This window comes from Myotis nattereri (assembly GCF_964212035.1).
Source record: "Myotis nattereri genome assembly, chromosome: 10".
Classification (NCBI taxonomy): domain Eukaryota; kingdom Metazoa; phylum Chordata; class Mammalia; order Chiroptera; family Vespertilionidae; genus Myotis; species Myotis nattereri.
The window spans coordinates 22,707,327-22,937,647 of record NC_138085.1 but is presented as its reverse complement, the minus strand read 5'-3'; the positions used below and the strand labels follow the sequence as shown (position 1 = coordinate 22,937,647).

Here is a 230,321-nt window from a genome sequence, read left to right as displayed (position 1 = left end):
GCATTGAGAGAATGGCTAATGTGTATCTTTTTATATGCTTATTCACTCCATGAAATACCTGTTCATGTCTTTTGCCCATTTTCTAATTGGATTGTTTAATTTTTTTTTACTGTTGAGTTTTGTTATGTTTTTTAAAATATATTTTCATTTATTTCAGAGAGGAAGGGAGGAGAGAGAGAGAGAAACATCAGTGAAGAGAGAGAATCACTGATTGGCTGCCTCCTGTGTGTCCTGACTGGAAATTGAACCGTGACCTCCTGATTAATGGGTTGATGCCAAACCACTGAACTACACTTGCCGGAGTGCTGTTGAGTTTTATGAGTTCTTAATATGTATTCTAAATACTAGTCCTTTTTTAAGGTTTTGGTTTACAAATAGCTTATTTTTTCATCCTCTAAACAGCATATTTTACAGAGCAAACATTTTTAATTTTGATAAAGTCCTGTTCACAGATTTTTTTTCTCTTACTGATTATGCTTTTGATGACATGGCTAAGAATCTGCCTCCTGCCAGATACTGAAGATTGTTTCCTATGTTTTCTAAACTTTATAGATTTGTTTTACATTTAAGTCTGTGATCCATTTTGAGTTAATTTTTGTGTAAGGTATGACATTCTGGTCAAGGTTCTTTTCTCAATTTGCATTTTACTGTTTACTGATGAGATTGAGTGTCTTTTTATGTGTTGATGGACAATTCATGTTTTCTTTTCTGGGAAATGCCTGTTATATCTTTTGTCCTTTTTTTATTTTTAATATGATTTTATTAATTTTTTAGAGAGAGAAGAAGGGAGAGGTGTAGTATGATAGAAACATCACTGATAGGCTGCTTCCTGCACCAAGCCAGCAACCTGGTTATGTGCCCTGACCGGGAGTCAAACCAGTGATCTCTTGGTCCTGGGCCAAAGCTCAGCCACTGAGCCACACCAGCTGGGCTCTTTTGCCCTATTTCCATTGAGTTTGTATTTTTCTTATTTATTCATGAGTTCTTTGTGTGTCCTGGGTTCTAATCATTTGTAGAATAAATGTGCTGCAAAAAGTTCTCTGTTTGTTGTAGTTTATCATTCTACTTATTACGTCTTTGGATAAATAGTCATTCTTAATTTTTCTGCAGTCAGACTTAACCAAATATTTTCTTTCATGGTTTGTATTTTGTGTCTTGGTAAATCCTTTTCTACCCTATTGTCATAAAAATATTTTTCTACATTATCTATCTACATGCGCGCACACACACACGCATTTAAATGTCTAACCCACCAAAAATTGATATGTGTATGCACTATTCAGTTTCCTTTATTTTCCCCCAAATGGATATAACCAAGTGTTCAAATCCTACATATTGAGAAGCACATCTTCTCTCTGTAATGCCATCTGTCATAAATCAGATGTTCACATATGTATTGATTTGGTATCGCAACGTTACTATTTTTTTTCTAATAATTTTATGGTGGCATCTTCAGGGTTTTCTATATAGTATCATGCCATCTACAAATAGGGACAGTTTGACTTCCCAGTTTGGATGCCTTTTATTTTTCTTGCCTATTTGCTCTGGCGAGGACTTCCAATACTGTGGCAAGTAACAATGGTGAGGCATCTTTTCCTTATTCCTCATCTTAGGAGAAAAGCTGTCAGTTTTCCACCACTGACTGATATTGGCTGAGGGTTTGTCAGGACTGGTCTTTATTATGTGAGGTACCTCTGTACCCATTTTATTGAATGTTTTAATCATGAATGGATGTTGGATCTTGTCAAATGCTTTGTCTACATTTATTAATATGATCATATGACTTATTTTGTAAATTTAGTGTATTATTACATCAATCGATTTGCATGTGTTGAACCATCCTTCTGTCCCAGGAATGAACCCTACTTGATCATAATGTATATGATCCTTTTAATGTTTTGTTTTATTTGATTTGCTAGGATTTGTTTAGGGTTTTTGCATCTATGCTCATCAGAGATATTGGTCTGTAGTTTTCTTCTTTTGCGTTGTTCTTGCCTGGTTTTGGTATCAGGGTAATGTTGGCCTCATAAAATGAGGAAGTTTCTCCTCCAATTTTTTGGGAAGAATTGGAGGAAGAATATTCTCTGAGTGTTTGGGTAGAAAAGCCATCTGGTCCTGGGCTTTTGTTTTTTGGGGGAGGTGTGTGTGTTTTTTTAATTGTTTTAATTTTGTTACCAGTGATTGGTCTATTTAGGTTTTCCAGTACCTCATGATTTGGTCTAGGGTGGTTATATATTTTAAAGAATTTGTCCATTTCTTCTACGTTATTGAATTTGGTGGCATATAACCTTTCATAGTATCTATCTATCTGATCTAATCAATCAATCTATCTATCTATCTATCTATCTATCTATCTATCTATCTATCTAATCTATCTAGAACCCTAAGCGACCAGTCAACCGTTTGACTGGTCAACCATTTGACTGGTCGCTATAATGCACACTGACCACCAGGGGGCAGATGCTCAATGCAGGAGCTGCCCCCTGGTGGTCAATGTGCTCCCACAGCAAGAACACTGCTCAATGAGCTTATTGAGCGGCGACACAGCAGAGCCGGGATGAGTGGGAGCCCAGCCTGGGCTCCTCCCTAGCCGCCTGCCGCTTCTAGCACTACATCCCTCGGGGGATGTCAGACTGCCGGGGATCTGGAAACCAGCAGTCCAACATCCCCCAAGGGGTCCTGGATTGCAAGAGGGCTCAGGCCAGGCTGAGAGACCCCACCAGTGCACAAATCCGTGCACCAGGCCTCTAGTATATATATATATATATATACTAGATAAAATATATATATATATATATATACTATATAAAAAAACCTAAGCAACCATCCGACCATTCGACTTTCCGACTGGTAGCTATGATACGCACTTAGCACCAGGGGTCAGACATTCAACACAGGAGCTGCTGAGCTGCAGTGACTTGGCAGCTGCGGTTCTCAGGTGATGCGCCTGGAACCAGAGAGGAGGGAGCCCGATTCCGGGGTGCATCGCCTGAGAATTGCCCTCGCAATTTGGGACCCCTCCGGGGGTGTCGGAGAGTCAGTTTTGGCCCGATCCCTGCAGGCCAGGCCGACGGACCCCACTGGTGCACGAATCTGTGCACTGGGCCTCTAGTTCTTCTACAATACTTGTATTTCTGTTGTGTTCATTGTAACATCTCTTTCATTTAAGATTTTATTGAGTCTTTTCTCTCTTTTCCATAATTTGGCCAGAAATTTGACAATTTTATTCTATTTCTTTTTCTCTATTTCATTTATTTTCACTCTAATTTTTATTTACTTCCTTCTGACTGTGCTTTTCTCTTTTTAAAATTCTTTAAGGTTTTATGTTAGATTATTTGAGTTTTTTTCATGTTTCTTGAGATAGGCCTGTAATGCTATAATCTTTCCTTTTAGAGCCACTTTGCTGCATCCCAAATATTTTGGTGTGTTATATTGTCATTTTCTTTTTTTTTTAATTAAATCTTTTTTTTTAATTAAATCTTTATTGTTCAGATTATTACATTTGTTCCTCTTTTTTCCCCCCATAACTCCCCTCCTCCCAGTTCCCGCCCCACCCTCCTCCCTCACTCCCCACCCACTGTCCTCATCCATAGGTGCACGATTTTTGTCCAGTCTCTTCCCGCATCTCCCACACCCCTTTCCCCCGCAAGAATAGTCAGTCCATTCCCTTTCTATGTCCCTGATTCTATTATGATCACCAGATTATTTGTTCACTTGATTCTTAGATTCACTTGTTGATAGATGCATGTTTGTTGTTCATAATTTGTTTCTTTACCTTTTTCTTCTTCCTCTTCTTAAAGGATACCTTTCAGCATTTCATATAATACTGGTTTGGTGGTGATGAACTCCTTTAGCTTTTCCTTATCTGTGAAGCTCTTTATCTGACCTTCAGTTCTGAATGATAGCTTTGCTGGATAAAGTAATCTTGATTGTAGGTTCTTGGTATTCATCACTTTGAATATTTCTTGCCATTCCCTTCTTTTTTTAAAAAAAATATATATTTTATTGATTTTTTACAGAGAGGAAGGGAGAGAGATAGTCAGAAACATCGATGAGAGAGAAACATCGATCAGCTGCCTCCTGCACATCCCCCACTGGGGATATGCCCGCAACCCAGGTACATGCCCCTGACTGGAATCGAACCTGGGACCCTTCAGTCCGCAGGCCGACGCTCCATCCACCGAGCCAAACCAGTTTCGGCGCCACTCCCTTCTGGCCTGCAAAGTTTCTGTTGAGAAATCAGCTGACAGTCGTATGGGTACTCCCTTGTAGGTAACTGAGTTTCTTTCTCTTGCTGCTTTTAAGATTCTCTTTGTCCTTTGCTCTTGGCATTTTAATTATGATGTGTCTTGGTGTGGTCCTCTTTGGATTCCTTTTGTTTGGGGTTCTCTGCGCTTCCTGGACTTGTAAGTCCATCTCTTTCACCAGATGGGGGAAGTTCTCTGTCATTATTTCTTCAAATAGGTTTTCAATATCTTGCTCTCTCTCTTCTTCTGGCACCTCTATAATTCTGATGTTGGTACGCTTGAAGCTGTCCCAGAGGCTCCTTACACTATTTTCGTATTTTAGGATTCTTTTTTCATTTTGCTTTTCCGGTTGGGTGTTTTTTGCTTCTTCGCATTTCAAATCTTTGACTTGATTCTTGCGCTCCTCTGGTCTGCTGTTGGGTGTCTGTATAATATTCTTTATTTCAGTCAGTGTATGCTTAATTTCTAGTTGGTTCTTTATCACAACATTGAGGGTCTCATTAGATTTCTTGAGGATCTCACTACATTTATCGGCAGTTTCTAGGAAATTATTGAAAGACCTTAAAATTGTGGTTTTTAGCTCTATATCCTCCATTTCTGTCATGTTTCTTTGTCTCCGCATTTTTTATGCTTTCTTGGTGCACCCCCTTGTGGTCTTTGTATGCAGTCTTGTTGTAGTTAAGCCTTGATTGTTGTCGGCAATACCGGGGGTGATTTGACCTTCAGGCCAACTGGCTATGAGAGTCAGCTGTGTCTGCAGTGGGAGAGCGTCTGTGCTGGATCTCTAGGGCGGTGCTAATCTAGCGTTTGCCTGAGGCTATCTGGCAAATGGCTCTGCGCAGGGCTTGGGTGGAGCGGGTCCCCGGGGATCTACAGGGCGGGCAGAGCGAGCAGTTATGGCTGCTCTCAGTTCAGTCTCTAGGTTCTCTGCCTCACAGAGTCCCGGCAACCGCCGCAAACCTCGGAGAGAAAGCTGCCTTCTAGTTCCGACCGAAGCCAGACAGTCCCGCTTCTCCCGTTTGAGTCTGGGTCCCTAGAGACTCGCCCGGATCTGGAGCTCAGAGTCTGAAACTCCCTCCCGATTGAAAACAACAACTGCGCCCTTAGCCACCAGCCCGCTCCGCGCGCACTCCGCACCTGAGTATTTCACTTCAGCACTGCGCCTCCTCCGAGTCTGGGTATGACATTCTCTTTCCTCCTAGTTGTAGAATTTCCACTCAGCCAGCCTTCCTGTGGTTCTGGATGATGTCCATTCCGTCTTTTAGCTGTATTTTTGATTGGTTGTTCGAGGCAGCAATCTCCGGCGTTAACCTATGCCGCCATCTTGGTTTCTCCTATATTGTCATTTTCATTTGTCTCTTAGGTATCTTTTTTTACCAAAAAATATATTTTTATTAATTTCAGAGAGGAAGGGAGAGGGAGAAAGAAACATCAGTGATGAGAGTCATTGATCAGCTGCCTCCTGCACACTCCACACTGGGGATTGAGCCCACAACTCGGGCATGTGCCCTGACAGAATGGAACTGTGACCTCCTGGTTCATAGATTGACACTCAACCACTGAGCCTCACTGGCTCGGATAGGTGCATATATATTGATCAGTGTTAATTCCTAATTAATTGTCTCCTTTATCATTATACTATCTACTTTTGGTCTCTAATAACCTGTTTGTTAATCCTCACCCAAGGATATTTTTCCATTGATTTAGAGAAAGAGCGGAAGGGAGGGGGAGAGAGAGAGAGAAACATGGATGTGAGAGACACATTGATTGGTTGCCTCCCATACTTTCCCCGACCGGGGCTAGGGATCAAGCCTGCAACCGAGGTACGAGGTACGTGCCTTTGACCAGAATTGAACCCACGACCCTTCAGTTCATGGGTTGATGCTCTATCTACTGAGCCAAACTGGCTAGAGCTCTAATAACTTTTTTTATCTTGAAATTATTTTGTTTGATGTAAGTACAGCTACTCCCACTTTGGATGCCATTGCTTGGAGTATCAAGGGTCTCCTGAAGGCAACATAGAATTGGGTCTTGTTTCTAATCCATTCTGATTCTCTGTGCCTTTTGATGGGTGAGCTCAGTGCATTTACATTTGGGATGATTGCTGATTTGTGAGGACTTAACTACAGCCGTTTCATCCTGTGTCTTCTGTCTGCTGTTTTAGCTTGGTGGTTTTCGTGTCTCAGCTCTGGAGCTGTTTTGTGGTTACCGTTGGGTTCATGTAAAATGAAAGCTCCACGCTTACAACCTAGTTCTTTTCCTTCTGATTGCGGCTCCACTCACCTGTGTAAGTTCAGGTGTCCTCCTTTATGGTTTTGTTGTCACAAAGCATCCCTTTTTATGATGTGCTCATTTCCAAATTGCAGTTATAGCCTCTCTTTCCCCTTTAACCTTTATGTCATATTTGTTCAATACTATATTCTAAAATAGAGTTGCCGTTTCTTCTGTCTATCCATTTTTCTTATTCAAAAGTTTTTATTGATTGATTTTAGAGAGAGAGGAAGGGAGAGAGAGAGAAAGAAACACAGATTTGTTGTTCCACTTACTTATATATGTTCATTGGCTGACTCCCTGACTGGAATTGAACCTGCCGCCTTGGCATATCAAGACGACGCTCTAACCAACTGAGCTACCTGACCAGGGCTCAACAGTTTTAACACACTATCATCTTTTTGTTTCCGGTAGAAGAGCTCCTCTAAACATTTCTTGTAATGCAGGTCTTGTGGTGGTAAAGTTCCTCAGCTTTTGTTTGTCAGAAAAAGCCTTTATTGCTTTATTTTAGCCTGCAGATCTAAAGGCTAACTTTGTTGGATATATTCCTGGCTGGTGGTTTCTCTTTCAATATTTTAAATATTTCACTCCATTCTCTCCTGGTTTGTAGGTTACAATCTTTTCCCCCCCTGGAATTATTATTATTTTTTTTTTGTCATTAACTTCTGACAGTTTTAATAGAAGGTGTCCTGAAGGTGTTTTTGCATTGACACAATTAGGTGTTCTGTTAGCTTCTTTTTTTCCCCCCTGTATGATTCCATTTATATGAAATTCCAGAAGAGGCAAAAGTAGCCTATAGTACCTGGCCGGTAGCTCAGTGGTTGGTGACCTAGGAGGTCACGGTTCGATTCCTGGTCAGGGCACATGCCTGAGTTGCAGGCTCGATGCCCAGTAGGGGGCTTGCAGGAGGCAGCTGATCAATGATTCTCTCTCACCATTAATGTTCCTCTCCCTCCCCCTTCCCTCTCCCTCACCTGAATTCAGTACAAATACAGTTTTTTTTTAAAAGAGAGTAACCGCCGAAACCGGTTTGGCTCAGTGGATAGAGCGTCGGTCTGCGGACTGAAAGGTCCCAGGTTCGATTCCGGTCAAGGGCATGTACCTGGGTTGCGGGCACACCCCCAGTGGGAGATGTGCGGGAGGCAGCTGATCGATGTTTCTAACTCTCTATCCCTCTACCTTCCTCTCTGTAAAAAATCAATAAAATATATTTAAAAAAAATAAAATAAAATACCATAAAAAAAATAAATAAATAAAAATAAAAAGAGAGTAACCTAGAGTGACAGGAAACAAGCCCCCGCTGGGGCCTGAGGGCTGGTGGGTGACTGCAAAGGGGTGTGGGAGCGCAGTTTGGAAGATGTTGTTTTTTTGTTGTTTTTGTTTTGTGGTTGTAATTAATGGGTGTTATGCCCAGAATTCAAGATCCCCAAGAAACCACGCCAGGGAGCCAGTCCGATGCAAAAGCAGAAGGTCCTTTATTGAGTTAGCTAACCCGACCCGGGCCTCCAGTCGACGCAGCGACCGGAAACCGAGTGCTACTCATGAGAAAATCAGGGCTTTAATAGTGAGGGGAGGGGAGCTGACTGTAGGCCCTCCAATTGGCCAGGCGCCAAGTTGGGTCTTGTTCCCGGGCATGGCCAGCAGGGGCCTGGACCTCCGGGAAGAAGGCACTCCTCTGCCTCTGCCCCAACATGGAGGATCCAGGGCAAGATAGAGGGCATAGCCCTCGCCCTTTCATTCCCCCCTTGTCTTGGAACTTCCGGCTCAATCATGAGACGGACTGCATTTCTATTCCACCGTTGCTAGAGGCCCGTAGTGAGCACACAGAACTATCAACTGAACTATTATACACTTAAATGGTCCGGTGGAAGGGAAAGAAATCATTTTAGCTTTAACAACTTCTATTGAAATAGGATTTTTCTTCTTAAAATTCCTCCATGGCTATCAAAAAGCCAAATCAAGATTAATTTATTTACTGTCCTGATGTTTGCATAAACACAACAAGAATGGTAACTGACTACCTTTGCTGGAATTTCATGGTTGAACCTTAATGTGCCTCGTAGGGCCAGGAAGCCAAGCCATCCAGCTGCCATCAGGCCTGCCTGCAGTATCTGCTGAGTTAGGTGAATCCCTCACCTGTAGCAACTCCACCTGAGCCCACGCTCCAGGCTTTAAGGCCCATCTCAGTAGCCCTCCTACTCGTTGCGGCCCAGAGTGTGTGGGGGTTCTGCAGGGATGTAGAGGCATCTTTACTGCTCCCCTTCTACTCTTACCAACCGCCAGTGATGGTAGGGCATGGGCCTGACACTCCAGCGCCAGCCATCTTCAGGGCTCCCAGGCAGGATACCAGGCTTTCTTCGTGGCATTCTTAGTGGCTTCAAGTCTTTAGAGCTCAGATAGGGCTCTTCAAAACATGATACTCCAGTCAAAGTTTTCTGTTAATAAAACCACTATTAGGAACCAGTCTCACTGAATCTATTCAAAGAAACGTACTTAGCATTGCCAGATTTCGGAGGAATTACATAAGGAGAAAAACATACTGATTTACTCTAAGATTTCCTGACTTTCCTTGCTAATTTCTTTTCATGGATTTAAAACAAAACAGTAATTGTTGGTCCATGCCTCAGACTCTCTAGTCTAAACAGGCTTTTTCCAGCTTTACTACCCCTGACATGGGCATGGTGACTCAGGCCTGCAAGACAGTATTACAGGCTGTCAACTGTTAGCTGTCTCTCAACAGAGACCAAAACCTGATGGGCACCCTTCCCTGCCCCGTTGGGCACTTGTCCTCTTGGCAGCTAGACACCCTTTACTTTTGGGGGTCACCCCACACAGCTCCCTTCCAGGACAGCCAACATACATTCAAACCTGCAAAAGAATCAAAGGTTAATATAACATATCAATACAATGAAACATAATATTGGCATCATGGCCGCTTCAGGTAGCCAAATCTACCACTAAACATGTGATCCTATAAATGGTCCTTGTCTCTTTGGAGCCATGTCCATGAAGATGCAGGCATTATCTAAGTGTATTGGGGCTCCTGGTGACAGGAGCGATCGCGAGTCATGTTACCGGCATCAGGCAGGTCAAGCACTCTGCAGCTTGAGCTTGAGCGGGTTGCGTTGATCTTGATCAATCTATGCTCCATTTGGTGATGAAGTCTTTCCGGATGGACCCAGGTCGTGATGCCGTCTACCTTGAGAGCGGTGAGGGTCTTCAGCACCACGGTGTAGGGACCCTTCCAACGTGGCTCTAGGGTCTCCCGGCGGTGCCTTCTGACGTAGACCCAATCCCCTGGTCTGTGCTGATGAGGAGTTGGGGTTGGGCTGGTCTCATAGATGGCGCGGAGGCGCGGCCAAATGTCCTCGTGCGCCCTCTGGAGCCCTCTCAAGGAAAGAGATAGTTAAAGAAAAACCGCCCAAGTCCCCTGATGGGGGGCTGACAGGAACAGATGTGGGGGCCTCCCTTTCCCACGTCCCAGGACGGGATTCTTGATCTATGTCTCATCCAGATAGAAACGGTACTCATATTGAACAAGGAAATCAAGACTAAATAGACACGATAACTAGATACATTTCCCATTAAGAACTTTGAGGTGCATGCCACATTTATACCACAAAATACCAACAAATCAGTTTCAGTTGTGTCAAGATACAGAACAAGTCCCTGAACAGAGGCGGTAGAAAACTGCCTAGGAATGCTTTTTTTCCCCTATCTTTCTAAAAGATAGGCTAGATTCGAACCCTTAGCTAGTCCGAGTTTCGACTTCCCTCCGGAAGTCCCAGAGACGGTGAATACCATCTAGAAGCCATTCCTCCAGATACAGGACAAGTCCCTTAGAGATTCTTGATAATCTACATCAGTAATCCATTTATATAATCCCCTAAAAGTTAAAGAGGAAGGAAAGAACCATTCAATGTCCTTCAAGAGGATTAAACACATTGGATCCTCTGACGTTTCACTTAACATTTCTTTTTTTTCTTTTTTTTTCTATCACACCAAGGCCATGCTTTCCAGGTAGCTAGAACTCTTAGCCTTAATTCTTAGGTGATTAGCAATACATTTTAAGGGACACAGAAAAAAAGAAAAATCTTTCTTGGGTAACCTAGGTAAAACTTAGGAAAACATTTTCAACACTTAAAAACAGTTCTCAACATAATAGGATTTAGTCTTGACCATGGAATCAATTACTCTTAATTTGTGTATGATATATGTATAACTGTGGTTCTACTGAGAATTTAAGATATCTTTTAAAAAATGTCTCTATCTATAAGCCTTTTAAGAAATACGAGCTCTATTGTCGGCTCTTATAAAGCCAACTGCTCAAAACATTGGTCTATCATACCACTGAAATTATATTAAGACCATGATTGCTAATTTATTAAGCATTAAAAATATCTCCTTAAAAATAGTATTAAATAAATCTGAGAGGCAAGCACACTTTTTGCCCCATCCGCATTTCTGCAGTAAAACTCCGCCTTAAAACTCCACCCCTGAAATTCCATCCTGCCCCAGTGAGCAGACACCCCCCTTGTGATTGGCCAAGTCAGAGGGCGGGGCTGTTCCAAGATGGCGGCCCCCAGGGGCGCGGCAGGCCATGCGGCCAACATGGCGGCTGCCAAGTCAGGCAGCTCAAAGTGGCGGCTGTCTAAACTGTTCTCTAACAGAAAAGATGATTTCCTTATTCTCACAATAAACAAGGGAAGAGGAAACCAAAATTCCTAAAAGATAGATGGCCAACATTATATTGTAGACAAACAGAAATCTCATTAGCTGTTTATACCCTTTATAATTATCTTAAAGAATATTAAGTTTAAACTGGTTTTTGTATTAAAAATCTTCAGTTGAGGTCACAAAATCAATCCTCTCTTCTCAATCAGATTAATAAGCAAAGGCATTTTCAATTAACAGATTAACTTCTATCATTTAGACCTCATATTAGGCATATTTAGATCAACATTTCAGTATTATAAATTTCAATGCTTTTAGATGATTTGCACTTAAAAGTTTTAAGTTTCCAGCCAATAAGCCTGTCATAGCTGCTAAGATGGTCACAGTTTTCCTGCTGGGGAAGTCAAGAAACAAAACCATATTCACATGCAAACTTGACCATCAACTTCCTGGTGGTACTTGCCTCAGGGCGGGAAATTTCAAAAGCTACTTTAAATGGCCTTGAGAAACCTGCCTGTATTTCTTTCTTAGGTTCAACTTCGCCATTTTTAAGACCAAAACAGTCCCCAGTTTTTATTCTGTACGCAGCAAAAAGTCAAGTCCAGCTCAAAACTATGCGCACTCGTTTTTAAACTGGCCTTTTCCCTTTACATGTGCACAGAAATCCCGGATGCATTTATAAATTTGTAAACGCTTTTCAATTACAAGAAGAATTTTAATTTTAGAATACTTGGGGAGGGGTGACCTGTTTCCACAGACCCTCACTCAGGCAGCCGCCCGACCGCCACACAAAGGAGGGGTGAGAGCAGTCCCCCTCCCTCCACATTCATACACTTTCACCAGACATTCATTCAGAGTTTAAACAATCCATTCAATTCCTAACAACTTCCCCATTCCTGAGGGAGCTCTAAAGCCTCCCCCAATCTCCCCGAAATTATTAATCCAGCAAGTCCACAAAACAAAACGGAAACACAAACAACCAAAGGGCCCAAAAAAGTACAGCCTTCCAACTCCATGGAAGCAAAAAAACCAAACAAACAAAACAAAACGAAATCCAGACGTTGGCTGCGCGCCAACCAGCAGGAGCGACCTGCCTTTTCTCAGATTGAGGGGTTCCTACAGACCTTCTGACTCCGCGGAAGCAAAATTTCCCCTCTTCAGATGGAGGATTGGGGCGCCCCCCGGCTCCTCCTTGCCTGTCTCAGATTAAGGGGATTCCTACAGACCTTCCGACTCCGCGGAAGCAAAGCTATACCCCTTCAGATGGAGGAACGGAGCGTCCCCCATCTCCTCCTGCCTGTTGATCCCGTGCATTCACTCAGGTCATTATTACAGGCATTTACAGGCATTTACAGATTTCAGAAGTGAGCTCACACCAGATAGATACACAAAACACACGACATAAACAAAACAAGACAACAAACAAGACCTACCGCGGTCAGTCAGGCCCTCCGGACTGGGAGTCCCATCGCTGGTGTTGGGGATCCCGGCGAGCCCCCAAAATGTTATGCCCAGAATTCAAGATCCCCAAGAAACCACGCCAGGGAGCCAGTCCGATGCAAAAGCAGAAGGTCCTTTATTGAGTTAGCTAACCCGACCCGGGCCTCCAGTCGACGCAGCGACCGGAAACCGAGTGCTACTCATGAGAAAATCAGGGCTTTAATAGTGAGGGGAGGGGAGCTGACTGTAGGCCCTCCAATTGGCCAGGCGCCAAGTTGGGTCTTGTTCCCGGGCATGGCCAGCAGGGGCCTGGACCTCCGGGAAGAAGGCACTCCTCTGCCTCTGCCCCAACATGGAGGATCCAGGGCAAGATAGAGGGCATAGCCCTCACCCTTTCAATGGGAATATACATTTGTCAAAACTCATGTATTCTGGAAATGGTGCATTGTAACCGCATGCAAATTATATCTCAACTAAGTTGGGTGTTTTTTGTAAGAGTACATTTACTGGGTAACTTGCAGAGGTAGGAAAAGTAATTCCTAGAAGAAATGGGCTTAAGAAACAATTATAGAGGTAAAGGCAGGGCCGGTGGAGCTTGGGAGTGAGGAACTAATGGTAACGAGCGGGGTGGGGGTGGGGGGTGGCGGCGGTGGGGAAGGTGGCAGGGAGAGGCACGGTGTGCTCCCAGGAGGGAGAGCCAGTGCAGTGGGTTTGTAACAGGATAGAAAGGCAGCAGGGCAGAATATTCACATTAAAGACAACATGAGCTCTGTTCGCTTCTTGAATTTGAGGGTCCAGCCCTTTGATAGGTTTGGTGAGTTCTCCTCAGTTATTTGGTTGAATCAGCCTGTTCCCTCTGCTCGTCTCTCCTCTGGTATTCCCAGTGCCCTTGTCGCTCTCCAATGGAGGCAGGAGGTTCTCGTCGAGTTCTTTCATTGTCTCACACTCAGTTCTCTGCCACCGGAGCCATTTCTAGATTTCTATCGTTGAGCTCCCCAATTCTGTCTCCCATGTGGTCTGCTCATTCCCATCTTTCTGATTTATTCTTCAGCTCCAGAATTTCTGTTTTGTTTCTTTTTATAAAGTTTCTGTCTCTCTGATAAAGTTCTTTCATTTGTAGATTTTATTCCTTGGCTCATTGAACTGCCTGAGTTTTTTCATAATTGCAATCTTGAATTCTGTCATTTAAATTATAGTCTTCAGTTGTCTTGGAGTTTGTTTCTAGAGACTTTCTTTCTGAGCTACCTTGTCGCTGTGGTTATTCATGGTGCTTGATGGGTTGGTTGTTCTCTGCCTGGGCACTCCAGTCGGTGAACTCCTAGGTACTGTTTTGCTCACAATTCTGCAGGTCGGTAAGTATAGGTCTTTCTCTTGTTTTCCACTAGATGGCGCTATATTGCAAGTTTTCGGTCTCTTACCTGCTCTACTGGCACCTGGGACCTCAGGGCAGTGTTGCCTGTCATGGAAAATGCCCCGTGTTTCCCAAGGCGTTTTGTGTCCCCTCCGTGTCTGGGTTTCCTCAGTCTCGGTACCATCCTGTGATGGGCTGTTGGGCTCCGGGCCTGTGAGTCCCCAGTGCTGCCTCTTTGTAACCAGAGGCTGCCATCTGAGGTGTCTCCACACCAGGTTCCACCATGATGGGTGGTAAGGGTGGGGGGAGGCGGGTTCACAAGTCTGAAGTTTTGCCTTCTTGCTAGTGATGGTGACCACCGGTCTGCTGCAGCCGCGACACTGCTGTGCCAGGTCGCAGCCCAGGTTAGCTGCAGTGGGAGCCTGCTGCTCAGGCGGGAATGTCACTTGTGCCCATTCCACCCTTTGGGCTGCCCCTGGCTCCTCCACTCCCAGGTGAGCTGGGCTGCAGCAGGTGGGGGCGGGCAGGTTTGAGTGCGGCTGCCACATGGCCGAACCTCACCTCCGCTCTGTCACCCACTCAGGTGGCAGCGTGGCCTCTGCCCTCTGCTGTTGCGTGAGGGGAGCGGCCCGACTCCTTCCCACTCTTGAATCAGCTGGGGCCATGGTGGGTGCCGACTGCATCTGTGGCCCCTCCCCGTCCTCCCCGTCCTGCCTCCCCTCGCTGTGGGACACCCACCCTTAGTGTCGCGTGTGCGGGTCTCAGGTGTGTGTGTGGACGTTGACCAGGAATCCTTTTTTGTTAGTTGTCTGCCTGGTAGCTTTTTTTTAAGCCTATAGATGTCTAGTTGCTCTAGCACCTTTGTCTCTCTTCATGAATTAACCATTCGTGCACCATAAGTGCCTATCGACTCAAGCAGCGGACCTTTTTAAATTAAATTCAAAATGCCATGGCAGTTAACTGGTTAAACCTTGCATCATTGTAGAAAGTCACTTGGGCATATTGTGCCTATTTCTGGATTGTGTATTCTGTACTGTTGATCTGTGTGTCTATCAGTACCACACTGATTCCGGAGACTGCACACAGACACACCTCGTTTTATTGCGCTTCATCTTATTGCTCGCCACAGGTGCTGCATGGCCTACAAATGGAAGGCCAGACCTTCCACCAGCAAGGTTACAGTTCACTTTACTGCAGTGTGTGGAACCAAACCTTTGCTATCTCTGACGTATGCCTGTAATGAGTTCTGAAATCTGGTAGACTCCTTCCACTTTATTCTTTTTCAAAATTGACTTAGCTATAAGTTTAAAAATAATCTTATCTACCTCTATAAAATATCTTCCTGGGGTTTTGGCAGGAACTGCATTAAATCTGTATATCAATTTGGGGAGAACTGAAATCATTGCTGTGTTCCATCTCGTAGTCCATGAACACCGTAAGTCTCCATTTAACTCTTGGTTGGTTTCATTCATTAGTGTTTTGTAGCTTTTGGCATATAAGTCCTTATGTATTTTGTTATATTTACAATTAAGTACTTTATTTTTAGAAGCAATTGTAAATGGTACTTTCTTTTATCCTCACCAAGGATATGGTTTATTGATTTTATTTGTTAATCCTCACCTGAGGACATACTGATTTGAAAGAGAGGGGAAGAGAGAAATATTGATTGGTTGCCTCCTGTATGTGTCCCGAATAGGAATGAAAACTGCAACCTAGGTAGGTGCCCTGACCGGGAATCGAACTGTAACCTTTGGGTGTATAGGACACTCCAACCAACCGAGCCACCGGCCAGGGCAGTACTTAGGTTTTCATTGTGGTGATCACATGGTCCTTGTTAATATGTGGAAATAGGTTTTTGTATGTTTACCTTATATCCTGAGATCTTGCCGAACTCTTATTCTAGGTGGTTTTGTGGGTTCTTTAGGATTTCCTGCGTGGACCAGTGTGTGGTCTGCATGACAATGCTAACACCTGGGTCCCACGCAGGGACTCTGATTGAGTTGTCTGGATAGTAGGACTTCTAAAGCTTTCCCTGTGATTCTAATAAGCAGCCAAAGGCTGAGAACCACTGCTTTTTGAACCTGTCCATCCATGAGTAGAGATGCCTTGAGCGCGAGGGCCAAGGGCCCAGACTGCCCCGTGTGCATGGGGCCTACCTCGCGGTCCGCTGCGGCGTGGTTAATGCTGGCCCAGGGCCTGATGGCCTCGCTGCTTCCAGCCCAGCACACACTAGACCGGATGGACGACCAGCCTATTTTAATGAACATATTGTCACGTATAAAAAGGTACTGTTGTCTGTCACTTAAGTGTCCCCGTTTCCTGGGTGGGGAGTCGTCTTTTCCGTGGACTAGAGTCCCTGCTCCTCCCATGGCCCCAGCATCTGGTGAGTGCTGGCTCTGTCCCCCAGGGCAGGGGCCGCCAAGGGAAGGGAAGGTGTGGGCTCTAGTCGGCTTTTTCACACAATAAGAAGAGCCTTGGTCTTGACCTGAGAAGGCCACCAGCTTAGACAGAAGTAACTGCTTGGCACAGTGTCTGCCCAGGTGCCGCACACGTGGGAGGGAGGCCGGCCCTCGGCCTACAGCTCTCCGGTCAGGGCTGAGCTCCTCAAGGCTCACTTCCTGGCACTGAAGACCCAGCCCTGCCAGGAGCACGTCCACACCAGCACATGGAAGTGCCAGGGACAGTGGAAGCGGAGGGTCCATTTGGAGAGTGTGTGTGGAGTTGGGCCCTAAACATGCGCCAGCCAGCGCAGGGGCAGGCGTGCTCCTCTGCGTCCCTTCACGGCGGTGCTCAGAACCCGCGGTGCCCTGTGGAGGTGGCGGAGGCGACGGCTGCAGGGTACGTATAAGAGCTCCAGTGCCAGGGCGGCATTAACACCTGAGGCAAAGGAGGGTTACGGGCCACCGCCCCAAAAGCTGAGTGGGCCACAAGCAACCCCAGCACCCAGGCGCTTCGCCGTCACCAGGAGAGCTACCAGCTGACCCCTGCAGAGCAGCGGGCAGGCCTGACCGCAGCCTTTAGACAGCGGGCGCAGGTTCTCTCAGTACTGGCTCCAGCTCCTCAGTCTTAGGGCTCCTGTGGCAACCAGGCTGGCACTGGACTTCTGCTATGGGGCCTCAGACCTGCTGAGCAGCCCCGTCCAGACACCAGAGCCACTCCAGACACCTGCTGACAGGAGCGGAGTCGCTGAGAGACCCACCCACGGGCACTGGCAGCTGCGAAATTGCCACCCGGCAGGAAATGCCCGCGGGAGGGAGGGGCACGAGCAGTCTCCTCGGAGGCTCCCTGGCGCTGGGAAGCCTAGCGCGGCCCTGGGAGCCGGAGGCTGAGCTTCCTCGGCGTCATGGCCGTCCCGAGCTCCCAGCTCCACTGTCCCGTCTGGGCCTCCGGGTCCTGCTTCAGCCCTTCCTGGCTCGGGCCCTCGGGCAGCTGCTCCTCTGCCTGCGGGCGGGCTGAGCTGACACGACTGTCTGCCCAGGAGGCCTGAGGTCAGCACCACAGACACGTGATGGGGGAGAACGGGGGGTGGTGGCTGCGCGGCGGCGGGCGGCTGTCAGCACCGGCTGCGGGGATGCCCCTGGTAGGCCTGCAGAGCCTCCCGGATGGCCCGCTGCCAGTCGCGGGCCAGCTGCACGGGGGTCGCTGAAGCCTGGGAACAAGGTGGCTGGGTCAGTCCTTTCCCCTTAGCGCCCCCCCTGCCTTCCTGGGTGCGGGGCCTGCTGGGACTCGCCTGGTTCCGCACGCCCAGCTGGGCTCCGTAGAGTAGCAGCATCTTCATGGCTCGGTAGTGGCCGTGTCGCACAGCCTCGTGCAGAGCTGTGTCTCCTTCCTGTCGGGAAGGGGGGCATCGGTGCTCTCCCCCACAGGAACGCATCTCCTAGCCTCGCAGGGACCCCGCTAGATGTGCAACCGGGGGAGCAGTGGGCAGCAGCAGCTCTTACCTGACTCACCCCCCGAATCTGTCCCCAAGGCCCCCTGCTCTCTGACTTCCCAGGGCGCTAGAGCAGCCCCACCTCGGCGTTCCCCGGTTGCTGCTTCTACCCTAAGCCCTCGTTTCACTGTCCCCAGCTTTATAAACATATCCTCAAAAAGGGGACATCCTCCTCCTGCCTGAGCCGGAGCTGCCCCAAACCAGCGCCGACCTTGTCCTGCGCGTCAATGTGGGCCCCGCACGCGATGAGGTGCTCCAGGCACTCGCAGTGCCCCGTGCGCACGGCCACGTGCAGGGGGGTGCTCCAGATCTAAGGGCACGAGGGACAGTGTCACTCCTGAGGGGCAGGCTTCGCCCCCACCCCAGGGCTGTGCTTCCTCCAGGAAGTCAGTCCCCAGCAGGCCGCCGTCTGGCGTGCCCTCACCTTGTCCCGTGCGTTGACCTGGGCTCCGTGGTTAAGCAGCTGTTTGAGGATGTCCAGGTGTCCTCCACGGCAGGCCCAGAACACAGGTGTCCTGTCCAGCTGCAAAACAAAAGCGCTGAAGTGTGAGGCACCGCACGCCGGGCCCAGCCTCTGCCCGGAGGGGCGCCTCCCCCGATTCTCACCAAGTCACACGTGTCCACAGCGGCCCCTGCCTCCAGCAGCTTGTTCACAAGCTGGCTGTGGCCCTTCAGGCAGGCCCAGTGCAAGGCCCTGCGGTGGAGCTGGTGGTGGAGACGGAGGGGAAGCTGGGGGAACAGGGCCACCTCTAGAGTCCCACTCCCACCCCCACCCCATTCCCAGAGTTGGTGCCCTGCAGAGAGAGCTACCCGCTCCTTAATCATGCAAAGAGCCCCTCCCTCCCGGCTCAGGGGGCCCCTGGGATTTGTGTCCCATACGGAAAAGCCTGTGGTTCCCTAGGCTGGACTGGAGCACCCCGACCGCACTCCTGCAGCTGCTGAGCTGCTCTCCGATTCGCCTCCCTCGCTACCTTGTCGTGGGCATCGGGGTCCCCTCCGTCCGCCAGGTACTTGTCAATCAGGGCCTCCTGGTTCTCAGCCGCTGCCTTCAGGAACGCCTCGAGGTCCACGGGCCCTGGCGGGGCCTGGGGCTGGGCCTGGGGCTGGTGAGTCAGGGCCGAGAGCACGTCAACCGCACGCTGCAGGCTGCAGGGAGGCCACCCCTTCACTGGTCACACCCAGTGGTCCCCACAGAGGCACTTGGCTTGTACAAATGACAGGTTTTCAGACACTTATCTCAGTAGATTCTGGCCAGATAGCTGGTGGGGTGGGGTCATGGGTTGACTTGCGCCCCCCCCCCCCCAGTTCATATGTTGGAAGTCCTGTCCCCCAGAACCTCAGATGTGACCCTATCTGTAACCATCACTGCAGCTGTCCTGCAGGTGAGGGCTCAGGGTGCAGGTGGGCCCTAAGCCAGTGTAACTGGTGTCCTTACAGAAAGGGGACACTGGGAGCAGAGCCATGCACAGGGAGGCCATGTGGACATGAGGTGGACGTCGGGTGCTGTGGCCACAAGCAAGGGAACAGCACGATGGCCGCAGCCCCCAGGGGCTCGGGGGGCAGACCCGGCCTCCCCCTGACCTCAGACTCCAGAGCACAGGCAGGGCTCCCCCTCAGGCTGTGCAGCTGGGCAGTCGCTGCCACTCAGGCGTGGCTGGCAGTGCCCCCTCTTCCCCAAGCCCTCCCACGGGTGCGGAAGCTCCTCCTCAGAACTCAAGCCCTACTCCCGCTGTCCGACTTCTCACCCACCTTAACCACGGGCTCAGGTGCCCTGGGGGGGACTCTGCGTTTCAATCGCTTTTCTCTTCGTCTCTGAACCAAGTTTTCCAAGTCAGCCAGATTCTCCAGATTAATTCTGGAACTCTTAAATCTCTCAAGCTGGGGCAGAAGACAAAAGACCATGCCAGCCATCTGCCAGGGGGCAGGCTTCTTGTTCATCAGGCCTCTCCCGCCCGCCCACCGCAGAAACACCAGCGCCCGGGCTGCCAGCACGCCCGCTCCCCAGGCCCTCCCGGCTCTGGGCCTGCCCACCCGCCAGGGCCACCTGCCTCACTCACTCTCCTCCTCTTCTCCTCTTCCAGCCTCTGCCTCTCCTGGGCCACGGCCTCATGGGGTCCCAGCCTCCAGTCTCCTGGCCAGCCTCCAGGATCAGGAATTCCATGTCCACATCCCAACACTTTCCTTCCTTCTCTCTCTCCACTTACCTGTAGGGACAGGGAACGGATGAAGAAGACAATTAGGAGTCGTCCTTTCCTTAGAGAGCCCAGCTGTGCAGTGGGGGGTCCGACAAGAGCTCACCCTTTTCAAAACTCTCGATGCAGGGTTGCTGCTGGCTCTCACCAAGTCCGCCTGTCCTGCCCTGCCCTGCCCTGCCAGCAAGGGCACGGGATGGGGTGTGACCCTGTCTATTTATACTGCTGGGCTTGTGTCCAGGGGAGCTGGAGCACATGACACCTCAGCTTCCCTTGCATTCCTACCAGATCACGCCATACTGCCAGCCGACCCCGAGCTCAGGGCACAGGAGATGCCTCTGGGGGTGGGAGTGGGGGGGGGAGCTTGAATTCCTGGGTTCCAGTCTTTGCTCCTCACAAAGCTGCTTCTTCATCAGTAAAAGGGTGTAGAACTAGCACTCAGCTCAGCTCTGCTGGGGCAGAGCCCCCACACAGTGCTCCGCCCTGCCCGCCTGGCCCACCCCAGGCATCAGGAGCTGGGCGCACTGAGGACCAAGCCTGTAGAGGGGAGAGGCTGGAATGGCAGGACGGCCCGGCCTGGGGCTTCTGGGGCTTCCAGCCACGGAACTGTATTCCCTTTCAAAGCAAACGCTGGCCACCTAACATGTCTGGGGCCGCTGGGCACTGTGGTACCAAAGTGTGTCCTAAAGTGCCACTGCGCTGCCGTTTCTCTCTCAGCCAGGGAACCAGAGAGCACCCTCCTCCCTCCCCACTGAGGCAGCCGGCCTCCGCCCGCTTCCAGGGCAGTGGATGTCCGGCAGCTGAGCTCAACCAAGACCCGGCTACAGTGGTGTTTTCCAAGACAACCTGCCATTTCCTGTTCCTCGTTAGCCATCACCATCCCTGTCCAGGGCAAAACTCACTCCCCTCTAGGATTTTCACATCACTGCTCCCCTCTCTTGCTCCCTCACCACCCACAGAACCAGCACACAGACCAGAGAACTGCCTGTTTCGCTCTGAAAGCCCCATCCTCAGACACAGCAGCAGCTGCCGCCTCCTCATTTTGCTGAGAAGGTCTGGGGGTACCCAGATGACTGGCTGCCCTCCTGCCCCTCTTCCCACGTCCTTACCAACTGCTGCACGCTGATGACATCCATGGTCCCCCCTGCTCTCCAGACCCCCAGTGAGAAGAGCTGAGCTGCCAGCCCTTTTATAGGCGAGCTGTCCCCTGGGGGCAGGCAGGGCGGGGCAGTGGCTTGCACCCGAGCCAGATGACTCTGTGGCTCTGTAATGCCCACCAAAATACCAGGGTGGGCCTGTAGCCGTGCAGGCAGGCAGGAGGAGCTGCTCTGAGCTGAGTCAGGTGCATCCTCGGACACCCACTGCCCTGCCCCTGTGCCACCCCCTACCCACTCCGGAGCAATTCCACATAGACACGTGTCCTAGGGTGCCTGGGTCACTGGCCCGGATTCAGGGGGAAAGAGCTCCCACTTTCCTAAGTCCAGACGCCACTTACAAAAAAGGGTCAAGTGTGAGCCCCCACACTGCTGTAGGCCCGGCCGCCTGAGACCCTGAAAGGCCCAGCCCTACTGCCCTTGCGAAAGGCCAGAGTCCTAGAGGGCCTGGGAACCCCCCTGGCACCAACAGGAAGAAATCAGGCAGCAAGGGGTCTCCCAGTGCCAAGGCTGCCGCCACTCTTGGTGGCTTCCTCCAAGGTGCCCTTACTTCTCCCTCTCCATCGGGTGCCAAGTCCAGCCTGTTGTCAGCACCTCAGCCCTGGGAGACCCAGGCCCCACATGCAGGTCCCTACCAGACGCTCTCCGGGAGTGGGACCTGGCTTTCCATGGGGAAGGCGAGACTGACATCGCTTCAGGTCCAAGTACATAACATTAACCGCTAATCCAGTCGCAAAGCAACCTGTCACCAGCCACAAAATCAAAGTTCCTAATAGTCCCTAAATGCCAGCATGCCCTTCAACCAGCCGGGCAAAAAACTCTGCCTTGACCTTTGAGAGGAAACCTGATAGCCAGTAAATAAGACTCCAGAATGGGAGTAACATGAGCAGAGATGACCAAATGAGAGGGAGGGGGATTTCGGGTCAAGGACAGCCCAGGCACCTCAGGGCTGCCAAGGTCCTACCCATGGCTGGCTAGCTAATTTGTAAGTCCTTGCCAGTTCTGAGACCAGATTTTTTAAAAAATAGTTACATCTTTTTTAAAAAGTATGTTTTTATTGATTTTACAGAAAGCAAGGGGGAGAGAGAGCGAGACAGAAACATCTATGAGAGAGGAATATCATTAATTAGCTGCCTCCTGCATGCCCCCACAGGGGATTGAGCCCGCAACCCGTGCATGTGCCCTGACCGGGAATCGAACCCTGACCTCCTGGTTCACGGGTGGATGCTCAACCACTGAGCCACACTGGCTGGGCTGAGACCAGATTTTTAAGAAAATCTGTAAGCTTCAGGGTGTTCTGTCAAAGGTGCTTTCTTGTCTTTCCTTATGAGGAGGGAAAGGGTTACCTAGACCTGAGTGAGGGTGGACAGACAAGAAAAAGTTAGACTTGAGCTCGGGGCTCCCCTGCCAGCCACCTACTCACACTCCTCTCCCTCGATATTTCCGATGGGTTTCACCTGAAACTCAGCGGAAAACTAGTTTCTTCCACATGAAACTAACTGGCTTATTAAAAAAAAAAAATTACTCCTTGCCCTAACTGGTTTGGCCCAGTGGATAGAGCATCAGCCTGTGGACTCCAGGGTCCCAGCTTCGATTCCAGTCAAGGGCATGCACCTTGGTTGCGGGCACATCCCCAGTGGGGAGTGTGCAGGAGGCGGCTGATCGATGTTTCTCTCTCATCGATTTTTCTAACTCTCTACCCCTCTCCCTTCCTCTCTGTAAAAAAAACAATAAAATATATATTTTTAAAAAATTACTCCTTGTAAAAAAATCCACACATAACAAATAAAGCTCAAAAAGCGCCCTTTACTAACCACAGTGGCCCTAGGGAACCATGGTCACCTGTTGCTATACTTGCTCTGACTTCGTTCCTGCAATTTTGTGTATGTACATACATGTTTCCACAGACATGTCTTAAGAGGCACATACTGTGATTACAACTCAGCACGCTTCCCACATTAGCATACTCCATTCCACTGCATTGCACTCAAATGGCATGTGGACCAGAAGGTAACTATTTCCCTATCGGGGAGCACCTGGTTGTCTTTTTTTTTTTTTAACATTACACCCCAGGCTCAAATGTGTGAATACCTCCATAAATAGGCGTCTTTGTAGACTGAATATTCTTCTATGTAGCTACAGGGAAACCAAATTATTGGCCCATTTAACAAAATTTTTAAAAATGTTTTTCTTGATTTCAGAGGACAGGAGAGGGAGAGAGTGAAACATCAATGATGAGAGAATCATTGATCAGTTGCCTCCTGCATACCCCCTATTGACCCGGAAGCGAACCCGGATCTCCTGCTTCATGGGTCAATACTCAACCACTGAACCACACTGGCCAGGCTGTTCATTTAAATCAGTGGTTCTCAACCTTCCTAATGCCGCGACCCTTTAATACAGTTCCTCATGTTGTGGTGACCCCCAACCATAAAATTATTTTTGTTGCTACTTCATAACTAATTTTGCTACTGTTATGAATAGTAATGCAAATATCTGATATGCAGGATGTATTTTCATTGTTACAAATTGAACATAATTAAAGCATAGTGATTAATCACAAAAACAATATGTAATTATATATGTGCTTTCCCATGATCTTAGGCAACCCCTGTGAAAAAGTTGTTCGACCCCCAAAGGGGTTGCAACCCACAGGTTGAGAACCGCTGATTTAAATTTTAATAGCTATTGCCAAATTGCCATCTATAGTGGCTGTTAATCAATCCATGAACAGATGCCAACAAAGTTAAGACAAATTACAGTATGAAAGGAAAAAATATATACATCCAAAACAGAGACAATATCCAGAAGCCATAAACAACTCCTATCCTTTATCCTTTATAATAAAAGGCTAATATGCAAATCGACACAATGGTGGAATGACCAGTTGCTATGATGCACACTGACCACCAGGGGGCAGATGTTCAACACAGGAGCTGGGCTCATGGCTGGCAAGCGCAGTGGCGGTGGCAGGACCCTCTCCTGCCTCTGCAGCAGTCGGACATCCCCCAAGGGCTCCCGGACTGTGAGAGGGCACAGGCCGGGCTGAGGGACCTCCAACCCCAAGTGCACTAATTTTGTGCACCGGGCCTCTAGAGTGTGTGTGTGTGTGTATCTATGTATATGTGTGTGTGTGTGTGTGTGTGTATATATATATGTATATATATATATATGTATGTATGTGTGTGTGTGTATATATATATATATATATATATATATATATGCCCAGCAACTGGAACAGCAGAACAAACGGTAGCTATGACGTGCACTGCAGCAGCCAACCGGCCTGATCTGGGCCCCGATCAGGCCTCCCCCCCTGCCGGCCCGGCCCGCAATCAGCCAACACTCTGATTGGGGCCGGGGTCAGCCAGCCAACTGCCCGTGGCCCCTCCCCTCTGCTGGCCTGATGGGCTCATTGGGGCGGGCTGGCCGGACCCCACCTGTGCACGAATTTGTGCACCAGGCCTCTAGTGAGTCAATAAAAACAAACTTTTTAATGGACAAAGGATGTGGACAGGAAGTTCACAGAAGACAGGTGTCAACCTCACTAGTAATCAACAATTCAAAATAATAGCAACAACACTTTTAAATCTCTCAGATTATTGAGATGCATGAAATTATGGTATAAAAACGTGATCAGGTTTTGAGGAAGGGTGTGCTCTAATACACTGCTTGCAACATGCCAGGCACTCTCTCCTGTGCTCCCCATACATTCAAGTACCAAATCCCCAGTGCCTTTGAGGCAGGTCCTAAAATCATCCTCATCTCACAGATGAAGAAAGTGACATTTACCAAGATACCTCAGATCGCAAGAAGCCTTTGTTACATATTCTGTAGTTTCTTCTAATACTTACTTGCAAAGTTTTGTGTTTTTCAATTCAGGTCTTTTTATTTAAGTTTTTCATTATTTATTGATTTTAGGAAGAGAGAAATGTTTATTTGTTGTTGTTCCACTTATTTATGCATTCATTGATTGATTCTTATATGTGCCCTGATGGGGAATTGAACCCACAACCTTGGAGTATCAAACCAACTGAGCTACCTCACCACATACAATTTAGGTACTTGAAATTTAATCTGGGCATGGGCGAGGTAAGGATATAACTTTATTTTTTCCAAATGGATAGATGTTTCCACATGAACTAATTTAGAATAGGGTCATCTGTCCAGGCTTAAGCACTTGCAGCCCCCCAAATCTACTCCGTCACTCCAGGGGCCAAAATCAGGCTCTTCCTGGGTCTTTGGGCCTCACTTTCCCACCCTGCAGCATGGATGCTGACCAAAGCTGGGGCTTGGAGACCTAGTCTATGTACCCTTGCACGGCAGCCTGAGACAGAAGGGTGGTGATTCAACTGGCCAGCAGGTCCCGCAGTTCACTGTTGTGGGGCAGCAGGTCACATGCTAGTCGTGCCTTCCGATCTCGGACGGCCTTCAGGGCTGGGCTGTGTTGCAACAGAAGGGAGCAGATATCCACGTGACCATTCTCAGCAGCCTGTGGAGAGAACAGCCTGAATCAAAAGTCACACCTCACTGGGCCTTGCTCTTGCACTACTTCTGGGGGTCTCTTGGTCCTCGTGGAAATGGAGACACTGGATGTTTGGGGTGACTTCGCCTAACTCCGACCCGCTCCCACGACAGGCACTCAGGTGGGCGGAGTGCTCTAGGGCCAGCCGGGCAGTTGGCCTGAGTTTTTGGTTCTCGTGGTCTGGCTCAGTGGCCATTCTTCCTGTCCAGGCTGCACAATGAAGACAAGTCCAGAACCCTGGGTCTCTAAGTGTCGTTTACAAACGTTCTGATCATCTAGAGGGTGCTGGGCACCATGAGCACAGAGACATCAGACATGGCCTCTGCCTCTTGGGGCTTTCAGATGAGCAGAGGAAAACGGGCCCAGGTCCCCAGCTTTCTCCTCTCCTCCTCTGAGACAGATGATCCCAATCTGGATGTCAATTTCTAATTTATTTCCAAAAAATAGCAGTTAAGTGATTTACATAAATTATCTTATTTCACTTCCACGGTAACTATCAGAAGTAGGAACTATCATTATTCCCAGTTTATAAACGAAGAGACTGAGGCTTATAAAAGTTAAGTGACTTACCTAAGGTCACAGAGCTAATGTGGCAGCCTGGGGATTCTAAAGCGGTCTGTCTGACCTCAGAGTCTGACCTCTTAACACTGTCATACTACTTACTCCCTACTCCTCCCGACAGACAAACTGATGGAATACAGGGGCTTTTGAGAGGAATCAAAATTAGTATTAGTAGCGACCATCATCTCAAATTTGAACCCAAATCTTTTTTAGCAGGTCCTTTTGATGAGTATAGACCCAGGTTCTTAATTCTGTTGCCGCATTTCAGGCAGTGGTATGTTGTGAACAATTGTGAGATGCATTTCAAGTAATTTTTTTTAACAACAACAACAAAAAGTACCAATGTTTGCAAGTAGTTTATTTTTTTTAAAAAAGAAAGTGAGGTCCAAGATGGCGGTGGTGTAGGGGGACATTGCACTCACCCCTCCATGAGCCACTGAAATATATGCCCACATATAGAGAGAGCCATTCCTCCAAGAGACCACTGGGAGCGACTGAGCGCTTCTGCACAATAAATGTCAGAGAGGAACTGTACAGGAAGGCTGGGGAACCGTGGGAGCCTCCAGGCCGGTGGGAATTCTCTGGGTGCCACTGAACGCCCTTGCTGCTGTTTCCCTCCACCTCCACAGGGCAGGTCACAGCTCTATCCAGGGACTCTGACCTCCACGCAAGGTTACTGCAGTGCTTTTCCAGCCGTACCACCCAGAGCCCATTTCAGCTCTGAACGAAGGGAGAAAACAGGATCCATAGGGCATTACCACAGGCAGCTGGCTCCAATGGCCTGCCAAACGACCCAGCACACAAAGCCACAAGGCCACTTTTTCTTTTTTAATTTATTTTTATTTTTATTGATTTCAGAGAGGAAGGGAGAGGGAGAGAGAGATAGAAACATCAATGATGAGAGAGAATCATTGATCAGCTGCCTCCTGCACGCCCCCTACTGGGGATTGAACCTGCAACCTCGGGCATGTGTCCTTGACCAGAATAGAACCTGGGACCCTTCAGTCCACAGCCCAACACTCTATCCACTGAGCCAAACCAGCTAGGGCAACACAAGGCCACTTTTTCAAGACTGGAAAAGATAGCTATTTGTCTAGTTATATAAACTAGAATGTCAAACAAAATGAGAAAATGAAGGAATATCTCTCACGGGAAGGAACAAGAAATATCCCCAGAAAAGAATCTTATTGAAACAAAGATAAGTAATTTATCCGATAAAGAATTCAAAGAGCCCTGACCAATTTGGCTCAGTGGATAGAGCGTCGGCCTGCGGACTGAAAGGTCCCAGGTTCGATTCTGGTCAAGGGCATGTACCTTGGTTGTGGGCACATCCCCAGGAGGGGGTGTGCAGGAGGCAGCTGATCGATGTTTCTCTCTCATCATCAATGTTTCTAACTCTCTATCCCTCTCCTTTCCTCTCTGAAATCAATAAAGATATATTTTTAAAAAATTCAAATAAATGGTCATAAGGATGCTCACCAAACTTCAGAGTAAAAAAGGGACTTAGAGAGAACTTCACCAAAGAGTTAGAAAGTATAATAAAGAACCAAGCAGACCTGAAAAATATGACGAGTGAAGTGAAAAAATACAATAGAAGGAATCAGCATCAGATTAGCTAAAACAGAAGAATGGATCAGCAACCTGGAAGCCAGACTAGTAGAAACCAATCAATCAGAACAGCAAAAATAAAAAAAATTAAAAATGAGGATAGTTTAAGTGGCCTCTGGGAAAACACCAAGCACACAAACATCACATTATAGGGATCCCAGAAGAGAAAGAAAGGAACAAATTTTCCTAACCTGGGAGAGGAAACATATCCAGGTTCAGGAAGGACAAAGAGTTTCAAACAAGATGAATCCAAAGAGACCCACACCAAGACATATTGTAATTAAAAAGGCAGAAGTTCAAGAGTTCAGTGGTGCAGGGGGACACTGAACTCACCCCTCCATGAGCACACTGAAATATATGCCCACAATGAAGTTAAGAGGCAATCTAAGTGCAGCAAGAGGCAAATAAGTTGCATACAAGGGAAAATCTATAAGGCTATCCATTGATTTCTCAGCAGACACTGTACAGGCCAGAAGGGAGCAGTAGGACATACTTAAAGTGCTAAAAGAAAAGAACCTACAACCTAGAATACTTTACTGGGCAAGATTATTATTCAGAATTGAAGGAAAGATAAAGAATTTTCTGGACAAGCAAAAACTTAAGGAGTTCATCATCACTAAACCAGCTTTACAAGAAATGGTAAAGGGTATTCTTTAAGCAGAAAAGAAGAGGCCATAACCAGAAACAAGGAAATATGAGAAAGGAAAATAACCTACAGGTAAAGGCAAATATTTAATAAACACAGCAAATCAGCCATTTAAAAAGCTACTATGATAGACAAAAGTACCAAACTCAATAAAAACTACAAGTAGTTAGGAGACACACAAAACAAAGATTTATTAACAACAAAAAACGAAAACAAACAAACAAAAAATATCTAAAGTATAACCTCAAAAACCCTCGTTGGTTTGGCTCAGTGGACAGAGTGTCAGCCTGCAGACTGGTTCGATTCTGGTCAACGGCACGTGCCCGGGTTGCGGGCTCGATCACCAGAAAGGGGTGTGCAGGAGGCAGCCGATCAATGTTTCTCTCTCATCATTGATGTTTCTATCTCTCTCTCCCTCTCCCTTCCTCTCTAAAATCAGTTAAAAAATTTTTTAAAATTAAAAATAGATAAATGAAGTGTGACCTCAAAACATAAAGACTGGAGGGAGGGGAAGCAAAAATGTAGTCCTTTTAGAATATGAGAACTTACATGACAAGCAGCTTAAAATAAACAGCTATAAATATAGAATGATACACATAAACCTCATGGTAACCACAAACCAAAAACCTACAAACGATACAGAAAAAAATAGAGAAAGGAACCCAAACAGAAGAATAAAGAAAACCATCAAACCATAAGGAAAGAGATAAAAAGAAGAAAGGAATAGAGAGGAACTACAAAAACAACCAAAATAACAACAAACAGCAATAAGTACATACTTATCAATATGACTTTAAGGGCATTAAATGTTCAATAAATATACAAAGGATGGCTGAATGGATTAAAATCATGCCCTATCTATATGCTGCTTGCAAGAGACTCACTTGAAATTGACAAGCACATACAGACTAAAAGTGAAGGGATGGAAGGAGATATTTCATACAAATAGAAATGAAAAGAAAACTGGGGTAGCAATGCTCATATCAGACTAAATAGACTTTAAAACAAAGAATGTAAAAAAGACAAAGAAGGACATTATAAAATTATAAAGGGGCCAATCCAGGAAGAGGATATAACAATCATAAGTATATACACACCCAACATAGGAGCACCTAACTATATAAAGTAATTATTAATGGACATAGAGGTAGAAATCTACAGTAATCCTCCTGTATAATGAAAGGCTACTATGCAAATCGATTGAACTGCGGAACGACCAGTCACTATGACGCGCAGGAGCTGCCCCCTTGTGGTCAGTGCGCTCCCACAGGGGGAGCACCGCTCAGCCAGAAGCAGGGCTCAGTTGGACATCCCTGAGGGCTCCAGGACTGCCAGAGGGCACAGGCTGGGCTGAGGAACGCCCCCCTGAATGCATGAATTTCGTGCACCGGGCCTCTAGTACAATAGTAGGGGATTTTTAAATATCTATCTATCTATCTATTTTAATCCTAACCCAAGGACATGCTTAGAGAAAGGAACAGAGAGAGACAGAGAGAGAAACATTGATAGGTTGCCTTTCGTATGTGCCCCAACTGGAGATTGAACCCGAAACCCAGGTATGTGCCCTGACCGGGAATTGAACTGGCAACCTTTTGGTGCACAGGATGATGCTCAACCAACTGAACCACTCTGGCTAGGCAAAAACTGACAAATTTTTAGCTAAACTCACAGGAGAGAGCCCAAATAAATAACATTAAAAATGAAAGAAGAGACATTACAACTGAATTTGTAATGATTACAAACAAATTTGTAATGATACAAAGCATCATTAAAGGATACTATGAACAATTATATGCCAACAAACTGAACAACCTAGAAGAAATGGATAATTTTCTAGAAGCATATAACCTTCCAAGACTGAACTAGAAAGAAATAGAAAATCTAAACACACTGATCACTAACAATAAAAATGAAAAAACTCCCAACAAACAAAAGTCCAAGATCAGGTGGTTTTACAGAAGAATACTTATCCTTCTTAAATTATTCCAAAGAAGGAGGAATGCTTCCAAACTCATTCTACAAAGCCAGTATTAACCTAAAACCAAAATGAGACAAAAACATTACACACACAAAAAAAGTTACAGGCCAATATCCTTAATAACATAGATGCAAAAATCCTCAACAAAATATCAGCAAAAAATTTTCAGTAATACATGATCAAGCGGTACTTATTTCTAGGATGCAAGGTTGGTTCAATATCCACAAACCAATGAACTTGATATACAGCATAAAATTAAGAATAAAAATCATATGATCATATTAGTAAATGCAGACAAGGCATGTGACAAAAGACAACATCCATTTATGATAAACTCTCAGCAAACTGGGGACAGAGGAAAAATACCTCAACCTAATAAAGGCCACATATAACAAACCCACAGCTAACATCACACTCAATGATGAAAAGCTGAAAGCTTTTTCTTTAAGATCTGGAACAAGAATGTCCACTTACATCACTTATATTCAACACAGTATTGGAAGTTCTAGTCAAAGCACTCGGACAAGAAAAAGAATGAAAAGCATCCAAATTGTAGAGGAAAAAGTAAAACTGTCATTATTTGCAGATGACATGACATTATATATGGAGAGCCCTAAGGATTCCACCAAAAAACTATTAGAACTAAAGTCAGTAAAGTAGTAGGATACAAAATTAATATTCAAAAATTAGTTGCACTTTTATACACCAATAATAATCAGAAAAAAAGAAAGAAAACAATTGCTTCAAAAAGAATAACATATATAGGAATAAATTTAACCAAGAAGGTAAAAGACTTATACTTGGAAAACTATAAGACATTGAAGAAAGACACTGAAGAAGATACAAATAAATGGAAGCATACACCATGTTCATGGATAGGAAGTATTAATATTAAAATGTGCATACTAGCCCTAGCCGGTTTGGCTCAGTGGATAGAACGTTGGTCCGATGACTAAAGGGTCCTGGGTTCGATTCCAATCAAGGGCACGTACCTCAGTTGCAGGCTCGATCCCCGGCCCTGGTCGGGAGCAGGTGCAAGAGGCAACCAATCGATATGTCTCTCTCACATCAATATTTCTCTCTCTGTGTTTCTCCCTAGGAATTAATGGGAAATTATCCTTGGGTGAGGATTAACAAAAAACAACAACAAAAAAACCACCCTAATTTTTTTTTTTAAATATATTTTATTGATTTTTCATAGAGAGGAAGGGAGAGGGAGAGTCAAAAACATCGATGAGAGAGAAACATCGATCAGCTGCCTCCTGCACACCCCCCACTGGGGATGTGCCCGCAACCAAGGTACATGCCCTTGACCGGAATCGAACCTGGGACCTTTCAGTCCGCAGACCGACGCTCTGTCCACTGAGCCAAACCGGTTACGGCAACACCCTAATTTTTTTAAAAAAGTGAGCACAGCCCAGCTGGAGTGGCTCAGTTGGTTGACTGTTGTCCTATGCAGTTCGATTCCTGGTCAGGACACATACCTGGGTTGTGGCACATAGGGAAAGCAACTGATCAATGTTTCTCTCCCTCTACCTCTCTCTCCTTCTCCATTCCTTTCTCTTGGGTAGGAATTAAAAAAAGAAAAAGTGAGCACAGATTTTTAGTGGATAGCAAAAAGTGTTAGTCACAGGTTCTATTGTTAACATAATGCAGACAACTACTTACATTTTTCTTTTTAAAAAAATATTTTTATTGATTTTTTTAGAAAGAGAGGGATTGAGAGAAACACCGATGAGAGAGGAACATCATCAATCGACTGCCTCCTGAACATCCCCTACGGGGGATTGAGCCCGCAACCCAAGCATGTGTCCTGACCAGGGATTGAACTGGTGACTTCTTGGTTCCTTGGGTCGATGTTCAACCACTGAGCCACACTGACCGGGCTTAAATTTTTCTATCTTAATATTCACAGCCACAAATGTGTTTCACAAGCTACAATTCAAAAATATTATTGTGCTCCTGGTTGTATAAATAAATAAGTAAAAAAAAAAAAAAAAAGATAAACTGGAGAGGTAGGCAGAGGCTAACCTCAAACCTGGTAAACCATATTCAGGATTTTATTTTTTTTAGTATATTTTATTGATTTTTTACAGAGAGGAAGGGAGAGGGATAGAGAGTTAGAAACATCGATGAGAGAGAAACATCAATCAGCTGCCTCCTGCACACCCCCTACTGGGGATGTGCCCACAACCAAGGTACATGCCCTTGACCGGAATCGAACCTGGGACCCTGAGTCCGCAGGCCGACGCTCTATCCACTGAGCCAAACCAGTGAGGGCCATATTCAGGACTTTAAAAAGCTTGGAAAGAGTCTAAGTTTGGCATGATCCAAACTGCTTTTTAAAACCATCACTCCGGCCCTTTTATTTTCTACTTTTTGCTTTCCCGTTTTCCCCATGTTTCCTACAGTGAACATGTTCTATACCTTTTATAATGACAAAGAACAAGGTTTTGAAGGGTGTGAGGGGGCATACCTTATGTAGACTGGTCATGCCATCATCATCTACCAGTCTGGGGTTGGACCCATGGGAGAGTAGAAGCCGTGCAATCTCCGTGTGCCCACAGTAGCTGGCCCGGTGCAGAGCGGTGGCACCCCCACGCGTCTGGGCGTCACACTTGGCCCCACTTTCCAGCAGGAACTGGCATACTGCGTAGTGTCCATTGCGGCTAGCATAGTGCTGCAGGGAACAGAGACCGAGGTTGGACAGCAGAACCAGGCAGGCGACAGGGGAAGGGGAGGTGAAGCATCAGTCCTGGAGCAGAGGCCTGGCTCCATCAGCTGTGTGACAGGCAACTGCCTTCATGTCTGGCATCCGTTTCCTCAATCATTTCTACCTCACGGGACTGTTATGAAAATGAAATCCAATAACTGATGTACAGCACACTTATTTTAAAAATCCAGGTTCACATGACACTTAAAAGAGAAACTCTGCTGGGAGAGAAGAATGGGAGGGAGGAGACAAGGTAAACCTCAATCCCCCTCAGGGAGCAGGCTGACCCCAAGCTCCTCCCAGCTCACCAGAGCGGTGTAGCCGGCCAAGTCGGGCTGACTAGGGTCCACTGCCTTCTGGATTAAATACTTCACTCGGCCCAGGTCTCCATTCAGGGCTGCTGACCAGATTCCTAAGGAAAGACAACCAAAGTACCAAAGTACTGAACGATGCTGACCGAGGACATTTAATATTTCCTTCACCCCTTGACCTCCATTTTTTCTCCATCCATAAAATTGGTAAGAAATGGGTGTTGGGTTAATATTCATTCAACAAATATTAACCAAGCACCTCCTCTGTGCCAAGGATGGTCCTAGGTGCTGGTGACATAGTAGTGAACCAGACCATGAGCTTGCCTGACCAGAGCAGGGGGATGGGACAGACACAGAAATCCCTTCTCCCCACTTCAAATGTTGAGTAATGTTTAAAATGGTTGAATGCACAAATTCAAAAGCAAGAAAAGAACATTGCCAGGTGCCAGAACAAGGAGGAAACCGCAGCCACAGTGGTGAGCAAGCACTGGGTCTGCAGGATTCAGAGTCCGCACAACTAGACACACACCTCAGGGGCTTGGCTCCAATGCCTGAGCAGGGTCTGGAGCAAAGGGAACTAGAGAAGCTGGGTGCACAAAGCCAGGAGGCGGCACACCATGGATGAACTGGGACTGAAAAATCTCTCTTGCCCTGGGTAGCGGCAGGAAGCAAGCCACCATGCCCAGGCCCGTCACTCATTCAACAAATATTCACTGAACACTTACTATGTATCTGGCACTGTTCTGGGTACTAAGGGTCAGCTGAGAATAAAAGACCTCCTCCCAAATGTTGGTCTTATGGAGCTTAAATTCTAATTAAAGGAGACAGACAAGGAGAAAAAACATACATGAAGTAGGTCAGATGGTGCTCAATGCTGTGAGGAAAAATAAAGCAGAGAAGGGGTATAGGCAGTGGTCAGGGATGGCACCTCTGATAAGGTGACATCTGAACAGAAACCTAAAGGAAATGAGAAACAGCATCATCTGAATAGGTGTGGTGAGAAGACAGCAATGCAGAAGAAACTTAAAAAATCAGAGGTCCTGACCTATGCCACTTGGAGGTGTGGGACCTATATCTACCTACATTACCTTAAAGAGCAAACCCCCAAGCTAAGAATCTGGCATAAAAACTGATCCAGACAAGTGAACCCTATAAGGGCCAGTCAGAGGCAACTTTTTATTTTTTTTTAATATATTTTATTGATTTTTTACAGAGAGGAAGGGAGAGAGATAGAGAGTTAGAAACATCGATGAGAGAGAAACATTGATCAGCTGCCTCCTGCACATCTCCTACTGGGGATATGCCCGCAACCCAGGTACATGCCCTTGACCGGAATCGAACCTGGGACCTTTCAGTCCGCAGGCCGATGCTCTATCCACTGAGCCAAACCGGTTTCGGCAAAGAGGCAACTTTTTAAAATGACCCTTAAGGTCCAGCCGGCATGGCTCAGTGGTTGAGCGTCATGGTTTGATTCCTGGTCAGGGCACATGCCCCCGTTGCAGGCTCCATCCCCAGGAGGAGGCATGCAGAGGGCAGCTGATCAAGGATGCTTTCATCATTGATGTTTCTATCTCTCTCCTTCTCCCTTTCTCTGAGATCAATAAAAATATATTTAAAATAAAATGATCCATAAGGATGCTTCTATTAGCCTCAAAGCTATGTGTGACAATCTCTTACAAAAGAGGACCCCCTGGCCAGTGTAGCTCAGTGGTTGGGCATGGACCCATGAACCAGGCGGTCTTGGTTAGATTCCCACAGGGAACATGCTAGATCAGCCGTGGGCAAACTACGGCCCGTTTGAAAGGAATAAAACTAAAAAAAAAAAGAAAAAAAAAAAAAAAAAGACCTTACCCTTTTATGTAATGATGTGTACTTTGAATTTGTATTAGTTCACACAAACACTCCATCCATGCTTTTGTTCCGGCTCTCCGGTCCAGTTTAAGAACCCATTGTGGCCCTGGAGTCAAAAAGTTTGCCCACCCCTGTGCTAGATCCCCAGGGCATGCAGGAGGCAGCCAATCAAGGATTCTCTCTCATCATTGATGTTTGTCTCCCTCCCTACCTCTCTCTACAACAGAAAAATAGTGTGAAAAATAAAAGAATAATATTTCCAAAGGATTGGGTGGGAGGGGGAAATAACTGTCAACCTAGAATTTTATACCAGCTAAGCTACTGTGTGTGTGTGTGTGTGTGTGTCAGTGAAGCATGCTCAGTGAAAAAACTATTAAAGGATATACTTCAGGCCTGGCCTCATGGCTCAGTGGTTGAGCATCAACTTATGAACCAGGCGGTCACAGTTCGATTCCTGGTCGGGGCACATGCCCTGGTTGTGAGCTCAATCCCCAGTAAGGGACTTGCAGGAGGCAGCCGATCAATGATTCTCTTTCATCATGGATGTTTCTCTCTTTCTCTTCCTCTCCCTTCCCCTCTGAAATCAATAAAAATATTTTTTTTTAAAAAAAGAGATATACTTCAGGAAAAATAAAAATGAACCAGAAAGAAAATATGAAAAAAATCCACACAACAAAAAAGATAAGTATCTTTTCCATGTGTGCAACGTAGATAATGAACAAGTAAACAAAACACAGGCACACCTTTTATTGCACGTCACCTTATGTGCCTCATGGATGTTGTGTATTTCACAAACTGAAGGCAAGATGTTCCACCAGCGAAAGCATTAGAACTCGCTTTACTGCCACGCCTACTCCCTTTTGACGGCGGTCTGAGTCCAACCTGCAATACCTCCCCGCTGTGTCTGCGGCGTCAGACTGTAAAAACTGCTCTGATGAAAGCAAGGTCCTCTCTAGAACCTGGAGGGCGGCGGCCCTGCCTCGCATGGGTCAGGTTTCCAGCAGCAGCAGCCCACCCGGCAGGTGTGGGAGGAGCGCGATGGGTCCGCACCTACAGCGCCCGGGGCCCCTCGGCTGTAACGACTCAGGGTGTCCCAGTGGTTCTCAACCTTCCTAATGCCGCGACCCTTTAACACAGCTCCTCATGTTGTGGTGACCCCCAACCATAAAATTATTATCGTTGCTACTTCATAACTGTAATTTTGCTACTGTTATGAATCGTCATGTAAATATCTGATATGCAGGATGTATTGGCATTGTTACAAGTTGAACATAATTAAAGCATAGTGGTTAATCACAAAAACAACATGCAATCATATATGTGTTTTCCGATGGTCTTAGTCGACCCCTGTGAAAGGGTCGTGGCGACCCACAGGTTGGCGACCCACAGGTTGAGAACCGCTGGGAGACGGTGCCAAAGCCCTAAGGCGCGGAGCCGTGGCAGCGGCGAACGGCTGGTTCTCACCACTCGGGACCCGCGGCGGCGGGAGCGGGAGGAAAGGGCGGGTGGGGAAGCGTTATCCTCGGCCCCGCGGAGGGAGTCGGCGGCCCCGGGGACCACCTGGGCCGGCTGGGCGCACAGTGCGGCCGCCCCGGCTCAGAAACGTCAGCCCCGCACAGCGCGGCCGCCAGCTCCGCAGCTGCAGCCCCCGGTGGGCGCCCATCCCCAGCCGCCCCGCTCCGACACCCGAGCGGCCGGAGTCCCCACGGCGCACGGGCCCAGCTTCCCTCTCGTCCCGGTCGGCGAGTCCAGTGGCCGAACTCGCGCCAGGCCCCGGAGGGATCTCGGCGACCTAGGACCGGCGCCCCCGCCCGCCCCCTCGGGCCGCCCCGGCCCCCGCGGCCGCCTCACCCCTCTCAAAATCCATCTCGTCCAGCGTCTGCCGCGCGCCGGGGCGGGTGCAGCAGGCGCCGTCAGCGCAGGGCCCGGGCGCCGCCATGCCGGCCTCGGCGCCGCCCGGCCACCTGGCCAGTCGGCGTCTGCCGCCGCGCGGACCAATCAGGCGCCCGGGCTCTCACACAAGAGCCAATCGGACGGCGGGGCGGGACCCGGGCTGCGCGCCTCGCCCGAGACGGCCGCACGGGGGCGCCCCAGGCCCGGCGGAGACTGGGTGCGGGGCGGGGCGCCGCCCCAGGTCCTTCCCCGCCTCCCGCACCACCCAGGACCCAGGAAGGAGGCTCGCCGCCGCCGCTGGAAAGGCCTCACGACACTCTCGCTCCTCACGCCGGCCCGGCCCATGTCTGGAAAACCCGTGGGAGGCAGGAGCCGCTGTAACCCCCGCGGGCAGGGACGGGGCTCGGGTTGGGCGGAACCCCGTCCCAGTGGCGCCCAGTTTGCGGACTCAGCCTTCAGACATCAGAACGTCGTCGCAGGTCCCAGCGGGTGTCCCGCAGCCAGGACCCGGCGCTGCAGCCCGTTGTGGCCACTGCAGCCCCCGCGCGTGCAGGACGCGGCACCCAGGCCTGTCAGCGGGCAGCCTCCGCAGTGCGCGCTGGCCGGCCCGGTCCCGCCTCCAGCGCCCGAAGCTGCAGCCTGGAGAGCGGAGGCGGAACCACCTCCTCCCGGCGGCCCAGCCTCAGCCAGCGCCCGCCCGCGGCCTCCAGTGCGTCCAGGGAGCGGCCCCCCGCTCGCCCCCCTGCCCTTCCCGCTTCTGGGAAGTCAGTTCCTCTCCGCTGTGACTCCCAGCTCCCTGCTTCTCCCTCGGGCCAGAAGCCAAGGCTGGCTCCCTCCCCACGGCCACCCCTTGGGGGGGGCGACGGGGGAGAAACCCTGGAGTCCCGTCGCCCCTCCGCCCAGGACCATGGGGAGTGGGATGGTCCAGCCTGTCCCACAGGGAGCCTTCCCTCTTGGCACTCAGGGTTTAGCCCCAAAATGTCTCATTCCAGTCAGCTTCATTTTCTCCATTTTATTTGTCAATATAAAAATACTCAAATATTTACAACAAATAAATACGCAGGGACACAATAAGTTACACTGTTAGGAGCCCTCCTCCAGGTCTGGGAGAGGATATGCCATAGCCACAGCATGCCCACCCTCTCCCCCGCCCCCACACCTCTCCCAGCCCTGTCAGGGGGACACGTACAAAATACCAGGAACCCCAGGGCCACTGGGAGGCCCTCCCTCCCTTCCCCCAAACACACAGGAGGTTCCACTCCCTCCCTCGAACCCTGAAAACATTCACCACCCTGGAAGCAGGACGAGGCCCACCCCAGAGCCCTGCACTCCCCCAGGGGCACAGCACCCTGCCCAGCCCACCCCCATATGTACATCCCTGCCCCTCCTGGGGACAGTGGGGGTAAGAGAAGCAAAGTGATCGACCCCTTCCCCTTCATAGCTCCAATGACTCACCAGGAGGACCCCAGGCCAAGGGAAGACTCCACGGAAACAGAAGACGTCACACAAACACACCCACGTGCACACACACACATACACAAACACACCCATATCTCCAACTTCTGTCCTGAAGGTTTGGCTGCTGGGGTCCCGTGTCTGTGATTCACAGCCCCTCACAGAGAGGAGGAAGACGCCGTGTGGCGGCTGGTGCCTTGGTGAGCCACACCAAGTGGCAGTGCCCGTGCTGAGCAGAGCAGGTCCTCATGGGCGAGCAGGTGCTGGGCAGGATCCGTCCCAGTAGAGCAGGTGCCCACGCCATGTCCCTGAGGTAGCTGGTGCCTGTGCAAAAGTAGGAGCCACGGCCCCCAGGCTGCCCCACCGACGTGGGGTCCCTCATACCGAGGACTCCTCGGGATTGGAGTCCGGTAGGGGCTGGCGCTGGTGCAGTTTGCGCCTCATCTCGTCCGCCAGCTCGGGCAAGGGGTGCCCAAGCCCCTCGCTGTGGTCCTCCCCACCTAGCTGTAAGCGCACATAACCGTTGGCATTTGAGTTCCGCCCACCCCCCAGGTGAAGCCGGGTTGGGGATGGCAGGGGCTGGCCAGGGATGCCAGGAGGCGGGGAAGGGGGCCCAGTCCCCGGCTGGCACCGGGCGTGTCCAGGCACAATCTTGAGGGAGCCATCTGAATAGTAGTAGCCAACGGGGTCCCAGAGCTTCTCATCAGTCTCGGGGCCAGGGCGGAAGGGGGGGCTGGTGGGCTCCTTGGGAAGCTCCAGAGGGTACACCAGGGTCCTCTCTGCCGCCTTGGCACCTTTCTCCAGCTCCTCACGCAACCGACGGCGCAGCGACAAGACGAGCAGCAGCAGCACCAGGCACACGGCCCCCAGGGCCACCACAGCCAGCCACACCAGCCCCAGGTTTTCCAGGGGGGCCCGGGCCTCCAGGGTCAGTGAGGAGCCGGCCACCACAGCAACCAGGTAGCCTTCGGCAGCCAGCCGTGCCCCCTGCTCCTCCGAAAAGCAGTGGTAGGCCCCGGCGTGGCGGGGCTGGGCGGCCATCACGACCAGGGCCTGGAGCCGAGCATCATAGAGGAAGGAGCCAGGCTGTTCCACAGGGAGGTCCCGGCCCCCAAAGGTCCATCGGGCATGGGCCAGGTTGGAAGACAGGCGGCAGGGCAGCACCAGGTCTGTGCCCGCCACCACCGTGATGTTCTTGGGCGTGAGCCTGACTGCAGCGCCGGGAGAGGAGAGGGAGCAGAGTCAGTGCAGGAAACCCAGGGCCAAAGGGAAGTGCAGACACTCCAGTTCTGGCCCAGGGCCCATCCCGCTGGGAGGGGGACAGAGGCGGCTCACCTTTCTTACTGCCACGGAAGTTGCAGATGCCCGAGGTGTCTGAGATTGTCACTTGCTGGATCAGCTGGGATCTGGTTGGGGAAGAGGGTCCATCAGCATCCCTGCTCCCACCACCTGCCTCCCCTCCTGGTCCCCACAGGAGGAGAGTCCCGCTCACCCGGAGCGGCCGCCCACGGCCACACAGCGGCTGGCGTTGACGCTCCAGGCGCAGTAGGGGTCCCGAGCAAGGATGCAGTCGGCACAGGAGCGGTACTTCACGCAGTCGGCCAGGGGTAGCTGAACCAACTGTGAGCGGGAACCTGCAAACAGCAGCTTCTGCAAGAGAAGCAGTGGGCATAGGAGAGGGCCCACCAGGCCCGGACACAGCATGGGCACAGCTGGGACTGCTGGGGGCACCACAAGGCAAAAGGGGCCAAGAGAAGGGAGAACCAAGGATGGAAATCTAAGCACCAAAGAACGCAGGGAGGGCTTATTACAAGCCAGACCCCATCCTAAGCACCTTATAAAGGTGACCTTACTGGAGAGGAACAGTAGCCCCGTGGTGCTGTGTATAATCACACACACACACACACACACACACACACACACACACACACACGGCTCCAGTGCGGTATAAATAGTGCAGGAAGTATGTTTTCCGCAAGGCCCGGCAGCCCTCACAATAGTACCAGCCAAGCATAAGGTGTTTTCCTGTCTGCATGGTGACTGCTAATCTGTGTTTCTTCACCCAGACTTTCTTTCTACCATCATTCCATGTTCCGGGGAACAATTGGAGCCACAACAGTTGGTAAAAGGGGAGCATGTGAAACTTTAGATGCGGCAAATGGCCAGAAAAGGGCAAGGTGCCGAGTGCACCTCAGGGAAGGGGGCAAAGTATGGGGTCAGGACTGGGGGGCAAGGCAGCCTCGCTGGGACCTGGCCATGTACACGGCCTCCGGGGAGCAGGATCCACTGGGACTGACCTGGAGCTCGCCCCCAGCTGAGCGAGGGTGCTGGAGCGCCTCCCCTGCCCCGAAAGGGCCAAGCACAGACTGAGGAAGGTGGAGGAAGAGCTGTGGGCGGGGCCTGATGATTACCTTGCTCCGGGACAGGACCAGGCTTTTTACAGGCTCCTGGTCAAACACCTGCAGCTCCTCGATCAGGTGGACCCAGGGCCCCAGGCTGACAGCCTTAAGCAGCCAGCCGTCTCCTGTGAGGGGGTTGGGGAAGGACAGGTGTCAACGAGAGAGCCCACGGGCCCCGGGGCATCCCCAGATCACCCTATCCGGACACACAGGCCTTCAGCCAGCCTATAGCAGCTAGGCCCGCATGCCACGTGCCTACCTGTGGCAATGAACAGCACTGTATAGGAGGCTCCATCAAGCCCCGTGACCCGGTCAGCCACCAGGTGGGTGAAGTTGGTGTCCTTCTTTACGAGCAGGGGCCGGCCCCAGAGGGGCCTCACCTGCTCCTCCAATAGGGGGTGTTTCTTGATGAAGTTGAGGGTGTTGTCGGGCAGCTCCAGAGAACTGGTGTAGCCGTGGTGACGGTGCCAGTTGTTGATGCACTGGAGATTGGGGCCGGGGAGAGCGGTCAGTCAATGGGATTAGCACAGGGGCTGAGGGCAGCAGTGCACCCTCCGGGGCAACTCACCGAGCCAGGCCGGGGGCTGGGTACTGGGTCGGTGTAGCGGCCCCACTTCTGGGATTGCTCGTGGTACTCCTTGTAGGGACCCTCGAACACCCTCTGAATCTCTTCCAACTGGTACTCACAGACTGCTGACAGGTCCACGTCACCCCTGTCACAGCAAGGGAGGGACCCCAGGGGTCGGGCTTGGTACCCACGTCCCACTGGGAGCAGATGCCCAACATCCTCCTTGGCTTCCAGATAACTGGCCAGCCGGCCTCACCCAGAGGCCTGCACCACAAACCATCCCTAACCTGAAGACCTGCTTCTCCCCACCCCCAATGACTCCTGGCCAGCTCACCATCGTGCCCGAAAAACCGCAAAGAAGGTGGTGTTGTGCCAGGAGGTGCCCTGCAGGGTGTGCAGTGCCTGTAGGTGGCTGAGGTAGAGGTGGCGACTGGGGGCCGAGCACACCAGGTGTGCCTTCAGGAAGGTGGTCCACTTCTTCTGCAGGGTCCGTGCGCCGCCCACGTCTCCCTGGCAGATGGCAAGGAGACACTGGCAGTCAGCCCGGCCCGGCTGGCAGGGCTCCCAGCACTCACCGCCACAGACTGTACCTTGCAGACCCGGGCCACACGGGCCACCACCTGCTCCATGTAGCAGTTGTACTCCAAGGCCCGCTCGCTGAAGAAGAAGTAGACCTTGTCATCGTCCCCAGTCAGGCTCCCCACGCTCTCCGGGACGTAGGCAGAGCCAACAAAATGAGGTTCTACGGGAAGGGGAGGAGACTTAGCGAGGCCCTAGTGATGCCTCCCCCCAGAGCTCCCCCAGCACCCACACCAGCTCCAGCTCCAGGCGCTCACCGTTGAGCCAGAAGGCCAGGTACTCTGTCTTCATGGGATGGTGGGGCCCCATGTTACGTAGGATGATGGGCTCTGTGCCCAGGAAGTTGTTGAGTGTGGCCGAGTACAGCTCGCCATCTATGGAGACAGGATCAGCCAGACCAGGTGAGCATACGTGCAGGCCACACAGCCCCGGATGGGAATGAGCCCTGGGGGACACCCAGCCTACCGCAGGTGGGAACTCACCCACAAGGAGGCCAGTGTGGCCCTTAGCCGGGTCGTAGGGACACTTCCCCTTCCCATCCTCAAAGGCTCCACGCTCCAAGGTGAAGGTGACCATGTCCTGAGGCAGGGAAGAGACAGAGAGTGAGGCGCAGAAGGCCCGGCGTTCAGAGCGCCACACGCAGGGCAGAGGGAGGGGCAGCACTCACGATGTAGGCACACTTGGGCTGGAAGGCGTAGGTGCCACACACATACAGGTGGGACGCGTTATACGGCTGCAGGAAGCGGATGAAGTTGAAACACTCCGTCTGGGAAGAAAAGTGGATCCAGTTAAAAGAGAATGGGGGTCCAGTTAAAAGAGGAGGGCCGAGAATGGGGGACACTGGACGGAGTTCAGGACACAGACCAGGAATGAAAAGGGAGCCCTGGGCAGAGCGTGAGCCATGAGGCCCAGCCAAGGAGAGACAAAGGCTATGCCCCCAGCTCCCTTGGTCTGTCCCAAGCACGCACCTGGTTGTTCTTCCCTTTCTGGACACACTCGGTCTTCTTCTCCACGGGAGCTGCCCACGAGATCTGGGGACAGGACGGGCACCGCAGCAACGTCACAGGTGTACAGTGAGCATGTGCCCAAGCATGGCCTGTGGCAGCCACAGGAATACCAAGTGACAGTACATGGTCCCCAACCCTGGGATCTGACTTCATAGAGGACACAGGGTCCACACGGCCCCATGGTAGCAAAACCTAATGAGTGCTGCAGACGGCAAGACAACTTGCGCACTCTGCCCACAGTGGCCTTGCAGACCCAGCAAATTCCCAAGGGGCAGCCTGACCATGAGCCTCTGGGGTCCTGCCTGTCACGGGCCTGTGTGCCTCCCGCTCCCCCACCTCTCACCACTCCTTGCAGCTCCAGAGCCTCCACGCTGAAGGCAAACAGGGTCTCCCGGGCCCCGACGTACAGGAGCCCGGTCTGCTCGGTCAGGGTCAGCGTCAGAAAGTCCTGGATGCCCGTTTGGGAGAACCGCCGCACCACGGGGGCAAGCTCTGCAGGGACAAGATGGGAGTGAGCAAGGCTGTGGATAGGTGGGCCTTCTTAGGGCTCCAGGCACCCCCCACCCCAAATCAGCCTTCCTCTACACCAGAAATTTTCAACCAGTGTGCCATAAGATTTTTAAAATATGCAATACCTGCCCTAGCCGGTTTGGCTCAGTAGATAGAGCTTGAGCCTGCAGACTAAAGGGTCCCGGGTTTGATTCCGGTCAAGGACACGTACCTTGGTTGCAGGCTCTTCCCCAGTCGGGCCCTAGTCAGGGCTCGTGCAGGAGGCAACCAATCGATGTGTTTCTCTCACATCGATGTTTCTCTCTGTCTTTCCCTCTCTCTTTCACTCTACCTAAAAATCAATGGGAAAATATCCCTCAGGTGAGGTTAACAACAAAAACCATGCCCAACTATTTTAGTCAGGGGCACTGACCACTTTTCCCTTAGATTGTCCAATACAAAAAATGACAATAGGCAATATAACAGTAACCATCCCGTATAAATGAATCAAAACTATATATATATATATGTATATATGTATATATATATATGTATATATGTATATATATATATATATTTGTCAGACTGGCCAAAAATACAATACTATCTTTTTGGTGTGCCACAGAATTTTAGTAATTAATTTATGTGTGTCATGAGATGAAAAAGGTTGAAAAATCGCTGCTCTATGCAATGGTCTCCTGGGCCTACTTGTCCTTGTTCCCCACATTAGGGCTAGCAACCCCACAAGCAATGCAGCCCAGTGCCCTGAGGGCAATAAAGCGCATTTCCTGAGTTGCCGCCTGGCTGACAGCTCCTGTGGGCCTCCTTGCTTTCCCTGGGAAAAGCCCGGGAGGAGGCACATCTGAGCTGTGAGGAGGAAGGAAGGACATCTCAGCCACAGCTTCCGGCCAGAGGAAGCCATCAGAATTATGGCTCCCACTCTCAGGACAGCAGCGCCTCTGGCTGCAGAGCTGGGCATTCTCCTTCCCAGCTCCACAGCTGCCTCTTCCTTCTTTGCTCTGCTGCCCACTGCCCACATCAGAGTCCAGCCAGACCCCGCCCCTGACCCCGCAGGGCAGGGCATACCGAAGTTGTGAGCGCTCCTTGTCTTAGAACCCCCCCACTCCACTCAGACAAATCCAGGCTGCCCGACATACCAGCACAGCTGGCCCCCGGATCAGGCGGGGATGGCAGGGGAGACCGGAGGCTGGGACCAGAGAGGGTGCTGACGCCTGGGGGCTGGGAAGCCAGGCAGGGCACTACGGCATTCACATAGTCACAGGACCCCATGTCGGCTCCCAAATATCTGCTGGCCCGTCCTCAGGGTCCCCCTAAACCAGCTTAGTCTTTGGAGCCAAAGATGGGCCCAGACACAGTCAGGTAAGGAAAGGCTTCATTAGCACCTGAGTGCCGCCTGTGGGAGGTGAGCTCATCCCAGGTCCCCAGAGCGCAGGGATGACACAAACACCTGACATCACCCCTTGGTGCAGGTGCGCGCACAGTAAGGGCTGTCAGGTCCGTGGTTCTCCCACATGAGCACGTGCACACACACCCACCCAGGGCCACCAGGTCGCAGGCCTTGGCTGCAAGCTTACGCGGGTTCGGATTCTCTGGCTGGACTCTCAGTGAGAGTGGCAATGTCAGAAGGCAGGCGCGGGGAGAGGGATGCAGAATGGGGCCTGCAGGTCCTGAGCATCAGAGGCAGGGGGTAGCCCAGGGCCTGGGCTGGACCATCAGTTCTAAGCCCCTGGGGTCAAAACTGGGTCACACGCGTGGGCGGGCCTTGACAGCAGAGTGAAGCCGGCGCAGTCAAGGGGGCAACCCCTCAGCGTCTCTTCCCTCCTGGCCCCTCTCCCCAGCTGGTCTGTCTCCTCTGATTTCAGACACTCACCCCCAGAAGAGACCGTCTTGCGGGGCACCAGGTTCCACCACATCTCAGCCCCAAAGCCCAGGCCCCACAGCCCCACAGCCAGCAGCCAGCCAGCCCAGTGTGGGGCCATGGCACGCGCCTGGCTAAAGCTCCAGGCCAGCTGCCCTGCTGGGGGAAAGAAAAGGGTCAGAATCAGCCCGCGCACAGACCGGAAGGCACTGCCAGGACAGCCGGGCTCAGGCCCCCTAGGAGCCCCCTCGCCCTGCCCCAGTCCTAGGAGCAGAGACCGAGTGCCCTCTCACACCTGAGCCCCCCCTCCCGCCTCCAAAGGACCAGGGAGTCTCCCTGAAGGGGTGGGGCCGAGGGGGGGAGGAGGCCCTCCCCCATTCCCTCTCCTCAACAGGAAGTTGTTTAAGAAAATAAAAAGGGTCCCCTCCCCCATACCAGGCCTGACAGGTTCGATGATTTTTGAAAAGTAACCTTTGGAAGCAAGACTTGACCCTGCCGGGGCTCCAGCCGGCCCAAGACTCGTTCTGGGACGTGAGCCGGAGGCGCGGTGAGGGGGCACGTGGCGGGCGGGCGGGGGGCTGGAGACCGGGGCGGGGGTCCTGCCAGCCTCTCCCCGCCCCCAGCGCAGACAATGGCGGGCCGAGCCCGAGACCCGCTCTCCACGGGCAGGGCCGGAGCGGCCGGGGCTGCGGGCCGCGCTTCCCGGGGCCCCTTTGTTGCCCAGGAGGGGAGGCAGGAAGTGGATAGGATGGGCGTGGAGTGACCAGCGCCTCCTCCGTTCCTCGAACGGCCTCCGAGGACACCGGCCCTCGGGCTGGGGGCGGTAGGACAGCAGCCGCGCCCGGAACACGGCGGCGCCCTCCGGCGGGGCGGGGAAGGGCAGGCCCGGGCGAGGGGCGCGGGGGGCTCCCGGGGAACCGCGGGTGCCGCGCGGGGCCTGACGAGCGTTTCCACCCGGATCGCGCCCCCCGCCCGGCCGGGCCAACTGCGCTCATTGCCGCCGCTGCAGGCCTGCAAGGCCGGGCACGGAGACACAGAAGCCGGGGCGTGTTAACCCCAAAACAAAGGGTCCCCGCCAAGACCCCGTCCCTGTCCCCTCCCCCCGCCCCCCCAGCTCGGGGATTTGAATGCAAACAAAGCAGCCGCGCAAGGAGCGTGCCGGAGACCGGCCTGCGGACGCCCCCTGTCGGCCCAGGACCCCGCGCGGGAAGGGCGGGGGGCTGGGGACACGCTCACCCTGCGGGGTCCCCAACACCCCAGCCTCCCTCTGTCCCTTACTCCAGGCTGGGCCGGACTCCGCGGCGCGCGCGGGTGTGCCCCCACCAGGGAAGTCGGGGCGGCCTCGAGGTGGGTGGAGGGGCGCGGGGTCCCGGGGGTGGCCCCTCACCCTTGCCCACCACGAACGGCAGCCGATGGGCGAGCGGTCCAGCGGGGACAGGGCCGGCTGAGCTCGGGAGCTGGCTTTCCAGGACACCCCGCCTCCCGGGCGGAACGGGCGGGGGGCCACGGCGGGGAAATCCGATCCCACAACATTGGCCTCGGTCCAAGCCCGCCCCAAACTTTCCATCGGGGGTGGGGGAGAGGGGGAAGCTCGGGGGCCCGGAGAGGATCCCGGCCGCGGACCCGACTGCACGAGGGACCCTCCTCCCAGCTCCGCTCCCGGGCCAGTCCGCGCCCAGGACCCCTGGCTGCAGGCGCTGCTGGCCCCGCTCCAAGCCCCCGCCGGGGGCGCAGGGAGGATCTCGAGCGGACATCGGCCCCCCACTGCCCTTTCCTGCGCCCCGAGATCCCGGCCTCGCGCGTGAGGCGGCCCCTGCCCGAGAAGGGGACAAAGCGGCGCCCGGAGCCCCGCGGCTTCGCCCCGCGCCGCCCTGGCCTCGCTCACCGTCTCCTCGCGGCTGGAGTCCCTGGCGCCGCCCGCACGCTCGGCTCCGACCCCGCCGCCCCGCCCGCGCGCCCCCTCCGCGGCCCCTGCGCCGCCGCCCTCGGTCCCGCTCGGCTCGGCGCCCTGAGCTCGGGCTCCGCGCGCCACCGCGGCGGCCGCCGGCTCTTTCTCTTACGGCCGCCACCCCGCCCCTCCCCTGACGTCAGGCGGGGGCTCGAGGGCGGGCCCCGGAGGCCGGCCCGGGAGGGGCTGCGGCCCGCCGGCCCGCTTCGCTCCCCGAGGTCCGTCCCCGCGTCCAGCCCCTGCCCTGCCGGCCGCGCGCGGGAGTCGCGGGCGCTCCGTGGCTCCGGAGGGGGGGCGGGACGGGCGCCGGCATTGTCCGGGGAAGCGGACTCACCGGCCTCTCGAAGTGTCTCCCAGGCCCACCGGGGCTACGCGGCCGGGCTCGGGAGGGGCCTCGGGGCGAGTGTGCGAGAGCGGCGCCGGGGAGCGCGGCCCCTCCTCTGGGCCGACCGCCGGCCCTGCAGCTGGACTGCACGGGCCTCCGTGGCCAGGAAGACCCCTGTCTGCGGAGACACTGCCCCGGCTTTTCCTCCACAGGCACGGGGACCCCACTCGGCGCCCCTGGCCCAGCTCCCTCTAGCCGAGGGCACAGAGCTACTCCAGGAAAGGATTCCTTCTGTGCCTCCGGTGGGCTAACAATTGACAGCCCCGATGTTCAGATGAAAGGGGCTGAGGGTAGCCGCGCTGCAGATCTGCCACCTTCAGAACCGCCAGTCTCCGCCCACAGCCGCTCCTAGAAGTAACTGGGTGATGTTGCCAGCTGGTCCTCCGAACTGGAACTGGGAGGTGGACAGAGGCCAGCACCCAGAGAGATGCCACCTCCTGGCCAGGAGCAGAGGGCAGAGGCGAAGAGAGGCCCCGAGGCTAGGGTGGTTGCTTTAAGCCTGCTGCAGCCCTGCAGGGGAGGAATGCTTTCGGGCCCCATCAGCAGATCTGGATTATAAATCAGTCCAGACAGAAGCTTTTGTTCTGGGTTTAAACTTGGCGTCTGAAGAGCGAAGACCAGAAGAGTAGAGGAGATAACGGGGAGGCAGCCCAGTTTGGACTCAGTAACTGGGTCTTTGCCGGTGCACATAAAGGCCCCTTCTCCCGCTCTGGTCGCTCTGGTCGAGGCCACATCTCCCAGCTCCTTTCCGCCAGCGGAAAGCTGTGGAGCTGTGGAGATGCTGGAGACAGGGAGCAGCCAGCCGCTAGGACGGGTGGGCAGCAGGCTCTGCCTCAGCGGCGGAGGGAGAGGCCGTGTGTGACCTCAGTCGGGGACACTCGGTATGCAGATCCCCTCACTGTTCTGTGCTGTAGACTTTGCAACCTGTCGCCTCTACATTTTCTTCCGCTCCACCCTCAGGACCACTTTGTAAAAGTGGGCATTGTTTGTCCCACTTTGTAGATAGAGTGAGTCTGAGAGAGACCTGCTTGAAGTCACATAGATATAAACAAGGTCAGAATGTTAAATTGGGCCCTGGGACTCCAAATCCATCTTTCCACTAAGTCACATTGGATCCGGGCAACTTTTAGCCCCCAAATGCTCCATTTCCTGCTGTTCTGCCTCCCCTTCCAGCCCCTCCCCCACGGCCACCCACTAGGTGTGAGGGTTACCAGACAGAGACTTGAGCTCCTCCTGCAAGATAGCCCCAGTGGAAAGTTTCAGACGGTGGTTTGGTTTCACTGGCACGGACAGTCTTCCGCGTACCCCAAGGCAGGCTTCTGTGTTCCAATAACAGACTCCAGGGAGCCCTTCCCTTCCCAAGGCTCCTCCCCAAAGATAGGGCTGCAGCCCCCACACCCCTTTGCCACCTGCGCCCATTTCCTCTGCGCGCTGTTCACTCCCAGTACTGGCCTTTTCCGGGGCTGAGTGAGCAGGGGGTAGTTTCCTGCATGACCATTTGCTCATGATTCATACTTCAAAAAAACTTTTTCATTGACTTTTGAGCGAGAGAAGAAGGGAGAGGGATAGAAAGATAGAAACACCGATGAGAAACCTCATGGATCTGCTGCCTCCTGGATGCCCCTCAAAAGGGATGGAGCCCACAACCCAGGCATGCGCCCTGACCAGGTGACCTCTTGGTTCCTAGGTTGATGCTCAACTGCTGAACTATACCAGCGGGCATGAGTCATACTTTTTAATATAAGCACAACTGGTCTAAAATGAGAATTCCTGGGTCTTAAATTAAGATAAAAATTTTAGGACAAAAAAACAAACAAAACTACTGTGTATCTATCGACCTCCCTGGGGCCTGTCTGCCTATTCAGTGGAAGTACCCACCTCAGCCTCAGGCCCTGACACTCCTACTTGCCCCACTAACTCAACTGCTGAGGCCAAGTCAAGGAAAGGCCGGCGCTAAACGCCTTCTGAGGTTTGCTCAGATGCACTGGCAGCTGAGGCTGGCCCCACAGGTGGGCCCAGGAGTCACATCTGGAAAGCAAGGCTCTACTCTCCCCCACACGCATCGGTCCTGCGCCAGAGTGGCCTTCACTTGAGCCCCTTCCCCCTCTCCCCGCTGTTCTGAGGCAGCTGACAGGAGGAGCCCTGCTTCCCACTGGGGTTCTCTGGTCAACATGCCTGGCTACTTCCCAGGAGCCTGGAGCTGCTGTGAACCCAAGGGGAAATGAGAAAGCCTGGGTCAGCCACCCTGCAGGGATCTCCCCGAGGGCCTGGGACTGAGGTCAGTGGGGACAGAGGAAAAGGACTTCCCCTCTACTTCCTCCTGGAGGACAGTTATCAAAGCCACCCACCTGGGAAGCCTTTCCCTTCCCAGCCCCTCCCTGCCACCATCACCCAAAGGAAGCAGGAAAACATCCGTCACCACAGCCCCGGATGCTGCTGGTCAGGGGCCTCAGGATGCCCCTCCCTTTCCCCAGGGCGCCATCTGGAAAGGGCAGGGGTGCCAGGACCAGCACCTGTGAATTCTTGGCCGAGAGCAGGCTGAGTCTCCAACTGGCCCCAGACTAGTTTGAGATCAGGTCTGCTCCAGACCAGTTCCAGAGAGGGCCCATTACAGGTCCCAGGGGATGGCGTATGCCCTTGGGTGACCTCAAACTGCACACCTCCGCTCAGGTTACAGCTAGGCCCCCGGAGCGACTGAGTCGCCACCAACACCTCCTTTCCTTGGTGTCCATTTCTCTCCGGGGGATGAGTGTTCGGGGCAGTGCGAGAACCAGAGCCGGCGGCCGGCGGCGAAGGGACAGCGCCATCCCTTTCTAAGAGCCACAGAGAGATCTGGAAACTCCCCAGGTCTCCCTGCTCCCTCTCTGCCCTTGGTAGTGAAACAAAGAAGGGAAATTACAAAGGTGACTTCCAGGTTTCCAGAGTGAACTGAATGGCTGCAGATTAACTGCCAGGATGTACAGTGTGAGAAGCGGGCAGCCCTGAGGGAGGGTGTAGGCGGCCTGCCCTTTTTTGCAGTATCGCAGGCCTACCTGGGGCCTCAGTAGTGCCCTGGCCACGGGGGCCTGCGATGCAGCCAGGAACAGAAACCAGAACTCTCGGTCCAGTCACCTGGGCAGCCAAGTCCCCTGGCAGAGGATTCTTCCACCTCTCACTTGTCAGAGGCGTTGAGGCAGGGAGGCGTCCTGCACGGTACCCAGCCTCTGAATTATAGATGCCCCTGGCTCCCAGCACTCTGGCGCCCAAGGAGGGAGGCCCAGGAAGTGATGGGGTGCTGCGGCTTTGCCAATCGAGCTACTTGCCCTGAAAGTCCTTTATTTTGGGGGAGCCTCTCTCCTAGTTAGCCCACCTTCCCCTGACCTCCGTGCCTTGAAAGGACAGAGGGACCAAGTCTAGGCACCTGTGATGGTGACGCTCCACTGGCAGACACTAGGGCTGAACTGAGGAGTGGGCACAGGCAAGTTGGCAGGGGGGGTCCTTTGTTACTCTCCTTCTACTTCTGTGGCCCCTGCAAGTACCCATCCCAACCCCCAGAGAGTCAGTAGGGGCCAGAGACTAGAAATGGGTGCTCAGGGTTGGAGGAGTGGACGGAGGGAGGAAATGGACACCCAGGGTCTCCTGGGAAGGCCCCATGGGATGCTGGGGGTACGGAAGACCCACTCATTTCTCAAGGGGAGCAGGTCTAAGACATTCAGCATCCTGTTAGGGATCAGCACCCACAAAACTCACTTCTGGCAGCAAGGCCGGAGCCCAGTCACATGGCTGTCCGAGGTGAGTATTCAGCAAACCGGACACTGGCCGGAGACCTCAGGACAGGGGCTGCAGGAAACCATCTGAACCACTGATGTGAAACTCGACTTTAGTGTGCACAAAGCAACCTCACATTCGTGAGAGAGGAAGGGGGTGGGAGGACAAGGAGGACATGCTGGGCAGGGAAGGAGAGCGGGAGCGGGGTGGGGCAGGCAGCGAGGGGCAGGGTCCCTTGCCACTGGGAGTCAGGGCATGGTGGAGGCAGGCTCTTGCTTCATCAGATGGTCCTCCTCTGGCCCCCATTCTTTGCTTCCTTCAGTTCCATGGGTCCTGTTCACTCCCTGGCAGAGCGCAGCCCTGGGCCGCCCCTGCCCTGCTCCTTTAGATGTCTTCCCGGGGGCTGAAGCACTGGGCCTGCAAGGTGAGAAAGGGTGTGGTTGCCCTGGGCCCTGGTGCTCCCTGATTCTCCAGTGTCCATGCACCATCCAGCACAGCCTCCCTGTGCCAGCTGCTGAGTGACGGGACTCCTGGGGCTCAGCCCAGGCAGGGCGCAGGGCAGCAGGCCACAGGCCACACCTCTGCCTGGTTCCCTCCACCCCCTCGCTGCTGGCTGTTCGCAGCCCCAGGGCAGTGTGAGAGGTGGGCCTGCCTCCTGGCGTGGCCAGGCCACAAATCACTTTTCCTTCTTTTCATGACAAACACAGTTTCCCATCAAAAGACTAGTGTGATCCAGTTCCTTGGGGACTGAGGTTGAGGTTAACTCGCCAGCTTTCCCAGGGACTTGCGAAATCTGAGACCTAAGCCACAGCCTGTGGCGACATGTCAGTCCCATGTCAGAGGTTACAGGGGAAGGACACACAGAAAGAAGGCAGAGGAAAGGCTGCTCATCTCCACCAAGGGCTGGGGGCCCCGAAGGGAAGTGCCCCTAAGCCAGCCGGCGCTGCTCCTCGAGGGATGGAGGCCAGTGGGAGGATGCCAGGGCAGGGCCACAGGCGTGGGTGCCAGGCTGGCCCGGCGCCTTGGTTCTGACATTTACAGGTTCTGACATTTACACGCTGCCTGCCTGTAAGATGGGGCAAGCTAGTTAACCTCTCAGTGACCGGGTTGCCTTCTCTGTGAAATGGGGGCATAGTAACACCCGCCTCCCTCTGGGGCTGTGCGGACTCGTGTAGAAATAAGTATTAGCTGTGAACAGCATCACCTCAGTGTGAGAAAGGGAGGTGTGGAGGTTGATGCTCCAGAGGTGGAGGGAGGGCCGGGCAGCTGGGAGTGCTCCTGGCAGAGCAGGGCCTGCAGGGCGGGCAGGCAGAGGGGGCACAGCTGGCGCCTCTGGTGCCCGGGTCTCCCCTCTCTGGGCAAAGTTCCTCTGCATCTGCTCAGTAGAGGCTTCTCTGTACCCCACGCCACACACCCACACTGGTATCTCACTCTTGATAAGAATGCTGAAGGCCTCCAGGCCCTCCCTTCCCCCACAATGCCCGCTCCAGCCTTTTCCAGCCCGAAGCTCAGCAGCTGCAGTGGGGGTGGACACGGGGGAAGGGGGGGCGTGCTCTGGCTCTGGTCAGCTGCCTGACCACTTCCCTCCCCTCCCAGGTCCGGAGGCTAGAGGGGCACCACCTGGGGCCGGCAGTGGGTCAGCAGCTCCTGCCAGCGGATGTGGGTCTGCGTAGCCAGGTCCTTGAGTGTGGTCCGGTGCATGGCCTGGGGGCTCTCCCGGATATGGGTGCTGATGTGACGGTCCAACTGCATACACAACAGCCGCAGCTCTTCCTGCAGAGGCACCGTGGAGGGGCGGCCGGAGAAGTCGGGCAGGAAAGAGGAGGGGGACAGGGCAAGTGCTGGGGCACATGTCAGTAACTCTTGAGAAGGCCCCATGGGATGCTAGGAGAAGGCAGAGGCCTGCTCCACACACCCCCCCCCCCACCCCCCAGCTGCTGCTGCTTCTTTCTCAGCCCCTCTTTGCAGTCCCTGAGAGCAGCCCAGTCTCTTGGGAGACTCACCCGCTGGTCTGGAGTAATGTCTTGGCAGCTGACCACCACCCCAGCGAGTGTCAGGAGGCTGTGGCACAGGTAGCAGACCTGGAGAGAGCACAGGAGATGGGCATCCCTGAGTCCCTCACCCCAGTCCTCCTTCCAGGCCCTGCAGGGTGAGGGCTGGGCTTCCAGCCAGTTTTCTGGGAGGTGTCTTTAAGGAGCCCAGGGCCCCACTCACAGGGCTCTCCCTTCCTTCAGAAAAGGAAGAAACCCCTCCAGAGCCCACGCTGCCCCAGCCCTGTCCGGGCTCCAGTGGAAAGAGCGCCGCTAGGGAGGGGCTGTCCACTCTGACTTCTGCCCTGCTCCTCAAGGTGCCACCTACATCTGTGGGCGCTGTCACTGGGGGCCACTCTCCTCGATTGGGGGGGGCGTGGCCCATGGGTGCCCAGCTCACCCCTGGGTGGAACACCACTTGCACAGACATATGTGCAGCCCATCCAGACGTTCAGACCTGCAGACACGAGGAGGCAGGCGAAGAGGCGGTGGCAGAGTGATGGCTGTGGGTGCGCATCTGCATGCCTTACCCACCAACGCATACCTTTGCTCTTGCCCTGGAGACTGAGGGGTGCCACTTGGTCAGAATGGTGTGATCCCAGGGCCCTGGACTCTGTGGGTGCTCACTCATCTGCTGTGCAGAGAAAAGGAGGTACTGGGAGCACCCTAAAGACAGGCGAGGCCCTGCTGTGGAGACAGTCTGCTCCTGGCACTCTGAGGTTCTGTCTGTGGACACCCTCACCTTGGACTCCTATGTCTGAGACAGGGAGGGTGGCAGGAAATGACCCTGACCTGCCCCGTAGCTGCAGATAACCGGCCCTGAGGCTGAGCTGGAGGGAGAGGCGGCTCCAGAATGGGGCTGGAGCTCAGAACCAGCCCAAGGCTTCCCCTGCCATCACGTCCCCCTAGAGCACCAAGTGGTACCCAGAAATGGGGCAGCCTCTTTGCACAGACCAGAAGCCTCCTTAGGGCAGAAGCTAGAACCACTTTCGAGGGTACCAGACTTGGCACTGTGGAATAGTCTTCTTGAATTCAAATGCCACAGTGCAAAGGCCTGACGGAGACCACCTGCCCCTCCCCCAGCAGCACTTGCCCTGCGCAGACCCAGCCTGTTCTTCAACATGGCAGCGAGGCCCCCAGGGGGCCTGACCGGAAGGCTGGCAGGCAAAGAGAGATGCAGCGAGGGGGAAGCAGTGCGGCTGGGGGTCATGCCTGGCCTCTCTGAGCCAGCTCCGACTGCAGGGTCCTGCAGCTGCCAGTCCCCCAGCAGGCCAGCTCACCAGGGAGCTAAGCTGCTAGCAACCCCCTGCTCCCTGGGGGGTCCCTGTCCCCAGACTGACCGTGCCCTTTGGAGGGAGGGCCACAGCATTGGAGCCCCTCTGACCTCTGCAGTCCGCCAAGCAGCTCATCCCCATCTCTCCCCCACCCTGGACGTAAAGCAGGTGCAGGCCTGTGTGCCCACTGCACTTGGACTGAGACACAGCCACCAACCTTAGACATTAGAGAATGATGCTGCAGGAAGGCAATCATTTGGCCACAGACCCTGAATTTCAGCCTCCCCAGCGCGCAAAAGGAGAAGGGTCCTTCTAAGTGCCTGGGGGTGGTGTGCAGCTCAGAGGCTCAAGGAGGAAGTGACTAAGCTACAACAGGCTTCTAAGGAATAGTAGGGTCGAAGTGAGGTGGTGCGGTTACTATGTGGGGCCGGGTGGGCAGGGCTGATTACAGTACCTGGGGCTGATTCAGGGAAACAGAGGCAGGAAGCTGGCTAGGGTGGAGCCGGGGAGGGGCACCCTGAGGACCGGGCTAGTGGCAGGGTCTGGGCAGTGGGCAATGGAGAGCAGGGAGGCTGGCTGAGTCACTCCAGGATTCTCTGGTATGCACATTGTTTTGAGCTAAAGGCAACTCTAGCCTCAGGCTCAAGAGAAACTTCTGCCCCTCCTTTTAACTACCTGAAAAATTGAATTAGGGCAGTGGTCGGCAAACTCATTAGTCAACAGAGCCAAATATCAACAGTACGACGATTGAAATTTCTTTTGAGAGCCAAATTTTTTAAACTTAAATTATATAGGTAGGTACACTGTTATTGACTTAATTAGGGTACTCCTAAGGCTTAGGAAGAGCCACACTCAAGGGGCCAAAGAGCCGCATGTGACTCTCGAGCCGCAGTTTGCCGACCACGGAATTAGGGACCTTGCTGAATTTGACCTATAGAAAGGTCAAAAGAGATGGGGCAAATATCTATTTGCTGAATGCCTGTGCTTCTTACCATCCACCCTGCCATGACCCTTGGAAGGCCCCAAGGACATGACCTTCTCCCAGCTCAGAAGGTCCTACATACCTCGGCCCCCTTCTGTCCCTGACCCTCGCCCACATGTGGGTCTCTGACCCTCTCATGTGCCTGCGGGGTTCCTGTACATACGTGTGTTAAATGTCATTTTCTCTTGTTAATCTGGCTCAGGTCTCTGATGATCAGGCCAGCCAGCTGAGCCTTGAGGGTGGAGGAGTCTGCTCCTCCCTGACGTGGGGGACAGATGGACAGCCGGAGAAGCGGGCACAGAGCCGCGGAGGTGGGAACAGCAGTGGCAATGCGGCTCTGAGAGAAAGGGTTATAGGACATCCTCCTCATTTTTTTTCCTTTTTAAGATTATTTCTCTACAATGTGTATACTTTACTCATATGATCAAAGTACAATGAAAGTTTTTAAAAATTAACTATAAACAAGACAGTGCCGATTAGAACTGACTAAGCCTGGCTGGGTTTGGGGTGAGTATGACCTTGGAAAGGAGCGGAGCCCACTTCATTGGCTCAGTGGTTGAGCATCGACCTATGAACCAGGAGGTCCTGTCAGGGCACATGCCTGGGTTGCGTACAGGAGGCAGCCAATCAATGATTCTCATCATTGATGTTTCTACTTCTCTCTCCTCCCTCTATGAAATCAATAAAAATTTTTTTTTAAAAAAAGCAGCAGCAGCTGAGCCCTGGGGAGCCAGGGCCAGGGTGAGACGCTAAAGAAAACATTCAGGGGCTGAGGGGCTGACAAGGGCCCTAGCTGCAGGGTGGGTGTGAGAGCCAGGGAGGGGCCGGGCAGAGAGGGAGAGAAAGGGGTTAGTTCTCATTCCTTTCACTTAGTTGTCCCTTAGCCCTGAGCTGGGAACAGTGGCTCTTTCCTCTGCCCACACGCTCAGTGGAGGTCTGTGCTGTGCACAGCAAGCCTGGGGCTAGAAGGGACCTTCCGCCAGCCTGAATGGGTCCCTGGGGCCAGGCACCCTGCAGAACTCAGCTTCCTAGGAGACAGTGTGGTGGGATGGGCCCAGGATCTGAGGAATGCCCTGGGGGGAATCTGTGAGGAGGGATTTATTGAGGAAAAAAGGACTACTTGTATGCAAATTTCACAACTTTGTTCTTTTGCTCTTTCCCATGATTGAGCTGGAGGAAAATCCCCTGAATGAGTTTTGGGGGGTGGGAGTGTAACAGCAAGAAGGAAATGGTAGCTCTGAAGAAAAGCCCCACTAACCACGTTTTATTTTATAAGCCCATTTTCCAAAGCTGGGGGGGGGGGGGGACGGCTCCTACCCAGAAGAGGGGTTGGTGCGTTTCTCCTTGCATTTGAGGGTGATGCCTGGAATCAGGGTTCAGTGATGGGGGCCCTTTAAGGAAGACCTTGACCCCACTTAAGGGGATAAGGTGCTGAACCGAGGGTCCTTACAACTTTGATTAAATTTAATTTTGAATCCTAGCGCTAGAAATCATTTCTCTCTATATATATACCCCTCAGAGACCTAGCCTTTTCTCCAATAATCCGCTGTCCCCGAGGCAGCAGAAGACAGAGCCTGGGCCCTGACAAGGCTCAGACCTCTGCAGGTTAAAGATAACATCTTCACCCAAATTATGTTTTAGCTCCTTAACCCTAAAGTAGAAAGACCCCCCTTGGCTACTTTCCACAAAATAAGAGTGGGATGCTGTACAGACCTCAGCGGTCCTCAGACCTGACCCACCAGCGATCAGCTCCCAGCACAACCCACATCCCTAAGCCAGGGTCCTGTGACTTTGCCCTACAACCCATACACCATCGGGCTGCTAGAGCTCCCTCTTTCCCGATTGGGCAACTCACTATGAAACTATTTTTCCTTTTGTGGGGGTCCAGACGAGTTACCCCAAGATGTGCTCTTGTGGTATGCAGACTATTTGGAGCTAAAGGCAACTTTAGCCGCAGGCTGAGGAGCAACTTCTGCCTCCCACCTGTAACTGCCTAGAAGAATTTGAGCTAGAGGCCTTGCCCACTTCAGCAATAATCCTTTCAACCCACCTAGACGGCAGGGCAAACTTTTAGTAAACATCTGCTCTTCTTTTTTTTGTTGTTAATTGTCACCTGAGAACATTTTTCTCCGTGACTTTTACAGAGAGTAGAAGGGAGGCGGGGGCGGGGGGGGGGGCAGAGAACGAGAACATCCCAGGTGCCCCAATTGGGGACAGGGATCCAACCTGCAACCCAGGTACGTGCCCTTGACCAGGCATCAAACTTGTGACCCTTCAATACTTGGGCCAACGCTCTAGCCACTGACCACACCAGCCAGGGCACATCTGCTGTTATCGTCCTGCACTGAGCCTGTGAAGCTTCCACAGGAGATTATATACCTCAGTCCCCTCTGTCTCAGAACCTCGCCGGCATGTGGGGTTCCCATACACATGTGTTAAATGTGGTTCATTTCTCCTGCTAACCTGTCTCAAGTCTATTTGATTATTAGACCAGCCAGAAGTTGTGCACCTTGAGGGTAGAGGAAAGTTCACCCACCCCACTTGCTACTCCTGCATTTCTTTGGCCAGTGCACCCAGGCAGGACTCAAACACTGGGATCCCCGAAACAGTTCCCCTGCGGTCAGAATCTTGACGGCTAGTCTGTACAGCAGTGCTTTGGGGAAAGGCTTCATTATGTACACAGGACACGCCCAGACCACTCTGTCACTTGCAGGCCCGAGACCCGCAGTCTCAGCCCTGAGAGGTAAGAGAGCGCCGGTGCGCGCCTCCCAGAAAAGCAGACGTTAGCGGACACTGGGCTCTGGCTCAGAGGAGGCCGGGTCGGAGACTCCATCCTCTGACAGTCCCACTGCGGCTGGGGGACCAGAGGCGGCCCGAGTGCCAGCCAGCCGTGGTGAGAGCCAGCGCGCCCAGGAGGACACAAAGCAGACAGCCAGGTGTGAGCGCTGTTTCCTGCTCCAGTTGCTGTGACCAGTTCCTGAACTTAGCAAGCCCATTCCTGTCCCGGCTGGCACCAGGCTGGGGCTCTGATTTCTTTCAAGACACAGGAAAGGGGGAGGCTGGGCAGAGGCACACGCTGCTGGTCGCCACCAAAGCCCCCCGCCGCTCCCATTTCCTGCACAGTCGGGGAGTGCGTGGTGGCCCAGGCCCCTCCAGTTCTCTAAGGCGCAGGGGCGGGGTTAAAGCGAGGCTGGAGGCGGTGAGGGGCTATACTTGTCCAGTCTTCAGGAACTTGTCTGAAAAATGGGCCCTCACCATTCAGGCTGCCCAGCCACCCTCCCCCCCCTCCGGGCCTTCTCGCCCCCCCCCCCCCCCCGGGGCCTCCCCCCCTCACACTGGGTGTGAGTGAGTTGGAGGCTGGGAAGCCCCCATGGGAAACGGGCCCAGGAAATCTCAGACAACAACTGGGGAGAGGCAGAGTCTGAGGGTGCAGAACGGGACGTGCCTGAACCCCATGTGGACAAGACGGGACCGTCCCCTGCTGACGCCGCTGCCGCTGGCAAGGCCTGCAGCTTTCGCTTCCTGGGTCTTTCCCAGAGCCAGGCGGACTTTTCTGAGAAGTGCCGTGCAGGATGCCTCCTTCCTGGCTCTGGAGTCTTAAAGGGCCCACCCGGCCCCTGGGGAAGGATGGATGACAAGGGTAAGAGATAGAAGACAGTGTGCTGGGCCTGTCACCCACCAAGGGGGAGTTCTGACCCCAGGAACCAGGGCCAAGACTCCCTCTGCAGCCTTGCATCACACGAGGAGAGGGGAAAGGGTGGCCGTTTCCCAGGAACTCCCTCCTTCACAAAATTCCCCTCCAGCTGTGCCAAGGAAGCGGGCTGTGGCCAGGAGCATTTGTGCTAAAAAGGGGCAGAGAGGAGGAGGGAGAGGATCTCCCAGGAAGCCACTGGCTCCGCCCAGAACACTATGGTTTCTCCCACCTCAGGCCATGACAGGAATCCAGACTTAAGGAACCAGGCAAGTCTTCACCCCAGCCCTTCTCAAGGCAGCCAGGCTGGAGGGGATGGCAGACCTGGCCGCTGGCAGGAGGATCCTGTGGGAGCTGCTCCCGCCAGGCCCCAGGCAGCTGCTGAGGAGGCGGGGGAGGGGGTGAGCTAAGGCTGACCCAGGAACAACTGCTGGGGAGGACCAAGATGGACCCACGGGACGTGCCCTCTGGGGCCCAGGGGTCCAGGCTCCTGCTCAAAAAGCCCCGAATGCCTATGGGTGTCAGGGTTTCTGCCTGGGACCCCGGGACCCCAGAGCAGCCTCCTCCGGCTTCGCCCCTCTGGCTCACTGCCTCTGGGTGGTAGCTGCGCTGGGGGACCTGCATCAGCCACCACCTGGCTGGGCTGCTCTCAGCCTGACCAGAGGGCCTGCGGTGCAGCCCAGCCACAGCACGGACTGCAGGAGAGGCTCTGCCCCAGGCCCGGCACTGTCCTGTGCGATCCTCTTGGGGTTGTTCCATGGGAGACAGTCAGGCTCACCCACAGGTGAGGGGGTCAACGCTAGAGCTAATCTGGCCTGGGCAAGACTGACGTTGCCTGGTCTATTCCTGTGGCACATTTCAGACCCAAGGCCAGAGCTGCGTCCTGGAGAATTTTTATTTTCCTTCTTTCTGTTCTTCAAAATGAAATTTAAACCTACAGCCATACTTCCCAGTGCCCTGAGGGGGCGGGGCGGGCCTCAGATGTGGACACTGAGCTTGGAGAGGTCCCCTGACTGTGTGACCACCTCCAGTGAAGGTTAGATCTGAGCAGATGTCTGTGCTTCTGCCTTAAGCTGGACAAGCTCCGAGTGTGTGTGTGTGTGTGTGTGTGTGTGTGTGTGTGTGCGTGCACATGCGCACGTGCACCCCTAGGGTCCCCCTTCAGAGAGAACAAGGCCGTACTGCTGGCACAGCAAGGGCCCAAGGGCCTACTGGAGGCTGGATAGGGAGAGGCCCAGAGCCCGAGCCCCCAGGGCATGGTCTAGGTCCTCTGCCACAGGCGGGATATGACAACAATAATTAGTGATGAGTAATCCTGACGCAGGGCTACTTGCGGGCCCCAGGCCAAGGGCCTCAGTCCACGAGAAAGCCTGGCAGCTCGTCCGGCTGGTGTGTCCACAAAAATATGACAAGAGGGGATGCATTTTCAAGGGGGACCTCATCTGGACCTGTCCTGGAATGTGGCCTCTGCTAGCCTCTCGAGGACGGTCTCTCTTCCCGACCCCCACAGCTACCACAGCCATGCGCCTGCTCAAGGTCACACCCTGACCTTGGCTTGGACCGTCATGAAAGCAGCAAGCAGAGGGAAGCGGAGTTTGGAAATGACTCTGACAGGACAAGTCCTCGGCCATAGTCCTAGAGAGAAGGAAATGACGAGGGCATTGGACTGATCACCAGGAAATGAGAAGAGATGGTGACACACCTCTTCCCAGGCCAGGGTCCCTGCAGGCACAGGGCAGAGAGGCCAGAGACGTCATAGCAGGGCCTGCCACACTCACCTCTTAATGAAAGTGCCTGTTCGGAGATGGGGGTGAGTTTGAGCCCAGAGATGAGGCACTTGAGGGTGATGGGAGACAAGCTGTAGCGTCTGGACAGGAGTAGGACTGGGGTCAGCTGCTGGGACGGCGCCTAGAGAGTGCTTGGAGCCCCGCTGGGTAGAGGCTGGACGGCTTGCAGAGGCCCTGGAACCTGGAGGCTGCTGGAGCCTGGCTTGTGTCCGTCCACTACCTCAGACCTGAGGACTGAACTCACTTAGGAGAGACAGGATTTTCTTAGCTCTATCTGGCCTCAGGTCTAGGCCCTGGGCGGCCCTGGCCTCAGCTCTTGCTACTGGAGGCCAGGGTGGAACTGGAGGCCAGGGCACAGTATGGTGCAGGGTGGGGGAGAGATGGAGTTGGGACGAAAGCAGGAAGGCTGAGGGCTTCTGTTCCTGGGGACCAGCTGTAGGGAGGTTATCTGAGCATCTGACTTACTGCTCATCTGCCTGAGGGAGGCGGGGTGGGGTGCTGTAGGAAAAGCCTTGCTAGAGCCCTCCCACCCAGCCACCCTTCCCTTCCAGCTTCCTGCTGGCCCTGAGGGCTGGGGAGATGACAGGCGGGGGTTGGCTGGCTCTTCCTGCTTCTCCAGCCAGAACTAGAGACCCTGACCCCAGAGGGATGTGGACCGGAAACCCAGCTCTGCGTCTGCCCAAGCGGGACTAGGTTCTCCACCACACGTCAGTACGTGGGCGCCATGCTGAGGAGCCCGAGAGCAGCGGGCATGGCCCGAGCATCCTCAGGGGCTTGGAGAGGCCTCCCAGTGCAGCGCCTCCTCCAGAGCAATGGCTCCCTCCCTTCTCTTCCCCACTCGCTGATCTGGCTCCTGGCAGGCACAGCCCTCCTCCTGCCTCCCAAGGATAACAACGTAGGACCATTGCCCATGGCTGAAGACCAGGAGGATGCCATGGATGCCTAAGGTTTCCAGGTGCCCAGATTCTGTCCCTTCTTTTGTCACTGTCCCAGCCTCCTGTTCCCTACATCCAGGCCAAGTTGCTCCAAGAGAGTGACTTTAGCCCTGATTCTAGGGGAGACATGGCCCAGGCTGGCCGATTCCTGTGCACCTGGCTCTGTGATTGGTTTAGAGATGAGCACATGACCTTTTTGCCAAGCCACTGAGACTAAACTCTGGGACTCTGGTTAGGAGGCCGGGACAGAAGCCTTTCTTTCTCCCTGGCTGGGGCTGATGAGGGCAGGGTGGGAGTGTGGAGGGTCCAGCCCCAGGGGGAGAGCCTGCTGGGAGGCAGAGTTGCGGGGTTCAGGGAGCAACGCCGAGGCCTCACGACACTGCTCAACCCTGTCCCAGCTGGAGGGGCCCTCCAGACCTGTCGGGGTGTGTTTGAGTCTGTCACTACAAAGTCCTGGCAAAGACAGGGAGAAGGGACAGGAAAGGCAGAGAGCAGAGAGCTGCTGGGAAGCACGGTCTGCCTGGCAACTGCTCCTGCAGACAGAGCAGTGGGTGGGGCCTCAGCCCCTGCCAGGCTCCTCAGCTGTGTGCTGCTGCCTACGCTGCTTAGACGCAGCACTTAGAAGGCACTGCTCCTGCCCTGGCCGGTGCGGCCCAGTTGCTTGGAGCATCGTCCCGGCACCAAAAGGTGGTGGGTTTGACTCCTGATCAGGGCACATGCCTGGGTTTCCGGTTTGATCCCTGGTTGGAGTGTGTGGGGGAGGCAACCTATTGATGCTTCTCTCACATCAATGTTTCTTTCTCTCTCCCTTTCCATTCTTCTCTCTCTAAAATCAGTAGAGACATGTTTATTTGTTTGTTTTTACTATACTGATTTCAGAGGAAGGGAAAGGGAGAGAGAGATAGGAGAGAATCACTGATTGGCTGCCTCCTGCACGCCCCCTAATGGGGATCAAGCCTGAAACCTGGACATGTGCCCTTGACTGGCATCCAAACCAGGACCCTTCAGTCCGGGACCCTTCTATCCACTGAGCCACACTAGCTAGGGTGAGACATTTATTTTTTAAAAAGGCACTGCTCCTCCACCTCCTGGCTCAGGCCCAGGCAGGTGGGCTGGGCACAGGGGGTGATAAGGGTCCCTTGGGCCCTTGCTGTGCCCAGCAGAAGGGGCTTGTTCCCTCTGAAGAGGGATCCACTGGGGATGCAGTTGAGACAGACTCAACAGTGATGCCGTTTAGGTGAGTGAAGCCACAGGGTGAGTGAATAGCCTGTGGGACCACGGAATCCAGGACAGGGGACAGGCCGGCGCTGCCAGGAGGAGCAAGAGCAGGAGCAAAGCCTCAGGCCTGAGAAGGGGGCTCTGGGAAGGACAGCACTGCCTGGAATCAAGTGGTGTGATGTGGCCCCGGAGGGAAGCGCATGGATGAAGGGCCAGCTGAGGAGCAGGGATGGCAGGGCTTGGGCTGACGGACGGGCACGGAGGGTCGCTTTTTCCCGAGCAGCAATGGGAGGAAGATGATCACAGGGTGGCCCAGGAGGACTTGCAGGATAAAGAGGCTGGGAAGGTGTTCGGTCAGAACAGAGAAGTTACAAGCACGGGGCAGGACTGTGCCGGGGCCCCTGGGCCTGGCGTGGGTGGGCAGAGAGCAGGCTTGAGTGCCAGCTGCCTGGAGAAGCCCGCCTGCCGCCCGCCGAGCTCTGCCCCTTCAAGCTCTGCTCACACACCCGACAGAGCGGGCCTGGGCCCGAGCCGTGTGGCTTCGGATGCTCAGGAGGCCGCTCTGTAGAGGCTCGGCGGCCACTGAGCTGCGTGAAGTGCGCGGGTGCCCTTTAGGGCCAGCTTTCCAAAGGCCAGCTCTGACACTGACTTCCAAAGATGTCTGAGGCTCCTCACTGTGGAGGAAGTAAGAACGCACCAACGACCAGCCAGGGAAGGGACTCCCGACTCCCCAACATCTGCTTCCTGTTCCTCGTGCCCAGTCAGTTCCCTTCCCTGCTAACCATGGCTCTCCCTAAGGCAGGGGGAGGGGCAGCAAGACAGGGAGTCCCGCGCAAGGAGAAGGCAGAGGGTATAGGAAGAGGGAGAGGCTTCAGTGCGCCCGTCCTTCTGGGTGACAGGCACCAGGCCTGTGCTCAGCAGCCCCAGGGAACGCCGTCCCATGCTGCTGGGAGCGGCAGGAGAGTGCGGGCAGGCACACAGCCGCCAGGGGCCTGCCCCCTCCCTGCCCTTCCCAGAACCGCCCAAGCCGACCCCAGTCACTTCAGGTGCTCTTGGCAGCAGGCCAGACACAGGGACAGGCCTGCAGCCATCACAGCAGCAGAAGCAAAAGCAGTAAAACTTGTTCGTCGGCTCTATTACCACAAAGATATATGCACCACAAAGATATACAGGAGAGGTGCACAGCGCACACAGACGCAGGCACATCCAGGCCGACGCCCTCTGCGGTGGGCACGCGGGGATCCCCGGGGTAAGAGCACTCAAAGGACGCGAGGCCCAGCCTGGAGCACACCCGCCTCCAACCATCAATTCTACACCAGCACTTCTCCCACGCAGGCACGCCCAGCACCGGGCTGACCGCAGGCCGTAGGCATGGCGAGGAAGCTGGCAGCAGCCACCTGTGGCCGGCCAGGCTCATCCGGCGTGTGGTCTCTTGCAGCTAGTCCACCAGGGACAGGGCCCATCACGTGTGCAGAACCTCAGTGTCTGTCCCACAAGGACATCATCTGGCTGTGAGGAGGATGAGGCCAGAAGCTGACGAGGAGACAGGACGGGCTCCTGGCGCCTTGGCGCAGCGCCCCCAGACTTCCCCTTTGTGGACCTTCCTTTTCTTTCACAGTGAGAGACAGTCTACTTCCTCAAAGCTCCCAAATGTAACCAAACTGGGGAGAACTCCCTGCACCGTAGAGACCCTGGAGGGAAGGGCGGGAGACGGGGCACAGCAGATGCGGAGGTTCAGCAAGGCCAGTATCAACAACCTCAGTAAAAGGGAGGCCGAGACCCTGAGATTGGCCAGGGTACAATCAGACAAAAGCTGCCCAAACGCTGCGGACAAGAAAGGGGCCACGTGCTAAACCTGCTGGCTCAGGGGAGGCCAACGCGGCCTTACAAACTCACAGGACCTAAAGTCATCACATAGATGGTTTGATCATCAAAATTCCTAACTGAGAGCAGGTCACGTCCGAGGCCCGCAGCTTGCGTGACAAAAGTCAGTCTTTACCTAAGTGAGCCTGCCTACTATCTTTTTGCATCAATAAGATAACATGCCTTTGAAATGTCAGAGTAATCTTCTTTCAGAGCCCTCACAACCCAGAGTGAACTGTCATTGTTATCTTAACCCCCGCATACCATCTCCATGCGGTAAATGTTCCCCGTCCTGTACCCACAATGTAAAAGAAGTACCTGTCAGTGGCTGAGCGTCGACCTAGGAACCAAGAGGTCATGGTTCGATTCCTGAGCAGGGCACATGCCGGGTTGTGGGCTTGATCCCCAGTAGGGGAAGTGCAGGAGGCAGCTGATCAATGATTCTCTCTCATCATTGATGTTTCTACCTCTCTCTCCCTCTCTCTTTCTCTCTGAAATCAATAAAAATATCTAAAAAAGGAAGTATGTGTGTGTTTTCCTTTATCCAATGTCAGAAATCCCCACCCCACACTGCTCTCTCCTGCCTCCCTAAACTACCAACGGGTTTCATGTAACCCCTTTACATCTCCTCCTTCGACTCTAATGTATAAAAGAATCTGCAAAACTGCCATTTTCAGGAGCATTTTTCAACCAAATTCATTAAAAATTGCCCTAACCAGTTTGGCTCAGTGGATAGAGCGTTGGCCTGGGAACTGAAGGGTCCCAGGTTCGATTCCAGTCAAGGGCATGTACCTTGGTTGCGGGCACATCCCCAGTAGGGGGTGTGCAGGAGGCAGCTGATCAACTTTTCTCTCTCATCGATGTTTCTGGCTCTCTATCCCTCTCCCTTCCTCTCTGTAAAAAAATCAATTAAAATGTATATTTTTAAAAATTATCTACAGGTTTGGACATTCTTACATCAACAATGGTTTACATGAGTTAACAAAAGAACAAAAAAGCTCTGGATCCCTGGCTCTGGTTGGAAGGCTAAGCGGTTAGCTTCCTGGAGGCAATGGCCGCCTGAGTGCAGTTACCTGCGTCTGTCTGCCAGGGGCTGGAGCAGCCTCCCACGGAGCCCAGGGGCCTGTCTCTCACAGAACTGGTGCCCTTAGGTCAGAGGGGGAACCTGGAGGCCAACTCTTGGAGTCCACTCCTGCATGAAGACATCCTCTCCCCCCTCAGACCCCAAACCACACTCTGACCTCTGTCTGTCCTCCTCTGGCAGAGCCCCTCTGAAACCGGGCAAGCACAGGGCCTACACCAGCCACGCAAGGGCAGGGAAACGTCCCTCTTCTGGCTGGTGGAAGGATTTGAAAGACATACAGAAGGTAAAAGGAGAAAACCAAATCTTTTTAAAATTGGTTTTAGAGAGAGAAAGGGGTAGGGAGAGAGAGAGAAACATCCATTAACTACCTCCTACATGCACCCGACCGGAGATCAAGCCAGCAGCCTGGGCATGTGTCCTGATGGGGAACTGAACGAGCAACCTTTCACCAAACGAGCCACACCAGCCAGGGCGAAAATCAAACCTTAATATTTGTGCAAGGGAATTCACACAAACATAAAAATTACACACACTACAAATGACATATATCCCTTAGTAAGGCAAGCTGAGGTGCATATGTCCTTTTGGACTAAGGAGGGGGAGGTAGGCAGTTCACAGGTGGTTGAGAACGATCAAATGTTCGGTAAATACATTCTTGCCTGCCCCCCACAACAGTGGGTGCAGAGGGGAACCTCGGAATCGGATGTTCTTGGACCCCGCCTAGCTGCCACACGTCATTCCTAAGTGAGAAGGTTCCCTGTTCTGAAGCAGGTTTTTCTCTCTGAGTCTCTAGCAGGAAAGGGGGAGCTAACAAACTCTTCCTGAGTTTATTAGGCTTTAATTGTTTTCTGTTCAAAATAGTCTGACCCACACACCACAGGGGCTGGGCAACCGTTTCTGTTGCTCAGGGGATGACGCCCAGCCAGCTGAGCCACAGCAGCCAGGGCTGGGCAACCATTTCTTTATCCAAAAGCACTTGAAAATGCTGCAAGTATTCTAATCGCCCGTCAAGAAGCAGGGCTCCTCTACTCCACAAGCTCTGTGTGAGCTGCCAGGACACAGCAGCACTCTACCCTCCCACCGAGGGCTGTTAGCAGCAGGCTGTCTCCGTGGTGGCACTCGGCCGGTTAGCGTTCCCAGGCAGGAACCTCACTGGCTTAGAATTACCCACCGTGTTCTCTGATTGGCTCTCTCACAAGCAGGTGACCCTTGTGAAGCCAGCGTCTCACAGGCTACAGGCCCCTGCAGCTCTAAGACACCAGGACTTTAGAGGACAGGGGGCCACATGCAGAGACTGGTCAGAGGTCAGAGGGCGTGCAGAGCGAGCAGGTCTCAGGCCCTCCAGAATGAGGGGTGGGGGAGGGGGAGTTCAGAGAGGAAGAGGAATTGAAGTTGCTTCATTCATTCACTCATCTGGCGCCAAGCATACCACACGATGCTGGGAGACACAGGCCATGCCCAACTAAGGACAAGTAAAGGGACAACTGCAAAGTCACCAGATCAGGGAGGACAGAAAAGTCATGCCCTGGGCAGCAAGAGCGCCTCTCCCAGTTGGGGGGCAGGCTGGGAGCCTCACTGGGAGAGGAGGCTGTGCCAAGGCCCCAGGCAGAGAGAGGAGGTGGGAAAGTGGGCGTGGAGCCTGGCAGAGTGTCTATCTGAAGGCTGGGGAGGGCTGTGACCACGCAGTCTCTCCAGGGCAGGAAATCGCCCAGACAGGAGCGAGCAGGTCTGAGGGAGGGGGCCCAAGGGCTGGGAAAGGGCCCGTCCCCTTTCAACCTCACTCTGGCCTTGGTTTCCCCGCGCACCTCAAGGAGAAAGAAGGCCAGGCCTTTGAGCTCTGGGATAAAAGCACAGCCGGCCCAGACCACCACTCCTGTAAAACAGGGCGGGTGACGCCTCCACTCTTTTCGGCTGGTGAGTAGCCTGTTCATCTTTGAAGATGAAACGTGCTGGGGCCTAATGAGGAGTCAGTCAGCCGGCCTGGGAGTGGGGCTGGGCTGCTGGAGCCGTAAGCAGCCCCACTGCCCCCACCATGGCCTCCAGGTCAGAGCAGAGCCCGCCCAGGAGTCAGGACACTTCACATTTCTGTCTCCGCTGTGCCTTCCGCCAGCCTGGCCTGCTTTCTCCCCTCGCCTGCCCTGGGCCACCTCCCTCTCAGGTAGGACCAAGGCCAGGGGGCTCGTGCCTCCCTCTGCAAAGGCATCAGGAGCCCCCTGTGCCCTCTGCTGCCCTGGCCAGCACACGCTGCACTTCTGTCCTGGTGCCGGGCCACTCCATGTTTCCAGGCCAAACTGGTCATGTCCTATATGGCCACCGGCCAGGGGGACGCTCCACAACTCCTGCATATGTGAGAGAACCGTCCTCAAAATAAAGGGTACCCCGCCCACTGGGTGAGGTCACGGGAGTGGCCCCAAGGCGCCTGGAGGTCGCACTCTCCACGTGGTGGACAGACAGCCCCTCCCTTGCCTCTCCCCTCCCCTCCTCCGTCCTGTTTCCTCCTTCTCCAGCCCAGGCCTGAGGCTTCTAACCACTGCCCTGCTCAGACAGACCGCCCCGGGCTGACCCCCAACACTCCACTCGCCTCTGAGCCAGCGCCCATGTGTCAGGAAGTAGCTGGACCGGAGAAGGGACACGTGGGCACTCCCATGCTCCGGGAGGCTGCGCCTGGCAGGGCACCAGCATCAGGTGGAGCTGGAAGCCAACCTTCCTCCACTCCCCGGAGGAGAGCGTGCGGGCTCCCGCTCTTCCTAATGGTCGGTTTGTGTTCATTAAGTAATTAATTCGTTTATCTGATTCGCAGGATGATGCCCAAAGGTTAGACTTCTGACTGCCAGCCCCCAGGAGCCTTTGGGATCACCCTTCCTAAACTAGGAGGGCGCCTGTCTGCACTCCTCACCCGGAGCCCCGGGGCACGCTCGCTGAGATCACGGCTCCAGGACCCAGGTCTGGGATGCAGTCTGAAGCCCCACACCACCTGCTGGCGCTCACCTCGGGGCCACGGCCTCACTTCTCCGAACCCACACCTGCCGCTCCCGCCAGAGGGTGGTTTCGGGGAACCTGGGCAGTGTCTGGAGGGGCAACGGGATGACTTGGGCTCAACGACAACCACGCCAAATGGGCACAGGCAGGTTGACCGGGCGCTGCCCTCGGAGAACAGGGGGCCGGATTGTCTGGACACCCGCTGGCTTCTCCTTCATGTCCCTTTCCACTCCTCCCTCAGCAGCAGGCTGCCGGTGTCCTCTTTGACCGGCGCTGTGAGACTAACAGGCCTGTGGCCTCCACCAGGCCGGGCACCCGGCAGCAGAACCCAAGCGGCCTGCGCCTGTGCCCGCAGCACCCAGCGTGGGGCTTGGCAGGGCCCCCCAGGCGAAGGGGATGTGGCTCCCCGTGCTCACCTTGTAGTCTCGCTTAGCACTGGCCGTGGGCTGCTGCTCCTGGCGGGGTGGCGAGGCCTCGGAGTCCAGGTGCTGCCCGAGGGCTGCCGGCCTCATGAGGTACAGGAGCCGGCTGAGCACAACAAGCTGCAGGGGAGAGAGGCCGTCACCTCGCTGGCATTGGTGGCTGAGAGTGTGGGTTCTGGAGCCAGACCGCCAGCTTCCAGAACCTGGGTCCACCTCTCACTCTCGCTCTGTACAGTGGAGGTGCGTACACACCTTCCCGAGAAGGAGGGCTCACGGTTACCCAGGCCTGGCACAGGGCGAGCCCCTCGGAGGAGTGACCAGGGAAGAAGAGCCCCGGGGGCTGGAGGCCGCCCACTCGCCTGCAGTCAGCAGACACTCATGGTTTAGAGCAGTGGTTCTCAACCTTCTGGCCCTTTAAATACAGTTCCTCATGTTGTGAACCAACCATAAAATTATTTTCTTTGCTATTTCATAACTGTAATGTTGCTACTGTTATGAATCGTAATGTAAATATCTGATACACAGGATAGTATTAGGTGACCCCCGTGAAAGGGTCGTTCGACTGCCAAAGGGGTCGCGACCCACAGGTTGAGAACCACTGGTTTAGAAGCATGGCCAGCAGAGAGGGTCTCCTCTGCCTCCAGGGAGGCCCCCTGGCTGAGCTACTCTGGCCCACTTGCCCGCGTCCCTCTCTTTCCATTTAACATGTCCCTGTGGGGCCTGAGCAAGGGCTCAGGGAAGGGGAGAAGCTGCATGCCGCCCCCCTCCCTCACTGGGAACAATGGTCCATGCCATCACCATGCTGCCTACTGTTCCATCCTCCCCCCCCATTTTCCTCCCAGAGAATTTTAAAGCAAATCTAAACACTGTATTATTTTACCCACAAAGAGCTTCTAACAGAAAAGGATAAGGATCCCTCCCAATATAATCATAATACCATTTTCTTGCTCAATAAAATCACCAAGAATGAATTCCTTTTATGATCTAACACCTGTGCTGTTTTCTCGGAGTTTCAGATATGTTCTCCTGTAGTTGTTCTGTTGGAATGGGGATTCCCCACAAGGTCCACAACTTGCATTGGGTTGAAATGTCACTTAATCTGCTAGCTCCCCCCTCCCCAACTGACCACCCTCTCTGAACAAATGGGCCAGTGTTCCCCACCCTCTGGACCGTGGTCCACATGAGTCCAGGTGTCTGTGGCAAGCGATCCTTCCCGCCAGCCCCTGCACCTGGTGTGGGCAGCCTCAGCTGGGCCCCAGCCAGGACCGCCCAGCTGCCCCCGGGCGAACGGTGGCAGGGCAGGCGGGCAGGCGGGCTCCAACCGTCCCTCTGAGGCCACGTGCCGCCTGGAGAGGTGGTGGTGCAGAACCAGGGAGCAGCGTGGGGGTGGGGGAGGTTCACGGAGGCACCATCTCTTCAGATGTAGCAGGTGCAGGGCAGCTGAAGGGGGAAGGGCTTGAGCCCTGAGCCCGACCCCTGCTTGAGCCCAGCCTGCCCAGCACACCTGGCTTCCTCCCTATGACACCCTCAGCCACCTGCTCAGCCCCCCAGCAGCTGTGGGCTTAGCCCAAAAGAGCAGCTGGGGTGAGGGCGAGGAGTCAGGCCTGAGGAAGCCAGAGCTCTGGGCTTAGTGTCTGATCCATCAGGAGGGCAGAGAGGAGGCAGGGAGAGAGGGAGGGAGGGAAGGTGCTAGGTGAAGAGAGACACCACACCCAGTGTGCCTCTTGCTCAGTCCCTGCAAGTCTGGGGAGAGGTCCCAAAACAGCGCTGCCTGCTCAGGGCTCACAGCTGTGCGAGCACAGGGGCACACAGGGGCGCTCTGCAGCCCTCCCCCCAGTGGACCCTCCCAGCCAGTGAGCCTCGGGCAGGGCAGAGGAACACATGCAGAGAGCTCCCAGTTTCCCCTCACTCCACCCCGCCACCCCACTCAGCACAGCGAGCCTCCACCTTCTGGTTGCTTATCCCTTGTGGTTCCAGCTCAGCCAGCCCATCTCTCTCCAGGATAAGGACTCGTTTGGCCTGCATGGGTCCCAGCTGGGCCAGCGCATCTCCCCACCTGGCCCCCGTTTCTGGGAGCCGACTCCGTAGACACTCAGCCCTGGAGGGCAGACACTTCTAGGCCAGAAGCAAATGATCCCAGGAAGGCAGCGCTCCACTGGCCTCAACAGGCTGCGGGCAGAGGAGGCAGGCCAGTTCCAGTGCGAGCACTGCCACAAAGCCTGTCGCTCCTGGTTCAGCCAGACCGCTGCTCCTCTTGCCCAGAGGAGAAGGCCAGGATCTCACCTGTGTGCGATGCCCCGGTGGCCCCTGCTGCTTCCGGGAGCCTGTGCCGAGTGGTCCTTCTGACCAGACTGCACAACTGCCCTCCCCTCCTTCCAGCCCAGCTCCAGGCCCACCTGGCTGGCGAGGCCCGCCCAGCTCCCTGCAACCTCCCGCCCTCACCACTCCATTCGCCGATCCTGACTCTGCCCTACCTTATTTCCATGGAGTTTATTACCTTCCAACATGCTGTGCAATTTACTTTTTATTATTATCTGTTCCCCCTCCCTTACTAGAATGTAAGCCCCATGAGGGCACCTTCATTCACTCTGTCCCAGAGTCTAGCACAGTGCCTGGCATGTGGTACGCGTTGAACCCGTATCATTAAGTGAACTAACAAGTGAACAGCCGGGCAGTGCCTCAACTAGTTCCCCTCGTAGATGCAAACCTCATCCCCCTTGATGTCAGCAATTTGAAGCTCACGTTTTTCGAACTCCAAACTGGAAGACATGACTTGACCAAAGATGCTTGCTGTGTGGCCAGAGGTGGCCTGCGACAAGACACTACCTCCGACTTCCCTCCACAGCCTGTCCCACCCGGGCTTGCCTGCCTCCGTCAAGTGCCGCTCCACCTGCCGGATGTACAGCCTTGGAGCCCTGCTTGCCTCCTTCTCTCACATCCCAGGTCCCACTGGCTGTCCTTGGGGAATATACCTAGAATCTGACCACTTCTCACAACCTATGGCACCGCCACCCCAGGCCGAACTGCCAGCTCTTACCGTGGTTACTGCCATCACCTCCCTCCTCCCCACCCCCAATAGTCAATTTCAAGAGTGGGAACATTTTATAAACCAATTATGTTTTTCCTCTTCCTTCCAATGGATCTCCACTTCCGCCTGGAGGTGCCCGGGGCTTGAGTTCCCACTTACCTCGCTGACACCACTCCTGCTCCACCCTCAGCCCTCTGCTCCAGCCACACTGGCCTCTGGTTTTCCTCCAATCTAAGAGGCCTTTGCCTGCCCGAGTGCCTTTGCACTTGCTGTTCCTTCTTCCCCCAAAACCTGTTCGATTCCCTCAGGTCTGTGCTCAAATGTCCCTGTTCATCCTTATAAAACAGCATCCTCCCGACACTCCTCTTTCTCGGCTCCATCTTTCTCCGCAGCACGAACACAGCCTGGCATGCCAGGGCTCGGTACTTCTTCCCTGGTCCCCATGTCCATCTTGCCCTGAACCATGAGTTTCACGAGGGAGGGACTGAGTTTGCTCGGGGCTGTATCTGCAGTGACCTGAGAGTGTCTGGAGCATACTGACGCCGGAGGCCGGAACCCCGCTGCTTCTGGGATAGTCCAGGGAGTCACAGGAACCCCAGGAGGCAGCTGGACCCTGAGGCTCTCCTGAAAGATGCACGCTTTGGAGTTGTTGCGTTCTGATCATCTACAGAAGTCCTGATCCTCACATTCAGTTGTCCAGCACCTGCTCCTCCTGCTCCCAGGGCCACAGCCTGCAGCCTGAGACGGGGAGCCAAGCAGTGCAGGCAGCAGACACTTCTGCCAGCAGTGCCTGAGGACCTCTGCCCAGCACTCGTCCCAGACCCTCTCCCCCACACCAGTGCTCAGCCCTTGCACCCCATTCCTAGGGAATCAGTTGATAGGTTCATCAGGCACTTGTGCATTAAGAAGGACAAGGAAGGGATGGCCTGGTCCTCTGACCTGCCATGCAGGACTAAAGCTCAAGGAACCAGCAGGCACCTGCCACCGGAAATGGCAGGTGCAGTCCAGGCTGTCACCACAGTGCGAGCCAAGGAGGGGCTGGGAAGCGCAGGTGGCTCATGCGGGTCAAGGGCAGGACTCTGGAGCCAGGGCCTTGCTGCTGAGTGACCCTGAGCAGTGCCCTAACTGTACCTGCCTTGTTTCCCCATCTGTGCAAGATGGGTGATAACAGTCCTTACACCTGGGGCGGCTGTGAGAAAGAGTAAGCTTGAGATGGCCCTGGGACACGATCCAGTTGGGAGGTGATGGGTGAAAAGGAAGACGTGTCGGTGCACAGAGCCATGTGTGGAGGCGCTGAGCTGGCCCGCGAGGCGGCTGAGAGGAATGGACCGCCCTGGCAGGCTGCGCAGAGGAGAAGTTGGGAGGGGGGGCGTGTGGGCTGAGCATGGGCAGCTGTGGGCTGCAATGGCCCTTTGAAGGTGTGTTTCATGAGGATCCGTCTGACAAGCCAGACTGGAAAGGGGAGTGCCTGCAGCCGACACCAGGGAGGAGGCCATGGCAGCGGGGCTGGCGCAGAGATGGGGAAACACACGGAGGCCGTGGGCAGGCCCGAGCTGGTCCTGCCTCTCCCAGCCACCAGGCGTCTGGCACGGCCTTGCACAGCTGTACTGCCCGCTGCAGACTCCTCTTGCAGCACAAGCACGGACCAGCCTCCAGGGTTGTCTCAGGACACCGCTAGGAGCTTGTTCACTGCCTCTGCCCCCTGCTCACACCCTCTCCCGAGGGCGGCTCCCCTGCAGAGCCCCCAGGCCTCCCACCACACTCCCCTCACACACAGGCTCTTGTCAATAAAATCCAAACAAAACAGCACTGGCCGATGTGCATCAGTGGTTAGAGTGTGGGCTGGACTGAAGGGCTGTGGGTTCAATTCTGGTAAAGGGCACGTACCTTGTTTGCAGGCATGATCCTCAGCCCTGGTCAGGGCGTGTGCGGGAGGCAACCAATCTACATGTTTCTCTCACATCAATATTTCTCTTTTTCTGTCTCTCCCTCTCCCTTCTCTCCCTCCCACTCTCTCTAAATACCAATGGGAAAATATCCATTAACAACAACAGAAAGCAAAACAAAATCCCAAGCCTTGAACTGATGCTGACACGGGAGTCACCTCTGACTTCCCAGTCATTGCCAAATGGGCTACCCCTACCGGCCCCCACCGTCCACAGCCAGTCCTGCCCTCCTTGACCTTGACGCTGGCCTCTTTGCACTCTGCTGACACTGCTCTGCTCTCGGTGGGGCTCGGTGACCGCTCTGGAGCCCTCTGGGATCACTCAGCCTCGCCCCCACCGGCCCTGCTGCATCTCTGCCCGCCCTGCCCCTACCACTTGGCATCCCCTGTAACACTGTCTGGTCCCTCTGTTCTTCACAGAGATGTCCTGTCATCAGCTGTCACTTCTGTGAAGTGACCCCTGTTCAGGCTACTCCCTCACCCAACCTTCCAAGGTCTCTGTCTGGAGCATGTTCCCCTGCACACGAACCAGCAACTCACTGCCACAAGTGTACACCCACAGTGTGCACCCGCAGTATACACCCGCAGTATGCACCCAATATACACCACAGTATACACCCGCAGTATACACCTGCAGTATACACCCACAGTGTGCACCCCCAGTATACACCCGCAGTATACACCCAGTGTGCACCCACAGTATACACCCGCAGTGTGCACCCGCAGTATACACCTGCAGTATACACCCACAGTGTTCACTCGCAGTATACACCTGCAGTATACACCCAGTGTGCACCCACAGTATACACCCGCAGTGTGCACCCACAGTATACACCTGCAGTATACACCCACAGTATGCACCCGCAGTATACACCCACAGTGTTCACTCGCAGTATACACCTGCAGTATACACCCAGTGTGCACCCGCAGTATACACCTGCAGTATACACCCGCAGTGTGCACCCGCAGTATACACCTGCAGTATACACCCACAGTGTTCACTCGCAGTATACACCTGCAGTATACACCCAGTGTGCACCCACAGTATACACCCGCAGTGTGCACCCACAGTATACACCTGCAGTATACACCCACAGTATGCACCCGCAGTATACACCCACAGTGTTCACTCGCAGTATACACCTGCAGTATACACCCAGTGTGCACCCGCAGTATACACCTGCAGTATACACCCACAGTGTGCACCCCCAGTATACACCTGCAGTATACACCCAGTGTGCACCCGCAGTATACACCTGCAGTATACACCCACAGTGTGTACCCGCAGTATACACCTGCAGTGTGCACCCGCAGTATACACCACAGTATACACCCACAGTGTGCACCCGCAGTATACACCTGCAGTATACACCTGCAATGTGCACCGCAGTGTATATCGCGCTCCTTTGTGGCCAGCTCTGTGCTAGGCGCCAAAGGGCAGCAGGAAGCAGGAGCCATTTGGTCTCTGCACTCAAGGAGCTGCTGGTGTGTGTGTGTGTGTGTGTGTGTGTGTGTGTACAGACCATGAACAAACAAACAAGAAAATATCAGGAGGTGAACCCCAGGAGTAATTGAAAGACAGGGTGACGGTGCCGGGGTACTTGGGTTGGGTGGTCAGGAAAGACCTCTTCAGCCGGAATCAGAACGACAAGAAGCTCCAGCTGTGCTGAGTCCTAGGGGAGGAGCTTCTAAGGCAAAGGGGACAGCTAAGGCAAAAGCCAGCGGGGCCTGCTCTGACAAGCCAGCCCTGGTCACCTTGCTGAGCTCTGTCCCTGCCTCGGCAGACTCAGCATACCGTCTGCCCGCCCCGAATGTGCTGGAACATTCTCTCAGCACTCTGGGTAAGGGGTTGCACCTCCAGTGGCCAGGCCTGTCCTGCCTGTCTCCGGGACTGAGCTGGAGGATTGGGCTGTACCCAGCACTTCTGGGTTTGCGGGTGGGGGAGTGGGGGGGACTCTTGGGAGGGTGAGCACATTCTCAACCTCCCTGCCATACAGCCTGGCTGGCTGGGACCCAGGCTGCCCGGGGCCCTGAGGGATGTTCTCTGAGCTGCGAGGAGGTTGTAGTCAGAGCTTTTTGGAGAGCAGAGGACCGGGAAAGAAAACAAGACTGCCTTCCACTGCCCTCAGGATGCCTGGCGCTGGCACGGAGGTCACTGAAAGGGAGCAGTTTCAGTTGAGTAGCATTTGTTTTCCACGTATAAAAAGTGATGTAACAGCCCTGGCTGGTGTGTGCAGGAGGCCGCTGATTGGTCTCTCCCTCTCCGTTCCTCTCTCTAAAACAGTGGTTCTCAACCTTGGCTGCACATTAGAATCACCTGGTAATCTTTTTAAAATCCTGATTTCTGGGCCTCATCCTCCAATGAGGCCAATGAGGCCCAGAAATCAGGATTTTAAAAAGATTCCCAGGTGATTTTAATGTGCAGCCAAGGTTGAGAACCACTGCTCTAAAAAAAAATCAAACATATATATGCACTTTCTTTTTTAAAAAATGGTATCACCAGGGGCTGCAGGAGGAGGGGATGGAGGAGTTAGTGTTTTACAGGTGGTTTCTGTTCGGGAAGATGAAGTTCTGGAGATGGCTGTGGAGACAGCCTCACAACACCGTGAACGTACTAAGGCCACTGAACTGGACACTTTAAAATGGCTAAAAATAGTAAAGTTTATGTTATCTAAACTTTACCACAATTTTAACAAAAGGCAATACACATACCCTGCTCCCCACTCTATCCTCAGAGCCTAGCACACAGCAGGCATATACAAGTAACTGTCCAACGCAGGGATATGAGTGAAAATTCAAACCGCCTGGCTCTCCCGGCCGGAAGCACCTAACCTTTGGGAAAAGCATGGGGACCAGCAGGCCAAGGGGAGAGCTGTTCACTCGCCCACCGGCTTCCCAGGCCCCAGCAGACACACCTGACAGAGGCGCAGACTCACCTGGGCCTCCTCTTTCCAGAGCAGGGCTGCCTCCTGCTGGCCCAGCATCCGGGCAATGACCACGAGGCTGAGCTGGCGTCGAAGCTGCCTGTGAGAGAGGAGGGAGGGGACCAGAGTGCGCAGTCAGAGAGGAGGGGTTGATATCCCGGGGGGGCGGGGGGGGCGGGGGGGAGAGGGGGCGGCGGGGGGGGACACCCACCACAGAGAGACGAACAAGGGAGAGCCGCTCTGTCTGGAGTATGTGGGCTTTCTCATTTATTTATTTTAGAAGTAATCAGCCACGCATGATGGGAAAGTTAAAAAATAAGCAAACAGAAAATGTAAAGCAAGTGGTCATTTCAGGGTCTGGCACAGTGTTTTCTTCTCAGTCTGTTTTCGCCCTGTGCTTACACTTATCTGTGGACACAGGGATGGGGCGTGACCGAGCCCTCTGCACAGGCCCTGCCTGTTCCTGCCTTCCAGCCCGTGCGGGGTCAGGGAAGGTGGGCCGCCTGACTTTCCCTGGGAGAACCCCTCCCCCAGCCCAAACCTGGCTCCCAGGGTGGGCGAGTGAGCCGGGCCTGGCCCCGCACAGTCCCCGTGAGCGAGCCACTGGGCGGTGCGGGTGTCTTGGCCGGACCTGACCGCTGAGTGCGTGCCTTTCCAGCAGGGCCACTTATTTGGCAGAAGTGATCCCCCAGCGGCTGGTGGCCATCTGCCTTCCTGTGGGCGCGCCTGAAGGATGAAGCAGACCGGATGGAGAGCGAGCCCTGGCAGAAGCCAGAGCAGCTGTGCCTGAAGCCTCCAGCCCCAGGACCGTGCGCTCGCTAGCAGTTGGCTGGTTGTGTGAGCCAACGAAGTCCCGTTTGCTCGAGTCATTTTGAGCTGGCTTCTGAGTCTAGCACCACACGGCTATGATTCACTCATGATGGGCTGCCATCTCCTCTCTTTAGGAGTGAAGACCTCTGATGTGAATTTGAGATGCTAATCGTTGGGCTCTGATTTCGAGTCCTTGAGGGCTGGAGTGAGCCAAAGAGAAGAGAGGAGGGGAGTGGAGACCGGAGGGGGGAGAGGTGATGGGAAGGGGTCCAGGGTCCCTGCTCCACTCCTGCCACAGCCTCCACCAGGAGGTTACGTCTTCCATGCACCCCCACACCTGTTGCCCACCTCGGAGCAGATGGCAGCCCCTTGCATGCACTTTGATGTGGCCGCAGCCCCTACTTCCTGCGGAAAGCCGCCACCAGGGAAGGCGAGGAGAGTCCTGAGCTGGAGGAGAGTTGGGCTGCAACTGCTCCTCAGAGGAGAACCGCCCTCCAGTGACTGCACTGTGGAAGGACCACAGCGTGGACTCAGCAACTAAAGGAGGGAGGGGACGTGGGAGCAGCAGGCTGAGGGCAGCACTCAGAAATGACGCTGCCCTAGGGAAGGACTTGGGGAGCAGGACTGAGCCTCCTGCACCCTCCACCCCATGCCCAAGGCTGCCCAGGGCCCCATGGTGCTGGGACTGCGTGGCTGGGCAGGCTGGCATCTGAACCTGGGTCTCATTTATTTTCTTCACTAGCACTTAGTCAAGAAAGTCAGAGGAATCAACAAAGCGAGGCTCTTGATTAAACAAAGAAAAAAGGCAGCAGCCGGCGGTACCACTCCCACCAGGATGAACATGAGGAGGAGGGAAGGCCCAGTGCCAGGAGGGTGTGGGCAGAGGGGCTCGCGCACAGCTGGTGGGAGCGCACCCTGGGGCCCCCACTCAGTAAACTGGAAGATCTACGGAAGCCACCCACATGCCCACCTCGTGGCCCCGCAGTGCTCGTCCCGGACACCACACACGGAAATAAGGAAGGCGGAAGTGCGGCCGCACGGGGTGGGTGAAAGATCCTACAACCAACCCTGCACGGATGACCGTAGACCGCCTGCCAGCTCACCCAGCAGCATTCACGCCCCCCTCAGTGCCGTGTGCAGAGGCCAGACACAAAGGAATAGCCCTGGCGGGCAGCTTGGGCAGAGCCGCGTGCAGATGTGCCAAGGTTGCGGTTCAATCCCGGTCAGGGCACGTATAAGAATCAAACAACGAACACATGAATAAGAAGAACAACAAATCAATGTTTCTCTTTCTGCCTTCCTCTCTCTAAACATAGATCAATAAAAAATTAAAAATAATGTATGTATGATTTCACTTATAGAAAGAACAAAAATGGGCAAGTACCAGGCGTTGGAGTGGGGATACTGGTGACACATGGTGCGGCAGGTTCTACTCACGTTTCATTTCTCTTCTTTTTAAAATATTTTTATTGATTTCAGAGAGGAAGGGAGAGGGAGAAAGAGATAAAAACATCAATGAGAGAGAATCCTTGATTGGCTGCCTCCTGCACGCCCCACACTGGGGATCGAGCTCACAACCCAGGCATGTGCCCTGACTGGGAATCAAATTGTGACCTCCGGGTTCATAGGGTCAATGCTCAACCACTGAGCTACACCGGCCAGGCATGGCTCATTTCGTGATCTGGGTGCTGGTTCCACAGGCTCAACTTGTGGAAATCCGCTGAGCCATACACTGACGGTCTGTGTTCTGTTCTGTTCATATGTTACAGTACAAATAATTACTTAAAGAAGGAATCCAGCTGGGGGAGGAGATAGGATTGCCAGATTTGGCCAATAAAAATATAGGATGCCCAGTTATTTTTGAATTTCTTATAGATAAACAAAGAATGTTTCAGCATACGTTTCTACCATGCCATATTTGCATGGTATCTGGCAACCCTGGGAAGGTCTGGCCACTCCCATCCATTCTTGACGGGGAAGATGTGACATTAACCAGCAAGAGGTCGTCTGACCCTGTCTCCTGTCAGCCTTGACCTTCTCCGCAGAGGGCTGTGGGTTCCCACCTCACCTCCCGAGTCCTGAGTGGACTGCACCAGCACAGAACACAGGAGCCCTCATCCTGGGTCCCCTGCACTTCTGAGTACCCCTCATCCTGAGTTCCTACGCCGCCGAGCCCCCTCAGCCCCACCCTTCAGCCCTCCCTGGGCCCTGGCCCATCACACACCCTGCGTGGCTTCCCTTCACAGTGAGCCAGGACCTGCTCTGCAGCTGCTCAGAGCCCCAGCAGCTGGCGGGGAACACAGTGGGAGGTAAATGGCCCCTCTGAGCTGCTGCGCAGAGCGAAACGTGCAGCCAGAGTCAGAAGTCCTGCATCTGGGCGTCAGTAATCCAAGCCAGGACTGCGAGGCTCCTTGGCACAGTGGGCAGGCGGGGAGGGCCCCTGGGTGGGGGTGCGGGCGGGCAGTGAAGCAGCCGGGGTGGGTCCAGAAGGGAAGAGGCGGTGGGTGGGTCAGGACAGGGCGGCTGTCCAGAAATGAAGAAAGGCCCAGAAAAAGCACTGAGGGGGTGAATGGATACAAAAACCCACATTTGAGCGCGATGCTCCGCCTCGCCGCCTGCCTTCTACCCTAACGGCTCTCCCAGCCTTTTAAACACAGTCCCCTGCGCTCTCAGCTCCCACAGGGAGAGGGGACAGGGCCCCTTTCTAGTTTTAGACAGAGAAGTCACTCTGCAGAGGAGGAAAAGCAAGGATGCACCCTAAACACCCCCCACCCCCACCCCGCTGCAGGGGGCAGGCAGAGGGCCGGGCAGCAGAGGATGGCCTGGGCTCCTCCCCCCTGGAACTCGCACCAGGCGGACAAAGGAGGACGCAAAAGCCACTGGAGCGGCCCAGCCACTGTCATATAAGGCAAGGCTCCAGCCCAGGCGCAGCAGGCCCGCCTCGCCCTGCCCCCGCCACTCCCGGGGCCTCCCGAAGACCAGGACACTGGAGTAGCGCTCAGAGGAGCCCCAAGTGCTGGGGAATTTGGAAATGATTTTTCCAAACACTCAGCAGAGCTGGACGTGGAATGCACCCCCTCAGCTCCTTCAGGGACAGCTCAGCCGGCACCCTGCAGAGAAGGCAGGATGGCCACCAGGCAATGCGGGTCCCCGGTTGCCCGTCTTCCCTCCTCCAGGAGCCAGGCCCTGCAAGGCTGAACTACCCTAAAAGGCCATCAGGCATCTGGCCAAAGGCGTGAGCCGCCTTTTCCATGTCTCTAGGGCGGCTCAGGAAGCAGCAGCAGCAGCAGCAGCAGCAGCAGCAGCAGCGGCCTGTTCTGAGTGGAAATGCTGCCCAACACCCTGCCTCAGGGTGCCTGCCCGGCTCACCTCTCACCCACCTGCCCCAGGCCCTTCATGAGGTCTCCCTCCTGCGCACAAGCAGGCACTGCCCAGGCAGAAAGAGCCAGGGCCTAGGCCAGTGATGGCGAACCTATGACACGCGTGTCAGAGGTGACACGCGAACTCATTTTTTTGGTTGATTTTTCGTTGTTAAATGGCATTTAAATATATAAAATAAATATCAAAAATATAAGTCTTTGTTTTACTATGGTTGCAAATATCAAAAAATTTCTATATGCGACGCGGCACCAGAGTTAGGGTTTTTCAAAATGCTGACACGCCGAGCTCAAAAGGTTCGCCATCACTGGCCTAGGCTCAGAGCTGAGGACCACCTCGTCCGTGGTCTGCGGGCATCCACACGCAGGCTGCGGCACCCGACTGTGGGCACACAGCGGGGACAGGAAGAGACGGCGGGCGGGGTACAGACAGCCACAGGCCCGTTCATGAACCGCCGTGTGGCATCTCGAAGGATCCACCCTCTTCAACCAAGATGAAACCCACGGAGCGCTGCCGCTCTCCACTGCGCCCGAGAGCCAGCTCTGCAGGTCCCCGTTCTGTGCACGTTTCAGCCTCGCAAACCCACCTGCGGGCGGGAGCGGAGCGGGAGGGTCTCTCCGCAGGGGGAGCCGGTGAAAGATCCTGGGGAGCAGGCGCAGTCTCTCCCGGGATGTGCTGGTGCCACACAGGCGACCCCATAAGGAGCACTGGGGGCCCCTTCCTGATGCGCATTATAACTAAGCGGAAAGGTTACTGCTCTTTAGCAAATACATAAAGCTCATATGGACAATCGCAAGACAACGTCCTCCCTTCCTTCCTCTTTGTTTTGGTATAACCTTAGGCTTAGAAAACACCTAAACATCACCCTCTACCATCTGCCTAGCCATCCATTCCAGCAGCCCTCACAGGTTGGAGGGAGGTGCAGCGCTTCCACCAGCTTCTCCCCTCGCCACTCTGGGCTGGGTCCTCCCAGGGCATCAGGGCAGGGCAGGCACCCAGGGCAGAGGCCCCACGATGCGGGGCAGTAACGAATTGAGCCCAAAGGCTTTTGCACACATCTTGCTGTCAAATCCCACTTCCTACACCTTGCTCTTAATTGTGCAGCCGGGTGGGGTCTCTTTTCTACCCAGCCCATCACTAGGGTGAGTTGAGATCTTCAGGGATCTTCCTTTTGCTGTCAGTTGTATTCATGCCCGGCATGAATCTATTGTTCCGCTGATGGCCTCCTCCGAGGAGATGCTGCGTTGCCTGGTCAAGCTGGTGGTGAAGACAGCAAGCTGGTGGCCACCGCTGCCCCCAAGCAGACTCCATGGCCAGCAGTGCCTTCTGACGATGAGCCCGTCCAGGTTACATCCCTCGGCCCACGTTTCCTCACGGCGGTCCACGAGATGCAACGACGGCTCTACCCAATGCCCTGGGAGAACCTAGGTCTCCAGAGTACTTCCTGGCTGCCTGCCAGAGGAGAAATGAAGCTCGCCTGGCTCGATTTGCTCCCGGGAATCCTGGACGGCTGTGTGCTCACAGCCGTCACCAGGGAATGCAGCGCGGGCGGAGAGCACCTTCTGCCCCTCCCCAGGCCCCGCTCTCCCACCCAGGGCACCCTCTGCCCCCCTCACAGGGCTGACACCACGTCCCTTCACTGGAGGGGACTTCACTTCCTCCCACACAGCCACATGCTGCCTACGTCTCCTCCTAAGGCCTCAAGTCCCTTCGGCCAGTACGTGAGTCCAGGTGAAACATTATGCCCCGGACAAAGAACACAGATGCAAAAGAGGAATTCTGTAGTGCTTCTCTCTTTCCATCAGTGTGAACATTTCACTGTCAACCCAAACAGCACTCCCGGCTGCAAAAACAGCTGCACACCCTCCCACAGGCCTTAGCTTTCCGCACAGTATTATCACCGGTCCATGTGGTGCACTCATCTCGCTTTTGAACCCTTTCTCCCATCTCCCTTGCTTCTCCTTTTTCTTTTAGAGAGAGAGAAAGGGAGAGGGATAGACAGAAACATGATGAGAGAGAAACACTGACTGGTTGCCTCCTGCACGTCCCCTACTGGGATTGAGCCCACAACCTGGCATGTGCTCTGACCAGGAATTGGACTGGCAACCTCTTGGTGCAGGGCGATGCTCGACCACTGAGCAACGCCGGCTGGGCCACAGTCAGTTGTATCGCAGGATCTCCTAGGCCCGGCTGAGCCATCTTTGTTTTTGGAGTCCGCCACTAAAAGATCACCTCTCTCTCCACGCTTTTTGAATTCTGCCCTCCAGAAGCGCCCGCTCCCCCAGCATGCTCACCGAGCCCCCCTTGCCACGCTCCTCCCTGGGCAGGCTCCAGCTCGAGGGTTCTGCAAAGGGTGCCAGGCATCAGAGCAGTGGTTCTCAACCTTAGCTGCACATTAGAATCACCTGGGAATCTTTTTAAAATCCTGATTTCTGGTTCTCATCCTCCGGAAATTTCATGGGGCCCAGAAATCAGGATTTTAAAAAGATTCCCAGGTGATTCTAATGTACAGCCAAGGTTGAGAACCACTGCACCAGAGGCTGTGGCAGGTGGTTTCTGGGAGGAAGAGACACCTTGCTCAGAGCCTTGTCTTGAGGGTGAGGAAATGTTTACCAGACAATGGGAAGGAGAGGGGAAGAGGCTTCTCTAAGAAGAGGGGGCGCCCTGGCTGCGGGGCTCAGTTGGTTGGAGCCATGTCCCGATGTCTTGGGGTTGTGGGTTGGATCCCAGTCCGGCACATACAAGAATCAACTAATGAATGTATAGGTAAGTGGAGCAGCAAATCGGTCTCTCTCTCTCTCTCTCTCTCTCTCTCTCTCTCTCTCTCCCCCTTCCTCTCTCAAATCAATTTAAAAAAAAACTTTTAAAAAGAAGAGGGAACAGATGTCAAAAAGCTTAGAGATATATGCTCATGGTTTTGGTGGCCGCAAAGACTTAGGACATGGCTGGAGCATGGCAGCAGGAGGAGGGGAGAAGGTAGAATTGGGAAAGAGGCCCAGAGGCCCTCCTATGTGAGGCGGGGCTGCTCATCCTGAGGACCGGAGCCTGGAGGGTTGTAGGCACAGGAGCGACACGGCCGGATGTGTGTGAAGGTCACACTGCTGGACAGCGGGGGGGGGGGGGGGGGGAGTTGGTCGGCGGGACAGAGCCTGCAGGAGACAGCTCCGATTCCCTGGCGGAAGCCCCGGGCTGGTACTGCGAGCTGGAATGGTGGCAGCCACGGCAGGATGACAAGGAGGGATGTGTATTCCCCAGCGTGGGATGGGAAGCCTGGCGGGACAGAAGGCGCCCCGCACTGCCAGGCTTCAGGTGGTGGGCAGGTGGTAATGCCACCATGGGGCCATGGGCAAGCGGGGCGGGGGGGGGGTGCCCTCCTTGGCAGGTGGAGACTTCTGCTTCACGCATGCGCACTGGGAATGCCTGACGCACAGGGGAGTATGGCCGCAGGTGTCGCCTTGGCAGCCCTGCATGTAGTTGGAGCCGAAGCCGTGATGTGGATGGGATGGGTCTCAGGTCAGGACACCCCTGGAGGGGAGTGAAGGCAGCAGGCTTGGGCCAAGGGGAGCCAGGCTGTGATGCATTCATGGCAAAGCTGACCGGACAAGGAGCTCTGGGCTGGCGAGGTCCTTCAGAGACACCCGGAGTGGGGCCTTTATACCCCATCACTGGGCTGCCCCTGAGGGAGGGGCCCAGCCTTGGGGAAGGTGACCGGCTTCCACAGAGACAACCCCGGGGTGGGCTGGGGAGGCAACAAGATTCCGGCAGCTGGGTAGGGGCGTCGAGTTCCCCAATGGACAGAAACCACAGTGTCCGGCCCAGAAGGTGCCCTGAGGCGGCGCCCGATGCAGAGAAGAGGGCCTGGGAGAATCCTGACGCACAGCAGGCTGGAGGGCAATCGGTGATGGCGACGGAGGAGGGGCACGGGAGGGAGGGATCAGCTGTGGTCCTGTGGAACCGGGGAAGAGGATGGTTGAGACACTGTTCATGAGAACGAGCCACCAGGTCCCTGGTGTCAGCAGCTGAGGAGAGGTGGTGCCACAAGGTACATCTCGTCCACTTCTGGCTCATAACTCACTCCAACCACCTCCCTACACACTCACTCCTGAAAGCGAGCCAGCCTCTGCGGCCACTCCCCTCCCTCTCCTGCTTCGTGGCTGCGTTTCCTTTGCTGTCTACCTCCCAGCTCCAGCCATGACCCCTTGACCTCCAACATGACCTTCACCTTTGTTTCTTGTTCCTCCAAATGTTGAACCCTTCTGAAACATTGAGGGCATTTTTATACGTTGGCCGCCTCCTTCTAGAACATTCTGAATGTCTTCCCAGGTGAGAACCCCCTACAGCACTCTGAGCTCTGAAGAACCAGCATGTGCCCAGGTTCAAACAAGGAGCAAGAGGAAGTGGGATGGAAGTTTGGAGAAGCAGCAGGAGGTGGAGGGACGGGGGTGGAGACAGACTGTTCTAAGGTAGGAGACTCACGAGGGCGACGATTTGCTGAGGAGGAAAAAACCAGCAGAGAATAAAAGCTAAAGGTGGAGGAGTAAGTCTGCTTCATCAGCCAGCTCCCCTCGGTGCTCAGAATCACTGCTTCAGGCAGAAAGGGACTGTGCTGAGAGGACACTGGGGGCCTGGAATTCAAGGTGCAAAACTGGGCTTGAAAACCAGTCAGGAGCCAACGGCCATGGCAGCAGTGAGCAGGCAAGTCCTGCAGAGGAAGAGCAGGCAGCTGCTTCGGGGCTCCTTGCCACAGGAGCATCTGCCTGGTGTGCCCGCGAGCCCCTAGGAGGTGACAAAGCTCTGTGTAGAGGGAGCACAATGAGGGACTTCCTGCACCTAGGAAGGATGCCCAGCATCAAGGAACAACCGGCTCTTCCCCTTAAAAAGAAAAAGAGCCAACACCGGACTGTATCTCCGTCACAGAGGCAGAGACAAGAGGCAAATTCTGGCCTGCACATAGTCATCCAATATTCAGGAGACTGACCAGGTTACTCCATCACTGGTCCAGGCGGAGGACCCCTGCAGGGAGCTGCGCTCTAAGGGGCCGGGGGAGAGAACTCACGAACAAATGCCCGGAGCGTGTGGTACTTGGTAAGTCAAGAAGGGAAAGGGAGACATTCAGGTCTGGAGGCCCCGCGGAGGGAGCCGACTTGGAGAGGATGGTCAGCTGAGGCCTCTGTGAGGAGGCAACATTTGGCAGAGATCACAGTGATGCAAATGTGTGTCTCCTGCCAATGTGGGGGAGGGGAGTGTGCTGGAAAGAGGGGACATCAAGATCCAAGTCCCTGTGTGCCCCAGGGACAGCGAGGGGCAGAGCAGCGGCAGGGGCCACATCACAATGTGCCTTACAGGCAATCTTGGAATGAACGTCCCTCCCAGCATGATGCGAAGCCTTGGGGGAGTCTTAGACAGGGAAATGACTCACTTTTTTGTGGTGGTTCTTTCACTGCTAAATGTCCTGTACGTGAGACTATTACGTTAAAAAACACACGCACAGGAAGCAAGGCCTTAACTTTCTGAGATACCTACTGAACTAGAACGATCTGATGCCTGAGATCTGTTTCCCGATGATCCGGGGGAGGAAAGGTGGGGAGAGCAGGTAAGGGTGGAAGGAATCACCAAGGCCATAGTGAATGTCTGTTGAGATGGAACATGGATGTGTGGAGCCCATTATACCAGTCTCTCTACTTCTGTATATGTTCAAAATGTTCTGGAGCAAAACTTTAAACAATCATTAAATAGCTTGGCCAGTGTGATGTTCAGTGGTTGAATGTCGACCTATGAACCAGGAGGTCACGGCTCAATTCCCGGTCAGTGCACATGCCCAGTTGTGGACTCCATCCCTGGTAGGGGGGCCTGCAGGAGGCAGCAAATCAATGCGTCTCTCATCATTGATGTTTCTATTTCTCTCTTCCTCTCTGAAATCAATATAAATATATTAAGAAAGAAATATCTGAATAGGTGTGCAAAGTTCGTATACATGGAAAGTCACTGGGTGGGTTAGGGGCCTGATCATGCGTCCATCCACAAGGGAACACTGCAGCTGTGGAAGAGAAGGCCTTCCTCATGAGTGTGCACATGCATGTGTACACGTATATGTATATGTACAGTATATGTATATGTGTGTACAGCCCAGTTCTTTCAAATACCAAGCAAAAACTTCCCTTTCAGGACTATAGGGAGGCTTCCTCTCCTTCAACCAGTCATAGGAAAGAGACTGAGCCCCATCTCAGGACTGGAGTTGGGCTCAGGCTGGTCAAACCCCGCTAGGCCCAAGGGACATGAGGCTGAATTAAAGCTACAAGCTCCTCCACAAGCCACCCTGGGGATGGAGCTGCAGGGGCTGGCCCAGTGGGGGTGCCTTGAAGGCTGGAGGTTCTCCTGAGGTGGACCCAGGCCAGGTTGTAAGGGTGGGCAGGGGTGTCATTCTAGGTGGGAGGAGCTTCAAGTGGACCAGCCAGGAGAGCAGAGGAGCTGGGGAGTGGCCTGCTCAGGGAAGGGCAATACACCCTGAGACTGGGCTAGTGTGGGAGAAGGAAGGAGGAGAGGAGAGGGAGGCCATGGGTGCACTCCCCGTGGGCTGAGCTTGTTCCTCGCTCAACAGTGTGGGGCGCTGTTCTAGTGCGGGATGTGGCGTGACCAGGGAAGGGACCTGCTCCTGGAGGGCCGCAGCCACAAACAAGGAAACACAGGAAGAGCACTTGGGGCAGAGACCAACGCAGTGCAGACATAACAAACGATAAACCGAGAGTGTGAGAGGGGGATGGGAAGGGGCAGAGGTCAGGGGACCTCACGCAGGGAGGTCTAATGACAAGAAGGAACCTTCACCAACAGGGGAAGGAGGGCGGGGACACCACAGTCACCAGCTAACTGTGCGAGACAATTGTTTTGCTAATAAAACCACGGTAAGGAAATTTGCTTTTTCGTTAGTAATGAACTCATTACTGAGTGCTGTTTTTAGTCCTTTCCCGGGGTTTTAGAGACCGCTGAGGGTGGGAGGTTTGCTGAGGCTGGTGGGGATGGCTCTGGGTCCCCACACCCCATCTGCAGGGGCGGGCTGAATGTCAGAGGGAGGAGGCCAGGAGGCGCACCCACCTGCTGCGGGAGGTCACATCTGGGAAGAACTGCACGACAGCCAGCAGATTGTGGTGGTGATCCGACACCAAGCTCAGGGCACGGCACAGCTGCTGGAGCTGTGGGGACAGCCAGCACCGTGGTGGGCGAAGGAAGGGCTACTTCCACCTGACTCTCACCAGCCCACTCGGAGGGTCAGAGGGCCAGCCATGGAGGCAGGGACATGCCACCCCCTCTGGGCATGTGAAGGGCACCTGGGGGCCCTCTAGGGGAGGGGGCTGGCTGGCCCCGGGCTCCGTACCTTCCCTGGCCACTCCTGGATGCTCTGGAGGAGCAGGAGCAGCAGCTGCTGCAGGTCGGCATTGGGCAGCAGGCGCAACCGCACGTCCAGGCCGGCTCTGCACAGCAGCTCCATCAGGTCCAAGAGGTCTCCATCCGTGGCGGCCTCAGGCTGCGCCTGGGCACACAGTGTCAGGAACTGGAGAACAGAGAGAAGATGAGGGCAGTGGGGACCGTCCTGGGAGATAGGGCAGGCAGGAGGGGTCGCACTGTGAGCCCCTCGCCATGTTGGGTAGGAGCGAGATAAGCAGGGAGGTGAATGCAGACCCTGCGGTCCTCAGGTGGCAGCGTGGAGGGTGTGTGTCAGTGCTGGCAGCCCATGCAGTTCCTGCAGTGGTGCCGAGCCCGTGGGTGCAGGGGGCATTCCGGGAGCTGGCCTATGGAACGGGCCTGGATGGGGCACAGAGACAGCCACTTGACTCACCTTATAGATGTAGCTCAGGCTGATGTCCAAGGCGGTCTCCTGGCGGGTGTCCTGCTGCTCACGCCAGCTGGGGCTGGCCTCACTTGCAAGCACTCTAAGGCAAGACAGAGACAAGGAAGGAAACGGGAATGGGCACCAGGGAGAACTGAGGTGGAGAGACCTGCACTCGCTCAAGGACACAGAGCCCAGGGAACATCCACTCAGCCTGGACCCCGCGTGCTGATCGCTACTGCCATGTAACAAATGACCCCAAATGCAAAGGCTAAAGAACGTTTATTATCTCACAGTTCCTGAGGGTCGGGGATGCAGAAGCAACTCAGCTCGGTGGTTTGGGCTCTGGTCTCTCAGGAGGTTGTCCCCAAGATGCTGGGGGATGGGCTGCTGTCCTCTCAGGCCTGGCTGGGCAGGCGGAGCTCCCAAGCTCACTCGCATGGTCAGCAGGCCTGGCTCCTCGCGGCTCCCCAGGCTCCTCCACATGCAGCCTGCTTCCTGAAGGCCCGCGAGTGACTGGAGAGGAGAATGCCTGGGACAGAGGCTGCAGCCTTTCACACCTGGCTGTGGCAGTGACACCCAGCCTGCGGACACCAGGCCAGCCTGACGGCTCCACTCCTGCCAGGCCTCCAGCTGCAGGTTCCCGGGACTTGGGAAACAGAAAGCCGTGCACCATTGCCCCCACAGCCGTCCTCAAAGGCGTGTCCTCTGTCCATCCAGGCGTGGAGACACGCGCTCCAAAAGCACGGAGCTGCAGCCTCCAAAGTCAGTAAGGTAGGTGACAATCAGAGCAAGAGCCCAGCACGGACCTGTCCCCCGGGGGAGGGAGCAGGCCTGGTGGAGCCCAGATGCAGTCAGAGGCCAGGATCACAGCAAAACCCGTTCAGGACTAGTCGCACTCAGGGCAGCAGAATGCCCCCAGGAGAGCAGGGCCACCACCCTCTGCACGAGCTTCTTCGCAGGACGCCCCTGCCCAGCGATTCTCTCTGGGGCCAAGTGGGTATTGTTGATGTCAGGAAAGCGAGGCGAGTGTATGACACTGTGTCTCATCCACGTTCCCACTCGTGTGGACCAGCCTGCAGGCCTGCTAACAGCGGCTCTTGCTGACAAAGACGCTGATGGCAGTGCTACCGACCACAGGCCCTGCTCCCGGCACGCTCCGGGGAGGCCTCTGCTCCTCCTTACGGGGCACTGGCGCTGCTTCTCAGGCAAGGAGACCCAGTCTAGGCACTAGGGAAGTCGGTGCCCACAACCGCGCTGGGGCGAGGGCGAGGCCTGGGTCCGCCTTTGATTAGGGCCAGGCAGGGGGGAGGCCGGCATTTACACCTGGACAACAGGGCTGTCGGTCCGAGGGGAGCTGCAGCTGGAGCAGCCTGAACTCACAGGTGGGCAAGCACGGGGGTTTCAGATTTCCCAAAGGGGGCATTAGAGTGGGCTTGATGCCTCCATGGAGAGCAGTGGCCTCCCAGACGGCCTGGTGCCAGGGAGGTGGAGTGCAGGACCTGGGATCTGGTGACACAGTCTCCCCCAGTGAGAAGGACAGTCTCTCAGTGAGAGGGACAGTCTCCCCAGTGAGAGGGACAGTCTCCCCCAGTGAGAGGGACAGTCTCTCAGTGAGAAGGACAGTCTCCCCCAGTGAGAGGGGCAGTCTCCCCCAGTGAGAGGGACAGTCTCCCAGTGAGAGGGACAGTCTCCCCCAGTGAGAGGGGCAGTCTCCCCCAGTGAGAGGGACAGTCTCCCCCAGTGAGAGGGACAGTCTCCCAGTGAGAAGGACAGTCTCCCCCAGTGAGAGGGGCAGTCTCCCCCAGTGAGAGGGACAGTCTCCCCCAGTGAGAGGGACAGTCTCCCCCAGTGAGAAGGACAGTCTCCCCCAGTGAGAGGGGCAGTCTCCCCCAGTGAGAGGGACAGTCTCCCCCAGTGAGAGGGGCAGTCTCCCCCAGTGATAGGGACAGTCTCTCAGTGAGAGGCCAGCCTCCTGGAAGCGCGCCACACTTGGCCTCCCTGTGCGCCTCTCCTGGGGAGCAGCAGGCTGTAGAACGGGTTCCTCCCCTCCCGTTGAGGAGCCACTTGACTGAAATGTGGCATCTGTGACTGCTATGCTGGGAGGCAGCATCAGCTGGTCCCGGACCTCCACGCGGCTTCCGCAGGCGGCCACGGAGCACAGGGATTGATGGCCTAGCCCTAGCCCTTCCCCTCCTGCACTCAGCAGGTTAAGAGGGAGCCAGGTGAGTCCATGAGCAAAGCAGCCTCATCTGTGCTGCATGTCCCTCAGTGGCGAGGCCAGGGCTCACCACCCCACTAGCAGCACCAGGAGCTGGAGTCTGGGTCACCGTGACCCACTGAGTAATTTTTCTTTTTGGGGGAAGAATTAGAAATGTATCAGGTCTTCTGGAAAACCAGCCCCGTTTTGTTTCTCCCAAGGGTTGAAAAAATAAGTTACTATCTGTATGGCAGCACTGCGACCTCAGCGGGAGGAGGGTAAGAAGTGTGGGCACCGCCCCCCACAACCCAGAGCTGCTCTGAGGGGAAGAGGGCCCCTGACCAGCGGGGTGCCCTTTCAGTGGACTGTCATCTGCTCACTGTTCCTTTCCGAGGGCCACGTGGGGGGCGTCAAGCCCCGGGCACGGCCGCGGGCCTGCTGGCCAAGAGGCAGGCCTGTATCCAAGCATGGCTCTCGGCTTTGTCATCGGAAGCGGCCCTGGAGGACCAGCCATGGTCCCTGCGGCCCTGCCCTTTCTTCCCAGGTGAGACTCCGGAGCCCGTGGCATAGCCTCTCGGAGAAGCAGAGCTCTCGTTCAGCACCCACACTGGTCCCTCCTCCCCCGCTCCCCCTTTCTAACACCCTCCTGGTCTCTCCGCGTGTTGCTGGCAGAGGGGCGACTCTTTGCAATGGGCGGATAGCAGACTGTCGCACGTATCCACTGCAGAAGGGCCGTGTCTTTCTGAAAGGACATCTCGAGGCTCTCTGAGAGATGGTGATGGTTTAAGGAAATCTGAGATTAAGAACAGATGGTAGGAGACCTGAATTTCTCATAGCAGCGGGAAAGGCAGCCAAGCCGTGGGCAGCGTAGACGCTCAGCCCTGTGTCCAGCCTTGGCCATCACGAGGCCCTGTGGGTGCCCCGCAGGAGACCCAGCGCATCTGTTCTGCCCGAGATGGGCATCCCGGACGCCGACAGAGGAGAGATGTCCCTGGTGTGGACCCAGCTGGCACAGGGCGGGTCTGCTCTGAGTCTGGTCAGGAACAAGATGAGGAGGGTGGTAGGAGGAGGCAGCCGGCCCTGCAGTGCTCTTGTGACCCGTGTATCCACGAAGGATGCCATACCTTTGCTGGAGGAGATGCTGGACCTGCTTCCTGAACCCCCCAGACATGTCATCTTCCTACCCATGACCCCCAGCGCTTCCCCAAGCACAGCAGCCAGCCAGGCCCACAAGCAACACCGGGCATCTTCGCCACCGGCCCCCACGCGGGTCACAGGAGGCGTCCAGGACCTGTATGCTCCTCTGCAGGAGGTTGTGTCCAGGCAGATACACCTCCTCAGGTCTCATCTGGCAGGCAGTTCTACCGGCTCTTACAGCGCTGTGACAGGGAGTCCCCCGTGGCCACTGCCTGCTCCTTGGGGCCAGCTCTAAATGCTCTTGGGAAACGGCGTCAACCGCAAGCCCAGGGTGTGGGCCCAGGGAAAGAGGCTGGGCTATCACCGCGGCTCTGGTGGTGCCTGGGTCTGGTCTGAGGACCACTTGGCTCTGCCTGTCTCCTGCACACGCTGACTGCACCTGGTAAGGCCGAAGTCTGCGTGCTGGGTTTGTTCACAGGTATCTGAGGGGACACATTTAAAGGGCCACAGTTCCAGGCCCACCCGCCCGCCTCCCGTGGCCTCCAAGCTCAGTGGTTTATCCTGAAGCATCTGCGGCAGGAAGCCACGGAAGGGAGGGGGAGGGGAGTGGCTCTGCGAGCGTAGAGTGATGAGTGCTTATGTCTCCAGCCAGGCTCTCTGAGCCCCACAGCATCCCTACTTCCAATGCGCATTTGTTTCCTGAGTGTCATTCCCTCCTGACCCACCCTAGGGGGTGGTGTGATGGCAGCTCTGGGCTGGGAAGAGGCTGATCCCTCTGGCTCAAGCTCAGGGGAGTGGGGGTGGAGCTGCAGGCAGGCACACGCGGGGCAGTCACGGCAAGCCAGTGTGGTTTGGTTGGCAGATGATTACTAGTCGCCGTTGTGGAAGAAATTCTTTAGAGAGCGTGGGCCTTCTCCGCAGACGGACATTGATCCCAGCACCTTCTGGGACCAGGGAGTCTGCAGGAGGGGGCTCCCATGTAACCGCCCACTCAGGGTTCTAAATACTCTGTTGTATCTCAAACCAACTTCTGAAAGAATTATCCAGAAAGAGGTTAGATGGGCCATAACCTGTAGAACAAGCTCATAACGTGTACGGCTTTCACAGCCCAGGTCTCCTCACTGTCCATCCAACTGATGGGTATTGTATGGCTTTGTTCCTAGAGGGCAGGGACCATGCTCATGCAAATTAGCATCACCCAGCCCAGTGCACAAAGGGCACACCCGCACACAAATGGAGCATCGTGGATGTCACCGAGCAACAGTGCCCTGCTGGCCACGAGGGTGGGAGCCACGCGGAGGCCTGCAGATGGACTGAAGAGACTGGGGCATGTCTTGGGAGAGGCGGGGCAGCGAGGGCTCTGCATCAGGAAGGAGCAGAAGAGATGCCAACCAAAGCAGCAAGACGCATGGGCCTGGTTCTTTCTGTGCCGCCAGGTCTGGGAGCCTGACAGTTCATGCATTAGGTTCTCGGGTACTCGTGTGGGGTTGTCGTGTAATTCCCTCAGACTCGGCTTCCCCGAGCTTAGGAACTTTTAAAAAAATGTATTTTTATTGATTTCAGACAGGAGAGGAGAGGGAGAGAGAAACATCAATGATGAGAGAGAATCATCGATTGGCTGCCTCCTGCACATGCCACACTGGGGATCAAGCCCACAACCCGGGCATGTGTCCTGACCGGGAATCAAACTGTGACCTCCTGGTTCATTGGCTGATGCTCAACCACTGATGCTCAACTTTTTATATAAAAAGTCAGAAGAAATCTTTCTTTTTTCTAGCTTATAAATGCTCACTGCGCTGAGGATTGTGGCAAGCCGGCATGGCCATGGCATACTCAGCCCCACATTGGGTGCCACTTATGCCGCACCAGCACAGCCAAGGGTGAACCTGAGTGCGGGTGGTGAAGGATTTAGAAAAGACAGACAAGAAAATAAAAGCTGGGTCTCAGTGGGACGCTGTCCTCTCTGATGGAGAGCTAGCGACAGTGCCTGCAAGCCAAATCTTTATTTTATAGCCAGATTCCACGAGGCAAAGTAAAGGCGTGGTCAAGATGTTTACAACATTCTCATGGGTTTCGATCCTACTCAATTACATGCACCTGAACTCTATCAAGCCCACGTCACTCAGGCACATGGGGCCACGTGTTCCGACCATAGGTTCAAGCTTACAACTATAGCTGTTGGCTATAATTGTGCTGGGAGGGCTCTGCCCTCCAGGCTGGGACTTGCACATGGCAATGAGAGGACTGTGCCTTCTCATTAGTCCGAGGCTTGAACCTGTCCAAACACTGTAGCTGCTCTCCACAGAGGATCATTCTACAAATAATGAAATTGATAGCTTTGTGCAATGAATGGCTAGTTGTGTTACATTTATAGAACAGTATATACTTTAAATTAATATTTCCCAGCATGAATATATTTTTAGAAGAACCCTTCTTTGTAGGGGTACTACTTTGTTTTGTTTCTTAATGTTAGTACTGAGGAAAAACCTGGTCCTACTCAACGGATACATTTTGATGGGTCTGAACTGAGTCCCTTTACCTGGTGAGGGAGGACATGGGAAAGGGGCTGCACTCACCTCCTGCCATGCGGAGAGGGCCCCTGCGCGCACAGAGCAGGGATGTGGGTGCCCAGGCTGCAGACCACCTCCATGACCTCTTGCGTTGAGGGGCACCACATGCGCACATCCTCATCTGTCAGGCCAGAGGGAGGCAAGGGTTAGAGCAGGCGGAGGAAGACAGGGCACACACCTCCTGGGGGGGGGGGGGGGCTGTGGAGACCAGCCTGGCCGGAGGGGACCAGCTTCTGCATCATGCGGCACAGGCACCCCCTGCAGAAATATGGACCTGTGGTTCCCAGACACTCATTGGGGCTCTGGGAACCTGGACCTTCATTCTCTGACCTTCAAGCCATGGACCACCTGACCATCTCTGGCAGGCAGTCCGCAGGGCACTAAGCTGCTCAGAGTGGACCCAGACGGCGAGCCCTCAAAATGGCACAAAACGCCCGTCTCAGCACCCGGCTCTGCCACACAGGGCCCTGGCCCTGGCCACCGGGTTTCCCAGGCCCCCATCCCTGCCGGTGTTTTCTCAGCAAGCACAGGCTGTGAGCACCATCTTCTCTTGACCAGTTTACAAAACACAAGTGATAATCTGGCCCCATCCACAAAGGGGAAACCTTACATACTCAGTGTTAGACTCCCAGGGCAAGGACGATGGGCCAGATACAGAGGATCACCAGGCAGAAAGCCCCGATGCCTAGCAAAGGGCAAACTGGAAAAGAAGACCCTTGCCCCAGGGTAACCTGTCCTCCCCTAGCATATCATTCACTGGTCGTGCGGTCTGGACCCAGATCTTTCAGATCGCTGGTCAGACGGTTTGGACCCCTGACCTTTTCCTCCCCAAAGATAACATCTAGGCCTCAGTTGTATTTTATTTTTTAAATATATTTTTATTGATTTCAGAGAGGAGGGAGAGGGAGAGATAGAAATAACAATGAGAATCATTGATCGGCTGCCTCCAGCTGGGGACAGAGCCTGCAACCCGGGCATGTGCCCTTGACCGGAATTGAACCTGGGACCTTCAGTCCTTAGGCCGACGCTCTATCCACTGAGCCAACCGGCCAGGGCTCAGTTGTATTTTAGCTCCAAGCCTAGAAAAGCAGCAAGGCACTCAGGACACTGAGGCCCTCAGGGCTGAGCCAGATGCGAGCCCTGCCCCAGAGGCCTCAAAACCGCAGAAAACACCCGTCTCAGTGCTGTGGCTGCCTCAGGACCAGCTGCAGTGACTAATGACCCCGGCCCTGGCACTGACCCATCCATCAGTGGAGACCACGACCCTGAAAGAACACAGCTGGAAAGCTGATGGATATTCTATGAGACACTCCGCGAGACCTCCCTGAGACAAATACACTCAGGACAAAGGACCCAGCATGCGCTCTCCCTCCAAGGAGCACGCCCGTGCCCTTCCCCCACAGGCACGAGTCCCCCAGCCTCTAAGGGGCCCCATGAGACTCGCAACCAGGGGAGCAATGGGCAGTGGCAGCTCGTCCCAGGCTTACCGCCTACCCTGTCTCCAAGGCCCCCTTTTCTCTGTGCAGCCCTTCCCTTTGGATAGTCTACCCCCCATCTCCTTCCCTTAAATAAATTCAATTTTCTTTCATCACTGTCTGAGATGGCTATTTTTCCTGACTCTAACCTTTCACTCAGGGCTTTTGTTTTTGTCAGACTATTTAAGGACATTTTCAGAAACAGGAGAACAGAAAAATAAAAACAAGGCCAAGCATGTTTCCTAAAGATGAAATGCTACAATGTCCTCTCTGCACATGACATGCCCCCATGCCCATCAAGACGCAGTGGAGGAAGAGGAAGGAAGGAAGGAAGGAAAGAAGGAAGGCAGGCCATCCTAAACCAATCTGACGAAGTAGTGCACGGCTAAGAGGACAACTGACACCAAGTCATAAAATAAGCCGGCAGTGTCAGAACACAAATGCAGGATTTGACAATGAATGAGGTGTCGGATCAGGAACCTGGAAGAGGCCCCTAGCCGATTTGGCTCAGTGGGTAGAGCGTGGTCCTGCGGGCCAAAGCGTCCCGGGTTTGATTCCAGTCAAGGACACATACCTTGGTTGCAAGCTCCTCGGTCAGGGCTCGTGCAGGAGGCAACCAATCGGTGTGTTTCTCTCAATCAGTATTTCTCTCTGTCTTTCCCTCTCTCTTCCACTCTCCCTGAAAATCAATGGAGAAATATCCTCGGGTGAGGATTAACCCCGCCCCCCCCCCCCCCAAAAAAAAAAAGAAAAGAAAAGAAAAGAAAGAAAGGAAGAACCTGGAGGCGGGGCTGGGGCACTAGCAGGTATGCCCCAACCTTGCTGTCAGAGGGTGGATGCGCTCTCCTGAGGGCCACCTCCCTGCGCCCATGTGCGGGAACTGTGCCGGTGCTAAGGCTATAAAGGGGACCCTGTGAGAACTTGACCTCAGGGAGCCCGCAGTCTAGGAGGGAGAGGAGCCAGGTGGACATATGAATACAGGAGCATGTTCACGCAGAAAACAAAGCAGGTGAAAAGTATGGCGCCTGCTCAGAGGAGCGGAATCAACTGTCCAGAGAAAGGAGGGCAAGGATCAGCACAGGCAACAGGAAAGGAAGCACACCGTTTGCAAAGCCACAGAAATGACAAAGACAGAGGAGCATGTCCAGAGACCAAGGCAAGTCACCAAGTGGCCTAAACTCATTGCGGAGCCGGCTACAGAGCCAGCAGCCAGCGGAGGGGCGGGTAGGGGGTCTGAGCCCCATCCAAGGACGTGGCTTCGGCCGCATCGGGTGTCTCTCTCTTCGGAAATGTATATGGGTCCAGGCTCACCCAACAAGTAATTAGACTCCCGGAGGAGGAAAAACTTTCCTTGTTTGTTTTTTCCCTCTCAGGCAGCTTAACAAGAGAGCGTAATGATAGCCCTTGTCCGCTTCACAACCAGCTGGGAAGAATGAAGTCTGCAAAACACAATGCGACTCCGCTGGAGAGAGAGCTGTTTACCAGGCCCTTGGGGACGTGCTCGTACGTGCACGCATGTGTGGGCGGCGATGAACTTTCCAGCGAGGGGAAGGCGCGTATGGAAAGAGAATCAAGCTAGGGCGAGGCCCTGGGAGGCCCAGCTGGGCCAGAACATCCTGCCAGGGTGTCAGACCCAAAGGGTGCTGTGTGGGGCCTACACCCTTCCCACTGAGGCCCACACAGGTGCTCTGGTGCTGGAGCGGGGGAGACACCAGCCTCAAGCCTGGAGCCTGGCATTGTCCAGTAGTGACCCAGGCACAGGTGCCAGAAGCAGTTTCAGAGAACGGGTGCTGGGCTGCCTGGGGATAAATGTCATCACAGCCCCGGAAGTTGGCTAAGTGACAACAGGCACCAGAGAGCCCATAATTAACGCTGTCTGTAAGTAGGCCATGCGCTCAGCTTTTCCTGAGCGTGTCCCGGGTGAGGGTTTTTTGGAGAGCTGGCACAGAAGAAAACCCAGGCATGGAGCTACCAGCTCCATCTCCCTCAGTCTCCACGCCCACGGCAGTCATCCGAGGCGATCCCCGGGCCGGCCGTGCCTTCCTCCAGCGCCAACAGCTCGCACAGCTGCCTCTGTTTAGAGGTTGAGGGTCTGGAGGCGTCCCTGTTGGTGGCTCTCCTGGGATGGAACGGATGCGTCGAAGACAGGCAGGGCAAAAAAAGCATCAGGCCTAAACCAGTGACTTTTCCATCTGCGCCTCATAGCAGTGGCTTCACATAACCCCACTTTGTCCAGGCCCTGTGTGCGTGGGACTGGGAACCACACAGCCCAGGACCTGGAGGAGGGCTCCACCGCCTCAGCCTTCATGGGGGCTGCTCCCAAACACCATCACTGCCAATCATCAGACTGAGCCCCAATCCAGAGTGTGGGCTTAAAACCCATCCTGCCTGCCCTCCCAACTCTAATTCCTTAGCTTCCCTCAGCACTTTCCTAGTCAAATTTAAACTCATTTCAACGTCACTGATTCAGCCTTTGTCATTTAAAGTCTTATTCACTCAACAAACAGTAAGTGAACACTGAATGCTGGGGTCCAGCAATGTAGGAGAGACAGACACACGTGCGTGTGCGTGTGCGTGTGCGTGTGCGTGTCCTGGTCTCTTGGAACTGATGAGTGGGTAGGGAAATAGTGCATGTGACAAGTCGACAAATAAATATATAAATGATGGCAGGTAGGCAGCTGGCCTGGGAGAAAGGTGGCCAGGGTGACGGCGATGTCACAGACAGAAGATAGAGCCACAGGGACCTGAGGCCAGAGTGCAGCTCCTCCCAGCAGAGCCCGGGTGCTGGGGGTGCGAGGCCCGGGGTAGGGCCTGCTGCCCTCTAGATGCTGGGGTGTGCAAGACTGAGTGTGGAGGCCTGCTGCCCTGCACACATTGGGCGTGCGAGGCCCAGGGTGGGGGTCTGCTGCCCTGCAGACTGGGGCAAGGACGCAGGGCAAAGGAGCAGGCTAGTCATGTGGGGAGGGAGTGATGTTACCAAAGGGATCCATTATGCCTATCAAGTCCATATTTTAAAAATGCACTCATTTCATGGCACAACTACAGGGTGAGGCCCCATGCTGGGGGGGGGTGTCTCCCATCAGCAGCCTTAATGGGGTGCTGGTTCCTAAAGGAAGCACGGTGCCCACCCATCGTTGGGAAGAGCCGTGTTTTCCCAACACTCACGGTGCCTCTCACAGCAGAAAGCTGGCGCCTAGCAGGATCTTGACAAGCCATGATCCACTCTGTTCTCGGCCTCTCACCCCCACTGGCTCCTTCTCCAGACCTGCTCTACCCACCTTCTTCCAGAACCTTCTTTTTCTTGACGCTGTGCAACCGCCCATGGGCCTCTTCACTCTCCTTTTCTCCCCACTCCCTGAGACCAGGCCCCCCTTTGGTGCCACCACAGCCTCTCTGCCTGCCTTGTGTAGCCCAGCCTGCACGCAGCCCCATCTACAGCCCTCCACCCACCCACCACACACAGCCTCTGTCAGCCCTGGCCTGTTTATTCGTGGGGCCGAGGGTGTGCACAGGGTAGGTGATGCCGTCCTCACGCCACCTCTCTTCTGCCTCTGTAACTCACACTACCGCCCGGTGTCACCTAACACAGTGGAGCACTCCAGGCCCTGCTGTGTGGGACAGACCTGCATTGTGCCAAACCACTGAACCACTCGTATCAGCTAGAATTAGGTTCAGGTGCAAATAACAGAGACCACAGACAAAACAAAGAACCTGCCTGGTTTTAAATAAGCTAGATTTTAATTCTCTTTGATAAAAAGGAAGCCTGGAGGCAAGTGGGCTGCAGGGACCTGACTGACCTGTAGGGCTCTGGGTGCCCACCTCCTGCTGTGCCATTCTCAGCATGTGCCTCTCCTTCTCAGGGCCGCCTCAGGTCCAAGATGGCTGCGAGAGGCCCGGCTATCAGGTCCCAGGCCCAGGCAACCACTTCCTCACTTTGCCACCTCAGTGTGCATGCTTGGGTTGTTGTTAAGGATGCAGGGCCCCTCAGGGTGACCTGGGAAGGCGGTGGCAGATCACCATCCCAAGTTTAGAAAGCAAGAGTTTGAGAGGAATTTACACACAAGCAAAGGGCTTCCCAGTGAGTCCCTGAATGCCTGGGCCACCATGTTCTCTCTCATTTTGATTTCTGAACCTGAGACATTGGAATATTCCAGATCTCTGGAATAAAAGGAGACAGAAGACACCGAACACAGGCAAGGACTTGGTGCAACAGGCATTTCATTCATTGCCGGGGGGAATGCCAAACGGTACAGCCACTTTCGAACACAGTCTGGCAGTTTCTTACAAAACCAACCATATGATCCAACAATTGTGCTCCTTGGTATTTTCCCCAAATGAGAAAACGCCGGCCCACACAAAAAGCTGCACATGAATGTTTACAGCAACTTTATTCGTAACTGTCAAAACTTGGGAGCAACCAAGATGTCCTCAGTAGGTGACGGATGAACAGTGGTTCACACAGACAGTGGAGCATTCGTGGCCGATGAAACAAAGAAACAAGCTATCAGGCCATTAACAGACACGGGAAGCCTCTGGCACATATTATGAGTGAAAAAGCCTCTGAAAGGCTAAGAGTATGAGTCCAACTGCATGACACCTGGAAAAGGCAACCACAGAGACAGGACAGAGCAGTGGTTGCAGGGGCCGGGGCGCAGGAGGAGGAGTGGCAGGTGGGGCACGGGGTTCTTCGGGCAGTGAAACTGTTCTGTGTGAGACGCCAATGGCGAGAGATGTCATCGCATTTACTAAAACCCACAGAACATACAACACAAAGAGTGAACTCTAAGCTAAAGAACGAGCTTCAGTTAGTAACCTTTATGTATGTCTCATCAGTCCTAATAGAGACACCACACTCATTCGAGATGTGACTAACAGGAGAAACTGTGTGTGTGTGTGTGTGTGTGTGTGTGTGTGTGTGTGTGTGTGAGAGAGAGAGAGAGAGAGAGGAGTGGGGGAGAGGGAGAGAAAATGGGAACTCTCTGTACTTTCCCACTCATTTTTCTGAAACACTAAAACTGCTCTGAAATGTAACAATAACAACAACAAAGAATTTTTTAAAAAAGAAAAGAAACAGAATCTGCACACCCAGCACCGGGCAACGGCCCGGCCTCTCAGGCGGGCGCGTGTGGGGACCGCGTGTGCTCTGCTCTGGACAAGGACACAGCGGGAGCACGCGGTGGGTCCCGGACTATCTGCACATTTGGAGTCACTTTGGGTGCAGCTTCAGAAATGGCTCCATCTGTGTCCCACCAGTGACTGCCGTTAAGTAGTCTGGGGTGTGGCTGGGGCTTTGGAATTTTTGAAAATTCCCAAGTGGTTCTGATGCACAGCCAAGCTGGGAATGCTGAGCTAAGGAAAGCGCCCCCCCCCCCCCCCCCGGGCTCCCTCCCGCCCTCCTGTCCTGCTCCTGCTCCTGCGGTGGAAACGGGTGGGTGGGGTGAGGTGGGGGAATGAAGGGAAGGCAGTGGCCCAGGGGTTCTCAGCCCCTGCTGTTTTCTGGAATCGCCCAGGAGGTCTCAGAATGCCCAGGCCAGGTTGCCCTCCAGAGCCACCTCACGGGCAGGGCTTGGGCCTCCTCCTTTGTGAGGCTCAGCAACAGCCAAATGCTGCAGGGGCTTGGCTGCACAGACAGCTCCATAGCCCACTGACCGATGGGGCTCAGAGGAGCTGATGGGAAAGGATGGTGAGGTCCACTGTGGGCAATGCACCTGCTGCCTGAGACTCGTCCTCTCTTTCCACGGGCACTACCTGATCCTCCTGTGTACCCGGCTCACGCAGCTGCACGAACTTCAAAGAAGGTTAAACAAAAACAAGCAAAGAGTGGCCCCTGTGCTCAGGAGCTCATAGCCTGGGAGAGAACATGAATCAAAGAATTCACCATGAACTGTGACCAGAGTCACAAAGGGTGGAAAAAGAGTGTGAGAGTAGAGAGAAGGGGGACAAGACATGGGGTACAGGGCAGAGTGCCACAGAGGTGAGCCAGAGGAGGAGATGGCTTTGAGAAGGCAAATGCAGGCAGCTGTGGGGAGAAGCAGGTGTGCAGCCAGGCAGGGGACTGGCACGTGCAAAGGCCCTGTGGCAGGAAGGAAGATGGGAGGAAAAGAAGGCCTGCAAGGCTGGAGCACTAAGACCAAGAGAGAATATGAAAAAGTGAGCCAGACCAGGGTTGGGTCAGGCACGCAGGAGACTATGTACTTTCTCATTCATTTTTCTGAAAAAAAGCGTCACCCAAAAAGTGTGCAGCTCGGGCTTCCCAGCCCTGATTATCTGCAAAATGGGAAAATAGTTCCATCTACTGTTGGACTATCCTGGCGACTAAATGAGATAGGCAAAACCCTGGGCTTAGTGCCTGCCACAGCTCTCTAGAAACGTTAGCTATTATTTTTAATGAAACAACCTTTATTATCACAACTGACAAAGTTACATTTAAAAAATGAGGATTAATTATGAAGTCGAATTACTGTTATCTTTGCTTTGCAACTGGAGACTTTAAAGGGATCGAGCCAAGCAAAGGATGGCTGCAGGAGAGCTGCGGGATGGGTGGTCCCCCGTACTTTCCTGCCCGGCTGGATCTATACAACCTGCTCGCAGTACCAGTGTGGGGTAAACAGTGCAGCTGGCAGACCTGGGTCCCAGCCTCCTCTCTGGGCCCAGGGAAGTTAGTGAGTGAAGGGGACCCACACGTGTCCGCTGCTACTGCTACTGCCACTGCCACGGGAGATGTGGCTCACTAACAAAGCGTGGGGCTGGGGGAGCTGTGTCCGCTGGGAGCTCCAGGAGGCCCTGGATGGACTGCGTCCTGCCACACAGCACCCGCGGAGGCTGTCCTGCCTGTGAGAGGCGAACCAAGCGAGGTGTGGAGCTCCTAACGAGACAGCGAAGGGCAGAAAGTGTCCACCAGATGTGTAGACAAAAGGATTTCTGATGTTTAAAAGCCCTCTGAGAAAACAAAAAGAAAAACCCAACCCAACTATCTGGGACAGAAATGGCAAAAGCAGACCTATAGACATTAAGAAAAGGGACAGACAGTACCTAGAGTTCCTTTGGTTTATTTAGTGACATCTCATTCATAAAAAAACACGTTTGTTCTGAAAACAGCTGTCATGTTTTGAGTGTCCACTGTGCACCAGGTGCTTCCCATCTGTCATTGCTGCCGACACTGGGACAGTCCCGAGGGCTTGGAGCTGGCCACCTGGTGACTACACCCAGTCTGACTGCTGAGCACCACCTTGTCCGACGCTACCTCGTATGCCACGGGGTTCCCCAAGGGGGTGACTGCTGTCTCTACTCCACCCACCCCATCCTATGCTCTATCACCATTCATGCATCCCGTGTCCCCAAGATCCGTCTCTGCTCGAAATTTCCAACGAGTCAGCCTAAGTTCCAAAGAATGCTGGTGCTGGTCTCCAAACTTTCTGATGTGTAGGTCCACCATTAAAAATCTCAATTTATATCTCCAACAATTACACATTTGTAAATTACGTAAATGTACCATGATGCTTACCTATGTCCATTATATAACTTGGAAAACTTGAAAAAGATTAGTTACTATAAGCTAAGTTTCCACCTCAAGAAACTGGGGGGGGGGGGGGGGGGGAGGGGAGCAAATCAAACTCTAAACAAGCAGAAGGAAGGAAATAATAAAGGTAAGAGCAGAAGTCAGAAAACAGAAACACTGTAAGGGAAATTAATGAAGCCCAAAGCTGGTTCTTTCAGAAGATCGACAAAGTTGATAAACCTGTAATGTGACTGATCAGAAAGAGAAATTCCCAAATCGGAATGAGAAAATGACCACCATCACTGGCCCAACAGATGTTAAAAGGATAATAAGGGAATATTATGAAAAATCTATACCAACAAACTCGACAACTTAGATGCGAGGAACACAAACTAGATGTAGGTAACATAAACAGCCACATAGCCATTATAAAAATCAGATTTGTAGTTAAAAATCTTCCCACAAAGGAAACTTAAAGCCCAGATGGCCTCACTGGCTATTTTTACTAAACATTTAAGGAAGAAATAATACCAGTTCTGCACAAACTTTTCCAGAAAATTGAAAAAGGGAATACTTCTCAACACATTCTATGAAGTCTGCATTCCCTGATGCTAACACCAGAAGGAGAAAACTACAGACTAATATCCTCATGAACATAATGGAAGGGATCTTAACAAAAATTTAGCAAATTGAATCCAACAATACATAGAAAGTTATTACATCACGACCAAGTAGGACTGACTCCAGAATGCAAGGGTGAATGAATCAACATTCAAAAATCAATGTAATTCACCACATTGAGAGACTAAATAAGAAAAACCATATAAACATCTTAAAATCCAACGTCTTGAAAAATATCCAAAGAATGTACTGGCCAGGGTCATTTTATTTTATTATACTCTCCCCTCCTACACAAATACTACAGAAGCTGCTAGAGAATGGAATGGGTAGGTGAGAATGAACAACATTGTCCTGGAAGCTAATTCCTGGCAAAAATTCTCAGCAAAGTAGGAGTTTATTAAGATTGTAGTTCAGAAGGTCAATATACAGAAATCAATTGTATATCAGTACACTGGCAAGGAACCAAAAATAAAATTTAAAAAAATTCCATTTACAAGACCTTCTAAAGGAATAAAATGCTTAGGAATAAATTCAGCAAAAGAAATTCAAGGCTTGTACACTGAAGTGCTGAAAGAAACTAAAGAAATCTAAGGAAATGGAAAGATATCCTGTGTTCATGAACTGAAAGACAATATTGCTAAGATGTCAATTAGTCCCAAATTGATCTATTGGTTCAGTACAATCCCAATAAAAACTCAAGGAGGATTTTTTTTTTGGTAGAAAATGACAAGTTCATTCTAAAATTTATAAAGTAACTAGAAGAGCTAAAACAACTTTCAAAAAGAAAAACAAAGTTGAAGTACTTAAACTACCGGATTTCCACACGTATAAAGCTACAGTAATGAAGATAGTGTAGGTAAACTTAGACATATAAATCAATGAAACAGAATAGAGTCCAAAAATAGACCCACACATATTTGATCAATTAATTTCTGACAAAGGTGCCAAGGTAGTTCAATGCAGAAAGGATAACCTTTCAACAAGTGGTGCTGGACCAACAGGACAGCCATCTGTAAAGCAATTAATCTTACTTTATACCATAAATAAAAATTAACTCCAAATGGATCACTGACCTAAATGTAAGGCTAATTATAAGCTATAAATTTATTTTAATTATAAAAATTATAACTTAGAAAAATTGTAGAAGAAAACAGGAAAAAAAATCTCAGTGACCCGGATTTCACAAATATGACAATAAAAACAGAAATTAAACAACATGAATAAATTGTACTTCATTAAAATAAAAAAATATGTTCTCCAAAAGACACTATCATCTAAATGAAAAGGAAAGCCACAGATTGGGAGAGAATACTTGCAAAACTTGTATCTTGCCAAGAACTGTAACTAGAATATATAAAGAACCCTCACAACTCAATAAGAAGATAACCCAACCCAGTAAGAAAATGGACACTTCACCAAAGATGGCAAATGAGGTCACACAAACATTATCCTTCTTTAGGGAAATGTGAAGTAAAATGCCAGTGGGCTACCACCACATGCCTATTAAGAGAGTGGTGGGAAGGACGTGGGGCGCTGAAACACCCCTCCACTGCTGGTGGGAAGTGGTATGACCACTTTGGAAAAAAGTTTGGAAATGTCTTAAAAACGCAAACATACATCTCCCACATGGCCCAGCCTGTCCACTCTTAGACAGGTACCCCAAGGGGAAAGAAACAGGTGTCAGTGCATAAGCATGTTCACAACAGTGTTATTTCAATAGGTTCCAAACAGAAACAACCAAAATGCCTATGAACAGGTGACTGGATAAACAAACCTGTGTGGTAAATCTCCACACTGGAATACCACTCAGCTACAAGAAGGAATAAACTATCGGTGCACAACAACATGGATGAATTTCAAAATAATGATGCTGAGGTAAAAAGCCAGACAAGAAAAAGAGAACCTACTGCCTGATTCCATTTATGTAAAATTCTAGAAAATGCAAACTAATCTGTAGTGACAGAAAACAGGTAAGTGGTTTCCTACAGACAAAAGGGGAGGAATTACAAAAGGCACAAGAACACTTTGGGAGTGATGGACATGTTTATTATCATGACTGTGGTGAGTTTTATTGTGTACAGGTTAACATATGTCAATTAAAACTCAATAAAACTTTTTTTTAAATGGGCTAAAATGTACATATATACATTAATGTTTTCTTTTTGCAGCCTGGTGGCTCATGCCACCTCCAGGACTCCTCACTCTGCAGGCTCCTGGACATCCAAGGAGAGAAGTGGAAACTCCTATAAGAGTAACTCTCCACTGGAGGTCATTTCGTTTTGAAAATATATATTTTTATTGATTTCAGAGAGGAAGGGAGAGGGAGAAAGAGAAACATCAATGATGATGTTCCTGCACGCCCCACACTGGGGATCGAGCCCACAACCCGGGCATAAGCCCTGACTGAGAATCGAACCATGACCTCCAGATTCACAGGTGGATGCTCAACCACTGAGCCATGCTGGCTGGGCTCTGGAGGTAATTTCAGATGACTGCTCAAGTGGCAAACGATGTATGGTGTAAGTAAATCTGTAAGCATGAATACTTACATTATGTGGCTTGTGCATTCACTTTGTTCCTGGAACTAATCACAAGGGATTGCTAATAATGAGTATTGGGGAGAGGAAGTAGCTATTGGGAGCAAGTCCAGAGGGAGTTTCACTTTGCACCTTTCTCTAGTATTTAAATTTCCTGCACTTGGTACATGGAATACTTTAAAAATAACAACAGCCCAGCTGATGTGGCTCTGCGTATGAGCATCAACCCAGGCACCAAGAGGTTGCCAATTTGATTCCTGGTCAGAGCACATGCCCAGGTTGTGGGCTCGATCCCTAGAGGGGGGTGTGCAGGAGGCAGCTGACAGATGTTGATGTTTCTCTCTCATCAATGTCTCTACCTCTCTTTCCCTCTTCCTTCCTCTCTTTCTAAAATCAATAAAACACATATTTAAAAAATAACAAAGGTTACCTGGCCAGTGTGATTATGGTCATTTTTTGTTTGTTTTATTCTTTTTCCATGAAGCAGCCTTATAAATATTATCTGGGAGGGGGTAAGGAGGAAGGGAGAGGAGGAGGAAGGAGAATGAAAGCAGGCAACGACAGAAAAGAAAATTACCCACAAAACAGGGGCATGTCAAAGACACTCCCAAAGCCCCAGGGAGCTCTGGGAATAAAGGGAAAAGCATGGTGACCAAATGAGGAAGAACAAAGTGCCCAAAGACACTATTGGTGAAAATAAAACTAATCTGTTTTGAGAGCTGAATTTCTCGCCCACTTAAAAAATATCCAAGAATGTACTGGCCAGGATCATTGTATTTTATTATACTCTCCCCTCCCACACAAATACTGCAGGAGGGTAGGTAAGAATGAGCAACATTGTCCTGGACACTAACAGGAGAGAGCCTACACGTTTTATGCCTCTTCTGATGTGTTCTGACCTTGCTGACGGAGCTCCCTTCTCCAGGCATTGCTGCCTACTCAGGATGATGGGCAGGTTTACTGGTCAGTCCTACATTGTTAAAGAAACACCAGGTCATGTCTTTCAAGCAATTAATTGCACAAGAATATGTTTGTTTTCAAAACCAAATTCTGCCATAAAAAAAGAAACTACTAGAACTAATAAATGAGTTCAGCAAGGCTGCAGGATATAAGGTCAAGATACAAAAATGTGGTGTATTTCTACACTCTAGCAAGGAACAATCTGAAAAGAAAAAGAAGAAAACAATTCCATTTATAATAGCCTCAAAAAGGCTTTACAATACTTAGGAATAGATTTAACAAGAGAAGTATAAGACTTGTACACTGAAAACTACAAAATGTAGAAAGAAATGAAAGATATCCCAATATCCCATGTTCATGGATTGGAAGACTCAATATTTTGTTGTTAATCCTTACCCGAGGATATTTTTCCAATGATTTATTTTTATTTTTAGAAAGAGTGGAAGGGAGGGGGAGAGACAGAGAGAGGGAAACATCGATGTGAGAGAGAGACATTGACTGGGGCCGGGATCGAGCGTGCGTGCCCTTGACAGGACACGAACACGGGACCCCCTACTGAGGCAAACTGGCTAGGGCAAGAGTGAATATTATTAAGATTGTCAATAACACCCAAAGTTATTTACAGATTCAACACAATCACTATCAAAATCCCAGCTTTTATTTTTGTAGAAGTTGACAAGCCAATCAAATTCATACAGAAATACAAGGGGTCCAGATTAGACAAAACACTTTTGAAAAGGGAAAGTTGGAGGACTCACACTTCCCAATTTCAAAATTTATTTTATTTGTTTATTTTTTTTATTGATTAAGATATTACATATGTGTACCCTCTACCCCCCCCCCCCCCCCCGCTCATCCCCTCACCCCCCCGTTGTCCGTGTCCATTGGTTAGTCCTATATGCTTGCATATAAGTCCTTTGGTTAATCCTTCCCCTTTGGCCCCACCCTCCCCTACCTTCCCTCCAAGGCCCGCCAGTCCAATCAAAGCCTCTCCGTCTCTGGATCAGTCCTTGTTCATCAGTTTATGTTGTTCATTATATTCCACAAATAAGTGAGATCTTGTGGTATTTATCCGCTCTCCAGTTCCATCGATGCTGTGGCAAATGGTAAGAGTTCCTTTTTCTTCTTCCTCTTCTTAAAGAATACCTTTCAGCATTTCATATAATGCTGGTTTGGTGGTGATGAACTCCTTTAGCTTTTCCTTATCTGTGAAGCTCTTTATCTGACCTTCAATTCTGAATGATAACTTTGCTGGATAAAGTAATCTTGGTTGTAGGTTCTTGGTATTCATCACTTTGAATATTTCTTGCCACTCTCTTCTGGTCTGCATGGTTTCTGTTGAGAAATCAGCTGACAGTCGGATGGGTACTCCCTTGTAGGTAACTGACTGTCTTTCTCTTGCTGCTTTTAAGATTCTCTCCTTATCTTTTGCTCTTGGCATTTTAATGATGATGTGTCTTGGTGTGGTCCTCTTTGGATTCCTTTTGTTTGGGGTTCTCTGCGCTTCTTGGACTTGTAGGTCCATTTCTTTCACCAGGTGGGGGAAGTTTTCTGTCATTATTTCTTCAAAAAGGTTTTCAATATCTTGCCCTCTCTCTCCTTCTGGTACCCCTATAATTCTGATGTTGGTACGCTTGAAGTTGACCCAGAGGTTCCTTACACTATCTTCATACTTTTTGAATCTCTTTTCTTTTTTCTTTTTCGGTTGGGTATTTTTTGTTTCTTTGTATTTCAAATCTTTGACTTGATTCTTGGGATCCTCTTGTCTGCTGTTGGATCTCTGTAAAATATTCTTTATTTCAGTCAGTGTATGCTTAATTTCTAGTTGGCCCTTTTTCATGTCCTCCATGGTCTCACTATACTCCTTGAGGGATTCATTAAATTTATCGGCGGTTTCCATAAAATTCTTGAAAAACCTTATAAACGTGGCCTTGAACTCTATATCCAGTCGTCTGTCCTCCTCCGTTTCTGACAATTGTGACCTGTTTCTCTGTCTCCGCATTTTGGCTGCTTCCCTGTGTTGATAGAGTGGCCCTGCGCGCCAGGTGTCCTGTAGGGCCCAGTGGCTCAGCCTCCCCAGTTACCTGGGGTGGACACTCTTGGTGCACTCTTGGTGCCTTGGTTGATGTAGGATCACTGGGAGGAATTGACCTCCAGGCCAATTGGCTGTGGGAAGCAGCTGTGTCTGAAGTGGGAGAATGGTCCCCCTCTGACCACTGGGTACAGTGGCTCCTGGATCTAAGGAGGTGCTAATTCAGCCCCTGCCTGAGGCCTCACAGCTGGGCCACAAAGAGGCTCAGCTGTGAAGCAATGCAAGCCGCTGCGGGGCCTTGGGCCTTCTCTTGGAAGTTCCGGGTCTGGCTGGCCCGGCTGCAGTTAGGTAATTATCAGGTTGCAAAGGGCCGGGGCATTCACATGCAAAAGCCTCTGCCGCAGCCTGGGTGGGGCGGGGTCTCAGGGAGTCAAAGGGCGCAGAAAGAAGCAATGGCTGATTCTCCGCGCCCGGAGTTGCGCGTCTCAGTGTCCCGGTAATGGCTGCAAGCACCTCTGAGGGAAATCCGCCCTCAAGTTCGCCCGCTGCCGCCTGAGAGAGCAGCCTCTCCCCGTATGTGTCCTGGGTCCCCAGAGACTTCCCAGAACCGGAGATCAGAGCAGTCGGGAGCTTGTGATTCAAAAAGACAGCCGCGTCCTCAGGTGCCACCCCCTTTCCCCGCGCGCGAGCCGCTGCCGTACCTCTGCACTCAGCCTCCGCAGCTCCTCTGGCTCTCAGCGTGCTTTTCTTTTCTTCTAGTTGTAGAAATTACACTCAGCCAGCCTTCCTGTTTTTCTGGACGATGTTTGCTCCGTCCTTTGGGATAATTTTCAATTGCTGTGGGAGGCGACTATTTCCCGGTGTTTATCTATGCCGCCATCTTAGTTTCTCCAAAATTTATTTTTTTTTAATTAAATCTTTATTGTTCAGATTATTACATTTGTTCCCCCTTTTTCCCTTCATAACTCCCCTCCTCCCAGTTCCCACCCCACCCTCCTCCCTCACTCCCCATCGACTGTCCTCATCCATAGGTGCATGATTTTTGTCCAGTCTCTTCCCGCATCCCCCACACCCCTTTCTCCTCCAAGAATAGTCAGTCCATTCCCTTTCTATGTCCCTGATTTTATTATAATCACCAGTTCATTCTGTTCATCCGATTATTTATTCATTTGATTCTTAGATTCACTTGTTCATAGATGTGTATTTGTTGTTCATAATTTGTATCTTTACCTTTTTCTTCTTCTTCCTCTTCTTAAAGGATACCTTTCAGCATTTCATATAATACTGGTTTGGTGGTGATGAACTCCTTTAGCTTTTCCTTATCTGTAAAGCTCTTTATCTGACCTTCAATCCTGAATGATAGCTTTGCTGGATAAAGTAATCTTGGTTGTAGGTTCTTGGCATTCATCACTTTGAATATTTCTTGCCACTCCCTTCTGGCCTGCAAAGTTTCTGTTGAGAAATCAGCTGACAGTCGTATGGGTATTCCCTTTTAGGTAACTGAGTTTCTTTCTCTTGCTGCTTTTAAGATTCTCTCTTTGTCTTTTGCTCTTGGCATTTTAATTATGATGTGTCTTGGTGTGGTCCTCTTTGGATTCCTTTTGTTTGGGGTTCTCTTCACTTCCTGGACTTGTAAGTCTATTTCTTTCACCAGGTAGGGGAAGTTTTCTGTCATGATTTCTTCAAATAGGTTTTCAATATCGTGCTCTCTCTCTTCTTCTGGCACCCCTATAATTCTGATGTTGGTACGCTTGAAGCTGTCCCAGAGGCTCCTTACACTATCTTCGTATTTTTGGATTCTTTTTTCATTTTGCTTTTCTGGTTGGGTGTTTTTTGCTTCTTTGCATTTCAAATCTTTGACTTGATTCTTGCGCTCCTCTGGTCTGCTGTCGGGAGTCTGTATAATAGTCTTTATTTCAGTCAGTGTATGCTTAATTTCTAGTTGGTCCTTTATCACGACATCGAGGGTCTCACTAGATTTCTTGAGGATCTCACTACATTTATTGGCGGTTTCTAGAAAGTTCTTGAAAAACCTTAAAAGTGTGGTTTTGAACTCTATATCCAGTAGTTTGCTTTCCTCCATTTTTGTCATTTGTGTCCTGTTTCTTTGTCTCGGCATTTTTTATGCTTACCTGTGTTGATAAAGTGATTTTCTGTACTAAGTGTCCTCTAGGGCCCGGTGGCTCAGCCTCCCCAATTACCCGAGGTAGATACTCTTGGTGCACCCCCTTGTGGGTTTTGTGCACAGTCTTGTTGTAGTTAAGCCTTGACTGTTGTAGGTAACACTGGGAGGATTTGACCTCCAGGCCAATTGGCTGGGAGAATCAGCTGCGTCTACGGTGGGAGAACTTCTGTGCTGAAGACACCCTTATGGGCCAAGACTTGCTTCAGTGGGGCTTTGGTGCTCACTGAGTCTGCCCCCTGAGTGTGTCCCTTATGGATCTGCGGAGTTATAATTGGATGGTCCCACTCTGACCACTGGGTACACTGGCTCTTGGATCTAAGGAGGTGCTAATCTAGCCTCTGCCTGAGGCTACCCTGCAGAAGCCAGCTGTAAAGCAATGCAAGTTGCCCTGGGGCCTTGGGCAGCTGCAGTTTGTTAAGTAATTTTCAGATTACAAAGGGCTGGGCCTTTCATATGCAAAAGTCTCCCTTGCACAGCTTGGGTGGGGCGGAGCCCCAGGGGATCAACAGGGTGGGCGGAGCGAGCAGTATGGCTGCTCTCAGTCCTGTACTCAGAGGCCCCGGCAATCGCTGTGTGTGCCTCCGAGAGAAAGCTGCCCTCGAGTTCCGACCGATGCCAGACAGTCCCGTTTCTCCCTTATGAGTCTGGGTCCCCAGAGACTCACCCGGAACTGGAGCTCAGAGCCTGAGACTCCCTCCCGATTGAAAAAGACAATTGTGACCTCAGCCGCCAGCCCGCTCCGCATGCACCTCCGCACCTTAGTAGTATTTTACTTCCGCACTGCACCTCCTCTGAATCTCGGTATGCTTTTCTCTTTCCTTCTAGTTGTAGAATTTCCACTCAGCCAGCCTTCCTGTGGTTCTGGATGATGTCCGTTCCGTCTTTTAGTTGTATTTTTGAAGTGGTTGTGCAAGGCAGCAATCTCCAATGTTTACCTATGCCACCATCTTGGTTCTCCCCAATTTCAAAATTTAATACAAGCTACAGTAATCAAGAATTTGGGGGTATTGGCATAAGAACAGATGTATAAATCAATGTAACAGAGTGGAGAGTCCAGACATAAACTCATACATCTATGGTCAATTGATTTTTAACAAGGTGCCAAGACAACTCAATGGGCAATGAACAGTCTTTTCAACAAATGGTGCTGGGACAAATGGATTTCCACATGCAAAGCAATAAAGCTGGACTCCCTATCTCACCCCATATATAAAAATCAACTCGAAATGGATCAAAGCCCTAAATGTAAAAGCTAAAACTATAAAACTCTTAGAAGAGCACAGTTGGTCAGAGTGTCATCCCAATACCCCAGGTTTGATCCCCAGTCAGGGACACACAAGAATCAACCAATTAATGCATAGAAAAATGGAACAACAAATCGACGTTTCTCTTTTTCTCTCTTCCCCTCCGTCCCTTCCTCTCTCTCTCCAAAATCAATTTCAAAATAAAAAAACCTGTGAAGAAAACCTAAGGGAAAATCTTTATGACCTTGGACTAGGCAATGGTATCTTGTTTCACACCAAAAGCACAGGCAACAATAGAAAAAAAAAACAGATAAATTAGATTTTATCATAATTAAAAACTTTTGTGCATCAAGGACACTATCAAGAGAGTGAGAAGATAACCCACAGAATAGAAGAAAATATTTGCAAATTACATATCTGGTGAGAATCTAGTATCCAGAGTATATAGAGAACTCCCACAAGTCAACAAAAAGAGACAAAAAACCCCAACCAAAAAATGGGCCAAACATTTGAATAGATGTTTCCCCAAAGACGGCCACTAAATACATGAACAGATGCTCGACATCCTTAGCCATTACAGAAATGCAAATCTAAACCACGATGAAAGACCACTTCACACCCACTAGTCAGGCTACTATCCTGAGGTGGACAATAACAAACGCTGGTGGGGATGTAAAGAAAGCCGAACCTTCAAACACTGTCAGTGGGAATGTAAGATGATGTCACCACTTCTGAAATAGTTTGGCAGTCCTTCAAAAAAGTTAAACATAGAATTACCATTATGACCTAGAAATTCTACTCTTAAGTATATATATCTCCCCATAAACACTTGTGTGCAGATGTTTATAGTAGCATTATTCGCAATAGCCAAAAAGTAGAAACAACCCAAGTGTCCATCAACTAATGGATAAAATGTGGTACATCCATACAGTGAATACTATTTGGCTATAAAAAGGAATGAAATACTGACAAACACTACAACACGTATGGACCTTGAAAACATTATGCTGAGTAAAGTAAGCCAGACAAAAGATTACCTACTTTTTTGTTGTTGTTGATTAGATGTCACATATGAGCGAGATTATGTGATACTTGTCTTTCTCTGACTGGCTTATTTTACTTAGCATAATACTCTCCAGGTCCCTCCATGCTGTCTCAAAGGGTAAGAGATCCTTTTTTTTTTCTTTTTACTGCTGCATAGTACTCTATGTATAAAAGTATTGATGAACAAAATAGATTCAGAGATATAGAAGCATGGAACAGACTGTGCAATCCCAGAGGGAAGGCAAGGGAGGGTGGGTGGGTGGGAAGAGATCAACCAAAGATGTTGTATGCATATAAGCATAACCCATGGACACAGACGATAGGGTGGTGAAGGCCTGGGGGGGAGGGAAGGGGGGCTAGAAGAGGTCAATAGAGGGGGAAGGGGGACATATGTAATATTTTCAACCATAAAAATAAAAAAGAAGGTCACCTACTGTGTGATTCCATTTATGTGAAATGTCCAGAATAAGCAAATCACCGAGACAGACGCAGACCAGGGATTGCCAGGACCTGGGAGAGTGGGGACTGAGAGTGAGTGACCGCTGATGGGCATGAAGCTTCTTGTGAGGGTGAGGAAAATGCTCTGGGATTAGACAGTGGTGACGGTTGAACAACTCTGTGAATCACACGGAATCACACGCTTTAATAGGGTGAACTATATGGTATGTGGATTATATCTAAATAGCAATAGTTCTGTCTTGGTCTTACCAAAGAGTAAGCTTCACCCTGTCTGTAACGACCCCACTGTCCTCCGAGACCTGGCCCCCCCTACCCCATGTTCAGGCTCATCTCCTGTACCCCCCGTTCTTTGTTCTGCGGCTCCCTGCTTCCCTGTACCTCCAGGGGAGCTATATTCCATCTGCAGTTGAAAAGAGTCTGCAGATGGATTCGCAGCGGGAGTTTTTGCTTTCCTTTTTTTCAATCCTCACCCGAGGATATTTTTTCCATTGATCTTTGGAGAGAGAGAGAGAGAGAGAGAGAGAGAAGAAGGGAGAGGGAGGGAGATTGGAGGGGGGCGGAGGAGGAGGGAGGAGAGACAGAAACATCAATGTGAGAGAGACACATCAACTGGTTGCCTCCAGCAGGGGCCAGGGATTGGAACTGCAACTGAGATAGAGGTACGTGCCCTTCACCAACAATCGAACTCGTGAGCCTTCAGTCCCCAGGCTGACGCTCTAACTGTGCAGCCAACCTGGCCAGGGCAGTTTTACTTTTGTTTTCTAACTGAATTAGTTACCCTGAGATTTCACATAAACATCCAGTCTGGCCATGGCCGCTGGCTGCGGATCCAAGAGCCACGCTCCTCTTCTTCCCTGGTAGAAGCCGGGTTCTGTTCGGGCTTCCGCTAGGAAAAGCTGGTCCATCCAGTGGAATAACCGTGACATCCCCCTGACCTTTGCAGGGACTGGCCTAGGGTGGCTCCTGGAGCAGTCAGAACTCTTAGACCGGGACTGGCTGCTTGAGCAGAAAACCGTTTGATCATATGCCAGAGCCAACTGACCACAAAGCTGATGCAGCTTAAGGCCCGGGCCCTCCCCTGCATGCCCCGAACGCTCTAGGTTAGGTAAGGAATGTTCTGGAAAACACCCTAAAAAGATGGAGGAGAAAAAACCTCCCAAGGTCCAGCACTTTGGTCCATGATTTCATTACTCATTCTAAGTAAAAGTTCACTTTCATACTTAATTTTCCATGTAATGAATTAGATAATCCGGATGTTTGAATCACAGATAAGAATTTTAAAGCAGCTATCATAACTATGCTCAAGGAGGTCAATGAAATATGCTCATGTTGAATGAACAAATAAGAAATCCCAGTGAAGAGGAAGAAGAGGAGAAGAAGAGGAAGAAGGAAGAAGGAAGAAGGAAGAAGGAAGAAGGAAAAAGGAAGAAGGAAGAAGAAGAAGAAGGAAGAAGAAGAAGGAAGAAGGAAGAAGGAAGAAGAAGGAAGAAGGAAGAAGGAAGAAGGAAGAAGAAGGAAGAAGGAAGAAGGAAGAAGGAAGAAGAAGAAGAAGAAGAACAACAACAACAGCAACAACAACAAGAATAAGAACTAAATGGAAATTCCAAAACTAAAAATTCAAATATTTGGAAGGAGGCTAGAAACGTGAGTGTCTGAAGTTCTACCTTGAAGGAGTAGGATTCATGGAGCTGAAATTTTTCAGACATAGCCAGGGATTCAAAGGGCACTGACAGCCAGGAAACCCGTGACACAGTTCTGTTCAGTGAAACAAAATGCAAAGAATGCCCTGCCTTGCACACTGCTGCCTCACAAAACATGGTGACGCTGGAGCTATGACAGCCACTCTGCCACCCCGCAGGAGCCGTGAGGCACCGGGGCTGAGCCAGAGCTCTGACACTCAGACGTGCTGGACAGAGCCCGCAACCCCGCCTCTGGAATGTCTGTTACGTGAGATGATAAACCTCTCTGACGTGGGTATTTGTTATAGGCAAAGTCCATCCTAACCAACACACAGCTTGTCTTGAACATGGAGAGAGACCTGGAAGCACTGGACCTGCCAGCCCTTTAGAGAGAGCTCGGTCCCCAGAGGCAACTGAGCTTGCAAGCCCGGCCCTACCACCTTTTGAGATGGATCACCAGCCCCTAGTCTACAAATCACGCCCCAACTCCTGCCCCCACCAACTCCACCACTGCAAGTCCACCGGGTTGCTCTGCCCTCTCTTCCATCTCTTACTGCAGCTGCGCAGCCATCCCGCCCATGGGCCAGCGGCCTCCTGAGGGCAGGAATCTGCCTCCTCATTCCCAACTCTCCCTCTGCCCTACCATCGAGCGAGCTGCTAGAATACAGGACGCCTCAGCGCATGTCTGCTGAATGAAAGAATACACACCCCCTGCATGAAGAACGTCAGCGTGCAGGGTGTCCCGTCCTCCAAGCTCAGCCAGGAGCTCTAAGCGGTTATGTGTGCTTCTCAGTCAGGACAATCCTTCCCACCATACTCAGTACAATGCTCCAAGGACCCCGCTGCCAGTCCTCAGCCGCTCACCTGGAGGACACCTGCACACTGTCAGCTCCGCCAGAGGCCAGGCCGCCTTGCCCTCCCCTGGCAGGGGGAGCATGGTGGAGTAAGACTCCCCAGCGGGTCTGGGAAGGGCTGCCCGTAACTACGAGCTCGAGGAAAGGGGAGAGATATCCCTAGTTTACAAAGAGAAAGATCAGGCAGCTTGAAGACTCACGAACCAATCACAGATCCCGATGGGAGGGGGCCCCTGGTTCGTCCCTGAAGGCTGTGACCCACGGATGAAAGGACACTCAGAGCACCTCAACTTGTAGACAAATCCAAGGCGCGTGATTCTGTTTGCAGCGACCCTGGGTCTGATGGATCTCGAAAATGCTTCCTGAACTGGCAGCCGACTTTCAGCTCCAGCTTTTGGGAGAGTCTCTCCCGGCACTGGCTCTAGGCTCCGGACTTGGCTGTTTTGTTTTGTCTCTTTGTTATGGTACAAAGCACAGAACATGGGATGGGAATGGTGACTGCACAGCAGTGAGGGGGTTAGGAGTGCAAAATCTATGCTTCTCCCGAACTTCTTGTCTTCTCAGACACTGTGACTATCAAACACGAACTCCCCATCCCTCCTCCCGTTCCCTGGCAACCACCTTCTACTTTCTGTCCCTATAATTTTGATGACTTTAGGGACCTCATATAAAAGGAGTCAGCTAGCAGTTGTCCTTTTGATTCTGGCTTATTTCACTCAGCATGATGTCCTCCAGGCTCCTCTGTGCTGTAGCCTGTCTGTTTCTTCCCTTTTCAAGGCTGAATAACGCTCCATCTCATGTGTCTACACACTATTATCCAGACACCCACCAGTGGGTTCTTGGGTTGCTCCCACCTTTAGGCTGTTGTGAGTGATGCTGCTGTGAGGCTGTGTGTGAGGACATCTGCTCAAGTCCCTGCGGACAGTTCTTGTGTGGACCTGGCCTTTGACTTGCTCTGAATCCGTGAAAACTGCACCTGGGGCCTGGAATTCTAGGCCAGTCTATTCCAATGGTGATGGTGGGAGTGGGGGGCGGGGGAGGACAACGGCCCCAGATGGGCTCGCACGTGGTGCATGAGAAATGTTCTGGAGTGGAGGGAGCAGAGCTAAGCCACCTGGGAGCTCAGGAGAAGACCCTGGCCCTCCTGATGGAGGGCGAATCAAGGACAATGTGGCAAGAAGCAGAGAAGAGTGGGACGGCCTCGGCCTCTCCCTCTCTGGGAGGAGACATACCACTGCCTGGAGGAGAGGAGCAGACAAGGGAGGCCTCTGTTCCCCAAAGGGCAGGCATGCCGCAGAGGTGGCCCCAGGGGCTCCAGAAAGGGCAGCCGGGCGCAGGGGCAGAGGTTATGAAAAGGGAGAGGATGCGGAGACTGGCGCTATTCAGAAACCCTCAGAGGGGCCCTAGGCGGGGGCAGGGGTCTGGATGCTCTAATTTGACAGCTGGCCCCCAGCTCAGCCAAGTCCTGAAACAGGAAGGCACAAAAGCCGAGGGTCAAAGTGCTGGTGGGTGTGAATGGTGCATCGTGGTCTCTGACCTTGGCCTTCTGAGCTATGCCGTCAGTGTTTCAGCGGGAGGTGGGCAGACTCCGGCAGGGAGCAAAGGCGGGGTCTGGACTCCTGTTTGTCCCTCTCACTGTCTGCCTGCTGTAAGCAACTTTCAACTGGTACATGATTTTTTTTTTTTTTTTTTTTTTTTGGTGCCAAAGTGTCTGGGTTCAGGTAGAAACAGTGACAGCCCAGGAAGCGTGCGTCTGTGAACTCAGAACTTCTGAAGTGTAAGAGTGACTTACGTGCATCCCTTCATTGGCTCTGGCCCAGGAGCTTCCCTGACCTGATATAGTTCAGAAAGAACTGTCCCCTTAAATCCAGAGAACTGGCCTTCTAGACTGTTCTGGGATCCCGAGTCTGTGAGGTCAGCCTGGACTTGGCCACAGTGACATTCCCCTGAGGCCAGATCCAGGTGCCACGGAGCCTGTCAGCTCAGCTTTCTACAACTGTTGACGCCAGAGCCAAAGATGGCCCCATGTCTCCACAGCCTGGTGACGCAGCGTCCCCCCAGCATCCCCTTCCCCCGGCACCTCCCCCCATGCCGGTGCCAGGAGACTGGGAGCTGTGAAAGGTGACCGCCAGCTCAGGGCAGAAGCCTCCACCCCACACCCTGGTACTGACCAGACTGACGACAGAGACCATCCACGCTGAGGTCCCACAGGAGAACAAAGGCGCCCGAAGAAATTTCTGGAGGCCATGTCAGCAGCTGGGAGGAGAAACCACAGGTTGCCGGTCACTCCTATGAGTTACAGCACAGCACGCACCTTTACTGCTCCGTCAAGTTAGTCCATTCAATCCTCATGAGCCCATGCAGGACACGAATACCATCATTATTGCCATTTTACAGAGGAGGAAATCACGCTCAGACGCTCAAGCAGCTTCCCAGGGTCACCCAGCTAGTAAGGGCAAAGCCAGGATGCAACCTGGTCTATGTGACTTGAAACCTCCTACTCCATCCACCTCCCTGTGCGGGAGTCTTGTCCTGCCCCTCACTCCCCGTGGTCACGGCTGGGCCCCTCCAGGCAGGAGCCAGTGCAGGAAAGAGAAAGAGCTTGAAAGTCAGCTGGACAATGACAGGCCGGCCCCTCTTTTTGATCCCCCACCACTTCCAGGGCGGTGCCTTAACTTCCCTCATCTGAGATGGCGGCTCTGGGAGGCCCCGGCACTCAGTGCAGATCCTCCAACAACCTGGGCTGGGGAGGGGCGGCAGGTCACCCACTTGACTCAAACTCCCTGGGATCCTTACGTGAAGGCTCCTGGACTCTGAGGGTTGAAGGGACCAAAATTCTGCTACCCTGAAGCTGCCCTTTCTGGGCAAAAGACTCAGAAAGAACCTCTGACCCCCCTTCCCTTTCCTGCCCAAGAGACTCAGACAGAGAAAGCTGCTCCAGGAAGGAGACCTTAGGACAGGGGTCCTCAAACTGCGGCCCGCGGGCCACGTGCGGCCCGCCGAAAACATTTATCTGGCCCGCCGGGTGTTTTTGCCGCTGCTGCCTGTTGCTTAGCAGCTGACTAGTTTTTTCTAAACTATAGTCCGGCCCTCCAACCGTCTGAGAGACAGTGAACTGGCCCCGTTTAAAAAGTTTGAGGGCCCCTGCCTTAGGATGTCACCTCAGCCTGAAGTGAATGACGTGTGGTGAACAAGAGGCCCAGCAGGGCCTGCAAGCTACACACTGTCTATGAACCACGGTCTCTGGGTGGTCCAGCAAGAGCTGTCCTGCCAGGTGCGATCTGCTCTTCCTCGACTACCTGTGAGTCAGCCATTCTCACTTCTGGAATCTAATTCCCATTCCCTCTTGTCTCCTTTGCCCAAAAATGTCTTCTATACCCAATGCCGCCTCACTGTCTTTGGAATGCCATGCCTATGTGAATTCCATGCCAGACACATGCATTAAACTTTGTCTTTCTCTGTTAACCTGTCTCTGTTCATTTATTAGCCCAGCCAGAAGAACTTGGAAGGTAGGAGGAAAAGTATTAATATTTTTTAGCCCCGCAGGCTCACAGTTGGGCATCTGGGCTGAGTGGCATGGACAGCACCCTCCCGACAGTGCCATCTGGCCTGAGGACACACAGAGCCAGCCATGCTGCCCATGCACCGTCCTCCCGAGGGCTGAGAAAAGGACGCTATGGTGGGCTCCCTGGGCACAGCCCCTTTCAGGACAAGGTCCCACCCCCAGGGCTCAGTGTCGTTGCTGCCTGAGGGCCCTGAGCCAGTCCCTCTGGACATTAACCTTGGCTAAAGGGAGTGCCTCACCCAAGGTCACACCCCTCTCCAAGTGCAGCCTTTGTCTGCTAACTGGCCTAGGCTGGGGTCCAAAGGCCTATGCCCCTTGCCTCCATTGGGACAACTCTAAAGGTCCCCCCAGTCCCAGAAGCCCTTGCAGGACTGGCTGTGACCTCTCTTGCATTTGCTTTGACTCCGCCCAGGCCTTCTCTTCTCTCCCTTCCAGGGTAGCTGCTGAGAGTGACGCACACCCCCACCCTCTTCCCAGAAATATGCTGGGAAATCACGTCTCAGAGCCAGCTTCCTGGGATCTGACCTAAGAAACCAGAACTCTGCCTCCTCCTCCTCTCATAATTTCTCATAACTTCTTTTTTCATAGCTGGACATCTGATTGTTTCCCAACAAGAATATAAATTCAGAGCAATGATACCTGCTTTTGTCCACGTCCCCAGCAAGGCTCACTTGGCAGGTATACGTTAGGGCTCTAGTAACGAGTTCACGTAATTCATGAGCACCAAGGCCAAAGTCTATTCACCCAGTGACCACTGCATACCCACCTGAAGCCCCTGGGAGGGATCCGGGGGTGGCAGCAGGACCTTGTCCCATGGGACCTGAGGCTATCCTTTCCAAATAAACAGTTGAATGAGCAGGTTGGGGAGGTCTGCCCTGCTCACCCACACGACTGAGTCAGCTGCAGGTGTGCCCAGGAGCCTTGGGCAGCGCCAAGACCCTGCTCACCCAGCTGCCTTTGATAGGATGGAGTGGGGTTGAGGGTGTCACTTAACCCTTCTTAGTCCAATCAGACTCTCCTTCCTGAGAATATACTTGGCCATGGAGTCTGCAGAGTAGAGAAAAGCCAAGATCTTTCCTAGGATCCCAAACCTTCTCCATCCTCGTTCCTGCTCCTCCTGACACCACCACAAATGACCCCTGCACCTTTCTAAGACTCTCCTCAGCAGCTTCAGGGAGCCCCAGGGATTTCTGCCTCTTGCAGTCAGAGTCCCCATAATAGGAAGGCTCAGACGTATGCTGAGCACAGGGCCACGTTCTGGGCAGGCACCCGTGACACCAGTCCCCAAACCCCTCCATCCCTAGAGCTCAGTACAGCAGGTCCTTGGCCGATGTCTATGAATGAATGGATGGTGCTACTGTGGGGAAGTTGCAAGAAAGCCCAAACCTCAGAAGTGAAACGGCAGGGTCCCCGTGAAGGCCTGCAGTGTGACCACATGACAGCCACATGGCCACTTGTCTCCTTCCTGAAGATGGAGAACTGGAGCCTCTTGCTAACACTCCTTCCAGAAGGTGCCAGGCCCTGGCAGAGCCATGGGGGACCATCCAAACAAGGCAGGTCACAGGACTTCATTTAACCTCCACCTGGGACTCTCAGCCCCTGTTCACAGACTACAAAACTGAGGCCTCAGCTGACACTAGCTAACCTGCCCAAGGTCACACAGCAGGAAGCGGCAGAGGAGGCACTGCAGCAGTCTGTCTGGCCTCAGGGCTGGCACCTCTGCTCTATGGCTCCCCTGGGGTGACAGAGGTGGGAGAAGAGACTGGGCAGGGGTAGCTCACTCCTCCCAGGCCTTACGGACAGGGAAGGCCGTCTACACCGTGCCAGGGTCACACAAGGACCCTCTGTGGGCGACGTCTCAGACGGGCCCTTTGTGCCTCCCAATGCCCGATTGTGTGTTTTGTCATATACTGTGGACGGAGCACACAGACACTGCACTGACTGGGAGCAGAGAAGAATGGCCACACTGTTCCCTGTCACTGGCCCACCATTCCCACTGGGCCTGGGGGAGGGACAAGGGCAACAGCCACACACAATAGCCCCAGGCACCAAGGGTGCCTCTTCCCTCGGGGGCAAGGAGGGGCACTGGGAGGAGATAGCTGGAGGGCTCTTTCTGGAAGGCAGCCAGGCAGCAAGGCGACTTCCTTGACCAATCACCCTGCATGCTGCTCTCAGGTACAGCTGGGATCCAGGCTCCAACGCGCAGGAATGAGACCAGGTGGAACTTCTGACCTGCCCTCCCGGACAGGGACGGTTCTGTCCTGGGTAGGTGCCAAGGCTGGCCGCGTTCAGATCTCAGCAGCTGGTGCTGAGCTGTCCCTGCTGGCCCTCACCTTCTTCCTCAGGCCCAGGGGCAACCAGCAGGGCAGAAAGGGGCAGGCGCAGCTGCTCTGGGCTTCCCCAGCTGACTACAACCCACAGAAGAGGCAGACGCTCAACACCTGAGCAGCCCCAGCTTGAAATTCACGGGGCCCCCACATTTGCAGGGTGCTCCAGGCCGTGGCAGGCCCTGAGCCAGGCCCTGAGACTTGGAGTAGAGATGAGCTGGGACGCGGGAGGCACCTGTGGAGTAGCAGGGACAGGACCACAGAGAGGACTTCGGGGTCACAGACAGCACCCTGCGAGGCACATGCTCTGGGCGACAGACTGCAGGCCGGTCCCAGCATCTTCCCAATGATGCCATCACAGACCTTCCTCCTCTTGCCTCAGCTGGAACAAACCCAGAAGTGGCCCAGACCAGAGGAGGAAAAGGCATGCTCCCGCCCTTTCCCCTCCCACCCTCCTTCCCCCCCCGCCCCTTCGCCGTGGCTATGCCAGGCTGCAGGCCGGAATGCTCCCGCCACCTGGTGGCAGGCCTGGGTCCTCACCTGGAACAGCCACCGGAGCAGGGGCACAGGGCAGCCGGGCTGGTGCAGGTAGAGGTTGCTCAGGAGGCCACTGCGCAGGAAGGAGAGTTGCTGGGCCAGCGGGGAGCTGCGGGGCAGAGGAGCAGAGCCAGGTTAGGGGGCTCCGGCCGGCGGCCTGGCAGCCTTCCTTCACACCCGTCTCAGTAAAACGGGGTGGGGGATTCCAGAGTTTCAGCCTCACCAGGGTGCTAGAATCATGTCAGTCATCGCTTTGGACAAACACGTTTGTAGAGCCCAGGATGCAAGCAGCTGGGAGGGCAAAACTGCTCTCATCAGAATCACTTGCTCCCCGTGAGCACATCTCACAGTGCTTTAAACACGCTGTCCTTCCCACTGGACAGAGTGGGACTGAGGGGTTCACAAGGTTGACGGGGATCCGAGGCAGCTCAGGGGAGAATCGGGAGTCACAGCCGCAGCCTAGAGCTCCACCGTTGGGGGCAGAGTTACCACAGGGCCCACATGGGCCAGCGTCCGGACTCCGATTACACGGCGCTTTTCTGCCTGGGCTGTTTTTCCGAAACAAAGGGGACACCTGAGAAGATGGGGAAATAATAGAAAGGGGCTGGAGGCAGGGAAATTCTGGGAAGCAAATCACAAACAAGGGTGCCGCCGAGGACTCCAGAAACCATGTAAGCAGCAGCAACCCAAGTCCAGGGGTCTGGCACCCAGGCACCACCTGCCTGTGGCCCGAACCAGAGCCCCACTCAGGACAGCGTCCTAACAGGAGCCTTCAAATCCCACTGCCACATGGAGAGAAGCCCGAGCCCACCGGCCTGCTGGCCACCCTGTGACGCTCCAGGTGGCTCTAGGGCAGGGGTCCTCAAACTATGGCGCGCGGGCCACATGCAAATACAAATATTGTATTTGTTCCCGTTTTGTTTTTTCACTTCAAAATAAGATATGTACAGTGTGCATAGGAATTTGTTCATAGTTTTTTTTTAAACTATAGTCCGGCCCTCCAACGGTCTGAGGGACAGTGAACTGGCCCTGTTTAAAAAGTTTGAGGACCCCTGCTCTAGGGCCTTGGAGAAGGAGCTCCGGAAGCCACTTTGTAGGGTTGCTGGCTTCATCCCTGGGGGGCTGGAGTGGGGGAGCCTGTCCTGCCGCTGCATTGGTGAGCACCCTTTTCTCTCGGGACAGTCCTAAAGGCAGTTAATATGGATTCCAGGAGATGGGAATGTAACTTCCCGTTTGTTCTTGCTTTGATGGCCAGGCCCACGCCAAGATTTTGGACAGCATTTAAAATCCTGACTCCAGATAGAGTCCTCGGCCAGCCCACCCTCTCCTTTTTACAAAGGACATATTTTATTCTGTGAGGCATGGAATGCTCCACAACAAAAGTTCTCCTCCAAGCCAAGATGCTGTCTCCTTGAGTATGTCCAGGCAATTTACAAATTGTTTATATTTTCCAAGTCATTTAAGTTCAGAGGAGAAAGCAGCTTTCCCCCTGTGTTTGTGAAGCTGACGGCTCTAAAATAGACCTTTATTTGTTCGTGAAACATGTGTGTGCCCCGGGGCTGCTGGTGCACCGCTCGGCTCCATGCGCTTGGTCACATGGACACTTTCATGGACTGACCCCATGATGCCCGCGTGGTTCAAGCACAGAACCCCGGATGCAGACAATACCCAGGCAAACGATGTCTGGAGGACCTCACAGACCAGCAGGACTTGATCAGGGGCCACGTGGCAAGGAGGCTGGTGCTCCAGGGACTCTTAGGAGACTGTGTCATTCTGTTGGGGCAGTGGTCGGCAAACTGTGGCTTGGCAAACCACGGCTTGTGAGCCACATGTGGCTCTTTGGCCCCTTGAGTGTGGCTCTTCCACAAAATACCGGTTCTTCCACAAAAAAACCGACTTCTGAGCATTGGCCACAACGTTTCAATCGCACCGTATGCACGCGCCCGCACATGGTATTTTGTGGAAGAGCCACGCTCAAGAGGCCAAAGAGCCGCATGTAGCTCGCGAGCCGTGGTTTGCCGACCATGGTGTTGGGGGGACTGACTGTACAAGCCCCCGTTGGCTCAATCAATGCATTTCCAACCGCTGCTCCAAGTGAGTGACACCCCTCAGGTGGCAACGTCTCACTTCTGCCTCGCCCGCTTTGCAGCGCAGCTGCTGCCACAGGAATGATCAGGCTGCCTCTGGGCTCACGGCTGCCGGGTTAGGGTTAGTCTGTAAGACCAGCAAGAGATGGCAGAAAAAGTGGCCCAGGGCGCCCGGAGCGAGTGGCTTTAGGAACGCTGTGCCCAGGGCTAGGCCACAAGTGCTGCTTCACCCCACGAATTCACGGGCTGCCCCTGCAGCAGAAGGGACAGGTGAGACATGAGTGACCTCCAGCTTAGTGGAAGGGCAGGAGGGCCTCACTGCACAGGGCCCTGATGGGAGCAGGAGAGCCTGCAGCAGTACCTGGGAGGAAAGGGGAGGGGCAGGGGGGTGTGCTGAGCACTCAAACATGTGGGTCACAGACTCAGTGGTTGTTAGATTTACCAAAACCCTTGCCACGTCTACAAATCAAGAACTCGGACGCGGGGTGGCTAAGCCAACGCGACAGTCAGCAGTTATGCTGACAATGAGCCGGGAGGAGGGAGCCTTGGTCACAGCAGATGCCGCACGGCCTGGCTGAACACAAAGCCACACTGTCCACCCTGGGGTCCCAGTAGGGAGGTTCTCGCCAGGACAAGGAGCAGCCAGTCAGAAAACTGCTGATCCCCTACCCCGTGGCGAGGACGGAGGGCCCGGGAGCTGAGGGAAGGAGAGGGGAATCAGCCCCAAAGGAGAACTGCACAAAACAAGGGGACAGCACCAAAGGGCCGGCGTGGACCCACGCGGGTGCTGGGCAGAGCTCCGGCCTCTGCGTGGACGTCCATGCCTGGTAGCGCCTTGCCAACAGTCCTCCAGCCTTCCCTCCCCCCACCTCCCGGCAGCAGTCCCAGAGGGCAGTCTCTCCGCGCCTCGGGAGTCCCACGCTGGTGGAGGCATAAACACAGTGTAGCTATTTATACAGTATCAGTTTCTGTGCCCTTGCCAAGTTACTCAAATGAAAGTTTAACGGCCTCCTCGGAGAACAGAAAGGAATAGTGCTCAGAGCCTTCATCCCTGCTGCTCTTCTCTTTCTGGCTTTCCCTCTGTCAAAGCTGAGCAGCATCACCAGGTCAGAGGAGGGACCCCAGCGACAGCCCTGCCTGTGGGCGCTGTATTTTCAGGGACAGTCGCAGCCCGTGGGTGGCTCAGTCCTGCCCACTCTCTAACCACTGGGTTTATTTCACAGGCTTCACCCCCCCCCCCCCCCCCGCATGCCGGGAAGAGGAGGGCCTGGCAAAGCGCGGGCTGGCCTCAGAGATCCGGTGCCCACGCAGCAGAGCCCTCGCAGCTCGGACCCGCCCACGTTCTCCTGTTAAAGTATTCACGGAGCGAAGCCCTGGCCTGTGCACCAGGCGCCCCACCTGCAGGACACCCCCACGCACACTGAGGGGCCAGGGGAGCACCCTGAATAATTCAGCGGGCAGCCCCCACCTTCCCTGGAGCTGCCTCCTGGCCGGGAGTGGGCACGTCCTAAAGCGTCCACTCAGGGCGTCGGATTTCCTGTTGAACTGCTGTCCAGGGAGGAGGAAAAAGTTCAGCCTGGCACCAGCTCTGCCATGAAGGCCTGCGCCCTTGGTCCCAGGGAACTGCACCGAGGCCACACATCCAGCGGGTGATGAGCAGAGGGACGGCCGGGCCGCCTCCGGTGCCACAGCTGCGGGCTCGGACCCCTGTGCAGGCCCAGTCCCGGGACACGCCGGCTGCGGCGCTCGGCTACCCATTTGCTCTGCCGTCTGAGACCAACAGCTTGCTTCCTCGGTGCCAAGGTTTCCCATGGTGAACAGTGGGGAGAAAGATAATCCTCTTCACAGACGGGCAAGAAGCAACTCTATTTCAGGAAGTGATTTTTATGGAGGCATTCACTTTTTCTCCCCTCAATGATAAAAATGTTCACTACAGAAAGTCTGGAAAACACAGGAGTATAAGGAGGACAGTTACAATGACCTGTAATCACAGTGTTAGCTGTCTGTACGGCAGGAAATGGAAACACTGCTTTTTTGAGATCAAGTGATCTTTTATTCTTCCTCCATTTTCGTGTTTCCGGCTGAACACAACGGGATAATTATTAAAGGACCAGTATTCCCCACTCTTGTGTCTGAACTTGAAGTCCTTGGCAGAAACAGGAACTAAAAGATGGCCCCGAGGCTAAATGGTGACCTTCAGGAAGCAGCGCTTACCCATGCGGAGCAGGGCCCGGACCAGAACGCCCTCACTTTGGGATTTGCCGGCTGGCAAGGCCGCACTGTCGTTAGCTCGCCTCAGGCAGGAGGGCCTGCATTCCTCCCTCCAAGGGAGCCGGCCAGCCACCTGGCCCCATTTGGCAGGGCTGCTCAGATCCAGGTCACTGCTCCATGGGCCAGCTCATCTGTCCAATACTTCCTGCGGGCCGTTGAGCCCGGGGCAGACGTCCTGCTGTTGGCACAAACCGTGAGGCTGTTCAGGAAGCTGCCTTCCTCTCCTGTGTCCTCCCCACCCCACTCCTGCCCGGCCTGTTTGCTATCCCCTCCTTTCTCCAGCTCTACTACCTTTCCTCTTCTCCCTTCATTCCTTTCCCCCCTTTTCATCATCTCTTTATTAGATACATTTTTAATTTGGTAAAGTGAACCTTCATCAATATTCATATGCTCAGGCCAAACCACCTCACATCACAGCCAGGGGTATACTCCAGACCTCCAGACAGACACTGTGTGTGTAAGCACATTCTCCACACGCTGTTATGACAGGGAAGGAGAACACAGCCTGCACGCCACGCAACGAGGACGGCACCAGTGCAGTGCAGCCTCCTTCCCGAGCAGCGCTCGCTGTCTGCCGCGTGCAGTGTCTGCGTCCTGATGTGAACAACATGTAGAAGACATCTATAAGACAATCAAGGAAAGCTCAACATTGACTGATAATAGGAAGCTACCGTGTTTCTTAGGTGCAATAATGGCATTGATGTAATGTCTAAAGATAGAATCCTGCTTTTAGAGACACAAATTGAAGTACATACGGAGTAAATTATGTGTGTCTGGGATTTGCCTAAAGACAACCCGAGGGGACAATGCTAGTTAGGGGGCAGGAGTAGAAATGGAACAAGACGGGCTTTGAGCTGATAATTGTTGAAGTTGATGCCGGCACATGAGGCATATTATACTGCTCTCTTTACTGTTAGGTATGTTTGAAACTTTCCATGCGACTCAGTTTTAAAAGAAACACATCAAAATGTTATCTATTATTAAAAAAAGTAGATTTAGAATTAATGAAACAGACACGAGGAAGCCCCAAACAGCTGGAAAAGAGAACAAGATTCCTGGGTTCAAGTCCTAATGTGGCCGAAGGGGCCACAGAGGCAGCCTGACCTTGTGAACTGGTGGGCCAGCTGCCTCCGTGCCAGCTCCTGGCGGCCTGCACTGCACGCAGGGATGCTGCGCACTGAGTCCTGCGGCTCTTTTTCTTCCGTGTATGAACTCACAACTGCAAGTGTTGCATGTTACTGTCATGAAGTTTTTTTTTAAGCCTTAAAAAGCAACATAGTCAGTGCTTATGTGATAACGATCATGAACTTCCTTCCCAGGGAAGAGGAACAAGCTGTCCTGACATTACACACAGTGTGCTCGGCCCGGACACACTCCCAGCGTCAGAGCACACAGACTGACGCAGGGCCCCAGGGAGTGGCTGGCAGTGCGGCGCATGCTCTGGAAACTGCTAGCTGGCCCAGAAAGCGGCTCCAGTGTTGTTGGAGACATAACTCCGAAGGCATGTAGGATGACTGTGATTAAAGTCGTCTGATGAAGCTCAGGTGTGAAGGAAAAGGCAATATGAGTACATAAATACACAGGCTAATATTTACTGAAATGTAAGATTTTAAAAAAATTAAATATTGTTAGACACTGTGGCTATTTCGTCTACATCTCTAAAAGTCGACACATCCAAATGGGCCAAAACACAGCTTTGGATTTCCTCCTTTGGGGTGGTCCTCATCAGGGGGCTCCATGGGGAGGGGCCTGGTCATGCCGCACAGACACTTACCTGAGGAACTGTCTTTCCAGGTGGTTACGGGGCTCCAGGTGTGAACAGTCTAGGTTGCAAGGCAGGGGGTGATGCCTGGGTAGAAAGACGGCCTCTCCTGGATGGACTGAGGGGATGACCTGCAGGGACATGGAGAACCTCTCCACCAGCATCCTGGCAAAGCAAGGGAGAGAGAGCCGGTCAGCAGGCACACCTGGTCTGCAGCTGGGGCCTGGGGAACTGGGGCGGGTAGGGGGGGGTGGGGGGGGGAGGGTAAACTGAACCAGGGGGACAGCGCCACCTGCTGATGGAGAACCCCTGAGATGTAGACTAAGGCAGCAGTCGCCAACCTTTTGGACCTCGCGGACCACTGGTTGGCGACCGCTGGACTAAGGGGCCCTCTCCTTTCACTCTGTCATACACCTGACCCCTCCGTGAGCCTCAGTCCAGGAGCTAGGGGCTATGGTGACAACCCCAGAGTGCCCACCATGTGCAGTGCTAGGTGCTGGAGGATGGATCAGTGCCCTTGCACTTCCCAGTGCCCTCCAGCAGGTGGACAGGCCAGAGCCCAGACCTGGGTCAGCCAGGGTCAGGGAGGGCATTCTCGCCATGAAGGACCCCAGGCTCTTCCTCAGGGCAGCGGTCCTCAAGCTCCATGATCAGGAGGACTCCCCGGGAAGCTGATAAAATGCAGATGCCCAGGCCCCACCTTCCCTGTGAGTCTGACTGAGTAGATCAGAGAGTAGGGAGAAGAAGGGGGGATACAATCCAACTATGTGGGGAGGGTACACACTGTCAGTACCGTCACTGCATGAAGAGGGAATGGGGAAAGGGAGGCAGTGGAATGATTCCTGGGAATGAGGTGGCTGCACCACAATGCAGGTGGAAGAGCAAGCTGCAGAACGGGAAGTGTGTGTGTGCACGTGTGTGCATGTGTAGGTATACACACACTCATGAATGCACACAGCACCCCCCCACACTCCAATATCTGGCACATGCAACTATGAGCTAGGGTCAGCCCTGGGCAGCAGGATTTGGGGAAAAGAAGGCATTTCCTGTTTACTTCATACAACAGTTAACAGCAACAAATTAAAGCAGCTACGGTACTGCATGCCCTCCCTCACCAGAGGACTACCCCTACCCAGGATCCCAGCTGGGCTGAGACTGTGAACTCGGAGAGGGTAGCACTTGGGGTCCCATTAGGATGTGGTATGTAGCAGCGGGCACTGGAGGTGGAGAGCGAGGTGGTTGCCCGCTGCTGGCCAGGTGAACTCTCTCACTTCATGCCAAGTGCCCCACTGTCAGGGGATGACCAGAATTGCAGGTTGCCCTGAGGGTGAAGCAGCACAAAGGGTTGACCTTACGCTAGGAGATTCTGACCCTGTGGCCTCTGGAAGCAGGCTGGGAACACCGCCACACAGATGGTAAAACAATTTTCTGTTTTACTCATTTCTTTGCCATTTGAGATTAATTTCTTCGCTGTTTGAATATCCGAAGTTGCTTTTGTAATTTAAAAATGTACAAATTATTCAAAGTCTGCAAGAAGTAGGCTTACCTACAAAAAGGTCTTACCCTGTCCCCAAACCACTGTTCAAAGGGATTTCTGTGATATTAACTATAACGTCTGCCTGTCATTCAGGGTTCCGAGATGACCCTCACACATCTAATCGAGGGCTTCCTGTGCAGCCCAGAACTGAGGATAAAGGATGCTGTTGTGGTTTAAATGTCCTCCCTCCCCCACCCCAGCACACACACAAGGTCTTTCAACTTGAAGAAATAGAGAATGTGGATGTTGTCCATTCAAACACTAGCCAGTCCTTTGCGTGCGAGCAGATGATCTGCTCAGGATGCTCAGGGTCCCTTCTGAGGGCAACTGTGGTTATATGAGTCACAGGCGACTTGTCTGCCAGACGAGACTGGGCCCCCGCCTCAGCTCACCCCACCAGACCTACGCTCCTCCATGCGCCATACCCGACTCAGGGAGGGAAGAGGCTGCTGGCTTTGTGTATCAGGGAGTCATTTTCTTTGAGGCAAAGAGTTGAATTGTCCCATCAACATGATCCCACATCAAAACCACCACCTCAAAGTGGCTATTGTCAACGGGCTTTCTCAAAGTCCAGCTTGAAAATGTCACGTGCCCAGAAAAGTATCAGCGATTTCCAAGCCTGAAACCCCTCCTGTCTTAAACCGGTTGCCCAGATAACTCCCTTCCTGCTAGGATTTAAAAATATCCAAGCGTGGCTTCTGTAATCCTGAGTGCACGTGGCAGGAAGGCAGAGCTAGAGTAATTATTCCTGCTGCAGAGATATTTAAAAGGCTCAATTTCAAGGCTATCTGTCCAGCGAGTGGGGAACTGGAAACCAAATCCAGAGGCCCCAACATAGAGGAGCAATGCTCTCATCACCTGTGCCGCCATCAAGGCCTCCACCCCCAACGTTCCACCGTTTCCACGCTCAGCACACGTGCCCGCACAGCCTCTCCCCTCAGGGTCCATGGGCAGCGCGTGAGCAGTGCTCAGCCCATCTGGCACTTGGCTCTGCAGTGAGGACTGGCACCGGGCAGGGGGTGCCGCCTGCCCAGTTCCGTAGTGAGACTTGAAGGCAGCACAGCCACTCACATGTTGTCTGCAGGGCCTTCAGCCACACAAGAGCTGAGTCTTTAAACAGACTGCATGGCCCGCAGAGCCTGAGATATTTACCGTTTACAAACTTCCCAGTAAGTGTGCTGAGCTCTGATCTAGTCCTGAGGCGACTGGTTACCAAGAAAATTGCAGAAAAAAGCAAACAGTCCACCAAGGTGTCGTTCATAATAATCTCTGGTCAACAATCATATTTGGGGTCACAAACATGGAGGCCCTGAGGAAGTCCGTGTGCTTTCACTCAACATCCTCAGCAAGTGGGTGCCGAACGCAACTCAGCCTATCACTGCAAACCACCACCGGATAACAGCACTCAGACCTAGGAAAGAGCAAAGCCTGCTCTGGCCGGTGTGGCTCCATGGTTAGAGTGCTGGCCTGTGCACCAGTCAGGAACCTGTACCTGGGTTGCAGGTTCGATCCATAGGCCCGGTTGGGGTGCCTCAGCCACCTCATTCCCAGGAATCATCCCACTGCCTGCCTTTCCCCATTCCCTCTTCATGCAGTGATGGTACTGACAGTGTGTACCCTCCCGACATAGTTGGATTGTATCCCCCCTTCAATGTGTCTTTCTTTTCCCCTACCTTCCCCACTCTCTTAAAAATCCGTGGAAAAAATATCCTCAGGTGAGGACTGACAAAAAAGAAAAGGCAAAGCTTGGACAGCCACAGTCAGGGCGTGTTGACCAACTTGTGCTGTCACATGGCTGAAGTGGCTCCCCTCGGGCAGCGGGAGGGAGGGAGGGAGGGAGGGAGGGAGAGAAAGACAGATAGATCTATCCTGACTGCCCTCCCCCCTTCAGCCACTGCCCATTTTTCTCTTGGTTCTGCTCCTGTTCTCCTAGGAACCTATTCCAGTCAGGTTTGCCCAAAGCCACCCACCAGAGTTGTTCTTGTCAAGATCAGCGTGGCCTCTATGTTGGGCCTTGGGCCCCTGTCTCTTCTCTCTATATACTGGCTCCCAAGTCATCTCACCCAGTTTTATGGCTTTAAATGTCATTTGTATATAGAAACTCCCAAATTTGCCTTTCCAGACATGGCATTCTAGCCGCCTCCTTGATCCTGCCTCTGGATCCCCCAAATGAACTCTCCATCCCACCCCACCCCACCCTATAACCCCTAGTCTTACCCCAGACAACTCCCTTCTGCTCGCTCAGGCCAAACCCTTCTGGCCCCTTTGATTAATACCCCCCCTCCCCCCGTCTCCCCTTGACACCACTCACCTCTTCCAGGGCTCTGCATAAAAGTCATCTGCTGGGGGGGGGGGGGCGTGCTTTCCTGACCCCTCATCCCAAACCTCCCAACCCTCCCAATGCTCCTCCCCAGTTTATCCTTTCTCATTAGCGCTTGTCACATGGCTTCACCCAGCTGGTTCACTGTCTCCCTGTCCTAAAAGCAAGTGATATGAGGGCAGAGATGTCTGCCTGGCTTCGTTCCCACAGCATCCCGAGTCTGTTACAGAGCCTGGCGCCGGTCAGGTGCGCGGTTTATTTTTTATGTTGGATGGATGAATGCATGGAAGGATGGACAGACACATGATGAACACATAGCAGGTACCCTGAAGGTGGGTTCAGCTGTGGTCCTTGGGCATCTCTGAGACTGGCACAGATGAGTCCCTGGCATGACAGCATGGAGAGAAGCCATCTTCTCTTCCCAGTGGGGACCGGGGACAGTGTCATGTGGCTGCATGCTCCCCTTCAAAGGCAGTTCCCATTCAGGCTGCAGTTTTGTGTAGTTATTGTTCCAAGAATAGGCTCCATACATGTGGGCAGACAAGTGGGGCCGAGCAGGCCATGTTTTGGATCTGTGTCCTCAAAGGCCCACATTAGACCCTGACACACAGCTGGTGAATAAATATTTCTCAATGAATGTGGTTTAAGGGAAGGAGGCAACCTGAGAACTCATAGCCTGAGATCTCAACCTGAGATCACTGGCTGAAAGTTCAAAATCCAGTGTGGCGGACTAAGTCCTTTGCGTGAAGAGGTGGGTGAAGGGGTCCTTCCCCCCATATCCTCCCCACCTCTGCCTGCTCCCCCTCATACCCTCCCCAGTGCCCCCCTGTGCCCCTGGGTGCCCACCGCCACCTGTGCTCGGGTGTGAGCGGCACGGCCTCCTCATGGAGATCCAAGGAGTCATGATCAGCGGGGTGTTGCAGGAGCAGCTCCCCCCGCTCCTGCGCCAGGGCCTGTTCCCTGCAGGGAGATGAGAGCCAACAGCTCAGTGCTGCTCCTGAGGGTCATCCAGCCGTCACTGGGCTGCAGGGACCCCTAGAAGGAGGGGCCGGGCAGCCGAAATGCCTGACTCAAAAACTTCTATCTTGGTGATATAAGGACACATATGTAATAACTTAATCAATAAAAAAATTAAAAACAAAACACTTTTATCTTGATGCTCTCCCTCCAGGGAGCATGTGCCATCTGCTTTCCCCTCTCCTTCCCCCACAGGCATGTACCCCCTAATCTCTAAGGGACCTCATGCGACTTGCAACCAGGGGAGCAGTGGGCAGCTCTTCCCGGGCTCACCCCCTGGAACTGCCTCCAAGGCCCCCTCTTCTCTGACTTCCCAGTGAGCCCGGCAGCCCAGGCTAGGCTCCCCTGTGGCTTCTTCTATGCCCTTCTTTGTTTCACTCTCCTAAGTATATTTTTGCTGCAGTCAATGCATTCTTGCTTGCTTTTCTGCAAAAAAAAAAAACACCAAAAAAAACCCAACCCCCAAACAAAAAACAACAAAAACACACCATAACCCCCCAAAACTTCTCTCTTTATGGGGGGCGGAGCTGCGTTGCACTGACTGAATCGTCCCTGATGTGCAGAGAGGAGCAGACAGGCCTGAAAGGAGATGATTTCTGCGCTGGCCTGTGTGGCTTAGTTAGCCGGAGCACTGTCCCATAGACTGAAGTGTCACAGGTTTGATTCCCATTCTGGGCACATACTCAGGTTGTGGGTTCAATCGCCAGTCAAGGGGTATGCAGGAAACAGTCGGGCAACCTTCCTCTCTCTCTAAAATCAATAAAAGCATGTCCTCCAGTGACGGTTAAAAACAATTATAAAAGAAGACGTGTGGCACTACCCACTTAAAGTATGCTTTTACTTATTTTTATTTTTTATTTTTAATATATTTTTATTGATTTCAGAGAGGAAGGAAGAGGGAGACAGAATCATTGATGGGCTGCCTCCTGCAAGCCCCCCAATGGAGATCAAGCCCACAACCCAGGCATGTGCCCTGACCAGGAATGGAACCTCGACCTCCTGGTTCCTAGGCTGATGCTCAACCACGGAGCCATGCCAGCTGGGTTAAAGTGTGCTCTTATTAGTGGACCTTATTTTGGCATCTGCTCACTTTTTAGCACACCACGCCTGTGCCCAGCCCTTTTGCTCCTGCTGGGGCCCAGCCACACTGGCCAGGAGAAGCCCCGTGCTCACAGCTGCCGCTTCGCCATCTCTCCACCTCAAAGGGCAGCCTCCAGATCCTGCTCAGCCCTTACTCCCCCACCCTGTGCCTCAGCCGCAGAGGCCTGGAGCCCACGTTTCTCCCACCGGCCCCTGAGCGCTTTATAGTCAAACCTCAATTCTCAAAGGTTCCCAACCAAGTTGTTCACAGAAAAAAATGTCTTGGTTGTTGACCCAAACTTCAGTTTTCAACCTAACAACCCTTTCAAGCTCATGCCTCAGTCTGACAAAAAGCATCTCTCAGGCCACAAACAAAGAAGAGAATGCTTTTGTTGCTGGCAAAATGGAGATTAGCACAGTTTTAAAACATAGAGGCCATCAAGGGTGTAAAAGTGCTCACAAAGAGAAACCAAGAGGGCGGCATAGGTAAACACCGGAGTTTGCTGCCTCGAACAACCACTTCAAAAATACAACTAAAAGACGGAACGGACATTATCCAGAACCACAGGAAGGCTGGCTGAGTGGAAATTCTACAACTAGAAGGAAAGAGAAAAGCATACCGAGACTCAGAGGAGGTGCAGTGCGGAAGTAAAATACTACTAAGGTGCGGAGGTGCATGCAGAGCGGGCTGGCGACTGAGGGCGCAGTTGTCTTTTTCAATTGGGAGGGAGTCTCAGGCTCTGAGCTCCAGTTCCCAGCGAGTCTCTAGGGACCCAGACCCAGACCCAGACTCATACGGGAGAAGCGGGACTGTCTGGCATTGGTCAGAACTCACAGGGCTTGTAGCGATTACCGGGACACTGAGAAGCAGAGCCTCTGAGGGCTGGACTGAGGGCAGCCATAACTGCTAGCCCCGCCCTGTTGATCCTGAGGGACCTGCCCCGCCCAAGCCCTGCAGGGAGGCTTCTGCTGGATAGCCTCAGGCAAAGGCTAGATTAGCTCCTCCCTAGAGATCCAGGAGCCAGGAAACCCAGAGGTAAGAGCGGGACCATCCAGTTTGCAGCTCCGTGGAACCATAAAGGACACACACAGAGGGCAGACTCAGTGAGCACCAAGCCTCACTGAAGCAAGTCTTGCCCCGGAGGGGTGTCTCCAGCACAGAAGTTCTCCCACTGCAGACACAGCTGATTCTCACAGCCAATTGGTCTGGAGGTCAATTCCTCCCAGTGATAACTACAACAATCAAGGCTTAACTACAACAAGACTGTGCACAAAGCCCACAAGGGGGTGCACCAAGAGTGTCCTCCTCAGATAATTGGGGAGGCTGAACCACTGGGCCCTAGAGGAAACTCAGCACAGAAAACCACTTTATCAACACAGGGAAGCATAAAAAATGTGGAGACAAAGAAAAAGGACACAAATGACAGAAATGGAGGAAAGCAAACTACTGGATATAGAGTTCAAAACCACACTTTTAAGGTTTTTCAAGAATTTTCTAGAAACTGCCGATAAACTTAATGAGATCTACAAGAAATCTAATGAGACCCTCGAGGTGGTGATAAAGGACCAACTAGAAATTAAGCATACACTGACTGAAATAAAGAATATTATACAGACTCCCAACAGCAGACCAGCGGAACGCAAGAATCAAGGCAATGATTTGAAATACGAAGAAGCAAAAATCACCCAACCGGAAAAGCAAAATGAAAAAAGAATCCAAAAATATGAAGATAGTGTAAGGAGCCTCTGGGACAGCTTCAAGCATATCAACATCCAAATTATAGGGGTGCCAGAAGAAGAGAGAGAGCAAGATATTGAAAACCTATTTGAAGAAATCATGACAGAAAACTTCCCCTACCTGGTGAAAGAAATAGACTTACAAGTCCAGGAAGCGCAGAGATCCCCAAACAAAAGGAATCCAAAGAGGACCACACCAAGACACATCATCATTAAAATGACAAGAGCAAAAGACAAAGAGAGAATCTTAAAAGCAGCAAGAGAAAGAAAGTCAGTTACCTACAAGGGAGTACCCATACGACTGTCAGCTGATTTCTCAACAGAAACCATGCAGGCCAGAAGGGAGTGGCAAGAAATATTCAAAGTGATGAATGCCAAGAACCTACAACCAAGATTACTTTATCCAGCAAAGCTATCATTCAGAATTGAAGGTCAGATAAAGAGCTTCACAGATAAGAAAAAGCTAAAGGAGTTCATCACCACCAAACCAGTATTATATGAAATGCTGAAAGGTATCCTTTAAGAAGAGGAAGAAGAAAAAGGTAAAGATACAAATTATAAACAACAAATACACATCTATCAACAAGTGAATCTGAAAATCAAGTGAATAATCTGATGAACAGAATGAACTAGTGATTATAATAGAATCATGGGCATAGAAAGGGAGTGGACTGACTATTCTTGGGGGGTGGGGGGGAAGGGTGAGGGGGATGCGGGAAGAGACTGGACAAAAATCGTTCACCTATGGATGAGGACAGTGGGTGGGGAGTGAGGGAGGAGGGTGGAGTGGGAACTGGGTGGAGGGGAGTTATGGGGGGAAAATGAGGAACAAATGTAATAATCTGAATAAAGATTTAATTAATAAAATAAAAAAAAGTGCTCACAAAACAATCACAGGCAATTGAAAAGGTAGAAAATCTTGTTGATTTAGATAAACAAAAAGCAGTTTGCCTGTGGTACCATTTCCGAGGCAATGATATATGAAAAATTCATTTAAGGCTAGTAGGGGGTGGCTCAATAAATTTAAGAAAAGAAGTGTTATTTGTAGATTAAACAGTATATTGGATGTGCACTGTATATAAGAAAGGTTAAAACAGGGAATCATTTGAGGTCTGGGATGGATTAATTCAATTTACAGTATTTTTTGTTTTGTTAATCCTCACCCTGAAGATATTTTTCCTTTTTTTTTTTTTTAAGAGAGAGTGGAAGAGAGGGAGGGAGGGGGGGAAAGGTAGAGAGAGAAAGAGAGAGCGAGTGAACAAGAGAAACATCAATATGAGAGAGAACATCGGTTGCTTGTCTCCCACACGAGCCCTGACGGAGGCCAGGGATCAAACCTACAACCCAAGTACGTGCCCTGGATCAGGAATCGAACCCAATTTCCTTAGGTGCTTGGGCTGGGCTCTAACCACCGATCAACATCAGTCAGGGCTCAATTTACATATTCCTAATGGGGAAAATGATTCGGGTTTTTTTTGTTTGTTTGTTTGTTTTAATATATATTTTATTGATTTTTCACAGAGAGGAAGGGAGAGAGACAGAAAGTTAGAAACATCGATGAGAGAGAAACATCAATCAGCTGCCTCCTGCACATCTCCCACTGGGGATGTGCCCGCAACGCAGGCACATGCCCTTGACCGGAATCGAACCTGGGACCCCTCAGTCCGCAGGCCGACGCTCCATCCACTGAGCCAAACCGGTTTCGGCTGATTCGGTTTTTGAACAAATCACTTCTCGAACAGCCTGCCAGAACAAATTAAGTTAGAGAACTGAGGTTCCCCTGTACTTCCCTTTTCAACCGACCCCTACCACAGGCCCTGCTGCCAACCATTATCTTGCCTGAGCCCCTACTCCCTCACCTGCTCCAGCCTTCTCTGTCCTCGCGCTGTCCTTGTCCCTAGGGCTGTTGAGGGAGTCCTGTCTCCCCAGCCCTTGTCCTGCCCCTCCCAGGGCTTGCCCTGGCTCTGCCCATAGGTTCTAGTTCTGAGATTTGTACCTCAGGCCTGGCCTCTGTCTTGAGTGCAGATCCCCCTGGCTAGCCACTCACTGGATGATGTCTGGTTGAATGTACTCATGCCCGTTGGATGCCACAGGTCCAGTTCTGAATCCCTCTTTCCCACAAAGGCACCCATCTCATCACCAGTCACCCTACTTCCTCTCACCCTTCCCATCCATCCTCCATGATGCATTCGGAGTGCTCTTTCTCAAACATGTGGGCAACCGCATCACTACCTGCCTAGGCCTCCCCGCTGACTGTCTGGTGTTCGTGAGGCCCCTCATGACCCAGCTGCCGCTCACAGTGTGGCTGCATCTCCACTTGGCACCAAGAATCCCAGTCCTGGCCACCTATATGTGTGGTCACCTCCGCTGCCCTCCCAGGTCTTCTAACCCTCTGAGGTTCAAGGACAAGGACACCTCTGAGGAGCCATTCCTGATCTCCAGGTGCCACTCTTCCAGGCCCCTCCACAGCAGCTGATGGCACAGGGAACACAGAATCATGGTGTTAATACCCAGGTGTGCAGGGGCTGCCTTGTCTCTATATACCTGGCTGGCACCTAGTCAGGGCCCAGTGCAGAGCAAGAACCTCCCAGTGCAAAGGAGTCAGTGTCTCCACCACCACCCCCGCCTCCCTGAGGGACATCAGTTGGGCCTTTAGAAGTAAGTTTTTGTGAGATAAGACTCACTGTAACCCAGGGAGACAGCACACGTGAACCAGATGACGTGCTATGGGAAAATGAGCAAAGCATGCGTCAGGGTTGGCGCAGAGCAGGCAGTAGGAAGTGATGCCTCTCTGGGAGGCAGGCTGCACACCCGTCAGAACCAGCACCTTCTCTGCATCTAACACATGAGAGGGAACTGAGAGACCAGCTCCCCCACTTCTCCACACTGGCAGGAACTGGGCCCAAGAGTCAGGATGGGAAGAGGAGCCGGACGTGGGCTCTGTAATGGGCAGGGAGTGGGGCGTTCTGGGGCTCTCTGCTTGGCCATGCCCTCCTCTGATCTGGCTGTTCTCCATGTTCATTATTAATTCAGCACACAGGGCGCTCGGGGGGCTCACTGTGCAGGAGGTGGGCTGCTTTAGCCTCGGAGGCATTTGATCTGAGTCAGAGGATGAGCCCGTGAAGGTACTGTCAAACCCACGGAAATGAACAGCCCGTGATGGACCCCTTCTTGCACTCACCTCTTCTCCTGCAGCAAGTAACCTAAGCTGTTGACATAGCTTCCTGAGCCCTCAGAGGTGAGCTGGAGAACGGGACATGGGAATGGGGAAGAGAGAGAAAGACAAAGTAGAGGGAAACACAATAAAATTTAATCTAAAGTACACCCTTTATCTTGTTTACTTTTCTGAACAGGCAATCCATTCACCTGACTAAAAAATAAAAAACATGAGGGTGTACAGTAAAATGCCCTACCTACAGGCATGCTAGCAGAGCAATTCTGTGCACAGGTAAGCAAACAGACCGTCACAGAGCCCTCTCAGCATGGAGGGAAGCACACCGAGGCCCCCTGCACTCACCCTGTGCACTTAACAGTATGTCTTGAGGGTCATTCCACATCAATACTACAGAGATAACTTAAGAAATACCCTCAGGGGACCCCGATGTGTGGCTGGAACCTAATTCATCAGTTCTCCCGTGGTGGGCATTTCAGTGACTGGCAATCTTGGACTATCACAGACAACTGAATCTCTGTTCTTAGAACACATTTCCTTACGTGTCCTCTCAGTCTACCTAGCAACAGGAGTTTGCTCCCCTGGTGAAGTTCATCACAGAAGTGTCCATTCAGGACTCCAGATCCACGGGACCACAGCCAGCCCAGCCTCTGCGCCTGACTAGCCCTGCCCCGGCTCCAAGGTCCTTCCTCTGCAGCCACATCCCAACCACACCCTCAAAGACCCCACCGCCAAGCCACCCTCAGCAAGAGCTAGGAGTGGGAATAAAGGGAGGTCACCCTAGCCTTTGGAACCCAAGGATGAGGGGGAGTAGGGCTGAGGAGGGGTGGTGCAAAGGAGGTGGTCAAAGGACAGCTGGGGTATGGCCAAGGAACGGCCAAAAGAAGTCGCCTGGGGGTGACAGAGGCAGGGTGACCAGAGAGGGGCAGTGAGGAGAGGAGGCCACTGCTTACCCTGGTGCTGGTTCCCGCCACAGCCTGCTGGCTGGGACCTGCCGCCCTCCAGAGCTGCTCCTCCATGGGGCCCGAGTCCTGGGGCTCTTGCTCTGGCTCCACGGGCACCGAGCAGGCCCGTCTCCTCGGGCCCTCAGGCTCCACCGCGCCCACCCACCTGCGGGCTAGGGCCCCCCTGCCGGCTAGGGCCCCCCTGCCGGCTTTCGGTGCCCAAGGAGTCAGGAACGTGACATGCGGTGGGCTCCAGTCAGTGGGGACCACGTCCCCCGTGGCCCTCGGGGTCAGAAATGTAACATGCTGTGGGCTCCAGTGGGTGGGGACCATGTCCCCCGTGGCCCTTGGGGTCAGAAACGTGACATGCGGTGGGCTCCAGTGGGTGGAGACCACGTCCCCTATGGTCCTTGGGGTCAGGAATGTGACATGTGGTGGGCTCCAGTCGGTGGGGACCACGTCCCCCGTGGCCCTCGGGGTCAGGAACGTGACCTGTGGTGGGCTCCAGTCGGTGGGGAAAGTGTCTCCTGTGGCCTGCATCTTGGGCTTCTTCGACAACTTGGGAGTTGGAGCTGAGTTGGGGCTGCAGAAGCGTTGGGTCGGCCGGCAGATCCCCTGGTGTAGGGGATGGTCGAAGCCACTGTGCTTCAGGTTGGGCAGAACCATGGGGATTGCAGCAGCTGCCTGGACCCCTGTGGACAGGATGAGTACTCAGTATCCCACCTGACTGCCACCATCCCGCCATGCTGGGTGAGGAGAGGAGGCAACTCTGGATTGCAAGATGCAAGGGGGGCCCTGGCCAGTGTGGTTCAGTTTGTTGAGCATTATACTGTACACCAGGTCGCCAATTTGATTCCTGGTTGGGCCATATGCTGGGGTTGTGGGCTTGATCTGGTGTGCAGGAGGCAGCCAATAGATGTTTCTCTCTCTCTCTCTCTCTCTCTCTCTCTCTCTCTCTCTCTCTCTCTTTCTCTCTCTCTCTCTTCCTCTCACTCTAAAATCAGTAAAAATGTATTTTAAAAAATGATGCAAGGAGAAACCTCAGCCATGGGTTTTCTACTCCCTTGTGGCCCCTAACCTCAGGAAAGCTCTACCTCTACAGGTGAGAGACACCTACCTTCAGTCTGAGGAAGGACTAGCATAGTCTTCTGGGACCTGGCCATCTGAAAGCTTCTGGGAGTTCTGTCCTGGAAGGAACCGCTAGTCAGGGGAGGTGAGGAGAACTTCCAGAAGAAAGCTGATGTTCTGGGACCCTAGGTTCCCAGAAAGGAGGGCCCAGCCTATTGGTACCCAGGAGAGCATCCCCCTCCAGCTCACCCAGGGACTAAGCACATGCACCACAAAGATCAAGTTGCTGAGTTGATGGGGGCTCAATCTGACCTCTCTTTTCAAGGATGTGATGGGCAAGTCTAAGGACATCAACTTTTTAAATACCTGCAAAAAATTAAAACTAGTATTGCTCAGCAGGAAAATCGTGTCCTGAGATGACATCCTGAGCACCTTGCTTTGATGTCACCCCTGTCCAGCTCTTTACCCACAAGGGGTGGGGGCATGGCTGTCCCAGCACCAGCACGGGCCTAGTACTCAGTAGGGCTCAGTGCATGAATGATTTAATGGATTGAATGAACGAATGAATGAATGAGTGAATGATTTAAACAGACCCCGGGTCTGGTCCAACAAGACTCCTCCAGTATTAGGGCTGCCTGTTCCCAGCTAAGATGGAGCATGCCATTTACACAGGCATCTCTCATCACATCAAGCCTAGGCTCAGTAAACAAAAATGCAGGTGAAAGGCTAATACCTGAACAAGCTTAAGAGTCTAATGGTCAAAGGAATCAACAGTTCACAGAAAAACAAACACTAAATCAATAAGGGTTCAAACTCAACAATACTGCACTAAATTGAAATCAATGTGACTACGAAGTATTATTCAATAATAATTAATCAGAAAATTAAAAATTTATAACAAATGTTGTCATGCATGACTGTTAGTTAGCACTATAAGATGGATTATTCTTTTTAGAGGACAATCTATCAATATAAAAATAACTGTAAAAATGTCCATATCTGAGAGTAGGGAATCCCCCCAAATCTGTCCCTTCACAAAAGCAAGTAAGCTGGCAATAACTGTCAGAACCAACATATACACAACTTCAGAATCTAATAAAAAACTAACTGCAACCAGGGGAATGCTTAATGAAAAAAGGAGCTGCTAAATTTCAGAAAGATTACAATCTGGTTTTTGAAGGTACCCGCTAATCATCCCAGCAGACCTGGGACTGTGTTCCTGGTATGGTTTTCTGGTGCTGGGGAGGGCGGCAGGTGCGGAATTGTTGGTGTGTGTTTTGGCCTGTCTAGTGGCTCCCTGATGGATCAGTTCATGGCCTTGACTTTTTTTTTACCCCCCTCAGAACTTTCTCAGGAGTGGAGTGGCCTCCTGGCCAGCAGTTGTCAAAAGTGTTTAAAGACAGATCTACTAGCTACAGCCAGCTGGGGCAAGAGATAATAGACGGGGCAATCATCAGAGAGACTGAACAATCTGAAAAGGAAGAGGCTAAGAGGAAGGAGGAATAAAGATTTTGAAAGGCTCCCACAAAAGCCAGAGACTAGAAGGCCACATGTGTGCCCAGGCTGACACATGCTCAGGAAAGACCTGAGAAGACCACCAGCTTCCCTCTGGCTGATGGTCAGGCTCCACATAATCAAGAAGTGAAGGCTAAGGCAGAGTTGCAAGAAGCCTAGCTGATGTTGAAGGAGAACTCCAGCAGAGAGTCAGTCTGCAAACACCGGGAGAGTTGTATGGGGTTTTTTAGTTGCCATTGTTGTTTGGGCTCTATGAAGAGACTGCAATAAAATCACCAGTTGGGATTCCAAAATGGCGACCAGCAGGAAGGTAGGGAGGGAGAGAGTGTGAGAGCGCAAGGAAGTGATAGAGGAGTGTGTGGACGCGTGTGGTGTGTGTGTATGAGCTAGGGACAGTTAGATTCTGCAGGTCTTCTAAGGGGCTGCTAAACCGCGCAGTCTTAGGCGGCAGAGTCCCGCTCCCTGCGCGGACACTCCTGGGCGGCCAGCACAGGCACGGCGACCTCGGCCATCTTGGGAAACAGAGCTGCTTGAGACTGGGATCCTGGCCTCAGCACCACCCAGTCTGATCTCGGACGCATACCAGGACCCTGCAGCCACTGGGGACAGAGACCTGTGACCACAGCTACAGACCTGCGGACACCGAAAGTTCAGAAATCCCCGCGGCAGATCCGTGAGTAACAGAGCCCATCCCCCCTTCCCGCAGGCTCTCGGGCAGCGCCAGAGTAACTAACTGATAGACCCACCCCTTGCCGGGGCCTCAGCGCTCCAGGAACTTTAGCCTGGAAGTGCGCGAGCACCTTGGAACTGATCCCGCGTAGGGCTGGCTTCTGAGCCCTGGTCTGGGAGCAAACGCACGAACCCCAGGTATTGAGACTGCGTGCACTGCCGGCTTCGGAGCCCTGGGCTGGGAGCAATCGCGCGAACACCGGGAATTTGTCCCGCGTAGCACAGGCCCAGGGAAGCCGATTCTCTGGGCAGGAGGTAGCACCAAGCACCAGTGACTTGACTGTGTTTCTTTTCACCTGCGCCTGAGATCCTGATTTCCTGTGCATTCATACTAAGAGCCAGTGACTCCAATTCCTGGTGCAAGGGTACACAGGGACCCTGATTCTCAAGGCAAGGTCGCACGAAGCAACAGAGACTCTGATACTGGATTCTGGGGAACTCTGACTCCTGGCGCACGCTAGGGGGCTCTGGTTTTCAACATGCTTCAGGGGGGTCTCTGTTTCAGGACGGTGCAGGCAGGGTCCCTGGTTCTAAGGGCGCGTACGAGGCCACATTGAGCGCTGACAACACTGACTCTGAGCGAGCCTGGTTCCCACCAACCCACAACAACCACACATCTTAGTATCAGAGCTCTTTAGTGACACTAGGGTGGCGGGAGGCTCCCACTGCACACGGCCCAGGCCCACGCAACTCGACGTTTGAACCATCGGGAGATAATCAGAATGGAGAGACGAAACAACACCCAGAGGAAAGACAATGACGAGTCACCAAGAAAGGACATTAATGAAGTTGAAGCATGCAACATGACAGAAAAAGAATTCAGAATAATGGTTGTACAATTCATTCACCGGATGGATGAGAAAATCAACAACCTATGCAAGAATCAGGAAGAAATGAAAAGTGATATAGCTACAATCAAAAACACCATGGAAAGTTTCAACAGCAGACTAGAAGAAGCAGAGGACCGAATTAGTGAATTAGAAGATAAGGCAGAGAAACAAGCTCAATCTGAACAGCAACTGGAGAAAAAAATTAAAAAGCAGGAGGAGAGCCTAAGGGAGCTTCGGGACAACATGAAACGAAGTAACATACGCATAATAGGGCTGCAAGAAGGACAAGAAGAGCAGCAAGGATTAGAAAATCTATTTGAAGAAGTAATGCCAGGAAACTTCCCAGATATGGGGAAGAAAAAAGTTACACAAGTACAGAGAGTCCCAGGCAAGATGAACTCCAAAAGACCCACACCAAGACACATCATAATAACGATGGCAAATGTACAAGACAAAGACAGAATCTTAAAGGCTGCAAGAGAGAAACAGAGAGTTACCTACAAAGGATCCCCCATCAGATTATCAAATGATTTCTCAACAGAAACACATCAGGCCAGAAAAGAATGGACAGAAATTTACAAAGTGATGCAAAGCAAAGGATGAATCCAAGAATACTCTATCCAGCAAGGCTATCATTCAAAATTGAAGGGGAAATAAGAAGCTTCACAGACAAAAAAAAGGCTAAGGGAGTTTATCACCACCAAGCCAGCAATGCAAGAAATGCTAAAGGGACTGGTGTAAAAAGAAGAACTAAAAAGCCCAGAAAGAAAACAGCCACACAAAAAAATAGAAATGGCTACAAACAAGTACCTTTCAATAATAACTTTAAACGTAAATGGACTAAATGGTCCAATCAAAAGACATCGAGTGGCTGAATGGATAAAAAAACATGACCCATATATTTGCTGTCTACAAGAGACCCACCTCATTAGAAGGGACTCACACAGACTGAAAGTGAAGGGATGGAAAAATATCTTTCAGGCAAATGGAAATGAAAAAAAAAGCTGGGGTAGCAATACTTATATCAGACAAAATAGACCTCAAAGTGAAGGCCATAATAAGAGATAAGGAAGGCCACTTAATAATACTAAAGGGATCAATACAACAAGAAGATATAACCCTGATAAACATATATGCACCCAATGCAGGAGCACCCACATACATAAGAAAACTCCTGGAAGATATCAGGGGAGAGATTGACAACAATACAATCATAGTAGGGGACTTTAATACACCACTGACATCACTGGATAAATCCGCTAGACAAAAACTCAGCAAAGAAAGAGCAATCCTAAATGACTCACTAGATCAGATGGACTTAATTGACATCTTCAGAACACTTCACCCCAAAGCCACAAAATATATGTGCTTCTCAAGTGCTCATGGGACATCTTCAAAAATAGACCACATATTGGGTCACAAACAAAGTCTCCCCAAATTCAAGAAGATTGAAATCATACCAAGCATCTTCTCAGACCACAAGGCCATAATATTAGAAATAAACTACAATAAAAACAATTCAAAATACTCAAACACTTGGAAGCTGAATAGCACGTTATTAAATACTGATTGGGTTACCAATGAGATCAAAGAAGAAATTAAAAACATTCTGGAAACTAATGACAATGAAAACACAACAATCCAAAACCTTTGGGACGCAATGAAAGCAGTCCTGAGAGGGAAGTTTATAGCTCTACAGGCCTATCTCAACAAACAAGAAAAAATGGTAGTAAATCATCTAACTCTACAGTTCAAAGAATTAGAAAGAGAGCAACAAGAAATGCCCAGAGTGAGCAGAAGGAAGGAGATAATAAAGATTAGAGCAGAAATAAATGACATAGAGACCAAAAAAACAATACAGAAAATCAATGAATCAAAGAGCTGGTTCTTTGAAAGGATAAACAAGATTGACAAACCTCTAGCCAGGCTCACCAAGAAGCAAAGGGAAAGGACCCAAATCAACAAAATCAGAAATGATAGAGGCGAAATAACAACAGATCCCACTGAAATACAAATGATTGTTAAAAAATACTATGGACAACTCTACTCCAACAAACTAGACAACCTGGAGGAAATGGACATATTCCTAGAAAAATACAACATTCCAAAACTTGATCAGGAAGAATCTAAAAATCTCAATAGGCCAATAACTATGGAAGAAATTGAAGCAGTCATGAAAAAGCTTCCAGCAAACAAAAGCCCAGGACCAGATGGCTTCATAGGGAAGTTTTACCAAACATTCAAGGAAGAACTAAAGCCTATCCTCCTCAGACTACTACAAAAAATCCAAGAGGAAGGAACACTTCCAAGCTCATTCTATGAAGCCAGCATCACCCTAATACCAAAACCAGGTAAAGACAACACAATGAAAGAGAATTACAGGCCAATATCCCTCATGAACATAGATGCCAAAATCCTCAACAAAATCTTAGCAAATCAGATCCAGCAGTACATCAGAAAGATCATACACCACGACCAAGTAGGATTTATCCCAGGGATGCAAGGATGGTACAATATCTGCAAATCAATAAACGTGATACATCACATACACAAAGTGAAAGAAAAAAACCACATAGTCTTATCAATTGATGCAGAAAAAGCATTTGACAAAATTCAACACCCATTTTTGATAAAAACTCTCAGCAAGGTGGGAATTGAAGGATCATACCTCAACATAATAAAAGCCATATATGACAAACCCACAGCCAACATCATACTCAATGGACAAAAACTAACACCATTTGCCCTAAGAACAGGAACAAGACAGGGATGCCCACTCTCACCACTCCTGTTCGACATAGTACTGGAAGTATTAGCCATTGCAATTAGACAAGAAGAAGAAATAAAAGGCATCCAAATTGGAAAAGAAGTAAAACTGTCCTTATTTGCAGATGACATGATATTATACTTAAAAAACCCTAAAGACTCCATGAATAAACTATTAGATTTAATAAAAGAATTCGGCAATGTAGCAGGATACAAAATTAACGCCAAGAAATCTATGGCATTTCTACACACCAATAGTGAATGTGCAGAAAGAGAGACTAAAAAAGCAATCCCATTTACCATTGCACCAAAAAAATTAAGCTACCTAGGAATAAACTTAACTAAAGAGGTAAAAGACCTCTTCTCAGAAAACTACAGGACGTTGAAAAAAGAGATAGAGAAAGACATAAAGAGATGGAAGAACATACCATGTTCTTGGATTGGTAGAATCAACATCATTAAAATGTCCATACTGCCCAAAGCAATCTATAAATTCAATGCACTTCCCATTAAAATATCAATGGCATATTTCACAGACCTAGAACGTACTCTCCAAAAATTCATCTGGAATAAAAAACAACCCCGAATAGCTGCAGCGATCCTGAGAAAGAACAAAGTAGGTGGGATCTTAATACCAGATATCAAGCTGTATTACAAAGCCACTGTTCTCAAAACTGCCTGGTACTGGCACAAGAACAGACATATAGATCAATGGAATAGAATAGAGAGCCCCAAAATCAGCCCCAACCAATACGCTCAATTAATATTTGACAAAGGAGGCAAGAACATACAATGGAGTCAAGATAGTCTCTTCAATAAATGGTGTTGGGAAAATTGGACAGATACATGCAAGAAAATGAAACTAGACCACCAACTTACACCATACACAAAAATAAACTCAAAATGGATAAAGGACTTAAATGTACGACGGGAAACCATACGAATACTAGAAAAATCCAAAGGCAACAAAATCTCAGACATATGCCGAAGCAATTTCTTCACCGATACAGCTCCTAGGGCATTGGAAACTAAAGAGAAAATAAACAAATGGGACTACATCAAAATAAAAAGCTTCTGCACAGCAAAAGAAACCATCAACAAAACAACAAGAAAACCCACTGCGTGGGAAAACATATTTGCCAATGTCATATCTGATAAGGGCCTAATCTCCAAAATTTATAGGGAACTCATACAACTTAACAAAAGGAAGATAAACAATCCAATCAAAAAATGGGCAAAGGATCTAAATAGACACCTTTCAAAAGAGGACATTCAGAAAGCGAAGAGACATATGAAAACATGCTCCAAGTCACTAATCATCCGAGAGATGCAAATCAAAACAACAATGAGGTACCATCTCACACCTGTCAGACTGGCTATCGTCAACAAATCAACAAACGACAAGTGCTGGAGAGGATGTGGAGAAAAAGGAACACTTGTGCACTGCTGGTGGGAATGCAGACTGGTGCAGCCACTAAGGAAGACAGTATGGAGTTTCCTCAAAAAACTACAAATGGAACTCCCATTTGACCCTGTGATCCCACTTCTAGGAATATATCCCAGGAAACCAGAAAACCAATCAGAAGGGATATATGCACCCCTATGTTGATAGCAGCACAATTCACCATAGCTAAGATCTGGAAACAGCCTAAGTGCCCATCTGTAGATGAATGGATTAGAAAACTGTGGTACATCTACACGATGGAATACTATGCTGCTGTAAAAAAGAAGGAATTCTTACCATTTGCAACAGCATGGATGGAACTGGAGAGCATTATGCTAAGTGAAATAAGCCAGTCAATGAAGGAAAAATACCACATGATCTCACTCATTTCTGGATAATAAAGACCATTATAAACTTATGAACAAAAATAGATACAGAGGCAGAGCTGCCTCGAACAGACTGTCAAACTACAGCAGGAAGGCCGGGGAGGGTGGGAGGGCAAGAGGGGGGTGGGTAAGAGATCAACCAAAGGACTTGTATGCATGCATATAAGCATAACCAATGGACATAAGACACTGGGGGGTAGGGGAGGCCAGGGGAATGTCAAGGGCGGGGGAAAAAAAAAGGAGACATATGTAATACTCTTTGTAATACTTTAAGCAATAAAAAAGAAAAAAAATGAAAAAAAAAATAAAATCACCAGTTGACCTCTATGCTAAAGGAACAGTGACTTCAGTAAGCCCACACAACAAAATAAAAGTCTTTACAAAAAATAGTTTAGAAAAGTCATTAAACAAACAACTATAATGCACAACAAGCAGCAACAACAAACCCTGGGGAGAGGGAGAACGTTATTTCCAGAGTTACTGCATTATAATATTCAAAATGTCCAATTTTCAACAAAAATTACAAGGCATTCAAAGAAATAAAGTATGGTTCGATCATCTGTATTATAAAAGGCCAGTGGCAGTAATGCTGTAACGACCAAACGACCGGTCACCAGGAGGTGGATGGAGCACCTCTTGGGCCCACCCCCAAGGTGCTGGCAGCGTCGGCAGAGTGTCGAGGGTCACCGGCAGCGTCCACGGAGCGTGTGAGGCTTCGTGGGGCGGCGGACATGGCCCTGATGGCAGGTTAGGCCTAGGGGGAAAATTGTGTGCTGGGCCTCTAGTAGGAAAAATTAATGAAGAAAAATGTTTCTGAGGAATTTCAGACAAAAACTTTAAATCAACTGTCTTAAATATGCTCTAAAACAGTGGTTCTAAACCTGTGGGTTGCGACCCCTTTGGGGGTCGAATGACCCTTTCACAGGGGTCACCTAAGACCATCGGAAAACACATACATAATTACATATTGTTTTTGTAATTAATCACTATGCTTTAATTATGTTCAATTTGTAACAATGAAATTGGGGGTCACCACAACATGAGGAACTGTATTAAAGGGTTGCGGCATTAGGGAGGTTGAGAACCACTGCTCTAAAAGCTAAAGGAAATGATGTTCGAAAAACTAAAAGAAAAATTGTATTAATATATTAATATAATCCTATCTAATAATAGACAAACATGGTAATTGACCATACCTTTGCTACGCCTTCCATGGGCTAATCAGCGAGATATGCAAATTAACCGCCAACAAAGATGGCGGTTAATTTGCAACATAGGTGCAAAGCAGCAGAACGAAGACTGAAGGCGGTTCTGGCCGGAGCAGTGAAGGCTTGAAGGCGGCTCCGGCTGGAGCAGCGAAGGCTTGGAGGCGGCTCCAGCCGGAGCAGCGAAGACTAAAGGCGGCTCTGGCCGGAGCGAAGGCCTGGGTCCCGGGTGCTGGAGGAAAACTGGTGCCAGCAGCCAGGGGAAGGGAAGGCCTATTGCACGAATCTTTTCATGCAACAGGCCTCTAGTTAATGGTATAAAAAAATAAAAGAGAAACCGAGATGGCGGCATAAGGTATAGACCTGTGCGTGCTGCCTCCCACAACAACATTGAAACTACCAACTATAAGACAAAACAGCTATCATCCAGAACCATGGGAAAGCTGGCCCAGTGGAAGTTCTACAACTGAAAGGAAAAGAAGCACATTGAGACTGTGTAGGAGGTGCAGAGACGCCAAGAACAGAGGTATGGAGTCGCATGTCAGGCGGGCTGCAACTGGATGCGCGGTTTTTTTCCAATCAGAAGGGGATACAAGCTCTCAAATCCACTGAACTTGTTTGGGGCGGAATTATGAGGTCCCAGACCCCTAAGGGGAGAGGCGGGACTGCCTTTCAGTGGGTTGGAGAGTGAGGGTGGCTATCTCGGGGAGCTGTTCACCGGCACTTGGGGACACGGAGACGCCGAGTCGCGGAGAGGTGAGGAGTCGCGGAGACGCTGACGACAACCATTGCTGTTTGTTCCACCCTGGTGACTCTCTGAGACCCCGCCCTACTCAATTTACATCTCCACCCAAGCTGTGCCAGTGGCACAAAAGGAACCACCTGCGCTTTTGCAGCTTAACCCAACAAACTGCAGATTTCAACTCCTCACATCCATAAGGGACACACTCAAGAAGCAGAATCAGGTTCAGAGGAAGCTGGAGCCGGAACCGGCTGAGCCGGCAACATGGAACCACTGGACCAGCAAATGCACAGGTCCACTAGATCCAGTCTCACACGGGATGCCGGGAGACGGCAGACAAGCAGTCTGTGCACTTGGTAGAAAATGAAATCCAAGCAAGCATACCAGACACTCAGCCAGCAAGAATGCCTGGAGATTTTGTCCAGCAAGGAGCCTCCCAACAAAAGACAGAAAGCCAAACTTCATGTTGACCAGTCAAAGTATGATGTCCAGCACCTGCAGACTGCTCTCAGAAACTTACAGCATTAGCGATACACAAGGGAGCAGCAGGAGACAGCGAGAGGAGCTTCTGTCTCACACCTTCACCCGCAATGCAGGTTGCAGCGCCCCCTGTGAGGCTGCATGAGGCTGTGACGGCCCCTGTGAGGCTGTGACAGCCCCTGCGAGACTGTAACGGCCCCTGTGAGGCTGCGACGCCCCCTGTGAGGCTGCGACGACCCCTGCAAAGCTGCGACGACCCCTGTGAGGCTGCGACGACCCCTGCAAAGCTGCGACGCCCCGTGAGGCTGCGACGACCCCTGCGAGGCTGTGATGGCCCCTGCGAGGCTGCGTGAGGCTGCGACGGCCCCTGCAAGGTTCCGACACCCCCTGAGAGACTGCGTGAGGCTGCAACAGCCCCTGCAAGGCTGCGATGGCCCCTGCGAGGCTGTGACGGCCCCTGTGAGGCTGCAACGGCCCCTGCGAGGCTGCAACGGCCCCTGCGAGGCTGTGGCGGCCCCTGTGAGGCTGCGTGAAGCTGCAACGGCCCCTGCGAGGTTGCGACGGCCCCTGTGAGGCTGTGTGAGGCTGCAACGGCCCCTGCGAGGCTCCGACAGCCCCTGCAAGGCTGTGATGGCCCCTGGGAAGCTGACGGAACCACGTGGGCCTTCGTTGACGGCCCGCGAACCAGCTCCCAGCCCCACGCACAACTACCACCCGAAGGGCGAGAGGGGCAAGAGCAGCTGTAGTGTTGCTTTCTCCTCACTTCTGGTAGCGAAATCCTCATTTTAAACATAAGAAGATACATTATTTTAAAAAGCCATTACGTGGCTCCGTACCCTTTCTGAACAAATCGTGGAGATCTTTCCAAACACAGGGACACGTTGTGGATGGAAATAGCTACATTTTCCATGTGTATGACCTTTGACCCGGTGACAAAAAGCGTGCACCTATGGATAAGGACAGTGGGGGGGGGGGTAAGGGCAGAGGGTTCGGTGGGAACTGGGTGGAGGGGAGCTATGGGGGGAAAAAGGGGGACCAACTGTAATAATCTGAACAATAAAGATTTATTTAAAAAAAATAAAAAATAAAAGAAACCAGGTAGATAGAGAAATTATAAAAAGGAACCAAACAGCCCTGGCTGGGTTTGCTAAGTGGTTAGAGCAGGAATGGGCAACCCCTGGCACACGTGCCAAACATGGCACACCAGTAACTTTTGCTGGCACGCGAAACCCTCTCTTATAATCTTCCATTTACAATTTTTTTCTTAATATCAACTTTTTAATTTTTCAGATAAATTCAGTGTAGGTGCATCTTAGATAAATAAATAATTTTACATAACAAGTTATCTTAAAGACCATAGACATGGATTGGCGAGAGAGGGTAAGAACAATTTCTATGCGTCTGCCTTAACTCTCCCTGCCTTCCTAGATCCGACCAGTGTTTTGGTTTCATCCACATACACTTGTGAATCTTTGTTCTCAGTGATGAATTTTGTTAAGTCTCATAATTGGAGTAGCCTGACGGATGAAAGTAGTAGCTCGTGCATATCTCTGAAGGTCACAAAATATAAACCTGATGTAAAATCTCTGTCATCAGTGATGCAGCAGCAAAAGTCCCACTGATAATATCAAACGGAGTCATAAAGTTTTCTGTCGGACTATCAGCGTACATGTATACATTAAAAAATAAATGTATTTTTCATCATCATATACTGTGTTTTTGTCACTCGAACGAATTTTATTATTTCTTCAAGTTTCTTCACATATGTACACCATAAGAGATATCAAGTAGGCGTAACATGTTCTCAAAAAATTAGGGTTGGCACGCAGAAGAATTTTGAGTCAGAGATTTTGCTGGTTTTGGCACGCACTCACAAAAAGGTTGCCCACCCTTGGGTTAGAGCATCGGCCTGCAGATGGAAGGGTAGAGGGTTCAATTCCAGTCAAGGGCATATGCCTTGGTGGCAGGTTCAATCCCCAGCACTGGTTGGGGCTCAAGTGGGTGGCAACCAATTGATGTATTTCTCTCGCATTGATGTTTCTCTCTCCCTCTCTCCTTCCCTCCCTTCTACTCTGTCACAAAAAAAAAAAATCAAGGCAAAAATACCCTCTGGTGAGGATTTAAAAAAAAAAAGGAACCAAACAGAAATTCTGGAGTTAAAAAGTACAAAAACTGGAATGAACTCTAAATAGAAGGTGTCAACACCACACGTGAACAGGCAGAAGAAAGAATCAGTGAACTTTGTTTTTAATGTATTTTTTGTTGTTGATAATATTACAGCTATCCCCTGTTCCCCCCTATTTCCCCCCTTGTCCTAGTCAATGAAATTTTAGATAGATCAGTTGAGATGATCAAGTCTGAGGAACAAAATTAAAAAAGGGACGAAGAAGTGGGAGAACCAAGATGGTGGCATAAGGTATAAGCCTGTACATGCTGTCCCCCCCAACAACAACATTAAAACTACAACCATAAGACAAAGCAGCTATCATTCCAGAACCACGGGAAAGCTGGCTGAGTGGAAGTTCTACAACTAGAAGGAAAGAAAAAAGCGCATTGAGACCGGGTAGGAGGTGCAGAGGCACCAAGAACAGAGGTACAGAGGCGTGCGCGAGGCGGCTGCACCTGGGTGTGCGGTTTTTTTCAATCAGAAGGGGATACAAGCTCTCGAATACACTGAACTCATTTACAGCGAGACTCTGGGGTCCCAGACTCCTACGGGGAGAAACTGAACAGTCTTGCAGCGGGTCAGAAAGCGAGGGTGGCTTTCTTGCAGAGCTGCTTGCACGGATCATTGTTGCTGTGGGGGCACGGGACTCGTGGACGCAGAGGGACTGGGGGACGCAGAGGCGCGGAGTCGGCTGACAACAGCCATTGCTGTTTGCTCCGTCCTGGTGATTCTCTGAGACCCCACCCCACTCAATTTACATACCCAGCCAAGCTGTGCGCAGTGGCACAAAGGAACCACCTGCGCTTTTACAGCATAACCTAACAAACTGCAGCTGGGTCAGAGAGCTCCAAAACTTCCAAACCCCAAACAAAGAGGAGAAATCTGCTGGTATCGCTGTAGCTCCTGCTGGGTGGACTCACACAGTGGTTGACTTGGAGATCCAGGAGCCAGGGTACACCTGGCCAGATACCAGATTTCAACTCCTCACATCCATAAGGGGCACACTCAAGAAGCAGAATCAGTGAGCACCAAAGCCCCACTGAAGCAAGTCCTACCCCATAAGGGTGTCTCAGCACAGCTGTTCTTCCACTGTAGACACAGTGGGTCCTCGCAGACAGCCAAAAATGCAGAGACAAAGAAACTTATCACAAATGAAAGAAATGGAGGAAAGCAAACTAATGGAGGACATAGAGTTCAAAACCACAGTTACAAGGTTACTCAAGAACCTTCTACGAATCTCCGAGGAACTTAGTGAGACCTTCAAGGATCTTAATGAGAATGCCAAAAAAATGGGAAAGGACCAGTCAGAAATTAAATATACACTGACTGAAATTAAAAATAATATACAGAGATCCAACAGCAGACTAGAGGATCCCAAGAATCAAGTCAAAGATTTCAAATACGAAGAAGCAAAAAACACCCAACCAGAAAAGCAAAATGAAAAAAGAATCCAAAAATATGAAGATAGTGTAAGGAGCCTCTGGGACAACTTCAAACGTACCAACATCCGAATTATCGGGGTGCCAGAAGAAGAGAGAGAGCAAGATACTGAAAGCCTATTAGAAGAAATCATGACAGAAAACTTCCCCTACCTGATGAAAGAAATAGACTTACAAGTCCAGGAAGCGAAGAGAACCCCAAATAAGAGGAATCCAAAGAGGACCACACCAAGACACATCATAATTAAAATGCCAAGGGCAAAAGACAAAGAGAGAATCTTAAAAGCAGCAAGAGAAAAATAGTTAGACAAAGAAAACAAACAGAGCCTCAGAGACCCGTGGGACACCATTCAAACATATCAACATAAGTAAAACAGGAGTCCCAGAAGGAGTTGAGAAAGAGAGGAATAGAGAGATGGGGGGTGGAGAGGGAGAGACAGAAAGAGAGAGAACATTACACTTACAAGAAGCTCAACAAATTCCAAGTAGGATAAACTCAAAAGAGATACAAGGAGATACACACTTAGATCAGCCATGGGCAAACTACGGCCCGTTTGAAATGAATAAAACTAAAAAAAAAAAAAAAAAAAAAAAAAAAGACCGTACCCTTTTATGTAATGATATTTACTTTGAATTTATATTAGTTCACACAAACACTCCATCCATGCTTTTGTTCCGGCCCTCCGGTCCAGTTTAAGAACCCATTGTGGCCCTCAAGTCAAAAAGTTTGCCCACCCCTGGAGTACATCATAATCAAACTTAAAAAGCTAAAGAGAGCCCTGGCTGGTATAGCTCAGTTGGTTGGAGTATTGTCCCATACACCAAAGGGTGGTGGATTCCATTCCCAGCCAGAGCACATACCCAGGTTGCAGGTTCAATCCCCGGTCAGGGTGCGTGCAGGAGGCAGTCGATGTCTGTCTGTTTCTCTCTCTCTCTCTCTCTCTCTCTCTCTCTCTCTCTCTCTCTCCATTTCCTTTCTCTAAAATCAATTAAAACTTTCCTGTAAATCAATAAGAGAATCTTAAAAGCAGGAAGAGAAATAATTATTTGCCTACAAGGGATTCTCATTAAGATTAACAGCTGATTTCTCATCAGACACCATGGAGATTATTAGGTACTAGATAAAATATTCAAAGTGCTGAAAGAAAAGACTACTGACCAAGAACGTTACATTTAACAAAAGTATACTCCAAGAAAGAAGAAATTAAAATATTCCCAGATATACAAAAACTGAGAAAATTCATTGCTAATAAACCTGTCCTACCAGAAATACTAAAGTAAGTCCTTCAGGCTGAGTGAAAGGGTATTAGAGAGTAACTTGAATCCACATAAAGAAAAAAGAACACTGATAAAGATAACTACATGGGCATATGTAAAAGACAGTATAAATGTACTTTTTCTTTGTAACTATATTTCTCCTATCTAATTTACATATTAACTGCATAGAACAATAATTATAAATCTTGTCTTCATGGTGCACAATGGATAAAGATATCATTTATCTGACAATAACACTACAAAAGAAAGGGAGGGAACAGAGCTATACAAATGCAAAGTTTTTGTATCCTATTGACATTAAGTTGGTATTATTCTGAACTAGACCGTGAATTATGTGATATTTATAGATAAATAACAATGGAAGTATTACTGTATTTTGGTTTGTAACTTTTCCCTATGTAATTTAAAAGACAAATGGGTAAAACAATAATTATATATCTATGTTAATAAACACAATGTTTAAAGATGTGATTTGTGACAAAAACATGAAGGGAGGGATGGAGCTGGATAGGAGCAAAGTTTTTATGTACTGAAGCTAAGTTGATATTAATTCAAACTAGTTTATGATAAATTTAAAACATAAATTATAATCTCCAGGGTAGCCATTAGTAAAATAACTAAAAATATAGAGAAAAGGATATGAGAAGGGAATAAAAATGATGTAGTACAAAATATTAATTAAACACAAAAAAAGGCAATAATAGAGTAACTGAGGAACAAAAAAACCCTAATATACACTGGAAACAAATGGGAAAATGGCAGAAATCCTTCCTTATCAGTAATTCATTTAAATGTAAAACGATTAAACTCTCAAATCCAAAGGCAGATACTGGCAAAATGGATTAAAGAAACACCATCCAGAAACCAAGATAGCGACATAGGTAAACACCAGAGTTTGCTGTATCGAACAACCACTTCAAAACTACAACTAAAAGACGGAACGGACATCATCCAGAACCACAGGAAGGCTGGCTGAATGGAAATTCTACAACTAGAAGGAAAGAGAAAAGTTTACCGAGACTCAGAGGAGGCGCAGTGCAAAAGTAAAATACTAAGGTACAGAAGCACACACAGAGCAGGCTGGCGGCTAGGGGCGCGGTTGTCATTTTCAATCAGGAGGGAGTCTCAGGCTCTGAGCTCCAGTTCTGGGCGAGTCTCTGGGGACCCAGACTCATATGGGAGAAGCGGAACTGTCTGGCATCAGTCGGAACTTGAGGGCAGCTTTCTCTCCGAGGGTCTTGCAGCGATTACCGGGACAATGAGAAGCAGAGCCTCTGAGGGCAAGACTGAGAGCAGCCATAACTGCTTGCCCCGCCCTGTTGACCTGCCCACCCCCCAAGCCCTGCAGGGAGGCTTTTGCTGGATAGCCTAAGACAGAGGCTAGATTAGTACCTCCCTAGAGATCCAGGAGCCAATGTACCCAGAGGTCAGAGTGGGACCATCCAGTCTGCAGCTCCATGGAACCATAAAGGACACACTCAGGGGGCAAACTCAGTGAGCACCAAAGCCCCATTGAAGCAAGTCTTGCCCCGGAGGGGTGTCTCCAGCACAGAAGTTCTCCCACTGCAGACACAGCTGATTCTCACAGCCAATTGGCCTGGAGGTCAATTCCTCCCAGTGATACCTACAACAATCAAGGCTTAACTACAACAAGATTGTGCACAAAGACCACAAGGGGGTTCACCAAGAGTGTCTACCTCAGGTAATTGGGGAGGCTGAACCACGGGACCCTAGTGGACACTTAGCACAGAAAACCACTTTAACAACACAGAGAAGCATAAAAAATGAGGAGACAAAGAAAAAAGGACATAAATGACAGAAATGGAGGAAAGCAAACTACTGGATATAGAGTTCAAAACCACACTTTTCAAGAATTTTCTAGAAACTGCCAATAAACTTAATGAGACCTACAAGAAATCTAATGAGACCCTCGAGGTGGTGATAAAGGACCAACTAGAAATTAAGCATACACTGACTGATATAAAGAATATTATACAGACTCCCAACAGCAGACTAGAGGATCGCAAGAATCAAGTCAATGATTTGAAATACGAAGAAACCAAAAACACCCAACCAAAAAAGCAAAATGAAAAAAGAATCCAAAAATATGAAGATAGTGTAAGGAGCCTCTGGGACAGCTTCAAGCATATCAACATCCAAATTACAGGGGTGCCAGAAGAAGAGAGAGAGCAAGATATTGAAAACCTATTTGAAGAAATCATGACAGAAAACTTCCCCTACCTGGTGAAAGAAATAGACTTACAAGTTCAGGAAGCGCAGAGATCTCCAAACAAAAGGAATCCAAAGAGGACCACACCAAGACACATCATAATTAAAATGCCAAGAGCAAAAGACAAAGAGAGAATCTTAAAAGCAGCAAGAGAAAGAAAGTCAGTTACCTACAAGGGAGTACCCATACGACTGTCAGCTGATTTTTCAACAGAAACTTTGCAGGCCAGAAGGGAGTGGCAAGAAATATTCAAAGTGATGAATGCCAAGAACCTACAACCAAGATTACTTTATCCAGCAAAGCTATCATTCAGAATTGAAGGTCAGATAAAGAGCTTCACAGATATGAAAAAGCTAAAGGAGCTCACCACCAAACCAGTATTATATGAAATGCTGAAAGGTATCCTTTAAGAAGAGGAAGAAGAAGAAAAAGGTAAAGATACAAATTATGAACAACAAATACATATCTATCAACAAGTGAATCTGAAAATCAAGTGAATAATCTGATGAACAGAATGAACTGGTGATTATAATAGAATCATGGGCATAGAAAGTGAGTGGACTGACTATTCTTAGGGGGGGAAAGGGGTGTGGGGGATGCGGGAAGAGACTGGACAAAAATCGTGCACCTATGGATGAGGACAGTAGATGGAGAGTGAGGGAGGAGGGTGGGGTGGGAACTGGGTGGAGGGGAGTTATGGGGGGGGGAGAAAAGAGGAACAAATGTAATAATCTGAACAATTTAACTAAAAACATTAAAAAAAAAAGAAACACTATCCAGAGCTGGCTGGTGTCGATCAGTGGTTATAGCAACAACCTGCACCCTCAAGGGCTGTAGGTTCAATTTCCGGTCAAGGACACATACCTGGGTTGCAGGTTTGATCCCCAGCCTCGGTCAGGGTGTGTGCAGGAGGCAACCAATCTTACATCCTGGTTTCCCTTTGTCTCTCTCTCTCTCTCCCTCCCTCCCTCCCTTCCACTCTCTCTGAAAATCAATGCAAAACAAAACAAAAACATGATTCAACCATGTATATGCTCTCTCCAAGAGACTCGCTTTATAATGTAAATAGGTTGAAAGTTAAAGAATAGAAAAGAGACTCCGTTGAAATAAAAACTGTAAAAGAGCTGTAGTAGCTATAATAATAATAATAATATCTGACAGAATGCAGATATCCCAGTGATACCTACAACAATCAAGGCTTAACTGCAACAAGACTGTGCACAAAGCCCACAAAGGGGTGTACCAAGAGTGTCCACCTCAGGTAATTGGGGAGGCTGAGCCACTGGGCCCCATAGGACACCTAACACAGAAAGCCACTCTATCAACACAGGGGAGCATAAAAAATGAGGAGACAAAGAAACAGGTCACAAATGACAGAAATGGAGGAAAGCAAACTACTGGATATAGAGTTCAAAACCACACTTTTAAGGTTTTTAAAGAATTTTCTAGAAACCGCCAATAAATTTAGTGAGACCCTCGATAAATCTAGTGAGACCCTCGAAGATATGAAAAAGGACCAACTAGAAATTAAGCATACATTGACTGAAATAAAGAATAATATACAGGAACCAACAGCAGACTAGAGGATCGTAAGAGTCAAGTCAAAGATCTGAAATACAAAGAAGCAAAAAACACCCAACTGGAAAAACCAAAAGAAAAAAGAATCCAAAAATATGAAGATAGTATAAGGAGCCTCTGGGACAATGTCAAGCGTACAAACATCCGAATTATGGGGGTGCCAGAAGAAGAAAGAAAGCAAGATATTGAAAACCTATTTGAAGAAATCATGACAGAAAACTTCCCCTATCTGGTGAAAGAAATAGACTTACAAGTTCAGGAAGCGCAGAGATCTCCAAACAAAAGGAATCCAAAGAGGACCACACCAAGACACATCATAATTAAAATGCCAAGAGTAAAAGACAAAGAGAGAACCTTAAAAGCAGCAAGAGAAAAACAGTCAGTTACATACAAGGGAGTACCCATATGACTGCCAGCTGATTTCTCAACAGAAACTATGCAGGTCAGAAGGGAGTGGCAAGAAATATACAAAGTGATGAATAGCAAGACCGTACAACAAGATCACTCTACACAGCAAAGCTATCATTCAGAATGAAGGTCAGATAAAGAGCTTCACAGATAAGAAAAAACTAAAGGAGTTCATCACCACCAAACCAGTATTATATGAAATGCTAAAAGGTATCCTTTAAGAAGAGGAAGAAGAAGAAGAAGGTCAAGATACAAATCATGAACAACAAATACACATCTATCAACAAGTGAATCTAAAAATCAAGTGACTAAAAAATCTGTTGAACAGAATAAACTGGTGAATATAATAGAATCAGGGGCATAGAAAGGGAGTGGACTGACAATTCTCGGGGGGAAATGGGTGTGGGGGGTGTGGGAAGAGACTGGACAAAAATCGTACACCTATGGATGAGGACAGTGGGGAAGGATAAGGGCAGAGGGTGGGGTGGGAACCGGGTGGAGGGGAGCTTTGGGGAAAAAAAGAGGAACAACTGTAATAATCTGAACAATAAAGATTTAATTAAAAAAAATAATAGAATTACCGTATGACCCAACAATTCCACTCCTAGGTATATACCCAAGATAAATGAAATAGGTATTCAAATAAATCCTTGTACATGAATGTTTTTAGTAGCATTAGTCACATAGCTGAAAGGTGAAAACAGTGCAAATGTCCATTAATGATTAAATGGATAAATGAAATGTGGTATATCCATACAATGGAATATTATTGAGCCATAAAAATGAATGAAGCACTGGTAGATGCTATAACCATGGATAAATTTCAAAAACACTATGCTCTGTGAAAGAAGACAGACACAAAAGACCACATATTGTATGGTTCTCTATATATGATATAGGCAAATCCACAGAGACAGAAAGTTTAGTGGCTGTCATGTGCTGGGAGGGAGGGGGAGAAAGAGGAATGGAGGAGTGACTGCTTAATGGGTATGAGGCTTCCTTTTTGGATAATGAAAATGTTCTGGAACTAGACAGTACTAATGGTTGCTCAACATCATGAATGTACTAAGTACCTCTGAATGATACACTTTAAAATGATTAAAATTTTAAGTATTATGTGTGTTTTTTAACCACATAAAAGATAAATATATAAATTATACATGGGAAAAAATACATGTAAAATAATGTCAAGTAGCCGAAACCGGTTTGGCTCAGTGGATAGAGCGTCGGCCTGCGGACTGAGAGGTCCCAGGTTCGATTCCGGTCAAGGGCATGTACCTGGGTTGCGGGCACATCCCCAGTAGGGGATGTGCAGGAGGCAGCTGATCGATGTTTCTCTCTCATCGATGTTTCTAGCTCTCTATCTCTCTCCCTTCCTCTCTGTAAAAAATCAATAAAATATATTTTAAAAAAAATAATGTCAAGTAAGTAGAGGTCAACACAACTTGGTAGAAATCATTGATTAAAGAGAGGAAAATATTAGAGAAATATAAAGTAAACATATTAAATGAATGATGTATGACTGAAGTTTTTGTACAACTGTTAAATAATAAAATGTTCTAGATTTGTACCTATCTACATACAGCGGAGGGCAGGATCAGACACTCCTAGGGCACCAAGAGGTAGGGATGGCTCTGAAAATCACCCTCTCTCCTCCTTTGGGCCTTCAGGGAGCTATTGCCCAGGATCGCCCATCCTTCCATTCGCCAGTAGAATGTTTTCCAGTTTTCCTGCCCTAAAATCTAACCAACTTGTTTTCCTCTACACTCCTTTTTTCTTCTTGTCCTTTCTGAAAAGAGCTTCTGATTAGGTCTTCCTAGAGCATCAACTCAATCTTCAACTTGGGAAGTTACATCAACTGTAACTTCCTCTGCTCACAAGCCACCTTTGGGCACAGGTGCAAGAGGACTCTTCAGGGGGTGACAAGAATATACAGTATATTCTCTGTGTTTTTAAAAAATATATTTGATTTCAGAGAGGAAGGGACAAGGAGAAAGATAGAAATATCAAAGAAGAGAATCATTGATGAGCTCTCCTGCACAATCGGGGATTGAGCCCGCAACCCTGGCATGTGCCTGACAGGGAATTGACCCATGACCTCCTGGTTCATAGTTTGAGGTTCTTGAGCCAGGGTATGCCTTCTACGTGGGAGGCACCTCTGGCCGTAGAGAAACAGACAGACCAGCGTAGGCCCAGGATAAAGGGGACCAGAACGAGTGCTTCAAGGTGATCCAAGAGGAGGATATGGTCTTGGGATTTGGGTTGTGGTTTATCCATCATGCCCACAGGGCAGGAGGGCAGGCAGGTGTCAGGCACAGAGGTATCGGGGTGCATGTATTAGTCATGTTGGGATGCCATAACAAATATCATAGACAAGGTAGTTTATACTATGGAAATGTACTTTCTCACAATTCTGGAGGCTAAAAGTCCAAGATTAAGGTGTCAATAGGGTTGGTTTCTTCTGAACCTCTCTTTGTGGCTAGCAATGGCTGTCTTCTCCCTGTGTCGTCACCTGGTTTCGCCTCTGTTTCTATGCCCTAATCTCTTCTTATGAGAGACAGAAAGCAGATTGGTGGTTGCTTAGGGATGGGAGAGAGGAGAGAAGATTGGGGAGGGGTTGGTGATAGCTAAGGGATGCAGGGATTCTTTATGGAGCGATGTAAATGTTCTAAAATTAACTGTGGTGATGGCTGCGTAACTATGAATTGTACACGTTTAATGGGTAAATTACATGGCACATGAATTATATCTCAATATAACTATTTTTAAACAAAGAAAGTAAGTGAAAAAGGTGAAGGGGACTAAGAGGTATAGACTTTCAGATATCAAAGAAATAAGTCACATGGATGTAAAGTATAGCACAGGGTATATAGTCAATAGTATCATAATAACTATGTACAGTGACAGATGGTTACTAGACTAACAAAGTGATCACACTGTAAGGTATACAAATATAGAATCACTATGCTGTACATCTAAAATTAATATAATATTGTAAGTCAACGACACTTCGATTCAAAAAAAAAAAAAAGTAAGTTCAGCCCTAACTGGTTTGGCTCAATGGATAGAGCATCGGCCTGCGGACCGAGAGGTCCCAGGTTCGATTCCAGTCAAGGGTATGTACCTTGGTTGTGGGCACAGCCCCAGTAGGAGGTGTGCAGGAGGCAGCTGATCGATGTTTCTCTCCCATCAATATTTCTAACTCTCTATCCTTCTCCCTTCCTCTCTGTAAGAAATCAATAAAATATATTTAAAAAAAAAAAAAAAGAAAGAAAGTAAGCACAGGGAGAGTAAAACCAAAGGTCACGGCTGATGATGAAGTTGAACCTTCTGAGAGGACAAAGAAGCGCAAGTCAGGAAGCATGGAAGCAAGTTTAAGGGTGTTCACATGGTAGATGCTAATCAAGGAGAAAAAGAAAAACAAAGACTAAAAAGTATTAATAAAATCTTCCACAAATAGCCGAAACCGGTTTGGCTCAGTGGATAGAGCGTCGGCCTGCGGACTGAAGGGTCCCGGGTTCGATTCCGGTCAGGGGCATGTGCCTGGGTTGCCGGCATATCCCCAGTGGGAGATGTGCAGGAGGCGGCTGATCGGTGTTTCTCTCTCATCGATGTTTCTAACTATCTCTCTCCCTTCCTCTCTGTAAAAAATCAATAAAAAAAAATATTAAAATCTTCCACAAATAGTCTATGTGATGATAGTGCTTTTTCAGAAGGGATGGGGAGGATGAAAACTGCCCTTTAATCCCTTGTCTTTGGGATTCTTAAAGTACCAAGTTGAGTCTGGGAACATTTGCCAAAGGCAAGAAGACTGCCCTAAACCAAGCAAATGTTTAGTGTTCAGAAGTCTGTAGTAAAGATGATAGAATAAAACAAAAAGAATCGGAAACTGCTGATCCACTGCTGAGACCAATTCCGTGCAGCAAAAGTTGTGTGCAAGGAGGCGGGGGAGGAGGCTATGTTCTTCTGAACTCGTTTCTTTTCTGAGCACAAGTGCTTTCTGTGTCTTCCCAACAATGCAGAACCTACTCGCTCAGGAAACACACCAGCCTTTGTTCCACTGCAGCGCGATGGTTTTGCTCTTCCCATTTTGGCTGTTCCTCAGTCATGAAAAGTAGCATGCCCTGGTTTCAGAAAGGTCAGCAGTTCATGGCTCCAGATGGAACACAGGGGGGAGCACTTTCAAGTCTGAGGAGTTGATGTGTCACTGCTTACTGAGGATACTGTAGTTTCTCAGCCCCCTCAGGGCACTCACACATCTTCACCACACTGATGAGTCAGTTTTCCTTGGGAATCATGCGAGTGCTCAGATGAAGCCTTGTTCTGCATCCCAGCACTCAGCCTGAGGCCCAGCTCAGAATGGATCCCCAGAAAATTAGGTGGCTGAGGCTGGGGTTCATTTGCATGTGCCTTATCTGCTCTGGCTGCCATAACAAGACACCACAGACTGGGGCTTCAACAACGGAGTTCTCATAGTTCTACAGGCTGGAAGCCCCAGGTCAAGGTGCTGGCAACATAGATTTCATCCTGAGGCCTTTTCTCGTCTTTTTTTTTTTTTTTTTTTTTTAATTAAGTCTTTGTTGTTCAGATTATTACAGTTGTTCCTAATTTTTTCCCCCATAGCTCCCCTCCACCCGGTTACCACCCCACCATCTGCCCTTACCCCCGCCACCCACTGTTCTCATCCATAGGTGTACAATTTTTGTCCAGTCTCTTCTCACACCACCACACCCCTTTCCCCCTCCCGAGAATAATCAGTTAACTCCCTTTCTATGCCCCTGATTCTATTATATTCACCAGTTTATTCTATTCATCAGATTATTTATTCACTTGATTTTTAGATTCACTTGTTGATAGATGTGTATTTGTTGTTCATAATTTGTATCTTTACCTTTTTCTTCTTCTTCCTCTTCTTAAAGGATACCTTTCAGCATTTCATATAATACTGATTTGGTGGTGATGAACTCCTTTAGCTTTTTCTTATCTGTGACGCTCTTTATCTGACCTTCAATTCTGAATGATAGCTTTGCTGGATAAAGTAATCTAGGCTGTAGGTTCTTGCTATTCACCACTTTGAATATTTCTTGCCTGTATAGTTTCTGTTGAGAAATCAGCTGACAGTCATATGGGTACGCCCTTGTAGGTAACTGATTGTTTTTCTCTTGCTGCTTTTAAGATTCTCTCTTTGTCTTTTGCTCTTGGCATTTTAATTATGATGTGTCTTGGTGTGGTCCTCTTTGGATTCCTTTTATTTGGGGTTCTCTGTGCTTCCTGGACTTGAAAGTCTATTTCTTTCACCAGGTAGGGGAAGTTTTCTGTCATGATTTCTTCAAATAGGTTTTCAATATCTTGCTCTCTCTCTTCTTCTGGCACCCCCATAATTCGGATGTTGGTATGTTTGAAGTTGTCCCAGAGGCTCCTTACACTATCTTCATATTTTTTGATTCTTTTTTCTTTTGGTTTTTCCAGTTGGGTGTTTTTTGCTTCTTCGTATTTCAAATCTTTCACTTGATCCTTGCAATCCTCTAGTCTGCTGTTGGAACTCTCCATAATATCCTTTATTTCAGTCAGTGTATGCTTAATTTCTAGTTGGTCCTTTTTCATAACCTTGAGGGTCTCACTAGATTTCTTGAGGGTCTCACTAAATTTATCAGCAGTCTCACTAGATTTCTTGAGGGTCTCACTAAATTTATCGGCGGTTTCTAGAAAATTCTTTAAAAACCTTAAAAGTGTGGTTTTGAACTCTATATCCAGTAGTTTGCTTTCCTCCATTTCTGTCATTTGTGACCTGTTTCTTTGTCTCCTCATTTTTTATGCTTCCCTGTGTTGATAGAGTGGCTTTGTGTGTTAGGTGTCCTATGGGGCCCAGTGGCTCAGCCTCCCCAATTACCTGAGGTGGACACTCTTGGTGCACCCCTTTGTGGGCTTTGTGCACAGTCTTGTTGTAGTTAAGCCTTGATTGTTGTAGGTATCACAGGGAGGAATTGACCTCCAGGCCAACTGGCTATGAGAATCAGCTGTGTCTGCAGTGGGAGAACTTCTGTGCTGGAGACACCCTTCTGGGACAAGACTTGCTTCAGTGGGGCTTTGGTGCTCACTGAGTCTACCCCCTGAGTGTGTCCCTTATGAATCTGAGGAGTTGTAATCAGGATGGTCCCACTGTGACCACTGGGTACACTGGCTCTTGGATCTCTAAGGAGGTGCTAATTTAGCCTCTTCCTGAGGCTACCCAGCAGGAGCTATGGAGAGATTCCTCTTCTTTGTTTGGGGTTTGGAGGTGCCCAGATGAGGCCCATCTGTGAAACAATGCAAGCTAGTGTGGGGCCTTGGACCTTCTTTTGGAAGTTCTGGGTCTCTCTGATTCAGCTGCAGTTTGTTAGGTAATTTTCAGGTTGCAAAGGGTCAGGCCTTTCATATGCAAAAGCCTCTGGGCACAGCTTGGGTGGGGTGGGGTCTCAGGGGATCAACAGGGCGGAGCAAGCAGCTATGGCTGCTCCCCAGTCCTACCCTAAGAGGCCCCGTGTCTCAGTGTCCCAGTAATCGCTGCAATCATGTCTGAGAGAAAGCTGCCCTCAAGTTCTGCCTGCTGCCAGGCAGTCCAGTTTCTCCCCGTATGAGTCTTGGTCCCCAGAGACTCACCCAGAACTGGAGTTCAGAGTAGTTGGGAGCTTGAGACTCCCTCCCGATTTGAAAAAGACAACCGTGTCCTCAGCTGCCAGCCCTCTCCACGGGCGCCACATCCTCAGCCGCCAGCCCTTTCCACACCTCCGTACCTCTGCACTTTACTTCTGCACCTCCTCTGAGTCTCAGTGCTTTTCTCTTTCCTTCTAGTTGTAGAATTTGCACTCAGCCAGCCTTCCTGTGATTCTGGATGATGTCCGTTTTGTCTTTTAGTTGTATTTTTGAAATGGTTGTGTGAGGCAGCAATTTCCGGTGTTTACCTATGCCGCCATCTTTGTTTCTCCTTTTCTCTTGTATTGTGGGAGGCCACCATCTCTCCATGTGTGCACATGACCTCTTATTTGAGGGAAAGGGAAGGAGGGAGAGCAATGGTGAGCTCTGGTCTCTTCTTCTCATAAAGATGCTAATCCTATCATGGGGTTCTGCTCTCTTGGCCTCATCTAACTCTAACTTCCAAAGATCCTTCCTCACCCGGCCAGTGACGCTCAGTGGTTGAGTGTCGACCTATGAACCAGGAGGTCATGGTTCGATTCCCAGTCAGGGTACATTCCCGGTTGCAGGCTTGATCCCCAATAGGGGATGTGCAGGAGGCAGCAAATCAATGATTCTCTCTTATCATTAATGTTTCTCTCTCTTTCCTTCTCCCTTCCTTTCTGAAATCAATAAAATATATATACAAAGACCCTTTCTCCAAACTCCATCACGTTGGCGTTAGGCCTTCAACACAGGAATTGGAGAGTGGAACAATTCAGTCCGTAACAACATGCAATATACTGAACATCACTATGCCAGGTACAGATCAAATTAATCAACTTTAAATGAAAGTACAATATACATACAGAAAAGTATATAAGGGTGAAACTACAAACTGATGAATTTTCACAGAGTGAACAAACCGAGGTAACCATTATCCAAGTTAAAAGAAAGAAAGAAAGAAAAAAGCATATTCCAGCATCCTAGGGTCCTCCTCCTGCTCCCTCTGTCATTATTCTTACCCTCTGCCTCATAACTAAGACAAGCACCACTGACTCATTTTGCTACACAGTATGGATTCTTTTGTGTCTGGCTTCTTTTATACAGTATTACACTTGTGTGTGTTCATTTTCATTGCTGTATAGTATCTCACTGTATGAATAATTGTTCTACTGTTAATGGACATCTCCGTTTCCAGTTTTGTTTTGTTTTTATTAAATCTTTATTGTTCAGATTATTACATTTGTTCCTCTTTTTTCCCCCCATAACTCCCCTCCTTCCAGTTCTCACCCCACCCTCCGCCCTCACTCCCCTCCCACTGTCCTCATCCATAGGTGCATGATTTTTGTCCAGTCTCTTCCCACATCTCCCACACCCCTTTACCCCCCAAGAATAGTCAGTTAATTCCATTTCTATGTCCCTGATTCTATTATAATCAACAGTTCATTCTGTTCATCAGATTATTTATTCACTTGATTCTTAGATTCACTTGTTGATAGATGTGTATTTGTTGTTCATAATTTGTATCTTTACCTTTTTCTTCTTCTTCCTCTTCTTAAAGGATACCTATAAGCATTTCATATAATACTGGTTTGGTGGTGATGAGCTCCTTTAGCTTTTCCTTATCTGTGAAGCTCTTTATCTGACCTTCAATTCTGAATGATAGCTTTGCTGGATAAAGTAATCTTGGTTGTAGGTTCTTGGCATTCATCACTTTGAATATTTCTTGCCACTCCCTTCTGGCCTGCAAAGTTTCTGTTGAGAAATCAGCTGACAGTCGTATGGGTATTCCCTTTAGGTAACTGAGTTTCTTTCTCTTGCTGCTTTTAAGATTCTCTCTTTGTCTTTTGCTCTTGGCATTTTAATTATGATGTGTCTTGGTGTGGTCCTCTTTGGATTCCTTTTGTTTGGGGATCTCTGCGCTTCCTGAACTTGTAAGTCTATTTCTTTCACCAGGTAGGGGAAGTTTTCTGTCATGATTTCTTCAAATAGGTTTTCAATATCTTGCTCTCTCTCTTCTTCTGGCACCCCTATAATTCTGATCTTGGTACGCTTGAAGCTGTCCCAGAGGCTCCTTACACTATCTTCATATTTTCGGATTCTTTTTTCATTTTGCTTTTCCAGTTGGGTGTTTTTTGCTTCTTCGCATTTCAAATCTTTGACTTGATTCTTGCTCCTCTGGTCTGCTGTTGGGAGTCTGTATAGTATTATTTATTTCAGTCAGTGTATGCTTAATTTCTAGTTGGTTCTTTATCATAACATCGAGGGTCTCATTAGATTTCTTGTAGATCTCATTAAGTTTATCGGCGGCTTCTAGACAGTTCTTGAGAGACCTTAAAAGTGTGGTTCTGAACTCTATATCTTCCATTGACAATTTTGTCCTGTTTCTTTGTCTCTGCATTTTTATGCTTTCTTGGTGCACCCCCTAGTGGTCTTTGTGCGCAGTCTTGTTGTAGTTAAGCCTTGATTGTTGTAGTTAATACTGGGGGGATTTGACCTCCAGGCCAACTGGCTGTGAGAGTTAGCTGTGTCTGCAGTGGGAAAACTTCTGTCCTCTGGGGAGGTACTAATCTAACCTTTGCCTGAGGCTATCCGGCAAATGGCTCTGTGCAGGGCTTGGGTGGGGCGGGTCCCAGGGGATCAACAGGGCGGGCGGAGGGAGCAGTTATGGCTGCTCTCAGTCCCGTCCCCAGAGGCTCTGCCTCTCAGAGTCCCAGCAACCGCTGCAAACCTTGGAGAGAAAGCTGCCCTCACGTTCTGACTGATGCCAGACAGTCCCGCTTCTCCCGTTTGAGTCTGGGTCCCTAGAGACTCGCCCAGAACTGGAGCTCAGGGCCTGAGCCTCCCTCCCGATTGAAAACGACAACCGCGCCCTCAGCCACCAGCCCGCTCCGCGCGCAACTCCGCACCTTTGTATTTTCCGCACTGCGCCTCCTCTGAGTCTTGGTATGCTGTTCTCTTTCCTTCTAGTTGAAGAATTTCCCCTCAGCCAGCTTTCCTGTGGTTCTGGGTGATGTCCGTTCCGTCTTTTAGTTGTATTTTTGAAGTGGTTGTGCGAGAAAGCATTCTCCAGTGTTTACCTATGCCGCCATCTTGGTTCTCTCATTTCCAGTTTTTATTATGAATAATGCTTCTATGACTATCCCACCCCCACACCACACAATCACACACATTTCTGTTGGGAATGCACCTAGATGTCAAATTAACGGGTCACGGGAATAGATGTGCCCACTATGGTAGACAGGCTAAACACTTTCAAAGCAGTAGGATGAATTTACCCTCCTGCCAGCCACTTATCAGTTCACCTTGTTCCACTCTTGGCAACACTTGAGATTGTCAGTCATTTAAATGTCTACCATTTTGGTGGGTGTATATTTTTACATTTGCATTTCCCTGATTCTAATGAGATTGAGTGCCTTTTCATACTGTATTGTTCACCTGGATATCTCCTTTTATAAAGTGCCTGTGCAAGTCTGTTGCCCATTTTTCTAATGAGTTGTCCTTTTTAAAAGATCTGGATCTGTGGGCATTCTTTATATATTCTCAAAATGAGCCCTCCGTCAGTTACATGTGCTGGAAGTATTTTCTCTCACTGTATGGCTTGTCTTTTCACTCTCTTAATGGTGTGTTTTGATAAAGAAAAGTTTGTAAGTCTAATATAGCCCAATTTATCAGCATTTTCTTCTATGATTAGTGCTTTCTGGGTCCTGTTTAAGAAATCTTCCCCTATACCAAAGCCATGAACATATTCTCGTTTCATCTTTTAGGATTTTTATTATTTTACAATTACATTTGGATTTATAATCTACACAATATACATTTTTGATTTTATTTATGTGCAACTTAGATATGGTACACAAATCTTAAGTGCTCAGCTTGATGAATTTTTACATGTGTGTATATATGTATATGTGTGTATGTGTATATATGTAACAATTACACAGATCGAGATGTTAAACATTCCTCACACTCTAGAACAGTGGTTCTCAACCTTGGCTGCACATTAGAATCACCTGGGAATCTTTTTAAAATCCTGATTTTTGGGCCTCATCCTCCAGAAATTCTGTTTCTTTGTTATGGGGTGGGGCTACAACATTAGTAACAAAGAAACAGAATTTCCAGAGGATGAGGCCCAGAAATCAGGATTTTAAAAAGATTCCCAGGTGATTCTAATGTGCAGCCAAGGGTGAGAACCACTGCTCTAGAACGATCTCTCATACCTCCTCCAGCCAGTAACTCCTAAAAGTAACATTACTCTGCATCTATCACTATTATTTTTTCAAACTGTTCCCAAAAAGCCTGTGTTTGAACTTTATATACATGAAACCATACATTTTGTACTCTTGTCTGATATTTTGCTCAACATTATGGAAGTGAGATTCATCCATGCTGTTGCATGTTGTAGTCAACACTTCATCCACTTTCATTATTGTATAGATTCCAGAGTATGCAGGCATCACAAATTATTTATGCACTCTTCCTTTGAAAGGCATTTGGGTTGTTTCTTATTTTAGGGTTTTATAATAAATGTGCTATATTCTTGTACATCTCTTTCAAAGAACATAAGCACTGATTGCTGTTGGATATGAGCCAGGACACACAAAATTTAGATGTTACCATATTATAAAAATGTTTAGATTTATCAAGATCTCCCTGCTACATACATATAGCATATTTTATTTGTTCCCACATCTATAATTCTTACTTTAAAAAATGTTAAAACCAGTATTTTCTAGTTTCATTTTGAAATAATTTCAGACTAAAAGTTGTAAAAATAGAACAAATAATTCCCATATGTCCAAATTCCTCAAATGTTAACATTTCCCTGTATTTTCTTTTTTGTTATTAATCCTCCTCCGAGGATATTTTTCCATTGATTATTAGAGAGAGTGGAAGAGAGGAGAGACAGAGAGAAATATCGATTGAGAGAAACACATCGATTGGTTGCCTCCTACACACACCCCAACCAGGGCCAGGGAACCTGCAACCAAGGTACATGCCCTTGATCAGAATCGAACCAGGAAACTTTCAGTCCGTGGACCGATGCTCTATCCACTGAGCCAAACCGGCCAGGGCTCCCTGTATTTTCTTTATCATTATCTCTCTCGTCTATGTATGTGCAAGTATATGCTCTTGACACTGTTGAAGACTATTGGCCAGTTACTTTACAGATCCTATCAAGTTGGGTTTGTGGATGTTTCCCAATGATTAGGTTCAGGGCATATGTTTTATGCAGGATACACAGATGTGATGATGTGTCCTTCGCGGTGCATCATATTAGAATGCACATGATGTTTGATTTATCCTACTATTGGTGTTCCTACCTTTAATAACTTGGCTAACATGGTATCTGCCAGACTTCTCCACTACATTATTTTTCTCTTTGTAATTAATCAGTATCTTACAGAGAGAGCCCTTGAGATTATGTAAATGCTCTGTTTCTCATCTTACTTTCATTTCCTAGTTTTAGCATCCACTGATGATGCTTGCCTGAAACAATTTTTATGATAGTAGTTGAAACTAATTTTTGCTTTTTAATAGCTTCAAATTTTTCAAAAATCTTACAATGACAGTAGTTCTCACAAATCAAATCATCCTTATTCACTAAGAAAACTTCCCCCAAGTCACCTCAAAGATAAAAAAAATAAAATAAAACTGGTCCTGGCTGGTGTGTCTCAGTGGATAGAGAATCATCCTGTGGACTGAAGGGTCCTGGGTTCAATTCCGGTCAAGGGCATATGCCTGGATTTCAGGCTCGATCCCCAGTGGGGGGCGTGCAGGAGGCAGCCAACCAATGATTCACTCTCATCATTGATGTTTCTATCTCTCTTTCTTCCTTCCTCTCTGAAATCAACATATATATACATATATATATGTATACACATACATATATATATATATATATATATATATATATATATATATATCTGGCAAACTGGTAGTGGGACTCCAGTGAATGGTGGAACCTGGACCCCACTGTCCCAATGGTGTATTCAGATTGGCAGGTCATGAGCAGGCGCATGGGCCAGAGCTGCCTGCCCAGTGGGTAGTTAAGCCTGGCTGCTGCCAAGCATGTTTCACTCATAGGTACTAATCTACCAGTGGTTATATGATAGTCCAATTTTTTTTCTAGTTCAATGTTTCTTTGTTTGAATTAAAAACAATTTTCAATTACAACTGACATTTAATATTATATTAGTTTCAGGTATACAGCACAGTGAGTAGACATTTATATAACTTACAAAGTTTTTACCCTGATAAGTCTAGTACCCACCTGATACCATACATTATTGAGTACATTCCCTATGCAGTACTTTACACATCTTTCTGATTATTTTGTAATGACCACTTTGTACTTCTTAATCCCTTCTCAAAGTATAACCCTCCCCTGAAAGCCAGAGAGTGAGCCAAAGTCACACTTCTATATAAACCACCCCCGACAATGCTGGTACGGCTGAGAAAGGATGATTTGTATGCTCAAAGCATTTCATTCTAGGAGGAACACTGTCAGCCAGGATGAGGATGGGGAGCAGGGGTCAAGTCTGGCAATCCAGAGGAGCCCCAGAGTCCAGCCCATGTCTTCTCTGGAGACAAAAGGTCAAATGTAGCCTTGTGTTTCTAGGAGATCCTCACTCACCTTTCTAGCTCTCCCGAGGCTGGGACCTGCTCACCTGTTTAAACACCAAACGCAGAACAGAAACCTGCTGTGCCAACTGGGCTTATCTAGTGAGGCTCTCTGGGAGCAAAGTCACCAAGTGGGTTGATATACAGGCAGATTCAAATTTATAACTGGACTGAGTCCCCGTAGCTCATTCTGCAAGCCAAGGGTTAAATAGGAGTAGGGTGTGGAGAGAAATAAGGTCTCCAGGTTAGCTTACAAAACCAATAACTCACAAAGCAGATGCATGGACAACTGAGGACTATGAATGTAAACTGCACTCAGAACACAATTCTTACAAGCTAAAGCCTTTGACCAAGGTGCCAGGCAGACAATTTCACCTTGTCCAGTACAGTTCTCAGCAAACCCCACTTTAGCATCCCTGATGTGCCAGGCACTGGGAAACCAAGGATGGGGAAAGTCAGGTTTCTACCCTTGAGAAGCTTACAGTGGTGAGAGGTTTCTGCCATGGGGTAGAACCAGGGACATCAAGACTTCAGGGGATGGTGGAACCTGGAATCCAGTGTCCCAACAGATGTAATCAGATTGGCAGGTTATGAGCAGGCCTGCCCAGTGGGTAGTTAAGCCTGGCTGCTGCCAAGCATGTTTCACTCAGAGGTACTAATCTACCAGTGGTTATATGATAGTCTAATTTCTTTTATAATTCAATGTTTCTTGTTTTGAATTTAAAATTTTTTTCCAATTACTGTTGAAATTTAATTTTATATTTGTTTCAGGTGTATAGCATAGTGAGTAGACATTTACGTAACTTATGAAGTGCTTTTCCTGATAAGTCTAGTACCCACCTGATACCATACATTATTGACTACATTCCTTATGCTGTACTTTACACATCCTCCTGATTACTTTTTATGGTAGTGGTTGCAACAAATTTTTGCTTGTTTTTAATAGCTTCAAATTTTTCAAAAATCTTACAATGGCAGTTCTCACAAATCAAAATGAAATTTGGAATATCATCTTTATACTTCTTACTCCCTTCCCTTTTCCATCCAGCCTTCCAACCAACCTCCCATCTGGCATCTATGAGTTTGTTTCTGTTTTATTCATTTTGTTATTAGATTGCACATATAAGTAGTTTTGTTTTTCTCTCATTTCACTTAGCATACCTTCTAGGTCCATCCATGTTGTTGCAAATGGTAAGATTTCATTCTTTTTAATGGCCAAGTAATATTCCATTGTATGTATATATCACATCTTCTTTATCCAATCATTTATTGATAGACACTTGGGTTGCTTCCATATTTTGGCTATTGGAAATAATGCTGCAGTGAACATAGGGATGCATGTATCTTTTCAAATTGATGTTTTGGATTTTTCAGGTAAATACCCAGAAGTGGGATTGTTGGGTCATATGGTAGTTCTATTTTTAATTCTTTTGAGGAACCTCCACACTGTTTCTGTAGAGGCTGCACCAGTTTGCAATCCCATCGACAGTGCACAAGGGTTCTCTTTTCTTCACATCCTCACCAATACATTCTTTGTTGGTTTATTGATGTTGATAGCCATTGTGATAGGTGTGAGGTGATAGTGCATGCCCTTTCAATTTGCATTTCCCTGATGATTAGTGACATTGAGCATCTTTTTATCTGTCTATTGGCCATCTGTGTGTCCTCTTTGGAGAAATGTCTACTCAGGTTCTCTGCCCATTTTTAAATCAGATTGTTTGTCTTTTTGCTGTTAAGTTGTATGACTTCTTTATATATTTTGGATATTAACCCATTATCAGATATACCATTGGCAAATATCTTCTCCCATTCAGCAGGTTGTCTCTTCTTTTTGTTGATGGTTCCTTCGCTGTGTAAAAATTTTTCAGTCTGATGTAGCCCCATTTGTTTATTTTTTGTTTTTCTTGCATGAGGAAACGTCAAAAAAAAAAATTACCAAGAGCAATGTCAGAGAGTTTACTGCCTATGTTTTCTTTCAGGAGTTCAGACTCACATATAAGTCTTTAGTTCACTTTTAGTTTCTTCTTGTATATGGTGTAAGAAAGTGACTCTGTTCTGTTCCATTGATCTATGTGTCTCTTTTTATGCCAGCACCATGCCGTTTTGATTACTATAACCTTATAGTTTGACATCAGGTAGTGTGATACCTTCAACTTTGTTCTTTTTTTCTCAAGAATGCTTTGGCTATTTGGGGACTTTTGTAGTTCAACATAAGTTTTAGGATTATTTGTTCTAGTTCTATGAAAAATGCCATTTGCATTTGCTGCGATTGAATAGAAACTGTAGATTGCGTTGGACAGAATAAACATTTTTAAAACATATTTTTTTATTGATTTCAGAGAGGAAGGGAGAGGGAGAAAGAAAGATAGAAACATCAATAATGAGAGAGAATCATTGATCGGCTGCCTCCTGCAAGACCTGCACTGCAGATCAAACCCCCAACCCGGGCATATGCCCTTGACCGGAATCGAACCTGGAACCAGTTAGTCTGCAGGCTGACGCTCTATCCACTGAACTAAACCAGCTGGGGCTAGAAAGGACATTTTAATTATGTTAATTCTTCCCATCTATGAGCATGATAAATGCTTCCATTTATGTGCAGCTTCTATTTCTTTCTTCAGGGTCCTTTTAATTTCCAAGTACAGGTCTTTTATCTCTCTGGTTAAATTTATTCCTAGGTATTTTTTTATGTGTTTATAAATGGAATTATTCTCTTAATTTCTCTTTCTGATAGTTTGTCATTGGTGTATAAAATGCAGTCAATTTCTGAATATTATTTTTGTATCCTATTGCTTTACTGAATTCATTTATTAGCTCTAGTAGTTTTTTGGTGAACTCTTTAGGGTTCTCTCTATATAGTATCATTTCATCAATAAATAATGACAAATTTACTTCTTCCTCTATAGTTTGAATGTCTTTTATTTCTTTTTCTTGTCTGATTTCTGTGGCTATGGAGTCCAATTTCACCTAGAAAGGAGACACACCCACCGGCTGTTCCTTCCCTCTCCAACCCACAAAGTAATACACTCTTCATACTGTTCTGGACTTTTACCAACCCCCTCTCTCACATTTCTTAAAAACATTAGCACTTTCAAAGGAAAAGAAATGAACAACAGTGGAAGGGTACAGTCTGATAACAGGCCAACTTTTTTGCCTGAGTCTCCAACCCCGAAATCTCTCATTATTGGACCAAGACTACAGTTAAGTACAGTACTTTATCAGAATTAAGATGCCGCTAATATTAATAGCACCAAGATGCTCTGTGCCACTAAGAAAAACAAACTGACAGCTTAATAAAATACCAAGGAAGATACCATCCACTGTGGGATCCAACTCATTGCTGTTCAAATGTGAACAAAGATACATCCTAGAACCAATTTAAAATAAATTCTGGTTAGTCTGACATACTCTAAGCATTGTATTATGTGTCAAGAAGAGAATATGGGAGGGGACAAAAGTGATGATATCGAGCCTCTTCCCCCAGTCAAATAGGGAGACACACTCAGCATCTAAATTTCATTTCTCTCCCCACCCTCTCCCTCCCAATAATATCCAACCAGCCAGGACCATACCTCCTCCAGCTCACTCATTCTTTGAGGCTAAGGACTGAAACCACCTCAGAACTTGTAAGAACTTGGCCTCCTGGCTCAGCCACACCTGCTGCTCTTCAATCCAGCCAGTGGGAGGTGGAGGAGGGGGTGGTGCAGTGGCTTCATATGCCTAACTCATCCCACTGCAGGGCCCGTACCTCCCCAAAACAGCAAGCCCAGGACTAAAGCCTTTCACCTTAGCCTCCCTCCTCAACTCTTCCGCCCTCCAGTATGGTTTCACAGTGTGACTTTACCACAGCACCTCACTTTTTCCTTCTTTTACTTTGCTGGCTACCAGAAAAATAAAGTAACCTGTCTTAAACTGTGGCCACGAGGCCAAATAATTATGGGATCCAAAGGGCTTTGAGCCTTGATGAAAAAAGATGCATGATTAACTCAGAATATTACAACTGTCTCGTTTTTTATGAATACTGCTTTCTCAAGACGCCTTATTCTTTTTTAAAAAAGATGTGGTTTTGTTGATTTCAGGGGGTTGGGGGGGGGGGTAGAAACATCAATGTTGAGAGAGAATCATGGATCGGCTACCTCCTGCAGCGCCCTACTGGGGATGGAGCCTGAAACCCAGGTACATGCCGGAACCAGGAATTGAACCCTGACAGGGAGTCCAACCGGTGATCAACACTCAACGACTCAGCCACACCAGCTGGGCAAGATGCCTTATTTTTAACGCCATGCTGTATGTCTGTTCTTTTAAACAAATATCTAATAACTTAGGAATTTTACTGAGGACAGCCGCTCCGGTCAGCAAGGACTCAGCTCACAATCTGAAAGATGAAACGGGATGAGTTCTCCCCCCTACACCCGCCCCCCCCCCCCAAAAAAAGTCAAACAGTCTCCAGTATCATAAACAGCACATTCACCAAACTGGGCAGGAGTTAGGAACAGAAAGTCTTTCTGGAAAGAAAAACAACAGCTACTCTTTGTGCCTAAAGAACATTAGAAAACAAACAAACAAACAAAAAAAATCACCAAACCAACCAAAATGTAAAGCAACGCTCAGGTTAGTTTGGAAACTATTCTACCCCAACCAAGTAAAGCGCGCGTGGGGATGTGCTGCCCAGGAGAGCAGGGCGGCCCGTCTCGGTCTGGGTTAGGCGGGTCACAAGGAGCCGGCAAACACGCAGGCGCCGAACGAAGCGATTCCTGAAAAGGCCCAACAGGCACCGGCCCGGGGCAGGCAGAACTCTAGTCGGGCCGTTTACCGTGTAACCACAGGACCGAGGCTCCTGTACCTCACTTACCGCCACACGGGACTGGCGTCGGCCACGTGAGTTGCACGGCTGGCCCGAACCGGGTAGGTGGCCTTCAGCGCGAAGGGCGGAAGGGCTGGGATCCAAGGGCAGGGAGCGCACCCGGAAGCGCCAGCACAGACGGCCGGGCCAGCCAGCGGTCAAGGAAGGGGGTGCAGGCTTGACCACGGGTGGAAGGTAGTGGGGGTGGGTGCAGGGAGGGCGGGGTGGGGCCAGACCAGCAAGGCAGAGGTACGGGTCCTACCTCCACGGCTGTTAGTGTCTCCCGGCGCCTCAGCGTTGACTTCGACAGGAAACTGACTGCCAGCGCCAGCTCCACGCCTGACGCATGCGCGGTAACTCAGACACATCACCCCTCCCTCCCCCCAGCTAGGCCCTGCACGCTGCGTGCGTAGCCCCGCTGCGTGCGTCCCTGCGTCCCTACCACCCTGCGTGTAGCCCTGCGGCGTGCACGCTGCGTGCCGCCATGTTGGCCTGGCAGCCTGGTGAGGCAGCCGCGGTTTTCCCGAGCCGCGGGACCGTGCTGGTGGCTTCTCATGCACGAAGTCACCGAATCCGCACCTGAACGAGGACGTCTACTTTACAAAAGAGGGCGCTGAGCCCCAGAGGGAAGGATCCACCTGTCGAGGGCACCTGGACAGAAGGTGGTGGCACCAAGATTTGAACCCAGAACAGATCGTGACCGCTTAGCCATCTGGCCACTCCAGGGTCATCTCAGCACCACAGGGAAGTGTGCTGAGAGCACCCTGCTCACAACTACCATCCACGTTATTCTTCGTCTCGTTTTGCTTTGAGAACACATCTGCCTTCGGTGTGTAGCTGAGTGTGCGTGTGTGTGTGTGTGTGTGTGTGTGTGTGTGTGTGTTTGGAGGACGTCGGCCTCCAAATTCAAACTGAAATGCTGGGTGAGCCCGACCTGGGCCTGGGCCTGGGCCTGGGCCTGGGCTATAAAGAGCCACATCATCTCTTTATTCTATACTAGCCCTGTCATAGGTTAAAACCCACTCCTACCCTTCGGGGTAACTGGTTTATACTGGGAATTGGCGTCATGAATGACCCACTACGATCCCGCCTGGTTGAGCAGCAGGAGGAGCGCCTAGAAGTGTGTGTGTGTGTGTGTGTGTGTGTAGCCAGGGCTGCTGCTGCAGAGCCCGTCCCAGGTGAGAGTGCTGAGGGCCTTCCCAGCAGCATTGCTCTTTGACCTTTTCCTTCCATTGATCAGTGTCCCATTTATGCCCCAATTAATTAAGTATTTATCTGTTTAGACTTAGTGGGACAAACGCAGGTGACCAGGAGTCAGCAATAATGGCCTGTCCCCTGGTACTTCAATGTCTAGGCAGCTGAGCCGAACTGGAACACATGAACACACATACAGAATTAGTATGCAGTCACCAAAGGTTTATTTACCTATTCCTAGTGGGTCCTAGGCTCCAGCAAAGGCCACCCCGCGATGCACACTGAAAGACGGACGACGAAGATGGAGACAGACAGGTGGCCACAGTTGGTTCAGGCTCGCACAGCAGAGCAGTCAGTCAGGGGCTTGTCTCACAGAGTGATGTGGAGTCCTCCACTCTTCAGGCAGAAGACGCTCAGAGAAGAAAAATCTGATGCTTATGTAGCCCGTGGTAAACAACTTGTGTCTTATCAGTGTGGGCCAGACAGTGTGCCTTTTGCTAGGAGCAGGGTGTTTACGCTTTAAGGACTTAGGGCAGTGGTCGGCAAACTCATTAGTCAACAGAGCCAAATATCAACAGTACAACGATTGAAATTTCTTTTGAGAGCCAAATTTTTTAAACTTAAACTATATAGGTAGGTACATTGTTATTAACTTAATTAGGTACTCCTAAGCTGGCTTTTGCAAAAATTGTCCTCAATCTGAAAGGTACGTTCGCTGAGGTCGACCCCTTTAACTCTCCCATCCATACTCGTCTTGTAGCCAGTCTCACTCAACTCCTGCATGAATCACGCACGCGCCTCCCCCGTGCTGGGTATCCCGTGCCTGCTTGCGCTGCGTCTTCCGACGCCCGCCCGACCAACACCCCCCACTTCTTCTAACACCATTTCTTCAAAATAGACTCGCCCAGGCCGAAAACCGACTTCTACGCATGGGCCACGAAGTTTCAATCGCACTGTACGTGCGCGCCCACACGTGGTATTTTGTGGAAGAGCCACACTCAAGGGGCCAAAGAGCCACATGTGGCTCACGAGCCGTGGTTTGCCGACCACTGGCTTTGGGCATTCACATCAAGATAGTGGGGCGTTCAACACATTTTGGAAGTTACTGAGTATTGAGGTTTTCACAGAGCAAACATTTAACTTATTAATTATTTCCACACATTAGAGGTGTTTCCTTATGACCATGACAGTATTATAACAATCAGCTCCTCTAGGAGCTTGGGCCTATCAGTTCATCTGACTTCTGGTTGTCCAGAAGGACACTTGAGAGGTTCAAGAGTCCTATCCAACTCCTTCCTGTTCTTTGGAGAACTGCCACTTAAATGTTTTAAATATACACAGGTAAATCCATTTTAATGAACATTTGAAAGTTTCATATGAAGAGGCAGCACTGGCCCCAGGCAAAATTGAAAATAACCTACACAAGGAAAATAAATTTTCAGAATAAAAATTGCTTCCACCAACATTACCACATTTGGTCTTCACAGTAGGTTGGAGGGCATGATTAATACCATCATTTTTCAGAGAAAGAAACAGGCTTGGAGGCCACCTACCTGGTCCAGAGCCCTGTGCTGGGTTAGGAGAACCAGCATGTGAGCTCAGGGCCCTTGTTGCTGCCGGCCTAGCTTTTTAGCGCCACATCATCCAGCATTGTGCCCTCACTTTAGGGACTGGTTGTCCTCATTTCTTTGGAACACTGTGGTCGGACTCTGTGTCCCCGAGGCCTCCACATTCCTTCCAGACGACCCTGGAAGGAGCAGAAAAGGAGGGTGGCTAACGGGGCTGCTTCGGGTGGAGGGCCCCAAGAGCCGGTCCTTGCATGGCCAAGCCATGCCCAGTCGAGGGCCAGTCCAGTCTCCCCTCCCTCCCTTCCTCCTCCTCCTAGTCTTAAAATTCTCTTCTCTTGGGCTCTGCTCCATGTGCTTTGTGCCCACTCCTAGTGGACTTGATGTCTTAGCCAGTTAAAAAGCAGTTTTTCTGAGGGTGACATCACCAGGATGGTGACATATGTCATTCCTGGTTTTGCTCCTCTGACAAGAACAACTAATATTTAGTTGTCAATAATAAAACACCACTGAGAGAGTCCCAGAACACAGGGGTGAGGCTGAAGGCCCTCCCCCCACCCCCGCCTCTGCCCCTCAGACACCAAGCCAGACTGCATTCGAAAGGTAAAAGAAGTTGCTACACGTTAGTTACATTACTCCTCCCCTAGGTCAGGGCAGCACCACATAGAGATCTCCTGAGTCTCCAGTTCCTCCAGTGGGAAAAGAGGACCCAGGGAGGACAACCAGCCTCCCCAGCGTTGTGGGTTGCTTTGTGGGAGCCCCTACTCTGATACCGTACCACAGAGATGCAGGGGAGTGTGTGAGACTCAGTCACTGGGAATCTGACTGCCACAGGGGAGAGGGGAGGAATTTGCAACAACCAGCACACAGACCTTGGCAGACTGAGTTCATACTTGCAGTGCCCAAGTGGTAATCCCAACCAGTGGCTTTGCTCATCTGCAGAACCAACTCGGGAACACACTCTCGCCTGTTCAAATCCTCAAAGAGGAGTTTTGCCAGCCCTAGAATCCAGTGTGCTCCCGCTCAGGCAAGGGGCTGAGTCACAGCCCCACCTGCTGTGGAGAGGGCCTTCTAGCCCCATCTGACCAGAAGGGCTTGTTGCAATTCCTGGAAGCTCTGCAGCCCAGTGATGCTTGAGCCAAGAAGCAATGGGCAGAGCTGACTGCCCCTAGAGTAAAACCAGTACTGGGTATGGAGGGCTCCCAGGCTACGCACAAGCAGAGGATTAATTTATAGCCAAGGCTGAGGGTTGCTCCCAGGCCCCACAGCAGGAGAGCCTGTTTGGAAACTAAGAGTACCCTGGATGGCCCTCCCGCCTCCTGCTCAGGCAAGGGGGCTGAGACATAGTCCACCTCCATAAAGAGTGTCTTAGGGGCCACATCTGACCCGAAGGGCTGGTGACAACAACTAGAAGCTGTGTGGACCAGTAGCACTCAAGCTGAGAGAAGGGCAGAGACGACAGTTGGCATAGCAAAGCCAGTAGACCTACTTGGCTAGAGAACTTGGAGTGCAGGTCAGCTTGAGTTAAGATAACAAACAGTTTCACTGATTTTAGAGCTGTTTTTCCTGCTGCTTGTAGGCACGTAATATACCAAGCTGTCATACCAAGGAGCCTAACTAAAATATATGGGAGCCTGCGTAACCCACTCAACAGCCCTACGTACAGTGGCACTTGAACAGACAGCACAGCCCATGGCTTCTCTGATCTGCAGAGAAAAACTAGTGGCCTCATCTGTTCAGGGAATTCAGTGCACACTCAGGCCTGATTCTATTGAAGTTGTTATCTGTTTAAAATAGGATATTAACAGTTTAAGATATTTTATGTAAGCCTCCTAGTAGCCACTAGAGAAAATCATGTAGCAATTACATAAAGAATATAAAGCATACTGATACCAAAAGACACCATAACACAAAAAAAGGACAGCAGGATAAAACAACAAGAAACAATGAACCTACAAAATAACCAGAAAACAATTACAGAAATCAATAACAAATTCTTTCCTATCAAAAATTACTTTGAAGACCCTTTCCCCCTCCCCACTTGCAAGTCCATTCTTTGGGATCCTTTCCCCCTCCCCATGTGGGAGTCTACTTGTTCTTCAATAAATCCCCACGTTTGCTATACTACCCTCTGTCTGTGGACTCATTTTTCGACTCTGGCAGACAAAGAATCTGGGTTCCAGCCCGAAAATTCTGTATCAAAATGGTGCGTTGGCTGGGAATTTCCCCATGGGAAGTGTGTTCTCTACACTACAAAAAGACAGTCCATTAGGATGTATCCTCAAGAATTGGGATAAGGAGAAACCAAGATAGCAGCATAGGACACAAATGACAGAAATGGAGGAAAGCAAACTACTGGATATAGATTTCAAAACCACACTTTTAAGGTTTTTCAAGAATTTTCTAGAAACTGCCGATAAACTTAATGAGATCTACAAGAAATCTAATGAGACCCTTGAGGTTGTGATAAAGGACCAACTAGCAGATGGGGAGAGCTGGCCCTCAGAGGGAAGCCTCAAGTATAACGCCATCCCACAGTTAGATCTTTTTTGTAGGAAAAATAGGAAATGGTCAGAAGACCCATATGTCCAAACTGTTTTTACCCTAAGGGACAAGCCAGATTTATATTTTTAAAATGTAAAGTAAATCCCTCGCTCCTGGCAATAAGAACCCAAAGTCCATCGAGGGAGAAGGCGGAGGCCGCGACCCCACCCAGGGCTGAGCCAACCTCAGCTTGCCCCCAGACAGATGAAGGATCTGGCCATACTTTAGCCCAGATCCCCTTCTTACCCTGGGACATGAGACAAATTGAAAGTGATCTAGGAAAGTTCTCAGAAGACCCTGACAAATATATTGAGATCTTCCAAAACCTCATTCAAGTATTTGATCTCGCATATAGAGACATCATGCTCATATTAAACCTAATCCTCTCAGCTACTGAAAAGCAAAATATACTAGAAAAAGCAAAAGAATTTGGGAATGACCATTTTCTTACTTATGCTGGGGGAATAGAGGACTCTGAGGAAAGAAACAGGGATTTCTTTTTTAATATATTTTTATCAATTTCAGAGAGGAAGGGAGAAGGAGAGATAGAAACATCAATGATGAGAAAGAATCATTGATTGGCCGCCTCCTGCATGCCCCCCCCCCCTCCCCTGGGGATCGAGCCCGCAACCCCAGCACATGCCCCTGACTGGAATTGAACCCGGGACTCTTCAGTTCACAGGCCTACGCTCCATCCACTAAGCCAAACCAGCCAGGGCAAAACAGGGATTTCTTAACAGGACAAGAAGTAGTTTCCCCTGTGGACCCTCAATGGAATCCTGAGAGTGAGAGGTGGAAAATAAAGCACTGCCAGTTTTGTATTATAGAAGGCCTCAGAGATAGTAAAACAAAGCCTATCAACTACTCTAAATTAACCACCATTAATCCAGGGGCTGACAAAAACCCCTCGGCTTTTCTAGAAAGGCCCCAGGAGGCTTTTGGTTAGGCATACCAACATTACCCCAGATTCAGATTGGGACAACTCATTTTAAAGGACACATTTATCACTCAGGCTATCCCAGACATCAGGAGGTTGCAAGAATTGGCTACTGGTCCCAAGAGTACTTTTTAAAATCTCCTGAAAGCTACCACCTCTATGTTTTATAATAAAGACCAGAATGGGGGAAAAGGAGAAGCAGGGGAAGCCAGGCCAGAACCAAGGCTCTTAGTGCTGCGCTTTGGCAAGGATGGGCCCCAGTCAGAGCCCGGAGGCGAACGGTCAGTCCCGATCACCTGCTACAACTGTAGACAGGTTGGACTTATGCCCAAGGGGCGTGGTGGACTACCAAAGCCCTGTCCTGCCTGTCAAGGAAACCACTGGAAGTCGGACTGCCCCTGGAGACTGAGGTCCCTTGGGGTGGGGCTGACGACCAGTTGGCCCAACAGGACTGATGGGGCTCAGGGTCTCCCAACCTGGCTCCTCAAAGGACTGCCATTTCCACCCAGGAGCCCCGGGTAAGCCGGACAGTGGAGGGCAAGGAAATTAATTTCCTCCCCGATGCTGGAGCCACCTCCTCTGTGCTCCTCCCAAACCCTGGTAAATCATCCGCAGGGGCTGTAGCCGTTACAGGCATGTCTGGGAAGCCAAGAAAGAGATCCTTTTCTCAGTCTTTAGGGCATAGCTGGGGTATGTTGTTCCTTTCCCATGCCTTCCTGATCCTGCAAAAAGCCTCATATTCACATCAGAAACAATGTCCTCTCAACCGTGAGGCTCGAAGGACTCACTATTCTAGTAAATCATCTGTTTTAGAAGCCCACGGTTTACTGAAACCTTGTCATAGCCCTTACAAATACCCCATTTTAGGGGTACAAGAGCCTAATAGAGCTAGAGGACTAGTTCAGGACTTATAACCAGTGAATAAGGCAGTGATTCCTCTCCAGCCAATTGTCCCCAACCCTTATGCTTTACTTGCCCAAATTCCAGAAAACACAAAGTGGTTTATAGTACTGAATCTCAAGGCTGCCTTTTCTGTCTACTCCTGCCTCCTAACTCACAGTCCCTGTTTGCCTTTAAAAGATCCCAATAATCAAAGCCGTCCGCTCACATGGACAGTACTGCCCCAGAGCTTTTGGGAATAGCTCTCATTTATCTGGGCAGGCCTTTCAACAACTCAAAAAGCCCTTTTACAGGCACCGGCTTTAAGTCTCCCCACAGGTCAGCAGCATTGACTCCTAGATCCGTCTGTGTCCAGTGAGCCTTGAATGCCAGCACAGGAGGAGGACAAAGCTGCATTGCCATCAACTAGATCACCAAACTTCTACTCATGTGAGCCTCTAAAGCAGCGGTTCTCAACCTGTGGGTCAGGACCCCATTGCGGGTCGAACTACCCTTTCGCAGGGGTCGCCTAAGACCATCGGAAAACACATATATAATTACATATTGTTTTTGTGATGAATCACTGTGCTTTAATTATGTTCAATTTGTAACAATGAAAATACATCCTGCATATCAGATATTTACATTACGATTCATAACAGTAGCAAAATTACAGTTATGAAGTAGCAACGAAAATAATTTTATGGTTGGGGGTCACCACAATATGAGGAACTGTATTAAAGGTTTTCGGCATTAGGAAGGTTGAGAACCACTGCTCTAAAGGACCTGAAACTTCTCTTTCGAACGGATCCTGGCAAGTCAATGAGTGCCTGATAAGTGTGGACGCAAGGAGCCACATGCTAACCTGACAAACTCAGGGGAGGCCTGCATGGCAGTCTTGCAAACTCAGAGACCTAAAATAACCACAAAAGATGGTCTGAAAATTAAATATTTAACTACAAACAGGTTATAGTGGGTAGTGATGTCCTAGGCCGGCATTTTTCCCTGACAAAGATCAACTTAGATCTTTACTGAGCCCATTTGTCTTTTTGCCTCTAAGATAACATATCTGTGAGATGCCTGGGTAACTTGTAACTTCCTTTCACCGCCCCCCCCCCCCCTCCCCACCTTCCCCACCCCTAAGGACACAACAAATGGCACCAGGACATTCCCTCATTGTTATTGTTATCAAGTTAATCCTCAACTGTTAATTATGTTAAACTATCCCGTATCCATCTGTGTAAAAGAAGAACATGTCCATCATTTCACTTTTACCCTCTCCCAGAGGTTTCCCTGCTTTGCTTTATCCCACCTCCTTAATCTATCACCAAGGAATTTCATGTAACCTACCTCTGTCCCTTTCCTTTGATTGCAATGTATAAATACAGATGTAACCTGCCATTCTCCGGAGCATTATCTCAATTTCTTGAGGTTCTGCTTCCTGGAATATGACAACAGTTTGGCTCAAATAAACGCACAAAATTCTTTACAGGTCTGCAATGCTTTTTACGTTAACATAAGGAACATACTCTGGTATTTCTAGCTACACAATGTTTTCATTTTTTTAATAATTCTTATTCTGTTTTTTTTATAAGTGTCATCTAAACCCTAGGCTGGTACCTGGAGGAGACGTTCTCTGCCCATACTGGGACCCAGAAACCCCATGAGATGCTCCCACTTATAACTCCTTTTTTTGTATCCCTTATTGTAGCAAATTTTTCAGCCATACTGGCTCCCCAAATCCCTAGCTACTAAGTATATTATAAGCAGCCCAATTCAGGGTCAAATAATCTCAATTAAATATATATCTCCCACATCTATAGGACAAGTTATGCTACCACTACCAACAACCAGACCAGAACCACTTCTCAAGCTTCTACAGATTTTTATTCATAGAGAAGCCCTCCATTGAGCAGGGCAAAGTCTGTGCCATGAATAACACTTCTTGCTGCAGGCAGCTTAGCCAAAAGGAAGGCTTCATAGCCTCTTGCCCCAGAAGTCTGGCCACTAATTAAAGATATAATGCCATCCCTATTAGGTAACTCCCTTTCTCAGACCTTGGTTTATACTGTTTTATTTTTTTTTTTAATATTTTATTGATTTTTTTTACAGAGAGGAAGGGAGAGAGATAGAGAGTTAGAAACATCGATGCGAGAGAAACATCGATTAGCTGCCTCCTGCACATCTCCTACTGGGGATGTGCCCGCAACCCAGGTACATGCCCTTGACCGGAATCGAACCTGGGACCTTTCAGTTCGCAGGCAGACGCTCTATCCACTGAGCCAAACCGGTTTCGGCAATACTGTTTTTTATTACTCATCTTTAACCATTGCCTGTTTAACTTTTGCTATGTTTCATATCCTCCCATTTAGAAGCTCTAAAGTTACAACTGATCCTCCGCATGGAACAGCAAATGGAAGCCGCTACATCCATCTTCCATGGACCCTTAGACCACCCACTTCTGATGGGACCCTGACTGCTGCCCCAAACTATGACCCCTTTGCCAGCAGGAAGCAGCCAGAAAGATGCGGCGTCCCTAGTCCCCAATGGTTTCCTAATTGGACGGGGGACTGAAATAGGAATTTTAAGGGAACATAGGCAGGTTTAGGGAATTTTTAGAATTGGGGTCCATGGAAAAAAAACATAGAGCTACAGATAGGAGAAGGTACATTTCCATAACACAAGGAAGCCAGATGCAGTGATATTTCCATAAGACACGGGAGCAACAACAGTTACATTTACATAAAACAAGGAAGCAGCAACAGATATATTTCCATAAGACAAGGGAACTGGAAGCAGCCAAAAAAAAAAAAAAAAAGGTCTATATTTACAAAATAAAGAAGGAAAAAAGCCCAGAAGGAATAAGAGGACAATGAGGGAGGAGGGCCCAGGAGTCACTATAGTAACCAATTCAAAAGGGAAAATTGACCAATCGGAGGGGATATCAGGACACAGAAACTACCGCCTTTATAAAGGGTGGAAACAGGAAGTCGGTGGGACCCTTTCTCCCTCCCCATGTGGGAGTCCATTCTGTGGGACCCTTTTCCCCTCCCCACGTGGGAGTCTGTACTTGTTCTTTGCTATAAAAAAAAATTACTTGAACAGATCAAATTCTCCAATCAAAAGATACAGAAGAACTGCATGGATTGAAAAAACACACCACAAAATCCAACAATATGCTGCCTACAAGAGACTCACTTTAGCCTTAAAAGACACATGTACACTGTGAGTGAAGGGATGGAAAAAGACATTTCAAGCAGGGGCAGCTATACTTATATCAGAGCTTTTGCGCATTAAGAGGGCTATTCATTCAGAAGCAAGAAAGACCCCAAATAAACAACCCATCTTTATGCCTTAAGGAACTAGAAAAGAGAAAAACAAACTAAGCCCAGAGTTAGCAGAAAGAAGGAAATAATAAAGATTAGAGCAGAAATAAATAAAATAGAGAACAGAAAAGCAATAGAAAAGATTAACGAAACTAAGAGTTGGTTCTTTGAAAAGATGAACCACATGGAGAAATCCTTAGTAGAGTAACCAAAGAAGAAAGAAAAAGGACCGGATTCAACAAAATTATAAATGAAAAAGGAGACATTACAACTGATACCAGAGGAATTCAAAGGATCATAAGAGGCCACTATGAACAACTAACTATGTGCCAACAAACTGGACAACCTGTAAGAAATGGAAAAACTGTTAGAAACATACCACTTATTAAGGCTAAATCAGTAAGAAATAGAAAATCCGAACAGACTAATCTATAATAATAAAAGCATAATATGCTAATTAGACTGGACAACTTTCCAGATGAAGCCGGGGCTGCGAGGGAAGCCCGGGTCCCAAGTGCCAGAGGGAAGCCAGTGCTGGCAGCCAGGGGAAGGAAGGCCTACTTTTGCACGAATTTTTTGCATCAGGCCTCTAGTTACTAGTAAGGAGATTTAAATCACTATTCAAAAATTTTCCAACAACAAAAAAAAAGCCGAGTACAAGATGGCTTTACTGGTGAAGTTTACCAAACATTTAAAGAAAAATTAACAAAAATCCTTAAACTCTCCCCCTAAAAAAAAAAAACCAGAGAAGGGAATACTCCCAAACTCATTTTCAAGGCCAACACTCCCAAACTCATTTTATGATACCAAAACCAGAAAAGGGCACTACTAAAAAAGAAAATTAGAGGCCAATGTCCCTAATGAATATAGATGCAAAAATTCACAATAAAATACTAGTAAACTGAATTCAGCAACACACTAGAAGGATCATACACCATGATCAAATGGGATTTACCTCCAGGATACATGGATAGTTCAACATACACAAATCAATCAATGTGATGCATCACATCCTATGTAATAAAAGACTAATATGCAAATCGACCAAACAGCAGAACGACCAGTCGCTATGACATGCACTGACCACCAGGGGGGCATATGCTCAATGCAGGAGCTGCCCCCTGGTGGTCAGTGCACTCCCACAGGGGGAGCACCACTCAGTCAGCCTGGGCTGACGGCAGAGCTAAGAATGTCTGACTGCTGGCTGTCAGTTGGACATCCCCCGAGGTCTCCTGGACTGCAAGAGGCACAGGCCGGGCTGAGGGACTACCCTTCCCCCCTGAGTGCTTGAATTTCATGCACCAGGCCTCTAGTTAATAGAATAAAAGAAAAGGGTCATATAATCATCTCAATAGATACATAAGCATTTGGCAAAATTCAACATCTATTCATGATAAAAACTCTTTTAACAAATCAGGTAGAAAGAATATATCTCAGCATACTAAAGGTCATATAAGACAAACCCACAATTAACATCGTATCAATGGTGAAAGGTTGAAAGCTTCTCTTTTAGATTCCAGAACAAGATAAAGGTGCCCACTGTCCACATTTCTATTTAACATATACTAGAAGTCCTTACTAAAATAATCAGGCAAGAAAAAGAAATAAAAGGCACCAGAATTGGAAAGGAATAAGTAAATTATTTCTATTTCCAGATGACATGATTGTATATATAGAAAATCCTAAAGACTTAACCAAAAAACTATTAGATCTAATCAACAAATTGAGTAAAGTTGCAGGATACAAAATAAGATACAAAAATCATCTTATCTAATAAAGAGGGAATATGCAAATTGACCATCACACCAGAGCAGTCAAGATGGCTGCGCCCACAGTGGAGGCAGGGATTCCGTAACACAAGATGGCTGTGCCCACAGCGGAGGCTGAGTTCCCATAACAAGTCTTAACGAGCAATCAGCAGGGACCTGAGGCTGTGTGGCGCTGGGCCAGGGCAGGGGACCTGAGGCTGCCTCCCCCTCTGGTGGGGCTTGACAGGGGACCTGAGGCCACACCCCCTGCCCTGGTGCTTGGCTGGGGGACCTCAAGCCGTGCACCCCGCCCCGGGCTGGGGGACCTCAGGCTGCGCCCCCCACCCTGGCACCAGGCCACGAGACCTGAGGCCACACCCCCCACCCGGCAGGGCTTGACGGGAGTCCGGCTGGCCGGGTCTGGATCTAGCCCAATGGACGTGGGGCCGGCTGGGTCTGGGTCTCGTACGATTTCGAGATGCACGTGGGTGGGCAGGGATTTGACTCTGGTTCCTGTGGTGCACCCCAGACTCTGACAGGAGGAAGATTTTCATATACATTTTACTAATTTTCTTCCATCTCTGACACTTCTATTATAGAAAAAGGGCAAATAGCAATATTAAAATATTTCCTCTAATTAATTCCCTTTTAATGTGAACAAATTTTGTGTACCGGGCCTCTAGTTAATTATATAATAATGTAATTTTTGAAAATGAAATAAATCAATCCCAGCCCAGCTGGTGTAGCTCAGTGGTTGAGCATCAACCTATGAATCAGAAGGTCACAGTTCAATTCCTGGTCATGTCACATGCCAGGGTTTCAGGCTCAATCCCCTGTAGGGGGCATGCAGGAGGCAGTTGATAAATGCTTCTCTCTCATCATTGATGTTTCTATTTCTCTATCCCTCTTCCTTCCTCTCTGAAATCATAAAGAACATATATTTTTAAAAAATGAAACTGAACTGCCCTGGCTGGGTAGCTCAGGTGATTGGAGTGTTGTCACATACACCAGAAAGATTGTGGGCTTGTCCCTGGTCGGGACGTGTACAGGAGGCAACCGATTGATCCCTTCCTCCCTCCCCTTTCCTCTCACTTTAAAGCAATAAAAACATATCCTGGGGTGAGGATTTTTTAAAAAAAAAAAATGAAACTGGACCTATATCTTATACCACTCACAAAAATTAACTCAAAATGGATTAAAGACTTATATGTGAGACTTAAAACCATGAATCTCCAAGAAAACATAGAAACAAAGCTCCTTAACATGGGTCTTGGTAATGATTTTTAAAATATGGCACTTAAAGCACAAGCAACAAAATAAAAAATAAACAAGTGGGACTACATCAAACTAAAAGACTTCTGCACAGAAAAAGAAACCGTCAATAAAGTGAAAAGACAACCTATGGAATGGGACAAATATTTGCAAACTATATCAGATAAGGAGTTCATATCCAAAACATATAAAGAACTCTACAACTCCATGGAAAAACCCCAAATAACACAATTGAAAAAAAAAATGGGCAAAGGATCTGAATAGATATTTCTCCAAGAAGACTTACAAAAGGCCATCAGGTACAACATCATTAATGATCAGGGGGGTGGTCCTGGGAATTAGAAGAAGGTGTTCCAGTTGCAAAGTTCCAGTTATAAGATAAATATGTACCAGGGAAGTGATGATTGTAGCTAATACTGTTGTATGATATACAGAAAAATTGTTAAGTAAATCTGGCTGGACTGGTGTTGCTCAGTTGGTTGAGCATTGTCCCATGTAACAGAAGGTCGCCGGTTTGATCCTAAATTTAAATCTTTTGGGGTCCAGTAGGCTAGATCCCCAGTAGGGGTGGCCAGGAAGCAGCTGATCGATGTTTCTCTCTTATTGATGTTTCCATCTCTCTCCCCTTCTCCCTTCCTCTCTCTGAAATCATTAAAAACATATTGATGGTGTCCTGAACAAGTCCTTTGTACTGAGAGCATCTCTCAAGACTAGGATTCCATGGACTATGCTTTGGGAAATACTAACCTAGTCTAGTCATAGTTTCCGTGAGGAGGAAATGGCGGCCAAAAGAAAAAGTGACTGGCTGAGCTGGCTGGTGGGGTTCCATGCCAGGGCACCTGTCTTCCAGACCAAGGCTTTTTTCCCTCACTAAACATTTAACTACAGGTACAATCTTGGGGAGCATTCCTAGGATTTAAGGAAAAAAGTTTCAATTTTTGAGGGGTTACAGTAGAAGTGAGGGAGTAACAGTGGAGGTGATTTAAAGCAAAACCCAGCTTTAGATGAGCTGCAAAAAATTTTCGGTGTCAGAAGAGTTTGTTTTTTTCTTGATGGAGGGTATACTAACAAAGACCAGATGTGCTGCACTAAGTCCTTTTGAAAATACCATAACCTGCAGGAGACAGGTGGGAACACCTGGGACTTCACCATTTCCCAATTTGCCTCAAATTGACCACCCGACTCGAAAAGCCCTACAAAGCAGGTTGCTTATTCTGTCCAAGCAGTAAATACACTAAAGTTTATTTGACCCTATTATATGTGAGGCCTGTGCAAGGCATAATTCTTGCTCGGAAGGGATAGTCTGTCTGGTAGGGAAACGCTGATAACGCATGGAGCCAGACTGTGACAGGGCTACAGTTATAATCTGAACAATGTCCTAGGAGCCAGTGGAGGGCAGTGTTTGCAAAGTCTTTGAATGCCCACCCTGCTAAGAAGCTAGCACACCTTATTTGTAGGCCATCAGAGCTATAGATGTGCTCGTCTTAAAACAGAACTCTGGGCACAGACTGTTCTGTGATCCCACTTCCTGATATCACCTCCCTTCCTGCCGCCCCTCCCTTAACCTCTTCCTTGGCTGATAACCTCCGGATGTGGCCACCCTCTCACCCATCATCAAGAAATCCAAAATCTGGCCCTACTCTCCTGCCCCTCATCACTTGTATGACTTTGCCACCTCAACACCCCTGTAACAGCAGACTGATGCCAGCACTGCGGGTAGGTTCTTTCTGCCCGAGTTCTTGTGGGGTAGGCCAAAGCAGCGAGTTGGCGTTGGCTCCCACGCTACCAGAACCAGCATCACAATGAACAAGCATGACAGTGAACACAGGCCTAGGAGCCCACTCCTAATTTGGGGTCCAACAGTAGGGTGGTGAAGGCCAGGGGCGGGAACTGGATAGAGGGGCACAGCGGGGGAGAGAGAAGGGGGACATTTATAACACTCTCAACAATTTGGCTCAGTGGATAGAGCTTCAGCCTGTGGACTGCAGGGACCCGGGTTGATTATGGTCAAGGACACATGATGGGGTTATGAACTGGATCCCCAGTAGGTGGCGTGCAGGAGGCAGCCCATCCACGATTCTCTCTCATCATTGATGTTTCTATCTCTCCCTCTCTCTTCCTCTCTGAAATCAATAAAAATATATTAAAAATAAAAAGAGAAAAAATAAATCATTTGGGATCCAGCAAGCACCTTGATAGAGGCAGGCCTAATGACTTCCCATAGCAACCTCCACGTTTAGGGAGCACAACTGCCAGGCAACAGGCACAAGAATGCCAGTGTGGCTGCCGCATGCCACCCACGAGGACACGGGGTCCCACGGCGCAAAAAGGGCTGCCCCAAATCCCGGCGTTGGTGAAAGCGAAGCCCGCCATCCAGAGCGAGGACGCCCACGCCTCCACGGGGCGCGAGGGGGTAAATGCGAGACAACACTGGGCACACACGTTCCTTTCAGTCCCCGGGCAGTCACGTGAGCGGGGCAGGGCGGAAGCGGAAGACTGACGCCAGGGCGGAAGCAGCCCTCCCAGGAAGTCCCGCCTGTCTTCAGAGCCTGTCCCGGAAGTGCTGCTGTTGGAGCGGGCGTGATGGCGTCAAGGTTACTCCGCGGAACTGGGGCGCTGGTGGCGCAGGCCCTGAGGGCCCGCGGTCCCCATGCGGCGGCCGCGGTGCGCTCCATGGCGTCTGCAGGTACTCGTCCCGCCGGACGCGCGGGGACGGGTCCGCGGCCCTCCCGGGGGTGGGGGTGCTCGCACAGCCCCGGGGCTGGCCATTCCGCTCCTCGGGGCCCGTGACCGCCCCCAGCCCTGCGGGCCTCAGGCTCCGCCCGACTTTCCCTGTGCCTCCCGGCCCCCGCCGAACAGCCCGCCTAGCTGACCCTGCTGGAAAGAACCCTAAATGGAGGTGCCGGTGACCTTGGGGGGTTAGGAGCTGCCGGCGCGATGGGTGGGGGCCGAGCCGCCTTCAGACCCGCCCGCACTGTAAATTGGATGAACTCCACCAGGACTGATTTACCTGCTTTTAGAAAAAAAGTGTGTCGAAAATTGGCCTCGGTGGTTGGAGGAGGAAGAATTTCCCTGGTGCTGTCTCTGTGGGGAGCCGTGACTCTGGTCCTTAGGAGACAGAGGGTTGGGGTAGCCTTTAGAGCTTGTGAGCTCATTAAACGGCGTGCGTTTTCTGTCTCGGTCATTTTAGCCGACGCCAAAATTCACGTATCTTCCTTTAGGCGGTATTCCTACTGACGACGAACAGGCGACTGGGCTGGAGCGGGAGGTCATGTTGGCTGCACGGAAGGGACTGGTGAGCAGAAACTTCCTTGTCTTTGGAGCTCATGACCTTGGATGGGACCAGAGCATTCTCCTCTCTGGGAGCATCTGGTCCAGGAAACCTGCCTGTGGTAACGGGAGCGCTAGAGTAGGGGTTCTCTGTATAATGGCTCAATTCTTGTTTTTTTCAGGACCCATACAATATGCTAGCCCCAAAGCCAGCTTCAGGAACCAAGGAAGACCCTAATTTAGTCCCTTCCATCACTAACAAGCGAATAGTGGGCTGCATTTGTAAGTACCTCATCACTATTTCCTTATTTTTCTTTAATATGCCCTATTCTACAGGATGTCCGTAAACTGCTTTACATCTTTTGTGGGACTGTATGTGTGTAAAGAGGATATGTTTGTAAAAAAGTTGTCCTAAGGGTCCTGGCCCTCTCAATCCTCCTTATACCTGAGTAGGTCATCCTTGCTATCAACGGCATAGAATATCTAATGCTGCCTCACTGGAGATGCAACATGAAGGTGTATTCATCCAGAAGATACTAATTGTACTTGCTCTTTGCTAGATACCATTTTAGGCAGTAGGGTTGCATATCAGAATGACCCTCCTTTGGGATGCTCCACAGGCAGGGGAACTGTTAGAACCTATACTGACTCTGATATATGGTCAGTTTACTCACAGGTAAACTCTGGGCCTCTATTTCCTCATCTGGAAAATGGGAGGATACCTTGAACTGATCTCTCAAGGTGTCAACCATAACTTTGTGTCTCAGGATAAGAGATTCATATTGCCAGTCTCCTCTCTTCTAGACTAGATGCCCTTCAACCACTTTTTCCTTTTAGGTGAAGAGGACAACAGTGCTGTCATCTGGTTCTGGGTGCACAAAGGCGAGACCCAGCGATGCCCTAGCTGTGGAACCCATTATAAGCTGGTGCCCCACCAGTTGTCCCACTGAGCCCCTGCACTGACTCACTCAAAATGTGCTGTAAAGTTTGTTTCCGATAAAGACTAGCCATTGCTTTGGCTCCTCCCACAGTTGGCTGGTCTTCTTTCTTTTCTGTTTTTGGTGGGATATGGTTAATTCTTTTATCAGGAATAGCTATCTGTTACTATTAGCTTGCCATCCACTCATGTACACTGAGACTGACAATGCCATAATGCCATGATTGGGACTACCTTGTACGGGGGAAAGCATGTGCTGTGGAGTCGGGCTGACTGGACTTGTAATATTACCTGCATCACTTAACTTTGTCACTGGGGACATGCTCTTCAAGGTACGTTATATCCACAAAAAAGATAAATACCTTGCCAGGTGTCAGAAGTAACATTTATTAAGAGTCTGGCAGATGGTAAGTCCTCACAGTATTGTTAGAAAGGGTGACTTGAGATTTTGGGGGGCTTCGAGGTTTTGAGGGACCCAGGTTCAAAGCCCAGTTATTGGGGGGTACAATCAGTAAAATCCAGAATACGGGACAATTCTAGAAACCAATGACCAGGTTTTGTCAGCAAACACATTGCAAGGAGAGGGGAAAAAGGAGACCCTACGGAGTAAAATGGATGTGGGAGCAAGAACAGTGGTGAACCTTGTTTGGATCTTGATCTAAAAAACCAACTATAGCCCTAGCAGGTTTGGTTCAGTGATAGAGCGTCGGCCTGCGGACCAAAGGGTCCCAGGTTTGATTCTAGTCAAGGGCATGTGCCTTGGTTGCAGGCTTCTCCCCGGCCCAGGCCTTGGTCATCAGGTTCATGCAGGAGGCAACCAGTCAATGTGTTTCTCTCATTGATGTTTCTCTCTCGTTCCCTCTCTCTTCCACTCTCCCTAAAAATCCAGAATATCCTTGGGTGAGGATTAACCAAAACACACACACACACCAACTATAAAAAAGAAATTAGAATATTTTAAATTGTATATTTGATGTTTAAGGATTTATTACATTTTTAGGTGTTAATGGAGTTAGTTTTTTATGCTTTTGAGGTACATACCGATACTTAGGGGTAAAATATGCCTGATTAGCTTTAAAAGAGAAGTGATTTGGGGTGTGATTGATCCCTTGTAGCTAGGTAGGTATGAGATCATTGTTCTTTCTGCTTTTGTGTATGTTCGAACTTTGCCATAATAATAAAACAGCACCAAAAATAGTTGAGCAGAGAAACAGCCCAATTTAGCCATATTATATTTGTGACAATAATTTTCAAAAACTGTTTACCTATAAAATGGAAATAAGTACCTTTCCACTTTGTGTTGGGATTAACCACAGAGGAACTTTAGTTGCAGTCTCACAAAATTGATTCAAACTAGATATTTCACTTGAATTAATGAGAATTGAAGAGAAAAGCCCCCTTTCCCCAATCTTGTATTGTCTCCTTTTCAAGGTATGGTCACAACTATTGCTTCCATTCCTTGTCATCAGTTATCGTCTCATTTCCAGGAAATGCACAAGCATTTCTCTGCCATTGAAGACCCTTCCCTGTGGGAAAGGGCACACCTAGGTAGCCATCTATTAAATCTTCTCCTACCATTCCCACCTTCAGTGACTTTCTATATCATTAATCGATCTGCCTTCTCCCTCCCTCATCTCAAAGCCCACTTTGTTTCTTTATCCTCTCTATGTAAAGTCTCCAGTACATATCCAGGTGGTGGTAGGCAGAGTAACAGCCTCTCTTCACCCAAGATGTGCATGTCCTCATGCCAGAAACAGAATATTAGGTCCTGTAGCGAAAGGTTAAGGCAGCAGATGGAGTGAAGGTTGCTTAATCACCTGACCTTAAAATGGAGATTACCCTGGTTGTCTGGGGGCCAGTAATTACAAGGGTGGCAGAAGTCAGAGAAGGATGTAACTGGAAGAGTAGAGAGATGCAGTGTTGCTGGTTTGAAGACGGAGGGGACCACAGGCCAAGAAATGCAGGTTGCTTCCCGCAGCTGGGGAAGGATTCTGACACCTTGATTTCAGCACAAGTGAGACCCATGTCAGACTTTTTTTAAATTGATTTGCATGAGAAACAATGATTTGTTGTTCCACTTACTTATGCATTCATTGTTTGATCCTTGTATGTGCCCTGACTGGGGATCAACCTGCAACTTTGGTGTATTGGGACAATGCTCTAACCAAGCTACCCACTCAGGGCTATGTCAGACTTCTATAGAACTGTATTTATGTTGCTTTAAACTATTGTGCGCTGATTTCTTTATGGCACTAATAGATCAGTAAACATTTATTAATTGCAATTTTACTGTAAGGAAGAACTGTCCCTTCTCTCCCATGTATAAATCTATGTCAGAGTGGACTCATCACGATTGTATTCTATTTTAGTCTATGGCTTATAATTCATTGCAACCTGGGTGCTCCTTCAGGTTGGTTCCTGTGTCGGGACAAGCCTCCTTCCTTTTTTGAGCACATTCTTACTTGATGGTATAAGATATTCCAGACTCATTTTATATTCTCTCTGCTTCAGATCAGAATTTCCCCAAGGAGCTCTGGTTCCTTTTATTGAAGAATAGTATTTAGAAACCAAGATTTGGACACTATATGTGCTCATTGCTACTGGGGTATCACTGCCTCTAGGCCCTCTGAGCAGTCAGGGCTAGGAAATATACAAATATTTCTAACCCTAGTGGTCATACCCAGAGGCATATTTATTTCAATATCTACCTGGATATATCTAGGAATCCATATACCCCCATAAGGTTCATTCTAACCTTACCACCTTCTCGTCTGTCATTTTGCTTGAGCAGGGCCAGAGCTGCCATCCCTGCCGAAAGAGGGAGGGGCATGCTGCATAGTGCTTGGCTTAAAGGACGGGATTTTCACAGACAGATGGGAAAGTCACTCCTAGCAGAGAACAGCATGAGCAGAGGCTGGCTGGCAGGCAAAGCAGGGCGTGATGATGTGGAGGCCTAAGACGGGGAGGAGACAGATCCCAAAGGGCCTGAACTAAATCAGCAATGGGTAGTTCATGAAGGTGATTTCACCAGGCAGCGGAGAACTGCTTACACTGTGGATTAGGAAGTGGCAGAACCAAGGCTCTCTGGGCTTTAGCTCCAAGAGCAAGTAGAGTGCTGGGGAAAGTGGAGCTGTGGTCTTGAGCCAGAGGGGTGCGGCCATCATGGGAAAGAAGTGATGGGGGGGGAAGATACCACAGAACCAACAGAACTGGTGACTGACAGAATGTGGAGGAGGTAGGGAGGAGGCAGGACTCAATGTAATAGGGCTGCAACTTGTGTGGCTGGGAGAACACATGAACAGAACCCCAAACAAAAGGTTCTCTGTAAATTCTGTTTCCCCCTTGAAGGCAGGTATGGGCTTACCTGCTCACTGACCACAGAGCCTCACAAAATGCCCCGTGAAGACAGGCCAGACAGAGTAATCTCTCCCCTTACACATGATCTCAGTCCTGGGCCCTCCCTCAGCTCTTCTAACTCCACTGCCTGCCACACACAGCAATGACAACCATGCTCCTGTGGCAGGCCGCCCGTCAGCCAGGACACAGTAACTCCCCCTCCACCCGAGGCCTCCATACGCTGGTCCCGCCTCCCTCTTTGGTCTACCTTGCATTCTAGCCAGAGACCACTTCCCCTTTTCTGCTGACTTGGCATCACTCAGGTCTGTGCCCTTCTGTCCAGCCCCTCCAGTCCCAGGCATCCTCTTGAGCTCTTACCTCTGCCTGGAACACCCTCCCACACCTGGTTAACTCCTGGACCCACACAAGCCAACCTTCCCCACTGCTGGGCTAGATGCCCCTCTGTTTGGCCCTACAACTCTGTACTGAGATAGCCTGTTCTTCCTCCCAACCTGTGTTTTTTGGGGCAAAGATGTTTACCATTGACCCCAAACGGCACCCTCCGGGACCTACTCCAGGTGTTCAAAGACTTGGTGAAGGGCAGACTCTCTCTGGACTTGTTTTTCACTGCTCCTTCCACTGCCTTCCTGGCCTCAGCTTCTACCTTGAGAGCCCAGCTCATCGACATCACCTCTGCCATCTCCCATCACTCTCCTTCCTGACTTGTCTGAACTCTGCCTACATCAATGCTGGTCTGCCAGCCACAGCCACACGTGAGGGGGCAGCAGAGGTGTTCCAGCAGGTAGGACGCAAAGTCACAAAGCCTGAGCCCCACCTGCCAGGAGGCCCTGTCCAGGACCAGGCAGAGGAAGGCAGCCTGGTCCTGCTGGTCCGGAGGATGGGTAATGAGGCTGGGAATTCTGCCTCCAGGCTGAGAGCCCAGCCTCCTGGGGCCTCCCGTGCCACGTTGGCCCACCAACCACTAAAACCCTTAGGCTTCTGAACTAGAGGCAGTGCCATACTGCTCCCTGCCTGTCCTTTCTCTGAGTCCCCAGGGCTGGGTGAGCAAACAACAGCACAAGAACCACAAGAAAATGGCCACACACTGGGCCTTGTCCATAATTATTACTATAATGCTTTACAAAAATGTTTTTTTTCAGGCAACTGTGTTAAATTATTATACATATCTGGGAGGGGGCGGTGGGGCTCTGGCCCCAGGGTAATGAAGACCTTCATGGGAGAGGATTGTGCCCCCTCACCCCTCTGGGTCCGATTCCTGATTAAGTGACTCCCCCTCAACCAGCAAAGACCATTAACCCTTCCCCATCCAGTACTGGGGTAGAGGAGGAGGAGCAGCAAGTCAGTGAAGTGCTTTGAAGGGGAGAGCGTAACAGACTGGCTGCCCAAGCCCCCAGCGTACTCTGCCCTGGCTCTATAGGGTCCAACCGTGGCCAGAACCCCTCACTGGGGAGGGCAGGCTACCAGGACTCAGCGTGCACCCAGGCATCCACTCAGGAAGACGGGGGTACAGTGCAGAAGGTCAGGGATGCCTAGGAGTAGCTGGCCTTCTCGCCACCCTGTCGGGTCAGGAAGAGGAGGAGGCATGAAAAACAGCGATACACCAGTGGGAGCTGCTGGCTGCCCCTCCTCTACTCCACTCCCCAAGGCTACTTACACAGGCACCCCGGCTCTGGGAGGGACTGTCAGAGGAAATGGGGGCGTTTGGGTGTCTGGCCTTGGAGCTCAGGGAAGCAGCCCCAAGGGTTAGAGGCAGGAACCATAGGCTTAATTGGTCCTGCCAAGAGGGACCCCTAGAACCACCGAAGGCTGGGCTCCCCAATTCCTATATTCCAGACTCCCACCCATGCAGCTAAACGTTCCTGTGTGTGTACGTGCATGTGGGAGGGCTGCAGGGAGGCGCTGCTGCACCCTGCCCGGGGTCGGGGCATGCAGGGGCCCAGACAGAAAGGGCCAAAGACTTTGGCTTCCCTTTCCTCCCATTCTCCCCACGCTGCCCCTCCTCCTTGGGCACTAGAAGGTTTTACGATGAATAGCACGAGCGCCATCCTCTTCGTACTCTTTCTTGGAGACCCACATCTTCTTAAAAGTGTCCAGCGAGGCCAGGATGGAGCCGCTGTGAGGAGGGAGGGTGGTGTTCTTGGGGAGAGCCGCCCTCCCTGGGCACTCAGAGCTGTTTCCTTCACCTGGGAGGAAATCCACCCACCTCCTCCCGGCCTGGCTAACCCTGAGAAGTGCCCAGGGCAAAATGGTTTCCTCCCGAGCCCTCCCTGGGAGCCTGCCTCACCCGATCCACGTGGAGTATAGCCGCTCCTGAGGGGCCGAGATCTAGAGGGAGCAAGAACACGTAACTGCCCGTCCGCACGCAGCAGCCCCGTCCCCGCGGGGGTGATTCCCACGCCCAAGGCCAGACAGCAAGTACATGAGCCGGGAGCAGCGGCTGGGCTGGGCTGGAAATGAGAGGCCCCCGGAGGCGACCGGTGCCCTCTCCTCCCAGTCAGGGCTGCCCAGCACCCCATGCGCCACGGGCACGCTCCACAACCTCACCTTGATTTTGACGTCCTTTGGGGCAAGCTTCTTCACTTCACTTAGTAATCGGTCGCCAAAGCCTGTGAACACAAGGCTGGCTAGCCTGGGGTCCCCTTCTGGCCCTCTCACCACTAGCTCCCCTCATCCAGCCTGGTGCCCCCCAGCCGCCACCTTCCTTCAGCAGCTCTTTCCAGCATTAAGGGTAGGCGTGAGCCACTCCAAGGGCAGAAAAGACCCAGCCCCACGCCTGCAAGTGACCCCGCTAACAAAGAGAGGTGACATGAGCTAGAACCCCAAGTCACCTGGCTCTGCTGGCCCCCCACGTTCTTCCTCACCCGATGCTCCAGCAGTCAAAACCCGCCAGAAGCAAAGTCAAAGGCAAATGACAAATCAGGAGAAAACATCTACCATTCTGCCCATCAGGTGGGCAGAGATCACACAGTGTCGGGCAGGCCATGGGCACAAGCTCCCAGGAGGGAACGGGCAGCACCTACCCAATAATAAAGGCACCCCCGCCCTGACCCGGCTGTTCTCTGGGATTTATTGTCGGTCTGTTCTCACCACGGGAAATGACAGTGCACATCTGAGACTAGAAGGGACTGCAAAAGGCCATCAGCAGGACAACGGCCATGTGGCACATCCGTGCAGTGAAATACCACACGGACATATCGAAGAACTTACATGGCAGGGAAAGACCTTCCAGATAATGTGCTAAGTAAGCCATACATGGTTGGGACGTGCAGAACATGCAGTTTGCGTGTATGTGGGGTTGATGCACATGTGTTTCTATGTGCAGGAAGGCAGCCGACAGTTTCCTGAGAAACCAGCAAGTCCTGTGCGGAGGGAAGGGGTGACCAAGACAATGGGAAAGGACACTTCATCTAACACACTTTAGATCTCATATGAACCAATCACCTACTTAGGAAGTGAGTAAATGTCATTTTAAATCTTACTCTTAAAAAGCATTGCTCACTGAGCACCGAAAAGCCAATAGAAAGGGGCCCTGTCCCAGGCTGCTGGGAGCGGGATGCAGAAGGCCCAGCCGCCCGTGGCCCCACCACCACCTCCCAGGTCAGGCACCTTTGAACAGCGTGGAGCCTCCTGAAAGCACGATGTTGGCGAACAGCGTCCGGCGGAGGTCCAGGTCCGACTTGTGGATGGCGAAGGCCAGCACCTCGTGGAGCCCCTCGCTCTCGTCCCCTACCAGGTCTGGCTGGAACAGCAGTTCGGGGGCCCGGAATCGCGCCGGCCCCACCTTTGGAACATAAGATTGAGGTATAGGCCTCTTCCTCCGGGCCCAGCAGCACCACCGCCACCCAGGACCAGGCCTGGTGACTTACGTCAAGCATGCTGCCATCCGGCAAGGTGTACTGCACCTTCTCTGTCTCCAGAGCCTCATCCTTCTGCGGGTTGATGGACAGGTAGCAGGCTCTCTGCGAGGCGTGGGGAGCAGGGACACACCTTCAAAGGCTGTGACTGGGACACCCACACCCAGGCTCGACTTCAAGCCTTGGTCCTGCCCTCCTCCCCTGCCATTCGCCCTCCTCCCGTCACTCCACAACCTCCTGCCCTTTGTCACCTCTTTGATGGTCCGAACAACCTCAAACTCCGCTGAGGTGTGAAAGTCGAAGCCTTCCTTGCGCAGCAGCAGCCGGAGATAGCGGGAGACGTCGCGGCCAGCAATGTCCACCCGCATGATGGAATGCGGCATGGCAAAGCCCTCGTAGATAGGGACAGCATGGGTGACCCCGTCCCCCGAGTCTAACACCACTCCTGTCGTGCGTCCTGTTGCGTACCTGTCAGCAGGTCAGCATCCCCTCGCCTCAGCCGGTAAGGCATGGGCCTCCCACCCCCGGAAGGAACCCCATCTGGTCACCTCGAGCAGGATGGCCCCAGGGAGGATGGGACCCAGGGACCACTCACAGGCTGAGCACGGCCTGCATGGAGATGAACAGGGCCGGCACATTGAAGGTCTCGAAGAACACCTCTGCCGCCTTCTCCCGGTTCTTACTCGGGTTGAGCGGGGCTTCCGTTAGGAGAACAGGATGCTACAAGAGACAGCAGAGCTGTGGGCGTGTGCACAGACCCGCGAGGCCCTGAAAGGATCTTCCAGAGGAGCCCTCCTCCCGTGCACCAGCAGTGAGCGCGTGTCCTTCTCAAGGACACTGTCCTGTCACCTGCTGGAAGTTACTCTCCCACAGCCCGCTCTCCCGGGAAGGTTCTGCTTGGCCGCCCCGACTGTTGTGCACCCCACACAGTGAAGAGGCAGCAGGCCCCAGCAAAACGCAGGAAATGTGGGAGCCTGGCCCCGAGGGAGCACAGCAGGGAGGGCACAGCGAGGGGATTCGGAGCCTGGGGAGGCCTGGCTGCCACACCTCCTCGGAGAAGGTCTGCAGCTGGTCCTTGGAGTAGACGTACTGCCAGATGCGCTCCATGTCATTCCAGTCCCGCACCACGCCGTGCTCCATGGGGTAGCGCAGAGCCAGCAGCCCGCGGTGCTCCTGCGCAGGAGGGGTGGGAAGGCAGTGTGGCTCCAGGCCCCAGGCCCCAGGCCCCAGACCCAGCCACTGCTTTCTGCCTTCACCTGCCCCGAGTAGAACCACCGCTGCTTCCTGGGTGTCCCCATGCGCTTGGCTCGATTGTCTGGCAGCCTCTCAGAATCTAGCCAGCCTCACCTGGCCAGGGACAGGGAGGGTGGTGACTTGCTTCCTCCCACCCCCCCAGGCCCTTGGCCTCCTCCCCTGGCACACTTCTCTATACTCACGGCCAGCGCATCTCCCCTTTTCCCCACACATGGCTACGCTCCCATCGGCGCCTGTACTGTCCTCTGTGGTCACCTGTCACCCCCCTGCCCCTTCTCCCAGTGCTCACATCTCCTGCATGAACTGTCCTTCAATGTCCCTATGTCCCTTCTTGCCAAGCACCACTTTGCCTCTTTCCTATTGACCCATCTCCTGAGAGCCCCTATTGTGCTCCCAGATCCTGGCACCCCACACTGTTGCCCAGGTGCCTAATTTGCACTTGCTTATAACGCCCCCCCCCCCCCACATTCACTCCTCCTGAGGGCCTCTCTGGCCATGTGGCCCCTGCAAGTCACCCCAGTTGGGGTGCAAGAGGTGGCTCCACAGCTCTTGTTGGGATCAGTTATCAAGTCTGGGTAATTCAGACTCTGAAGTCACTTTTTAATCAGTTCTTTCTTCTGCAGCTTCCAAAAGACAGGGCATGAGTGCCTAACTGTACCCCACCCCAGGAGCCACCGCCTCATTACAGGGTAGACTTCAGAGCTAAAGCCTGGAGAGCCCAGGGGGCATCTGGCATGTGGCCCAGAGAGCAGTCTCGGGGGCCTCTGCAGGACAGCTCTGCCCCCAGACAGGCTCCTGGGACCATGAAGACCCCAAACCCAGGGAAGTGCAGGTTCCACGTTACCTCTGCTTTTGGTCCAATGAAGAGGTCCCCTTCCAGGGCTCCAGCCATCACCCGCATGTGCTTTGGGCGCCCGACACTGCGGGGACAGGCAGTCAGTGAGGCAGGCAGGGGCACAGCTGGAAAGCCAACTCCGGTGGTCAAGACTAACTTACTCCAAAGCACCAGAATGTGGCCATGGGGCAAAGGTCAGAAGCCAGGGATCTGGGATGCCGGACTACTGAGCAGGGACTACAGAGCAGGCCTCAGCAGGACAGGAAGCTCAGGGTCAGAAGAAAAGGTCCCCCCACCCCCCCAGAGGGCTGAGCTCTGGAGCATCAGCCCTCCATGGCCTATTCTGGCAGGAGTTGGCTTCCGCAGCCAGTGACTCAGCCCATGCTCTCGGGGTCAGGATGCCCCGGGGAGCTGGGTGGTGGCTCCGTGTATCCCCTTCCCGTTCAGTCGATTCTGCCCCTTTCCCACTGCAGGGGCTTCCAGAACAGAGAGTCTAAAATCTGACCCAAGTTCCCTGCACAACAGGACCCTTAATGACACCCAAGTGGGTTTCAGAAAGGACCCCCCTCCCCCGCCAGGCTTAGGCTAATCACTCTAAAGCAGTGGTTCTCAACCTTCCTAATGCCGCGACCCTTTAATACAGTTCCTCATGTTGTGGTGACCCCCAATTTCATTGTTACAAATTGAACATAATTAAAGCACAGTGATTAATCACAAAAACAATATGTAATTATGTATGTGTTTTCCGATGGTCTTAGGCGACCCCTGTGAGAGGGTCGTTCGATCCCCAAAGGGGTCGCGACCCACTTGAGAACCGCTGCTCTAAAGCCTCTAGGATTTGCGAGGTGCGCTGCTGAGGGAAAACTTCCCAAGGGACTGGAGTAGCCGAAGGCCCCAGGCTTTCTCAGGTTTCACCTCCTCTGAGAAAGTATTTTCTAGAGTCTGAAAATAAATAAGCCCCAAAGAAAACCTCTCCTGGGAGGAAGAGGTGGCTGTGCAGTAATCGCCCACTCTTCCCCTTTCTCTGGGAATCTTCTCCCTTTTATTGTGGCTGCTGCAGCCACGCTCTGGCCCCAGGGGAATGCTGGCGCTTCTCCCTCGCTCAGTGAGGGACCAAAATCAGACTCCAAAGGGGAGGGGGAAGCCCAGAGCAGCTGTCTGCTCCTTGCAAAGCCCGCAACAGTGTCAGCCTCAAGGTTGGCCACAAAGACTCAGGATCACCGTTCTCTTGGGAAGCAAACGAAAAGGTTAGGGCTGCTGCCTGGACACTTACTAGTTTGGGAAACAGTATTTGGGAATCTGATCTCCTGCAAAGCCAGCCTTGATCACCCCAGAGCCCTGCAAGGAAAAACACTGTTTAGCTGTCTGCATTCGCCTCCAAATTAAGGCAGTGCCCTACAGTGGGGAGCAGGCTGCCGAGATCCTGCCGAGAGGGCAAGGTCATTTACAAGTACACCAGTGGCTCAAAACAGTGTGAGGGGCACTTCTACATCCCTTCCTCCCACATTTGACAATGTCTGTAGGGGATGCTACTGGTATCTAGTGGGTAGAGGTCAGGGACCCTGTGGTGCACAAGCCAGCCCCTTACAACCAAGAACTATCCAGCCCAGAGTGCCAACAGGGGACTGAGAGCCCATCACAAAGTCCATCCACCTCCGCACGCTCCAGGCCAGCTCCGGCAAGAGGGATCCAGGGCAAAGCTATCCTGAAAGCCAGCATCGTTTTTCCCAACAGCCCCTGGCCCCTCCGCTCCCAGTGGACAGGCCCCGGGAAAGACCACTGGGAGCCTAGGAAGCTGCAGCTCCGGTGGTTTTCCTAGAGACTGCAGACAAGAACTGCGCTGCCCTGCTGCAGCCTGGACCGGGCATCTGGAACCCTCCCCAGGCCCTCTTCACACAGGTCTTCATCACACTCCGGGTCTGCGATGCAGGAAGCAACAGCCCAAGTTACAGAGCAGCTGGAAGCCCAGAGCACCGTGCAGGCCGCTCCCTAAACTCAGAAGCATGTTGATTGGCCTGAGTGAACTACTTCACCCCAAGAAGGGACATGGCCTGGTCCTTCCTGGAGCCTGCTGAGGGCACCCCTACGCCGCGTCCTAGCTTCTTATTACACATCCTGTGCTGTGGCTCAGGGAGCCCACATGGGAACTCCAAAAAGAGCGGCTCCGGGATGACATGGGGTCAGGTGGGAGGGAGAAAGAGAAGGAATCACCATCAAAACCTCCCCGGCTCACGCACCAGCGGCAGACACCAGGGCCACTCGTTTTCTTACTATGGACCAGAAATTGGAGGCCAGAGTCCTCCGAGGGCAGCTGGCACGCTGAGCGCCAGAGCGGCGGGACAAGCCGCAGGAAGCCAGGCACCTCTCCTGAGCTCGGGAACAAGGATCCCGACTGTGCACGGTCCTGGGGGCGGGGCCTGAGCTCTCCCCGCGCCGCCGGCCGCCGCAGGTCTGCTCCGCACTTCGGGGATCGAAGCAGGCGGCAGCCACCCAGGCGGCGGACTGTGGGTGGCGGACCCAACCTGCGTGTCTCCCAGACCCGGGGGAGGGCAGGAGGGCCTGTGCGCTCGGAGGGTCCTGCCTGGGCGCAGCCCCTTGGGAAGCGCTGTGGTCAGGTCCCCGGACCCACCCTCCCAAAGGGGCCATCAGTGTGCAAAGGAGCAAAGCACCCTTCTCTACCCGGGGGCGGCGGAGGGGTCAGGGGGCTGGGGGGGCCCCGCGGGGCCGCCGCTGTCACTCCTGCCCTCCCCAGGTGCTCATCGCGTGGCTGGGGCCGGGCTCGGGCACGGGCGGCCCCAAGGCCCCGGGTCCAGGGCCAAGCAGCGCGCGGACCCCGGCGGGCAACGCGCAGAGGACGAGCCCAGACGGGCGGGGTCCCTCCCGGCGCCGCGTGCGACCCGGGGGCGGGGCGCCCGCCTTCCCCCCAGCTGCCGGGTCTCACGTTGTCGATGACCACGGGCTGGTTGGCGATGATGTCGTAGGACTCCATGGCGCGGGCGGCCCTGCCCGGCAGGCAGGGGCAGGAGGGACCCGCGGGCGGGCGGGCGGGCGCGAGGACCGGACCGCGGGGTTCCAGACGCGGCGCCGCGCCCCTCCCCCCCAGAGCGCAGACTACGCGCCCCTCCCGAGAGGGCGCGCCCGCGGCCAATCGCCGCTCTCTCCTGGGCGATTGACCGCCCGCGCCGGGGCAACGGGACCAAGGGGCGGTGCCGCCGCGGGCCCACCAGCCAATTGCGGTCCCCGGAGGACTGCCGGGCGATTTCAAGGTAGGTTGCGCTGTGTGGAGATGACGTCATGGCCTCGCTCTTAAAGGGGACGCAGGTGAAATCAAGGGTTGGGGGCGCGATGTCACCTGTCCGGGAAGACGTCTTCCCGACGGCCAGCACCTCCGACCACGCCCCTTCGCTCCTTCGCGATCGCGCAGTCCCCGAGGAGGCTGGCGCTGGCTGTTAAACCCAAAGCATGTATTGCGCACGGACGAAGGTCCTTTCTCCTGTAACAATTACACTTTAGTGGTAACTTGGTAGCTGGCGTTTATCCAGCACCTAATCCGGTGCTTGCGGAGCACTTCTACCCACTTTGCATAGATGATATTAAATCGGGCAATAACTACCAGGTAATTGCATGTTGTCCCATTTTACAGGGGTGGACACGAGGAACCTAGCCAAGTTTATAGAGCTAGCAGCAACCCTGGAATTCGCACGTGGGCAGCTTCTAGCCGCCCTGGAGTCAAAGGCTGTAACAGCCCTGAATTCGCTTACCAAACTGAGCCATAGTGATGTGCCTCTATATATGCCTTTCCCACTAGACTGTGACATAAGCTGCATAAGATTGGAGACGACCATACAGAAAAGTGCAGAAACCCTAAGTGTGCATTCAGCGTATTGTTACCATGTGGACGCACATGTAACCATCGCTGAGCTTAAGCAGCAGCATGACCAGCACTTCAGCGGCCACCAGCAGTCAGTGCCCCGTTTCTCCTCCTAGGCGGCCACCCTCCCGAATTTAACACCACACGTTCGTTTGGCCAATTTCAGAACTTAGTGCAAATGGAATCGTAGGCATGTATTCACTTGTATCTGGTGTCTGTGCATTCATAAAATGGCTCAATGTACAGCCGTTTAAGTTCATACAGGAGTTTTATATAATCTGATATGAAACACTATCAGGACATATGGTTAAATCAAAGCAAAGAAAGCCGGACGAAGTGTCCAGAATATTGTATGTGTGAATGGCTCTGAAGAGCAGATGCAACACCTTCAAGACTCTAATATGAGAAAGGGACCATTGGTAGATGTGTGTGAATGAGGGGAGAATTCTTTTTGCAATATAAACTTTTGTACTGAATTGTTTTTAACTTGTTTATGTATATATTGCTTTTGTTTCTCATTTTTATTGTGCCAAAATACACATAACATAATTTATCTTAACCATGTTAAGTGTACAGTTCAGTGGTATTAAAAACATTCATAATGCTGAGTTATCATCACCACCGTCCATCTCCAGAACTCTTTCATCTTGTAAAACTGAAACTCTACACCCATTAAACACTAATCTCCCACTTCCCACTCTCCCCCAGCCCCTGGCAACCACTGTTGTACTTTCTGTTTCTATGAATTAACTAAGTACCTCGAGTTTCTACTGTTTTCTATGGCAGCAGCAACACTAACAATGCACTAGGGTTCAAGTTTCTCTACATCCTCACCAACACTTGTTTTTTTGTTTGTTTGTTTTTGTATATTTTTAAAAAAATAGTAGCCATCCTAATGAGTATGAGATATCTGCTATCTCAGCATAGTTTTGCTTTGTATTTTTCTAATGATTTGTGACATTGAGCATCTTTCCATGTGCTTTATGGCTTATTTGTATGTCTTCTTTGTGTTACCAGGAAACCCCCGGTTGGGCTCTGGCTGCGCGTCCCTGTGTCCAATATGAAGGCAGGGCTGAATCATGTTATGCGTTTATCGAGAAGGCTAGCCCACCAAGAAGACGGTGCTTACAAGCATCAAATCCTGTCTTCCGGCAGGTGCAGGATTATAAAGGGGAAGGAGCTAGGATGAGACAGCCCTGGAGGTCCGCAGACTCAGCTATTGTCTTTAGTCATCAGGCAATGAGGTGATGTTGATGAGATGATGTTTTGACTTCAGGTGAGTCTGACCCTGCTTATTGGTTCTGCTGCTGGATTCACAGCTGAGTCATCTCCTCAATCGCTTCGCACAGGCCTTGAAAAGGAAAATTAAGAAAAACTTAACCTTCTATTCACATATGAGAAACTTAACCCTCTATGCACATAAGTATATGTGTTCTAGAATTTAAAATAATTTACTTTTCCGATTAATTCAGGTGCTGTAGCTATCAAATTATAACTACCCGCCCCCCCCCCCCCCCCCCCGGCCGCCATCATTTGGAGATATGTCTATTCAAGCCCTTTGCCCATTTTTTAATTGGTTTGGTTTCTTTTTCTGCTGTTAATTTTTAGTAGTTTTGGATATTAATCCCTTATCAGATATATGATTTGCAAATATATTTTCCATTCTGTGGGTTGCCTTTTTACTCTGTTAATAGTGTTTTTGATGCACAAAATTAAAAAAATGTTCTGTCTAACTTGTCTATATTTTTTTTGTTGCCTCTGCCTTTGGTGTCATATCTGAGACACCAAATCCAATGCTCTGAAGCTTTTAACTCAGTGTTTTCCTCTACAAGTTTTATAGTTTTAGCTCTTATACTTAGGTCTTTAACCCATTTGTGTTAAATTTTATATTTGGTGTCGGTAAGGGACCAACTTCTTTCTTTTGTATGTGAATATCCAGTTTTCCCAGCACATTTATTGAAAAGACTGTCTTTTCCCCTTTAAATGGGTTGGCACCCCTGCAAAGATCATTTGATCATATATGCGAGGGCTTATTTCTGGGCTCTATTTTACTCTGGGTCTATATGTCTGTCTTTATAGTGTGTTACTTTAAAAATGAAATAAAATACTGAAGTGCAAGGTGTCTGCATAACAAACATTTATACGAGAGCATTTGTAAAGAAGAAATTCCATGAACACTAGACAACAGGGTAACAGTGTTGGGGCGAGGAGTGGCTGCAAAGGAGCCCCACAAGTACATGCTGTTGAAGGCTATGGAGCAAACCCAGCTCAGAGGCAGGCGGGCAAGCTCCTCAATTATCCTCTGAGACAGATGGAAAGGGGAGGGGCCCAGAAGGCTTACCTCGGAGGGAGAAAGAGAGAGAGAGGGGAAGAGAGGAAGGTGGGCAAGAGAGAATCCCTCCAGCCCAAAGGACCAGCTGCGCCCTCCTGCCCCTTGAGCCATCGTCTCAGCGTCTCCCAGACAGCATCTCCTTTTCTGGCCTGAACGTTACCCTCGCACGTAGATGCCGTTGATGTTCTCAGTCTGTCACTGTTACTTACACCCACTTTGCTAATAAAGATTATTGACCCGGGAAAGGTTACACCTGTCCAAAGGGCCTGCTAATGGTTACCTGGGCCCAAGTTCATAAGCAGAGCCTAGCAGCCCTGGCTCACAGGGGGCCGTCCACTCAGGCTGCATCTCGGGAAAACCAGCCTGGGCTGCCAAGATTCCTGCATTGTGTCCCTTTTGGTTAAGTCCATCCAGGACTTCCTGGGGTGGTGTTTGACCAATGGGTTGAGACCAGGCCTGTGCAGTTGGATCTGCACTGTTACTAGTATATCCTCACTAGAGGCCTGATGCACGAAATTCGTGCAAGAGTAAGCCTTCCTTCCCCCAGCTGCCTGCACCGGCTTCCTTCTGGCACCCAGGACCCGGGCTTCCCTCACAGCCCCGGCTTCACCCTGAAGTTCATCCGGAAGGACGTCTGGTCTAATTAGCATATTACGCTTTTATTATTATAGATTTGCCATATTTTAAAAAATATTTTTTTATTGATTTCAGAAAGGAAGGGCGAGGGAGAGAGAAATAGAAACATCAATGATGAGAGAGAATCATTGATCAGCTGCCTCCTGCATGCCCACTTGTACAGGGGATTGAGCCAGCCAGCAACCCAGGCATGTGCCCTTGACTGGAATCGAACCTGGGACCCTTCAGTCTGCAGGCTGATGCTCTATCCACTGAGCCAAACTGGCTAGAGCCTCATTTGCATCTTTAGAAACCAATCACAGCAGCTCCATAATGACCAATCGGGACACATGATTCTGACCAATCAGGACATTGCAATTTGGGCTAATCAAACTGCAAATTTGGATCCTTAATTTGCATAAAATGGGCCAATCAGGGATCAGGGCAGGCACTTTCTCTGTGTAAGTGGGCTTCTGCTTTACCTCTAGGGAGGGCACTGGAGGCTGCATTTACTCCATTTTTCTGAAAAAAGTGTCCTTTTACTGCCCCTCAGATTGGTGATTCCTATTCGCATTGGATTGGTGGCAGCGACCCTTTGTTGACAAGACAAAATGCACCAATGAAAGTAAGTTCTTAGCACATATGGAGGAACCCAGATGATGGGGTCTTCGGAGACTTCCCTTAGTGACAGACCCCAAAAGGCAGAGATGATGGAACGCTGTGCCTGATGCCGCCTCCTTTGGGTTATGCTGAGGGGGTGAGTTTGAGTTGTTTCGTATGTTTTTTTTTTAAATCTGTTTTTACTTTTTTGAAGATATTTTAGAGAAATAAGACTTATGCTGCTGCCATTACCTAATGTTTTTAGTTGAATTACGTCCCACCTCCCACCCCTAAATCCATACGTTGGAGTCCTAACCCTCAGTGTGTCAGAATGTGGCTTTACCTGGCGTGTCTTTACAGAGGTAATTAAATTAAAAGAGGTCATTGGGATGGGCCTTAATCCACTGTGATTAAGTGTGCAAAGGGGAAAAAGCATCTTTCCTCTACCATGGGGGGCGGGCGGCAGAGGCACCTTCTTATTAGAAAAGGAACTTTGGATGCAGATGCGTTTGGAGGGACGACCGTGTGAAGACACAGGGAGAAGATGGCCACCTGCCAGCCAAGACGCGAGATTTCAGAAGGAGCCGCCCCTGCTGACACGGCTCCTGGGCTTCTGGCCCCCAGAATGTAAGACAATGAGTAGATTTCTGTTGTGTAGCCTCCATTTTCTGGTACTTTGTTACAGCCAAGGAATACACCTGAACTACTCAGAACTCAGCTATGTAACTTTTTATGCAACTTTTTGCCCCAAAAGATCTCTTCTGAGTGCAGTGTGTGAACAGGAGGGCTAAAGGGCAAGGCCAGCAGTATAATTTGTGAGACCCAATGCAAAATGAACATGCAGGGGGAAAAGTGCAGTTAAAGGTGCTAAAATATAAAATGTTCCCTTTTGAAATTGTTTAATACTTATAAAACACTAGAGGCCCAGTGCACAAAATTCGTGCACTGGTGGGGGGTTTCCCCCCAGCCTGGCCTGTGCCCTCTCACAGTGCGGGAGCCCTGCGATCCATGGCCCCAAAGAGGTAGGCCCTGCCCACCCATCTGGGGCTCCTCAATGGACTGCCCCAAAGAGGTAAGCTGGAGCTGGGGGTCCTGCCTCCGCACTGCGTGGAACTGTGGGACCCCTGGCCTTGCCTTGCTTTGCTGTGCAGAGCCACACTCCCTGCCTCTGTGCCATGTGGAGCCGTGGGATCCCAGGACTCACTTTGCCGTGCAGAGGCGTGGGACCCCCCAGGCCTCACCGCACAGAACCACAGGCCCTGCCTCCACGCCGCACACGCAGCATCTAGCCCCTACCCACCCATGCGTGCATGCAGCCCCGCCCACCCGCGCATGCCCGCTGCACACGCAGCCTCCTGGTGATTGCTTGTTGTGGCGTGAGGGCATCATGGCATGAGGGTGTGATGACCACATAGGCTTTTATTAATAGGACTAGAGGCCCGGTCCACAAAAATTTGTGCACTCGGGGGGAAGGAGGGGTCCCTCAGCCCGGCCTGTGCCCTCTCGCAGTCTGGGACTCCTCGGGAGATAACGCCCTGCTGGCTTAGGCCTGCTCCCGGGTGGCAGAGGGCAGGCCCAATCCCTAGGTGCAGCCCCTGGTCAGGCTCAGAGCAGGGCAGATCGGGAGTTGCGATGCCACCCTCAGTCACGCTCAGGGTAGGGCTGATTGGAGGGTTGGGGCACCGCCCCCTGTCACACTCAAGGCAGGGTCGATGGGGAGGTTGTGGCGCCACCCCCTGTCATGCACAGAGCAGGGCCAATCAGGGGGTTGGGGCGCTGCCCCCTGTCATTCACAGAGCAGGGCCCATCAGGGGGATTGGGGCTCCGTACCCTGTCACGCACAGAGCAGGGCCCATCAGGGCGTTGGGGAGCTTCCCCTGCCACTCACAGAGTAGGGCCGATAGGGGAGTTGGGGCACTGCCCCCTGTCACACACAGAGCAGGGCGGATCAGGGGGTTGGGGTACCGCACCCTGTCACACTCAGGGCAGGGCCGATGGGGAGGTTATGGCTCTACCCCGTCACACACAGAGCAGGGCCCATGGGGGGCGCGGTTTGGGTGCCGCACCGTCACACACAGAGCAGGGCCGATCAGGGGGTTGGGGAGCTCCCCCCTATCAGGCACAGAGCAGGGCTGATCAGGGGGTTGGGGCGCCTTCCCCTGTCACGAACAGAGCAGGGCCGATAGGGAGGTTTGGCCCCACCCCCTGTCACACACAGAGCCGCAGGGCGATCAGGGGGTTTGGGCGCTGTCCCCTGTCACGCTGATCCCGGTGCTGGGAGGCATATTACCCTTTTACTATATAGGATAGAGGCCTGGTGCACGTGTGGGGGCCGGCTTGTTTGCCCTGAAGGGTGTCCTGGATCAGGGTGGGGGTCCCCACTGGGGTGCCTGGCCAGCCTGGATGAGGGGATGATGGCTGTTTGCAGCTGGCCACACACCCTTCAGGGTGGGGGTCCCCACTGGGGTGCCTGGCCAGTCTGGGTGAGGGGCTGAGGGCTGTTTTCAGGCTGGCGGGTGACGGAAGCCCCCAACCGCTCCTTTTTTTCTTTTTCTTTTTTATTCTGGGCCGGCTTTAGCTCTGAGGCTCCAGCTCATAGGCCTCCGCTCCTGAAAGCAGGTATCTGGTTTGTTTCGGTTCTATAATCGAAACAACATATAACTCCAGCTCTGAGATCCCAGACAGCTGAAAGCTGGTTTCTGGGGTTTTGTTTAGCTTCTATATTTGTTACAATGTTTCTTAAACTGCAAGCTCAGAGGCTGGCAAGGCAGGCGGGGAACGTTGGTTTCCTCCGTCACTGAAGCAAGCAAGCCTCATGTTAGTTTCAAGCTGCCTGGCTGCCGGCCGCCATCTTGGCTGGCAGTTAATTTGCATATCTTGCTGATTAGCCAATGGGAAGGGTAGCGGTCATACGCCAATTACCATGTTTCTCTTTTTTTAGATAGGATAATAGGGGAAATAGACATACATGAATGACATCAACTTCTACTTTTGTTTATAATTTTTGGTGTTATAATTTTATGTAATGCAATAAATAACAATGCTTAATGTGATACCTTGATTTATTCTAAGGATTTACTGGCTGCTCTAGCCACTTCCAATTCACTTAAACCAACTTAGTAAAGTTTTGTCACTTGCAAGCTACCGCCTTCAGGCTACGGTGCACACAGAATGGAGGGAGGCATCTTAGCCACCAGGCCCCCTCCCATGCCTGTCTGCAGACACTGCCCTCCCCCTCCCGCTGTAGAACTGCCCCCGCCTGGCTTCCAGTGTGACCTCACAGAGGTCAGTTTCCACAGAATCCTAGAGTCCAAGGCTGCTTCAGCTGAGGACTTCAGGAGACTTGCTTCTCTCCAATGGTGCACAGACCCAGGCAAAGATGAGAAGAGCAGAGACCCTCTTCTTTCTTCTCTTCTTGGGCTGTTGGCAAGGTGCAGAGCCCCACCACCCTTTCCACCTCACCAAAGGTACTGTGGCAGCCTGGCCGTCGTGGCTCAGTGGTTGAGCCTTGACCTATGAACCAGGGGGTCACAGTTCAATTCCTGGTCAGGGCACATGCCCAGGTTTCTGGCTCAATCCCCAGTAGGGGTTGTGCAGGAGGCAGCCAATCAATGATTCTCTCTCATCATTGATGTTTCTGTCTCTCCCTCTCCCTCTTGCTCTGATATATATATATGTATATATATATGTATATATTTCAGAGCAAGAGAGAATATGCTAATAAAAGGGTAATATGCTAATTAGACCAGACATCTTCCAGACAAAAGCATGGTTGTGGGGGCCAAGGCAGAGGTGGTTAGGGGCAATCAGGCTGTCAGGGGAGAGCAGTTAAGGGATCTGGCCGGCAGGGGAGGGCAGTTAGTGGGATCAGGCTGGCAGGCAGAGGCGGTTAGGGGCGATGAGGCAGGCAGGGATCCTGGATTGGAGAGGGTGCAGGCCAGGCTGAGGGACCCCCACACCCCTGCCGTGCACGAATTTCATGCATCGGGCCTTTAAGGTACTATCACAAGTATATCGTGTGGCAGATGGAGAAGTGAGAGACTCACCTTGAGCCCAAATCAGGCATGAGAGGGTGGTCACGGCCTGCGGGTGCAGGCGTGGTGACCAGGGTCGTCTCCCACCCCCTACCTTCTTCATGTCTCTGAACTGACCATAAGGATTTCTTGCTCAGGAGACAGGAGTAACTTTCACATTTCCCCTAACTTTGAACCTTTCCCCACATCCAGAGTTCCACGGGAGGGTAGCATACATGCACATTTTAACAACATGCAGAATAGGAGAAAGATTAGTACAATGAGCCTCCATGTGTGAATCAGGCCAATCTTGTTCCCTCTGTCCTTTCATATGCACACACACACCATATTTTAAATACCAGTTTGAGATATTCGCATGGAAAATAACATTCACCCTCTCATGTGTATAATTCAGCAGGTTTTAGGACAAAGAAGTGTGAATCACCACTGTGTAATGTTAGAGCATTTTCATCCCCTCAAAGAGTAATGTCACATTCACTAACGGCCACTCCCAAACCCCTTCCCAAGGCCCCTGACAACAGTCTGCTCTGTAGATTTGTATTGTCTGAAAAGTTCATATGTGGGATCATGTAGCATATGGTCTTTTGTGAGTGTTTCTTTCATTTTACATATCTTCACGGTTTTTATGATTCACTAACATCCCATTGTACGGACCTGCCGCATTGTGTTAACCCGATCGGCAGCCGATGGGCGTTTGGCTGGTCCCACCTGCAGCCGATCTGAATGATGCTGTCAGGGGCGTGGCATTTCCAGGTGAACATCAGGTTCCCTGCTCTCTTGCTGCTGACCAGATTCTGGGACGTTCTCCGCATGTGGCGTGTATCAGGTCGGGGGAGAAAGCAGCAGCAGTGGGCGCAGTGGTGACAGAGGAAGAGCAGTGCTGTTCTCCAGAAATTAAGTAGATCAAGGTCATAAAAGGTGTCACGTTTCATGAGGGACAGCGAGTCCCTTCTGCAAACGGTCAGGCCAGGGGTGATGGCAGGGAAAGGGAGACAGTAACTCCTCTGGCCGGGGCGCTTTGAAAGCAGATGGGTTTTAGTGAACAGATGTTTTCTGCACGGGCTCACTTACACGGCATTGCAACGATCCACTAATATCTCAGCAAAAGAAAACGTTCAGTGCCTGTCATTTACCAGACAGACAGCGAACCTGGAAGCCGTGTCCATGCCCCGGGCACCCCGGTGACGATTTCCCGTAGCGCTGAGAGCTGCCACGTGCACCCATCACTCACTGGCTCTGCGCACTGTCTGCTGGGAACCAGGTGAAGGTCGGCGTGGCAACTGGTCTTGACCTAAAGGTCAGGCCCACGGACACTGCTGACTGCTCTGGGGCCCCCAGAGTAGGTGGGTGCTGTGCCCTTTGTGACCCTGCCTAGGGGATCGGTTTCTTCTGGGTGGGTGACCCTGGGGTCTGAGAAAAGGGCTGGCCATGGCCTCGCAGCACAAAGATGTGTCTGCACACCGAGACGTCATGCTCCATGAAGCAGAGCCTGGGAATGAAACTCAGAACCTCGCAGGTCACTGCCGTGGGTTAGCCCAGCTGGTTCCTATCGTGGCTGGAGCCACAGGAGTGTGAGCAGGAGCCTGAAAGCAGCCCGTGCCGTCTTAGAGGAGATTGTCCACCGGTCCATTCCATTGGCACCTTCATTCTTCCATTTGCCAACGAAGGCCAGGGGCTCTCTGTGCCCATCAAACGGCCCCCTGGGGCAGCCTGAGGCCTCTGGGCCCCTCCCATGGTAGACCCTGGTGTGGGTCGGAGCAGAGTACGTGGTGGTATTGTTCCCTCTCCCCCAAGCAAGGAAGCGCCTCGTCTCCACTGCAACCCAATCCCTCCTGCTGGCATCGTTCCTTGAACAGGGGACCATTTCTCTTCACAAAACCTGAATGTGTGTCTGTCTATGTCTGTTGCCCCAATACTGACCACTGAGCACTGAGCATTAAGCACTGAGCCCTGAGCCCTGAGCACTGAGCACTGAGCACTGAGCACTGAGCAAGCCGTGAGTTTGTAATAGATAAGGTGGCGCATCAGCGAGCTTGCCCTGCCCCTCCTCCTGCGGTTGGTGCCACTCCCACCAGCGTCAGACGAGAAAACCCGATCCACAGAGCTTTACAGCTCAAGCTCACAAGCCTCAGAGGGTGGCCCCAAACCCAGGCCCGGCGTCTTCCCCAGAGCAGCCAACCGCATGGCACTGCTCGCAACGCACCACGCGAGGGCAGCTCGACATGAAAACATTACACACAGATCCGAGGAGAGATTTGCTCACAACCAAGGACTATTTTCCCATAGGTTCCCTTCAACAAAAGAGCTTGAAAAATTCTGCACCACGATCAAACAAGCAAGAATACGCGGCTAGACTCTTGGGTAAGTCCCCTCCCCATGCGATGCTGAGGGTGCTTGCCCAGCGCCCCCAGGCAGCCTGTGCCCGTGCTGGTGGGAGGGAGGTGCTGTGCCGGAGGCCAGACCCGTTCTCCAGGGCCCCAAGAAATGATCCGAAGCGCAGAGACCAGCACGGGAGAGGATCCCGCTCCTCCAGAGGGTGTGGCAGCGCTGGGCACCTCTGGGCGGTGCTGGACGTGAGTGTCAGCCCCACCTGAGGCCAGTGTCACCTCTCTCTGGGCGGGTGCCAGGAGCTTCTGTACGTGGTCCCGATGGGGAGGCCCTGAGGCTGAGACAGACCCTCTGCCCAGAACCTCAGCCCATTAGCACGAGCATCCCCGGGAGGTGGTTAAATGAGACGTCCAGACCCTCCCCAGCCACCGGGTTCCCTAGTGTGGGGTGAAACCATCACGTGAGTGAGTCTCGGCTGGGCCTCATCGATCTACCCAAACCGCCCACGTAACACTCGAGAGTAACTAGGCCGGGAGTCTTATCTTTTAAGAACGCTAAGAAAGTCTACATGACCGCCTCGCTGATGGACTGAAGGAAGGAAGGGGCGCACCAGCTCGTCCCTGCTCTCGGGGTTCCAGTCCAGGAGCAGGCCGAGACCTTTCTCCTCCTTGCAGGTCCCTTGAGCCCACATGTGAGGGCGGGGACTGTGTGCATCTGAAGGTGGCGTCTGCTTCGGGGTTCGGGAGGATCCCATCACCTCCAGGGCCTACTGAGCTGCCCAGTGTCATGCCAGCGTCCGCCTCGGCAGTGCTGGACCACCGAGAAGCTGGCCCGGTCCCCTCTGAGCAGTAATCCAGGAGCCTGTAGGTCACCACTCACCAAGGAGGGGCTGGTGATGAGAGCGCATCACTTTGAAGGCGTGAACCTGATGGTCAATTTTTTTGTGTCCTCATTGTAAGCATCTGTTCACCAGGTGCGTAGACCATCCACAGATGTACCGAGATCCCTTGAAAAAGGACTCAGAATGAATGTCAAATGAATGTCGCTTAGCAAAGTAAACCTAGAAGGAGAAACCAAAATGGTTGTTTTCAAAGACAGACAGAAACCGGACCGCTTGAGAAGAGGAGAAATTAATAGATTTCAAAAAATGTCCCTATGAGAAAGTAGTGACAGTAGTACAAGTGAAGAGTTTGCCGAGCTGATAGAATCTGCTGTTGTCCATGCCTCCAGCCTCGACCCGATTCTCGCGGGTACAGTTTCCATACACGACATTGGTAAAGGGATTTGAAGCCTCTGAGGACAGCGTGGCCTGGGGGTTGCCATGTCCTGGGCAGTCCTGTGGGGACATGGAGCTGTCTGGGTCCAGGTTCTTCTCTAAGGCACAGGGGGTGTCCTGTGGCCTCTGGGCGGGGCCATCATTGGTCTGCAGCTGCCTGCTGACCGCCTCGGGCGTCTCCTGATGCCCGCAGGTCAGTGGGTGAGTGTCCCCCGGGGGCCATCCCCAGGTTGCTGGCCTGTCCCATACAGACCCCGCAGGCTGCCGTGAGCCCTGGGAGCCCGAGTGTTGGTGACTGAGTTCACCGGCACCAACACTGTAGACAGGATTGGCCTTGGGGTCTCAGCAGATACCACGGTTGGCGTGGTCCAGACTCAGACACCAGAGCTCACTGTCTCTGAAGCCGCTCAGCCCGGGGCCTGTCTCCTGGCTGCCTGGCTGAGTTGGTTTTCCTTCTCCCGTCCGCCTAGCCCTTGCCTTGTTCTGTGTGGCTGTGTCGGTGTGCCTGGCCATGTCTCGGTGTGCCTGGCCTCTGCCATGTGCCTGGGTGGCTCTAGGATGCGGACCAAGCAACAGGTCTCCATCCCCTTTGAACCTCCACTGCTGGCACAGTTCTGAGCAGAGCTAGGGCTCCACATGAGCTTTGGGTCTGAATGGCCGATAGTCTTCTACAGTCGTGGGTCTATACCAGCTGTGGGCAAACTACGGCCCGCTTGAAATGAATAAAACTAAAAAAAAAAAAAGACCGTACCCTTTTATGTAATGATGTTTACTTTGAATTTATATTAGTTTGCTGGGGTCCAACCCCAGCAGGTCCAGGAGTTCCCAAAGGTGTGGACGGAGTTGGCGAAGAAAGAATGACACAGAGACAGCGTTCAGTTGATCAGCAGCCTAGCCAGGATCTCTAGCCAAGTTCTGGTCAGGATCTCCAGCCAGGTTCTGTGTCCATGTTCTCTTGCTAGGTTCTCCAGCCAGGTTTTCCAGGTTCTCCAGCCAGGTTCTGTAGCCATGTTCCCTCGCTAGGTTCTCCAGCCAGGTTCAGTCACCAGGTTCTAGTCAGGTTCTCTTGCCATGTTCTATCCAGGTTCTGTAGCCAGATTCTGTCTCTAGGTTCTTCAGCCAGGTTCTCTTGCTAGGTTCTGTCTCTAGGTTCTGTGGCCAGTTTCCGTCCAGGATCTTTTGCCATGTTCTCTCCAACGAAGTTCTTCTGTCTCTAGGTTCTGTGTCTAGGTTCTGAGTCCTGTTGTCTTGTTACATCTGTATTTATACCAGTTGATTCCAATCCTATCAATCTCTATTCCAAAGGTTAGGGCGTTTCTTATCTCCATTCCAGGGAGTAAAGATTATGTAGCTTAAGCATGATTGTTCATAGTTAAAGTGATTAATTACCTGCCTGGCACTTAGTTAAGGGGTTTTATTCCCTCCCTAACTTCAGGGGAAAATCCCTACCTGGGGAAACAACCTTTCTCAGAGAGGTGACCTTGGTTAAAACACATAGTGCCAAGAAGGTGAGCAAACATATTAAGAACAGTATGCCATATATGCCAGGCCCCTTGAAACAGCAAGGATGGACCGGCTCCTGGCATTAGTTCACACAAACACTCCATCCATGCTTTTGTTCCTGCCCTCTGGTCCAGTTTAAGAACCCACTGTGGCCTTTGAGTCAAAAAGTTTGCCCACCCCTGGTCTATACTGATTCCTGGTCTATACTGATTCCTGTCGGGGATATGTAGTGAGATCAGTTTCCCAGAAGTGATTTTGGTAGACGGGTCCCTCTGCTCTGACAAGGCACTTTAGAACATGACATTAGATATTCGGAAAATGACCCACCAGGGAGCCGGAGCTCTGCAGCTTTGCGAATTCTCCGAGCAGCTTGCCTACACTCAGCCAGGCAGCAGCCCCGGCTTCACTTAGAGGTTTTCTGCCGGCGCCAGGACAGATGTTGGTGCCAGGGCTGTCTTTCCCGCCTCTGAGCTGACTGGTGTCATCCTTCTAGCACGTATGCTGGAATGACCATAGGCAAATCCTGACAATACCGGCACTCACTAGTCCCTGTGTCCCAGGGTGAGGGGTGGGGTCTGATACATAGTAGGTGCTTAGTAGTGTTTGCTGAGTGAGTAACTGTGTGATGAATGGATGGTACATTTCTCTGTAACAATAATAACCACCTTTATGACAAAATTAAAATATATGGGAACATTTAGTATGTACCAGACACAGGAGGTTTTCTTTCCTTTATTTCTTTTTTTTAATTTTTATTTTTTATTGTCTAAAGTTTTACATATGTCTTTTTTTCCCCGATTGACCTTGCCCCTAGCCATTCCCACCCCCAAGGGCAAGCCCCCACCGCTCCAGTGTCTGTGTCCATTGGTTATGCTAACATGCATGCATACAAGTCCTTTGGTTGCTTTCTAACAGCCCCAACCCCCCCCCCCCCACCCCGCCGCCATTTGTTTCTGGATCTATTCTTGTTCATCAGATTATGTTGTTCATTATATCCCACAATGAGTGAGATCATGTGATATTTATCTTTCTCTGACTGGCTTATTTCACTTAGCATAATGCTCTCCAGGTACATCCATGCTGTTGCGAATGGTAAGAATTCCTTCTTTTTTATAGCAGCGTAGTATTCCATTGTGTAGCTATACCACAATTTTTTAACCCACTCATCTGCTGATGGGCACTTAGGCTGTTTCTAGATCTTAGCTATGGTGAATTGTGCTGCTATGAACATAGGGGTGCATATATCCTTTCTGGTTGGTGTTTCTAGTTTCTTGGGATATATTCCTAGAAGTGGAATCACTGGGTCAATGGGAGTTCCATTTTTAGTTTTTTGAGGAAACTCCATACTGTCTTCCATAGTGGCTGCACCAGTCTGCATTCCCACCAGCAGTGCACAAGGGTTCCTTTTTCTCCACATCCTCTCCAGCACTTGTTGTTTGTTGATTTGTTGATGATAGCTATTCTGGCAGGTGTGAGATAGTACCTCATTGTTGTTTTGATTTGCATCTCTCGGATGATGAGTGACTTTGAGCATGTTTTCATGTCTCTTGGCCTTCTGTATGCCCTCTTTCGAAAAGTATCTATTTAGGTCCTTTGCCTATTTTTTGATTGGGTTGTTTATCTTCCTTTTGTTAAGTTGTATGAGTTCTCTGTAAATGTTGGAGATTAAACCCTTATATGAAATAGCATTGGCAAATCTGTTCTCCCATGCAGTGGGCTCTCTTGTTGTTTTGTTGGTGGTCACTTATAATCAAGGGCTCATTTCAATGCCAGAGTCTCCTAAGACCTATAAAACAGGGAAATTATGAAGGTGTAAGACTTCAACTGTCCCTTGAGCACAGAGCCGACATTTCTTGGCTGTGGGCTCTTTAGGATGAATGTGCCGGCTCAGGGTGTGGCCGGTGACTGGGACGGCACTGGGTGGTGAGGACCCGGGTTTGCTCTCTGCGCTTCCCTGGTAAGGGCTGGCCCCTCACGGTCAGTGGTTTCCTCAAGTCGAAATGAAATTTGAAAATTGACTGTATTTGACAAAACTTGGTAATCATGCTTATTTCCCCCCCACAAAAAAATAATCTACTCCCGCCGCTGCCCCACCATCTGGCCCCTACTGACCCACACCCACGCCCCACACCCCGCAACCTGCTACCGACCAATCTGCCCGGCACTCGGTGCACCAGGTCTGGTTCCTCCTGTGGCACCGCTATGAAGAAAAGTGGCTCTGCAGCTCCGGCCAGAGGCCCGGCTCACCCGCGAGGAGGTGTGCCAGGCATCTGCAGACGTGAAACAGTTCTGTCTGCAGAATGCTCACCGTGACCCCGGCTGACAGAGTGTCTTCAAGTACCAATCCTTTCAGACACCAGAGAGTTTCTTCCTTTCTGTAGTGAAATGAATTTTGAAGGTGTTCTCAACCACTGTTCCTGAACCGGTGGATATTCAGAGAGAGCTAAATCTGAAGCCTGTACAAAAAGCTCGCCCTATAACATGTGCCATACTGTACAAACTTCTGCTTTTGTCCGTCTTTAACATCTGCCCCTCTGAATTTTTGTGATTTTCTATTTCACAAGAATGATTATTTTATATACACTGGCAGCAGCATACAAATAAAAATAAAATACTTAATATCCTATCCAATAAAAGAGAAACATGGTAATTGGTGTATAACCGCTACCCTTCCCATTGGCTAATCAGGGTGATATGCAAATTAACTACCAGCCAAGATGGCAGCCGACAGCCAGGCAGCTTGAAACTAACATGAGGCTTGCTTGCTTCAGTGACAGAGGACTCCAATGTTCCCCGCCTGCTGCTGCAGGTCTCTGAGCTGCAACTCTAAGCAACTATGTAACAAATATAGAAGCTAAACAAAACCCCAGAAACCTGCTTTTGTCCACCGGGCTTCAGCCAGCAGAATCGCAACATTGTAAGCAAAGGCCAGAAACCTACTTTCAGCAGCGGAGGCCTAAGAGCTAGAGCCAAGCCTCAAAGCTAAAGCTGGTCCAGAATAAAAAAAGAAAAAGAAAAAAAGGAGCGGTTGGGAGCTTCAGTCACCCCCAGCCTGAAAACAGCCCTCAGCCCCTCACCCAGACTGGCCAGGCACCCCAGTGGGGACCCCCACCTTGAAGGGTGTGTGACCAGCTGCAAACAGCCATCATCCCCTCACCCAGGCTGGCCAGGCACCCCAGTGGGGACCCCCACCCTGATCCAGGACACCCTTCAGGGCAAACCAGCCAGCACCCACCTGTGCACCAGGCCTCTACCCTATATAGTAAAAGGGTAATATGCCTCCCAGCACCGGGATCATCGGAGCCGCGAGGCCTCCCGGCACCAGGATCAGCGTGACAGGGGGCAGCGCCCAAACCCCCTGATTGCCCTGCGGCTCTGTGTGTGACAGGGGGTGGGGCCACAACCTCCCTATCCACCCTGCTCTGTTCGTGACAGGGGAAGGCGCCCCAACCCCCTGATCAGCCCTGCTCTGTGCCTGATAGGGGGGAGCTCCCCAACCCCCTGATTGCCCTGCAGCTCTGTGTGTGACAGGGTGCAGTGCCCCAACCCCCTGATCGGCCCTGCTCTGTGTGTGACAGGGTGCGGCGCCCCAACTCCCCACCCCCAAGGGCCCTGCTCTGTGTGTGACGGGGTAGAGCCATAACCTCCCCATCGGCCCTGCCCTGAGTGTGAGAGTGGCGGCGCCCCAACCCCCTGATGGGCCCTGCTCTGTGGGTGATAGAGGGCGATGCCCCAACCCCCTGATGGGCCCTGCTCTGTGCGTGACAGGGTACAGAGCCCCAACACCCCTGATGGGCCCTGCTCTGTGCGTGACAGGGGGTGGCGCCGCAACCTCCCCATCGACCCTGCCTTGAGTGTGACAGGGGGCGGTGTCCCAACCCCCCCAATCAGCCCTACCCTGAGCGTGACTGAGGTGGCATCGCAACCTCCCGATCCACCCTGCTCTGTGCATGACAGGGGGCGGCGCCCCAACTCCCCAATCGGCCCTGCTCTGAGCCCGACCAGGGGCTGCACCTAGGGATTGGGCCTGCCCTCTGCCACCCGGGAGCAGGCCTAAGCCAGCAGGGCGTTATCTCCCGAGGGGTCCCAGACTGCGAGAGGGCACAGGCCGGGCTGAGGGCCCCCCTCCCCGCTGAGTGCACAGATTTTTGTGCACCGGGCCTCTAGGAAAAAATAATCTAACAAATGGTCAAAAGCACAACCATCCCATGTGGAAAACACCCTTCAAACTCTCCAAAGAGCCTTAGGTAGACGAGAACTTGCAGCCATGTGAGGACGAGTGTGGACTGTGGCTCCGCATTCTGTTTTATGTTTTGGTGGCACAGAGACCAGAAAGTAAACATTTGTGTTCAGGTGGTAACTCCATGAAAGTCCAGAACAGCCCTGCGTGGACCAGGTCCCCGGTAGCCAGAGTTTTCTGTCTGTGGTGCTAATCTCTCGGCTCCGGCCTGACAGCTGGCATTTCAGAGGCAAATGTTTGAGTCACACTGTGCTGGGAGTTTTCTCCCCGTTCCAGGCCAAATTGAAAAAGGAACACATTTCTTTTTCCCCAGGTATAACTAAGACCTAATGAGGTGTTGTCCCCCCGCCCCCTGACAGTCTGAGCCAAATCGGCTCACTCGCACCCCTGAGTGAACTGGGCCAAACAGGACTCACGGAGCCCATCCCCTTTGACAGTCCTACTTCTAACTGTAAACGGTCCAGACAGATCTTGCGGGAGCTCCTAACCATTGGTTCCACTTGCTGCTGGAACTGTTGGACTTGTCCAGCCCCTCACAGCCTCGACTGCCCCGTTCTCCCCAGCTGAGCTCACGCAGGCTCAGCCAGCTCCGTGCATGCCGTGAGCCGGTCCATGCTTGCTGTTTCAAAGGACCTGGCATATATGGCATACTGTTCTTAATATGTTTGCTCACCTTCTTGGCACTATGTGTTTTAACCAAGGTCTCTGAGAAAGGTGGTTTCCCCAGGTAGGGATTTTCCCCTGAAGTTAGGGAGGGAATAAAACCTCTTAACTAAGTGCCAGGCGGGTAATTAATCACTTTAACTATGAACAATCATGCTTAAGCTACATAATCTTTACTCCCTGGAATGGAGATAAGAAACACCCTAACCTTTGGAATAGAGATTGATAGGATTGAATCAACTGGTATAAATACAGATGTAACAAGACAGCAAGAGACAGAGAGAGAGACAGAACCTAGGCACAGAACCTACACAGAACGTTCTCTAGAGACAGAAGAACTTTGCTGGAGAGAACATGGCAAAAGATCCTGGACAGAAACTGGCCTCAGAACCTAGAGACAGAACCTAGCGAGAGAACATGGCAAAAGATCCTGGACTGAACCTGACTACAGAAATTGGCAAGAGAACCTGACTAGAACCTGGTGACTGAACCTGGCTGAAGAACCTGGACAGAACCTGGCTGGAGAACCTAGCGAGGGAACATGGCTACAGAACCTGGCTGGAGAAACTGGAGAACCTGCTGGAGAACCTAGCAAGAGACCATGGACACAGAACCTGGCTGGACATCCTAAACAGAACTTCGCTGGAGATCCAGACCAGAACTTGGCTGGAGATCC

The 230,321-nt window shown here is 50.9% G+C and overlaps 6 protein-coding genes across 6 annotated transcripts; 1 reads left to right on the top strand and 5 right to left on the bottom strand.

Moving 5' to 3' along the window:
* Positions 1-16,223: 16,223 nt before the first annotated feature.
* Positions 16,224-21,242, bottom strand: ANKRD23 (ankyrin repeat domain 23; the record flags this gene model as incomplete). Its single annotated transcript, XM_081101516.1, has 9 exons — positions 16,224-17,632; positions 17,714-17,812; positions 18,126-18,224; positions 18,339-18,437; positions 18,521-18,619; positions 18,886-19,017; positions 19,664-19,792; positions 19,972-20,118; positions 21,216-21,242. 9 exons carry the CDS (start codon positions 21,240-21,242, stop codon positions 17,537-17,539), a joined length of 927 nt encoding a protein of 308 aa, XP_080957642.1. The 3' UTR covers positions 16,224-17,536.
* A 3,490-nt stretch (positions 21,243-24,732) lies between these two features.
* Positions 24,733-37,438, bottom strand: ANKRD39 (ankyrin repeat domain 39). The gene is made up of 4 exons (XM_081100834.1): positions 37,305-37,438; positions 33,600-33,703; positions 33,055-33,258; positions 24,733-25,752 (listed from the first exon to the last, which is right to left on the bottom strand). The coding sequence occupies exons 1-4, from the start codon at positions 37,390-37,392 to the stop codon at positions 25,609-25,611; spliced, it is 540 nt and encodes a 179-aa protein (XP_080956960.1). The 5' UTR covers positions 37,393-37,438; the 3' UTR covers positions 24,733-25,608.
* A 913-nt stretch (positions 37,439-38,351) lies between these two features.
* Positions 38,352-47,255, bottom strand: SEMA4C (semaphorin 4C; the record flags this gene model as incomplete). Its single annotated transcript, XM_081101556.1, is given in 17 exon segments — positions 38,352-40,012; positions 40,137-40,207; positions 40,294-40,451; positions 41,213-41,325; positions 41,460-41,682; positions 41,769-41,913; positions 42,103-42,278; positions 42,359-42,510; positions 42,605-42,721; positions 42,830-42,926; positions 43,015-43,113; positions 43,316-43,378; positions 43,698-43,846; positions 45,735-45,859; positions 45,861-45,878; positions 47,120-47,159; positions 47,162-47,255. Coding segments are annotated over 17 exon segments (2,673 nt in total). The 3' UTR covers positions 38,352-39,179.
* Positions 47,256-51,896: 4,641 nt separating this feature from the next.
* FAM178B (family with sequence similarity 178 member B) lies at positions 51,897-135,831 on the bottom strand. The gene is made up of 13 exons (XM_081100674.1): positions 135,728-135,831; positions 131,031-131,183; positions 124,902-125,007; positions 120,641-120,725; positions 95,888-96,002; positions 89,984-90,077; positions 89,522-89,698; positions 89,242-89,339; positions 77,977-78,064; positions 70,062-70,187; positions 53,806-53,883; positions 53,423-53,575; positions 51,897-52,219 (listed from the first exon to the last, which is right to left on the bottom strand). The coding sequence occupies exons 2-13, from the start codon at positions 131,180-131,182 to the stop codon at positions 52,187-52,189; spliced, it is 1,305 nt and encodes a 434-aa protein (XP_080956800.1). The 5' UTR covers position 131,183; positions 135,728-135,831; the 3' UTR covers positions 51,897-52,186.
* Positions 135,832-197,179: 61,348 nt separating this feature from the next.
* On the top strand, positions 197,180-198,976 carry COX5B (cytochrome c oxidase subunit 5B). The gene is made up of 4 exons (XM_081100675.1): positions 197,180-197,362; positions 197,898-197,971; positions 198,129-198,228; positions 198,784-198,976. The coding sequence occupies exons 1-4, from the start codon at positions 197,260-197,262 to the stop codon at positions 198,894-198,896; spliced, it is 390 nt and encodes a 129-aa protein (XP_080956801.1). The 5' UTR covers positions 197,180-197,259; the 3' UTR covers positions 198,897-198,976.
* Positions 198,977-203,304: 4,328 nt separating this feature from the next.
* Positions 203,305-211,340, bottom strand: ACTR1B (actin related protein 1B). Its single transcript, XM_081100673.1, has 11 exons — positions 211,125-211,340; positions 209,457-209,521; positions 208,193-208,268; positions 207,142-207,267; positions 206,690-206,814; positions 206,346-206,562; positions 206,107-206,199; positions 205,847-206,021; positions 204,785-204,846; positions 204,525-204,565; positions 203,305-204,353 (listed from the first exon to the last, which is right to left on the bottom strand). The coding sequence occupies exons 1-11, from the start codon at positions 211,170-211,172 to the stop codon at positions 204,251-204,253; spliced, it is 1,131 nt and encodes a 376-aa protein (XP_080956799.1). The 5' UTR covers positions 211,173-211,340; the 3' UTR covers positions 203,305-204,250.
* Positions 211,341-230,321: the final 18,981 nt, after the last annotated feature.

Excerpts from the sequence above, each read along its gene's own strand:
- ACTR1B (XM_081100673.1), bottom strand. The coding sequence starts at position 211,172 with ATGGAGTCCTACGACATCATCGCCAACCAGCCCGTGGTCATCGACAAC. Across the intron at positions 206,563-206,689 it reads ATGCAGGCCGTGCTCAGCCT|GTACGCAACAGGACGCACGA; the intron begins GTGAGTGGTCCC and ends ACCTGCTGACAG. Across the intron at positions 204,566-204,784 it reads CAAAGGACGTCAAAATCAAG|ATCTCGGCCCCTCAGGAGCG; the intron begins GTGAGGTTGTGG and ends TGCTCCCTCTAG.
- COX5B (XM_081100675.1), top strand. The coding sequence starts at position 197,260 with ATGGCGTCAAGGTTACTCCGCGGAACTGGGGCGCTGGTGGCGCAGGCC. Across the intron at positions 197,972-198,128 it reads TGGCTGCACGGAAGGGACTG|GACCCATACAATATGCTAGC; the intron begins GTGAGCAGAAAC and ends TGTTTTTTTCAG. Across the intron at positions 198,229-198,783 it reads GCGAATAGTGGGCTGCATTT|GTGAAGAGGACAACAGTGCT; the intron begins GTAAGTACCTCA and ends TTTTCCTTTTAG.
- FAM178B (XM_081100674.1), bottom strand. The coding sequence starts at position 131,182 with ATGCTGGTGGAGAGGTTCTCCATGTCCCTGCAGGTCATCCCCTCAGTC. Across the intron at positions 120,726-124,901 it reads TGCTCCGGTGGCTGTTCCAG|CTGCTGACATGGCCTCCAGA; the intron begins GTGAGGACCCAG and ends TTCTCCTCCCAG. Across the intron at positions 90,078-95,887 it reads CCCTCTCCGCATGGCAGGAG|AGTGCTTGCAAGTGAGGCCA; the intron begins GTGAGTGCAGCC and ends GTCTTGCCTTAG.
- ANKRD39 (XM_081100834.1), bottom strand. The coding sequence starts at position 37,392 with ATGGCGGCGCCCGGGCCCTGCGCTGACGGCGCCTGCTGCACCCGCCCC. Across the intron at positions 33,704-37,304 it reads CGAGATGGATTTTGAGAGGG|GAATCTGGTCAGCAGCCCTG; the intron begins GTGAGGCGGCCG and ends GTCTTTCCTTAG. Across the intron at positions 33,259-33,599 it reads TGGCCGGCTACACCGCTCTG|CACTATGCTAGCCGCAATGG; the intron begins GTGAGCTGGGAG and ends TGTTCCCTGCAG.